This window comes from Bubalus kerabau, unplaced genomic scaffold (genome assembly GCF_029407905.1).
Source record: "Bubalus kerabau isolate K-KA32 ecotype Philippines breed swamp buffalo unplaced genomic scaffold, PCC_UOA_SB_1v2 scaffold_76, whole genome shotgun sequence".
NCBI classification, from domain to species: Eukaryota; Metazoa; Chordata; class Mammalia; order Artiodactyla; family Bovidae; genus Bubalus; species Bubalus kerabau.
In genome coordinates this window covers 948,169-1,196,228 of record NW_026577930.1, presented here as the reverse complement: position 1 = coordinate 1,196,228, position 248,060 = coordinate 948,169, and the positions used below count along the sequence as shown (strand labels likewise).

The window sequence follows — 248,060 nt, the reverse complement described above, 5'->3', positions numbered from 1 at the left end:
AATCAGAGCAAACTACTGGATAGGAGTTAGCCAATCAGGCAAAATACAGGCTAGGTGTCTGCCAATTAGGACAAATTACAGGCTTGAGGTCAGCCAAACAGTTAAATGTACATGCTCAGATTCGGCCAATCAGGGTAAAGATCAGGTTCAGAGTCAGCCAATCAGGGCCAAGACCTAGCTAGGAGTCAGTCAATCAGAACAAAGTACTGGACAGAAGTCAGCCAATCAGGGTAGGCTAGTTTTCACCAATCAGAACAAGGTGTAGGCTAAAAGTCAGCCAATCAGAGCAAAGAACACTTGGCGTTACCCAATTTGAGCCACGTACAGGCCAGGAGTCAGGCAATCTCAGCACACTGTGGGCTCGGATTCAGCCAATTATAGCAGTGAACAGACTCCGTAGTACCCAATCAGACCATAGGACTAGGACTCTGATAATCAGAACAAGACAGGGCAGGAGTCAGCCAATCAGAGAAAGTACAGGAAAGGAGGCAGCCAATCAGGGCAGTGTACAGGCTCGAGTCAGCCAATCTCAGTAAGGCACAGTCTAGGAATAAGCAAATCAGAACAATGCACCATCCAGAGTCAGACAATCAGAGCAGTGTGCAATTTCAAGTCAGCCAATCAGTGCAGGGAAATGCTAAGAGTCTTTAATAGAGCAATATACATGATAGGAGTTAGCCACTCTGAGCAATGCACAGGTTAGGAGCCAGCCAATCAGAGCAATATACAAATTGGGAGTCAGATGATAAGGGCAAATTACAGGCTACTGTCAGCCAATCAGAGTAAAGTACTGGCTAGTAGTTAGCCAGTCAGCTCAAAATACAGGTTAGAAGCCCACCAATCAGAGTAATTTATAGTCTTTGAGTCAGGCAATCAGGGAAAAGTACAAGCTACAATCAGCCAATCATAGTCTAGGTGTCAGCCAGTCAACCAGAGAAGCAGCCTAAGAGTCAGCCAATCAGAACAAGGATTCAGGCAATCACAGCAAAGTATGAGCTAGTATTCAGCCAATCATAGATACGGACGGTCTAAGAAGTAGTCCGTCAGAACAAAGTACAGGCCAGGACTCAGCCAATCAGAGCAAAGTATGGGCTAGGATTCCACCAATCAGGACAAAGTACAGGCCTGAGGTCAGGCAATCAGAGCAAGGTTCAGGCTAGGAGTCAGCCAATCAGAGCAATGTGTCAGAGCAATGCACAGGCTTCAGGTAAGCCAAATGGGTCAGGTTAGAAGTCAGCCAATCAGAGCAATGTACAGACCAAGAGTCTGCCAATCAGAGCAAAGTGAGGTAGAAGTCAGCCAGTCAGAGCAAAGTACCTGCTATATGACAACAAATCAGATCAATGTAAAGGCTAGACTTAGCCAATAACATCAGCATGTAAGCTTTCCATGCCCTCCTCCAGGGGGTCTTCCCAGCCCAGGTCTCCTGAATTGCAGGCAAATTCTTTACCATCTGGGCCACCAGGGAAGCCCAAGAATACTGGAGTGAATAGCCTATCCCTTCTCCAGGGGGTCTTCCTGACCCAAGAATCGAACCAGGGTCTCCTGCATTGCAGGCGGATTCTTTACCAGCTGAGCTATCAGGAAAGGCTAGGTACACCCCTGCAAATTACTTGTCCTGTGTTAAAATTACACTTTCCTCTTTCTGTCTTGGAAGGAAAAATTCTAGTCCTTAAACAGGCATTTAAGGATCTCCGTTTCATCATTTTAGCCTTATCTCCTTAACATCTCCAGCCCTATCTCCACTGTCTCCAAGTGTCTCCAGCCACTGTCTCCAAAACACATCACGGTCTTTCCCACTCCTGCCCTAATACTCATGCTGTTCTTCCACTTCATGTGCATCCCTCTTTGTTCATTGCAGTCTAGCCCTTTATCAACATTCAGTTGAATGACTGTCTGTTTCCTAACTCAGGATTTTTCTCATCACCAAATCATATGCTAATCTGACTTGTTCAAAGTCCAGTAATTAATATTTGTTCTTAACAACTACGAATTATACTACTTTTACTGTTTACTTCTTACTTTGATATCTAGATTATAAATTCTTTTTAAGAGCAAAGATTTGAAATACGCCAAAATCCATATAGAAATAAGCATTTTATATTAATTTACACTGCTTCCCTTGTGGCTCAGACTGTAAAGAATCCATCTGCAATGGGGGAGACCTGTGTTTGATCCCTGGGGTGGAAAGATTCCCTGCAGATGGGCATGGCAACCCATTCCACTATCCCTGCCTGGAGAATCTCACGGACAGAGGAGCCTGGAGGGCTACAGTCCATGGGGTCGCAAAGAGTTGGACAGGACCGAGTGACTAAGCACAGCACAGCACTGACTTACTCACTAAAGAGGTTTACATTACATCTTTCATTGACTAATTAGTTTAGCTCTTGACACTCCGTATCTTCAGAAATACTTTTCCATACAATAAAGCATATGTAATAAAATATACTATGTTTTTCTTTAGTACTTATGATCAAACTTGGAACATAATTTAAAAGGCTGAACCAGAAGAGTTTATTCATATTGCAAATTCATACTGCTATTCATATTGCAAATAGAAGGCTTTATACTAAAATTAAACAAAAATATTTAAGGCATTTTGATGGCTTAAAAACTCATAAGATTCTATATATCATAAGCATTTTACATCCCTGTTTGTGTTTAATCTTCCTAACACATGCTTATTTATATCCCTTTTGAAAACGATGAGACAATCTTAGGCACTAGCTAAGTGATATAGGAGGGAATTAAATGAAGGCTGTCTTATTCACACACAACCACATGCAAACCTTCAGGGTAAACACTCACTAAAGTGATGTCACTAAAGTATGTGACATCTAAGTCTCTGCTTTTACAGATGTAGAAACTGACTCACAGGTTAAACGTCTTGCCATAGTCATACAAATACTAAGTGCACAACAAAGATGAGACTAGGAAGCTCCTGGCTCTCTGCATGCTTCATTTCAGTAGGCAGATGTGAGTCTTGGAGTTAATGCCTGGAGGCTAGTTTTATTTGCAATCAGTTCCACTCAGTTCAGTTGCTCAGTCATGTCCGACTCTTTGCAACCCCATGGACTGCAACACGCCAGGCTTCCCTATCCATCACCAACTCCTCGAGATTGCTCAAACTCATGTCCATCGAGTTGGTGATGCCATCCAGCCATCTCATCCTCTGTCGTCCCCTTCTCTTCTCACCTTCAATCTTCCCCAGCATCAGGGTCTTTTCAAATGAGTCAGCTCTTCCCATCAGGTGGCCGAAGTATTGGAGTTTCAGCTTCAACATCAGTCCTTCCAATGAACATTCAGGACTGATTTCCTTTAGGATGGACTGGTTGGATCTCCTGAAGTCCAAGGGACACTCAAGAGTCTTCTTCAACACCAGAGTTCAAAAGCATCAATTCTTCGGCGCTCAGCTTTCTGTATAGTCCAACTCTCACATCCATACATGACTACTGGAAAAACCATAGACTTGTCTAGAAGGACCTTTGTTGGCAATGTCTCTGCTTTTTAATATGCTGTCTAGGTTGGTCATAACTTTTCTTCCAAGCAGTAAGCATCTTTTAATTTCATGGCTGCAGTCACCATCTGCAGTGATTTTGGAGCCCCAAAAAATAAAGTCTGCAACTTTTGCCACTGTTTCTCCATCTGTTTGCCACAAAGTGATGGGACTAGATGCCATGACCTTAGTTTTCTGAATGTTGAGTTTTAACCCAACTTTTTCACTCTCCTCTTTCATCAAAAGACTCTTTAGCTCTTCCTTGCTTTCTGCCATAAGAGTGGTGTCATCTGCATATCTGAGGTTATTGATATTTCTCCTGGAAATCTTGATTCCAGCTTGTGCTTCACCCAGCCCAGCGTTTTTCATGATGTGCTCTGCATATAAGTTAAATAACCAGGGTGACAATACACAGCCTTGACATACTCCTTTCCCTATTTGGAACCAGTCTGTTGTTCCATGCCCAGTTCTAACTATTGCTTCCAGACCTGCATATAGGTTTCTCAAGAGGCAGGTCAGGTGGTCTGGTATTCCCATCTCTTTCAGAATTTTCCACAGATTATTGTGATCCACACAGTCAAAGGCTTTGGCATAGTCAATAAAGCAGAAATAGATGTTTTTCTGGAACTCTCTTGCTTTCTCCATGATCCAGCAGATGTTGGCAATTTGATCTCTGGTTCCTCTGCCTTTTCTAAATCCAGCTTGAACATCTGGAAGTTCATGGTTCATGTATTGTTGAGGCCTGGCTTGGAGAATTTTAAGCATTACTTTACTAGCATGTGAGATGAGTGCAATCGTGTGGTAGTTTACTAGCGTGTGAGATGAGTGCAATTGTGCTGTACTTTGAACATTATTTGGCATTGCCTTTATTAGGGGGAAGGAAATGGCAACCCACTCCAGTATTCTTGCCTGGAAAATCCCATGGATGGTGCAGCCTGGTAGACTACAGTCCATGGGGTCGCAAAGAGTCGGACACGACTGAGCGACTTCACTTTCACTTCACTTTCACTTATTAGGGATTGGAATGAAAACTGACCTTTTCCAGTTCCATGGCCACTGCTGAGTTTTCCAAATTTGCTTCTGTATTGAGTGCAGCACTTTCACAGCATCATCTTTTAGGATTTGAAATAGCTCAACTGGAATTCCATCACCTCCACTAGCTTTGTCCGTAGTGATGTTTCCTAAGGCCCACTTGACTTCACATTCCAGGATGTCTGGCTCCAGGTGAGTGATCATACCATCATGATTATCTGGGTCATGAATATCTTTTTTGTACAGTTCTTCTGTGTATTCTTGCCACCTCTTCTTAATATCTTCTGCTTCTGTTAGGTCCATACCATTTCTGTCCTTTATTGTGCCCATCTTTGCATGAAATGTTCCCTTGGTATCTCTAATTTTCTTGAAGAGATCTCTAGTCTTTCCCATTCTATGTTTTCCTCTATTTGCACTGATCACTGAGGAAGCCTTTATTATCTCTCCTTGCTATTCTTTGGAACTCTGCATTCAAATGGGTATATCTTTCCTTGTCTCCTTTGCTTTTGGCTTCTCTTCTTTTCACAGCTATTTGTAAGGCCTCTTCAGACAGCCATTTTGCTTTTTGCATTTCTTTTTCTTGGGGATGGTCTTGATCCCTGTCTCCTGTACAACATCACGAACCTCTGTCCATAGTTCGTCAGGCACTCTATCAGATCTAGTACCTTAAATCTATTTCTCACTTACACTGTATAATTGTTAGGGATTGATTTAGATCATACCTGAATGGTCTAGTGGTTTTCCCTACTTTCTTCAATTTAAGTCTGAATTTTCCAATAAGGAGTTCATGATCTGAGCCACAGTCAGCTCCTGGTCTTATTTTTGCTGAGTGTATAGAGCTTCTCCATCTTTGGCTGCAAAGAATATAATCAATCTGATTTTGGTGTTGACCATCTGGTGATGTCCATGTGTAGAGTCTTCTCTTGTGTTGTTTGAAGAGGGTGTGGGCTATGACCAGTGAATTCTCTTGGCAGAACTCTATTATCCTCTGCTCTGCTTCATTCTGTACTCCAAGGCCAAATTTGTCCATTACTCCAGGTGTTTCCTGACTTCCTACTTTTGCATTCCAGTCACCTATAATGAAAAAGACAAATTTTGGGGGTGTTAGTTCTAGAAGGTCTTGTAGGTCTTCATAGAACTGTTCAACTTCAGCTTCTTCAGCATTACTGGTCAAGGCATAGACGTGGATTACTGTGATATTGAATGCTTTGCCTTGGAAAGGAACACAGATCATTCTGTTGTTTTTGAGATTGCATCCAAATACTGCATTTCAGACTCTTTTGTTGACTATGATGGCTACTCCATTTTGTCTAAGGGATTCTTGCCCACAGTAGTAGATATAATGGTCATCTGAGTTAAATTCACCCATTCCAGTCCATTTTAGTTCACTGACCCCTAAAATGTTGATGTTCACTCTTGCCATCTCCTGTTTGATCACTTCCAATTTGCCTTGATTCATGGAGCTAACATTCCAGGTTCCTGTGCAATATTGCTCTTTACAGCATCGGACCTTGCTTCCATCACTAGTCACATCCACAGCTGGGTGTTGTTTTTGCTCTGGCCCCGTCTCTTCATTCTTTCTGGAGTTATTTCTCCACTGATCTCCAGTAACATATTGGGCACCTACTGACCTAGGGAGTTCATCTTTCAGTGTCCTACCTTTTTGCCTTTTCATATTCATGGGGTTCTCAAGGCAGGAATGCTGAAGTGCTTTGCCATTCCCTTCTCTGTATTTCTTATAGGTAGCTTAAATAATACATGTGCTTTTGTCAAACTCTTCAGTGTTCAGTAGTAAACCTAAACCAACTCCATGGATGTAAATAAATATACTAGTAAATACACTAGTATCTAGTATACTAGATACCTTTTTAGGTGAACAAAGAATCAAGGTGAGTCACAGTTACACACACACACACACACACACACACACACACACAGTGAGTCAGCTCTGCTTCCTGTGTTTCTGAAGAAGAGACTGCACCATCCAAAGTACTTTCTATCACAGATCTACCAGAAAGTGTGTCTTCCCTTTTTTCACTAACTCAGATGTTCTCTTTTCCCTTAATGCCGCCATAGAAACTCTTTTGACATTTGCAGGTATTCATAAGGGAATTCTAGTTACTTCCTACACATACTGGTTCTGATATAGCCAAAAACCATTTGGTGACATTATCAACTCATTAAAGTGAGAGATGTGACAGAAAGAGCACATGCCACGTGGAATAAATATAAAAGTGTGTCAACCACTGAAATGGAAAAAAAATCCATCTGGCTGATTTCTCTTTGAAAAATGTGTTGTGTATTAAACTCTTTCCTTAATGTGTAACAGGCAATTAATCTCAAAATGGGGAATAGTATATAGTATTCAGTTTCATTAAAACCAATACTGATTAAGAGTGCTAGATTTGAGAAAAATTATTTAGAAGAATCAAAGATAGTCATTTCCCTTAAGCATGCTTGTCTTCTAAAAGGAAGGGAATAGTTAAGGGGGAATTAGATAGAAACACCTGCCAAAGATATTCAAGCTAAAATGAATAACTTCCACATTACAGAATGAGAATCAATCATTAGATTATTGAGAAGGAATTGAAAAAGATACGAAGATGTTTTAGGTGACCCTTAAAGGAACAGACTCAAATATTTAGTATATTGTCTACTATTATCATTTGCCTAGAACATATTTCGTTTCACATGCTATGAAGAAATGAATGTATTACATCTAAGGTAAAATACTGAGTCACTAATATTACCTATCACACTGTTCTTGATTACCTGCTTATAAAACACAAACCATTTTATATTTTTTGGGCAAGAATACTATTTATGCACATAGCAGCCTACTTGAAAGATAACTGTCAAAGGCTTACAATGGACATTTAAGAAACTTAGCTTCCCCCAAATATTTCAAGCATTTAGATATCAATTTGACCAGTACTATACCTCTGATATAACTTCACTGGCAAGACATATCTTCATTCTCTTTACCCAAGAAATCTGAAAGAACTGAAGGAGTCATTCCCTACCAGATCGAACAGATTATCTGGCTGAAAGGTAGATCACCCACTGTATTATTGCCCTAGCATACTGGCCAAATATACAAAATTAATGACTCTAGTAAGTGGATGTTCATGGAACAACAGACTGGTTCCAAATAGGAAAAGGAGTATGTCAAGGCTGTATAATGTCACCCTGCTTATTTAACTTATATGCAGAGAACATCATGAGAAACACTGGGCTGGAAGAAACACAAGCTGGAATCAAGATTGCCAGGAGAAATATCAATAACCTCAGATATGCAGATGACACCACCCTTATTGCAGAAAGCGAAGAACTAAAGAGCCTCTTGATGAAAGTGAAAGAAGAGAGTGAAAAAGTTGGCTTAAAGCTCAACATTCAGAAAACGAAGATCATGGCATCTGGTCCCATCACTTCATGGCAAATAGATGGGGAAGCAGTTGAAACAGTGGCTGACTTTATTTTTCTGGGCTCCAAAATCATTGAGGAATTATCATTGCAGCCATTAAATTAAAAGATGCTTACTGCTTGTAAGGAAAGTTATGAGCAACCTAGACAGCATATTAAAAAGCAGAGACATTACTTTGCCAACAAAGGTCCGTCTAATCAAGGCTACGGTTTTTCCAGTGGACATGTATGGATGTGAGAGTCAGACTATATAAAGAAAGCTGAGCACTGAAGAATTGATGCTTTTGAATTGTGGTGGTGGAAAAGACTCTTGAGAGTCCCTTGGACTGAAAGGAAATCCAACCAGTCCATCCTAAAGGAGATTAGTCCTGGGTGTTCATTGGAGGGATTGATGTTGAAGCTGAAACTCCAATACTTTGGCCACCTGATGCGGAGAGCTGAATCATTGGAAAAGACTCTGATGCTGGGAAAGATTGAAGGCAGGAGGAGAAGGGGACGACAGAGGATGAGATGGTTGGATGGCATCACTGACACAATGGACATGGGTTCAGGTGGACTCTGGGAGTTGGTGATGGACAGGGAGGCCTGGCGTGCTGTGATTCATGGGGTCACAAAGAGTCAGACATGATTGAGCAACTGAACTGAATTGAACTGAACTGAAGTGGATGTTCAAACATAAACTAATTTTCTCATGAATGTGTCATGAATGACACATACGCCATATGAATGGCATATCAAGATGATATGCCACAAATGATTATTCTTTTAAAGCAGATGGTGCATTTCAGCAACAATTAATGAAGGATAACTCTATTTCAACAAATTCTATCACCTACCATCATGTTTCATTTGACAATCTGTTCTCTTCAATTCTAAGATTCCCATCATTTGTGAGTGGAGAAATTTCTTAATGTGTTTTAGAGAAATTCAAAGACTTTGCTATTGTATCAACCACACCTCAAATTGCCAAGTGTGAAGCCACCTCTTTGAACCAGAAACAGAAATTCCCCCAAGTTCCTGGCCATTTGAGAGAGATTCCATGGGAAGAAAGGCACCAAAATTAAGTTACTTCGACCAAAATATGTGTTCTTCAAATTCATCGCAGGTGCCATATATAGTAGTACGGGAGTTTTCAACAGTAGATTAAATCATCTAAACAATTTGTTTACGCTTTCTGTGGGAGAGTACACTATTTTATTAATATTTTGAGGTTGCTTTACTCTTTCAAAGTAGCAATTAAAATGATACTTGTTATGTTTATGTTATATTTATGACAGCCCTATATTTTACAGGAGAATAAAAGCTAAGGAGAGATGCATTTTCAACTTTCTCCAAAAAATACCAAGATTCTGGTTAGCACTGTCTGGCTACTCAGACAATAACCCTAATTTATTGCTTATTTGCCCAGAGTAAAGTTAATTCCATAATACTTGTCCTTTAAATTTTGACATAATATCATTTATAAGTCATTAATCACAGATTCATCATCCTCATGAAAATACAAATGAGCACTCCAGTGTCACATTAAATGGGAGTAAATCGCAAGAATAGTCTATTTAATTTTAAATGAGAGAAGTCTACTTAAATATTTTGTCTGTTTTTATATACAAGAATTCCTTCAAGTAAATGAAAAATACTATTTAAGATTCCTCTCAGAAAAGTACCTCCCCTTTTAATATTATTAAACTGACTTTAGGCTGTGATAGAGATACAGGTGATACAGCTCAATGGGCTTGACACTGTAAGTACAAGAACTGATGGACTAAAATGGAGGTTGTACCACATCCTCCTGATAATCCTTCAGATTTTGTGACTAAAAATCATAAAAAGTGGTAATTTTCAAGATGGGATATAACATTAATATGAAAGTTTTAATCTTAATAGAATCCTTGGATGAACAAATTCCTTTGCTAAATAGAAGAACATACTGGTCACACTTGGTGGCACAACTCAGAACAGATCCTTATTAGTTTTTTTCTGTACATAAGATATGGGTGAATAAAGGTGAGAATACAGGCAAGCTATTCTGATCACTACAAGTAGTCACCAATTACAAGTGGCTATTGAACATCTGAAATGTGGTTAGTCTGGTTTCAGATGTATTAAGTGTATAATAGGCTTTCTAGAAGTATTTTAGAAATTGTGACTACCCAAAAGTCTCCAGATATAGTCAAATATCCTCCGGGGGAAAAATTGCTTCCCTTTGGTCTGTAGTATCCAAACTGGTCTCATATTACTATACCAAGACAAGTTGGAAATACCAAATCTGAGAAAGGAAAAACACAGATACCAGACACTGAAATGCACTGCATTTGCTGATTTGATATGCTTAGCATGAGAATTACTTTTCAAAATACTGTTTTCTACTGGAACCATTATTTCACTGTGACTGAGAATATGTTCATAAAACTATGAATTCAACATGTATTTCCTTAGACTGTTTACAAAAAATAAAATTAAAATTTCAATATGTAACTGTTTTTTAAAAGATCATCGTTTCAATGACATTGAGTCATTTTTCATACTAACAAATATTTGCTCTAAATGACAGTATCAGTTCAACTTTACATAAATAATAGATTATTAATGTGAATACACTCTTCCTATGAATTCCCTGGTTATGGCTTTGGATCACATCTGAAGAGTGATGGCTTAAAAATTTTTCCAATATAAAATTAAAGTTTATTTTTTTTAATTTTATTTTATTTTTAAACTGTACATAATTGTATTAGTTTTGCCAAATTTATTTGACTTCATAATCAGTTTTACCAGATAAAGAGAATAATGAAACTGTGTGCATTGAATTGTTTCACTAATCATCCATGTAGCAACATAAAAAGCAGCTCAAAGTCCTAAAAACATAACTTAATACCTGTTTATTAGTTCAAGCCAAGAATCTATAATGACTATTATCACAGTTCAGCTGTAGGCTCTTTCAAATAGTCACTTTCTTTGTTGTGTGGTATCACACAAATCAATAACCTACTGAACTAGAGATTTTATATAATATTAATGACTGTGCTAATACTCAACGTTGTTTTCAACCGTGAAAAAGAAACGGGAGCTCTCATGCCTCATTTGTGTTCCATCTAAAGCAAAAGCAATAACTAAACCTTTTTAGCAAGAAAGAAAATAAATTTGCATAAAGAAATATAATCATTTTATATATTTTTAATTTTTATTTTAAGTTAAATGTGCATTTGAATTCACAGTAACTGCTACCAAGGCACAGTAAGTTAATAATGTAATTTTTTTCCCCTAAGGCTTCATTAAAAAAATGGGAGAAAAGAAGAAAAGAATATTCAGATAAAGTAGAATATCTAAAAGCACAGCTAAGCACTGATTGGTGGACTGAAATAGCACAATTTTCATTGGGACAACAGAGAATAGAATATAATAGGATAATTTACATTAACATGCTTATAGTCAAGTACATCCTCTCTGAGGGTTTCACAACACTTACTTTATCTCCTTTTCTACCACTATAGTCATTCTATACTCTAAGAACCATTCCTAGCTGATGATCCACTGAGGGACAAATGTACTACTCTGGGTCAATGAATAGCCACAAGGTAGCACTGAACCTCTGTGACACAAGGCTGTGACAGATATGCACAAGTAAATCAATAAAATATTCCTCTCATTAAAGCTGCTACCTTTCATTTCATGATACTTTTCTATAAATGCAATCTAACTTGATATAAATATTTAATGGTTATTTGAGGGGTGAGATTATTTTCCTGAGTCAGTTCAGTTCAGTCACTCAGTCACATCCAACTCTGTGACCCCATGGACTGCAGCTTGTCAGGCATCCCTGTCCATCACCAACTCCCAAAGTTTACTCAAACTCATGTCCATTGAGTTGGTGATGCCACAAAATCATCTCATCCTCTGTCATCCCCTTCTCCTCCTGTCTTCAATCTTTCCCAGCATCAGGGTTTTTCCAATGAGTCAGTTTTTTGCATCAGGTAGCCAAAGTACTGGTGTTTCAGCTTCAGCATCAGTCCTTCCAATGAACATTCAGGACTGATTTCCTTTAGGATGGACTGGTTGGATCGCCTTGCAGTCCAAGGGACTCTCAAGAGTCTTCTCCAATACCACAGTTCAAAAGCATCAGTTCTTCGGTGCTCAGCTTTCTTTATTTTTATTTTTTATTTATTTTTTTTAAAATTTTATTTTATTTTTAAACTTTACAAAATTGTACTAGTTTTGCCAAATTCCATACATGACCACTGGAAAAACCATAGCCTTGACTAGGCGGACTTTTGTTGGCCATGTCTCTGCTTTTTAATATGCTCTTTAGGTTGGTCATAATTTTTCTTCCAAGGAGCCCCACAAAATAAAGTCTCTCACTGATTCTACTGCTTCCCCATCTATTTGCCAAGAAGTGGTGGGACTGGATGCCATTATCTTAGTTTTCTGAATGTTGAGTTTTAACCCAACTTTTTCACTCTCCTCTTTCATCAAGAGACTCTAGCTCTTCTTCGCTTTCTGCCATAAGAGTGGTGTCATCTGCATATCTGAGGTTTATTGATATTTCTCCTGGCAATCTTGATTCTAGCTTGTGCTTCATCCAGACCAGCATTTCTCATGATGTACTCTGCATATAAGTTAAATAAACAAGGTGACAATATACAGCCTTGATGTACTCCTTTCCCTATTTGGAACCAGTCTGTTGTTCCATGCCCAGTACTAACTATTGTTTCCTGACCTGCATATAGATTTCTCCAGAGGCAGGTCAGGTGGTCTGGTATTCCCATATCTTTAAGAATTTTCCACGGTTTGTTGTGGTTCACATAGTCAAAGGCTTTGACATTGTCAATAAAGCAGAAATAGATGTTTTTCTGGAACTCTCTTGCTTTTTAGATGATCCAATGGATGTTGGCAATTTGATCTCTGGTTCCTCTGCCTTTTCTAAATCCAGTGTGAACATCTGGAAATTCACGGTTCACATACTGTTGAAGCCTGGCTTGGAGAATTTTGAGCATTATTTTACTAGCATGTGAGATGAGTACAATTGTACGGTAGTTTGAGCATTCTTTGGCATTGCCTTTCTTTGGCATTGGAATGAAAACTGACCTTTTCCAGTCCTGTGACCACTGCTGAGTTTTCCAATCAAGGCAAATTGTCTTTTCCAATCAAGGCAAATTGGAAGTGGTCAAACAGGAGATGGCAAGAGTGAACATCAAGATTTTCCTGAGTATAGACTGTCAAATAAGTTTTTAGACTAAAAATAAAAAACAAAGAAAGGTGTAGCTAATGGTTCACTGTTTCCCTGATGCTATGCTTTTTGTTACCGTGTCAGATAACTCCCCCTTTCATTTATTCTTTGTGCAATGAGATACTTCCAAGGGCCCAGAGCGTTCTATTTTACCCTACATTTAGTATATGTTTATGGGAAATTTTTCAGCCATAACCCAAGAATGCTAAGAAATGTAACAGTTCTATCACTCTGCCAAAGTTATCTCACTTAGGACAATACCCTTCTGAAGAAACTACATAAATAATGATTTAGTCACAACTGAGTGACTGAACTGATAAAGTGAACAGAGTCACTTAGTCGTGGCTGACTCTTTGCCACCCATAGAATGCAGCCCACAATGCTCCTCTATCCATGGGATTCTCCAGACAAGAATATTAGAGTGGGTTGCCATGCTCTCCTCCAGGGAATCTTCCAACTCAGGGATGGAATCTGGGCCTGCTGCATTGCAGGTGGACTCTTTACCATCTGAGCCACGAGGGTAGTTTCTCAGGCAAGAATACTGGAGTGGGTTGCCATACCCTCCTCCAGGGGATCTTCCCAAACCCAGGGATTGAACCCGGGCTTGCTGCATTGCAGGCAGATTCTTTACCATCTGAGCCACCTAAAAGGGGATCCAGAAAAGCAAAACCATAAAGTCCCAGGATAGGAAATAGTCATTTAGACCCATCTGTTAGAAATTCCTAAGACATCTAGCAACTACACATAGGCAGGGTTTCTTCTTTCTCTTCTCTTATCCTCCTTCCTTCCATTATTCCTCCTCTTCTTCCTTCTCCTATCTATTGTTTCTCTCCCATACTCTCTTTCTCTCTGATGAAAATAATAGTCAGTATACTGAATTTATGGGCAGATCTGGCCCTAGGTAAGATTGTAAAGTGGGAGAAGATTGTATGTTATTTCTACTGACATCGTCAGTTTTTCCGTGCTATCCGTTCATCCCTGTACCCATCACCTGCTTGCTACCCACCATATCCTGGGCTTTATCCTGCCACCTTCCTCATTTTTGTTGAAACTTCTGCTCCAACACCCACTAGTTCCTCAGGCTCTCTCTCATTTTTGTTAACTCATAGCAAGATATTATGGAGTCAGCCCCACTAGTGGCACATTAATCTTTAGACAACCTATTTAAGACAATGATTCAAAGGAATAAACTTTTTAAAGCTGAACTGAAACAAGAAATGATGCAGATTGGGACAGAAAAGTTGGATCAAATTTCTTATCAAGTTGTTTACTGTGAACACTGTATATCTATTTCCTTAATCACACAATACAGGAAGGTTATCTCCTCAAAACTCTATCTCTGATAGTAAAAGTAGCTAGTGGAGAGAAAATCAATGTGAAAAAGATCATTCTTGTTTACTGACATGAAATATTATTAAAAAAAAAAAAAGAAAAGAAAAAGGGCAAGACAATGATATTTTGAGATGGAAAGAGATGCAAAGAAGTATTATATTCCAACTGCAAAAATACATGTCCAGGTAAATTATTTGGAATGGACTTCTGAGAGAGATAAACTCTAAAGTGAAATAAAAGCTGGGCTGAATGGCTTATGATCTTCTGTGCCCTGGACAGGTGATATATATATATATGAAAAGTAACACAAAAGTTTTCAGGACAAAAACAGTTAATACAACCTTTTGGGGAAACTGGTTTCTTACTTTATTTGCTTCTCTGTCTGCAAAAATCTTAATAGGTCTTTTTAACTGGATAATATTCTAAGCTCCTTGTGTCTGAAGAAATACCCAAATGGTGTACCACTGGAGAGGAAATTCAATTTAAAACTGAGAATACCTAGGGACTGTCATACTGAGGAAGTAACTCAGACAAAGACAAAGATCATATGAGATCACTTATGTGTGGAATCTAAAGAAACAATACAAATGAACCTATTTATAAAACAGAAGTTGAGTCACAGACACAGAAAACAAACCTGTGGTTACCAGGGGGGAAAAATGGGCGGGGGAGTGATAAATTGAGAGATTGGGATTGACATATACATACTCATATATAGAATAGGTAAGTAATAAGTACCTACTATATAGCACAGGGAACCCTACTCAATACTCTATAATGACCTATGGGAATAGAATCTAAAAAAGACTGGATATATGTGTATGTATAACTGACTCAGTTTGCTGTACATCTGAATCTAACACAACATTATAAATCAACTATATTTCAAAACATTTTTTAAATAAAGCAATCCAATTAAAAGTGAATGAAACATTTAACAGACACTATCAGTAAAGATATTTATGTATCAAATAAGCATGTGAAAGAGTATCAACACTGTCATTTATTAGAGAAGTTAAAATTAAAATACTACCACATAAAAGTAAACTGAGGAGAGTCTGGTGTCTCACAGATCCTGCTCTCCTCAGAAGCATAGGCCTAGAATCCTGAGGAGGCACTGTGAACACACTAATGTGATAGTTTAGCACCCATTTGGAGTCCCTTTTTGGAGAATTGTCCATTCATGTGAAAGGAGAGATTCTAAAGCTTCGTGAATGCCTCATTCAAAATACAGCAGTCTCCAACTGGATAATTTCTTAAACCACAAAACAACTCCACTTCTTCTTTTGGCAATTTAAGACTGAATCCAGGGGCGGTCCTAAGATGGCAGAGGAATAGGATAGGGGGAACGCTTTCTCCCCCACAAATTCATCAAAAGATCATTTGAATGGTGAGCAACTTCCACAAAACAACTTCTGAATGCTGGTGGAGGACACTATGCACCCAGAAATGCAGCCCATTCTCTTCAAAAGGAGGTAGGACAAAATATAAAAGACAAATAGAGAGACAAAGGAGTTAGGGATGGAGATCCATTCCGGGGAGGGAGTCGTGAAGAAGAAGTTTTCAAACACAAAATATTAGCCAGACTCATCAAGAAACAAAGGAAGAAGAATCAAATCAACAAAATTAGAAATGAAAATGGAGAGATCACAACAGACAACACAGAAATACAGAGGATCATAAGAGACTACTATCAGCAACTATATGTGAATAAAATGGACAACTTGGAAAAAATGGATGAATTCTTAGAAAAGTATAACCTTCCAAAACTGAACCAGGAAGAAATGGAAAATCTTAACAGACCCATTACAAGCATGGAAATTGAAACTGTAATCAAAAATTTTCCAACAAACAAAAGCCCAGGACCAGATGGCTTTACTGGTGAATTCTACTAAAAATTTAGAGAAGAGCTAACACCTATTCTGCTCAACACTTCCAGAAAATTACAGAGGAAGGTAAACTGCCAAACTCATTCTATGAGGCCACCATCACCCTAATACAAAAACCAGACAAAGATGCCATAAAAAAAGAAAACTACAGGCCAATATCACTGATAAACATAGATGCAAAAATCCTTAACAAAATTCTAGCAAATGGAATCCAACAACATATTAAAAAGATCATACATCATGACCAAGTGGGCTGTATCCCAGGGATGCAAGGATTCTTCAATATTTGCAAATCAATCAATGTGATATACCACATTAACAGATTGAAAGATAAAAACCATATGATTATCTCAATAGATGCAGAGAAAGCCTTTGACAAAATTCAACATCCATTTATGAAAAAAACCCTCCAGAAAGTAGGAATAGAAGGAACATACCTCAACATAATAAAAGCCATATATGATAAACCCACAGCAAACATTAACCTCAATGGTGAAAAATTGAAAGCATTTCCCCTCAAGTCAGGAACAAGACAAGGGTGCCCACTCTCACTACTACTATTCAACATAGTTTTGGAAGTTTTAGCCACAGGAGTCAGAGAAGAAAAAGAAATAAAAGGAATCCAGATTGGAAAAGAAGAAGTAAAACTCTCACTGTTTGCAGATGACATGATCCTATACATAGGAAACCCTAAAGACTCCACCAGAAAATTACTAGAGCTAATCAATGAATATAGTAAAGCTGCAGGATATAAAATTAACACAGAAATCCCTTGCATTCCTATACACTAACAATGAGAAAATAGTAAGAGAAATTAAGGAAACAATTTCATTCACCATTGCAACAAAAAGAATAAAATACTTAGGAATAAATCTACCTGGAGAAACAAAAGACCTATATATAGAAAACTATAAAACACTATGAAAGAAATCAAAGAGGACACAAATTGATGGAGAAATATACCATGTTTATGGATTGGAAGAATCAATATATTGAAAATGAGTATACTACCCAAAGCAATCTATAGATTCAATGCAATCCCTATCAAGCTACCAACGGTATTTTTCACATAACTAGGACAAACAACATCACAATTTTTATGCAAATACAAAAAACCTCGAATAGCCAAAGCAATCTTGAGAAAGAAGAATGAAACTGGAGGAATCAACCTGCCTGACTTCAGGCTATACTACAAAGCTACAGTCATCAAGACAGTATGGTACTGGAACCAAGACAGAAATATAGATCAATGGAACAAAATAGAAAGCCCAGAGATAAATCCACACACCTATTGGCACCTTATCTTTGACAAAGGAGGCAAGAATAAACAATGGAGAAAAGACAATCTCTTTAACAAGTGGTGCTGGGAAAACTGGTCAACCACTTGGAAAGGAATGAAACTAGAACACTTTCTAACACCATACACAAAAATAAACTCAAAATGGATTAAAGATCTAAATGTAAGGCCAGAAACTATAAAATTCCAAGAGGAAAACATAGGCAAAACACTCTCCGACATACATTATAGCAGGATCCTCTATGACCCACCTCTTGGAGTAAAGGAAATAAAAGCAAAAATAAACCAATGGGACCTAATTAAACTTAAAAGCTTTTGCACAATGAAGGAAACTATAAGCAAGGTGAAAAGACAGCCTTCAGAATGAGAGAAAATAATAGCAAATGAAGCAACTGACAAAGAATTAATCTCGAGAATATACAAGCAACTCCTACAGCTCAACTCCAGAAAAATAAATGACCCAATCAAAAAATGGGCCAAAGAACTAAACAGACATTTCTCCAAAGAAGACATACAGATGGCTAACAAACACATGACAAGATGCTCAACATCACTCATTATCAGAGATATGCAAATCAAAACCACAATGAGGTACCATCTCACACCAGTCAGAATGGCTGTTATCCAAAAGTCTACAAACAATAAATGCTGGAGAGGGTGTGGAGAAAAGGGAACCCTCTTACACTGATGGTGGGAATGCAAACTAGTACATCCACTATGGAGAACAGTATGGAGATTCCTTAAAAGCTGGAAATAGAACAGCCATATGACCCAGCAATCCCACTGCTGGGCATACACACCGAGGATACCAGAATGGAAAGAGACACGTGTACCCCAATGTTCGTTGCAGCACTGTTTATAATAGCTAGGACATGGAAGCAACCTAGATGTACATCAGCAGACAAATGGATAAGAAAGCTGTGGTACATATACACAATGGAATATTACTCAGCTATTAAAATGCATTTGAATTAATTCTAATGAGGTAGATGAAACTGGAGCCTATTATACAGAGTGAAGTAAGCCAGAAAGAAAAACACCAATACAGTATATTAATGCATATATATATATAGAATTTAGAAAGATGGTAACAATGACCCTATATGATAGACAGCAAAGGAGACACAGATGTAAAGAACAGACTTTTGGACTCTGTGGGAAAAAGCGAGGGTGGAATGACCTGAGAGAATAGCATTGAAACATGTATATTACCATATGTGAAATAGATCACCAGTCCAGGTTTGATGCATGAGACAGGGCACTCGGGGCCGGTGCACTGGGACAACCCTGAGGGATGGGATGGGGCGGAAGGTGGGAGGGGGGTTCAGGATGGGGAACACATGTACACCCACGGTTGATTCATGTCAGTGTACGGCAAAAACCAGTACCATATTGTAAAGTGATTAGCCTCCAATTAAAATACATTAGTTAATTTTTAAAAAAGTAAACTGAGAATAGAGTCCCAGTGACTGATGAAGAATGGCTGAATTTACATTCTAGAATGTACTATGTGTTGTCTACTAAATGGTTTTATACACACATATATAACACAGACCTTCAGGATAAAATACCCAGGGAAATACTTACATATATGCAACTTATTTTTCCTATAAAATAAATGAATATTTACTCATTAAATGTTTATATTAATTACAAGTCTTTTCAGAAACTTTAATGGTATATATCAAACCCCAGTGCCTATATATCAGAAAACTTTTTCTGTAAAGGGTCAGAGGATAAATATTTTAGGCTCTGTAAGAAACATTGTTTCTGTTGTAGCTAGTCAACTCTGCTATTATACTGTGAAATGTGTCACAGACAATACGGAGATAAATGGGTGTTTCAATAGAATTTTGTTAACACAAACTGGTGCAAGGATCAGATTTGACCCACAGACCATATAGTTTGTGAATGCTTACCCCAGATTATATTTTCACATAAAATTCTTTCTCCCTGGTACACATTTATTTCTTTTGGAACTCGGGTTCCAGCAGTACTGTGCAGAGCTGCAGCAGTATTCCTATTTTAACTTCCATTCCCTCTTCAACAAAGAGTTGAGACCTTCCTCAAGGAATAACCAAGAGAAATGATTCCTTTTATTATTTTCCTTTTTTCCACCATCCCTTGCAACTTTGCATGGAAAAGGCTACCTTTTGTCATGATCTTTCTAGTAAGTTAAAGGAGTTTCCAGTCTCTACACTTAATAAAGAATTGAACAGCTATGGTTGTCCTTAAAAGCCACTGTATACCTTTGCAAACGCTTGAATGATCCAACATGGTTATGATCCAACACATGAATCTATGTGTCTGGTTACTGGGACATGTTTGTTTCTGTCTCCTAAGCCCTGGGTTACAGATGCTCCCATTTGCCCTAAGTATTCGTCTGAGCAAGGGATCATTAAAGTGGATTTTCATCCTACCTTTAGAGGATAAGTGGTGGTGGTGGTTTAGTTGCTGGATTTTCATCCTACCTTTAGAGGATAAGTGGTGGTGGTGGTTTAGTTGCTAAGTCATGTCCGACTCTTGTGACCCACCCACCCCCCACCCCCACCCCATGGACTGTAGCCTGCCAGGTTCCTCTCTATATAGGATTTTCCAAGCAAGAATACTGGAGTGGCTTGCAATTTCCTTCTCCAGGGGATCTTCGTGACCCAGGGATCAGACCCTTGTCTCTTGCATTGCAGGCAAATTCTTGACTGAGTGAGCTACCAGGAAGCCCTTTACAGGACAGAAAAGCTCTCTTTATGTTGAAATCATTGACTTTACCTTTGTTGCCTCTTGCAAGTTAATTACAACAAAGCTCCATGTGTGCTAAGTCACTTCAGTTGTGTCCGACTCTTTGCAACCCCATGAACTATAGCCCACCAGGCTCCTCTGTCTATGGGGATTCTCCAGGCAACAATGCTGGAGTGGGTTGCCATGCCTCCTCCAGGGGATCTTCCTGACCTAGAGATCGAACCCGCATCTCTTATGCCTCCTGCATTGACAGGCAGGTTCTTTATCACCAACACCATCAGGGAAGCCACAACAATTGTGGTGTAATGGAAAATCCCCTCTGTGTTTGTCCCACAAATGCTCTATGACAGTGTTCATTTCTACATCTTTGAGCCAGGAAAGTGTTTTAATATTTTCTTTTGCAATGCATTTCATGAACACAACCCTATGGCACCAGACATTTGTTCTCAAAATTTGCTTGATCCGAATGCATACATTCGGAGAAGGCAATGGCACCCCACTCCAGTACTTTTGCCTGGAAAATCCCATGGATGGAGGAGCCTGGTGGGCTGCAGTCCATGGGGTCGCTAAGAGTCGGACACGACTGAGTGACTTCCCTTTCACTTTTCACTTTCATGCATTGGAGAAGGAAATGGCAACCCACTCCAGTGTTCTTGCCTGGAGAATCCCAGGGACGGGGGAGCCTGGTGGCTGCCGTCTATGGGGTCACACAGAGCGGACACGACTGAAGTGACTTAGCATAGCATAGCATGCATACATTTACATCAGCTACATGGATTGTTTTTGAAGACTGCCTAATTTCTGTCACATAACATTCCCCTGGTTACTGAATTCCACTTTCAGTGGACTTCCAGAATGAAATCACATTGGGGCAACACACACTGAAGCACTTATGGCATCTTATTAATTTTTTCCCCTTCAAACTAATACAATTATGTAAAGTTTAAAAATAAAATAAAATTTAAAAAAAAGAAAAAAGAAAAAAAGAGAAAAAAAAAACAGCAATTAAGAATTTCAAAGCTGGAATCTAAGGCTGAAGACTCTTGTAAAATATCTTTGCAGAAATAATGGTTATTTAATCTTTACTCAAAAATCTTACATTTCTAGTATTGGTTTATGTTGAGTAATGAACATAATGTACTAGAACATTAGTATAAGTATAAATTATAAATTAAAAGAACATGGGTGTGTGTGATGCACACTTAGAAAAGTGTTACTGATTAGAGTACGTGATCAGTCAATTCTAAGGAATTCAAAAGTCACTTAACGTTCTGGTTAAACCATCAAATGCCTCCTGGGGCACTGGTCATGTCTCTAGAGGGAGAGAAACAGGATATTATATGTAGCAATATGGGATAGAGAGTGCTTAGTAGACACAAGTTTGGGAACTCATGTTGACATTTTGATATAAATCACTCTACTGCTAATCATCCAACCCTATAGAAAGAACATACATTCTGGCTTTACTCAGCAGCTGGTATGTCATATCTTGCTAGTAGTTAAAGACTATGACCTCACAGGTTTCATCTTTCCAAACTTTGTCAAGATCCCTTAGATGTCATGTAATGTTATGTTGCATATAGTAGGCACTTTGCAGTAAAGATCACATCATCCAAATTATTCAGATAAGCATCATCTGGCTTTAAAGTTGTGTGACACAGAAGTTCACCCTGAGCATTGCTGCATTAAATATTACAGCTTCTAACTCAACTAGTTTGTAGCAACTCAAATCCATTACCTCAAATGGTCACTTGAATTGCTCAGTCATACTTCACTGTAATTGTGTAGAGGAAATTATAGGCTTTCAGAGAATTTGCACATTAGAAAACAAAAACACTGTGACAAGTGAAAATAAGAAAATCAAAAACTTTGAAACAATCCCCTTCCCCACCCCCACAAAAGTAATCAAACTTCTTACTTAAGCCTCAAACACTGGAGATAGAGGAATTTATCTAAATGATTCAGGTAAAAATTAGACTCAACCAACACATTCTTTGTCCCTGTGTTAAATGAATGATTCCCCAATTCTCCTTCATGTTTCCATTGTGGTATTTTCTGACAATACCACATGTGGCATCTCAAAACAAATATATAGGACTGCAATGTGTAACATTAGTGATTATCACAAAAAAACTGAAAAATGCTACAAGTTTTAGTTAGATCAGAATTGTGAAGTAGTTTATAATATATATATTCACCAAATTATACCTTTCTCTTCTAGGTTATTATAATGATGCTCACAAATCATCGACAAGCAGATTAAGGTCTATATTACAACTGCTCTATAGAAGACACATGTTCCTTTGTGTCCTGTATTTGTCTTTCACAAAATAACCACAAGATCCACTTATTGTACTAGTGTCTCTTAAGGCATAAATATAAAACATTTGTTCCTCTCACTGACCCTTTAGACCAACTCTGTAGGACCAATTCTTCCCCCACATAGGATGAAATTGCAAACAGGTCCCATAACTTTTACGATCACTGTTAAATAATGAAAAGGGATCTGGCCACATTTAGTCATAAGGTACAGTCTCAAGTTTACAATTAAAATGCCCATTGTATTGTAATGATCAATTCCATAGTCTCATTCAGTTCAGAGCTGAGTCTCTTACCTGGTCCAGTCCTCCATCACTCCTGGGGTATTATCTGGTTCTTCATCTTTGTCATCTCTACCCCTTCTCATATTTCACTTCCTTTGCTTCATTCTCACTCCAAACAAGCAGCCTACAGGATCAAGAAAAGACTGACTTGAATGACAGACCTATTTCCTTGATGACTTCCTCTGAATATGGCAGAGTCCTCATGCCAGTTATTATTCCATGGAATGTTTCTTTAGTGTCTGTGAGAATTATTTAGAAGCACTCCAAATGGAGCCATTGAAGTTCATCACTCTTGACTTTGAAAATGTCTCTACTATCGCTGGGAGCTGAGGACACTTCACTTAGTTTCTATTCATAAGCTGGGGCTGTATTCTACAACCAATCAGGCAGTAATTTTAGGAAAAATCCAAGGTAAGCCCAGAGAGGTTTCTTCACATGAAGTCCATTTTTATCACATTTTAGGCTACTTTAAAAGTTATTATTTTCTTTTACTTTTGATGGGGAGGCAGTGTGACCTCTGTGGCCTCCATATCTATTTGATAGATTTCTTTTTTTCAGATGCAAGTCTGTCACTTGTCTCTCTACTGCCTAAATTCTAGGAGGCACAGTTTTAATTTTCCAAATGCTGTAGTTAACTTTCTGCCATATTTATCATAAGTTCTTATTTTCAAAGAAATAAATCATTTTGGACCCCTCACTAAGAATATTTAAGTTTCTCCATAGAAGTACTACTATCCAAAAAAAAAGGTGGTGTTCATCTTTCCTAAATTTTATATTTCATGACATCTGAATGGTCCCACAAATAATGCATTATGAGATTTTATCTGGTTTTTAATTGCGTATAAGTGATGCAATAAAATTTGTGTCTTTCTGTAATTTGATTTCCACTCAGCTTTATGTTTTAAAATTTTAGAATTAATAGCATATTCACGATTCAGGGTTTGTATGATATTACATCACTGACTCATGATACAAGAATGTTCATTCATTTTAACCTCTACTAAGTAGTCCATTTAAAAATAGGTAACTAATGTATCTATACTTTCTATTTATAGGTTATATTGTTTCTAATTTTTCATGATTAAAAGCAATGCTGTAATAAATAATCATGCAAATGTTTCCCATGTTATGTTTTCTAATTTTTATAAAGTATATTCCTAGGAGATGAATAATCTTAAGGTAGAAACATCCTTCCCTGTGGTAAAGGTTGTCAAATTGCTCTTTTAAGTGACTGGACCATTTTCCACTACTAATGGCAGCTTGTGAAGGCCTTTGTTTTCCCAGATTCTTATTGAAATGTATCTAGCAGACTTCTGAAAATTTTGCAATCTGCTAAGTTTTTTTGTTGGTATTTTTCATCATTCCTAAACCATTAGTAAGTTTTTATGTGTGTGTGTTTAAAAATATGTTTGGAGTTTCTCTCCCTCTAGTTTACAAGTGACTCATATATTCTGAATACTAATCCTTTGTCACTTTTACACATTGAAAGAAATGGTTCCTGTTATTAGGTGTCTGAACTGTGAGAGTCAATCCCCCCTGCCAGGTTTGAAAATGCCCTGCAATAAGAAAAATACCCACCCAGCCCTGAGCCTGGCCAGGGTACAAACTGCACGGACTACTAGTGTTGCTTTGTAACTGTAGTTCTGAGGAGATCTGGGGTGATATATCACCATGTCAGCAATATTCACTGACAAGCAAGACTGATGATTTGCACCTGGTCTTGGTGAGGGACCTGGAAAGGGCCATAGGGGCAGGTTGTGCATCAGGAAGATGCCTACGGGACCCCTGGGACGTAAGAAATTCTGGTTGAGACTCCATTTTGGGTTCCTGGGTTCTGTGGTTTTATGTGCCCATGTAAGTGGTTTTCAATTTAAGAGAAAACTGTGTTCTTGGTCTAAAAGAAAATGTGTGCCCTAGTAACGGCCTTTGCAGAGGGAGGCCAGTAGCTTGGTTTCCTCACACCCTTACTCTGAGCAAGCCTCTGGCTGTGACCTGTATCTGTACTTTATTTATTTTTTTTAAGAGAATATGTGCTTAATTTTATTTTTTTAATGTAAATTTATTTATTTTAATTGGAGGTTAATTACTTTACAATATTGTATTGGTTTTGCCATACATCAACATGAATCCGCCACAGAGCCACAGTCATCAAGACGGTATGTTACTGGCACAAAGACAGAAATATAGATTAGTGGAACAAAATAGAAAGCCTAAAGGATGGGGAACATGTGTATCTGGACTTTAATGCTGGTGCCTTGTTGGGGCCTTTCCATGCAAGGAACTGACACATTTTTAAGTCATAACATGTTGGTGCTATGAGTCTTCTTTAGCAACTGAACCTTGTCTAATGCCTAATGTCTAATCCTTAGTACAGCCTGTCATTTAATACTGTTTACAACAGATTTTGAGTTTGTTTTGTTTTATTGGAAGACTCATACAGCATGTGGGATCTTAGTTTCCTGACCAGGGATTGAACCTACACCCTCTGCAGCAAAAATGCAGAATCTTAACCATGGGACCATCAGGAAAGTCCCAAGAATCATTCATTTCTGTAGTCATACAAATATAAAGTTTACCACTGAAATAAAAGCATTAAAGACTGTTTGGTTTGTATTTACAATATGAATATGGTGGTGCTTTAGTCACTAAGTCGTGTCTGACTCTTGCGATCTCATGGACTGTGCCCACCAGGCTCCTGTGTCCATGGGATTCCCCAGGCAAGAATACTGGAGTGGGTTGCCATTTCCTTCTCCAGGGGATCTTCCTGACCCAGGAATCAAACCCAAGTCTCCTGCATTGCAGGCAGATGATTTACCAACAGAACTATGAGGGAAGCCCAATATGAATATACCTATTTACTATCTGAGACTGTTTCTTAGGGAATAAGTGAACATCTCAGGATATTCCAGAGAAAGTTCACAAAACATTAAACAGTGCATCAAAGCGTCTTAGTTTTACTATATTGGTAACTGCTATAGTTTAATAGTTCCAAGGAGTTAGAGGGTCTACTATCCAAGTTTCCTTAATAGTAATGAGCAACTTGCTTGGACTGAATACAGATGGCACACAAATGTTCATGGTGGGAAAATTCTCTCAACATAATATTCTGGTTCCAAATAAATATTTTCACATGATGTTTTGCTTTGTAGCATATAATTATGATGTTTGAGACTGCTCTACATGTGAAAAATAAAATGGAGAACAGAGCCAATTATCCAGAAGACTAAAAAATTAAAATTGCTTTTTTCAGGACATATCAGACAAAAATATGTGCTATGTATGCACATAAAAAGAAAACAATTTGTATAAAATATGCAAACCCTTTAGCTGTAAGAGACTACTTCCATATTTGAGAGAATATATATAAATAAAAATAAAACACATTTCCATATATGAAATACATTTATAAATTCTTATGTATCTAATGAGGTAATTACTTGCATTTGAAATGCTCTGATGATAGTAAGAGTAGCACATTCAAAATTCCACATTAATTCAGTTATTGTTAACCAATCATTTGATAATCCATTATTTTGCATGTTTCTATATACTAGACAGTAGACCAGAGACTGAAGATTATGGAACAAATCAGATATAGTGGAGAAGGCACTGGCGACCCACTCCAGTACTCTTGCCTGGAAAATCCCATGGACGGAGGAGCCTGGTAGGCTGCAGTCCATGGGGTCACTAAGAGTCAGGCACGACTGAGCGACTTCATTTTCACTTTCTTGCACTGGAGAAGGAAATGGCAACCCACTCCAGTGTTCTTGCCTGGAGAATCCCAGGAATGGGTGAGCCTGGTGGGCTGCCATCTATGGGGTCGCACAGAGTCGGACACGACTGACGCAACTTAGCAGCAGCAGCAGCAGGAGGAAATAAAGACAGATAACTAGACTGATTCAGTGGAGGGAGAGCTTTCTTAACAGGGGAAATTGGGAAAAGCTTCATAAAATAAGTGGCAGCTTCAGCTGAAACTGAACAGTTAATTCCATTATAACATGAGGAAAAGATCCAAATAGACAGTTTTCCAAAGAAGATATAGAAATAGCCAAGGGTACATGAAAAGATGCTCAATATCACTAATCAGAGAAATGCAAATCAAAACCACATAATGAGATATCACCTCATACCTGTCAGAACGGAAGTTATTCAAAAAGAAAAAAAAAAGGAATTAACAAGTGTTGGAGAGAAATTAGAGAAAAGGGTACTCTTGTACACTGTTGGTAAGAATGTAAATTGATGCAACACTACGGGAAACAGTATGAAGTTTCCTCAAAAAAATAAAAATAGAACTATAATACAATCTAGCAATTCCACTTCTGGGTCTTTATCTGAAGAAAATGAAAACACTAACTCAAAAAGATATGCACCCCTACGTTCACTGCAGTATTATTTATAACAGCCAAGGTATGGAAAAAAACTAAGTGTCCATCAATAAATGAATGAAAAAATTGTGGTATAGGTACACAGTGGAATATTACTCGGCCATAAAAAAGAATGAAATCTTGCCATTTGCAACAACATGCATAGACCTTGAGGGCATTATGCTAAGTGAAATGAGTCAGACAGAGAAAGACAAATACCATATGATCTCTCTTATATACAGCATCTAAAAATAAAACAAAAAACCAAGCTCGTAGACAGAACAGCCTCTGGTAGCTAGAGGTGAGGGTTGGGAGTAGAGAGGTAGCAGGTGTGATCAGATAAATGGGTGAACTTATTTTTTTCTTTTAGTTTAAGTAAATTGAATAATAATTTTTTAAAAAACTAACCAGCAGAAGAAACATAATGTTTATTAAGGACAGTTCCCTGAAGGGGAAAATAACAGGGATAATGAGACAAATAGTCTTAAGGCACCCTGGGGCTTCTGAAATAAACTGGCTCTGGTCCACTGATGTAACTGGTGGAGAAATGGTTTCATCATACACAATTTCACAAAATGTATTCTGCTGTTAAAATTCCAAATACATTTGAAATTCTCTTAAAAACAATTAAGATGATTTGGAAACACAGTTTTGGCAAAGAATTTCTAGAGGAGAATACAATATGAGTCAAATTATGAGTGTGGAGAAGGCATAAGCCATGGACTCAGAACAAAAATATTTCAATTTGGATGGATTACAGCATAGAAGGACAAGTTTAATGTAAACTTGACTAGAAAAGTGTTATAGAATGAGATCAACGTGGACCTTATATGTGAGCCTTTGGAATCCAACTATGTAATAACATAGGAGGAAACATGGAAAGTCTTTAAGCAGCAGAGTGATATATATACTTTCTTGGATTTAAGATAAATCCAGAAGTCTTTATCTTGGAACTTCTGACACCAATCTATACCTGTGCTGTTCAATACAGTAGCTTCTAGCCTTATGTGCACAGATTTAATGTCAATTAAAATTAAATAAAGTTTCACTTCCTCAATTGCATAAGCCACAGTTCAAGTGTTCAATAGCTCCCCTAATGGCTACCATATCTGACAACAAAGATACTGCAGAAAGTTCTATTGGCTATCACTGGGGAGAGCTATAGCTCTTACCAATCTTGTTTATGGCTACAGCAACGGATACTGAAGGGGAGAGAAGAAACTGATGAGATACTTCAGATGATATTTTGAAACTCAATAGTAAACTAAGTGGAAAGGGAAAGAAAGAGAGGGGACTTAGAAATTGGCCACTGGAAAGTCTAGAATAAAAGTCTAATATTTGGTTATTATCTATATATAGCTGGTATATACTATATATATACCAGCTATATATATATATATAATAATAAAATAATAAAATAAGTAGCTGAAGATATTCAAGGGAGAGACTTTGGGACTATAGAGAGATTGCTTTTAAAACCACCATTAATGTGTTAGGAAAGCAAGAGGAATTAAAAATGAGGTAAGAAAAGACACACTAGACCAAACAATGGAGAAATATGAGAAACATAGTAAATATGATCAAATAAAAGAAAGAAAATTATTTCAACAATAGAATAACTCTGTTCAACATCAAATTTTATTCTGATACATATTATTCTTGCCATAACATTTAAATGAATCAGGACATTATTTAAAATATGGCATTATTTAACATATAGTTCATAGCTTAACCTGCTTTAATACATACTTAATAACATAAAATAAAGTTCTTCTAATTTAATGTCATATTCATAAGTTGGTTAATGGATGGAGACCTGATCTACCTTCCATAACATCATCTAATAATATTGATGCATGAACAATTGTTAACAAATTAATGACAGCCAAGTGCTTCGAGCTGCTGTATCTTGCCTTCCTTACTGTCCATCTGAATATTTTTTGTACAGGCTTTTAGCCTACTGATGTAATAGCTGAAAGAAATAAATTTACACTCACCATTCATCTGCAGTTTGTCTAACTGGAAATAAGTCATCAAAATTCTTTTTTCTATTTCTTCAGAAAGGATGGCCAAAGATACTGCTTAGCATTAGAAAGGAGCCTCTGCATTCCCAAGTTCTCTGAAGTTACATAATATATATTCTGAATGTGCTGGTCATCAAATTGTTTAGTCTACTGTACAATAGCATTGACTCCCCTGAAAATTCCATTAAGAAATACCTCCAGAGTGCATCTGGCCTTGGTAGATTAGACTGAAAACATGCTGACAGACTCGCATGAGCTAGGAATAAGCACTTGAAAACAATGGGAAGGATTACAGTTTCTCTTGGTTAGTGTGTCATTTTTATGTTTACATTTTAAAATCTTATAGAAGAAAATGAAAGAAATTAGATTAAAATTCTAACAAAACACATTTAATTAAACTTTATCTTGAAATATTATTTGTCTGGTATTATACAAGAGCAATTTTTGAAGAACTGGTCATATTATAAAATGTGATTCCAATTTTATTGGAACCTAAATCTAAGTATCTATTATTTAATGTTTTAAATGCTTCTTTTAGTTAAAAAAATAACATGAACATTTGGCTTAAGTTATGAAAAACTAAGACATTTCAAAAGTGTTATTTTGCATTAATCAAACTACATAATTTAAACATCTTTCAGATTAAGAAAAAAAATTTTAAATACATACTATAAAATACTGGACAGAAACATATACATATTATAGTGGTTATCTTTGACATATTTTTCCTCAGATGTCCCACCTGTTCCAAAGAGTCTATAAAAGTCATGTAGCACTCCTAAAGTAAGAAAAACAATCTATTTTTTGTAAATATAATAAACATCTTTTCTTATCTATACACTTAACAACCAGAAGGTGGATTTTGTTTGAACTGTTAAAGAAACTGGTCAAAGAGAACAAACTTTCAGTTACCTGTAAGATGTGTAAGTCCTGGGGATTGAATGCCCAACATGGTGACTAGAGTTAATCATACTGTATCATATACTCAAAATTTGCAAAGAAAGTATTAATAGATCCTCAGTGTTCTCACCACAGAGGCAAAAAAAAAAAAAGATAACAACAAAAAAGTGATATCCATGAAGGGAGTTTTGAGTAGAAATTACTCTGAGATCTCTGTTTTAAGTTGAGTGATGAGAGGTGTCATTTAACATGTCTGAGTTATTGTTTGAGTTAAACCAATAACTTTTTAAAAAGTATTTGATTTCAAGAGCCATACTTTTGATTGATAATGATGTTACCATTGAGTATTTGTGACAATCAGGCACTATATTAACACCTTTAAAAACAGTACCACCTTTAGTATTAAAACAATCCTATAAAGTCGTTATCCTTATCTCCATTTATGATATGAACAGTTAGCCAAGGTAACAGTAGATCAAGTAGCTCCAGCATTTCAACTCAGGTCTGATTCAAATCCTTAGCCCTTAACTGTTATAGAGGCAGATCCTGGAAATACTGTGGTTCCAAACCACTACAGTAAATCGAGTGTTGCAATAAAGTTACATGAATGTTTTGGTTTCCCAACACATATAAAAGTTATTATGCTTACACTATACTGTATTGTACTAAATGTGCAGTAGCAATATGTCTTTAAAAATGTGCACACCTTAAGAAATGCTTTATTGCTAAAAAGTGTGGGCCGTCATCTGAACCTTAACCAAGTCACAGTAACATCAAATCACTGATCACAGATCGCCATAACAAACATAATACTAATGAAAAAAAAAAAGAATTACTAAAATGTGATACAGAGACACGAAGGGAGCAAATGCTGTTAGAAAAACGGTACCAAAAGACACTCTATGCAGAGCTGCCTCATATCTTAAACTTTTTTTTTAAGGCAGTATCTGTGAAGCAAAACAAAGCAAAGCACAATTAAATGAGGTAGGCCTGTATTTAGTTCCTTTAGAGAAAGCAAAGCAAAACTGTAGACACTAGACAGTACAGAAAAGGAAAAGGAGGAAGATCTTTCTAACTCAAGGCCCAAAACTCAGAGAAAACCTTTTGGTGACTTTCCTTGCTGCTTTACATTTTATTTCAAAATGATATATTGTGTTATAGGGCTTCCTTTTGGTGACTTTCCTTGCTGCTTTACATTTTATTTCAAAATGATATATTGTGTTATAGGGCTTCCCAGGTGGCACTAGTGGTAAAGATGCTGCCTGTCAATGCAGGAGATGCAGTTTCGATCCCTGGGTTGGAAAGATCCCCTGGACTAGGAAATGGCAACCCACCCCAGTATTCTTGCCTGTAAAATGCCACGGACAGAGGAGCCTGGCAGCGTAGAGTCCATGAGGTTGCAAAGGGTCGGACACGACTGAGCACACACACAGTCATATCGTGTTACAGATCAGGGGTCACAAAGTACAGTTACGTTTGGCCTACTTTGTAAGCATTCCTTTGTATCATTCAACGTTCCCTTGTTGCTTTCAGTTATGAGAAACTTGTTTGATTTTGATTTCATCTTGCCTAATGATGAAAAAGTACAAATGGTTTTGAATTCTACTAGTGTTCATGTTAACCATTACTAATACTTAAATAGATATTTCTTCAATTATTTATGCATCACTTACTAGTCTTCCCTGTTTCTGAAACGTGCCTGGCATGTTCCCTCCTTGAGGTGTAGGCACACTTGCTCTTTTCTGTCCTTACTATTCTGACCCCAGATGCCTACAGAGCCCACTCTCATACCTCCTTCAGGTCTTCAATGAAATGTCACCTTCACAGGTAGGACATATCTGGCCAACCCATTCAAAATTTCAAGTGTACAAACTCTTCTCTCTCACCACTTCTATTCCCCTTCTGTAGTTTGTTTTACTTTGTATTGTTATCATCTAACATACAATATATTTTGACCTATTTATCTTGGTTACTGTTGGTCTTCACACACCAGTATGCAAGCTGTATATGAAGGCAGGAGTATTTTTCCTGATTTACTCACTGCTTCACTTCCAGTACCTAGAACACTGTCTGGCAGGTAGTAGATATTCAATAAATATTTGTTGGCAAATGAATAAATAGTCATCAATAAAATTATCATATGGTGGTCCTTCTCCCTCCTTCCCACTGAAATGATGGAACTGAATCATAAAAGTAAAGCAGTACTTCATACAACTGAAAGATATTTAGTAATTCAGTAGATTTAAGAAGTAAGGACAATTTCAGGTTTCCTAAACAAAGATAAAACACTACCAGATCCTAAATTCCAGTGGAATGGTTAGTGGAACGTTGTTTTAGGCTAACCTTCTAGTAATATTTCAAATTCTTGGTAGAGCAAGTGGAAGCCTGATGCATCACCCTAGTGGGTAAATTTACCCAGATCCTACATTCAAGTCAAGTTCAAAGACCCAGAGTGCCTTGACTGATTGGGAGCCCAAGTCATATTGAATGGTGACTGTGCCATGCAGCCAGGATTGACTGCAGTGACTCCTTCAAGCCTCTTCCTAGAGGGAATGACAGCCATTTACTTGGATGTATGGGCGCTGGGGAAAATAAAACTCTAAACTTTGGCAAACTATTAGATGTTAGGTATGAACTGTCGCTAATTCCTGGGGAGTTGTAATGCCACCTTGATCCGCTGATCAAAGTGTAGACTCAGGGAAATCACATACAGAATGAATCTCGGGCTACATCCACCTAACAGTGGGTTCAGACAGACCACAGACTTAGTCTGTGCTTATTTCCTTAGTTACTGAAGAGATATTGGCAAAGATTTATGAAGTATCTAGGAGAAATCTCACATTGCTTCCTGGATGCGTGGAGTAAGAACTATTAAGAAAAGAAGAGCCAATTTGACGACTGCGGAACTGTGTCTGTCTTCCAAAATAGTCAGCCAACACGTTACCACATCAGAGGATTTCAAAGATTAGTGCCACTTGTGTGTGTCATGTGCTCAGGCATGTCCAACTTTTTGCGACCCTATGGATGGTAGCCCACCAGGCTCCTTTGTCCATGGGATCCTCCAGGCAAGTATACTGAAGTGGGTTGCCATTTCCTACTCCAGGGGATCATCCCCACCTAGGGACTGAAACTGCATCTCCTGTGTCTGCTGCATTGCAGGTGGATTCTTTACCACTGAGCCATCTGGGAAGCCCCTTAGAGACTGGTGCCCCCTGCAAAAACTTAAAAGGTGCAGCATCAGGAATCTCATTTAACTGGCCTGTTTCACAGTGCTGGGGCATCTCAACACTGACACCTAATACAGAGCTAACCCAACAAACACTCTTCTCGATACGTATCAGTACAGCAAATCAGAAGTTTGCTTTCCCCTGCCAAGGGCAGCAGTCTGAGTTCCTTGTTTTCTCTAAGGACAGCATCGCTGCCTTGTTTAAAATACAATGCTCTGCTGCTGGGGTTTTACTCGCATCCCTCTGGCCCATTACACTGATCTTGCTAACTGAATCTTTTCACAAAGAGGTAGCCAGCTCCCTAGATGCCAAAATATAGGCCTATCGGCCACATCACTGAAGTTACTAGGCATCCATTAATCTATGGCACATGGGGATAGTCCCTCTAAAGTGAGAAACAAGTTCCAGCAACTCAACTTTTCCACAATGAAGCAAGCAGTGTAGTTCTTAGAACTCTGCAGTCATACATTCCACATTTATGACTGCTTTTCTGAAGAATTTAGGTAACTCAGAAGCTAGCTGGTTTTGAGTAAGGCTAAAAATAAGAGAGAGTTCACAGTCAGCTCAGGCTGGCATTCAGAACGCCTTGGCACATGACCTCAGGATGCTTCCAAGTGTCTGTGGCATGTAGGCAAACCACAACAAAAGTCAGACACCCCGTCTGTTGGAGGAGGGCTATGCTATATTCTGCCAAAAACTTGTCCATGTTTGTTGGTTTGCAACACAGTCCCGTACCAGGAGGCCAGGGAGACTGAAGAAAGAGACGGCCACTCCAGATTGGTAGGTGGCAGGTCAAAGTAGCAAAGGAACTTACCCCCGAGGCTTGTCTTGGGTGCCGCATAATGAGATCTCCATGCCGGCCCTCCAGCATCCTAGAAGCTTCTGTGGCCGCATCAACGGGGTTCAGCCGCAAATCCAGATGGTCTCAACATAGCCGACTCTCTCAGGGCTGCGCCTTGCAATGGCTCCGGCTGTTGGGAGCAGCATGCGGAACACACCTCCCACCACCACCACCACCAGAAGGGGTGGAGCCTCCGACTGCCAGGCTACACCTGGAGAGTCAATCAGAGGTCACATCCTCTTGACCTCCTCCAGCAGCAGTTGACCATCAACCCTTAATTGGCTCTAGACCTCAATCGAGAATGAACATCCGAGTATGGACAATCAAGTGCCCAGGTGGGCTCAGCTTCCCATTGCAGATTTACATGCTATCTGACCCATATTCTCATACATTTGAATTTATGAGTATTCCATTTCTTTAAAGGAAAATGAAACAGGATACCGGATCCAAGCAGCTTCAATAGCAGAAGTAACTAAGAGGAGCACGGGCTCTTAATGTCCCCACTACTCTGGCTTAGCGACCTCTCCCTCCAACCCACATCTCTGGCTTCCAGGGGGGCATTCCTGCAGACAGGAGTCAGATAAAGCATGGATCTGACTCGTGAATGAGTTTGCCTGCATGCTGGAGGCAGCTAGAAGCACAAGGTTCCTACATCACAGCCTCACTGAGGGAGAGCCTTGCTAAACCATGGGGAAGGGAATTCCCGGGGCAGAACCTGCAGTTCACTCTGTCCTCTATTTGTTTAGGAAGAGAGCTTGTGTGTCTGCAGTGAGTTACAGGCAGTTTTGGTAGTACATGCTATTGCAGTTTTATTGGGTTTTAGCTACTTTTATTCCTCTAAAACCCTATCTTCCTGCATATATTCCTTCCTGACACTATGAAAGGCTCCTGAATCACCTTTTCCTCCCCCTGCCTCCCAGTATTTGGGGAAGTAAAAGGATTCCCACTGTGGCTTGTGGTTTTCTCAGGGTTCCAGCACTTCTGTTTGGTCCTCTTAACCCTGTCCTTACCTCTTATATAAACCCTTCAGTAAATTCAATCAGACCTTTTAATAGCTTTAAATAGGTTAGCTTTAACCTATTTTGAGGTAACCCTGCCTAATGCCAATGTGATAAGAGGTGACCAAAACTGCTCCTTTCTTTACAAGAGAAGTCTAGAGATCTATTGAAATAGAAAGTTCTTAAAAGAGTCGTTGCTGTACTAGACTCTAATAATTAGATCATTCTATAAATACAGTTTAGCAATGAGATAAAGCCTATGTGAAAAATAACCAATTTAACCACCTCAACACACCTGAAATATTATTGCAGGGAAAAAAATGGGATAACAGTAATTTTTTAAAGTATATTTTATTTAGAAAAACAGTAAAGAGGAATTAACATATAGTGGTTACTGGCTCCAAGCATGTATCATTTCTTTATGAATAAGAATGGTAATGGTTGGAAGTGGAGAGAATTTTTAGTACACACCCTCTTATGCCCACTGAGGGAATTTTTCTTGTCCACTTCTCTTTGTGAGTGTGCCTCAGAGAGTGGCACGTGAGTATGGACTACAGATAGAATAATCACTATGGTAGTTAATTACAGAACCCTGTTTGCCAGATGTTGGCTTTCTCTGGCAAAAAAAAAGCAACCAGCGAAAACTAAAATGTGCTTTTTTAAAAACACTTCAGTTTAGGTACTCTCTTAAATGGTAATAATTGAAAGAGATTTCATAGGCTATGAGACCTGAATGTGAACAAAAACTTTTCTTCTGAATCTTTACAACCAATCTGGAGTAGCTTTCCATTTCCCTTTATCTCTGTTATAGGGCACAGGGGAAAATAAAGTCAGGATAAGCTCATACTTTGATCTGTTTACCTCAAGACCCAGAGAAACTGCATCTTTTGGGAAAGGTGCAACATCACATCTGTATTTGAAGTCTTAAGATTCTTAGGACTGAATTCATTTGGTCAACAAAAAATTATTGAGCACCTATTACGTGTCAGGCACTCCTTGCACCACTGGAGATCTAGCAACAACAAATGTTGCTTAGATTATAATAAGGCTATGTAAAAAGTAAATAAGCAAAGCATATTCCATGTGTTGGAAAATATATGGAGTAAAACAAGGCAAGGGAGATGGATAAGGATTTTTGAGGAATGAGACAAAGATCCCCAAATTAATAAACTGGTCAAACAAACTCTCACTGAGAAGATCTCATTTGACTTAAAACCTAAAAGAAGACAGGATAAACCATGGGGATATCTTCAGAAGAGCAGTCCAGGCAAGGTCTAATAAAGTGATTTACATCATCCTGCCTTTTTCCTCATGGACCTACAGGAGGACTTCCCTGGGAAACATGCATAGTAGAATGGCTAGATCATAGGTCACATACATTTAGCTTGATAATGTACTGCATGATTGCTCCACAGAATGTGTACTAATAGGACAATACATCCTCATCCTCACTCAAACCTGGCATTTTATAGCTGTTTAAATGCTGCCAATTTGTTATTATTACAAATTCTGATTGACTCACTGTTGTTTCAATTAACATTCTGGGAATGAATAGTATACTTTGAGCAACTCTACCAATGCTATTTTCGCATTTTGGATTTCCTGTTTTGTAAATTGTTTACTTATCTATTAGAGATTATATGTTTATATTTGTAGCTCTTTCTTAAATAATTTAGATACTAATCACTTGTCTGTTTTAGACATGGTAAAAATCATGTTAGACCATTTCACAAAAACCATGTCCATGGTGACTGAAACATAAATCTTTACTTGTGATGTAATACAAATGGTCAAAAAATGTCACTGTGATTTTTATTCAGTAAACATGCAATAACCATCTATTAAGTGTGGAACTCTAAAGGAAGAGATTACATCCCACTAGTCCCACCCACCCTTTCCTAGACTCCAAAATCACTGCAGATGGTGACTGCAGACATGAAATTAAAAGATGCTTGCTCCTTGGAAGAAAAGCTATGACAAACCTAGACAGCATACTAAAAAGCAGAGATATCACTTTGCTGACAATGGTCTATATAGTCAAAGCTATGGTTTTTCCAGTAGTCGTGTGTAGATGTGAGAGTTGGACCATAAAAAAGGCTGAGCCAAAGAACTGATGCTTTCAAACTGTGGTGCAAGAAAATGACTTTTGAGAGTCCCTTGGACAGCAAGGATATCATACCAGTCAATCCTCAAGGAAATCAACCCTGAATATTCACTGGAAGGACTGATGCTGAAGCTGGAGCTCCAATGCTCTGGTCACCTGACGTGAAGAGCCAGCTCATTGGAAAGAACTCTGATGCTGGGAAAGACTGAGGGCAGGAGGAGGAGACATCGGAGGATGAGATGGTTTGATGGCATCACCGACTCGATGGACATGCTTTTGAGCAAACTCCAGGAGATAGTGAAGGACAAGGAAGCCTGGCGTGCTGCAGTCCATGGGGTCACAGAGTCAGACATGATTGAGCAATGGAACACCAACAGTCTCACTCACCCAGGGGTTATTATCTGAGGAAAGAGAACCATAACTTTAATTAAAGGCAAAAATAAGTGAAAGAAATGTCAAAACACTAAAATGGGAATATAGGAATTGAAAAAAAAAATGTATTCATTAAGAGCAACTTGTTGAAGTTATGAATCTAGGGAGAACAAGTCTTCATTCTTTTGTGAGGGATGGAGTCAGCCTTTTTACTCCTAAATAAAATTAAAATAAAATAAAATAAAATGCTAGTTCATATTTTAAAAATCGTTAAATATTTTAGCCTTCAAATATAGTACTTTAATTAAATCAATTTACTTGAACTCTTCCTTGCAAATTAATGTATGTATCACTGATAAATATTGGCTTTGAGGAATTAATTATATGATTCAGTAAGAATCATTTTGAATAGGCAAAGTCATTTCTCTTCTGCAAAATTTTGAAACTTACTCTTGCAGTAGTCTGCCGTATTTCCAACATTTTTTTTTTCATGAAACAAAATTACAGCAGTTCCTAAGGGACTCTGTAATTACAGATTTGTGGGGTATTCTTTTGGTTACAGGATCAATTTTATTAACTAAATGACAAATTTAATTAAGCTAAATGAATATACACATTTAAACTGGTTATCATTTAAAATTCTACTTTGCTTTGGATGCTTTCATTGAAATGGAATTATTTTATTTCATTTAAATTAAAAGAAAAATGGTGAGATTCCTGCTATTCTGGCATTCTTGACAGTAGGCACTCAGACCACATCATCAAGAATATCTAGGGTCCCAATTTATCCATGTTGGCTTAATTCTCAGAATACCTTCCTTCGAATAGTAGCCCTAGATGTTAAACAGTGGTTCCCCAAACCACAGCACCAACATCACCTATGCTACTTGTTAGAAATACAAAATCCAAGACGCCACTCCACATGGACTAAGTCAGAAACTCTGGCGACAGAGGAGGTGTCCAGCAGCTAAGTTTGAACAACGTCCCCGGTGATTATATTGCATGCTTAACACTTGAGAGCCCCAATGACTGCATGTGGGATAACACTTGCTGTGCTTTTTGACACCAGAGGATCCTCTGTTCACCACTGAAGTTTCAGAGCCTCCAGAGCAGCCAGTATCGCTTTGTCCTGTCATTCTGGGAGCCTAAAATGTGCATGCAGAAAGAGCCACAACTGTTAGTTACTTCAGCTTTCTTTTGCCTTGTTATTTTCAGAGAATACTTTTAACAATAGATCATCTCTGGTCATATCTTGAACCAAGCAACCAAATGGCTATTTTGGGATGAGCAGACTTTCTCGGGGAGCCTCTTTTCTTTTAGAGGTTTGAAGACCACTCACTGTGTCTGTAATGAGTTTACTGCTGAGCTGGCCTGGATGGGGGCAAAATTTCTGAGGTCCCCTGCACTTGGCCTGAAACATTGGGAAAGCTATCTTTCTCCTCTAATGTGTGTGGAGAAAATGCCTTGTCAGGGTGGCAAGTCTTTGCACCGTCTTTCACCTCAACTCTTTTATACTGCTTAGTTGAGTGACAGGTTAATGCCTGCAGAACCAGTTTTGGCCCAGTTCTTTTGCAAGATCACCTGCCACTAACTTTAAATATAGGGGTATTTTGGAGGTATGGATTCAGACTTTAGCATCTCCAACAAATTCTCACGGAAGAAAAACTGCTGCTTTCATTATCTAGTTCAATGCAGGATTTCAGGGGTATGTTTAGCCGCCAGTATCTTCACTCATACCACCTTTACCTATAGGCAATATGGGTAGATACATCCTCTCTAATAAGAGGTGAGGAAGTGGGCCTAGGGAAACCACAAAGCAGTAGTGGCTACACACTGCTGTGGCCTGCAACTTACCATCAAGAAAGAGTTTACCTGCCAAGAAGGACACGGGGTAGGCACCTTCATCTGGTGTGAAACCTCATCCTCCTTGTGCTTAAGAGCACAGATTTGGGGTCCTGCTTTTCTAGGTTCCAATCTGAGTTCTGCCGCCTCTTGGCCTGGAGGCTTCAGAAGGTAGTTTAATTCTGATCGCCACTATATTTTTGATGACGAGATACTTCAATGCTCTCCATGCAAGTGAACTGAAATGAGATACCATACACAAAGCCTTAGTATAACTCTTGGCATATAACATAGTAGTTCTTATTAGTTATACTAAACAAATTTCAGCCTCAAGATGTTGCATAAGAGCAGTAGTTCTCAAGAGGTGATTCCTGAAATCATCAGTACCATGGCCTGGAATCTTCTTAGAAAGCAGATTCTCAGGTGTTCCACCCAATCAGACAATCCAGTAGGGATCAGTAGCCTGAAAATTCTAGCCTAAAAACATATTTTTTCATACTTCTCTCTTTTCAAAAGTAGAGCACCCTTCTCAACGGCATACCCAAATCTTGCCATAGAGTAGTTATTCTCAAGCTGTGGTCCTTGATCAGCCTCAGCTAAATGGTAGGTAGAGATGCAAATTCTCAATCTAACCTAGAGAAAGCCTACCTAAATAAATTCACAGGGTGAGATTGGGCCAACCAAGCCAAAGAATGTCTGCCCAAGTTTGAGAACACTCTTCCCTGGATCACTGGTTTTCTAAATTTTCTAATAAGTGGAATCCCCAGGTGATTCTTTGAAAAAACCTGAAGCACTGGTTTTACAACCAGTGACTGTGATCACTTTGAAATGAGGGAGGAACTGGGAAACAAAAATTTTCAAAGCTACCTTGACAATTCTAATACAGAGCAAGTATGAGAAACTCCATTCTAGTCGATGTGGCCTGACTTTAGCAAAGGGAGCAGAAGAGGACCTCATCTCTTCAGAAATCTCAAGAAAAAAACCTCCTCACACTGATTCCAGATGGGCTATGTGCTCACCTCTACTTCAAATATTTTGGGAAGGGGGATAAAGGATTGATCAATGGAGCCTTTGCATTCTTACCCTTAGTGTGTGGGGAAGGGTGAACTCCACTAAAATAACTTAGAATGAAATTAATGGTGAGTGGTTCCTAAAAGTAGAATCGAAAATTTGGGGACAGGGTAGTGTTAATAGCAAACAACAAATATGAAACTAAATAAATGTTTGGGAGGAATTTTTATTGACAAAGGTCTTCTTAGTATTTTCTACTTTGTTCAGTTTGTTCTTTCAAAGATTATCCTGTTGAATTCATCTTTTCTTCTCGTTTGCAAAGTAAAATCCAAAGTTTTTCTAGAAAAATATTTGTTTTCTGAATTATTAATATAGAAATGCATAAGGACTTGTCATAGTTTTTTCCACTTATCATATATTCTTCTCACAATAATTTTGTAATTCATACAAACACTTATTCCATTTTCTGTCAGGTTAATAAATTTGTTATACCTGCTGAAGTCTCGAGTATATTCTCATATATGTTACCAATATAAAAATTATCGCTAAATATTTAATAGTATTCTTAAAAGTTGAAATAAACTGAAGTAGACAAAAATAGGTACTGAGGCATATAAACACTAGAAAATACTCAAAATTATTTTGTGGGTATGTTGATAATCATGACTATATATCAGTAGGCACTGCAAAATGACTGAAACATTAGAATACAAAGAATTGCTACAATGGTAAAAGAAGACATACAGATGGCTAAAAAACACATGAAAAGATGCTCAACATCACTCATTATCAGAGAAATGCAAATCAAAACCACAATGAGGTTACCATCTCACACCAGTCAGAATGGCTGCTATCCAAAAGTCTACAAGTAATAAATGCTGGAGAGGGTGTTGAGAAAAGGGAACCCTCTTACATTGTTGGTGGGAATGCAAACTACTACAGCCACTATGGAGAACAGTGTGGAGATTCCTTAAAAAACTGGAAATAGAACTGCCTTATGATCCAGCAATCCCACTGCTGGGCATACACACTGAGGAAACCAGAAGGGAAAGAGACACGTGTACCCCAATGTTCATCGCAGCACTGTTTATAATAGTCAGGACATGGAAGCAACCTAGATGTCCATCAGCAGATGAATGGATAAGAAAGCTGTGGTACATATACACAATGGAATATTACTCAGCCATTAAAAAGAATACATTTGAATCAGTTCTAATGAGGTAGATGAAACTGGAGCCTATTATACAGAGTGAAGTAAGCCAGAAAGAAAAACACCAATACAGTATACTAATGCATATATATGGAATTTAGAAAGATGGTAACAATAACCCTATATTCGAGACAGCAAAAGAGACACAGATGTATAGAACAGTCTTTTGGACTCTGTGCTGTCGGGGGGGGGGGCGTGATTTGAGAGAATATCACTGAAGCATGTACATTATCATATGTGAAACAGATCACCAGTCCAGGTTCAATGCATGAGACATGGTGCTCAGAGCTGGTACACTGGGATGACCCAGAGGGATGGGATGGGGTGGGAGGTGGGAGTGGGGCTCAGGACGGGGAACACATGTACACCCATGGCTGAATCATGTCAATGTATGGCAAAACCACTACAATATTGTAAAGTAATTAGCCTCCAATTAAAATAAATAAAAAATAAAATAAATATTTTTAATTGAAGTATTAAAAAAGAGAAAAAAACAAATGAATATGAAAAGTACATTGTTAGAATGAATGTTACTCCAGGACAAAGGAAATTATTATAAGATATTAAATTCTATTTGTATTCTGTTGCTATGTTTTCGTATCATTATAATATTAAAATATTCTTAGAATTAAAAAAAGAACCTATCAATAGTTATACAACCATTTATTTCAAAATATAAATTACATATGATAAAAAGTACCATATATAAGAATATGAATTTATAAACTCTGCTGTAAAAATTCTATATTGGTGGGCCTGAGTGGCTGAAAACCTGTATCTGGCAGAGGTCTCCAGTAATGAGGATGGATCTGCTCCACTGAGCCCTTAGAAGTCCACGAGGATAGGAATCTTTGAAAACTTGAAGGTTTGGGCCACACCACATAGTTGATATTATCATTGTAACTGTGGGGGCGTGTCTGTTGGTTTAGACCTGAGACTTTCACCTGTATCAGTTTGATCTTCATCACACTGGTGCTGGAGAAGGAGGGGCTAATAAAATCAGTCATAGGGACTCTCCAGATTAATGGACCAAAATTAGGGAGATCTTACCTGGTTGGCAACACCCAGTAAAAAGGTCAGTGTTGACAGAGTTCAGTTCAGTGAATGGGATGCCAGTGAACAGGACGATGGCACAGTTGCACCCAGTTGCTCCTAGATTCCTCCTTCCACCCTATTTCATGTTGCTCCTTTTAATGAGTCTTCTTGTGCTGCCATGAAACAGAAGCAAGGCTTTAACAGCTTTTTATGAGTTTTGGGTCCTTCTAAAGAAACATGGAACCTGAGGGTAGTCTAGTGGATCCCAGACAGTATGATGAGGAAATGATATGCTGTTGTTGATTAGTCACTAAGTCATGTCCGACTCCTTGTGACCTCATGGACTGCATTTCACCAGGATCCTCTTTCCATGGGATTTCCCAGGCAAGAATATGAAAGAGGGTTTCCATTTCCTTGCCCAGGAGATGTTCTCCACCCAGGGATTGGACCTGAGACTACTGCACTGCAGGGGGATTTTAGTGGCTGTAATTATAGACTTAGGATTCCAAAGAAAACAAGGTCTAGTTGTTGTCCTTTAGTCACCAAGTCATGTCTGACTCTTTGGGATCCCATGGACTCTAGCCCACCAGGCTCCTCCATCCATGGGGATTCTCCAGGCAAGAATACTGGAGTGGGTTGCCATTTCCATCTCCAGGGGATCTTCCCAGGCCAGGGACTGGACCCATTTCTCCTGCATTGCAGGTGGCTTTTTTACCACTGAACAGTGTTAAATGATCCCCAACTCTAATTATATGAGAATAACCAGTTTGAACAGAGAAGGCAATGGCACCCCACTCCAGTACTCTTGCCTGGAAAATCCCATGGATGGAGGAGCCTGGTGGGCTGCAGTCCATGGGGTCGTTAAGAGTCGGACACGACTGAACGACTTCACTTTCACTTTTTACTTTCATGCATTGGAGAAGGAAATGGAAACCCACTCCAGTGTTCCCGCCTGGAGAATTCCAGGGACGGGGGAGCCTGGTGGGCTGCTGTCTATGGGGTCGCAGAGTCAGACATGAATGCAGCGACTTAGCAGCAGCAGCAGCAACCAGTTTGAAGTGAAGTTATCCTCACTGACATCCTTCTGGCTGTTGCCTAAATTCTGAAGAAAGGTATGCTGAAGGAGACTGGATTCCATGCTTCTGATTCAACAGGACTTCATCTTGAAGGAGAGCACTGGAATTCCCACAGATCCGACAGGACTTAGGAGTCAACACTCCAGAAAGAAGGAGAGTAGCAGATTCAGATGACATAATTCTACAATGTACATTAAGCTATGATGCCAAATTTTGACAAACAGATGTTTATGTAGTATCAGAGAACGTGCATGCATGCTAAGTCAAGTATCAGGGTATCTAACATCAATCCAGCAGACAGTGGAACTGGGCCCAGTTGGATCACTTTGGTTTCCACAGCACCACTGATGACACTGGTTCTTCTTAAATCTCATAAATGGGGATTTTATGAAGTACACTTGCCCAAAGTAAACCTGCAACATGATTTTTCAACACACTGGTAATTTTCTGCACAAGCAAAGCTAATGATGTCCACTGGAGTCCATCTGGAGAAGGCAATGGCACCCCACTCCAGTACTCTTGCCTGGAAAATCCCATGGACGGAGGAGCCTGGTAGGCTGCAGTCCATGGGGTCGCTAAGAGTTGGACACAACTGAGCGACTTCACTTTCACTTTTCACTTTCATGAATTGGAGAAGGAAATGGCAACCCACTCCAGTGTTATTGCCTGGAGAATCCCAGGGATGGGGGAGCCTGGTGGGCTGCCATCTATGGGGTCGCGACTGAAGCAACTTAGCAGCAGCAGAGTCCATCTTTAGCTCAACTTACTTGAAGGAAAGGTTCTTCAATTTAATTTTTCAAATGAGTAATTCACTAAGTGGCCAATATGACAAACTATCAATTTTTTACAGAGTAATTCCCCATATAAAAGACATACCTAAATGGGCATAATACTTTGTTAATATCCAATATGACAGTCTGGGAAAGAAAACCATTTTATAAATATTAAACATATTTTTAAAAATGCATTTCACCATGACAAATATTTGAGCATTTTACATATGGATGAGTCAATTTTAACAATAAAAAAAATCTATTTCTGACAGTTTTGTAAGCCTATCATCCAAATTGTAGTATTTTTTATTTAACTGACATCCTGTTATACTATCATAATCTCATTTGCAATTTAAACAAATACACTATATAGGCACTAAACCTACAACTGAGGCAGACATCTGAAAAAGACAAATATATTTATCTTTTGAAAATTTTGGAATATACCTTTCATGACCTATTTAATAAAAGCAGGTAAATCACCTCTTCTTAAAAAAATCCTAAAACTTTAATATTTTCTCTATGACAGAATACTGTAAAGTTTGTGATACTATGAGATTTTCTTTATCAAACTGCAAATTTAACTTTAGGTGGATATACATTTAAATAAAAATTTACGTCTTTAAAAATTAAACTAAAATTCCATTTTTCAGAGTTGGAATAAAAAATAAATTATATAAATAAGGTTAAAAAATGTAAAGATGATATATATATATATAGCAACATTTCCACTAATCTGACATTTCTGAAATTAAGCAATGGCCCATGTCTTAATACATCAGTGTTTTGATTTATCTCTCTTCCTTTATGCACATGTATAATCCATAAAAATGGTAGACTAAAATGTGGCATCACAGATTATTGAAATCTGTCACTCAAGCCACCCCTTTAAAATTACCTGCACAAAGGATGCAACTACTAACACATTTAATGTGTGAGAACAAGAGGGCACAGCAATGCTCTTTTCACAGGATGAAGCATGTCACCAGAGGACGAGCAACCAGATTCCACATGAGAGAGACTCACTGTTTTCTCTGGAATCCACCGGCTCTCCTCTGGCTGTAGCAGGCTATGTTCTTTAGAGCGGGCGGCACCACTTCTTTCCAGAACACTAGGAAGCTCCAGTGCGCAGGCAGAAACAGCCAAGAAGCAACATCATTGCAGGCTCTCTGACTTTGTCAACTCTTGATTATTCTCCGAGAGAAACTTTGAAGAAAGGGTTACTGCCCGGGGGAAGGTAGAGTTCACAGGGGAGCAGGGATCCTGGACGAGTGAACGTCCTGGGGGAGGTTCTTGGTCTCCAAGTGCCCAAGGTCACTCACCATATCTGCAGTGAGGCAACTGCTCAACTGGCCTTTTTGGGGCAAACTACCTGAAGCTTCCGGCACTGGGCTTGAAACAAGGAAAAAGCAGACTATCTCCCCAGCCCATGTGGCCAGAAAACATGGCAGCCTTGAACAAGCCATTGTCAAACTCTAAGAACCCTTTGCAGGCAGGCCTCAGAAAGAGAAAGGAGCACCTGGCTTTAGAACAAGATGGAGTCTGGGGTCAGGCCTGATATGAGCCAGCAGAATTGTTGCTGTCAGTGCTCAAAGCCACGCAGGTATTTGTGGTATGTCTCACACACAGCACCTTCACTCACCATATTTTTTTTCCTGTGGGCACACTCGGTGTATTCACCATCTTCCACAAGAGGCAAGGAGACACACCAGAAATGCCAAGGAGCGGCTCTGCCTGCATACTACCACAGCCCATGTTGGCCACGAACACAATGACCGGCCCCGATGGCCACAAGCCAGGACTTCCAACAGGTGGAAAACTACTCCCTATCGTGAAATTAAGCCCAAGATTTGGCTCCTGCATTTTTCATGTACACAGAGGAACCTCCCATCTTTTCACCAGAAGCCTGAGCCAATTGATTTCTGTCCAGTTCTCAACTTCTGTCCTGTAGGACAGGGCATGCTTTAACACATTCCTCTTGCAGCCAGATTGAAATACAATGAGAAACAAAAGTCTGAGGATAACTTGTGGACCACAGCATCAGACACAGGCTAATTTGCAAGGACACAGTAAGCTAAACATCCTATCATATTTTATTTTTTATTTTACATAAAAAATTGCTTTATCTTCTCCATTTACAAGAAAAGCAACACTTTTGCTAGAAATGGAGACCTTGACTACTACAGCAGAGCAGCTGTTCTCAAAGTGCATGCTCTTCTCCTGAGCAAGAGCTGGGCACTGCATAGTCATGCACATTCTCACCCATATGACACAGATTACCTCCTCACAAACTCTACGGGGGGCGTGGGGCACACATGCTGCATTGCCACAAGCACATCAGGGCTTCCCCTGAGTGCCAAGGTTTGAGGAAATTATTGCATTGACACCCTGTCTGTAATACTATCAGAAAATAAGAAATCTTGGGACAATTTATAAACAAAATGCTAACATGTCGGTTACTGCAGGAGAACGGATTCATTTCAAGGTGAAATAGCCAGAACAAAGGGGATTCTTAATTTTGGGGGGTGATCTGTGGTAAATCAGGGGATTGTGACTCAAAAACATTATTCATCTATCTTTAGCAGAAGGCAGGAGTGAAACATTGCTTTTGAGACTCTCAGAAATAAAATTCACAGAAACATAACCTGACTGCATCCTAGGTCTTTCTCACTGGACACTGACCTGCATGATGGGGGAACAATTTTGGGAGCCTTCCCATCTCACGGAAACTGTATGGTAAGGCAGGCTGGGCTGTCAACAAAGTAATCAGATAGCTACGGACTTGACACACATTGTAGTCACTATGTACATATGAACTACATTGATGCTAAAATACTATTCTTCACGAATTCAACTTTAATACTATCCATTCAGTGTTTGAAAATGGATGAGATGGGTCCGACTGGGGTAACTAGACAGCAGACTCATGGTTCCTGACTCTGTAGTTTCCCAAAGAAGCTTTCGGTTAAGCATTGTCGACACTGAATGTGCACAAGATACCGCTGTGGTGTACAAGGATACTGTGAAAAGTCAAGGGCAGCCCAGTAAGCTGACCGACCACATGCCCAAGCAGACGTGTTCCTCATAGATGCCCCTTCTGGTGGCGGCTTTCCAGCCCACCTCCCTGCTTCCCGCCACGTGCTCCTCCAAGGAGCAGCACTAGCATCACCTCTGCCCGAGGGAACACGCACAAGCAAGCCCCACCTGGGACACACGGACTTTCGGACTCACAGAGGACAGCTGGGTCCCACAATCCCATGTCCCCAATCACAAAGTACACTCTTGGGACAAAAGCAGCCACACTCCATGCCAGGGAACACTTACTGGGGTGTGCAGAAATCCAGAGGGTCTTTCACAGTGGTGTGTCTTCTCAGACCCCCGACCAGCTGACAGCACTTCTTCAAAGCACTTGGTGAGCCTCGCCTGGGTGGGCAGACATGGCCAAGCCCGGGGCCTCCTTCAGCTGCCTCCGGGGTTGCCACCTATTGCTTGTTCTCAGAGGAAACACTCATGAAGGACTATTGCTCATGCCACCGATGAGGCCAACCTTCCAGAAAGCAGTCTTTGGACTACTGAACACTTCTGTAGAGCGTCCTGTCTGCAAAGGCTAAAGGCAAACCCCTGGGTCTGCAGTGAGGGCCCCGCTGAGCCAAGTTTCCTGCTCTTGACTTGACACAAAGGAAAAGCAGACTCTCTTCCCCCTCCCGAGAGGCTGGTAATACAGCTGCCTTGAGGAAGCCATTCCCCAAATCGAAGGACCGTTTCAATCACGTCCTTGGTAAGACAGAGGGGCCGGTCGTTTTCCAATGGGGGGTACTTAGGAGTCTGGGGTCAGACTCTGTGATGAGCCAGTAGAGCGACTGCTTTCAGTGCTCAATGCCATGCAGATATTTAGGGTGCATCTCACCCACATTCACTCGCCATACATTTTTTTCCTGTGGCCACGCACGGTGCACTCACCATCTTCCCCTGTAGGGTAAGGATACACATCAGAAACGCCATGGAGCAGCTCTTGCTGCATACTACTGTGGCCCATGTTGGGTATGGAGAAGATGATGAGAGGCCTAGAGGGGCACAGGCCAGGACCTCCAGCAGTTGCAAACCTGCTCCCCATCGTGGCCTCCAGCCCAGGTCTTGGCTCCTGCATTTCCAGGTGGCCACTGGAGCTCTCCCACCTTGCACCAAGGGCCTCAGACAACTGACTTCTGTCCAGTCCTCAACTTTTGTCCTGTAGGACTGCACATGCTTTGACATGTTGCTTAGGCAGCCAACGGAAATACAATGAGAAACAAACGTCTCAGGATACCTTGTGGACCATGGCATAAGACACAGGCTTATTTGCAAGGCCACAGTAAGCGAAACATCTTATGGTATTTTGTTTTTTACTTTCACGTAACAAAATTGCTTTCTTCCCTCCATTTACAAAACAAGCAACCTTTTCACTGGAAATGCAGACTCTGACTCCTAGAGCAGAGCAGTTGTTCACAAAGTACGTGGTCTCCAACTTAGCAAGAGTTGGGCACCTCGTAGTTGTGCACATTCTCACACACACCATGCAGACCACTTCCTCAGAAACTCTGAGGGGAGCCTGGGGCACCTACCTGCTTTCTCACAAGCACACCAGGCCTTCTTCTGAGTGCCAGGGTTTGAGGAAATATTGCCTCGATGCCTTGTCTGAAATACTATCAGAAAATAAACTGAGACACATGTTACAAATACCAAGGGGACATGCCTGTTAGTCCTGGAGAAGTGGTTCATTTGAAGGTGATACAGTGTGACCACAGGGTTTCTTAAACGTTGGAGATGACATGTCGAAAATCAGGGGATCATGACTCAAACATCGTCAGCCCATCTTTAGCAGAAGGCATGAGCAAAAGCATGGCTTCCGAGATTCTCAGAGACTGACCTCACATAAATGCAACCAGACAGTGTCCTTGGTCCTTCTCAAGGGACGTTGGCTTACATGATGGGGGAATGATTTTGGGAGACTCTCCATTTCACCCATGCTGTTTTGTAAGGTGGGACATCCACGAAAGTAATCACATGGCTATGGACGTGACACAGCTTGTCGTTGATACATACGTATGAATGAAATTGATGCTACACTTCTATAATGCAACTGGAATTCATTTCTGTTCATTGTTTGAAAATGGGTGAGGTGGGTGTGACTCTGGTAACTACACAGCAGGCTTACGGTTTCTGACTCTCTAGTTTCCCAACGGGTCTTTGGCAAATCCACATTTACAGAGGTGAAATCAGTTAAGCACTGTCTACATTGAACATGTACAAGATACCACTGGTCTATGGGGATACTGTGAAAAGACAAGACCAGCCCAATAAGCTGACTGAAAATGAGCCAAGGCGGACATGCTCCAATAGGGGCCCCTTTTGGTGGCGGAATTCCAGCCTGCCTCCCTGCTTCTGCCCCTTGTCCTCCAAGGAACAGCTCTAGCATCACCTCTGCCAGAGGGAATACACAAAACCAAGCCCTACTTGGGACACATGGCCTCTACGACTCAAGAGGACAGCAGAGTGCGAAAAATCCGTGTCCAGAAAGACAGTATGCTCACTCTTGGATCAAAAACAGTCACACGCCATGACAGAGAACACTTACTAGGGTGTGAGGAAATCCAGAGGGTCATTCACAGTGGTGTGTCTTCTCAGACGCTCAGGCAACCAACAGCACACCTTCAAAGAACTCGGTGAGCCTCGTCTGGGCGGGCAGACTCTGCCAAGCCTGGGGCCTCCTTCAGCTGCCTCCAGGGCTTCCACCTCTGCTTGTTCTCAGAGAAAACCTTCCCAAAGGACTCTTGCGACTCAGACGGTAAAGAATCCTCCAGCAATGCAGGAGACACAGGTTCCATCCCTGGGTTGGGAAAGATCCCCTGGAGAAGGAAATGGAAACCCACTCCGGGATTCCTGCCAGGAAAATTCCATGGACACAGGAGCCGGTATGCAGAGAGTCGGACATGACTGAGCAACTGAAAAAAGCTAACTCGCCAGGGCCACGGATGAGGCCACCATTCTAAAGAAGCCTTCAGACTAGTGTTCTTTCTCGAAGAGCAACTTGTCCGCACAGGTTGAAAGGACACTCCCTATGTCTACTTGGAAGAAGATTGCCCACATTGCCTGGGAATTTCAGGGGCTCTAATCACTGAGCTAGGTTTCCAAAGCAAGCAAGGGTGGGCACTGCTTGCCTAGTTGCCAAGTCGTCTCTGACTCCTGGCAATAACCTACGGCTCTGGTGCACCAGGATCCTCTGTCCCTGAATTCTGCAAGTCACAGTTTCTCAGAGAGAAACTCTGAAGGAAGGATTATTCTTAGGGCGAATAGAGCCCACAGGTGAACCAGGGATCCTGGGACCAGCGAATGACCTGGGGGAGTTTTGCAGCCTCCAAAGTTCCCAAGGCCACTCAAGTGTGTCTGCAGCGAGAGGATGGCTGAGCTGGCCTCTTTCGGGCAAACTTTCAGAAGCCTCTTGCGCTAGACTCGCAACCTGGGAAAATACAGGCAGTCTCTCCCTCCCAGGCGGCCAAAGAACACGGCTGTCCGCTACAAGCCATATCCAAAACCTAAGAACCCTTCACAGGCTGGTCCTAGGCAACAGAAAGGAGCACCTGGCTTTAGAACAGGATGGAGTCTGGGGTCCACCTCTGTGATGAGGCAGCGGAGCTCTTGCTTTTAGTGTTCCAAACCCTGCAAATATTGAGGGGTGTATCGCCCCTTCGGCAACTGCTCTCACCTCATTCTTCATGGCTGGCACGCTCGGTGCAGTTATCATTTTCCCAAGAGGCACAGAAGTATACCTCCACCTGCCATGGAGCAGTAGTGGCTGCATACTGCCCTGGCTCAGGCTGGCCACAGAGAAGATGTAGAGCTGCCCAGACGGGCATAGGCCAGGATGCCCAACAGTGGCAAACTCTCTCTGCATCGGGACTCCCAGCCATGCTTGGGCTCCAGCATGTCCGAGTGCAATGCAAAGCCTTCAAAGTCTTTATCTGGGGTCTTGAGACAATCACTTCCATCTGATCATCAGCTTCTATACGTCTTCTGCCATTCAGTCACTCAGTCGTGTCCGACTCTGTGAGAAACCCCTGGACTGCAGCACGCCAGGCATCCCTGCTTCTTCTCTATTGCTCGATGGGTGTGATTTCCGTACTGTCCTCAGGCATCGAAACTGAAATCATATGACGAAACAACAACAGCCATACTATAACTTCTTGAAAATAACAGGTAGTTTTCTTCATGACTTCTTTAAACAAATGTCAGACTCAGTGTGCAACATTCAACGGAGGGTGAGGAAACATTGTTGATACTCTCGAACATATCCTCTCCAAAAAGGAGTCACATTAACAGAAATCCTTCATGTTACGAATTCCCAGAGGGTCCCCCCCGCCCCCGCCTCCACTCACATACACACACGCGCACACACACGTATCTGTAAAGGCACAGTAAAAGCTGACCACTTTTGCTTCTTTCAATAAACTTTTTCATTACCTTCTGATCAGAAAAACAGCAACGTCTTCCTCCGGCAAATGTAGACCTTGACTTTAAGCCGAGGAGGTGTTTTCAATGCGTGTGGTCTCTTCCTCGGCAAGAGGTGGCCACGTCGTAGTCGTGCACATTCTCACCCATGATACGTAGACTTCCTCCTCAGAAACTCTTACGAGGTCCCGGGGCACCCAAGCTATACTGCCACAAGCACACCTGGGCTTACCCTGAGAGCCAAGGTTTGAGGAAAGGACTGCCTTCACGCCTTGTCTATAATACTATCAGGAAACAGGAAACCTTGGGACATCTTGCAAATAGCACAGGAACACACCTGTTAAATCCAGGAGAATCGATTCATACAAGGCAATATGATACAGGGAGACCAAGGGGGTTTCTAAACCACTGGGGATGACGTGTGGGAAAGCAGCAGATCCGGCTCAAGAACATCGTCCCACCATCTTGAGCAGAGGGCATGAGGAAACCTTGACTTCCCAGATTCTCAGAAATCGACATCAGGGAAAAATAACCTGACTGTGTCCTCGGCCTGTCTCAACGCCCAGTGGATTGGATGATGGAGGAACGATTTCCGGAGCCTTCCCATCTCACCCATGCTGTTGGTTAGGCGGGCTATCCACAAATGATTCAGATTACTATGGACATGACACACCTTGTCATCCACATGTACGTAAGAAGGAAATTGATGCTGAAATACTATTGCTCACATCTAGAATGCAACTGGAAGTCATTTCATTTCAGTGTTTGAAAATGGGTGAGATGGGTCCGACTGGGGTAACTAGACAGCAGACTCTTGGTTCTTGACTCTCTAGTTTCCCAGCGGGTCACTGGCAAATCCACGTTTACAGAGGTGAAATCAGGTAAGCACTGTTTACGTCGAACGTGTACAAGATACCGCTGCAGTGTACGGGGATACTGTGAAAAGGCAAGCCCAGCCCAGTAAGCTGACCGAGCATGCACCTAGGCGGACATGCTCCTCATAGGTGCCCCTTTCGGTGGCGGAATTCCAGTCTGCCTCCCTGCTTTTCCCCACTTGTCCTCCAAGGAGCAGCTCTAGCATCACCTCTGCCCGAGGGAACACAGACAACCACACCCCACCTGGGACACACGGCCTCTCCGACTCAGGGTGGACAGCCGGGTCCCACACTCCTCTGTCTGCCCTTACAAAGCATGCTCTCGGGGCAAAGGCAGCCACACTCCACGTCAGGGAACACTTACTGGGGTGTGAGGAAATCCAGAGGGTCATTCACAGTGGTGTGTCTTCTCAGACGCTTGGGCAACTGACAGCACACCTTCAAAGAACTCGGTGAGCCTCGCCTGGGCGGGCAGACTCTGTCAAGCCTGGGGCCTCCTTCAGCTGCCTCCAGGATTGCCACCTCTGCTTATTCTCAGAGAAAACCTTCCCGAAGGACTCTTGCGACTCAGACGGTAAAGAATCCTCCAGCAATGCAGGAGACACAGGTTCCATCCCTGGGTTGGGTAAGATTCCCTGGAGAAAGAAATGGCAAGCCACTCCAGGATTCCTGCCAGGAAAATTCCATGGACACAGGAGCCGGGATGCAGAGAGTCGGACATGACTGAGCAACTGAAAAAAGCTAACTCGCCAGGGCCACGGATGAGGCCACCATTCTAAAGAAGCCTTCGGACTAGTCTTCTTTCTCGAAGAGCAACTTGTCACACAGGTTGAAAGGATACTCCCTGTGTCTACTTGGAAGAAGATTGCCCACACTGCCTGGGGATTTCAGGGGCTCTAATCACTGAGCTAGGTTTCCAAAGCAAGCAAGGGTGGGCACTGCTTGCCTAGTTGCCAAGTCGTCTCTGACTCCTGGCAATAACCTAGGGCTCTGGTACGCCAGGATCTCTGTCCCTGAATTCTGCAAGTCACAGTTTCTCAGAGAGAAACTCTGAAGGAAGGATTATCCCTAGGGCGAATAGAGCCCACAGGTGAACCAGGGATCCTGGGACCAGTGAATGACCTGGGGGAGTTTCACAGCCTCTGAAGTTCCCAAGGCCACTCAAGTGTGTCTGCAGCGAGGGGATGGCTGAGCTGGCCTCTTTCGGGCAAACTTTCAGAAGCTTCTTGTGCTGGACTCGCAACCAGGAAAAGGCAGGTGGTCTCCGCCTCCCAGGCGGCTATAGAACATGGCTGCCCGCGACAAGCTGTATCCACAACCTAAGAACCCTTCACAGGCTGGTCCTAGGCAACAGAAAGGAGCACCTGGCTTTAGAACAGGAGGGAGAGTCTGCAGTCCACCTCTGTGATGAGGCAGCGGAGCTCTTGCTTGCAGTGTTTCAAACCCTGCAAATATTGCGGGGCATGTCACCCCTTCGGCAACTGCTCTGGCCACACTCATCATGGCTGGCACGCTCTGTGCGGTTATCGTCTTCCCAAGAGGCAAAGAAGCATACCTCCACTGGCCACCGGGCAGTAGTGGCTGCGTACTGCCCTGGGTCAGGCTGGCCACAGAGAAGATGTAGAGCTGCCCAGACGGGCATAGGCCAGGATGCCCAACAGCGGCAAACTCTCTCCGCATCAGGACTCTCAGCCACGCTTGGGCTCCAGCATGTCTGAGTGCAATGCAAAGCCTTCAAAGTCTTTATCTGGGGTCTTGAGACAGTCACTCCATCTGATCATCAGCTTCTATACGTCTTCTGCAGTTCAGTCGCCCAGTCGTGTCCGACTCTGTGAGAAACCCCTGGACTGCAGCATGCCAGGCATCCCTGCTTCTTCTCTATTGCTCGATGGGTGTGATCTCCTCACTGTCCTCAGGCATCGAAACTGAAATCATATGACAAAACAACAACAACCATACTATAACTCCTGGAAAATAACAGGTAGTTTTCTTCATGACTTCTTTAAACAAATGTCAGACTTAGTGTGCGACATTCAACGGAGGGTGAGGAAACACTGTTGATACTCTCAAATGTATCCTCTCTAAAGAGGAGTAACATTAACAGAAATCCTTCACATTACAAATTTCCAGAGGGTCCACATATACATACACACACACTCACATATGTGTAAATGCACAGTAATAGCTGACCACTTTTGTTTCTTTGAAGAAGATTTTTCATTACCTTCTGATCAGAAAACCAGGAACTTTTTCCTCTGGCAAATGTAGACCCTGACTCTAGAGTTGAGGATGTGTTCTCAAATTGCATTATCTCCTCCTCAGCAAGAGGTGGCCACCTCATAGTCATGCACATTCTCACCCATGATACGCAGACTACCGCCTCAGAAATTCTCAGGGGGCCTGGTACACCCACAGGCATTTCCATCAGCACACCAGGGCCTCCCCTGAGTGCCAAGGTTTTTTAAAGTATTCTCCAGAATCAAAAGTTTTTACTATGATCAGGAAATAGTAATCCCTCATATATTGTTTCAAAAAGGCTGAGTGGGAAACAATCAGCCTGCCAATCATGAGACATGAGTTCCATCCCTGATCTAGGAAGATACCACATGATTGAAAGCAGCTCAACCTCTGAGTCACAAGTACTCAGCCCCAGTTCTAGGGCCCAAGAGCCAGAACTCCTGAGCCTCTGTTCCTCAGTTATTATAGCCCGTGAGCCCTAGAGACTGTGCTTCGCAAGAAAGAGAAGCCACCTCAGTGAGAAGACTGTGCACTGCAAGGAAAAGTCCCCCAATCGTCACAACTAGAGCAAGTCTGAGCACAGCAATGAACATCAGTTGCAGCCAAAATAAATAAAATAAATTTTAAATAAAGAAAAATATTCAAAGGAGAGTATTTAATTTTCATGAGTAGTTCAAAAAATGTGTTCCACAAAACATCAGCGTTGGCATAACCTGCCATAGTCTTTGGAATCTAATTTCCAGGTGGCCCATATGTGCAAGCCTGTCTGGAAGACCTCAGTAGCCTAAAATTCTATTCTTTGAAATCAAAGTAAAAAACCTCTTACGCTACACACTCTCATCATTAGCAGTGCAATTTTTTAAGTGGCATATTCAATCTTTCCCTTAAGAGTGGAGCAGTGCTTCTCAAAATATGGCCCTCAGAGCAGTAATATCTGGGCACGTGGTAAATACTTCAATTCTCAACCCTACTCACCACACCTATACAGGTAGTGAGTCTGAGGGGAGAGTATGGTCAATCAATGTGGATTTTATTAATAATAAGCACTCCATTAATTTCAATGCATGCCAAATTTTGAGAAACCTATTTCCCTGACGACTTGTTTTCAATATAATGTATAAACATGAATCCTCTGTGGATTCTTTTGGAACAACTGATGCATGGTTTTTACAATTGGAATTTCTCATGAATTTGAGGTGTGGTATGCCCTAATTGACAGGTGTTTTAATCTTTTACCTGGACATTAACATGTGCAGTTAGTTTGGGAACCACAACCTTAGGCCTATCCTGTAAAACTTGACTAAGTAACATGGGAAGAGACTTTATCTTCCTAGGAATCTCAGGAAAAGACCTCTTACTGCCCTAACATGGCTATTTGCTCAGCCAAACTCAAAGGTCTTTGGCTTGGGGGACAGAAGTTTGCTTGATGGACCCCTCTGCATTCTCATTTATAGCATATGGGGTAGTGTCAACTCCTAAACAACCTGTCCTGAAATTCAGGCTGAATGGTTCTCAAAGTGGATTTATTAATATAAACTGCACCAGGGTGGGGGAAGGGAATAAACAGTAAGTTTCTCATTAAATAACAACTTGATAAGAATGTTTATTGTCCTGTTTTTGTTAGTATTTTCTAGCTTGCCTACTTGTTTTTATTTTGTTTGTGTTTTCAGAGGATAAACCTGACTCATCATGGCTACATTCACCTTTAGTTGTGAATCATGAAGCAAAATCTAAGTTCCTGTTTTTCTAGAAAAATATTATTTTTTTAATTAATGATACAGAATTGCAAAAAGTTACACTTTCAAATATCTTGAATATTACTGCTATTCTACTTTTTAAATTTATAAAAATGCTTATTCTCTTTCTCTCATGTTAAGTTTGTTGAACAGGCTGAAGGCTTCCCTATTTTCTCATTTAAGTTCACAATGCAAATATATTAACACCCCTAATATTTAAAAGCTTTCTCACAAATACAAATGGATTCCAGCAGACTAAGAATTAAAGCTTAGCAATATTAGAAGGTAATCTGGACAGATTTTTGTATACATGTAAATAATTATGATTTTAATTATTTGTGAACACAACCAGACAACCAAACTTCAGTATAATTAGTATAAATATTTTATAAGGAAGCAAATTAATACTTTACAGTTTTATAAAACATTTTCATTCATAACAAAACTGTTGAATAAAGTATACAGGATAAAGGACACCATACATAAAATAACAAGAATTTATAAACTGGGCTGTAACAGGTCCCAACCCAGCATGCTTGGTTTGCCTAAAGTCCCCACATACCAAAGCTGTTTAGGACTAGCCTTTGTCCAGTTCCTTGTAGAAAAACTCGGAGTCCTCTGATTCTCCTGCCTAATAAGAGTGCCTGCATACACCTGAGGCTTTGGGTCATACCAGATAGCTTATGATAACAATGGGAATGTCTGCTTTTGTTTGCCTGAGGCTTTGGGTCTTGCTGTGACAGTTTGACCTCTGTATGGGGCTGGAGACTCAGTAGTAATGCAACCTCTAATGCAGCTTTAATTTAGAATTCTGTTTTGCTTTGGATGCTTTCACTTAAAATTCAATTATGCAATTTAATTTAAATTAAAAGTAAACATATGGTGAGAATCCTTGCTATTCTAGCATTCCTGATCTAAGTGCTCAGATTCTATCACCAGGACTCTCTAAATTCCCGTATTATCTCTGTTGGTTTTATTCTCAGATGATCTCACTTCAAATAGTAGCCCTTAATGTTCAGCTAGTGGTTCTCAGAGTGTGGGCTCCAGACCAACAGCATCACCATTATCTATGCAGTCTTTAGAAGTGAAAATCCTCAGCCTCAACTTCAGATCTTTTCAATCAGAAATTCTAAGCGTAGAAAGTAGGAACTCTAATACTTTGGCCACCTGATGAGAAGAACTGACTCATTTGAAAAGACCCTGATACTGGGAAAGACTGATGGCGGGAGGAGAAGGGGACGACAGAGATTGAGATGTTGGATGGCATCACTAACTCAATGGACATGAGTTTGAGTAAACTCTGGGAGTTGGTGATGGACAGGGAGGCCTGGCGTGCTGCAGTCCATGGGGTCACAAAGAGTCGGACAAGACTGAGTAACTGAACTGAACTGGATGGTAGAAGGTGTGGGGAGGGGTGTCCAGCTATCTGAGGTTTTCAACAGCCTTCTATGTGATAACACCCTTTTGTTTGATCATGATTATCATTGTTAGGTAGTTAGAATAGGAAAAAGGAGTCCAAAATGGCAGTGGCTAAAAGACAAAGAAAGTGAAAAGCCCACAAAAATGGAACAAAAGGAAAATCCATGTATTGGAGTAAAAACTTCAGGTGAAACAAACACACCCCCTTCTTGGCTAGCCCAATTTGCACAGGTCAGGCTCGGGGGGAGGAGACAAAAAAGAGGAAGCCAAGATTGAGGCTTCTCTTCTATGGTTGGCCCACCCTCATGCCTGAAGGGTGTACTATCCTTTGTTTGTTGAATGAAACTCTGAGCTGTAACAGAGCTGTAACACTGGTCCACCATTTCAAATATTTGTTGTGGCAAGACAGAACCAAGGAAATTACACACTCTCCTGACATATCATATCATGATGTTTGAGAACTAATCGAAAGTCCAATCGAAAGTCCAATTGAAAGTCCAAATCGAAAGTCCAATCGAAAAGTACTGTGCTCTTTTCACCTGAGAGAAACCTGTCTTGATTGCTGACATTTTGAACACTGCAGAACAGCCAATATTACTTCGTCCCACCACTCCATGAGCCTTAAGTGTGCATACAGAAAACAGCACATGTATGACTTCCTTCAGCGGTTTTTGGGGTGGTAACCTTCTGCTTGTACTCAGAGAAAAGTTTAATAATTCAAATAAAAATCTAAAATTCAAGTAAAGTGAAGTCGCTCAGTCGTGTCCAACTCTTTGTGACCCTGTGGATTGTAGCCTACCAGGCTCCTCCCTCCACGGGATTCTCCAGATAAGAATACTGGACTGGGTTTCCATTTCCTTCTCCAGAGGATCTTCCCAACCCAGGGATCAAACCCGAGTCTCCCGCATTGCAGGCAGAGATGCTTTAACCTCTGAGCCACCATGGAGGGATCTTTGAATTAGTGGATTTTCTCTTGGAGTCTCTTTACTGTAAAAAGTCAAAGGTCACTCACTGTATCTTCAGAGTTTACTACCAAGCTGGCTTCCCTGGGGGTGGACTTTCTGAAGCCACTTGCACTTGGTGTGAAACAAGGGGAAAGCAGACTCTCTCCCTTCACCATGTGGATAGAGAACATTGCTATCTTGAACAAGCCCCTAGCAATACTCTTTCTACTTTTTCCACCTCATCTCTTATATGTCTCTGGGTTGAGAAGTAAGCAAACGACTGTAGGACCACTTTTGGTCAGGTCCCTGGCAAGATAAAGGAGCACCTCACTTTAGAACAGAAGGCTGCCTGGCATGAATGGTTTTGGCCTTGGGAATCTGGAGTTATGGCTTTCAACATCCAGAGCCATGCAGGTATTCAAGCTATCTGACTCACGATACCTTCACTCCCCACACTTTAATTGTTGGCACACCTGGTGCATTTTTCCATCTTCCCCAAGAGGTGTGCAGAGATGCCTGAAGGTACCACAAAGCAGCAGTGATTGCCACTTACTTTCCCAGGGGCTTCAAGTAAACTGTTTAATTCTCATCCTATTTCTTTATTGTTAGACTAGAAATATTTGAATACCTTGAGATGAAACTTCTAAGCTTTAGTATACAACACAGGAGATACCATGACTAGTTATAATGACCAAATGTCAGTCTCAAAATGTGATCAGTAAAAAGCCACAGTGACATAAACTGTAACCTTCTAAGAAACGCAAGTTCTCATGAGGTCCACCATCCAGATCTACCTGTGCATTTCAATTACCTGAGATTTCTGTCCTTTTTTTAACTTTCAATTTTTTTCTCTCTTCAGAAGCAAAGCATCATTCTCACTGTCTGGTCCTAGAATCAGCATCACCTAGGCAATTAAGAGAACTACAAATTCCCAGTCCCACCCAGCCCACCTAATGAAAAAGAAACTCAAATGGTGTAGTTGGGCCAAACAATCTGGATTTTATTCAGGACACCAGGATTCAGATCCACACCAAAGGTAGAGAACCACTACTCTCTGGACCACAGGTTTTCTAACACTGACTGCCAATTAGAATTCTCTAGCGAGTCTGTAAACACACCTGAAGCACAGAGTTTATAAACCAGAAACTCTGATTTACTTGATATAGGTTGTGACCTGGGTAACAGGTGTATTAAAAATTCCCCTTGGGATTTTTTTTTTAATTTTATTTTATTTTTAAACTTTACATAACTGTATTAGATTTGCCAAATATCAAAATGAATCCACCACAAGTATACATGTGTTCCCCATCCTGAACCCTCCTCCCTCCTCCCTCCCCATTCCATCCCTCTGGGTCCTCCCAGTGCACCAGCCCCAAGCATCCAGTATCGTGCATCGAACCTGGACTGGCAACTCATTTCATACATGATATTTTACATGTTTCAATGCCATTCTCCCAAATCTTCCCACCCTCTCCCTCTCCCACAGAGATGAATGGATAAGAAAGCTGTGGTACATATACACAATGGAGTATTATTCAGCCATTAAAAAGAATACATTTGAATCAGTTCTAATGAGGTGGATGAAACTGGAGTCTATTATACAGAGTGAAGTAAGCCAGAAAGAAAAACACCAATACAGTATACTAACGCATATATATGGAATTTAGAAAGATGGTAACAATAATCCCCTTGGGATTTATTGTGCAGTAGGCTTGTGAGCCTCTGCTCTTGGCGTATACTGTCCAACTTTACCAAATGCAACAGGAAAAAAACATGTCTTTCCATCAATGTCAAGAAAACAACCTAATGGGGATTATGGACTCACCCCTAGACCAAGCACTTTGGCCAGGAGGATGGATAAATGATTGATGGAGTTGTATTTTCTCCCTTGGAGTGTAGAGAAGTGTCAGTTTTAACTTGGACTGATATTTGGGGTTGTTTCTTAAAGGGGCACAAAAAAATTGCTGACTGAACAGTGAGAAAAGCAAAACACAAATGCATAATTAATCAATTATTTGCACTCAATTTTTATTGTCATGTCTTTGTTAGTGTTTTCTAGATTGTCTACTGTCTTATATTACTCAGTACTTATCATGTTGCATTATTTTTTCTTCTCATTTCTGAAGCACTTTATAATTTTTTCCTAGAATATATTATTTTTTTATTTTCTGAATTAGTGAAATAGAACTACATAAGAACTTGTCACATTTTTCAATCTCTTATATATAACTGATCACAGTAACTATTTAACTCATAAAAATGTATATTCTGTGTTCTCTCATGTTAAATTTTTGCATATGCTAAAGGGTTGTCTGTTTTCTCATGTTTAGTAATCAATGAGAAAATTATCACCCCAGTGATCTAAAAGCCTTCCCAGAGGTTCAAATCAATTTAACCAGACAAAAATAAGAAATAAGGCCTAACAATATCAGAAAGTACTCCAAGATAATTATTTCATTGATGTGTAAATAGTTATGATTACAGATATTTATAGGCAAAGCGGGACAACAAAGTTATTAGAATTGAAACAAGTGTTTTATAAAATAGAAAAATAAACACATAGTTGGAAATCATTTTCATATATTAAAAAAACACTAAGAAACTATATAGGACAAAAATACTAGACATATATGCATATACTGTGCAGTCATGGTTAACTGCAAGACCCAGACTGCCCAAACCTTCACTTGCCTATGGTCTTTCAGACTGGTCCTTGTCCAGCTGCTGGGATGTAGCCTCCGAGCCTCTGGACTATCCTGCCTGGTGAGAGTGTCTTTGTACGTTTGATGCATTGGGCCATACCAGATATTGACTCTAACAGTGGTTGTTTGTGGTGTATGTCTGTGTATGCCTGGAGCTCTGAGGTGTACTGTCTCAGTTTGATCTCCATGGAGGCTTAAAGACTGAGTAGCTAAGGTCAGTGATGGAGATGAGTTGCTCCACGCCAATAGATCAAGATTGTTAACATTTGGTATGTGCTGTCACATATCATTGCTTGAAGAATCAAGAACTGACTGTGGAACTCCTCAGGAATGGAAATAGCTGGAAGTTTATGCCTGGTGTCTCCTGAACTTCTCCCTAAGCACCTTTTCCCTTTCCTGATTTTAATCTCTATGCTTTGCCACAATAAACCATATTTGTGAGTTGAATAGCTTTTCTGGTTTCTGGGAATTCTTCTAAGAAATCATCTATCTTGAAGGTGGTCTTAGAGATATCTAGTACAAGAAGGAATAAATGATGTCCAAATGTGAACACACTTTGCTTAATTCAAATAAGAGGGAAATTCCTAACTGTGTGTGGAGTAGTCCTCACTAAAACTCTCCAGGCAGAATCCACAACTAAATCTGCCGTGGTACACTTGAGCACATGCTCCTGTTTCAACATGTCATAGTATTCCAGAAGAATGAGAGGGTAACAGGTAAGAAGGCCAGAGGTCCCCTTCAATAACACAATAATTTCTACAGATCAGGGCAGTGGAAAAGAATTAAGCTTCCAGAAGAAAGCTAGGCAGCAGATTTAGAAGAGATTTTTCTACCATTTTCATAGAGTTAAAGTTCCAAATTTTTAAAAACTGAGTTTTATATCAAAGAAGCCAATATCAATCAATCTATGGGGCAGCTGAAAATGACACTCTTTGATATGATTTGCTTATGCAACTTTAGCCTAAGCTAGAGATTGGACTTAATCTTCTTAAAGCAAAACTGGAATGTCATTTTTTTTTTTTTTACCGCAATGTCAAAACCAACCAAAATTCCATGTACATTATCACTTATTTTGCTCTCCTGTCACTCAGGACCTTTACATGACTCCTCAAACTTGTAGGCTCTAGTGAAGTCAATATTACTTCATTCTATCACTCAAAAGAACCTCAAACACGTATGTAGAAGAAAGCACATCTTCAACAGCCTTCAGTCTTTTCTGGATTGATAAATCCCGGTTTGTTCTTCATAATAAAGAAAAAATCAGTGGATATTTTTTCAGACCCTTTGGATAGAACAGGGCATACGGGCTAAGTATCCAATCTCTGGATTCACATCACCTGGGTTCTAATCCCATATGCACCACTTACTAACAGTCTTAATTTGAGTATGTTTCTTACTTTCTCTCAGCCTCGTTTTCCTCATCTGTAAATGAAGACAGTACTATTCATCTCATGGTATTAATGAAAACTAATGAATCAATCCAGGTAAAGTACTTAGTACCAGGCAAACAATATTCATTCAATAAATGTTAAACATTATTATCATTAACTAATTCTCATCTAAATCTCAGTAGCACTTTTAATCTCAGTAGCTCCCTTAGTTACTATGATAGTCCCTCTTCTGAACATTTTTACACTTTTTGGATGCCTTTCCTTAATCTTGTTTCTAAGATCAACCTCCCTTACCAGGCCAATAAGTGATTAAATACCCCATACCTTAATCCTAGGACACCCATTTCCCCTCTTTTCACAGTCTTCTTGAGAACTCCAGTTTAATTCTATGTTTTCAACTGGCAATGTGTATACTAATAACTCCCAAAATACATTTCCCCTTCACAGACTTACACATCTCAACATACAATGGCACTCTTGCCATCTCTCAGATCAGATCAGATCAGTCGCTCAGTCGTGTCCGACTCTTTGCGACCCCATGAATCGCAGCACGCCAGGCCTCCCTGTCCATCACCAACTCCCGGAGTTCACTGAGACTCACGTCCATTGAGTCAGTGATGCCATGCAGCCATCTCATCCTCTGTCGTCCCCTTCTCCTCTTGCCCCCAATCCCTCCCAGCATCAGAGTCTTTTCCAATGAGTCAACTCTTCGCATGAGGTGGCCAAAGTACTGGAGTTTCAGCTTTAGCATCATTCCTTCCAAAGAAATCCCAGGGCTGATCTCCTTTAGAGAGATCTTGCCATCTCTACCTAGTTGGATAAATGGTATTTCAAAACCGTATAAGGCCAAACTGAGATTTGTATCTCTCAGCCCTGTTTTTTCTTATACACTCCACTATCTCTGTAAATGGCAGCTGTTAGGGACTGAATGTGGTATCCTCCCCAATCTCATATGCTGAAATCCTACCTTAACAGAGGTGGGGCCTTTGGCAGATAACTGGATCATGAACAGGATTAATGCCATTATAATAGAGACCCCAGAGAGCTCTTTTGTCCTTTTTCTGCCATATGAGGATACAAGAAGACAGCAGCAGTTTGCAATCTAGATGAGGACCCTCATCATAACCTGATCATGCCAGCACTTTGATCTTAGACTTTCAGGCTCCAGAACTGTGAGAACTAAATTTCCATTTTTTTATAAGCCACCTAGTCTATGGTACTTTGATTAACAGCCTTAGCTGACTAAGACATCAGCCGCTAAGCCATTCTGTTATACTAGCCAAAATTGAGAAAGTCAGTTTAACTCTATTTTTTTAACCTCTTGTATCAAATCCATTATCCAGTCCTGTATTGCTCCCAAATATTAACATCTCAACTGAAAAGATACCAAAGGTGAAGTATACCATAGTAGCTGCAACTTCACAGATGCAAAACTGCTAACCATTAAAATGGAAAATCTCATCACTTCCTAAGAATTACAAAGCCTGATCACTCTCAGGTTCCAAAATTTCTATGCTACAGGTTTTTATACAGGTTTAATGCTATTTCCTAAATAAAATGCATAATTAAGATGTTACAGACTTTTGGCTTTTAATAAAAAGTATCCACTAGCTATTGCAATATAACAAGATTACATGTCACTAAGAACTGATTTGGTTCCCACTAATGAGATGGCTGGATGGCAACACCAACTCGACATGAGTTTGGGTAAACTTTGGGAGTTGGTGATGGACAGGGAGGCCTGGCATGCTGCGATTCATGCAGCATGAATGAATCGCAAAGGGTCAGATATGACTGAGCAACTGAACTGAACTGAATGGACTACCACTTACAACCAGATTTTGCTACTTCTTTAGTCATTTTTTAGTGCATGAGCACTCGTGTGGCAAATTATTAAGTTTACTTAGTTTGCATTTTTAGTATTTATCTAAATTAGTATCAACTGCATAACTCAATTAATTCAATAAATAATGCATATGATAAATAAAATGAAGCTCTTTATGAGTATGGCTTTGTTTAAAAATGAAATAAAACTAATAGTCTCAATAGTCTCATATGAAACACTAAATTAGTCTATAGTGTGATTCCAATTCCTTAATCTGAGATTAGCAGAGATATCCTGAAGGTGTACTGACTTGTAACTATACTGAGGAAAAATGTTATATCTGAAGCAAATTTAACACAAATTTATGTTCAAATGATATATTTTATAATTATTGTAATGCACTAGAAATCTTTAATATTTCACACTGCAGTTTATTCTAGTAACCTAGAAGGCAATAATTATATATTTCAGTTAACTCCTTACAAAACATATTAAAACCTTTCTTTAAATAAAGTAAAACAAGAAAAAATATTAATTTCACATCAAATATTACAGCACAAAAGTAGAAATAGCTTGGTGGATGAACTTTCTCGATCAGTCATTAAGTAAGACTATCTAAATCTTCCTGAGCCCAGCGATCTAAGATTTTAGAATCTTAGACTCTCACTGGTACTAGAAATACTCAGCCTAGGGACTTTCCTGGTGCTCCAGTGGTTACGATTCCATGCTTCTAATGCTTGACATGTGGGTTCAATCCCTGGTCAAGCAACTAAGATCCCACATGCCACATGGCCAAAAAAAAATCCAAAAACCCCCAGCAAACCAGCCTTAGTGCTTATCTAGATAATCTATTTTGTAAACTTTGTAAAGCATAGCACTGCTCATAACAATGTCTTTAAAAAAAATACTCCATGAATCACAAATAACCAACAAAATAAAATCACAATGCAATAGCCAGCATTCAAGATATTATGCCATCTTCATAATGTCTTTTCAAAATTATCTCCCATTGTTTTTTTCTCAAACACTTATGTTCCAATCAAAATAAATTACCTAGTTTTCCCTGAATATATACCCAGTCTCTGCACCTCAGTGGCTTTATCTCAACTCTTGCAGTGACGCCATCTCATCAATCCCAAACTAAACCATCTGTCAAGGTGTAGCTCAGATGCCAAGTCAACCATCAAGTCACACCAGATTGCTATATGTGACAGCAATTTCTCCCTTTTCTAAAGTTCCATCATACCCAGGGACATACTCACCACATTCTAGTATGTATTAAAGTACTTATGCAGGTATCTTACAATGTATTCTTTAAGCAGAACCCTCTCTTGATTTTTCTTTTCTTTCCGATTAATATTGCCTTAGTGAATATTTATTGAGTGAATAATTGTCTCACTAAAAGAGAGAAAAGGTGACATTCATGTGAACACTCGAAGCGAACTATCACCGACTGATTTCTTTTCATTTTAATTAGTGTGTTACTTGGCTGAATATAAAAATATGACACTTACATAGCCAGAAATCTTTATGCACCAGTCACAGAATGGTTAAGCTGTTATGAGCTACAGTTTAATTTTCAAAAATAAGATCACAGTTTAATTCTTTATTCTTATTCTTAAAATAAAAACACTTAAAGGAACACATTATAATGATCTAAGTAAAGAAAGTATTCAATATTATGCTTAGAATGTTATATTTCAGTCATTCATGTTTTTGAGGGAAAAAACCTGTATTGTTTAAGTTGTACATTTTTACCCCCAATGGAAAAGGGCCCAGTACCAAGTGAGGAATAAAATTTTTAAGTAGTGATCCATTCTTCCTTTCCTACTCCTGCTCCCCAATTTGCTCTACAAATCTCTCTTTTGAAAAGTGTGCTTGTATATTCTCGAGATTAGTTGTTTGTCAGTTGCTTCATTTGCTATTATCTTCTCCCATTCTGAAGGCTGTCTTTTCACCTTGCTAATAGTTTCCTTTGATGTGCAGAAGCTTTTAAGGTTAATTAGGTCCCATTTGTTTATTTTTGCTTTTATTTCCAATATTCTGGGAGGTGGGTCATAGAGGATCCTGCTGTGATGTATGTCAGAGAGTGTTTTGCCTATGTTCTCCTCTAGGAGTTTTATAGTTTCTGGTCTTACGTTTAGATCTTTAATCCATTTTGAGTTTATTTTTGTGTATGGTGTTAGAAAGTGTTCTAGTTTCATTCTTTCACAAGTGGTTGACCAGTTTTCCCAGCACCACTTGTTAAAGAGATTGTCTTTAATCCATTGTATATTCTTGCCTCCTTTGTCAAAGATAAGGTGCCAATAGGTGCGTGGATTAATCTCTGGGCTTTCTATTTTGTTCCATTGATCTATATTTCTGTCTTTGTGCCAGTACCATACTGTCTTGATAACTGTGGCTTTGTAGTAGAGCCTGAACAACTAATCTCGAGAATATACAAGCAACTCCTACAGCTCAACTCCAGAAAAATAAATGACCCAATCAAAAAATGGGCCAAAGAACTAAATAGACATTTCTCCAAAGAAGACATACAGATGGCTAACAAACACATGAAAAGATGCTCAACGTCACTCATTATCAGAGAAATGCAAATCAAAACCACTATGAGGTACCATTTCACACCAGTCAGAATGGCTGCGATCCAAAAGTCTACAAGCAATAAATGCTGGAGAGGGTGTGGAGAAAAGGGAACCCTCTTACACTGTGGGTGGGAATGCAAACTAGTACAGCCACTATGGAGAACAGTGTGGAGATTCCTTAAAAAACTGGAAATAGAACTGCCTTATGATCCAGCAATCCCACTGCTGGGCATACACACTGAGGAAACCAGAAGGGAAAGAGACACGTGTACCCCAATGTTCATCGCAGCACTGTTTATAATAGCCAGGACATGGAAGCAACCTAGATGTCCATCAGCAGATGAATGGATAAGAAAGCTGTGGTACATATACACAATGGAGTATTACTCAGCCATTAAAAAGAATACATTTGAATCAGTTCTAGTGAGGTGGATGAAACTGGAGCCTATTATACAGAGTGAAGTAAGCCAGAAAGAAAAACACCAATACAGTATACTAACGCATATATATGGCATTTAGAAAGATGGTAACAATAACCCTGTGTACTAGACAGCAAAAGAGACACTGATGTATAGAACAGTCTTACGGACTCTGTGGGAGAGGGAGAGGGTGGGAAGATTTGGGAGAATGGCATTGAAACATGTAAAATATCATGTATGAAACGAGTTGCCAGTCCAGGTTCGATGCACGATACTGGATGCTTGGGGCTGGTGCACTGGGATGACCCAGAGGGATGGAATGGGGAGGGAGGAGGGAGGAGGGTTCAGGATGGGGAACACGTGTATACCTGTGGCGGATTCATTTTGATATTTGGCAGAACTAATACAATTATGTAAAGTTTAAAAAATAAAATTAAATTAAAAAAAAAAGAAAAAGAAAAATCAAGCCAAAGCTAAAAAAAAAAAAAAAAAAAGAAAAGAAAAGTGTGCAATTTAGTCCCCAAAAGGTTACTTTTTCATTTACGTAAATAATCCAAAACAACTGGGGAAGAATAAAGAGCAAAGCAAACATAACAGAACTTTGGAAACTGAGTCTGCAAGGGACCTTGGCTAACAGATACTCAAATTACTATCTAATACACATAAAAGTATGAAAATTACAGGTAAATAGATTAATGAAATGAATTAGCCCAGAACTAAACTCTAGAATATATAAAGTTTTAAGATACACATATTTAGTTGGTTAAAAAATTTTTTTTGTTCAGTCATTAAGTCATGTTTAACTCTTTGTGACTCCATGGACTAAAGCATGTCCTCAAAAATATTAATTATTAAATAGTGCTAGGACAAAGAACTGACTACCAGGAAAAAAAAAAAAAACAACACAACTATCCACTCTAAACGCAAGATAACATAACTGTGAGTAATTTAAAAGATAAATGTAAAAATTTAAACATGGCAGTTTATCATATTTTATGTATCTGAGCAACAGGTCACAGGAGAAAATGATAATCACCCGAATGTACCAAAATAAATTTTCTACTCCTAAAACTCTAAATTTGTTTTAGGTATAAAAGACTTTCATTGGGCAAATAACAAAGATAGAAACAGAGTGACTGGATGTATGATGCAAGGAGAGCATGGTAACATCTACTGAAGGATAACTTTAAAATATGTACTTCAGTTCTTACTTAATAAAAAAAAAAGTTAAATACAGAGGGAAGTGAAATATTTTCCTATCATGAAAGTTATGACTATATAAGACTTGAGAGCAGCACAGAAAAATATTTTTAGAAACATTTAAAGAAGGGGGAAAGTGAAAGGCTGTCTTCTCCCTTGTAGGAAGGAGACCTTGAATTGATCATACTATTTTGGCTGATGATATGACAACAAATTGTTTTGGAGGACTGCATTATATTTTTATATTTTTTCTGGTTTATGAGGAAATAATCATTATTTTCACTTTGCCAATAAAGTTAGCCTGGGTGTGCAGAAATTTTATAATTTACTTAAGGGCTCATTAAGAGGAGAGTGAAAAGGTTAGCTTAAAGCTCAACATTCAGAAAACTAAGATCATGGCATCCGGTCCCCTTACTTCACGGGAAATATATGGGGAAACAGTAGAAACAGTGTCAGACTTTATTTTTTTGGGCTCCAAAATCACTGCAGATGGTGACTGCAGCCATGAAATTAAAAGACACTTACTCCTTGGAAGGAAAGTTATGACCAACCTAGATAGCATATTCAAAAGCAGAGACATTACTTTGCCAACAAAGGTTCATCTAGTCAAGGCTATGGTTTTTCCAGTGGTTATGTATGGATGTGAGAGTTGGACTGTGAAGAAAGCTGAGCGCCGAAGAATTGATGTTTTTGAACTGTGGTGTTGGAGAAGACTCTTGAGAGTCCCTTGGACTGCAAGAACATCCAGCCAGTCCATTCTAAAGGAGATCAGTCCTGGGTGTTCTTTGGAAGGAATGATGCTAAAGCTGAAACTCCAGTACTTTGGCCACCTCATGTGAAGAGTTGACTCACTGGAAAAGACTCTGATGCTAGGAGGGATTGGGGGCAGGAGGAGAAGGGGATGACAGAGGATGAGATGGCTGGATGGCATCTCCGACTCAATGGACATGAGTTTGAGTGAACTCCTGGACTTGGTGATGGACTGGGAGGCCTGGCGTGCTGCAATTCATGGGGTCGCGAAGAGTCGGACATGACTGAGCAACTGAACTGACCGACTGTGACTGCAGGTATCATTACCACTACCCCAACCACTCTGGATGGTTTATCTGATTTCACAGAAAAATAAACTACAACAAGCTTATAAAATAGAAAATGAAACTACAAATAAGATTATAAAATGCTGTACCAGTGTTCATAATTGGTCTTTTAGTGCATTCAAAACAAATAGAAAAGATTCAGTTCCCAGTAGGCATCTCTACCAGGGAAATGAGCTGAATCAAATCAGAGGAACCATATGTCATAGTAGTGATATGGTCTGCTTTTCTTTATAGACTCTGTTCAGTTTTGTGTGTGTGTGTGTATGAGTGTATGTGTGCTGAAAAGGTGATCATAAATCTGAACAAATTATGTAAAGAGTCAACGACTCAATAGATTTAATTCTGTCACCTGAAAGATTGTATTATACAGAAAAATTACATTAAATTCTACACAAGATAAGCATACTTCATCAATTTTTAGAACAAAAACAATATTTTGGCAATGAACTATTCAAGACAGTCTGTGTAGCAAATGGTAAACTGAGGAGACACAAGGTTGTAGTCTTTGCTTAGCAACAATCTAGGATGAATGTCCAGGAAATAACTGCTAACTAGTAGAGACAGGTAAAATTTAAAGAGGATAAAATGCCGGGAGCCGGCATATTGCATATTGAGTGAGGATCTGTAACAGCTCAACTGGAATTCTATCACTGCCGGGAGCCAGCGTGAGGCACTCCGCCCATGACAAAGGTCATGAGGAAGGAGGCTCGGCATACGCAAAGGTGGGATCGAGCCTCAGGAGTCCCCCTGGAAATTCTCGAGCATCTACCCCCAAAACCAGAGTCTGCCTACTTTCTGCTTTGTGCTTTCACCTACACCTCTGACTTTACGGGGGGCTGTCTCCCACTACCTCTCTCTGAAAAAAGAGTTAGCTTACAGCTCCAGTTAATAATTCTTGGATGTGACAGTGTTTCAACCTACAAACTCCTTTGGAAATCCTCTAGCCTGCCTGAATGGGTTTTTCCGGCCACATGTGATTGTTCAGAGCCTCCCAACTGTGAGAGGCAGGAGATGTTCTAAACTGCCTAAACACAGATTCCTTTGAGTAGTTAAAAGATTGATTAGAAATTGTATTGGTGAAGGGTTTTTCACTTGTTGGGCCAATGTTTGCTGCTAAGTCTCCATACTCCTTACCTACTGTGTCCTTGGCAGTGTATTGATTGATATAATGGGTGTATAGAAATGTAAAATGCAGCTTTGTCCAATGCTTTTTGGAAGGCTGGCGCCTGACTTTGGAATAATCACCTTTAGAGAAAAATAAGTTTCTTAAAATGTTAACAGGCCTCCGGGCCAGAAGATGATGTCAATCACCTGAACTTTTGCATATGATAAGTTTGCAGGAAGAAAGCCTGGCTTGCTGCATGACTCTACCCCTTCCCCCATTATCCTCTATGCATAACTTAAGGTATAAAAACTACTTTGGAAAATAAAGTGCGGGCCTTGTTCACTGAAACTTGGTCTCCCCATGTCATTCTTCCCTTTAAATTCCAGCTGAGTGTCCATCTGGAGCGCGGATGTCCTCTGCGACCATTTATTTGCCTGGGCTTCTAAGACCCACTCGAGAAGGTGTCTAAGGTGGGGCACCTTCCGCTATTCGAGAGGGCGCCTGCGGCCTCCGTGGTCAGAGCTAACCTGGTGTCACAGGTTATATTGATTTTCCGCGTAAACCAAGCCACTCAGCTTCTTTTCTCCACTGAATTTTCCTACTGAGCTATCCTTATTTCAGCTGCTTTTCTCCACTGAATTTCCTCACTGAGCTATCCTTGTTCTATTACTCTTTGTATCCTTAATTAAAGTGTAATTAAGCAGTTATTCCCTGACCCTCGCCTAGCCGTCTCTCCTTCGAATACCCTGGATCAGCCGGGGCTGGTCCCCGGCAATAAAACATATTGTTGAAGCTTCTGAAGGAAATAATACTTTGTTTCTGAGCTCAGATACTATATAATGGCATTCTATGGATGGATACTATATAATGGCATTTTTCCCCCTTGATCTGGCAACCCACTCCAGCATTCTTGCCTGGGAAATCCTATGGACAGAGAAGCCTGTTGGGCTATAGTCTATGGGGTCACAACTTAGCGACTAAACTACCACCATATGTAAAAGAATGAAATTAGAACATTTTCAAACACCATATGCAAATAAACTCAAAATGGATTAAAGGCCTAAATATAAGATCAAATACTATAAAACTCCTAGAGGAAAACACAGGCGGAACACTCTTTGAGATAAATTACAGTGATATATATATATATATATATATATATATATATATGACCCATCTCCTAAAGAGATAAAAGCAAAAATAAACAAATGGGACCTAATTAAACTGAAAAGCTTCTGCAGAGCAAAGGAAACCATTAACAAAATGAAAAGACGACCAACTGAATGAGAGAAAATATTTGCAAATAATATGACTGACAAGGTTTTAATATATAAACAGCTCATATAACTCAACATCAAAAAAAAAAATCTGATTAACAACAAGTGGGCAGAAGACCTAAACCAACATTCTTCCAAAGAGGACATACAGACGGCCAACACTTACATGAAAAGATGCTCAACACTACTTATCGTGAGAGAAATGCATATCAAAACCACAATGAGATAACAACTCACACCTGTCAGAATGACTGCAAAAGGCAACAAACAACAAATGTGGGCAAAAAGGAAACCCCTGTACACTGTTAGGGGGATATAAATTGGTGCAGCAACTGTGGAAAACAGTATGGAGGTTCCTCAAAAAGCTAAAAATAGAGCTACCATATGATCCAGAAACTCCAGTCCTGGGTATATATCCAAAGAAAATTAAAACACTAATTTGAAAAGACACATACATTCCAACATTCACAACAGCATTATTTACAGTATCCAAGATACAGAAACAACCTAAGTGTCCATCATGAGAAGAACGGATAAAGAAGAGAGGATGTGTCATGTATGTATGAAAGTGAAAAAGTGAAAGTGAAGTCGCTCAGTCATGTCCGACTCTTTGTGACCCCATGGACTGTAGCCCCCCAGGCTCCTCTGTTGATGGGATTTTCCAGGCAAGAATACTGGAGTGGGTTGCCATTTCCTTCTCCAGGAGATCTTCCTGACCCAGGGACTGAACCTGGGTCTTCCGTATTTTAGGCAGACGCTTTACCATCTGAGCCACCAGGAAAGTCCTATGTATATGTGTGTGTGATATGCCAGATAAAGCATACCCTTTAACTCAGTAATTCTGGTAATGTATCTGAATAATATATATATAGATAGACAGATAGATAGATAGATAACTCAGCCATAAAAATATGAAATTTTACCATCTGCAATAACATGGGTGAACCTGGAGGGTGTTATGCTTAGTGAAATAGGTCTGGTAGAGAAAGACAAATACTGAATGCTATCAGTTACATGTGGAATCTAAGAAAATATGGCAAACTAGTAAATATAATAAAAAGAAACAGACTCACAGATACAGAAACAAACCAGTGGTTATGGGGGGGGCGGAGCAAGATAGGGGTAGGAGATTAAGAGGTACTACAATGATAACTTTGTACAGCACAGGGAATGTAGCTAAGATTTAATAACAACTATAAATGGAATATAATCTATAAAAACTGCTTCACCATATGGCACATCTGAAACATAATATTATAAGTCAACTATATCTCAAGTTAAAAAAAAAAAAACTTACCCTTTAACCTAGTAATTCTGGTAATGTATCCTAAGAAAATAAAAACCTTTATGCACATATACAAATAAAACCTACATGATTTTCCACAGGTTTGGAAACAAGGGTATTGATTTGTATCATTTCTAATCAAACTTGAAATGGAGGTCCTAGCTAGCTTAATCAGAAAATAAAAGGAAATAAAATATATACAGATTGGAAAATATTACTTATAATTGCCTTTTTTTCAGAAATGGAATTGTCATATATATATATATATATATATATATATATATATATATATAAAACATTAAAGAATATACAAAAAAGTAAACAGAATGAGTAAGTGAATTTATCAAGTTTGTGGGATACAAGATCAGTACATGAAAAAATCAATTGCTTATCTATTGGCAAATAAACATCTAAAACCAAATTCAAATATTACCATGTACAGTAGCATCAAGAAACATGAAATACCTAGAGATACATTAGCAAAATATATGCAAAACCTGTAAGTGAAAATTACATACTGCTGAGAAAAACAAAAGAAATAAAGAACTCTGATACCCTAATTTTCTTGGATTGGAAAACTCCAAGTGTTAAATTATCAGTTCTTTCCAAATTGATCTACAGATTCACCCTCAATAAAAATGTCAGCAGGTTTTTCGTGTAAAAATTTACAGAACTATTTTAAGATTAATATGTAAATATGAGGAATCTATTTAAAACAACAACAATGAGTTAAAGGATCTTTAATACCTGATTTCAGGACTTCCTACAAACCTCCAGTATTTAAGAGAGTAAGTATAGTATTGGTATAAGGAGCAAATGGAACCAACTAGAGAGTCTAGAAACAGTCAATTTTTGACAAGGGTGCCAAGCTAATCTAATGGAATAAAGAAGAGTTGTTTCAATAAATACTGTAACAACTGAATAATCACATGGAAAATATATTTGGATGTGAATTTCACACTACTACGCAAATGAACCTAAAATAGATCTTAGAACTTAATATAAAAGTACAAACTGTAAAACATACAGAAAAAAAAAGTCTTTCAATCTTTGCTTGCCACAGAAAAAAATTTCTTAGACACTACACCAAAAATAAACGAATGCATCAAATATATAAACTTTAAATATATACACAGGGGGTGGGGGAGAGGCTCAAAAGGGAGAGGATATATGTATACATATAGCTGGTTCATGCTGTTGTACAGCAGAAACTAACACAACATTGCAAAGCAATTATACTCCAATTTAAAAAAATAAATAAAAAATATAAACTCAACTTTAAATATATGTACAATTTCATTAAATATATAAAATTTAAGTATACAACTTTAAATATATGCACAATTGTCTTTAGTAAATACTTCATGAATGAATGAATATTAAATGTGAATGAAATGAATATCCAACAAGCACATGAATAAATTTGCAACATCCTTGGTCCTCAGGGAAATAAAAATAAAATCCACAATCAGATACCAATTCCTACCTTCTATAATGGCTAAATTTTAAAAGTGTCACAAAACCGAAAGTTGATGTGGATGTGGAAAAACTGGAACTTCTTACACTGACAGTGGGACTCAAAAAGCTACAGCAACTTTGAAAACCATGTAGGCAGTTTCTTTAAGACTTAACAATACAACACCATATGATCCAACCTTGCTACTCTTAGGTATCTGCCCAGGAGAACTGGAACCTTCTGTCCAAAAACTTCCACAAAAAATGCTCATAGCCACTTTATTCATAATAGCTAAAATATGAAAAGAACTGCAATCTCCATCAACTCATAAACAGGTAAACAATAAGTGGTATAACCAGATAAAGGAATTCTGATTCAGTAATGAAAAGAACCTGCTTTCTGATGCGTGTTAGCACATGGATGAACCTCAAAAACATTATGCCAAGTGAAGAAACCGAGATAAATCAAACCACATCAATGTGAAATTACCCAAAAAGGCAATTTTATAGAGACCAAAAAGCAGGATCACGGACATTTTAAAGTAACTTTTAGTAATATGCCATCATATAACTATTTCTTTAACTTTCATACTATTAATTATAAATATAGCATGCATTCAATGTAGAACTTCCAAAACAATACAAATGCATACCCATTTGTAGAAAGAAATCATGACTATCCATCAAACTTGTATATTAGCAAATGCAAACACACATACACATCTACATAAATAATACATTTATATATTTGTAAACTTCTCTGAAAATCCACAATTTAACTTTTTTATTGGCAGTGTGTATTGGAGATGTTTTCTGTAAGTGTATATAGATTTACCAGATTGATTATGACAGCTGTATGGCCTCACAGCAGGCAGCCTGGGTCCCACATGGAGCATTTGCTTTTGCAAATGAATAGAGGAGCCTGGCATACACAGAAACAAATTAAGGCCCTCCTGGCCCCATCCTGAACCTGGAGGGAAACTCAGAGGTCCCAGCTTAGTAGGCCTTCTCTTGGACAGGTCACCTCCGCTCCCTGGGTCTGGGAAACCATCCCCCTGCCCTCCCTGCACTGGCAACATCCCCATTCCCCTCACCCAGGCTGCCCAACTGAGGTAAATTCTTAAAGCAGAAGGGGAATCTAGCAAGGGCAGCCCCAACTGGCGGAGACAGGGAGCAGCAACCCCAGAACCCTGCACCCAGACACTCATATGCAAGTTTAAGTAGCTGTACCCGATACAGTTCTAGAAATGGAATTACTGTGCAAGGTAACGCAAAAAAAATTTTGCAGAACAGCGTCAAATTTATTTCCAAAAGAAGTGCAACATTTTAAACTCCTTCATAATCTAATATTAGGGTAGAAATATAAAAGTTATCTTATCATTTAATTTATATTAAATACTAAGTATATTTAGTACACTTCAGATCAGATCAGTCGCTCAGTCGTGTCCGACTCTTTGCAACCCCATGAATTGCAGCACGCCAGGCCTCCCTGTCCATCACCAACTCCCGGAGTTCACACAGACTCACGTCCATCGGGTCAGTGATGCCATCCAGCCATCTCATCCTCTGTCGTCCCCTTCTCCTCTTGCCCCCAATCCCTCCCAGCATCAGAGTCTTTTCCAGTGAGTCAACTCTTCGCATGAGGTAGCCAAAGTACTGGAGTTTCAGCTTTAGCATCATTCCTTCCAAAGAAATCCCAGGGCTGATCTCCTTCAGAATAGACTGGTTGGATCTCCTTGCAGTCCAAGGGACTCTCAAGAGTCTTCTCCAACACCACAGTTCAAAAGCATCAATTCTTCGGCGCTCAGCCTTCTTCACAGTCCAACTCGCACATCCATACATGACCACTGGAAAAACCATAGCCTTGACTAGACGGACCTTTGTTGGCAAAGTAATGTCTCTGCTTTTCAATATGCTATCTAGGTTGGTCATAACTTTCCTTCCAAGGAGTAAGCGTCTTTTAATTTCATGGCTGCAGTCACCATCTGCAGTGATTTTGGAGCCCAAAACAATAAAGTCTGACACTGTTTCCACTGTTTCCCCATCTATTTCCCATGAAGTGATGGGACCAGATGCCATGATCTTCGTTTTCTGAATGTTGAGCTTTAAGCCAACTTTTTCACTCTCCACTTTCACTTTCATCAAGAGGCTTTTTAGTTCCTCTTCACTTTCTGCCATAAGGGTGGTGTCATCTGCATATCTCAGGTTATTGATATTTCTCCCGGCAATCTTGATTCCAGCTTGTGTTTCTTCCAGTCCAGCGTTTCTCATGATGTACTCTGCATATAGGTTAAATAAACAGGGGGACAATATACAGCCCTGACGTACACCGTTTCCTATTTGGAACCAGTCTGTTGTTCCATGTCCAGTTCTAACTGTTGCTTCCTGACCTGCATACAAATTTCTCAAGAGGCAGATCAGGTGGTCTGGTATTCCCATCTCTTTCAGAATTTTCCACAGTTTATTGTGATCCACATAGTCAAAGTAATGCTGAAGAAGCTGAAGTTGAACAGTTCTATGAAGACCTACAAGACCTTTTAGAACTAACACCCAAAAAAGATGTCCTTTTCATTATAGGGGACTGGAATGCAAAAGTAGGAAGTCAAGAAACACCTGGAGTAACAGGCAAATTTGGCCTTGGAATATGGAATGAAGCAGGGCAAAGACTAATAGAGTTTTGCCAAGAAAATGCACTGGTCATAACAAACACCCTCTTCCAACAACACAGGAGAAGACTCTATACATGGACCTCACCAGATGGTCAACACCGAAATCAGATTGATTATATTCTTTGCAGCCAAAGATGGAGAAGCTCTATACAGTCAGCAAAAACAAGACCAAGGGCTGACTGTGGCTCAGACCATGAATTCCTTATTGCCAAATTGAGACTTAAATTGAAGAAAGTAGGGAAAACCACTAGACCATTCAGGTATGACCTAAATCAAATCCCTTAGTACACTTACTGGTCTTCTATATTTTTTCATATTTTTTCTTTTTTTTAACAATTACTATTTGTTTAAAACTTTGTTTAAATAGGCTATCATTTCATTATTATCTGAAATACCAAAATTATTACCTATTAAGCATACATATAATGCATATTTTTGTTTTACTTTCATTTATGTTCCATTTGTTACTGCATTGATTCTGACTTGAACACTTGTATATAAATGAATGCATATAAGGTGTTCTGTGAAAACTGAATGTTATTTAATTACTGTACATATAAAACGTTTTGCCATAGGTAATACAAGTGTCACTTCACTTTCTTTATTAAGAGCTTTAGCTGTTCTTACATAGTTTTTCCAGGTCAACATTAGCATCAGATCACCAATTATAATGGAAAGAGCTTTAATTTTTGGCAACTTTGCTTAGAAATATGCCTAAATTACTTTGTCTATGAATTATTGAAACAAATATTTTATCAAGAAAAAAAAGCAAATTTAAATTTTATGGCTTTTGTTATTTTTATGCTAACTTTTTTCTTTTTTGCTTTAGTTTATTGTTACTACCAGTCAAATTAGTTAATTTATATAAATTAATAGAAATTATAAATTATATAAATTAATAGAAATTATTTTGATTAAAAACAACTAAAAATTTGTCAAATGTTTTACCATATTTTATATTCATCATATACATGAAATATGAAGTGATCAAATGTATTTCCACCAATTGCCAGAGAAATAAGGACACAGTACCACGAAATGAGCAATAATATAAATGACTAACCTCCAGTTAAAAACTAAAGCCGCTTTCAGTGGGGGTGATGTCACGGGCTTTTAAAAGATGGCTGTCTTCTCAATAGCATTCACGGAGAACTATCGCCAGGGTGAAAGAAGATATAAAACCCTCGAGGTGGAATTCTACACTCAGCAAGATAATCCTTCCGAACTGCGACCAAAATAATCCACATAAACGAATCTGAGATAATTTATCTTAATGGTTCGTAATTCACCAAGCTACCGGGAAGTTCTACTAGGGGAAGGGAAGTGACAGGTAATGAGAACTGAGAACCACTCAAATACGAGGAAAGAATATTGGGAGGTGGGTCAAGATGACCTCCCCTATTGATGACAGTTGGTGGTGGCAGTTGACTGTAACATCAGCCTAGGAATTTATGCAGCATCACAAGTGCTGACATCTGTCAATTAAAAAGTCATGAGAGCTTTCCCCAAAGCTCAGGGCTTTCCCAACCAGAACTAGCTGAGGGACAGTGTGGTTTGAGGGGTTTTGTGGGGCTGGGGTCCTCTAACCTCACCTAACTCAATTCCAATGCCTCCTCTAAACCATAACATTTGGGGTCACCTCCACCATCAGTGCCAATATGCCTCATTAAATGTGAACATCTAACAGCTGAATAGACATTGCAAGCCTGACACTCTGCAAATAAAATGCAAAATATGCATTCCTGAAGAAAATATCTTGTTTCCAAAAGCATGCATTAAAAACAAGAAGGGTTATAGGATAATGGGTTATATCACACCACTCAAACCTATATAATTTGATTAGAGAACAAAGCAATAACTGTGATAGCATACTAACAGTTAAAAATGTATCAGTTTCTAATAAGTAAGCAAATACTTCAATAAATACAGGGTTTTAACTTTCAAGAAAACTGAAGCCCACTTGATGCAAACAGAGGTAAGGACCTATTGAGCCTACTAAGCTATAAGGAGCAAAAGACACAGTCTGGGAGTACCACAGCAAGAAGACCAAAGGGCATATCCACATCAAGCCAGGAAAAACAACACTAGGTAAAGTATCATCCTATAAAGAATCACAGAACCTCAGCTTGCTGTGTTCAGTTGTGCTACTATACTTTGCTCCTGGTACTTTTGTGTGGAATTAGTTACTTTTAGAATGTATGGAAGTGTGTTTAAAATGCCTCCGATAAAAATGCAATAAAAAACTTAATTTTCATAATAAAATGTTTAATAAACACAAAAGTAGGCACAAGAGCAGGAACAGAGAAATAAAGAGATTGGAAAACAGAAAATGAAAGGCAAGATGGTCAACTTTAAAACAAACTATATTTATAACAACTAAACTTCAAAAGGCCTAAACATTCCAATTAAAAGTAGAGACTATCAGATGAGATAAAAACAACAACAACTAAATCCCAGTTATATGACACAACATATAAAGATACAGTAAGGTATAAAATAACAGTGTGAAAAAAATACCAAAAAAAGTAAACATAAGAAAACTGGAATGGGTATATTAATATTAGACAAAACAAAATTTAAGAAAATGAGTATTAAGATAAAAAGGGATGTGTCATTATAATTAAAGGACTTCCCTGGTAGCTCAGACAGCAAAGCGTCTGCCTACAATGCGGGAGACCCAGGTTCAATCCCTGGGTCGGGAAGATTCTCTGGAGAAGGAAATGGCAGCCCACTCCAGTACATGGACAGAGGAGCGTGGTAGCTACAGTCCATGGGGTCACAAAGAGTCGGACATGACTGAGCGACTTCACTTTCACTTAGTAGGCATATACTAAACTTAAATATTTAGATACCTAAAACTAGAACTTCAAATACACAAAACTTGTTTTGTTTGTGTAAATTTATAGTTCTCTGCTAAATTGTTAATTTTGAATTTTATTCTTTGTATATATTAGGCATTTTAAACTGCATATATCTGATAGCTATTACATGAATTGCCCCCACCTCTTGAAGTAAAAGCAAGTATTCCCTGGAAGAAGACAAAATCACCCAGAATCTCTCTAATTACTTCTTTTACCTTGGTTAGTTCAGTTTTCTTTTTTTTTTTCTTTTGAAGTATAGCTGACTCATGAAGTTGTGTTAGTTTCAGGTGTATAGCAAAATGATTCAGTTTACATATATAAATAAATAAATATATATATGTATATATGTATATGTATATATATATATATATATATATATATATATATATAGCTCCAATACTTTGGCCACCTGACGGAAAGAGTTGACTCATTAGAAAAGACCCTGATTGAAGGCAGGAGAAGAAGAGGGTGACCAAGGATGAGGTGGTTGGATGGCATCACTGCCTCAATGGACATGAGTGTGAGCAAACTCCAGGAGATGGTGAAGGACATGGAAGCCTGGTGTGCTGCAGTCCATGGGGTCTCAAAGACTCGGATATGACTTAGTGACTGAACAGCTATATACATGTATGTATACAGGAAATCAAAACCAAAACATCATATACACAAAATATGAAAAACTGATTTGAAAACATTTTGAGAGTAACTAAATTTCTAACTAATTTGTAGCTTAAATCCACTCTGGATATGGAATATACTGTGTGTTAGTATATACATGGCTTTTGTCACATTTTGCATAATCAGACTCAGTATCTGATCAAATTGTGTAGATAATTTCATGTGTACTTGAAGAGAATATGTATTCTGCAATTGTTGAGTCTATTCTGTGTGTCAATTAGGAAAATATTGTCTAAATGTTATTCTTTCTTGTGATTTTTTTCCCCTTGTTTTTCTTTTAGTTTCAGAGATAGGTGAGTTAAACTCTTAGACCGTGATTACTTGTATCTCCTTTTGTAAATTGGACTTCTCTTGTTTTGTACAATTTGGCTATATTATTATCTAAATAGAAGGTTAGGATGTTTCTATCCTCTTCTTGGATTCAGGCTCTTATTATATTAAAATAAGCTTATTTTTTTCTTAGTAATAATTTCCATCCTTCAATCTGATTTGTCTGATATAAGAGTAAAACCACCAACTTTCTTTGGTTAACTGTCACATTATATATTATTCTCGTTCTTTTTTTCAGGACACAGAATTCATTAAGATTATATATATATATATAGATAGATATAGATATATATATATGCTTTCTGACATTTCCTAACTTGCAAAATGGGGTATTTTGTCTATTGATATATAACTTAATATCTGATATGTGTAGATTTGAATCTTCCATACTATCATTCCTTCTGTTTGTTCTTTAGCATAATAATATAAGATATGCTTAGTAGAAAACAACAGAAACAAGAACAACAACAATAAAACTGTGTACCACATTACTGTAGGGGGGAACATTTACAGAATTTAATATTAAACTTAAAACTTTGGCATACTATCATAAAGTGTAAGAAAAAATCCTTGAATTTGAGAAATCATCTGAAGAATCATTAGACAAATGTAACAGGCAAGAATATACAATAGAGAAAAGATGGTCTCCTTAATAAGTGGTGTTGGGAAAAGTAGACAGCTATATGTAAAACCATGAGATTAGAACATATTCTCACACCATATAAAAAAATAAATTCAAAATGGATTCAAGACCTAAATGCAAGACTGAAACCATAAAACTTCAAGAAGAAAATATAAGTAGTACTCTTTGACATGGGTCTTAGTGATATTTTTTTGGATATGTCTCTTCAAGCAATGAAAACAGAAGCCAAAAAGTAAACGAATGAATCCACCTAAAAAGTTTTTGCACAGGGATGGAAACCATCAACAAATGAAAAGCAACCTACTGAATGAGAGAAGATATATGCAAATCATATGTCAGATAAGGGGTTCATTTCCAAAATATATTTTAAAAAACCTCATACAACTCAACACCAAAACCTCCAAATAATCCAATTAAGATACGGGCAGGGGACCAGAATAGGCATTTTTCCAAAGAACACATACAGACAGACTGCTAACAGTCATATGAAAAGGTGCTCAACATCATTACTAGGGAAATACAAATCAAAATCATAATGAGGTATCACTTCACACCTGTCAGAATGGCTATGATCAAAAAGACAAAAAATAACAAGTTTTAGCAAGGATGTGAAAAAAGGGACCCCCTAATACACTGTGTGGTGGGAATATAAACTGGTACAGCCACTATGAAAAGCTGTATGTAAGTTCCTCAAAAAATTTAAAAATACAACTACCATATGATCCAACACTCCTATTCTTAGATATTTATCTGAAGAAAACAATAACACTAATTTGAAAAGACATATGCATCCCAGTGTTCACAGCAGCATTGTCTGTTAATATAATAGCAAAGATATGACAGCAACCTAAATTACTATCAAGAGATGAATGGATGAAGAAGATATGATATGTATCTATGTGTGTGCATACTTACACAATGGAACATTACTCAGCCATAAAAAAATGAAATCTTGCCATTTGCCACAGCATGGATGTCCCTGGAGAGTATTATGCTTAGTGAAATAAGTCTGACAGATAAAGACAAAGACTGTATGTTTTCACTTATACATGAAATTTTAAAAACAAAACAAATAAGTGTAACAAAATGGAAACAAACTCACAGACACAGAGAAAAAGGGAGAAGGGACGGAAAGAGAGGGGCAAAATAGGTGAAGAGGAATAAAGGCTATAATCTACCAGTTATAAAATAAATAAGTCACAGGGTGTGATATACAGAGTATAATGTACCCAAGTAATATAGTCAATATTTTATACTTACTATATGGCATATTATCTACAAAAATATCCTGAAGCTAATATAATATTGTAAGTCAATTATACTTAAATTAAAAAAATATTTCTTTTCAATTTTATGTCACAAGTTACTTTAATTAGTAAAATAAATATTTAAAATTCTCCTTGCAGATTAATTACAGATGGCTGCTGCTGCTGCTGCTGCTGCAGCTAAGTCGCTTCGGTCGTGTCCGACTCTGTGCAACCCCATAGAAGGCAGCCCACCAGGCTCCCCAGTCCCTGGGATTCTCCAGGCAAGAACACTGGAGTGGGTTGCCATTTCCTTCTCCAGTGCATGAAAGTGAAAAGTGAAAGTGAAGTTGCTCAGTCGTGCCCGACTCTTAGTGACCCCATGGACTGCAGCCTACCAGGCTCCTCCGTCCATGGGATTTTCCAGGCAAGAGTACTGGAGTGGGTTGTCATTGCCTTCTCCGTACAGATGGCTCCCAAGACTGTAATACTGAAATCAGTTTTCACTACAGGACCATTTACAGGATGACAATCTTTAAAGTGGGTTTCCTACTTCTTGTATATGCACCATATTGCAAATACTGGACTATGAGGCCATTTATCTTGATGCAAGTAAACTTATTTCACTTAAGAATTTTTATATGTCAGCAGACCAAATCCATTATTATAACCACAATGAGATAGTCAAGCGCACTCTTCATTATAACTCTAATATAATTAACTTTTGCAGCTTCCTTTCATTTCAAAGCAATTCCGGAGTGGAAGCCCATTCACTTATAATATTTTAGCTTTATTAACCTCTTTTTTGTATAATAAATCTAGCTATATAAGAGTTATTGATTCCAGGAAGCTGATGCCAAGTTTTGTTCTTATCTTGACAATAAAATACTAGATTTCAATTTTAAGTTAACTTTTCTGTAAATGTGGAGTCACAGATATCAATACTCATATATTAACAGGTTTAGCTGCTTCCAAGGAACAAGATTTTCAGATTTATATTTTGTTTTAATGCAAAGGATGACCAAGTTACAATTAGTTTCAACCAGAAGCTTCAAACAATGATGCCACCAAATATTTTTAGAATAGTCATGATACTTATCAAGATCATAAAAACAAAATAAATTTTATTCTTTCTAACTGTTAAACATATGAATGCATACAAGCAGAGATTTTCATGTGAGGCTTGTGGAATTACTTTTATCTTATACACCTGCTATAAGTAACTTTTAAGTGAGAGGAAATGTGTAAAGATAAGACACTGACAGCTATAAAGAATTCATAATGGCTTGTCTGAGTGCTAAATTCAAAAGATTTCAATACAAATGAATTACAACAACAATATTTTTTAATTAAAAGATTTCAAAAAAATTGTTGTTGTTCAGTTGCTGAGTCATGTCCTACTCTTTTAGACCCCATGAACTGCAGTATACCAGGCTTCCCTGTCCTTCACTATCTCTTGGAGTTTGCTCAAATTCATGTCCATTGAGTTGATGATGCCATCCAACCACATATAAATGTATATTTAAGTTATTAACACAGGTTCACAAATTTAATGCTAAATATAAATTATATGCTAACATTTCAAATCAGGCCCTTAGGATTCTGCTCGTGTTATCTGTACCAATAGTGATTTTCTTACTGTTCTAGAGAGGCTACTAATGCAATGTCTTCCAGTAGAAGATGTAAGGTTTCATTAGTCTTTGAAAATAAATGTGGACACATTTGAGCACTGGAATTTTGCAGGCTTCTACATAAAAAGAGAAAATAATTGGCTTCTCTGGAGATGAACATAAGATCTAGTTTCAGGAAACAAACAGTTAAAAGAAAGTATAGACAAATAAAATTTAATATTAAACTAATGGATGAATATTTATAAATTTGAGCTTTTCTGGAGCTGCTAATTTGTGCTAGGCCTGGTGGAGCAAAAATCCATATATATAACCAAAAGACACTGCAAAAATAGTATCCAGTTCCTTTACCTTCATACAACTCCTCACCCCAATTATCACCCTATAAAATCATAGTACATAAGAACCAGGAAATTATCACTGATAGAACACTACTAGCTAATCTACAAAATACTTATACTAATACTTAATCAAATATTACGAATTATCACAATAATGTCCTTTTACTGTTCCAAAACTGAATGCAGAAGTTCAGTTCAGTCGCTCAGTCGTGTCCAACTCTTTGCAACCCCATGGCCTGCAGCACACCAGGCATCCCTGTCCATCACCAACTCCCGGAGCTTACTCAAACTCATGTCTATCGAGTCGGTGATGCCATCCAACCATCTCATCCTCTGTCATCCCCTTCTCCTCCAACCTTCACTCTTTCCCAGCAGAAGGGTCTTTTCCAATGAGTCAGTTCTTCGCATTAGGTGGCCAAAACATTGGAGTTTCAGCTTCAGCATCAGTCCTTCCAATGAATATTCAGGACTGATTTGCTTTAGAATGGACTGGTTGGAGATCCTTGCAGTCCAAAAGACTCTCAAAAGTCTTCTCCAACACCACCGTTCAAAAGCATCAAATCTTCGGCACTCAGCTTTCTTTATAGTCCAACTCACATCCATACATGACTACTGGAAAAACCAAAGATTTGACTAGATGAACCTTTGTCAGCAATTAATGTCTCTACTTTTTAATACGTCATCTAGGTTGGCCATAGCTTTTCTTCCAAGGAGCAAGCATCTTTTAATTTCATGGCTGCAGTCACCATCTGCAGTGATTTTGGAGCCCCCCTCCCCTCAAAAAATAGTCTCTCACTGTTTCCATTGTTTCCCCATCTATTTGCCATGAAGTGATGGGACCAGATGCCATGATCTTAGTTTTCTGAATGTTGAGTTTTAACCCAACTTTTTCACTCTCTTCTTTCACTTTCATTAAGAGGCTCTTTAGTTCTTCTTCACTTTCTGCCATGAGGGTGGTGTCATCTGCATATCTAAGGTTATTGATATTTCCCGTCAATTTTGATTCCAGCTTGTGCTTCATCCAGCCTGGCATTTCGCATGATGTACTCTGCATATAAGTTAAATAAGCAGGGTGACGATATACAGCCTTGATGTATTCCTTTCTTGATTTGGAACCAGTCTGTTCCATGTCCAATTCTAACTGTTACTACTTGACCTGCATACAGATTTCTCAGGAAGCAGGTGAGGTAGTCTGGTATTCCCATCTCTTGAAGAATTTTCCACAGTTTATTGTGATCCACACAGTCAAAGGCTTTGTCATAGTCAATAAAGCAGAAGTAGATGTTTTTCTGGAACTCTCTTGCTTTTTTGATGATCCAACTGATGCTGGCAATTTGATCTCTGGTTCCTCTGCCTTTTCTAAATCCAGCTTGAACGAACATCTGGAAGTTCATAGTTCAAATACTGTTGAAGCCTGCCTTGGAGAATTTTGACCATTACTTTGCTAGCGTGTGTCATAAGTACAACTGTGCGATACTTTGACCATTCTTTGGCACTTCCTTTCTTTAGGATTGGAATGAAAATGGACATTTTTCAGGCCTGTGGCCACCTCTTGAGTTTTCCAAATTTGCTGGCATATCGAGTGCAGCACTTTCACAGCATCATCTTTTAGGATTTGAAATAGCTCAACTGGCATTCCATTGCCTCCACTAGCTTTTTGTATTGAGGCTTCCTAAGGCCCACTTGACTTCACGTTCCAGGATGTCTGGCTCTAGGTGAGTGATCACACCATCATGGTTATCTGAGTCATGAAGATCTTTTTCGTATAGTTCTTCTGTGTATTCTTGCCACCTCTTAATATCTTCTGCTTCTGTTAGGTCCATACCATTTCTGCCCCTTATTGTGCCCATCTTTGCATGAAATGTTCCCTTGGTATCTCTAATTTTCTTGAAGAGATCTCTAGTCTTTCCCATTCTGTTGTTTTCCTCTATTTCTTTGCATTGATCACTGAGGAAGTCTTTCTTATCGCTCCTTCCTATTCTTTGGAATATTGCATTCAAATAGATATATCTCCTTTTCTCCTTTGCCTATAGCTTCTCTTCTTGTCTCAGCTATTTGTATCCAGAATGGCATACTGCAATTAGTTGTCATGTCTTCCAACCTGAGGAAGTGTCATGACCTTGACACTTTTTAAGAGAACTAGCCAGTTATTTTGCTGAATGGTCCTCAATTTGGGTTTTTGTGATGTTTCCTCATAATTAATTTCAGTTATACATTTTTTGACAAGAATACCAAGGAAGTGACAGTGAGTTCTCAGTGCATCATATGAAGGGATTCATAATGTCAACATTTCTTATTACTGATGATATTGGCCTTTATCACTTGGTTAAGGTGGTGTCTGTCAGGTTTCTCTGCTGTAGAGTTACTATTTTCCTATTTTCTCCTTGGTAATCAATATGTATCTTGAAGAGAGAATAGCTATAAAACTGTACAAATGTCTTTTACTTTACAGTGTGTTACCCAGTTCATATATATGTTAAGTATTATGAAATTATTATTTTATGTAGAAATTACAGTAAAAGCATGATGAGGAAGTAATAAATTCGATTGCAAATAATAACTTTAAAATACAATTTCATTTTCCTGCCAACAGAATATTATCCTTGGTAATATTCACTTTTAGTCTGTTGCTATTTCTTGCATACTTTATTAGTACATCTGCAAATTCAAAGAGAATTCAAGCTGAGAAGAGAAGTATAACAGAACTCACATGGCCTATAGCAAAATATCTTTCCCCCCGAGTATGCTGCTCAGGGAAACACCACCACCAGATCCCAGGGAAACAGTGCAGCAAAAAAACAAAGTATAGGCATAGCCCTCTTTTCAGACTTCTGTATATTTTAAGAAGATTCTGCTTTAAAGCTATCCTTTTCCTTGTTACTTTGAACAAAAACAATCCCTATTAAAAGTGTCCATAACATGTGCCTCTCCTATCCATTCCCACATGCTATATATTCAGTTCAGTCACTCAGTCATGTCCGACGCTTTGCGACCCCATGAATCACAGCACGCCAGGCCTCCCTGTCCATCACCAACTCCCGAAGTTCACTCAAACTCACGTCCATCGAGACAGTGATGCCATCCAGCCATCTCATTCTCTGTCATCCCCTTCTCCTCCTGCCTCCAATCCCTCCCAGCATCAGAGTCTTTTCCAGTGAGTCAACTCTTTGCATGAGGTGGCCAAAGTATTGGAGTTTCAGCTTTAGCATCAGTCCTTCCAAAGAAATCCCAGAACTGATCTCCTTTAGAATGGACTTGTTGGATCTCCTTGCAGGCCAAGGGACTCTCAAGAGTCTTCTCCAATACCGCAGTTCAAAAGCATCAATTCTTCTGCGTTCAGCTTTCTTCACAGTCCAACTCTCACATCCATACATGACCACTGGAAAAACCATAGCCTTGACTAGACGGACCTTTGTTGGCAAAGTAATGTCTATGCTTTTGAATATGCTATCTAGGTTGGTCATAAATTTTCTTCCAAGGAGTAAGCGTCTTTTAATTTCATTGCTACAGTCACTATCTGCAGTGATTTTGGAGCCCAAAAAATGAAAGTCTGACATTGTTTCCACTGTTTCCCCATCTATTTCCCATGAAGTGATGGGACCAGATGCCATGATCTTCGTTTTCTGAATGTTGAGCTTTAAGCCAATGTTTTCACTCTCCACTTTCACTTTCATCAAGAGGCTTTTTAGTTCCTCTTCACTTTCTGCCATAAGGGTGGTATCATCTGCATGTCTGAGGTTATTGATATTTCTCCTGGCTATCTTGATTCCAGCTTGTGCTTCTTCCAGCCCAGCATTTCTCATGATGTACTCTGCATATAAGTTAAATAAGCAGGGTGACAGTATACAGCCTTGACGTACTCCTTTTCCTATTTGGAACCAGTCTGTTGTTCCATGTCCAGTTCTAACTGTTGCTTCCTGACCTGCTTACAGGTTTCTCAAGAGGCAGGTCATATATACTACACATAAGCAAAGTTCCAGTGAAGTGTTATCAACAAAGACAGAGTGGGCTGCATTTGGCAAGGGAGGGGCCATAGTTTACTGACTGGACAGCTTAGCAAGATTTCTCAACCCTGGCACTTTTGAGGCCAGACAACTGTCATGGAAGCTACTCTGTGCACTGTAGAATGCTGAGCAAAATTCCTGCCTCCATACACTAGATGCCAGTTGATGGGAGAAAAGTCACATACTGAGGTATGGGCAGGTCATTGTGGCTTATACATGATTTAACTTAAAATGTTATGCACCCTGCTTTGTGGTCTATTAAGCATATTTTGCCTATCTGCTTTAACCATTAAAGAAAAGGGTACACTGATCAGAAGTTTAGAAAAAACACGTCAGTTTCAAAGATAAAGATTAAATGCCTCCCTTCCTGAGATGTCAGTGTTAGTACTCTTTCAATGAGAAAGGCTTCATTCCCAAGCACCAAGGCCATACTGACTTGCTGTGTATGTGTTGATCTGTCTTTTTGAAACCTTGAAAGAATGTACCCCTGTCGTGTTTGATGTTCTTTGTTCTGACAAGATATAAAACTGTGCTGAAAATCATGCTTCTCTGGAATACTCAGAGCTATCTGAGAGGCTCTACTGGGGCTATGGTCCTCAGTTTGGCTTGAATAAAACCCTTTTCTATTTCTATTATAGACTGCTTAATGATTCTTTCCATTGACCCAGAACTCTCCCACTCTGAAAGTGACCACCACAAATGTCTTCAGACTCCCAAACATCCCCTGAGGAACAATATTATTCCTGGTTGACAAACATTGCCCTTGCAGTCTCCTGGTCAAAGACAGCAGACTTAATCTGATTCTTTTCCTTGTTCTTTAGGTCTTTTTCAACACACGTTTGCTTTTCAGGGTTGAGAACTTCTCCCGTACTCAAGTTCGAGACATGAATGAAGAGGTGAAAAAAATAACAGTAGAAGACTCAACTCTTGAGTCTTTTCTTGAATCCCAGTGTTCCTAGCTGGATCTGCCTTCTTTTCGCTACCTTTCATAAACTTCTGCTCTTTGTTTTCATTTGTCTTATCCAGGTTTTAGGTATAACAAATGGGAAGACGAGTGAAATTTCTTATCTTTCCAGGTATACATTCTTAAAGGATGACTCCTATCTGAGAATGTGTAGTAACATGGTTAAGAGTGGTTAAGAGTTCAGAAGCCAACTATCATGAATTATGAATTCGACTGATGGCTATACTACTCAAAGCATGTGAAGCCCTGGACAGGATATATAAACTCCTACTAGCCAATTTTTTCAGATGTACATTTATAGTAGTATTAATATACAACTCATAGTTGCATGCAGTATAATCCACATTTAACTCATGAGGAAATCAATGATTACTACATAAAAAATATGGACCAATGTTTGTCACACAGTAAATACTATGTCCACTGGGTCCCAAAGAGTCGAACACAACTAAAGCGACTTAGCATGCAAGCACACACAAATACTATGCATTAGATATAATTATATAATTTTTATTATAATTTTTTTGAAAACTGCTGACAAGTAACTTTACAACTACCATGTCAATGATTATTAATGCTCCACACCCACACCCCTATCCCAAAGTGAAAGCAAGAATCATGAAAAAGGAAAGCTTTAACAGATGTATTAAAACTGGACGACAGTCACTTGAATTTGAACTAATTTAATGTGCTGTTTTAAAGGGTTGGAAAACTGGGAAATCTGATATCTTAAGGTACTTCAAATCATGAAGACTTTAAATGCCTGAACTATAAGGACCGCATTACAGTGTTTTTCTTTTAAGTAATTCTTTTCCCCACTTAGAGATGATAGAAGAGAAAGCATTAGTGTTTCATTAAGGCTATACCTACTCTCATTCTCTCTAGAACAACATTCGCCTCCTGTGCAAGGGCACATATTAATCTCTCTTCACGGAAGGTCTTTCACCCCTTGTCAGCCTAAAGAGGAGAGGTTCTTTCCATCCTTCAGAATTCATCATGTCATCTAAGGTTATAAAGCTAAACACTAGAACAAAGAAACCCACTCATACAATTCCCACAGCAGATGAGAGAAAACAAAGGAAGCACTGAATATAAAATAACATAAAATATCTCAGATCAAATATTTGTATATCAATAATTATAAACAAGATCAGTTTACACACTAGAAGTAAAAGACTAAGCAGATAAAATAACAGTAACAAATATATACTGTGTCTAATAGATGTATCTAAAATGATTTAAAAGTGAAAGTATGAAACAATTTGTGTCATGATATTAATTATAGACAATGGGGGAGACTTATTAAAGAAGAAAAAGGCATGTTACAATAATAAAGAATATGGTCCATATCAATAATAAAACTTTGTGATTAATATTTAGATACTGAAAAACAAAATGTTCAAAAATATAAAACACAGACTGCAAGAACAAAATTAAGGGAAACAATGAATGATAAACTGACTTTAAACCACCACGAATACTTAACGGATAAGTCACATAATCTTTTTGAACAGTTAACCATGTAATCTATCAGGGACAATAACATTAGCATTGGTATTTCCTTATTTTGAATTCCTCCAGAAGCAGATCGTAAGATAAGAATACCAATGAAATATGTTTATTAGGGAAGACCTACACAAGTAAGGAAGAGAGAAACTATTTAGGTGAGGAAAAGTGGCCAGCAGAGGTGCATAATTAAACTACCTACCACAGATAATCATAGGGGAAAACTCTGAGAAACAGCATAAAATATGACCACATTTTCACACCCAATTGGGGAGGCAAGTAGGCTATTTATATAACATATCACAGCAATCATGGATTGGGAATTGCAGGGCATGTATTAACTCACCAGAACTTCTGACCTGCTACATGGGAACAGAATTGCTTACCAAGAGTTCAAAAACAGCCTTGTGGCAGAGGGATACAGAAAATGGCAGCTGGAAGTTCAAAGGCACACCCTGAAAATGATAGAGCCTGAGAGATATGGGCAGGGAACTACTACTATCTGCTATGGCCATATAGTATTCTCTATAACCTGATAACACAAAACTTTATGTAAAGATGAGGCAACTACTAAAATTGAGCATATATTAGACCACAAGGAAAGTCACAATACATTTAAGAAAGTAAAAAAAGAAAGAGCCATATTTTTCTGGCCACCATGGTGTTAATATTTAAAATTAAAGAGGAAAGAAAATCTGAAGTCTCAAAATATTTTTAAATTACAAAGAAAGCACTGCTATAAAGCTCTTAAAGACTAAACCAATCATGAGTAAGGATACACATGTTTTAAAAAAAGATATGAGAGAATAGCACTGAAACATATACATCACCATATATAAAACAGACAGCCAGTGGGAGTTTGATGTATGATGCAGGGAACTCAAAGCCGGTGCTCTGTGACAAGCTAGAGGGGTGGGATGGGGAGAGAGGTGCAAAGGAGTTCAACAGGGAGGGGATATATGTACACCTAATGCAGATTCATGTTGATGTATGGCAAAAATCGTAACAATATTGTAATGTATTATCCTCTAATTAAAAAAATTAAAGTATAAAAAATAGATAATGATATTATAAAGCTATTTTAACTGAGAAACAATTTATGCTCTTTGACTCATATATCCCTAAATAAGAATGAATATTTTTTAAGTTGTTACATTTTTCCATGTTATGCTTTAAAAAATAATCCATTGAAAAAGAAAAATTTTAAAGGATTAATCAATAATATTATTCAAAATCCTAAACTAGTTATATACATTTTAATAATACTATAATGACACTAGATTAATATATGAAAAAGGATAAAATGCTATGATAGCAAAATGAGAAATGAGGAAAGGAAAAAAGATAGAAAATAAAACATATATACATCAAAATCATAGAATCATTTGTATAGTTTTTTAAAAAATCTAATTAAATAAGTAACATTGATTATCAAAATTAACTCCAGAAGAGATGGAAAATCTAAACCAGGCAATTATTGAATGAAAATTAATTTTAAAATATTGCTAACATATCTCACTAAAAATTAAGAGGCACAGATGGTTTTGTAATGATTTCAAATCAAGAAGTTAGTCCCAATGCTATTTAAAAATTTCCAGGGCAGTAATTAAGGCGAAAGTGAAAGTTGCTCAGTCATGTCTGACTCTTCAACTCCATGGACTGTATAGTCCATGGAATTCTCCAGGCCAGAATATTGGAGTGGGTAGCCGTTCCCTTCTCCAGGGGATCTTCCCGACTCAGGGATTGAACAGGGGTCTCCTGCACTGCAGGCGGATTCTTTACCAACTGAGCTACCAGGGAAGTAATTAAGGTAATGCTTAAAAATATTGTTTTGACATCAGGGAAGCCCATGTCAGGATAACATTGACAATAAAATTCAAATCAGTATATAATTTATTAATATCAATACCCAGGTAAGAAATAAAGTATTAGAAAAGAGAAGACACGGACAAAATAACTATATACCTTTAGGGCAAGGATCTGACATGTTTTGTTTAGTTCTGAATCTCCACCTTCTTGGAAAATGCCTGCCACATTTTAGGCACACACTAAATACAGACAGTATGAATGAATAATGATTAGGATAAGAATACAAAGGTGGTTCAAAATAGCCATTTATGTATGTGTATATATATTTTAAATAAATCAGAGGAAAAATTTATGTGTATGATTACCATGTGGTATTAAAAATCACACATAAATAATATTCAGGCTTGGTTTTCTGACTGAAATATAATTGACATGTAACATTGTCTAAGTATAATGTATATAAGTGTTCTTTACCACTAGTGCCTCCTTATCTGCCCTTAAAATATTGCTAAGTAGCTTCATCTAACTATAGCTAAAAACAATAACTGGAATCTGTGCCCTCAGACAAAATGTTCAAAGTAAGCATTTGCCACTTATGAACAAAACCAGTGAGATGTAGAACTGAGTGAGACCTTAAAGAAGAATTAAACGATACATCCAAGAAAGTACGAAATATGAATTTTGGCTCTATACCTTAAAACATATAGTTCTAAGTAAACTGCAGATAGGCAAAATGCAAAACAAAACTAATATAATTACAGCAAAACTTGGATACTAGGCCAGAAGGGAAAAAAAGGAATGTATTTCTAATATCTAATAATACAAAGAACTAGTTGGACAGTATTATGGTATTTTGTCTCCTGTAAGTATTTCTATGCAGTAAATTTAAGAGGTTGATTTGAAAAGGATTCTGCTCTCTGCTCAATGCAAATAGCCCTGTGTAGTAAAAATGATAAGTAATACTAAGACATCAGCATATTTTTGATGAGTCTTCCACTTTAGAGAATAATTCTAGCTATAGATAAAACCATTTTATGGTTTTGTCAATCTTCTCTGCTATGATTGATTAAAATATTCTCAAGAATCTTAAAATTCAAAAGTTTAGAAATCACATTAAAGAACTGCAAAATATATAAGGTTCAAAATTATTTTCTATAATAAACATAAGTCCACATTTTTAAAATATTCACCATGCATTACTTTGCCAACACAGATCCATCTAGTCAAAGCTATGGTTTGTCCAGTAGTCATATATGGATGTGAGTTGGACCATAAAAAAAGCTGAGCTCTGAAGAATTGATGCTTTTGAACTGTGGTGTTGGAGAAGACTTGAGAGTCCCTTGGACTGCAAGGAGATCAAACCAGTCAATTCTCACTAAAGGAAATCAGTCTGAATATTCATTGGAAGGACTGATGCTGAAGCTGAAGCTCTAATACTTTGGTCACCTGATACAAAGAGCTGACTCATTAGAAAAGACCTTGATGCTGGGAAAGATTGAAGGCAGGAGAAGGGGACAACAGAGGATGAGATGGTTGGATGGCATCACTGACTAGATGGACGTAAGTCTGAGCAAGCTCTGGGAGTTGGTGATGGACAGGGAAGCCTGGCGTGCTGCAGTCCATGGGGTTGCAAAGATTTGGACACAATTGAGCAACTGAACTGAACTGAACTGATGATGAAAAATAATATAAAATAATGTAAGCATACTTTTCATTCAAATCTTTACACAAATGAAGTCATTTGAGGCACAACATGACCTTGGGAGATAGCTGTATTATTAAAACTATTTTTGTCCAGATATAAAAATGTTTAAAGAATTCTTCATATAATATTTTTGTGCCCACCAAAGACAAAAAAAATGTCCTGAAAAGCTGGTCAGTATCATATCTTAACCTCCATGAGAACACAAAATGGATAAGTGTTTTTTCAATGCATATTTGTTGAACATTGGATTGAGTTACATATATTTGTCAATTACTTTCATATCATACTGGCCTTGATTATGTGAAAACTAGGGAATTCCAGAAAAACATCTATCTGGGTTTCAACAGCTACGCCAAAGCCTTTGACTGTGTGGACCATAATAAACTGTGGAAAGCTCATAAAGAGATGGGAATACCAGACCATCTTACCTGTCTCCTGAGAAACCTGCATGCAGGTCAGGAAGCAACAGCTAGGACCCTGTATGGAACAAGTGATTGGCTCAAGACTGAGAAAGGAATATGACAGGGTGTCATACTGTCACCATGTTTGTTTAATCTATACACTGAGCACATCATGAGAAATGCTGGGCTGGATGAGTTACAAGCTGGAAGCAAGACAAGCAGGAGAAACAACAGCCTCACATATGCATATGATACCACTCTAATGGCACAAAATGAAGATGAACTAAACAGCCTCTTGATGAGAGTGAAGGAGGAGAATGAAAGCTTAAGACTTAAGGTTAAGGCTTAAGACTAAATATTAAAAAAAACTAAGATCATGGCATCTGGCTTCATTCAGTTCAGTTCAGTTCAGTTGCTGAGTCGTGTCCAACTCTTTGCGACCCCATGAACCACAGCATGTGAGGCCTTCCTGTCCATCACCAACTCCCAGAGTTTACCCAAACTCATGTCCATTGAGTCGGTGATGCCATCTAACCATCTTACCCTCTGTCATCCCCTCCTCCTTCTGCCTTCAGTCTTTCCCAACATTAGGGTCTTTTCAAATGAGTCAGCTCTTTGCATCAGGTGGCCAAAATATTGGAGTTTCAGCTTCAACATCAGTCTTTCCATTGAACATTCAGGACTGATCTCCTTTAAGATGGACTGGTTGGATTTCCTTGCGGTCCAAGGGACTCCCAAGAATCTTCTCCAACATCAAAGTTGAAAAGCATCAATTCTTCGGCACTCAGTGTTCTTTATAGTCCAACTCTCACATCCATACATGACCACTGGAAAAACCATAGCTTTGACTAGACGGACCTTGGTTGACAAAGTAATGTCTCTGCTTTTTAATATGCTGTCTAAGTTGGTCATAACTTTCCTTCCAAGGAGTAAGTGTCTTTTAATCTCATGACTGCAGTTGCCATCTGCAGTGATTTTGGAGCCTAAAACAATAAAGTCAGCCACTGTCTCCACAGTTTCCCCATCTATTTGCCATGAAGTGATGGGGCCAGATGCCATGATCTTCGTTTTCTGAATGTTGAGCTTTAAGCCAACTTTTTCAGTCTCCTCTTTCACTTTCATCAAGAGGCTCTTTAGTTCTTCTTCATTTTCTGCCATAAGGGTGGTGTCATCTGCATATCTGAGGTTATTGATACCTCTCCTGGCAATCTAGATTCCAGCTTGTGCTTCATCCAGCCCAGTGTTTCTCATGATGTGCTCTGCATATAAGTTAAATAAGCAGGGTGACAATATACAGCCTTGATGTACTCCTTTTCCTATTTGGAACCAGTCTGTTGTTCCATGTCCAGTTCTAACTGTTGCTTCCTGACCTGCATACAGGTTTCTTAAGAGGCAGGTCAGGTGGTCTGGTATTCCCTTCTCTTTCAGAATTTTCCACAGTTTATTGTGATCCACACAGTCAAAGGCTTTGGCATAGTCAATAAAGCAGAAGTAGATGCTTTTCTGGAACTCTCTTACTTTTTCAATGATCCAGCGAATGTTGGCAATTTGAACTCAGGTTCCTCTGCCTTTTCTATGACCCAGAGGGATGGTATGGGGAGGGTGATGCGAGGGGGGTTCAGGATGGGGAACACGTGTACACCCGTGGAGGATTCAAGTTGATATATGGCAAAACCAATACAATATTGTAAAGTAATTAACCTCCAATTAAAATAAATAATAAAAAAGACCAAAAAAAAAAGAAAGAAAAAAAAATAAAAAAAATAAAACCAGCTTGAAAATTTGGAAGTTCACAGACAACTAGCCAATCTGGTCTCATTACTTCATAGCAAATAGAGGGGGGGAAAGGTGGAAGTCGTGTCAGATTTCCTTTTCTTGGGCTCTAAAATCACTGTGGATGGTGACTGCAGCCATGAAATCAGAAGGCGTTTGCTTCTTGGCAGGAAAGCTATGACAAACCTAGAGAGTATGTTGAAAAGCAGAGACACTACTCTGCCAACAAAGGCCTGTATAATGAAGGCTATGGGCTTACCAATGGTTGCGTACAGTTGTGAGAGCTAAACCGTAAAGAATGCAGAGCACCAAAGAATTGATGCCTTCGAATTATGGTGCTGGAGAAGACTCCTTCGAGTCCTTTGGACTGCAAGGAGATTAAATCAATCAATCTTAAGGGAAATCAACCCTGAATACTCATTGGAAGGACTGTTGCTGAAGCTGAAATTCCAGTATTTTGGTTATGTGATGTGAACAGCTGACTCATTGGAAAAGTCCCTGATGCTGGGAAAGATTGAGGGCAGAAGAAGAGGGCATCAGAGGATGGCAACACCAATGTAATGGACATGAACTTGGGCAAACTTTAGGAGATGGTGAGGGCCAGAGAGGCCTGACATGCTGCAGTCCATGAGGTTGCAAAGAGTCGGACATGACTGTAGTCTGCCAGGCTTCTCTGTCCATGGGATCCTACAGGTAACAATACTGGAGTGGGTTGCCATGTCCTTTTCCAGGGGATCTTCCCCACCCAGGGATTAAACTCAAGTCTTTTGCATTGCAGGGAGATTCTTTACTGCCTGAGACACCAGGCACCAGGGAACCAACTGGCAATATGGAGAGCAATGATAAACAATTTCTGTGAGTTTGTTTTTCAGTAACAACAGACTCATTTGTGTTCAGTCTATAGATCCATCTGAGGAGAACTGACATCTTTACTATGGTCAGTCTTCCAATTCATAAACATGGATATTTCTCCATTTACTCAGATTCTCTTTGATTTATATCATTAGGATTTTGTAGTTTCCTACATACAGATTCTGCAAGATTTTGTTAGTTGTATATAACACCCCCTTATGCATACGTAATGACAGCTACTGTTTGATTGCTGATATTAGTGAAGTTTTTTCCTTTCTATTTTACAGTTGTTATCAATTTTATGGATCTTTCCAAAGAACCAGCAATTGATTTTGCTATTTTCCTCTACTGTTTTATGTTTTCAATTTAACTGATTTCTGGTCTTATCTTTATTATCACTTTCTGCTTGCTTTGGATATATTTTGTTATTTTTAATTGCTGAAATGGGTGCATGGATTATCAATTTAAGACTTTTCCTCTTTTGTAATGAAAACACATAGTGTTATAAACTTCACTCTCAGAACTACTTTAGCTGTGTCCCACAAATTTTGATATCTTGTATTTTCATTTTGATTCAGTTTGATGTATTTTTTACTTCTCTTGAGCTTTCCTCTTTGACCCACAAAACACTTAGAAATGTGTTATTTAATTTGTAAGTGTTTGAAGATTCTTCTATTTTTTTCCATTACTGATTCCTAGTTTGATTCCATTATGGTCAAAGAGTATACATTATATTTCAATTCCTGTACATTTTTTGAGGTTAGTACTGAGGCTTAGCACATGGCCTGTCTTGGAGTGTGTTCCTGTGGACTTGGGGAAAAAATGTGTATTCTGTTGTGTGTGAAGGTGTTCTAAAAACATTGATTATATTCTCTTGTTTAGTGGTAGTGTTCAATGAAATAGACCTGAACCATGCCATTCAGTAAGAGTGCTAGCAATGCAGAATGACTGCATTAAGAAGGTTTATTTGGGGATTTCCCTGGTGGTCTAGTGGTTAAGACACTGTGCCTCCACTGCATCAGTTGCAGGTTCGAGCCCTAGTGTGATGCTTTTGAACTGTGGTGTTGGAGAAGACTCTTGAGAGTCCCTCGGACTGCAAGGAGATCGAACCAGTCAATCCCAAAGGAAATCAGTTCTAAATATTCACTGGAAAGACTGATGCTGAAGCTGAAGCTCCAATACTGTGGGCACCCGATGTGAAGAACTAACTCATTGGAAAAGACCCTGATTCTGGGAAAGACTGAAGGCAGGAGGATAAGGGGATGACAGAGGATGAGATGGATGGATGGCATCACTGACTCAATGGACATGAGTTTGAGCAAGCTCCAGGAGTTGGCGATGGACAGGGAAGCCTGGCATGCTGCAGTCCATGGGGTCGCAAAGAATCAGACATGACTGAGCGACTTAACTGAAGAATGGTTAATTTAGTATATCTAATAAAGCTGAATTATACCCAGATTTCTCATAATAATCAATATATAGGAAAAATTAACTAAGGTAATATTAAATGAATGTGGGGGTAGGAAATATTGACGAGAAATGTCATAGCTTTTGAGTCTTCAGTATCTTGGGTGGGATGCAAAACACTTTTAACTTAACCAAGATACTATATTTTTAGAAAAAATATTTAACAAAAGACATCATTTATAACTTAGTCATAAAAATATCTGGTAGCCTTCTTTGGCTTTTGTACTTTTCAGTGCAGTCAGCAAAAATCAAAGGATTTGAGGAACTGCATTGTATTGTCATGCCTCTTCCCACTTAAACATAAACTTAATTATAAAGCTCCTCACAAAATACTGTAAAATACACTGAAGGTTTTATCTGGGCTAAGGCAGGCCTACAAAACAAATAAATCTATAATCAGTTTGTAAATTAGTAGTACTGTTTATTAATATATGTAGTTGCAATCAGCCATCATTAAAGAAGCTTCGTTGAAATAAATTTGCAGTAATACACAAACTAAAGGATAGTACATAAGCCTTCTTAATCAGCATTTATTTGGTCAATAAAGCACACAGGACCACAGTAGCACATTTTGTTTTTCCCTAGGAAATCAATATCCACAATACAAACTAAATGTCAAATTGAAGCCTTGGATTTTGTGGTCATGAGGAATACTGGAAATGATGCTAGGGTTCTATTCCAAAGAGTCACTATCACTGACTTTGAAAAAGTACCATCTTTTTAAAAGATTTGGTTTCTCTTCCTAATTTAATTCATGGTATTTTTACTAAAGTGTCACTAAATGAGCATGTTTTTAATAGAGGACCACAGGATTTAACCTGTAGGAACAGATTCACCATAATTATTGTCTGTAATCTTTCAAAGTCCTAGATCTGTCTACTAGGCTGTGGGATTTTGTTATTGATGCTAAACTCAACAATAGAAATATTCATGAAAACACAGGCAGCATATAAAACTCCTTATTACCTGGCTAGTTTAAGAGTAAAGAATTTCTGTGAACCTGAAGCCAGCTATATATTTCAATAATATATTTCATATGTATGTATATACATACATACATATGAAATATGTATATACATACATACATAGAGATGGGAATACCAGACCACCTGATCTGCCTCTTGAGAAATCTGTATGCAGGTCAGGAAGCAACAGTTAGAACTGGACATGGAACAACAGACTGGTTCCAAATAGGAAAAGGAGTTCGTCAAGGCTGTATATTGTCACCCTGCTTATTTAACTTATATGCACAGTACATCATGAGAAACACTGGACTGGAAGAAGCACAAGCTGGAATCAAGATTGCCAGGAGAAATATCAATAACCTCAGATATGCAGATGACACCACTCTTATGGCAGAAAGTAAAGAGGAACTAAAAAGCCTCTTGATGAAAGTGAAAGTGGAGAGTGAAAAAGTTGGCTTAAAGCTCAACATTCAGAAAACTAAGATCATGGCATCTGGCCCCATCACTTCATGGGAAATAGATGGGGAAACAGTGGAAACAGTGTCAGACTTTATTTTTCTGGGCTCCAAAATCACTACAGATGGTGACTGCAGCCATGAAATTAAAAGACACTTACTCCTTGGAAGGAAAGTTATGACCAACCTAGATAGCATATTCAAAAGCAGAGACATTACTTTGCCAACAAAGGTTCGTCTAGTCAAGGCTATGGTTTTTCCTGTGGTCATGCCTGGATGTGAGAGTTGGACTGTGAAGAAGGCTGAGCGCCGAAGAATTGATGCTTTTGAACTGTGGTGTTGGAGAAGACTCTTGAGAGTCCCTTGGACTGCAAGGAGATCCAACCAGTCCATTCTGAAGGAGATCAGCCCTGGGATTTCTTTGGAAGGAATGATGCTAAAGCTGAAACTCTAATACTTTGGCCACCTCATGCGAAGAGTTGACTCATTGGAAAAGACTCTGATGCTGGGAGGGATTGGGGGCAGAAGGAGAAGGGGACGACAGAGGATGAGATGGCTGGATGGCATCACTGACTCGATGGACATGAGTCTGTGTGAACTCCGGGAGTTAGTGATGGACAGGGAGGCCTGGCATGCTGTGATTTCATGGGGTCGCAAAGAGTCAGACACGACTGAGCGACTGATCTGATATACATACACACACACACACAGATATATGGAATTCAATATAAAAATAGGCCACTATTTCTGCCCATATACTCACTCTGACTACACATTTCCTTGTATATAACCTGTGACATTATTATTTAGGACTTACTCTTCTTTGTTACTTGTACTCCATACCACTACCTATGAGATAAACCTCTATTCATCTTTAATATATAAATCAAAAATTCTAAATTGATATTAAGATATCTGAGTGACTAAAAGATTTATTACTCATTTCTAACTGCTCAACCAGAGGAGGGTTTGAAACCAAAAAATAAGAAATGAACATATTCTAAGACCAGAAGTATTTTATATGACTTCTATAACAACAGAGATAAGACAAAAATATTAACAGATGATTTGATATTAACCATCCAAAATAAATCTGCATAATTGGGACAAAATATTAATCAAAAATAATACTGAGCTTTTTAAATATCAGCAGATGCCCCATCTTATGAATAATAAGTCTTCATTGGCCTCAGTGATTGAGAAAAAGCCAAAATCAATCAACAAATTTGAGTGTCTTAAAACACTGGATGTAGGTAGATTTTTGCTGTTGATTATGTTCAAGGATATATCTACAAACAATAACTTAAGCATGGGTTCTATGACAATATTGTTGCTTTTTAGTCACCAAGTCATGCACAACTCTTTTTGCAACCCCATAGACCATAGCTCGCCAGGCTCCTCTGTCCATGGGATTTCTCACACAAGAATACTGGAGTGGGCTGCCATTTTCTTCTCCAGGGGATTTTCCCAACCTAGGGATCAAACCTGTATTTCCTGCCTTGCAGGTGGATTCTTTACCACTGAGCCTACCACTACAGACTAGATGAAGAGAAACAGTCTAGAAATACTCATAAATACCTGAAATGCTTGAAAAAAGTAATAAGGACAATTCCACAGGAATAGATATGTACTCAAGTTGCCATTCAAGTGTGGAAATATATTAAAAAATTATTATTAGACTTCCAAGATTTCAGTAAATGGAACAACCAGGGATTTGTACTAAGGAAGTTGACTGAAAATATATTTAAAAGTTACCAGAAAACAAAAAGAAAATAACAACGCAAAAATACTGGCAGTTATTAATAAAATCATCTTGGGTCTTAGACATATATTCAACTGTCAACTTGACATACCTTTTTGGATGTTTAATCGATATCTCACACACAATATGGCCCAAATATAATTTCTGAAATCCCTCTCAAAGAACTTCATTTATTGCCTGTGCCATCTCAGTTAATAGCGACTCCCATCCTTCTAGTTGCACAGGCTAAAAACCTTGGATCCATCCTTTATGCCTCGACTAACCCTTTGCCTTTCATGTCATCAGTGAGAAAAATCCTTCTGATTCCATGATGCTAGATATACAATCTGGATTCCCCTTAAAGACAGAAGGATTTATTTTCTCAGCTGTAATGAGAAGTGTTGACAGACAGCCCTAATCTCTTAAAGAGAAGCCCTCCTTAAGAATTGTCTCCACTGATGGAGTTGTCTTGCTCAAAGTCACTTTTACTAACCAATACAAAGGTATGCTTCCCTTGCCTCAACTCTGGACTACTTTGCAGGGCCATCCTTCCCAGCTTCAGAGCTTCATTCAGTTGTATGAAGCTTTCACGGACGCTGCACTCACAGCCCAACCTTCCCTCTTTACAAATCCTGCTTCCTTCTTTCTTTCCAACAGATGCTGATGCCAAGAGCACTCCATAATACAATTTTTGCATGCTAATCTTCATCTTAGAGTCTGCTTCTTGGAGAACTCCACCACTGATAGTTGGGCCAGGAGTGGTCAAAGAGCAAACACTAAAATAGGATCTTCAAAAGTTCAGCTGGCAATGAGAACTCCATCACTAATCATAGGTAGAACACACATATTCCCCGTATTCCCTGAAACAGGCAACGGTAAAATTAAAAAAAATAATTGTTTACTGTGGTTAACTGGGATAGTATTCTAGTGAAAGAAAATGAATGAGAATCAGGCATTTGAGAAAAATGAAGGGAATAGTTTCTATAGAGACAGTGCAGGGACTTCCTTGGTCGTCCAGTAGTTAAGACTCTGAGCTCCCAAGGAAGGGGGCCTAGGTTCAATCCCTGGTTGGGGACCTAAATCCCACATGCCATTCCTAAAGATTTTGCATGCTACAACTAAAAAGATCCTGCATGTCACAACTAAGACCTGGGACAGCCAAGTAAATAATTTTTAAAAATGACAGTGGAAACAGATAATGTTAAATATAATAATTGACATTGGGGAAAAGCTTTTAAAAGAGGCATATAGTGATTAACTGACAAAAGTTGAGAGTGAAAACCAGAAAGACTCTGGGAAAACTAAAAAGGCTTCTTCCAGCCACTGGGGGGAAGCCAGGCTCAGAAATTACCCCATAAAACTAGCAGAGCCCAAAGAAAGATTAAACTGAAAAAAGGGTAGGTCTGTAAAACAAAGATGAATGGATGAACAAAACGAGATATATCCATACAATGGAATACATTTGAAAGTGGATTGTAGTGACAGATTCACAACTGCACAGATTTACCAAAAATGACAATGATATGGCAATTACTCATAAATGAACTTAAAAAAATAGAAAATAAAACTCAAAAAACAAAAAATCAAAATGAGAGACAGAAAGACAGATTACATGTTAATACTAGGGTTGCCCTGGTGGCTCAGTGGTAAAGAATCCACCTGTTAGTGCAGGAGACATGGGTTTGATTCCTGATCTGGGAAGATCCCACACGCCATGGAGCATGTGGCAACTAAGGCCATGTGCCACAACTACTGAGTCTGTGCTCTAGAGCCCGGGAGCCACAACTACTGAAGCCTGCGCATGCCCTAGAGCCTGTGCTCCACGATAAGAGAAGCCACCGCACCATAACTAGAGAGTAGCCCCCACTCCCAGCAACTAGAGAAAAGCCCACACAGCAACAAAGACCCAGCACAGCCAAAAATAAATAAATATATAATTTTTAAAATGCTAATACTATGTGTGAATTTTTCTCTATCTTTGCTTGTATCAGTCATCTCTCCTCTTTGCTCTCATCTTTTACTCATCCATTCAAAAACACTTATTGAGAACTACTAAATATCAGTCTTACCAAGTCTTAGTAGTTTTAATGCAAGGAGAGTAAGATGTGATTTGCTCTCTAACAGCGTTTACAGACGAGTCTGGGAGACACTCAAGAAAATCAGCCTGTACAGAGCACTGTGTTAAATTCTCTGACGCTGCTATGCACAGGAGCTAAGGAAGACAAGTGAAGGGGTTTTCAGAAATATCTTTATTATGATATTTACCTGGTTGTATATTTCTTAAAAATTTTGTACATTTCTATTTATTTAATACCTTATACAGGCTATTACTGATAACACTAATATTACTGGAACTTTAGTGTGGCAGTGCATGGGAATTATTTTAGAGATAAAATTGCTTTATTTTTTTTGAGATCAGTCAGATATGAGAATGACATGAGATAAGGCATTAGATTTGAGAAATAGTAAGTAAACATGGAAAAAGCATGAGAATTCCAGAAAAACATCTACTTATGTTTTATTGACTATGCCAAAGCCTTTGACTGTGTAGATCAAAACAAACTGTGGAAAATTCTGAAAGAGATGGGAATACCAGACCACCTGACCTGCCTCTTGAGAAATCTGTATGCAGGTCAAGAAGCAACAGTTAGAACTGGACATGGAACAACAAATTGGTTCCAAATAGGGAAAGAAGTACGTCAAGGCCGTATATTGTCACCCTGTTTATTTAACTTATATGTAGAGTACATCATGAGAAAGGCCAGGCTGGATGAAGCACAAGCTAGAATCAAGATTCCCAGGAGAAATACCAATAACCTCAGATATACAGATGACACCACCCTTATAGCAGAAAGTGAAGAAGAACTAAAGAGCCTCTTGATAAAACTCAAAGAGGGGAGTGTAAATGTTGGCTTAAAACTCAACATTCAGAAAACTAAGATCATGGCATCCAGTCCTATCACTTCATGGCAAATACATGGGGAAATAATGGAAACAGTAAGAGACTTTATTTTTTGGGTCTCCAAAATCACTGCAGATCACGGTGACTGCAGACATGAAATTAAAAAACACCAGCTCCTTGGAAGAAAAGCTATGACCAACCTAGACAGCATATTAAAAAGCAGAGACATTACTTTGCCAACAAATGTCCACCTAGTCAAAGCTATGATTTTTCCAGTAGTCATGTAAGGATATGAGAGTTGGACTATAAAGAAAGCTGAGTGCCGAATAATTGATGCTTTTGAACTATGGTGTTGGAGAAGACTCTTGAGAGTCTCTTGGACAGCAAGGAGATCCAACCAGTCCATCCTCAAGGAAATCAGTCCTGAATATTCAATGGAAGGACTGATGTTGAAGCTGAAGTGCCAATACTTTGGCCACCTGATACGAAGAACTGACTTACTGGAAAAGACCCTGATGCTGGGAAAGATTGAAGGTGGGAGGAGAAGGGGACAACAGAGGATGAGATGGTTGGATGATATCACCAACTCAATGGACATGAGTTTGAGTAAGCTCCGGGAGTTGGCGATGGACAGGGAAGCCTGGCATGCTGCAGTCCACGGGGTCACAGAGTTGGATATGACTGAGGGACTGAACTGAACTGAACTGAAGTAATCTCCATGTGGACATATTATTATCTAGCGAAGAGCTGTGCCCTTTTATATATCCCAAATATATTTATATGTTCATATATTCTATCCACATATCCACAATCTATAACATTTCATTTATTTTTGTTTCACACTTCTCAGATTTCATCTTTCTGGAACTCAACAGGAACCAGGAAGTAAATAAATAGTAGATGATCCTGATCATTCCAAACAAGGCTACCAGTTTACTGAACAATTATTGCCTCCTGTTTTAAACCAGAGCCTTTAAATTACAGTCATATTTATTTAATGCAAAACTTCAAATAAGCTATCCAAATAGCTTGTTTTTTGTTCCATTTTGATTTTTAGTGCCCAGCGTATCAGAAACAGCAGTCTGTAAGGAGGCTATAAGACAGGAACTGTTTAGAGACGAGTTCTGTGACAGCAGGAGCAGTGACAGAGGTATAAAATGGTTAGAAAGGAAGGAAAATAAACGAGAAAAGGAAAAGAAAACACCTGTTTTCCAGCATAAATTGGAGGTAACTATTCATAATCTACATTTGCATAGCACTTTTCAAGTTCCAAATTATTTGCAAATGTGCTGCTCATTAACTTCTCACAAATGCCCACTGAGGGACTTCCCCTGGTGTTGCAGTAGCTTAGACTCTGCACTCCCAATACAAGGGGCCCGGGTTCGATCCCTGGTCAGGGAACTGGATCCCACACGCCACAGCAAGAGTTCTCATGCTGAAACTAAAAAATCCTGCATGCCACAACTAAGACCTGGGGGCACAACCAAATAAATAAACAAAATATCTAAAACAAAACAAAGCCCAAGATAAACAAATAATATCCCAAGTGTCCTTTGAGGTAAGTGTCATTACCTTCATTTCATTACTGTTGATTTGAGCCTCAAATCACCAGATATCGCACAATCGAAAATAGGAGTTCCAGGTCTAGGTCAAGTCCAAGCCCAGTATTCTGCCCCTCATACCCTAACGATGACTCAAAAGTTGTTATGGAAAACTAAAAGTAGAGTCAATGTTATATGCTTATAGAGCATAAAATCAACACTATATACTGATTTCTAAAATGATCTGTGCTGATTTCCACCTAAATGGGTATGTATCTTAAAACTGTATCTTAAAATTTGTTTTATTGAATAGCTCTTCTGCCATTATCGACAGCCAAGATATCATTACAGAAATTTGAAGCGGTTATTCATCATACCAAATTTAAAAAAAAATGATGCTGCCCTTTTTATCATCCAGTATTTTTACCTAATCTGGACGTCTTCAACAGTCATTTTCATTTTAAGAGAACTCCCTTTGAGGGAATATAATCATGAACTATAATTCATTTTCTTCATCTGCCATGTGAATTTTCCTAATACAGAGGTTTGGTAACTACTCTAGATAACATGAAAATGAACTCTATCACAACACAAAGATAAGCATATATATACATATATATATATGTTTTACTGTTAAACTGTGTGGTTTAAAAATCATACACACAAACACCATACATCCATAATAACAAGGATATGAGACCTGTATGTAAGATGAGAAAAAATTATGACATTTAAAACAGAACAAAATCTATTATCCAATTTTCTTGCCTTTCTCTCCTCAGATTCTGAATTCTTCTTTCTGCTTCTATCAATTACAGATGCCACTACCTGATACCATTAACTTAATCTGTTAGAAATGTACCTCTATTTTATCCAAGTTCCAGAAATTATGATATATACAGTTTTCCTTTTATATTCCTAGTATTCAACCCACCTCTTCTTTTCTCAATTGAGGAGCCACCTACATGGGAATTATTTTTATAGTTATGATCCTCTAACACATTTTTTTTGGCAAATATTGAATAGACAGCTAAAATTGGGAGACCTACATTTATGAGAATCAAGGTATGACCACAATTTTTATGTTTTTTTAACAAGTAGTAAGAATTAAAATTTTAGCCATATGGCTTTCTTTTGGGTCCTCTTTATAGTGGGCAAAATGACTTAAAGATTATTATGATGACATTTTATGCAAATTACATTTTTACATTACCTTAATGTACATATAATGATAGCTACTAATTATTCCAGCTTGAATCAGACAATTATACCACCTGCCCCTCAACACTGACTGAAATAAAAGAAGATCTTACCATTTCAAATCAAAGATATACAGAAAGGACATTTTCTCTTTTGACATAACTTGAAAATGACACATATTCCTATAGTATATCATTTTCTCTTTCACTGAAACATCCTGCTACCCACCTTTTCCACTGATATATACAGTGTTTTTAAAAGAGTGTTTCCTTCCAGTTGTAATGAGACTTGGTTTTTTGACCCACACAGTGTTCTAAAAAGATAAACAGAATTACTCGAGTAGGGCATGCACTCACCAGTTCATCTCAGGCCTCCCCATTCTCTACTGTGTTTGTAGTAGCTAGAGGGATGCTCAGATATTCTCCAAGGATCCCCTTCCCTCTGTATTCATGCCCACACTGTATCTGAGTTGCTTTGTGTGACAAACAGAATACAGCAGAAGTAATGGTACATCATTTCTGAGATTTGACTACAAAGGACAGTGGCATTTTATCTCTTGAATCATTTGCTATGGAAGAATCTAGCTGCTTTGTCATGAATACTCTTATAGAAGCCTATGGAATAACACACACAGCAAGGAAGTGGAGTCTGCCAATAACCACATGAGTGAGTCTGGATGCAGATATTTCAGCTTCAAATGACTGTAGCCCCAAACAACCTCATGAATGCAACCTCATGACAGAGCCTAAGACAAAACCACCTACTGAGGCCACTTCTGAATTCCTGACCCACAGAAACTATGAAATGATTCATACAGCTGCTTCAAGTTACTATGTTTTGGGGTGAATATGTTAAGCAGCAGTAGATAATGAGTACAATGTTACACCTAGATTATTCACTTGCATAGTATTTAAAGGATTCTGAGAATTTAACTTTGTATTATTTAGGCTAACTAAAGTTAGTGGCCAAATAGAACACCGTACAAATAGACCAAAGTCTATTTCCTGGCTCATGTCACATTCTAATTCAAACCTATAGATTCTACCTGGTGATTTTCCTTCAAAAGTGCACTGTGGATCTGGATTTCTTTAAAAACAAAACAAAACAAAACAGCTACTACAATTAATTCACTTTCAGCTATACATGAAGGAAAGAATGAACATGGAGAATCCATGTGTTAGTCATTCAGTTGTGTCCGACTGTGACCAGATGGACTGTAGCCCACCAGGCTCTTCTACCCATGGAATTCTCCAGGCAGGAACACTGGCGTGGGTTGTCATTTCCTTCTCCAGGGGATCTTCCCTACCCAGGGATTACCATTTGAGCCACCAGGGAAGCCCATCCTTTAACGGCCTTGAACCATAAAAAACACATCACTTCTCTCATATTCTAATAGGTAAAAACTCAAGTACACAACTCTAGTCAAAATGCAAAGGAGGTAGGTATGAAGTCACCTGGATCTGGAAGAAGAAATATTTTACAGGTAACATTGTCTGTGCCACCTGGCTCCTGCTTTTAGAGCCAAAGTAGTGAAAGAGGGATGTTCAGTATGTTCAAAGAGAGATTCTACACTATTAAATACTCCTTGAATTTCTATTTTTTATGGTTTATTGATAGAATATTTTTTATCACTTTGCTCAATTATTTTAAAAAATTCATTTCAAGTTTACCACTTACATGAGAGTACTTTTTAATGCTTCTTCAGAAACTACTTTGAATGGACTTTGAATACAGAAAGGATTGTAATGTACCAGTTATCTTTCTCTGCATAGCAAACAACTACAAAACCTTAGTGGCATGCAGCAGTAAACACTCAATGCACACACACTCTGCTAGAAGTCAGCTACACAGTTCTGCCTATCTTGACTGGCCTCTCTTACATGTTTTGAGGTGATCTGGTGGTCACCTGATCTAGGCTCACTTTGGCTGGGGTGAACTGGGTAACCTGGCTGTACCCAAATGTCTCTCATCCTCCAGCAGACTAGGTCAGGAATGTTTTCATGGTAATAACAGAGGCACAAGAGAATGCATCATCTGATGTGCAAGCTCATGTCAAATCTCTACTTACATCACGTATGCTAACATCATTTAGGACAATACAAGCGACGAGCAGGTGAGGCTACAAATAACACTGCAAAATGCATGGATATAGGCAGATGAGAGGGATCAGGACATCAATGTAATCAATCACATTATGCATAGTCTGAAATATGAATAAAAAATAAACATAAGTGGTACACTTAATCTTCAGTAAAGGCAATCAGTACTTGTCTATTCCTAAAGATGGCACTTGTGGAATAATCTGGATTTCTTCCCATCCAATTGTAGATATAAGGAAACTCAGTATCTCAGTTTGTCAAAACTGAAGGTGAGTACGCTCTCCTTTTAACTCCCAGCAATAAGTTGGTAAAAAAGATCACATTGATATTACATTTTCCTTAACTAAAAAACACATAATGAAATAATATTTAAAGATATATTGGCCAATAGACTTCCCAATAATATTAAAAATTTCTGCTAATCATCTTTTGTGTTTTTCTCCCCAGGAGAATATTTTTAAGGAAGTCTAATATGTTCTGTCTCTTTTGGACTATGATAATCACTGGAAATGACAACACCTAATAAATCACCTATGATGTTTTCTTTAATTAACTTGAGCTATTATATTGAGTGCACTATATTGCCTTTTTTGCTAGTTGCTAGCTTTTCAATGATTAGCAAGAAAGATTCAGTCATTCACAAAGTTTATAATCTACTGGGGAATATGAATAAGTAAATATTTGCCATTCAGTGCAATACATTATAACTATATACAAATGTCTGTGGTGCTTAAGAAAAGAGGAGAGCAATCTAAGGCAAACACGAAGAAAATTTTCAAGAAGAGATTTTAATCTCAGTTTGAATCTGGTCAAGAGTAGTCAACTCATGAGAAGTGGTTGGTTTCTTCTGGGTAGTAAATATTGAGAAAAGAAAGATTTAAAAAGACATTTACAATGTATAGTCAACAGACTAGGTGATTCATTGGAAATTGGACATAAGGTAGAGAAAATAGTTAAGAAAAGTGCATAATTTTATTATTAGCATGACTGAATTTATTATTCAGCAAGACAGAAATAAGAAGGGGGTGACAGAGGATGAGTTGGTTGGATGGCATTATCAACTCAATGGACGTGAGTCTGAGTAAACTCTGGGAGACAGTGAAGGACAGGAAAGCCTGGCATGTTGCAGTCCATGGGGATGCAAAGAGTTAGACATGACTGAGTGACTCAACAACAACAACAAGGTAGAGATACTCGTGGGGTATAGTTCTGGTAGTAAAGATTATCCTATCATCTGGACACAATCAAAATCCCACTAATACAAGGTTTCATAAAGTTTTGCCACAGTGATCCAATAGCCACAGCCTATTAGGCAATCCCAACACATAACAGTCAGACATAGACAACATAGGCAAGCAAATCAAAAGGCCTGAGACCTTAACCCAGCGTTCAGAACTCTAAACCAATCCTTTGAGTACCTCAGCAGATTTAACCTTTTGCATTGTCCTCTTGGGGTGGGTCTCTAACCCACAGTTGTAGCCTTGGATTCTAACCATACAGAAGACAATCCCCTAGGTGGGGCTTTAACCCACAGTGTTGTTGTCGTTCCTCAGTCGCTCTCTCATGTCTGACTCTGTGCCACCCCATGGACTGCAGCGTGCCAGGCTTCCCTGTCCTTCACTATCTTCTGGGGTTTGCTCAAATTCATGTCCACTGAGTCGGTGATGCGATCCAACCATCTCATCCTGTCTAACCCACAGTCCTGATGAGATTATTAGACCACAGACACATTTTAACTACATTTAGCTACCGGGACATTATAATGAGTTTACTCACCCCAACAATGTCTGCTCTAGGAGCTGTTTCTTAAAAGTAAAAGTATCCTGAGGATCCTGGTGTGCCATGGTGAGGAAGCAGGAACCCGGAAGGTGACTCTCTAGACAAAACTCAATCGAGGTGGCCATTCAGGATGGGTGCTGAGAACCCACACTCTGCCAGGGGCTACAGTGCCTCAGAAAGATGGTCACAAGTCCTAAATCTCAACTGGGCTGTTGTAACTCACTGAACATGGGCTCACTGACAGATGCGCACAGAAGCCAATACTTATGGCAAGAGCCTTAGAGAAAAGAGCTTTACTGCAAGGCCAACCAATGAAGGAGGCAAGGTATCAAATCTCTCTTCAATCCAGGAGCCTGGGTGCAATTTAAGGGGTCACGGGAATTTCTAACTTGGAAGCTAATTGGCTAGTCTTCAATTAGTCCCTTTCAGCTACTCAGGTTACAGGAAGCCAGGTTTTCCTTATTGAAGGATTTCTCACTTTGTAAATGGCCCTCGGGGCATCATTTCTCTTCTCAGTTTTGCAAACTGAAGATCTTGGCTCCAGGGTCATCCTGAGTTCATGTGTTCCTTCTTGGATACATGCAGTTCCTTCTTTGTAAAATGACTCAAGGTGTGATTAATCAACAATCTATTTGACGTCAAACCAGTTTAAGCTGGTCAATTGTTTCACATGCTGTTTCACTAGGCCCCCCGAACTCCAGCACATTACCCAAACTCCAAGACAAAGAAAATCACAGTGAACTAAATGTTGCCTAGCAAGGACAATCATGTAACATTCACACCAGAGGATGTGACATAGAATGTGCTTGAGGTAGATTCTTTCCCAGTTGGAAACAACTCAGAGTTCTTAGAATTTTTGTCATTGACCAGTATCTTCCCTCCCAGATACCCGTTCATCTAAATAACGAATATTTCCACGTGTTAAAGTACCAACAAGAAATCTAGAACTTGCCTAGAATTTGCCCAATTACACACAAGATAAAATAATCAAGTAGGTCCTTATGGAGAGGTCTCTGGCTCCCTCAACCCAGGGTAAAGATCACAAGTCCAGGAGACTGTGGATTCTCTGAGGTCCTCCATCTAAGGATCTGGCTGTGCTCACCACTCCCACTGTCTCTCTAACCACCAGGCAACTTTCCTTGAAATGACCTCTCACTGAAGGCTCTGCATTTTCCTAAGGCTCCAAAGTGAGACAGTGTATTAAAAAACGGAGACATCTGTTTGCCAACAAAGGTCCCTGTAGTCAAAGCTATGGTTTTCCCAGTAGTCATGTATGGATGTGAGAGTTGGACCATAAAGAAGACTGAGTGCTGAAGAACTGATGCTTTCAAACTGTGGTCTTGGAGAAGACTCTTGAGAGACTCTTGGACAGCAAGGAGATCAAGCCAGTCCATCCTAAAGGAAATCAACCCTGAATATTTATTGGAAGGACTGATGCTCAATCTGACTCCAATACCCTGGCCACCTGATGCAAAGAGCTGGCTCGTTGGAAAAGACCCTGACACTAGGAATGAAAGATTGAGGGCAGGAGTAGAAGGGGGCAGCAGAGGGTGAGATGGTTGGATGGCATCACTGACTCAATGGACATGAGTTTGAGAAAACTCTTGGAGACAGTGAAGGGCAGGGAGGCCTGGTGAGCTGCAGTCCATGGGGTCGCAAAGAATCAGACACAACTGAGTGACTGAGGACGCACACACACACACACACACACACACACACACACACAAAACACTCCATGATATGTGTATATCATATATCTATCCATTGATACATCAACAGACATTTGGGCTGCTTCCCTGTATCAGTTATTGTGAATAATACTGCAACAAATATGGGAATGAAAATACCTCTTGGAGAGTCTAATTTTAATTCCTTTGGATTAAAACCCAGAAGTGGGCTTGCTGAATCATATGGTAATTCAATTTTTAATTTTTTGAGGAACCTCAATACTGTTTTCCACGATGGTTGCACACATTGACATTCTCACTAACATTATAAAAGAGTACTCTAAATGCTTGCACTTAATCATCTTACTCTGTCCTGGAGAGGGAGCAAGACAATCAACTTTTCAAATGATGTGGTAAAACCACTTAACATCAGATCTACTCACTTAAATATCTCTTTTTTCCTCTCTTCATATGTCACACTTATTTTGGCATTATTATTATTGCTCTGGCTATGTATTACAATATAATATTTGGACCTGAGAGTCCCTCTTAATGCTTCATACATTTCACAGTAATGAGAATAAAAAGAGAATTAAGGGCACAAGGTCAGATGAGGCTTCCAGGAGTGAGACGGTCAGCTTTAGACTAACTCAAATCAAGGGCCTATGGCCATCCCTGTCACTTAAACAGCCATGGAAAAGTTTGTCACATCATTAAACTCCCTGAGAGTGCCTCGCGCTCGTTAACTTTGAAGGGAGTTTGACACGCCCTGTCTGGAAGGACTGCTGGCATGTGGTGGTAACTGTAAACCATCTGCCACAGTGCCTGGCAGGCACCATACCCCTCCCTTCTCAGGACTGGTGGCTATACTTTGCAACGAAGATCTCACCTCCCTTAGGCCTGATATAGGGCTTCCCTGATGGCTCAGCAGGAAAGGATCCGCCTGTGATACAGGAGCTGCAGGAGACGCAGACTCAGTTTCTGGGTCAGGAAGATCCCCTGGAGGAGGAAATGGCAACCCAGCCTAGAATTCTTCCTTGGAATATCCCATGGACAAAGGAGCCTGGCGGGCTACAGTCCATGGAGTCACAAAAGAGTCAGATATGACTTACCAATTCAAGAAGAAGAAGAAGAAGGCCTGGTATAAAGAAGTGAGGGAGAGCTTTGCCTGACAGTCTTCCCCTGAGCTTTCTAGAACTGACATCAAAGGGGAGGGCATGACTCTCCTTTGTCCCCTCTATTCAGGGATGAGTAGACCCCTCAGTCTCCACTCAGGTGTCACAATTTGACGTCTGGTGGAGCCTGGGGAATCCCCTCCTTCTTGACCTGAGGCCTATCTCCTCATAATAAGACCGATACCTCCCTGTGAGCCTAGAGGAGGAAGTAAGGGTGGCTTATCTAGCCACCCCTTCCCATAGTCTCACAAGAATAATAGCTGTGGCAAGCTCCTTGAGAATGACAGATGGTTCCTCTCAGGGTCCCAAATCAGGGTACCAAATTTTACTCTCAGCCAAGCCCAAGACTCCCCCTTCTGTTGACATGGGAACACCACCATCAGACCAAACCCTAACTTTCCTGCTACTCCTCGGTCAGAGCTGAAGGGCCCCTCGGCCTGGTAAATCTGCCTGAGGCCTTCTAGGCTGAGAGTAGGGAACATACTGTGTGGCCATCCTGGCATTTGTGTTCCCATGTTCTTTGCTGTCCTCACTGTCTTGGAAAGAACCTGGAAATATTCCCCAACTGGAAACATTCCCTGACTTGCCTTAAAGCTTCTCCACCCAGGCCAATAGTTCCCTGATCCCTGAGGAAGAAGAGGAGTTTGCCTCATAGGCCCACCACAGGCCATGGTCTTCTGAGGTTAACAGGAGTGGAAGGAATATGTTCTGCCCCCACTGTTTTGAGGCGAGTGGTCTTTTCAAGAATTCAGGGTTCTTACCTTGACTTCTGGCACAACGTGGAAATCATCCTTCTGCTGAGCTTCGGCTGCTCCCTTTGATCAGGATGAGGTTCCTTACCTCCATGTGATCCTCTGGGAGGAAGTGAGTAGGACTCACCATGTCACCAGGCATAAGTGGCACAGTCTCAGGCCTGACAACAGGGACAGTGCCCTCTGTAGCCCCCTTCCTTCTGGGAGGGATCCTTCACTGTCCGTCAGTATCATCAGTTGACTCCTGTTAGGAACGGGGTACCCTTCCTCAGCTGATAGAGGCTCCCTCCATTAGCCCAAGGACTTTAAGGTCCTGAAGCCATTCGCCTTCAGAAAATAAGGGATAAACCTAGTCTGAAAGCCCTGCTTGTTCCCTCCCAGGGCCCATTACATTTGCAGGACTTTCTAAGAATTTATCTGTAATGGGGTAGATGGCTGACACACTCTTCATACAGGACTGTACAAATGTCATGCCTGGGATTTCCACTCTCTGATGAACAGCCAGCCTATAAACCAAGGTCATCTCCTTGAAACCCTCCAGGCAGAAGTCACAGGGCCCTTGAGCTGGCCAGCACTTACCTATGCCTCCCAGGGCTAACTGGAGAGGAGGGACTTAGTGTCTTAGTGGAGAGGCTACATTTAGTGTAGCCCTGTCGGCTGTGGATTGAGGGGCTTCATGTCCACACTCTGGGTCCTCACTTTGACTCTGCACCCTTCCTGGGGCTCTATTCTCTGCAGATTCCCAATGTCCCCACCTCCCCAGGACCTGAGTTGAAAGTGTTAACCACAGCAGCCCAGATAGTTCAGGACTTCATGGGCTTGCCAATGAGGACGGGTCTTTACAGGATCCTTCTGTTCTGGATGGGTCTTTCCATCACCCTCATTCAGGGAAATCACCATCATTTCTGCGAGATTGATTCGCTCTATCAACCTCAGAACTCTGCGCTGAGACCAAGTTTCTTAGGTCTCTGAGAAGCCTGAAGAATAAGCCTTAAGAAAAAGCTAATAGGGTAAGCCTGCTGCTGCTGCTAAGTCCCTTGAGGCGTTTCCGACTCTGTGCGATCCCATAGATGGCAGCCCACCAGGCTCCCCTGCGCCTAGGATTCTCCAGCCAAGAACACTGGAGTGGGTAAAGTAGTGTAGAGCAGGAGTCTATTGCCAGCTGTCATTTACCAGCCTTATGTATTTCAGCACAAAACCAAACTCTATGAGTCTTGGGCTCTCCCCTGTGAAGTAAGTTATAAGCCCTTTCTTGTCAGTTTGGTGGTATATAAGTATTTATGGAAAGCTTATGTCTTGGCGCCTGCCTCTATTGAGACATTAGGAGCAACGGCAGTTATTACTATGATTATCTTGACCTCAGATGTTACATCAGCTGGATTTTTTTTCAATCTATCAGATGTCAGCAACTATGCAGTGTTCCAAGTCGGGAAAAAAGAGACCCAACCTCCCAAATCAGCCAAAATTCCGCTTAGGAATGAAACCAAAGTAATATGTTCTCTCCAACCCCTCTTTACCTGCTTCTTTCTTGTTCTTCCTAAAGTAGAGAGTATCTCAGCCTCTTCCGTAGAATGACAGCATCTCTGAGAAACTATAATGAGTGGACAGAGGCTAGGACTTTTTTTGACTAAACATCACCAGTACAAGCATGAAGACTTCTTAAGAGCAGATTCTCAATGACTGTGTAAAAGAAGAGCCACGAATAAATCATTTGCTATAATTTATATTCTCAAACATTCTTGAAAACCATAAACCATAAGCAGAGGCAAGTATGTGTCTTTTACATTTACAAAAAGAGAAACTAAGCAGACAGTAAAGCCAGCCAAAATCTGAAGACATTTCCGCTATCTCCCTAACAATGTATCAATGTTCTGAGCGTCTATTAGTGTGGTTTCTTTCACATTTCTAAGGACACTCTCATCCTAAAGTGATGTTATTCTCATCTTCGATCACAAAAGTGATGTAAGGATTTCCAATATTTATTTGAGAAAACAAAATTCTGACTCCTAAATTTGACAAACAGCAAAGTATGTGTGATTCATGTTATTCATATACTTATATCATGACTCTAAATGACCTTTCTGTTGAAAAGTTTTAATAACTGAAAATTGGGGGAAATAAAATCAAAAGTTATTGATGCATATCAGGAACAAAGGTTGACCGGCTTCTCTAGCCACAAAGTGAACAACAGGCTTCAGACCACACTAGGGGCGAGATGAGCTGTTGGATGCGGCCCTGGGGTGCACAGCGGCTGAAGCAGAAGGGCCAGAGAGGCTGAGGCAGCAGTGCCAGGCCTGGTTGAGGCAGAAGTGCCAGCCCTGGCTGCATCTCTGGCTCCGGTGCTCTCTACTTCCTCTCTCCAAGCCTCCTCATATTGCGGCAGTAAGGCAGGATTGACCGAATCCTTGACCTTGGCCAAAAACTGCAGGACTTTCGTCTTGCTGGTTTCTGTCAGCGCTTTAGGACCGCACAGGAACTCATAGTGAGGGGGATCGCTGCCGGGCACCTGCCGGTACTCCAGGTACTCTTCCTGCACCAGATCTTCTGTGATGAGCTTCCTGGGCTCTCCAAAGATGAAGTGACTTTTTCCATCATAGATGCACAGCGTATTCAGGAACTTCTAGATCTTCTCCTCAGGGGCGTGGTTGCCATTCAGGTAGATGACACCCAGCAGAGGCATCAGAAGACCATTCTTCGGCAGCCCCCAGCCACCTCTCATAGACTCACTGTTGCTGAGATCTAGGTTGCTCACCAGGGTATAGCAGTGACTGTTGGGCCTGACTTCCTTCAGCACCAGGCCAAACACCAGCTCCATGCGCTCGGAGGCCCTGCTAAGGATCTCAGGGAATTGTTCCTTGTACCTTCTCTTGATTTCCTGCAGCATTTCGGACCTCTTAATGAGCTCCCTCATCTTATACTTAAACAGCATGTACTGCACCAATAGCTCTGCCTTCCAGGTCAGAAGATCTGTGTGAGAGCTCGCAGCAGCAGCTGAAGCCTGGGAGGAATTTTCACCTTCCTGAACTTGGCCCTTGGCACCTACACCAGATATTGAGCATGCTGTGCCACCTACACCAGATCTCGAGCGTGCTGCGCCACCACCACCAGATCTTTTGCGTATACACCTGCAGCAGCACTGGTGGTGCCTTGGGCTCCCTGAGGCCCCTTGGAGGTGCCAGCAGCAGACGAGCTTGAGGGAGCGCTCTCTGAATCAGGAGGGGAGGAGGAGGTGGTCTCTTCTCCCCAAGATGTGGTAGCCTGATCGTGAAGACCCTGGATCTCAGTTTGGGCCTGGCGACGTTTCTCACGAGCACGGTGCTTACTCTTCTGCCCACGGGGCATGATGGCAGTGACAGGGACCGCAGGCGGGAGTCTGGGCCAACAGACAGGAGATTGGGGCACCTGGAGGATGGAGAATGAGGTGACATGAGCACCTTAAAACAGGGAGACTCTACCTTGGCTTAATCAAAGGCCGCCTCTGCAGGTGTCCTTGAGGACACTGCCCTAGGAACCCACAAGCCTCCTGTTTTCCTGCTCAGCCTGTTCCCACAGAATCCCACAGAGGAAGAACAGAGGCCTTACTTTTCCTCTGAGTCCTCTCAGCCCTGCTTTGGATTTACTCAGATGACAGCAGGTGCCAGCAGTGGGGTTTTCTAAGTTCTACTTCAATATTCTCATGTCAAGTTCTGACGGAGCCTTGACACCTTTCCCTCTGCTACTCTGATGTAGACACTTTAGACCACCCCATGATCCAGAGATAAGTGAAGGGATGCCTCAGTCCACCTCCCTGCCAAGAGATAGATAACCAGTGCTGAGAGCTAATTAGGTCTTTTCTATCCTGAGTGCACTGGGATCATCATTCAGGGTCCTTACATTGGCTCCTTAAAATGTTGGGCACCATTATCCATTTGCGGACTGCTGTCTGCACTTTCAGATTAGACATTTCCCCTCCCGTAGACTTCGTATAAAACAGTAAAGAAGGTGCTCAGCCTCACAGCCCTTCCCTGAGATTTCCTGGGCTGAAATCTGGGGGTTGGGATGGATGCACTGAGTCCTCACTCAGGTTCATCAACTGGGCTCCCAGAAGAGAAGCTCAACTTTCTCCTGAAGTAATGACTGCTTGATAGTAAAAGCCAATCACTCTGTGTCCCAAAATCAGGAAGTGAAGATGACCTTATCTTGCCAAACATGGTATCCTGAGAACAACATCTGGTGCAGGCAGGTTGATGTCCCTGTGGACCCTTACAAGATCCCAAGGTCTAAAATATTTTTTTATTCTGTTTTCTCCTATATGTCTTTTTGAAAATAAATTTATTTTTTACAATTTATAATAGTATACCAGTTTCTGCCACAAATCAATATGAATCAGCCATAGGTATATCTTATGTCTCCTCCATCTTGAAACTCCCTCCCACGTCACACCCCTCTTAAGCTGTCAGAGCACTGGCTTTGAGCTCCCTGGTCATAAAACTAATTCCCACTAGTTATCTATTTTCCATATGATAATGTGTACATTTTCAAAGTTACTCTCTCAGTCTGCCCCTCCCTCTCCCCCCACTGTGTCCACGAGTCTGTTCTCTATGCCGGCATCTCCAGGCTACCCTGCAAATAGGTTCATCAGTACCATCTTTCTGGATTCCATATATATGCATTAATATATGATATTGGCTTTCCTCTTTCTGACTTAATTCACTCTGCTTACAAAAACTAGGAATAAAACTACCACATGAGCCAACAATCCCACTTAGGCATATACCTTAAGGAAACGGTAATGGAAAAAGACACTTGTACTCGTCTTCACTGCAGCACTATTTTCAATATCCAGGACACAGAAGCAACCAAGCTCTACATTTGACTCATGATAAGGTCTAAGGTTTCTCTCTCTGCTGACCACTCCATTCAGACCAAGACCCTTATGTCCCCATTAGCCCACAGTGGGGACCGACATGTAACCTTGAGGTCTCCCAGGGATGACGACAGGGAGATGTGGTCCGAATAATGTGGTGTGGAACATCCACAGCCCCCAAGGTTCTCACCATCCACCAGGACACCTGAAACCCTCCCTTTCCAACCTGAGGCTGCCCCCACTGACCTGGTCTCTTACTTCCCTGAGATGTCCCAGGAAGTGTCATGTCAAAACGCCCGATTCTCCCAGTCCTCAAAATAGGACTGGCGCTTTCTGTGACTCCATTTCTTATGGGAAGAACCCCATCCTCACTCAGCGTCACAGCCATTAATATTGTTGCAGACTAGGTGCCTTTGTTGAACTGGGTTTATTCCATTACAGCAAGGCTCTCACTTTCCCAAAACCACCTCCAGTGGACACCAGGGAGCACCACAGTTGGCCAGCTCTACCCAGGGCCTCCTACAGTCCAGTATAGGGGAGCCCCTGAGTGTGGCCCCCTTGCGGTGTCGAAGTCTGCACATCAGCCCTCAGGGCCCTCATCTAGGTTCTAGACCTCCTCCGGGGGTAGAATCCAGGCCTACCCCCACAGACCAATGCCATAGCCTGCGACACTCTAGACACATTCAGCCGATAGCTCTGAGGGACTCATAAGAGCCATATCAGAGGGCTGGAATGTGGATGGGTCACTTTTATTACTGGGAGGGTTGGAAAAGTCCCATGAGCTACATTCAGGTCCTCACCTTGGTTCCAGACAAGTCCTGAACACTAAGTCTCTGCCATACAGTCCCCGCGGCTACCGGTTGTTCTGCTGGCTTTCAAAGCGGAAGTGGAGGGAGCTGGGTAAGGTCCTACTTGGGGTCCTCCAAGGATGACGGCAGGGGCAGCATGCTACGGGAACCCAGGTAGCTCAATATTCATCCGTCCTTGGGTCCTCCTTGTGCAGTGTATCGGAGCCCAGGATGCCCCCTCCTATGAACCCGAGTCTTCCAGCTCCCAAACAGAGCCCTCGCCTTCCCAAGTCCCTTCTGGTGGGAGGCCAGCTCTGCCCTGAGTATCTCTGCTTGTCAGGTGAGTTGCCACTCTGTGAGCCTCCTTCGCTGGGGAAGAGATCCTCTCACTAGCACTGATGATCCTAAGCTTAAGGCTGGTTATAGTCAAAACACCCCCATCTGCAGATCTGGGTTCTGATCTGGCTAGAGGAGACTCAGCCCTCCCTAAGATCACACAGGTTGAATGAGTGGCTCCCTCTGTAGTGGTCCTCAGTAACACTCAGCATCGCATGTGAGGTCCTCCTTGGATTCAGGTCCCTCCCTCTGTGAAAATGCAGCTGATTATATTAGACAGAGGTCTCACCTCGCTAAGACTTTCTAGAGAGAAATCAACCTGACATCTGTGCCCAGAGCTTCCTGGGGACCACAGCATCAGTTATTTTCCAGGGCCCCCTTTTATAGGGTATGCTACTGTGAGTCCACTTTCAGGTCCTCACATTGACACATGACGAATCCTGTAACTCCACTCTCTGTTTTATGAAGCTTCTTGTCTTACAGCAAGGTCCTAGTCTCCTGAGAATTCCAAGTTGGAAGTCAGGATGATCTTCATGTGAACCTAGTCCATCAGGGCCTCTGAGAATAGACAGTGGGGATGCAACTTGAGTCCTTCTGATTCCTCTTGCATCTTCACTACATCTACCACAGCCTGGGACTACTCCTTCTACTGAGCTAAGATTCCTCTTCTTAGTCTTTGGGTGACCACTATTTTCAGGGGTGATTGTCTCCTCAGTCCTCCTTCATGGAGGTTCCCATATCAGCTTCTGTCCCTCGATTAAAGGCTTCTTGGGGAATGCATATTCCTACAAACATTGAGCAGTTACCCTCTAGCAAATCTTGGCGAAAATGGGTCTCAGTCCCAAAGGTGATGTAAGATTAGGAAAATGCAGCAGAAATTAAGGAACTCAGGACAGATGTTATGATGTCAAAGAGATAGAGGTGATATATTCCTGCTCTTCAGCCAGATTTAGGGTGTGTGCTTAATCGCTCAGTCATGTCCCACTCTTTGTGACCCCATGTACTATAGCCTGCCAGGCTCCTCTGTCCATGCAGATTCTCCAGGCAAGAATACTGAAGTGTGTTACGTGCCCTCCACCAAGGATTGTGCCCAATCCAGAGATCGAACCTAGGTCTCCCGCATTGTAGGCGCATTCTGTACCATCTGAGTCACCAGATTTAGGGTAGTTCTAAAATATTTACTCTTGGCACCTCCCTGTTGGTCCAGTGGTTTTGCGCTCCCAATGCAGGGGTCCTCGGTTTGATCCCTAGTCAGGTAACTTGATTCCACATGCCACAACTAAAAATCTCACATCCAACAACTAAGAGTTCTTGTGCCACAATTAAATCTCACATTCCACAACTAAAGACCCTGCATGTGGCAACAAAGATTCCAAGTGTCACAACTAAGACTCAGAGCAGTCAAAAAATAAATAGAAATAAATATTTTTAATTAAAACAAATAAAATTACTTTCTACATAGAAGGATAGTGCCAGATAATCTTGTAAGCCCTCTATCACTTGAGGGTGTCTGAATTTGCACATGCAGGTGTTAATATGCTTACTGAGCATTATCTCCTTCTCTCCTTTATTCACACCTCTTAATTATTTTGGTGTTTGTATTGCATTGGCTATGTATTCCATTCCAGTGTTTTGGTCACAGAGTCCTTCTTTCTGTCACTCAAGATACATGTTGGAGTGCTAGAAGACAGTGAATTAACTGACTAATGAGCACCTCAGGCCGGGACAAGTGGAAGGGTACATGCTGTGGACAAATTCAGACCAGCGCTCTAGTCCCAGCTCTGTCTCTTCTCAGTTGTGTTGACGGGTCCATCCCAAACTCGGGGAGCCTCAGGTGAAGTGGCTGTTGTAGGGCTAGTGGCATGTAGCTAAAGCACCTGGCACAGTGCCTGGACCACACTGAGACTTTACACAATATCTGTTTTTACTATGAGTATGATTAGTTTCATCCTGGAGGATACCACCGACCGTGAGGAATCTTTTAAATCTAGGAGATGTCAGAGAATCTGTGGCATTCTAGCACATGGAACACCAAATCAGTCCAAAATGCTGTTTAGAAAGAAACTTTCATTTCCACTACTAGGTCGTATTTTGAGTGTGGGGGTACTATTTTTAACTGAATGAAATTCAAAGAATCTAAATTTGATTCCGAGACTAATTCTGTCTTCCTTCCTGGCTGCTCTTTCATCTGAATGACTCCTAGAGACTTCCTTAGTGGTCCAGGGGTTAGAACTCTGCACTCCCAATGCAGGAGGCCTGGGTTCCACTGCTGATCAGGGAACTACGTCCCACATGCCACAGCTTCGCCACAACTAACAGTTCACATGCCACAACTAAACATCCTATATGCCACAACTGAAAGGTTCCTCATGCTGCAACTAAAGAACTCTCAGGCTGCAAGGAAGATCAAGGATCCTGTGTGCCAAAGATAAGACCAAGCATAGCCAAATAAATAAGTAACCAAATAAAATAAACCCCTACCTTCATCAATTTCACCATCACCTAAAATAGACTCACCTCACAGACTTTGGTGGAATTATCAACATAGCCAAAAACGCTGAATGGAATGCCCTTTCAATAAAATGAGCTCTGTTTCCACGACTCACAGCAAACAGTGTCAGCCCACTAGCTTCTGAGTTTTCGGTTTCATTCTACTACTACTTTTATTTCACAGAACCTCCTTGGAGATCATGTGCATGAAACATCTAGGTTGTGCACTGTGTTCACAGGCACTGGGGCAGGAGCACAGGGCACATTCCATCCCCACCCCAGGGGGGATTTCTCTCTGGTCTACTCCTGTTCCTGGTTAGTCACTCGGTCGTGTCTGACCCTTTTCTACCCCATGGACTGGACAGATTGCTCTGTCCATGGGATTCTCCAGGCAAAAATACTGCATTGGGTAGCCATTTCCTCCTCCAGGGGCAGCTTCCTGACCCAGGGATTGAACCCATGTCTCCTGCATTGGTGGGCGGGTTCTTTACCACTGAGCCACCTGGGAAGCCCCATAATTCCAAAGCAATTGTTCAGGGTAGTTTTCCATTCCAGGCTTAAGCCTCTCAACTTTGAGACCCGCCATCTGAGGGTCTGACCCCTATTCAGTGTTTCCACAGCCTCCCTGGTGGGCTCGCCCTGTAGCCTAACTTAAAACTACCTTCCGCTGCCAGACTTTTATTGTCCTAAAGTCTCCAAGTGCCTTGCCTCAGTGTATTTACACTAGACTCCTCATGAGGAAGCCCTCAATCCCCTCACCTCCTTATACCTCATTTTTATTGGGCCCCTAGATCTCAGTTCACCAGCTACTTTATATGAATGTTGCTCTTAGACTCTAGAATTCTATAAGAAGGGGTTGAGTTTATATTTCTTAGCATCCCCCAAACCACCCAGAAGCCTTCCAAAGAGCAGATGCTAAATTGATATCTGAACAATTACAGTGCAAGTGTGCAAGAAAGCAATTTACTGGGATTTCACTTCTCCCACATTCTGAAATAACTGAAGCCAATCCAGGTAAATAAACTTCAATAGTACAAAGAAAGACTAAAACAAATGAAGAAGTGAATACTTCTTAAAAATTTTCTGTATCTGATAATCACACAGACTTCACTGTGGAAAAATTTCCATTTTCCCAAAAATTCCATATTGCAATATCATGTTATCTTGTTCCAAATGACAAGAAATGATTCAAGGATTTCAGTCTGTGCTATGTAATACGAAATTTCTTATTTTTCAACTTGATAATCTGTAGTACATGTGGGAGCGGTGCCATTAGTACGCTTGGACTCTGAAGCTAAACACAACTTTAATTAAAGGGAACAACATTTAAAAACAGAGAAAAGAAAAACCTCCAATTTGTGCATATTGTATAGGAACACAGATACCTTATATGCTGAATTTCCATGAGCCCCACCATGGCCCTCCACTAGTGGGAAGACTGCCTGCTTTCTTGAAATGCAATGTGAAGTATCTGCTCAGACTTCACTAGGAGTAGGAGGAAATTTGGACATGCTCCAGAAAGTGCACTGGCCCTGGCACCATAGGAGCCCTGGCTGCAGCTCTGGCTCTGGCTCTCTCTTCTTCAGCTCTCAAAGCCTCCTCATACCAGAATGGGAAGGCACTGGACTTGGTATCATCGACATTAGCCCCAAACTCCCACATTCTTTTATATATCTATATCTATCATGGAAGCACTTCATATTACTTTACAAAATTGTACTCATTCCTTTTTATAGCTTCGTAGTCCTCCACTCTGTGGATATATCATGTTCCCTCAATTAACATGGACATAGGCATTTACATATTTTCATGTGTTTGCAGATGTCTCTTCAGAGTTAATTTCTGAAAACACTGAATTACTGGCTCAAATGTAAAAGCACATTTAATTTTCTGACATTACCAAACTGTATTTATGCTCTAATCTCATTCTTTGACATGTAGCTCTCAAAGAATGAGATCAGTATATTCTCTAACACTATATACAAAAGTAAACTGAAAAGGAATTAAAGACCTAGCTTTAAGAGTGGAAACCATAAAACTTTTGAAGATAATATGAGCAGAACACCCTTTGATATAAATCATAGCAATAGTTTTTTGGATCTGTCTCCTAAAGCTAGGAAAATAAAAGCAAATTAAAGTTAAAAGCTTTTGCACAGCAAAGAAAACCATCAACAATATGAAAAGTCAACCTACTATATGGGAGAAAATATTTGCCAAAGATATAACCAATAAGGGGTTAATATCCAAAATATATAAACAGTTGATATAACAGGTTAAAAAAAATCAAGAAAAAGATGGGCAGAAGACTTAAATACACATTTTTCTAAAGAAGACAAACAGCTGGTAAGAGGCACATGAAAAGATGTTCAACATCGTTAATCGTCAAATGAATGCAAATTGAAACCACAATGAGGTATTATCTTATGCCTATCAGAAGGGCTATAAGCCAAAAGGAACAGAAGTAACAAATGTTGGTGAGCATGTGGACATGATTTGTACACTGTTGTTGGGAATGTCAATTGGTGCAGCCACCATGGATAACAGTAAGGAGGGTCCTCAAAATCTAAAACCAGAACTAACACATGACCCAGCATTCGCACTCCCGGGTGTATATCTGAAAAAAAAAAAAATAATAACCCACTAATTTGGATGGTCTCCGTAAGGTACCTGATGCTTTTCTGAGTCTAAGGGTTTCCATTACTCATCTCCCCTTCGCTTCCAGCCTCATCTACTCTCTGCCAGTGACCCCACCCCAGTCCAACCTTCCTGTTTATTAAGAAGGCACCTGTGACTGGCAGAGCCAGTGTGAGATGAAGAGATAGTATTTCCCAGCCACCAGATAATCAGGAGTTTTGGCTGGACCTTTGAGCACACACTGAGACAGTGAGGAGTCAGACAAAATGCACAGACTGTGGCCCTGAAATGGATTAATAAGGAACTTAGTGAGGTGGCCAGGGACCCTCCAGCACAATATTCTACAGGTCCAGTTGGGGATGATACATTTCATTGGCAAACCACAAGTATGAAAAAGAGTGGCAAACCATACTGAGGCAGTGTATTCTCTCTTACAATTCATTTCCCTAAAAACTACCAGTTCACGCTACCTAAGGGTGCTTTTGCAACAGAATTTATCATCCTGACATGAACACTAATGGCAACACTCAGTTCACTACTCTAAGATCACTGTGGTCTCTTGCTTTCATGATTTCTAAATTTCCGTATCCATTTATTCACTGCTATGTGATCAGAACCCAGATGATAGCCTCCCCAGTGCCAGAGGTTGCATAGATCTATAAAACAGAAATACGTACAAAAGAATTTTTCAGAAATGTACTCAGAAGTATGCCATGTGATGTTACCTTAAAGTCAGAATAACCTGCATTAAAGCTTGAATAAACTTTCAGTTCAGTTCAGCTGCTAAGTTATGTCCAACTCTTTGCGACCCCATGAATTGTAGCACGCCAGGCCTCCCTGTCCATCACCAACTCCTGCAGTTCACTCAAACTCACATCCATCGAGTTGGTGATGCCATCCAGCCATCTCATCCTCTGTCCTCCGCTTCTCCTCCTGCCCCCAATCCCTCCCAACATCAGAGTTTTTTCGAATGAGTCAACTCTTCGCATGAGGTGGCCAAAGTATTGGAGTTTCAGCTTTAGCATCACTCCTTCCAAAGAAATCCCAGGGCTGATCTCCTTTAGAATGGACTGGTTGGATCTCCTTGCAGTCCAAGGGACTCTCAAGAGTCTTCTCCAACACCACAGTTCAAAAGCATCAATTCTTCAGCGCTCAACTTACTTTAAATTACTGCTAAAAATGAAAAAAGTAATCCATTAATTTGAAAAGATCCACACAAACACAATGGAATATTACTCAGTCATAAAAAAGAATGAACTTTTGCCATTTTCAAGAACATGGATTGATTGGAAGGCGTTAACTGAAATATGTGAGAGAGAGGAAGACAAATGCTGTATAATACCATTTATATGAAGAATTAAAAAATAAAACAGACTAGGGAGATGAAGCAGACTGACAGATACAGAGAACAAGCTAGTTGTGGTTACAAGGGAAAGCAGCAAGGGGGAGGGTAAGGGCACGGATAGAAGATTAAGAGGTGCAAACTCATATGTATAAAATAGATAATCTATAAGGATATATTGCAAAACAAAGGGGATATAGCCAATATTGTATAACAACTATAAATGGAACATAACATTTACAAATTACGAATCACTTTGTTGTGTCCCTGAAACATAAAATATTATACATCAACTATGAAAATGAAGTGAAAGTGTTAGTTGCTCAGTCTTGTTCAACTCTTTTTGACCCTAAGAGGGTAGCCCGCCAGGCTCCTCTATCGATGGAGTTCTCCAAGTGAGAATTACCCACTGGAGTGGGTAACCATTCCCTTCGACAGGGGATCTTCCTGCCTAAGTGATCAAACCCAGGTCTCCTACATTGCAGGCAGATTCTTTGCCATCTGAGCCACCAGGGAAGCCCACAACAACTATAGCTCGCTTTAAAAACATATATATTCTCTCAGGAACTTTCACATATACAATACAATATTATTAACTATGTGCTTCCCTGGTGGCTCAGTGGTAAAGAATCTGCCTGTTGATGCAGGAGATGCGGGTTCAATTCCTGAGTCGGGAAGATGCCTTGGAGGAGGACACGGCAACCCAATCCAGTATTCTTGCATGGAAAATTCCAAAGACAGAGGAGGCTGACAAGCTACAATCCATGGGGTTGCAGAGAGTAGGAAACCACCTGGCGACTTAAAAACAGCAATGATTAACTACAGTCACGATGCTATACATTATATCCCTGCTGCTGTTGCTGCTGCTACGTCGCTTCAGTCGTGTCCGACTCTGTGCAACCCCATAGACGGCAGCCCACCAGGCTCCCCCGTCCCTGGGATTCTCCAGGAAAGAACACTAGGGCTTATTATTTTGTAAGTGAAAGTTGTGAATGTTTATGCCATTTGGTCATTTACACCCATTTCATCCATCATCCAACCCCTTCTTGTGGCAACCGCCAATCTGCAACATGATGGACCTAGAGATCATCATACTGACTGAAGTGACTCAGACAGAGAAGGAGAAATATTATATGACGTATCTTAGATGTATAATTTAAGAAGAGATGATACAAATGAATTGAACTACAAAATAGAAAGACTTACAGTTTCAGAGAACATATCTATGGTTGCCGCTGGGGAAGGATGTGGGACAGAGATAGGGGATTTCCAATGGACAGGTACACACTGCCATATTTAAAATGGATAAGCAACAGGGATGTACCGTGTAACACAGGGAACTCTGCTTAGTATTATGTGGCAGTATTGATGGAGGTTTGGGGGAGAGTGGATACGTGTATATGTATGGCTGAGTCCCTTCACTGTTCACCTGAAAACTGTCACAATATTGTTAATTTGCTATACCCCAACACAAAATAAAAAAGCTAAAAGTTTACAAACACTGTGCCTCCAGTGCAAAGGCTGTGAGTTCAAACCCTGGTTGGGGAATTAAGATCCCATGTGCCACATAGCAAACCAATCAACAAAATATCATCACAGAAAAAAGTGATGGGGATCCATGAAAGAAATAATTGATAAGCTAGATTTCATTCCCTTAAACTTCTGCTCTATAAAAATACACCAAGAGAACAAGAAGATGAGCCATAGTATGGGAGAAAATATTTGCAAAAGACATATCTGATGAAGGCTCTAATCTAAAATATACAAAGAACTCTTAATATTAATAAGAAGAAAACATGTAATAAAAAAATGGACAAAAGATAGGAATAGATACCTCGCCCAGGAAGATACAGAGATGGCAAACAAGCATATGGAAAGATGCTCCACATCATATACCATTAGGGAACTGCAAATTAAAAAAAAACAAGCAGATACCATGACATCCCTTTCAGAATGGCCAGCATTCAAAGGACTGACAACACCAAATGCTGGTAAGGATGTGAATTGACAAGAACTCTCATTCCTCGGTGGTGGTGGTGACGCAAAATGGTAGAGCGACTTTGGAAGACAGTTTGCAAGTTTCTTAGTAAACTATACATATTCAACACTGCTGGTAGGAATATAAATTGGTACAGCCAATTTGCAGGGAAAACAGTATAGCAGTTCCTCAAAAAATCAAAAATAACTCATAATACTTTCCACATGCCACTACTATCCAAAGGAAATGAAATCAGGACCTCGAAGAGAGCTCTGCACTCCCATGTTCATTGCAGCACTACTCACAATGGCCAAGAAAGGGAAGCAGCCTAGGTGTCCAGTGACAGATGAATGGATAAAGAAGATGCAAAATATACATATAATGGAACACCATTCACCCTTAAAAAGAAGCTAACCTCTCCAGTTATGACAGTGTGCATAAACCTAGAGGACCTTCTGCTACAGTGAAATAAGCCAGACACAGAAGGACAAATACTGCATGTCATTTATATGAGGAATCTAAAATGGTCAGTCACAAAAACAGAGTAGAGTGGTGGTAGCCATGGTCTATGGGAGGGTGAATGAGAAGGAATTGTAGACTTAAAAAACATTCACAGTCTATGCATGAAACAGGGTGCTCATGGCTGGTGCACTGGGATGACCCTGAGAGATGGGATGGGGAGGGAGGCGGGAGGGGGGGTCAGGAAAGGGAACAATGTACACCCATGGCTGATTCATGTCAATGTATGGCAAAAGCCACTATAATACTGTAAAGTAATTAGCCTCCAATTAAATAAATTAAAAAAAAAAAAAACATTCACGGCCTAAAAGCTGACAGGTATGTTCTCTTTGGTACAAACGTTTAGGACTTCAACCCAGGAGGCAGCGTTCGAGTAACCCTGAGAGAACTGCTCCAAAGAAGGGAGGGGAGGAGCCAGGTTACATACAATTTTTGCAACAAAGGGCAGGTAGTTTGAATATCAAAAGATTATGATAAATGAAGGAAAACCAGATAACCCTGGTTAAGGAATTTAGCCCTTTTCCATATATGGAAAGATGCAAGAATCGGGGCTCACTGAAATCATTCCTTTGATATGAACTTCACATATCTGGGGCCCGTATCCTGTATTTTTACATCCTGTGTTCCCTCAGGGTTCACCATCCGTGGTGGCTGCAACTGTCGATAACTGACAGTGTTTATTCACTGATAAAGCAGGCAGTATTCCAATTTTCAGTATTAATCAAAAGTTACAAAGTTTAATTATACAAAATGGATAAGTTCTAGGGATCTACTACATAATATAGAGCTTATAGCTAAAAATACTATATTGTATACTCTCTAAGAGGTCAAATCTTATGGTAAGTGTTCTTATCCCAGACATAAAACATAAAGGGTGAGAAGGCATCTGTCAAAATGGCCATCATCAAAAAGTCTATAAACAATAAATTATGGAGAGGGTGTGGAGAAAAGGGAACTCTCTTGCATTGTTGGTGGGAATGTAAATTGATATAGCCTCTATGGAGAAGAGTATGAAGTTTACCTAAAAATTAGGACTAAAACTACCACGTGACCCAACCATCCCACTACTGGGCATAAAACCTTAGGAAACCATAACTGAATAAGACACATGTACTCCAGTGTTCAATGCAGCACTATTTACAACAGATAGGACAGAGAAGCAACCTAGATGTCCATCGCCGAATGGATAAAGCAGCTCTGGTTCAAGTATACAATGAAATACTACTCAGCCATAAAAAAGACCATATTTGAGTGAGTTCCAATGTAGTGGGTGAACCTAGGGTGAAGAAAGTCAGAAAGAGAAATATAAACATCGTATCCTGACACATATACATGGAATCTAGGAGACAGCATTGATGAATGTATTTGCAGGGCAGGATGGAGATGCAGACGTAGAGAACAGACTTGGTGACACAGGGGTGGACGAGAGGGAGGGACAAACCGAGAGTAATACTGAAACATACACATTACCATATGGAACATCGACAGCAAATGGGGATTTGCTGTGTGATGCAGGGAGCTCAAAATGGTGCTCTGTGATAACCTAGATGGGTGGGGAGGAGTGGGAGGTGGGGGGATGTTCAAGGGGGAGGGGACATATGTATACCTATGGCCGAGTCATGTTCATGTATGGCAGAAACCAACACAATACTGTAAAGCAACTAAACTCCAATTAAAAATCAACTTAAAAAAGGATGAGAGGGAAATTTTGGAGGTAATGGATATGTTTATGGCATAAACTGTGGTGGTCATTTCACAGGAGTAGACTTTTCTCCAAACTCATCAATAAATAAATCAGAAAAATACTGGTTAGCAAGGAAACCTAGCATATCCCAGTTAAGAGTATGCCACTGAAGGTCACCATGAGGTAGACATCCTCAGTGAATGTAACAGAAAGCTCCAAAATGTTTCAAGGGCCCCAAACTTACCTATCTCTAACTTGTCCTTTTTCATAAACCACTCTTACTTTCATTTATTTAACCACCCACAAGTATCTATTCCTTCCTTATTGTTTGCCAAATTACACTCAAGATAACTTGATTTCAATTATTCTTATATTTTTAGTGGCGTGGGCTCTGGCACCCCCACCCAGAGGGCAGAGTGCGCCAGTCCAGCGGCTTCAAGGCATCATCTCACCTCAGGGGAGTGTCACCCAGATTTCTGGGAAACTCCACAGACAGAAGACAACATGAATAAACTATCTAATCTGCACAGGGTTTCCCTGTACTGGAATAGGAGCACAGGACACATTCCATGCCAGCTTCACATGATGTCTCTCTGATTTACTCACAATCCCAAAGCACAGGGAGATTCAGAAAATATTGCAGGTTTGGGTCTCAACCCCCAAAGGAAATTCCATATCACAATTGAGTCATACAAATTTTTTGGTTTCCCAGTGCTTTCATAAAATTTATGTTTATACAGTACTACAGGTTATTAAGTGGGCAATAGCATTATGCCTCAGAACAATATAGATATCTTAAATAGAAATACCTCTTTGCTAAAAGAAAAAAGATGCCAACCATTATGTGAGCCTCACTGAGTCCATCATTTTTGCTGCTGAGGGTGTGAACATTGCAAGAGGTATCAAAACATGACACACAGACATGAAGTGAGCAAACGGTGATGGAAACATGGAGCCGAAAGACTTGCTGGAAGCAAGGTTGACTAACACACTTTTAATTTGGTAAAGAAAAAGAACAAAGAAAAGAAAAGTAGTACCTGTGAAATACAATAAAGCAACGTGCAACAGAGTGAAGTGTGCCTGTAACTGTTAAAGGCAGTTTCCCATCCCAGGCTTTGTCTTTAAACTATGCGGCCCACCATGGAGAACCTGGTCCCTGGTCACGATTGCCACAGCCTCATCCAGCCCACCATGCACACAAGTTATAATTACTTCCCACCGAAAGACTTACACTTTCCCAAGGCCCACCACTACCTTGCATCAGGGAATTCACATTTGACTGCTGTCATGTCACCATTTCCTTTACATGACAGCTGCTTCTCGACTCTATAATTTTATGGTCAGTGCCTAGATGTTTTTCTCAGCTCTCCAAGTACTAGCATGGAGTCTTCTACGAGCAGAGGCTCAATTACTGTTTAGGGAATAAATGAGCCTGTGAGCATGAGGATGAATTTCTTAGAATTTAATTTTACATTTTTGAATTAACGAAGCATACATGGTCACTTATAATTTTGTAAAACACAGACTACAAAAGATGAGGAAACAAAATACCATCCATCTTACTTTCCCTCTATTTCTGAACCCCATGTATTGCACTGCTTAGTTTTTTCATATTGTCAAGGAAATAACATATTTTAATGCCTTGTTACCTTGCACCAGCTGACTAAATAAGATGGAAGCTTTCCCATTTGTTTTACACAACAGAAAAACTCTTATCCTTAAGACCGATAAACAACAATAAGTCTGACTGATGTCATTCGTACACTTAGAATATAAGCTTTCATTGAGGAGCAACCTTTGAAAAGTAGCAAGAACATAAAAACACAGATTTATCTCTAAATTCCTCATACAGAACACAAACCCCAAGGAATCATACACTGTGCACCCTCTGGGATGCCCAGTTCTACACTACATATAGAACACTGAATGCTATCTTCAGCCACAAAGTGCAGAATTTGGCTCAGCTTCATTAGGTGTGGGATGAACTGCTGGAGGAACACTGGGATAGCTGCTGGCTTGGACCCTCTCTTCCTCACCTCTCAAAGCTGTGATACCCAAGTTCTCTGATAGCTAACAGAAGGGGTGGGGTTGGGGGAGGGGGAAGAACCCTGGCGGGGTTCTCTACAGTCCTCATTCAGAGTCCCCATCTTCATATCTCTCAGAGTCTGACACTCCTCCCTTTCCCGAACTATGTCCACAAGCCTCCAAAGTTTCACCTCATAGAGTTCAGCAGGGGAGAAGTCCGGGAATTGAGCGCATGGGTGCCGCTTTGTGTCGCCATCTTTACTGCCCCATGCCTCGTTCGCACTCGGCGCTCTCCCGGTGACTGGAGTTAGGGCCTAGGTTTCCTTCATTTACAGAATCAAGTAATCGCTTATCTTGCAGAATGTCTTAGATCAAGATATACCGAAGAAATCGGCCTAAGAGAGTTGTAGGAACCGTCCCCTGCTGATCACAGAGATGAGACTTTGGGAGTTATCTTTCTTACAGGACGGGGGAATGGTCCCTTGAGTCCACATTCAGGTCCTCACCTTGCTTTCAGATCAGTCCTGGGAATCCACTCTTAGCCACACGAACGCGCTGAACATCAGTCCAAGCTCTTCGCCAATAGCACGGAAGTTTTGCAGAGACACTTTTGGCTATGGCTGCCCTGTGCACGATCTCTGAGGGATGATGGAAGGGGCGGGGCTGTGTGGGGACCCCGTCGTTCAGTGTTCAGCGGTCCCTGGGTCATCCCTTAGGGTCCTCACCATGCCGTCTGTCAGAGCCCGGAACCATTTGCACTACAAACTTGAGTCCTGCCCCCAAACGAAGCCCTCACCTCTCCGAGTCCCTAGTGGGGAATCAGGGCACTTCTCTGTGCATCTCCTTGACAGGAGCAGTGCCACTCCATTAGCCTTCCTCCATGGTGGGAGAGACCCTCTCATAAGCACTGATGGTCCTCATCTTCCCAGTGGTGAGGGTCAAGATGCCACCCTCCTCAGAACTGGGGTTCCTTCCATCCATTCCTCGCTGAGATCAGACAGAAATGAAGATGCTTCTCATCCCTATAGCTCTGCCTGGAGCCTCTGGGGTTAGGAATAGGGGCAGGGGTCTGTAAAGCCTCCTCATTTGTGGGTCTAGTGATACTTCTTTCTTCACTCAGGGACCTCACCATGGTCCTGGCCAGTCCTGGGACCTGACCCTCCAACCTGAGATTCTCCCTCTACTGAACTGAGGCCATTCTTCTTAGACTGAGACTTTGACCTCACAGAGAACTACAAGGCTTATAAGAGGGCATGTCCTGTCTGGGCATTCTAAGCCTGAGAGCAAGTTTGGGCAGGTCTCTCAATGACCTGTATTTTATGGTGGTTGCTCTCCAGTCCCCACTTACGGGGGCCCAAATTTTCTCTATCTCTTGGATTAAAGGATTCCTGGGGAACACCACATCCCAGTAAACTCTTGAGCAGTGTCCCTAATGCAAACCTTACAGTTTCATGTCCCAGACTGGACCTGAGATGGAGAAAATAACACAGAAGGCACGGGGTAGAATGGGCTGTGCTCCCAGAGAAAAATGCTGCTTCCATCCTTTTCAAAAGCCAGAGTCAGTCTCTTTTCATGACTGGTTTTAATTGATTGACAGGCATACTTTTCAAACATTCTACTGCATGTAATCATGCGTCACAAATACTGTGTTTCATTGCAAACTGAAAGTTTATGGTAACCATGCATTGAACATGTCTATGGCATCATTTCCCAACATCATGTATTCACTTGGGGTCCCTGTTCCACATAGTGTTAATTCTTTAAATATTTTAAACTCTTTCCTTATTTTATTTCTTATGGTGCTCTGATCAGTGGTCTTTGTTACTATTGTAACTGTCTTACATTTGTAAATTAAGCTATGTGCATTTTTTAGACATCTTCTAGTAAGTGTACAATAGGATTAACAACTTTTATAAGCACTGGGAATCCACCAAATTCCTAATGATTTACTCTATTTCCATGTTCACTTTACTGCAGTGATCTAGAACCCAAGTCACCATATCTGAGACATGAGTATAATTCTAAAGGAAAAAAGCGATCCAAGATGGTTTTGTGCTATTCTGATTGAGGTTATTGGACACTGCACAGAGAGACGAACTTACTGTCCCTATCATCTGTTTCTCTTCTTTATTCCTGTCATTTATTGATGTAGCCTTCAAGGCTTTGTGCCTGAAGAAGTGTATTGGAATATATCCACAGTCCTTGCTTTTATCCCAAGATACATTTGAGTGTTAAGGAACACAAGTTCTGCTTTAGGGCAAGAGGAGTATAACAGCGTCAGATCTAGAGGAATTCAGAGAGGAATCTAATTCCAGGCCTATCAGTCACTAGTGTTCCCCAGCAAGGGCTTACTGCCTGATGCACCTAGAAGCCAATACTATGGAACGGGCTTTTGAGAGACAAACTTTAATCCAAGGTGGACTAGCAAGAAGACAGGAAGTGGGGCTCTCATATCTGTCTCCTCAATCCAGAGTTTGAGGTAAAATGAAAGGGTTTAGGGGAACTGCAAACTTAGAAGCTAATTGGCTAGTCTTGAATTAGTTCATGTAAGCTATTTATGCTGCTAGAAGCCTGATTTTCCATATTGAAGGACTTCATACAGTTCTCCCCTGGCAACATTCCCACTCTGAGAGTTCCACAGACTGAACCCTCTTGGTTCTGCAGTCATCCTGGAAACATAGGCTCCTTCTTGCCACATGCATAGTGCTGCCTCTAAAAATAACTCAAGGTTTGATTAATCAACAACCTGTTTTAAGAAGGCAAAACCACTTTAAACTGGTCAATGCTTTATGCGTCAATCCCACCATTTCTCTCTGTACATTCTTCAAGCTTGTGGGAAATCATCCTCGATTTGGTTAATGAGTCTCAAATTCTGTAGAAAATGATAATCCCAGGTCCCAGAGTTTTCTACCACCAGGACTGGAGTGTTACATAAGCACTGACAAGATTGGATTAATTGGTATTTAAGAAAGGTGATTATCAGAGGCTTTGTTTCCTTCACATGTCTCTTTTCAGGCTACTGCTTGAAGTTTGGTGTTTTGGTGCCTGGATGGAATTTATTACTATTCGGTCATCTGTCTTGGCTCTTCCTGGCCACTCCTCAGCCCAAACTGAGCTCTGCAGTTGACTGACCAATTTCTCCCACTGTAGTGCTGAAAATAGTTTACCTTTTGCCCAGCAAACAGAGCCTGGACCAACTGTCTTTAACCAATGCTTGCTGCCTCTTCCCAGCCTTCATGGATAGAAGTTGATGTCAACCAGCACTCTTATCAGGAACTTGCTGTCTCCCTGGAAAGCCCTTGCATTCGTGGGAGCTGTAGGAAAGCCTTCAGGGCTTCTCTATCTGTGGCTCAGAGCACTTTGTTCCTCTCTAGGAAGAAAATTGGCAAAATTGAGGCACCGCCCCTTAATTTAGGACCTAATTCCATCTCCTAGTTTGGTTTCTGGAAAGTGTTGGCTGTATGAGTTCCCTGGAGAGACCACTGAGAAGAATGGACAGTCTCAAGGTGACCAGCTTGGATCTGAGGGTTCACTTAAAGAACCCTGAAAAGTTTTCCATTATTATATGTGGTTGTCAAACTGTAGCTTGAAAGGCACACGTGCTACCCAGCTTCCAAGGAATCTGTCCCACCAGTTCCAAGACCGCAGCCCATTTGGTCACAGGCTCCTAATATTTCTGCCCTGCCATGTGCTGAGGGCATGCTTGTCTACTGAGGAGGGTCCTATAGAAGTTCAGGCTCTGTCTCAGTCTCCACGTAGAAAAAGTTACCTAGTGAGTAGGAGGCTGAGAGAGTGATTGCATCACATTGAAGAAAGTGAAAGAGGAAGCTGTCTTAGATTCAGGCAGCAATTCAGAGAGCAATTCAGGAGCGCACACATTCAAACACCGATTTCCTCACTTCCTTTCTGAGCATGCTGGGGTTTAATCTGTCTGGTAGATGACCAAAATACTTTACCCCTCCAGCAGAGATCACCGACAAGCAAATCTAGATGTCTGGGCAATTTCCAGGGGAAATACATTCACTCCAAGGCCTCTACGTAGCCCATGGCCTTTAAGACCATAACCAATGGCTATTTTTCCTGGTAAAATTTCATTTTTAACATCACACATGCACAAATATATAAAAGTAGTTCAGTACTACCTCCCTGCTATTCTGGCTGATATACAATAGGACTGGACTTTTTAGTGAGGAAACACCAGAATGTGCCCTATTGTATGAAATTCCTTAGCCGGCAGGTTCTTTACCATCTGAACCAATGGGGGAAGCCCAAAGACATTGCATCCCTAGTACTGATTTATCTTATAACTGGAAGTGTGACGTTTTTACTTCCTTCATCTGATTTTTTCTCTTTATTTTTATTTTATTTTATTTTTTAACTTTACAATATTGTATTGGTTTTGCCATATATCAACATGAATCTGCCACAGGTATACACGTGTTTCCCTTCCTGAACCCTCCTCCCTCCTTCCTCCCCGTACCATCCCTCTGGGTCATCCCAGTGCACCAGCCCCAAGCATCCTATATCGTGCATCGAAACAAGGAAAATTTTTTTTCTTTTCTTTTATATCTATATGAGATGACGGATGTTCCCTAAACTTACTGTGGCAATCATTTCATTGTGTGTGTAAGTCAAATCATTGTGCTGTACACCTTAAACTTACCCAGTGCTCTAAGTCCATTATATTGCAATAAAAATGGAAGGAGAAAAAAAAAAAAATTCCTTAGCTGGATTAGGGTGCATTCTTCTGTGTGTGGAAGGGAGACTTTTCCTGCTTTATATTCCCTCATCTTACATTTATGCTCACACCACAAGAAGGTAATCAGGGCTGGTTTCATTAAGAATACACTCGTGTCGAACTCCAAGTATCATAAGAGACTACTACAAACAACTATATGCAAATAAAATGGACAATCTAGAAGAAATGCACAGATTCTTAGAGAGGTACAGCCTTTCAAGACTAAACAAGAAAGAAATAGAGAACGTGAGTAGACAGATCACAAGTACTGAAACAGTGATTTAAAATTTTCCAATAAAATGTCCAGGACCAGGTAGCTTCTCGGATAATTCTATCCAAAACTTAGAGATTCTATCAACCTCTTCCACAAAGAATTACAGAGGGAGGAACACTCCCAAGCTCATTCTATGAGGCCACCATCACCCTGAGAGCAAAACCAGACACAGAAGCACACACACGAAAACAAAAAAAAGAAAATGACAGGCCAATGTCACTGAAGAACACAGATGGAAAAATCCTGAACAAAATACTAGCGAACCAAAAAAGACAGTCTCTTCAATAAGTGGTGCCTTAAAAACTGGACAGTTACATGTAAAATAATGAATGTAGAACATTCTCTAACACCATACAAAAAATAAACTCAAAATGGATCAAAGACCGAAATGTAAACCCAGATTTTATAAAACCCTCAGAGGAAAACCTAGGCAGAACACTGTTTGACATAAGTTGCAGCAGTATTTTTTTGTTTTAATAAAATGGTTTTTGAACCACCTCCTGGAGTAATGAAAATAAAAACAAAAACAAACAGGTGACCCTTAATGAAAGTCAAAAGCTTCCACACAGCAAAAGAAACCAAAAACAAAAAGACAACTCACAGAATGAGAGGAAATATTTGCAAACAAAGCAAACAACAGCGCAATAATCTCCAAAATATATAAATAGCTCATGCACCTCTGTGTCAAATAAACAATCCCATAAAAAGTAGGCAGAGTGTATAAACAAACATTCCTTCAAAGAAGACATGCAGATGACCAAAAAGCATATGCAAAGATGCTCAACATCACTAATTATCAGAAACATGAAAATGAAAAGTACAATGAGGTATCACCTCACACCAGCCAGAATGGTCATCATCCCCAGATCTGCAAACAACAAATGATGGAGTGTGGAAAAAAGGGAACATTCTTGCACTCTCATTGGGAATGCAAATTGACACAGTCACTATGGGGAATATTATGGAAGTTCCTTGAAAAATGAAAAATAGAGTTACCATATGATTTACCAATCCCACTCCTGGTACATATCCAGAGAAAACCATGATTCATAAATATACATGCACTCCAATCTTCATTGCAGAGCTATATATATCAGCGAAGATATGGAAGTAACCTAAATGTCTATCAACAGAGGAATGAATAAAGCAAATGTCGTAAATATATACAATGGAATATTATTCAGCCATAAAAAGAATTAATTAATGACATGTGCAGCAACATGGATGGACATAGGGAATGTCATACTAAGTAAAGTAAGACAGAGAAAGACAAATATCATATGTTATCACTCGTAAGTGGAATCTAATTTTTAAAAAATGACACAAATGAACTGGCTTCCCTGGTGGCTCAGCTAGTAAAGAATCTACCTGCAATGTGGGAGACCTGGCTTTGATCCCGGGGTTGAGAAGACCCCCTGGAGAAGGGAATGGCCACCCACTCCAGTATCCTGGCCTGGAGAATTCTATATAGGCCATGGGGTCGCAAAGAGTCAGATAAGACAGCGACTTTCATTTCACTTCACAAATAAACTCATTTACAAAATAGAAACCAACTTATGGATATCAAAAACAAGCTTATGATTCCCACTGGAGACATGCTAGGGGAGGGATACTTTAGGAGCCTGAGATAAACATACATGACTGTTGTGTCTGACTCTTCATGACTCCATGGACTGTAGTCCACCAGGACCCTCCATCCATGGAATTTTCCAGGTCAGAATACTGCAGTGAGTTTCGATTTCCTGCTCTAGGGGATCTTCCTGACCCAGGGACTGAACCCACTTCTCTTGTGTCTCCTGCATTGGCAGGTGATTCTTTACCACTGTGCCACTTGGAAATCCCACATCTACAACTAATATATATAATAGCAATAACCCCAAAGCACCTACTGTATAACACAGGGAACTCTACTCAATAATCTGTAGTAATCTGTATGACAAAAGAATCTGAAAATGAGTGAATATGTGAATGTATAACTGAATCACCTGAAACTAACACAACATTTTAAATTAATTATACTCAGTAAAACGCAATAGAAAAATCATACTACCATAATATCCAGCAATCTGACTCCTGAGCATATATCCTGAGAAAATCATAATTCGAAAATGGAACAATCACCCCAATGTAAATTGCAGCAATATTTACAATAACCAAGACATGGGAGCAACATAAATGTCCATCAACAGAGGAGTAGATAAACATGTGTTCCAGAAATACAAAGGAATATTACTCAGCCATAGGAAAGAATGCCATTTGCAGCAACATGGACGGACCTAGGGATTGTCATACTAAGTGAAGTAAGTCAAAGACAAATATATCCTTCATATGTGGAATCTAATTTTAAAAACTGATAAAATGAACTTAATACAAAACAGAAAACTTACTGATCCTGAAAACAAACTTATGGGTACTAAAGGGGAAATGTAGTGAGGGAGGGAAAAATCAGGAGCTTGGGATCAATGTACACACACCCCTATATATAAAATATATAACCAATAAGGACCTCCTGCATAGCACAGGGAACTCTAATCAATATTCTGAGATAACCTATATGAGAATAGAAACTGAAAATGAATTTATACGTGTGTGTGTGTGTGTGTGTAACAGCATTACTTTGCTATATGTCTAAAACTAACACAACATTGTAAAACAACTATACTCCAATAAATTTTTAAAAATAGACTTCCTGAGAATATATCTGAAGAAAACCATAATTTGAATAGGAACAAGCACCCCCATGTTCCTTGCAGCACTGTTTACAAGAGCCAAGACATGGAAACAACCTACAGGTCCATCAACAGATGAAAAAGATGTGATACATAAATACAATGGAAGAATACTCAGCCATAAAAAAGAATGAAAGAATGCTATTTTCAGCAACATGGATGGACGTAGAGATTGAGTAAGTCAAAGACAAATACCATAGTGTGTTGCTCATGGGTACAATCTAATTTTTTAAAATGACACAAATGGACTTATTTACAAAATAGAAAAAGACTCGCACAATTTGAAACAGATTTATGGTTACCAAAGGAGAACTTTGTGGGCAGGGATACATTAGAAGCTTGAGATGAACATACCCATACAACCAATATAGAAAATAGATAACTGAATAGGACCTCCTATACTCAATATTCTGTAATAGCCTATATGGGAAAAGAATCTGGAAAAGATTGAATATATGTGTAACTGAATCACTTTGCTGTACACCTGAAAATAACACAAGATTGTAAATCAAGAAACCTCCAATAAAATTTTTTTAAAAGAATATTCATCTGTAACAATACCTCTGTGCTGTCACCTTAGGCAAAGGGGAAAACCCCCATCACCTCCATACAGCAAGGTTTCCAGTCCAGGAGCAAGGTGCTTTATCTCCCGATTCAGAGGACCCTCATTAATTACAGGTTGAATAAAGTCTCACCACATTCATCCCATAGCCAACTCCTACTAGCCAATCCCAACACATAAAACAGTCAGACACAGACAAACATAGGCAATTAAATCCAAAGGCCTGGAACCTTAAGCCAGTGTTCAGAGCTCTAACCCAATCATTTGAGCACCTCAGTAGCTCTAACCTCTGACATTGTCCTCTTAGGGTGGGTCTTTAACCCAAGACTGTAGCCTTAGGATTCTAATCAGACAGAAGAAACTCTCCTAGGTGGGACTCGAACCCAGGGTGGTGTTGTCGTTCTTCAATCAATTCGTCACCTCTGACTCTGTGCAACCCAATGCACTGCAGCATACCAGGCTTTCCTGTCCTTCACTTTCTCCTCGGGTTTGCTCAAACTCATGCCCATTGAGTCAGTGATGCCATCCCAACCGTCTCATCCTCTCTAACAAGCAGTCCTGATGAGATTATTAGACTACAGGCACATTCTAACTTCATATAGCACATTTAGTTACAGGCATATATTAAGGAGTTTACTCACCCCAAAGATGTCTGATCCAGGAGCTGTTTCCTTCCTTAAAAGTGAAAGGAGCCCCAGAAGCCAGAGGAGCCCAGAGTGCCATGGCTAGGAAACAGGAACCCAAGAGCCAACTCTCTAGACAAACTCAGTATAGGTGGCCACTCAGGGTTGGTGTTGAGGGCCCACCAGGGGCTACAGTGCATCAAGCAGATGGTCACAAGTCCTAAATCTCAACAAGGCTGCCCAAACTCAAGGAACATGGGCTCACTGCCCGATGCTCAGAGAAGTCAACGCTTATGGCAAGAGCTTTAGAGAAAAGAGCTTCACTGCAAGGCCAACCAATGAAGGGGGCAAGGTATCAAATCTCTCTTCAATCCAGGAGCCTGGGTGCAATCTAAGGGATCAGGGGAATTTCTAACTTGGAAGCTAATTGGCTAGTCTTCAATTACTCCATTTCAGCTACTCAGGTTACAGGAAGCCAGGTTTTCCTCACTGAAGGAGGTCTCACTTTGTAAATGGCCCAGGGCAATATTTCTCTTCTCTGAGTTTTGCAGACTGAAGAGCTTGGCTCCGGGGTCATCCTGAGGTCATGTGTTCCTTCTTGGACACATGCAGTTCTTTCTCTGTAAAATGACTCAAGGTGTGATTAATCAACAATCTATTTGAAAAGGTCGAACCAGTTTAAGCTGGTCAATTGTTTCACATGCTGTTCAAGAGTCCCCTGAACTCTAGCACATTACCCAAACTCCAAGACAAAGAAAATCACAGTGAACTAAATGTTGCCTAGCAAGGACAATCATGTAACATTCCCACCACAGGATGTAACATAGAATGTGCTTGAGGTAGAATCTTTCCCAGTTGGAAACAACTCAGAGTTCTTAGAATTTTTGTCATTGACCAGTATCTTCCCTCTCAGATATCCTTTCTTCTAATTAACAAATATTTCCACGCATTTAAGTACCAACAAAAAATCTAGAAGTTGCCTAGAATTTGCCCAATTACACACAAGATAAAATAATCGAGTAGGTCCTTAAGGAGAGGTCTCTGGCTCCCTCAACCCAGGGTAAATAAAGGTCACCAGTCCAGGAGACTGTGGATTCTCTCAGGCCCTCCATCTGAGGATCTGGCCGTGCTCACCGCTCCCACTGTCTAGGAGTAGCCCACCATGCAACGTCCCTTGAAATGTCCTCTTGCTGAAGGCTCTGCATTTTCCTAAGGCTCCAAAGCGAGACAGTGTATTAAAAACGGGGACATCAGTTTGCCGACAAAGGTCCCTGTAGTCAAAGCTATGGTTTTCCCAGTAGTCATGTATGGATGTGAGAGTTGGACCATAAAGAAGACTGAGTGCTGAAGAACTGATGCTTTCAAACTGTGGTCTTGGAGAAGACTCGTGAGAGTCTCTTGGAGAGCAAGGAGATCAAGCCAGTCCATCCTAAAGGAAATCAACCCTGAATATTTATTGGAAGGACTGATGCTGAATCTGAGTCCAATGCCCTGGCCACCTGATGCGAGGAGCTGGCTCATTGGAAAAGACCCTAACACTAGGAATGAAAGATTGAGGGCAGGAGGAGAAGGGGGCAACAGAGGGCGAGATGGTAGGATGGAATCACTGATTCAATGGACATGAGTTTGAGAAAACTCTTGGAGAGAGTGAAGGGCAGGGAGGCCTGGTGAGCTGCAGTCCATGGGGTCTCAAAGCATCAGACACAACTGAGTGACTGAGGATGCACACACACACACACACACAACACTCCATGATACGTATATAGCATATATCTATCCATTGATACATCAACGGACATTTAGGCTGCTTCCCTGTATAGGTTATTGCGAATAATGCTACAACAAATACAGGAATGAAAATATCTCTTGGAGAGTCTAATTTTAATTTTTTTGGATTAAAACCCAGAAGTGGGCTTGCTGAATCATATGGTAATTTAATTTTTAATTTTTTGAGGAACCTCAATACTGTTTTCCACAATGGTTGCACCCATTGACATTCTCATTAACATTATAAAAGAGTTCTCTAAATGCTTGCACTTAATCATCTTACTCTGTCCTGGAGAGGGAGCAAGACAATCAACTTTTCAAATGATTGTTGTGGTAAAACCACTTAACATCAGATCTACTCACTTAAATATTTAGGCACACAATACAGTAATGTTAAATATAGGCACAATGTTACCCAGCAGATCTCTGGAATTGCTTCATCTTGCATAACTGAAACGTTATACCAAGTGAAAAGCAACTGCACATCCACATGCACATGCAGTCACCTTGTGCAGTGATCTTGGAGCCCCCCAAAATGAAGTCTCTCACCGTTTCCATTGTTTTTCCATCTATTCGCCATGAAGTGATGGGACCGGATGCCATGATCTTTGGTTTTTGAATGTTGAGTTTTAAGCCAGCTTTTTCTCTTCTCTTTCACTTTCATCGAGGCTCTTTAGTTCTTCTTTGCTTTATGCCATAAGGATGGTATCATCTGCGAATCCGAGGTTATTGATATTTCTCCCTGCAATCTTGATTCCAGCTTGTGCTTCATCCAGCCAAGCATTTTGCAAGATGTACTCTGCATATAAGTTAAATCAGCAGGGTGACAATATACAACCTTAATGTATTCCTTTCTTTCTAGTTGACGTAGCTATAAGTATTAGCTATTGTATTCTTACAATAATGTAAGCTAGAGAAAACAAAATGTTATTAAGAAAATCTTAAGAGAAAATATATTCACAGGACTGTATTTATCAATATTGTAATTTTACAGCATGCATTTGCAAGAATTGTCTGTCAGTACATACATCTATATTGCCTTATATGACAAAAAGACTATAGATGCAAAACACTAAATATCAACAATGAAAAAATAATGTGAAAAGCAATTCGTAGTTAGTTACAGGTATAATGATTCAAGCATCGATAATGAAGAAGCAGCAATATGATTGCTTTATAGTAGACTAGTGTAGCTGATAGGATTGCTTCATGGTAGCCAAGCATCTATAGTAATGAATGGATCACTAAAATTTTTATATCCTATGCTATTTCAGTCATATTTATAATAAAGTACTGAAAACATTGTTACTTTAAGAGAAAAGACTTACCTGTGAAGACAGGCTGATGTGCCATTTATCCATTCACAAGAGAGAGATGGGACAGTGTATAGTAATAGAATTCTTTGAAAGCAAAATTATAAAACAGAGAATATAAACATTATTAATTTTATATTAAATGTAACTCACCTTCTGCCTATGCAATGGTAGGCTATCCACTTCAATACACGTCTTGCACGCTATGTTCTACATGATGTATACTTACTTAGCTGGTGGTGATGATGAAGATGATGACACAGAAACATCTCATACAGTCCTTGCCTACAGTTATGAGCTCTTAGCACAAAGACACTCACATACATACTCAACAGATAAGATTATTACCGGCATGGCACAAAGATTATTTAATGCTCATTGAGGGGAAGTGGATCATCATGTAGGTCTTCTTCCCGACACCTTCTTGCTGAGTAGGCTGAAGAGGAGGAGGAAGAGGAGGGGTTGACCTTGATGAGTGGCAGAGGTGGAAGAGCAGAGGAGGTGGAAGGGGACGCAGGGGGAAGCAGGCACACTCAGTGTATGGAAATGCATTGTAATTTCTGTCTGAAGATTTTGCTTTTTCATTTCTCTAAAAGTGTTTCTGTGTGTTATCAGTCCTCCTTCCACCATTTGCTTTCTTTTCAGTGCCCATATCATAGAAGGATCAATGCCATACAAGAGTCAAAAGCAGTCTTGAGTCCTCAGAACGCTTCTGCCAGATTGTCTAATCTCAATTTGTTTTCTGGCACTGCTTCTTCTATGTCTTCTTCCTCATCATCCAGCTCTGGTTCAGCACCACTCATCTCCATCAAGTCATATTCTGTTAATTCCTCTGCTGTAGGGTATGCTAGTTCTTGGATATTTCCAAGATCCATATTTTGGGACTCTTCACCCCCTCCCACCTTTTCATGCTATATCCACAGTTTCTGTCATGATTTTCTTAACTGACACTGTCACAAATCCTGTGAAGGCATGCACAACACCTGAACAGTTGTTTTTTGTTTTTTTGTTATTTGGGTTTTTTTTAGCAGGAATTTATTGTTTGGGACTTCCATGGTTTTTTTTTTTTTTTTTTTTGTAACAAGAATCGGATCTTCAGTCGTGTAATCCTTCCAAACTTCATGATGTTCTATCAGAGTTCTCTTCCATAGCATTGGCAATCATTTCCATAGAGTACACTGTGTAATGAGTTTTAAAGGTCCCTTTGACCCTCTGATCTATAGGCTGACTTAAAGATGCTGTGTTCAGGGGAAAGGAGACACTTTGACGCCTTCAGTGTTGAACTCATAGGGTTCTGGGTGGCCAAAGCATTGTCCAGTATCAAAAGAATTTTAAAAGGCAGTCCCTTACTGGCAAGGTACTTTCTGCATCCAGGGACGAAGCACTGATGAAACCAATCCCCCAAAGGGTTCCTGCTGTCCAGCCTTCTTGCTGTACAACTGAAACACTGGCAGAGCAGCTCTATAGGTTAGGGGAGTCCTGATCATTTGCACAAAAACCTGACGGCATTTACACAAAATCATAGAATTAGCCTATCTCATTCGGTCTCAAATCCTGGAGCTCATTTCCCTTCCTTACCAATGAATGTACTTTGTGGTATTTCGTCCAGAATAGGGCACTTTCGTTTACCTTAAAACCTGTCCAGACAGATCTCCTTTCTCCTCAGGGATTTTCTTTTTTAAATTTTATTGGAGTATATTTGATTTACAATGTTGTGTTAGTTTCAGGTGTACTGCAAAGTGATTCAGTTATTCATATATATATATATGCATCCTTTTAGAGAATCTTCCCTCATATAAGTTATCACAGACCATTGACTTTCCTGTTCTATACAATAGATCCTTGTTGGCTGTCTATCTTAAATACAGTACTGTTTATATGTTCATCCCAAGCTTCTGATTTAACCCTCCCTGCCACGTTTCCTCCTTGGTAACCATAGGTTCATTTTTGACATCTGTTCACTCTTTTTCTATTTTGTAAATAAGTTTATTTCTATCATTTTTTCAAATTATATTTCCACATTTGACTGATGTGATATTTGTCTTTGTGTGACTTCACTTAAGGAGAAGGCGATGGCACCCCACTCCAGTACTCTTGCCTGGAAAATCCCATGGATGGAGGAGCCTGGTACGCTGCAGTCAATGGGGTCGGGAAGAGTCAGACAGGACTAAGCGACTTCCCTTTCAGTTTTCACTTTCATGCATTGGAGAAGGAAATGGCAACCCACTCCAGGGTTCTTGCCTGGAGAATCCCAGGGACGGGGGAGCCTGGTGGGCTGCCGTCTATGGGGTCACAGAGAGTCGGACATGACTGAAGCGACTTAGCAGCAGCAGCAGACTTCACTTAATATGAAAATTTCAAAGATGTCCAGTTTCTCCACTTTTACTCAACATGATTTCAGAGTCCTAGCCGTGGCAATCAGAGAACAGAAGAAATAAAAGGAATCCAAGTTGGAAAAGAAGTGAAACTGGCACTGTTTGCAGATGACATGATACTAGACATAGAAAAGCCTCAAGTTGCTGTGAGAAAACTACTAGAGCCCATCAATGAATTGGTAAAGTTGCAGGATACAAAATTAATACCCAGTGAGTTTCTTGATGACATATGGGAAACCACCTGTTGCCTCTTGTTTGCAAAAGCTGCTTCCCCTATTATTTAGATATTTTGAAGTCAAACCTCTTTCTGAAATTATCAGATCATCCTTTGCTGGCATTAAATTTTCCAGCTTTAGATCCTTCACCCACTTTTGCTTTAGGATGTCATAACGACTTTGCTTTTTCTTCAGTCATGTTTGAGTCTATAGATATGCCTTGCTTATAGCAATCCTGCACCCACATACAAGCTATGGTACGGGGAGGGAGGAGGGAGGAAGGTTCAGGATGGGGAACACGTGAATACCTGTGGTGGATTCATGTTGATATATGGCAAAACCAATAGAATATTGTAAAGTTAAAAAATAAAAAATAAAGTTAAAAAACAAAAACAAACAAAAAGAATATTTAAATAAGCTCGAAAAAAAAAGATAAAAACATACTTCACAAAAAGCACAAGTTTTTCACACCTGATGGTGTAGCTGCAGTGATGGCTTCATAAAGTCCCTTTTCTTTTTCTTACAGTAGTTCTTATGCTGGATTCATTCATCTTGAAATGTTGGCAACCATGACTGTAGAATCAAACCAGTATACAAGGAGCAACTCAACTTTTTTGTATAATGTCATGACTTCTCTCTCCTTCATGAGAGCACTTCCAGCATCATTAGGGGCACTTAACATGAGTCCTATTGTGTTTCTCCAAGTTGAGAGTATCGTAGTAAACCGAGTAAGAAATAGCTGTGAACCATCGGTGATCACATTTTTGGAGATAACAGTTTAGTCCACAAACTGTTCATCATAGATGAATAGTGCTATTCATGATCCATAAGAGTGTGTGTGTGTGTGTGTGTGTGTGTGTGTGTTGTTCTTACCCATTTCAAGTGCAGCTGATCTAAGTTGTATGCTTACCTGTGGTACTGCAATTTCTGAATTGGACTCTGGACCTTCTAGAAAGGTTATTTTGCTACTTATATACTTTTAAGATCTGGGTTGCTGAGGGGAAACAGGGGCTGGGAATTCCTGTTCCACTGTATTGCAGATGCCACACGGACAAGACCATTTTTTTTATTTCCTGATATGAACAATTTCACTCACTGTCCATTATCATTGGCAAGAAATTCCCAATTCTCTTGTCCTGTCATCTTGTTCTGAACCACAAAAGGAGATTCAAGGATTTCTGACTCATTATACAAAATATAAAAACCTTTGAACTAATACTGAAATACAGCAATAAATGGGATATACTTTGTTCATAAACACAAATACGGAAGTCAAATTAACTTTCAATTACAAGAAGGGTATTTCAATAGTGCCACAAAGAAAGTCCTAAATAGAAAAAGTTACATCGTCCAGTTACTGAGGTCAAGCAAGAACAAAACAAGACATAAAATGTGTTCCCTTCAGATCCACCTTGGCACTCAATTACTTGGAATACTTACTTCTCTTTTCAACCACAAGATGAAGGATCTTCCCTGGATGTCACTATGTGGGAGGAGCTGGCAGACTTGGTTCTGGAACGTGCCCTGCCCATGGCAGCAGTGCTCTGTCTTTCTCAGCTCTCAACGCCTCTCTCTACCTCATCCCATGATGGAATTCAGGACCTCCGAGGGCTGACAGCAGCAAGTGGACACTACAGAACCCCAGTGGTTCTGGGTGGCTATTTCTTTCCCTTCTTTTTAAGGGGCTTCACATATATATTTGACAATTCCTACTCTGACCTGAGATTGCCCTCCTTAGACCAAAGGTCTCACGTCCCTGACAACTGTACTGAGACAACAGAGAAAAGAGATGTTCGGCTTGAGAGCTCTGCCTGAAGCCTTCTTACACCTAATATTCTGGGGCGTTGCATTCCTCAGTCCAGTTGCATGGGTGTCTTCCTAAAGGCCCTTGCCCCTCTGATTAAAGACTTCTTGGGAAATGCCACATTCCTGAAAGGCCCTGAGTACTTTCTCTACTGCGGACCTTGCAGAGAAGGAATCCCTGTCCTAGGAGTGATAAGAGATAGGAAATCCATGGCATAAGTAAGGGGGCCCAGGCAGAGACCTGTGAGGGAAACAAAACGTGGTAACCTGTCCCTTCTCTCCTTCAGCCAGACTTCTCAGGCAACCTCTGTTCTAATAAATAAACTTTATATTTTAGATCTAATAGATATTTTTTATACAAAGGAATGGCTGTGAGATGATGTTTTTGAGTCCCTTACTGATCTTATAAGCTTATCTGCAAGTTAAAACGTTCAGATCTTTTAAGATGTCTGAATCCTCATATGTATGGACAGATGACCCTATTGTCAGCAAATACTATCTATTTTTCCTCTCTTCATATGTCACATTTCTTTTGGCATAATTATTATTATTATTGCTCTGGCTATGTATTACAATCTAATAGTTGGACCCGAGAGTCCCTCTTCTTAATGCCTCATACATTTCACAGTAATGAGAATAAAAAGGGAATTAAGGGCACAAGGTCAGACCAGGCTTGCAGGAGTGAGAGGGTGAGCTTTAGACTAACTCAGATCAAGGGCCTATGGCCATCCCTGTCACTTAAACAGCCATGGAGAAGTTTGTCACATCATTCAACTCTCTGAAAGCGCCTCGGGCTCTTTAACCGTGAAGGGAGTTTGACAAGCCCTGTCTGGAAGGACTGCTGGCATGTGGTGGTAACTGTAAAGCATCTGCCACAGTGCCTGGCAGGCACCTACCATATCCCTCCCTTCTCAGGACTGGTGGCTATACTTTCCAACGAAGATCTCACCTCCCTTAGGCCTGATATAGGGCTTCCCTGATGGCTCAGCAGGAAAGGATCTGCCTGTGATACAGGAGCTGCAGGAGACGCAGACTCAGTCCCTGCGTAGGAAGATCCCCTGGATGAGGAAATGGCAACCCAGCCTAGAATTCTTCCTTGGAATATCCCATGGACAAAGGAGCCTGGTGGGCTGCAGTCCATGGAGTCACAAAAGAGTCAGACATGACTTAGCAATTCAAGAAGAAGAAGAAGAAGATGATGAAGAAGAAGGCCTGGTATAAAGAAGTGAGGGAGAGCCTAGCCTGACAGTCTTCCCCTGAGCTTTCTAGAATTGACATCAAAGGGGAGGGCATGACTCTCCTTTGCTCCCTCTATTCAGGGATGAGTATACCCCTCAGTCTCCACTCGGGCTTCACAATTTGACTTCTTTTGGAGCCTGGGGAATCCCCTCCTTCTTGACCTGAGGCCTATCTCCTCATAATAAGACCGATACCTCACTGTGAGCCTACAGGAGGAAATAAGGGTGGCCTTATCTAGCCAAGCCTACCCATAGTCTCACAAGAATGAAAGCTGTGGCAAGCTCCTTGGGAATGACAGATGGTTCCTCTCAGGGGCTCAAATCAGGGTCCCAAATGTGACTCTCATCCAAGCCCAAGAGTCCCCCTTCTGTTGACACCACCATCAGATCAAACCCTAACTTTCCTGATACTCCTCGGTCAGAGCTGAAGGGCCCCTTGGCCTGGTAAATCTGCCTGAGGCCTTCTAGGCTGAGAGTAGGGAACATACTGTGTGGCCATCCTGGTATTTGTGTTCCCACGTTCTTTGCTGTCCTCACCGTCTTGGAAAGAACCTGGAAATATTCCCCAACTGGAAACATTCCCTGACTTGCCTTAAAGCTTCTCCACCCAGGCCAATAGTTCCCTGATCCCTGAGGAAGAAGAGGAGTTTGCCTCATAGGCCCACCACAGGCCATGGTCTTCTGAGGCTAACAGGAGTGGAAGGAATATGTTCTGCCCCCACTGTTTTGAGGTGAGTGGTCTTTTCAAGAATTCAGGGTTCTTACCTTGACTTCTGGCACAACGTGGAAATCATCCTTCTGCTGAGCTTCAGCTGCTCCCTTTGATCAGGATGAGGTTCCTTACCTCCATGTGATCCTCTGGGAGGAAGTGAGTAGGACTCACCATGTCACCAGGCCTAAGTGGCACACTTTCAGGCCTGACAACAGGGACAGTGCCTTCTGTATAGCCGCCTTCTTTCTGGGAGGGATCCTTCGCTGTCGGTCAGTATCATCAGTTGATTCCTGATAGGAACGGCGTACCCTTCCTCAGCTGATAGAGGCTCCCTCCATTAGCCCAAGGACTTTAAGGTCCTGAAGCCATTCGCCTTCAGAAAATAAGGGATAAACCTAGTCTGAAAGCCCTGCTTGTTCCCTCCCAGGGCCCATTACAGTTGCAGGACTTTCTAAGAATTTATCTGTAATGGGGTAGTTGGCTGACACACTCCTCATACAGGACTGTACACATGTCATGCCTGGGATTTCCACTCTCTGATGAAAAGCCAGCCTATAAACCAAGGTCATCTCCTTGAAACCCTCCAGGCAGAAGTCACGGGGCTCTTGAGCTTGCCAGCACTTACCTATGCCTCCCAGGGCTAACTGGAGAGGAGGGACTTAGTGTCTTAGTGGAGAGGCTACATTTAGTGTAGCCCTGTCGGCTGTGGATTGAGGGGCTTCATGTCCACACTCTGGGTCCTCACTTTGACTCTGCACCCTTCCTGGGGCTCTATTCTCTGCAGATTCCCAATGTCCCCACCTCCCACGGACCTGAGTTCAAAGTGTTAACCACAGCAGCCCAGAGAGTTCTGGACTTCATGGGCTTGCCAATGAGGACGGGTCTTTACAGGAGCCTTCTGTTCTGGATGGGTCTTTCCATCACCCTCACTCAGGTTAATCACCATCACTTCTGCGAGACTGATTCTCTCTACCAACGTCAGAACTCTGCGCCAAGACCAAGTTTCTTAGGTCTCTGAGAAGCCTGAAGAATAAGTGAGGCTATGCTAAGGCTAATAGGCTAAGCCCACCCGTTCTGAATTTCTCTGCGTCTGAGATCAGAAGGGAGTGCTGTCCTAGTGACCACCATCCGCCATATTCTTGGGTCTTGTTCTCCTCAATCCTCCTACCTGGGGCCCTCATCTTGCTTTCTGTGTCCTGGATTAAAGGCCTTTGGGGAAATTCCACGTCTCTACAAACTCCTGAGCTATGTTTGCTCTGCAGTGCTACAGAGAATGGGTCCCTGTCCCAGGAGTGACCGGAGGTGGAGAAGCTATAGTCCAAGGCGGGAGTCCCAGGACAGGTGGCAGTCCTTTAGGGAGAAAAAAGTAGATCAATCTATCTCATCAGCCAGGTGAAGATTCTCATGTCATTTCTGTTCTGATAGGTTTACTCTCCACAGGGAAGAGACTGTAAGGATGATATGGAGACTCCTTGGTCTTCAGAGGTTATCTAACATGGCCAATGTACATGCTTGTACTGTCCCTGAATATTGTTTCTTTCACTTATCTATGAGTAATGAATAAGGGATACATATCGTTGGTTAAGTACATCTGGTATTCTTACTGCTCTGGCTACACATTTCAATCCAGTAGCTTGAGCATGAGGGCATTTTTCCCTATCACCTAGGACAAATTTTGAAGTGCTGAGAAAAACACTGAAATAAAAGATACAGGGTGGGGACTTTCCTGGTGGTCCAATTGCTAGGACTCCAGGCTCCCGGTGCAGGGGGCCCAGGTTCGATCCCTGGTCAGGGAACTAGACCACACGTGCAGCAACTAAGATCCAGCACAGCCAAATAAAAAAATAAATAATAAATAAACAAGGAATTGCCAAATGTTAAAAGGACTTGTTAAAGAACAAAGACAAGAGTATGTCTCAGGTTGGGGGGAGAACAACAGTATGAGTGATAAGTAGTGTAGAGCAGGAGTCTATTGCCAGCTGTCATTTACCAGCCTCATGTATTTCAGCACAAAACCAAACCCTAACTCTATGAGCCTTGGGCTCTCCCCTGTGAAGTAAGTTTGATAAGCCCTTTCTTGGCAGATTGGTGGAATGTAAGTATTTATGGAAAGCTTCTGTCACGGCGCCTGTCTCTACTGAGACATTAGGAGCAACGGCAGTTATTACTATGATTATCTTGACCTCAGATGTTACATCAGCTGGATTTTTTTTTCAATCTATCAGATGTCAGAAACTATGCAGTGTTCCAAGTGGGGAAAAAAAAGACCCAACCTCCCAAATCAGCCAAAATTCCGCTTAGGAATGAAACCAAAGTAATAGGTTCTCTCCAACCCCTCTTTACCCTGCTTCTTTCTTGTTCTTCCTGAAGTACAGAGTATCTCAGCCTCTTCCATAGAATGACATCATCTCTGAGAAACTGTAATGAGTGGACAGGAGCTAAACTTTTTCTGACTAAACATCACCAGTACAAGCATGAAGACTTCTTAAGAGCAGATTCTCAATGTTTGTGTAAAAGAAGAGCCATGAATAAATCATTTGCTATAATTTATATTCTCATTCTTTTTTTTATTTTTTATTTATTTTAATTTTTATTATTTAAGTTCAACTCAAACATTCTTGAAAACCATAAACCATAAGCAGAGGCAAGTATGTGTCTTTTACATTTACAAAAAAGGAGACTAAGCAGAGAGTAAAGCCAGCCAAAATCTGAAGAAATTTCAGCTCTCTCCCTAACAATGTATCAATGTTCTGAGCCTCTATTAGTGTGGTGTCTTTCACATTTCTAAGGACACTCTCATCCTAAAGTGATGTTATTCTCATCCTGGATCACAAAAGTGATGTGAGGATTTCCAATATTTATTAGAGAAAACAAAATTCTTACTCCTAAATTTCACAAACAGCAAAGTGTATGTGACCCATGTTATTCATATACTTATATCATGACTCTAAATGACCTTTCTGTTGAAAAATTTTAACAATTGAAAATTGGGGGAAATAAAGTCAACAAGTTATTGATGCATATCAGGAACACAGGTTGACCGGCTTCTCTAGCCACAAAGTGAACAACGGGCTTCAGATCACACTAGGGGCGAGATGAGCGGCTGGACTCGGCCCTGGGGTGTGCAGTGGCTGAAGCAGAAGGGCCAGCGCTGGCTGAGGCAGCAGTGCCAGGCCTGGTTGAGGCAGAAGTGCCAGCGCTGGCTGAGGCAGTAGTGCCAGGCCTGGCTGAAGCAGAAGGGCCAGGGCTGGCTGAGGCAGCAGTGCCAGGGCTGGTTGAGGCAGAAGTGCCAGCAGCGGCTGAGGCAGCAATGCCAGGCCTGGTTGAGGCAGAACTGCCAGCAGCGGCTGAGGCAGAAGTGCCAGGCCTGGACGAAGAAGAAAGGCCAGAGCTGGCTGAGGCAGCAGTGCCAGGCCTGGCCGAAGCAGAACGGCCAGCAGCGGCTGAGGCAGCAGTGCCAGGCCTGGTTGAGGCAGAAGTGCCAGCCCTGGCTGCACCTCTGGCTCCGGTGCTCTCTACTTCCTCTCTCCAAGCCTCTTCATATAGCGGCTGCAAGGCAGGATGGACCGAATCCTTGACCTTGGCCAAAAACTGAAGGACTTTCGTCTTGCTGGTTTCTGTGAGCGCTTTAGGACCGCACAGGAACTCATAGCGAGGGGGATCGCTGCCGGGCACCTGCCGGTACTCCAGGTACCCTTCCCGCACCAGATCTTCTGTGATGAGCTTCCTGGGCTCTCCAAAGATGAAGTGACTTCTTCCATCATAGATGCCCAGCATATTCAGGAACTTCCAGATCTTCTCCTCAGGGGCGTGGTTGCCATTCAGGTAGATGACACCCAGCAGAGGCATCAGAAGACCATTCTTCGGCAGCCCCAAATCACCTCTCATAGACTCACTGTCGCTGAGATCTAGGTTGCTCACCAGGGTATAGCAATGACTGTTGGGCCTGACTTCCTTCAGCACCAGGCCAAACAACATTTCTATGCACTCGGAAGCCCTGCTAAGGATCTCAGGGAATTGTTCCTTGTACCTTCTCTTGATTTCCTGCAGCATTTCGGACCTCTTAATGAGCTCCCTCATCTTATACTTATACAGCATGTACTGCACCAATAGCTCTGCCTTCCAGGTCAGAAGATCTGTGTGAGAGCTCGCAGCAGCAGCTGAAGCCTGGGAGGAATTTTCACCTTCCTGAACTTGGCCCTCAGCACCTACACCAGATCTTGAGCGTGCTGCGCTACCTATACCATATCTTGAGCGTGCTGCGCCACCGACACCAGATCTTTTGCGTATAGCACCTGCAGCAGCACTGGTGGTGCCTTGGGCTCCCTGAGGCCCCTTGGAGGTGCCAGCAGCAGACGAGCTTGAGGGAGCGCTCTCTGAATCAGGAGGGGAGGAGGAGGTGGTCTCTTCTCCCCCAGATGTGGTAGCCTGATCATGAAGACCCTGGATCTCAGTTTGGGCCTGGCGACGTTTCTCACAAGCACGGTGCTTACTCTTCTGCCCACGAGGCATGATGGCTGTGGTCTGAGACCGCAGGCAGGAGTCTGGGCCAATACACAGGAGATTGGGGCACCTAGAGGATGGAGAATGAGATGACATGAGCACCTTAAAACAGGGACACTCCACCTTGGCTTAATCAAAGGCTGCCTCTGCAGGTGTCCTTGAGGACACTGCTCTAGGAACCCATAAGGCTCCTGTTTTCCTGCTCAGACCAAACATGGTCTCCTCAGAACAAAATCTGGTGCAGGCAGGTTGATGTCCCTGTGGACCCTCACAAGATCCCAATTCAAGGTCTAAAATATTTTTTTTCTTCTGGTTTCTCCTATATGTCTTTTTGAAAATAAAATTATTTTTTGCAATATTACAATATTAATTTATAATAGTGTACCAGTTTCTGCCACACATCAATATGAATCAGCCATAGGTATATCTTATGTCTCCTCCATCTTTAAACTCCCTCCCATGTTCCCACAGAATCCCACAGAGGAAGAACAGAGGCCTTACTTTTCCTCTGCGTCCTCTCAGCCCTGCTTTGGATCTACTCAGGTGCCAGCAGGTGCCAGCAGTGGGGTTTTCTAAGTTCTACTTCAGTATTATCATGTCAAGTCCTGGTGGAGCCTTGGCACCCTTCCCTCTGCTACTCTGATGTAGACACTTTAGACCTCCCCATGATCCAGAAGCAAGTGAAGGGATGCCTCAGTCCACCTCCCTGCCAGGAGATAGATAACCAGTTCTGAGAGCTCATTAGGGTCTTTTCTATCCTGAGTTCACTGGGATCATCATTCAAGGTCCTTACCTTGGCTCCTTAAAACGTTGGGCACCATCATCCATTTGCGGACTGGTGTCTTCACCTTCAGACAAGACATTTCCCCTCCCGTAGACTTTGTATAAAACAGAAAAGAAGGTGCTCAGCCTCACAGCCCTTCCCTGAGATTTCCTGGGCTGAAATCTGAGGGTTGGGATGGATGCAATGAGTCCTCACTCAGGTTCCTCAATTGGGCTCCCGGTAGAGAAGCTCAACTTTCTCCTGAAGTGATGGCTGCTTGATAGTAAAAGCCAATCACTCCGTGTCCCAAAAGCAGGAAGTGAAGATGACCTTATTTTACCAAACACGGTCTCCTGAGAACAAAATCTGGTGCAGGCAGGTTGATGTCCCTGTGGACCCACACAAGATCCCAATTCAAGGTCTAAAATATTTTTTTGCTTCTGGTTTCTCCTATATGTCTTTTTGAAAATAAAATTATTTTTTTTACAATATTAATTTATAATAGTGTACCAGTTTCTGCCACACATCAATATGAATCGGCCATAGGTATATCTTAGGTCTCCTCCATCTTGAAACTCCCTCCCACGTCACACCCCTTGTAAGTTATCACAAAGCACTGGCTTTGAACTCCCTGGTCATAAAACTACTTCCTACTGGTTATCTATTTTTCATATGATATTGTGTACGTTTTCAATGTTACTCTCTCAATCTGCCCCTCCCTCTCCTTCCCCCACTGGGTCCACGAGTGTCTTCTCTATGTCAGCATCTCCCGGCTGCCCTGCAAATAGGTTCATCAGTACCATCTTTCTGGATTCCATATATATGCATTAATATATGATATTGGCTTTCCTCTTTCTGACTTAATACACTCTGCTTACAAAAACTAGGAATAAAACTACCACATGAGCCAACAATCCCACTAGTGGTCATATATCCTGAGGAAATGGTAACGGAAAAAGACACTTGTACTCGTCTTCACTGCAGCACTATTTACAATAGCCATGACACAGAAGCAACCAAGCTCTACATTTGACTCATGACAGGGTCTAAGGTTTCTTCCTCTGCTGACCACTCCATTCAGACCAAGACCCTTATGTCCCCATTAGCCCACAGTGGGGACCGACATGTATCCTTGAGGTCTCCCAGGGATGACGACAGGGAGATGTAGTCTGAATGACGTGGTGTCGAACATCCACAGCCCCCAAGGTTCTCACCATCCACCAGGACACCTGAAACCTTCCCTTGTCAACCTGAGGCTGCCCCCACTGACCTGGTCTCTCACTTCCCTGAGATGTCCCAGGAAGTGTCATGTCAAAACGCCCGATTTTCCCAGTCCTCAAAATAGGACTGGCGCCTTATGTGTCTCCATTTCTTATGGGAGGAGCCCCATCCTCACTCAGCGTCAGAGCCATTAATATTGTTGCGGACTAGGTCCCTTTGTGGAGCTGAGTTTATTCCATTACAGCAAGGCTCTCACGTCCCCCAAACCACCTCCAGTGGACACCAGTGGGCACCACAGTTGGCCAGCTCTACCCGGGGCCTCCTACAGCCCAGTACAGGGGGGCCGCTCAGTGTTGTCCCCTGGGCGGTGTCGAAGTCTGCTCATCAGCCCTCAGGTCCCTCATCTAGGACCTAGACCTCCTCCGGGGGTAGAATCCAGGCCTACCCCCACAGACCAACGCCTTAGCCTGAGACACTCTAGACCACCTTCAGCTGATAGCTCTGAGGGACTCATAAGAGCCATATCACAGGGGTGGGATGTGGATGGGTCACTTTTATTACTGGGAGGGTTGGGAAAGACCCATGAGCTACATTTACGGCCTCACCTTGGTTCCGGACGAGTCCTGAACACTAAGTGTCTGCCATATGGTCGCCGCAGCTACCGGTGGATCCGCTGGTTCTCAAAGTGGAAGTGGAGGGGAGCTGCGTAACGTCTAACGTGGGGTTTCCCAGGGATGACGGCAGGGGCAGTGTGCCATGGGAACCCCGGTAGCTCAATATTCATTCCTCCTTGGGTCCTCCTTGTCTGGTATCAGAGCCCAGGATGCCCCCTCCTATGAACCCGAGTCTTCCAGCTCCCAAACAGAGCCCTCGCCTTCCCAATAGCTCATGCACCTCTGTGTCAAATAAACAATCCCATAAAAAAGTAGGCAGAGTGTATAAACAAACATTCCTTCAAAGAAGACATACAGATGACCAAAAAGCATATGAAAAGATGCTCAACATCACTAATTATCAGAGAAATGCAAATGATAAGTACACCAGCCAGGATGGTCATCATCCCCAAATCTGAAAACAATAAATGATGGAGTGTAGAGAACAGTCACTATGGAGAACATTATGAAAGTTCCATGAAAAACTAAAAATAGAGTTACCATATGATCCAGCAATCCCACTCCTGGCACATATCCAGAGAAACCTATGATTCATAAATACACATGTACCCAATCTTCATTATAACACTATTTACATTAGCCAAGACATGGAAGTAACTTAAATGTCCATCTACAGAGAAATGAATAATGCAGATGTGGTACAATGAAACATTACTCAGCCATAAAAAAAGAAATAATTCCATGTGCAGCAACATGGATGGACCTAGGGAATGTCATACTAAGTAAGACACAGAAACAAAAATATCATATGACAACACTCATATGTAGAATCCAATTTTTAAAAATGACACAAATGAACTTATTTACAACATAGAAAAAGACTTTTGGATACCTAAAACAAGCTTATGGTTACCATTGGAGAAATGTTGAGGGAGGGATACATTAGGAGCTTGAGATAAACATATACAACTGTCGTGTTGGACTCTTTGTGATTCCATGGACTGTAGTCCAACAGGCTCCTCTGTCCATGGAATTTCCAGGCCAGAATACTGGAGTGAGTTTCCATTTCCTACTCTAGGGGATCTTCCCGATCAGGGAACATGCTTCTCTTGTGTCTCCTCCATTGGCAGGTGGATTCTTTACCATTGCACCACCCGGGAAGTCCACATACACAACTATATATACTAGAGATATCCAAAAAGGACCTACTGTATAGCAGAGAGAGCTCTACTCAATATTCTGTAATAAACTGTATGAGAAAAGAATCTGAAAATGAAGGAATACATGTGTATGTATAACTGAGTCACTTTGTTATACACCTGAAACTAACACAACACTGTAAATCACTTATACTCCAGGAAAATAAGACAAAAAAATAATACCACCATAATATTCAGCAATCCCACTCCCGGGAATATATCCAGAGAAAATCATAATTCGAAACAGGTACAGCACCCAATGTTCATTGCAGCATTATTTACAATACCTATGACATGGAAGCAACCTAAATGTCCATCAACAGAGGAGTAGATAAAGACGTGGTCTGTAAATACAAAGGAGTATTACTCAGCCATAACAAAGAATGAAAGAATGCCATCTGCAGCAACATGGGTGTCCCTAGGGATTGTAACACTAAGCGAATCAGTCAGACAAAGACAAATATATCCCTCATATGTGCAATCTAATTTTAGAAAATGATAAAATGAACTTTTTTACAAAACAGAAAGACAGATGATGAAAACAAACTTATGGTTACTAAAGGGGAAATGTAGTGAGGGAGGGAGAAATCAGCAGCTTGGGATGAACATACACACACCATTATATATGAAATAGATAACCAACAAGGACCTCCTACGTAGCACAGGAAACTCTAATCAATATTCTGTGATAACCTATATGAAAAAAGAAACTGAAAATTAATGAATGTACATATATGTATAACTGAATCACGTTGCCATATACCTGAAATTAACACAATATTGTAAATCAACTGTACTCCAATAACATTTAAAAAAATAGACTACCTGGGCATATATCTGAAGAAAACCATAATTCGAGTAGGTACAAGCATACCCATGGTCACTGCAGCACTGTTTACAATAGCCAAGACATGGAAACTACCTACAGGTCCATGAATAAAAATGTGATACGTAAATACAATGGAATCATACTCAGCCATAAAAAAGAATGAAATAATGTCATTTGCAGCACCGGATGGACTTAAGAGATTTTCATAATGAATGAAGTAAGTCAGACAAAGACAAATACCATATTATATCACTCAAAGGTACTACCTAATTTTAAAAAATGACACAAATGTACTTATTTAAAATACAGAAACAGACTCTCACATTCTGAAAACAGACTTATGATTACTAAAGGGGAAACATGGGGGGGATGGATACATTAGAAATTGGGATGAACATACACAAACCAGCAATATATAAAATAGATAGCTGAAAAGGACCTCCTATATAGCATAGGCAACTCTACTCAATATTCTATAATAACCTGTAGGGAAAGAATCTGGAAAAGATTGAATATATATGTAACTGAATCACTTTGCTGTGCACCTGAAACACAAGATTGTAAATCAATAATTCTCCAGTAAATGTATTTTTTTTTTGAAAAAGGATATCCATCTGTAACAATATCTACAGGCAATCACCTTCAGTTCAGTTCAGTCACTCAGTCGTGTCCGACTCTTTGTGACCCCATCAACCACAGCACGCCAGGCCTCCCTGTCCATCACCAACTGCCAGAGTCCACCCAAACCCATGTCCGTTGAGTCGATGATGCCATCCAACCATCTCATCCTCTGTCGTCCCCTCTCCTCTTGCCCTCAATCTTTCCCAGCATCAGGGTCTTTTCAAATGAGTCAGCTCTTTGCATCAGGTGGCCAAAAGCATGAGTAAAAAAACTCCATCACCTCCATAAAGCAAGGTTTCCAGTCCAGGAGCAAGGCATTTATCTCCCGATTCAGAGGACCCTCATTAATAACAGGTTTAATAAAATTTTGTCACAGTCATCCAATAGCCAAATTCCTATTAGCCAATCGCAACACATATAACAGTCAGACATAGTTAAACATAGGCAAATAAATCCAAAGACCTGGGACCTTAACGTAGTGTTCGGGGCTCTAACCCAATCCTTGAATACCTCAGCAGCTCTAACTTCTTGCACTGTCCCCTCAGGAGGGTCCCTAACCAACCCCTCATCCTAGCCTCTGGATTTTATCCAGATGGAAGAAACTCCACTAGGCGGGACCCTAACCCACAGTGTTGTTGTCATTGTTCAGTTGCTCAGGTGTGTCTGACTCTTTGCCACCCCATGGACTATAACATGCCAGGCTTCCCTGTCCTTCACTATCTCCTGGGGTTTGCTCAAACTCGTTTCCATTGAGTCGGTGATGCCATCCAGCAGTCCAGTCCTCTCTAACCCACAGTCCTGATGAGATTATTAGACTACTGATGCTGCTGCTAAGTCGATTCAGTCGTGTCCGACTCTGTGCGACCCCATAGATGGCAGCCCACCAGGCTCTGGCATCCCTGAGATTCTCCAGGCAAGAACACTGGAGTGGGTTGCCATTTCCTTCTCCAGTGCATGAAAGTGAAAAGTGAAAGTGAAGTTGCTCAGTCGTGTCTGACTCTTAGTGACCCCATGGACTGTAGCCCATCAGGTTCCTCCATCCATGGGGTTTTCCAGGCAAGAGTACTGGAGTGGGATGCCATTGCCTTCTCTGTTATTAGACTACAGGCACATTCTAACTACATATAGCACATTTAGCTATGGGATCATTGTAATGAGGTTACTCACCCCAAAGATATATGATCCAGGAGCTATTCCTTTTCTTAAAAGGAAAGGAGCCAAAGAAGCCCAAGGAGCCTAGAGTGCCATGGCTAGGAAACAGGAACCTGAGAGCTGACTTTCTAGACAAACTCAGTCGAGGTGGCCACTCAGGGTTGGTGCTGAGAACCACCAGGGGCTAAGTGCATCAAGCAGATGGTCACAAGTCCTAAATTTCAACTAGGCTGCCCAAACTCACTGAACATGGGCTCACTGACAGATGTGCACAGAAGCCAATACATATGGCAAGAGCTCTTGAGAAAAGAGCTTTACTGCAAGGCCGACCAAAGCAGGAATCAAATCTCTCTTCAATCCAGCAGCCTGGGTGAAATCTAAGGGGTCATGGGAATTTCTAACTTGGAAGCTAATTGGCTAGTTTTAAATTAGTCCATCAGCTACTCAGGATACAGGAAGCCAGGCTTTCCTTATTGAAGGACTTCTCATTTTGCAATGGCCCTTGGGGCAACATTTGTATTCTCTGAGTTCCCCCAAATTGAGGATCTTGGCTCCAGGGTCATCCTGAGGTCATGGGTTCCTTCTTGGACACATGCAGTTCTTTCTTTGTAAAATGACTCAAGGTGTGATTAATCAACCATCTCTTTGAGGAGGCAAAAGCAGTTTAAGCTGGTCAATTGTTTCACATGCTGATTCACTAGCCTTCTGAACTCCAGCACATTAACCAAACTCCAAGACAAAGAACATCACAGTGAATTAAAATGTTGCCTAGCAAGGACAATCATGTAATAATCACAGCAGAGGATCTAACATAGAATGTGCTTGAGGTCGAATCTTTCCCAGTTGCAAACAACTCAAAGTTCTTAGAATTTTTGTCATTGACCAGTATCTTCCCTCCTAGCTCCCCTTTCATCTAAATTACCAATATTTCCATGTATCTAAGTACCAACAAAAAATCTAGAACTTGCCTAGAATTTGCCCAATTACACACAAGATAAAAATAATCGAGTACCTTCTTAATGGAAACGTCTCTGGCTCCCTCAACCCAGGGTGAATGTCACCAGTGCAGGAGTCTCTGGACTCTCTGAGGCCCTCCATCTGAGAATCTGGCTATGCCCACCACTCCCACTGTCTCTCTAGCCCACGAGACAACTTCACTTAATATGACTTCTCACTGAAGGCTCTGCATTTTCCTAAGGCTCCAAACCTAGACATTGAATTAATAGAGACATCATTTTGCCGACAAAGGTACCTATATCTATGGTTTTTCCAGTAGTCATGTACAAATGTGAGAGTTGGCCTATAAAGAAAGCTGCATCGAAGAATTGATGCTTTCTGACTGTGGTCTTGGAGAAGACTCTTGAGAGTCCCTTGGACAGCAAGGAGATCAAGCCAGTCCATCCTCAAGGAATCAACCCTGAATATTCATTGGAAGGACTGATGCTGAAGTCGAAGCTCCAATACTTTGGCCACCTGATGCAAAGAGCCAACTCATTGGAAAAGACCCTGATGCTAGGAAAGAAAGATTTGGGGTAGGAGGAGAAGGGGGCAGCAGAGGACAAGATGGTTCAATGGCATCACTGACAATGCACTTGAGTTTCAGAAAACTCTGGGAGATAGTGAAGGGCAGGGAGGCCTGGTGAGCTGCAGTCCATGGGGTCACAAAGAGTGGGACATGACTTAATGACTGAACAACAACAAGGCTCCAAACTGCCTCACCGCAGGCCATTTACACTTGCTTTCAACTCCAACTGCCTGCCCTCCTTACCCCTGCTTTTGACTTGGTCTTTCAGCATTCCCCACCTTTTTGGCACCAGGGACTGGTTTTGTAGAAGACAGTTTTTCCACAGACTGGGAATGGGGCATGGTTTTGGGATAATTCAAGCACATTACATTTATTGTGAATTTTATTTCTAATCTAAATGCTGCTGCTGATCTCACAGGAGGTGCTGGTTGGAGGCCTGAAGTTTGGAGAACCCTGCTTTTGGTCATAGAGAGCATCTCACCATCTTTTCATATAATAGTACCTCCTAGACTCTAAAATTCAATGGACAGGATCTTGTTTTGGAGGTTGCTGTTGTTCCAGTTTTTTAAAAAGCATCCACAGTACTAGTAAGCCTACCAAAAAGTTCATTCTCAGAACTTCTCTGTTGGTCCACTGTTTACAACTCCCTGCTCCCAATGCAGGGGGCATGGGTGGGTTTGATCCCTGGTTGGGGATGGTCCAGCATGCTTCACAGCCAACAGAAAAAATAAAGAGATCCTTCTCAAATAATAATTGGGAAATAAACAAGAAAATAAGCATGCAGCCTAATCCATTAGAATTTATCTTATATTCCTAAATAGTATAAGCAAATACAAGCATGTAACTTTAATTTTTAGAAGAAAAAGCACAAGAAGGATTTAGGTAAACCAAAAATTAACAGTCTTTTCCTTATTTATACTCTTTCTTTCTGCTTTTATTGATTAAATATAAAGTGCCTACTGTACACTTTACAGATGGCACCCCACTCCAGTACTCTTGCCTGGAAAATCCCATGGATGGAGGAGCCTAGTGGGCTACAGTCCATGGGGTCGCACAGAGTCAGACAGGACTGAGCAAATTAACTTTCACTTTTCACCTTCATGCACTGGAGAAGGAAATGGCAACCCACTCCAGTGTTCTTGCCTGGAGAATCCCAGGGACGGGGAGCCTGCTGGGCCGCCGTCCATGGGGTGGCACAGAGTCGGACACGACTGAAGCGACTTAGCAGCAGCAGCAGCACACTTTGCATTATGCTCAGACTACAACCCCAAATAAGACCAAATATCTGCTGTTTTTTTAAAAAAAACACTTTATTGAGATATGATTATCAAATAAAAAAAACTGCACTCATTTAATGTATACAACTCGATGTTTGGAAATAAATATACACTTCTGAGGATGAAATGGCTGGATGGCATCACTGACTCGATGGACGTGAGTCTTAGTGAACTCCGGGAGTTGGTGATAGACAGGGAGGCCTGGCGTGCTGCAATTCATGGGGTTGCAAAGAGTCAGACAGGACTGAGCGACTGATCTGATCTGATCTGATCTGATCTGATACACTTCCAAACCACCGCTACAATCTATGCCATAAACATGTCCATTACCTCCAAAAGTTTCCTCCTATGCTCTTTATTGATTTACTCATTTATTTTTGTGGAGGTGAGGAGGAGCAAGGACAATTAACAATCCTTTTAGCAAAACTTTAAGTATCCAATATGGAATTGTTAAGTATAGGCTCTATGCTACACATTACATTTCTAGAAATTATTCATCGTGTATAACTGAAAATCTGTGTCCTTTGACAATCACTTCCACATTACGCCTCCTCCCAGGCCCTGGCAATCACCATCCTACTCTGCTTCTATCAGTTTGCCTGTTTTAGATTCCTCATTTAAGTGGTATCATGTATTTGTCATTCTGTGTCTGGCTTATTTCACTTAGCACAATGTCTTCTAGGTCATCTCTTTTATTGCAAATGAAAAAGTTTCCTTCTTTTTAAGGTTGAATAATACTCCATTATGGGCTTCCCAGTTAGGTCAGTGGTAAATAATCCACCTGCCATTGCAGGACACACAGGAGACTCAGGTTCGATCCCTGGATTGGGATGATCCCCTGGAGGAGGAAATAGCAACCCGCTCTAGTATTCTTGCCTGGAAAACCCCATGGTCAGAGGAACTTGGCAGGCTACCTTCCATGGGGTCGAAAAAGAGTCAGACACAACTGAGTGACTGAGGACACACACACACAACACTCCATTTTACATATATATATATAGCATATATTTATCCATTCATTCATCAAAGGACATTTAGGCTGTTTCCCTGTATTGATTATTGTGAATAATGTTGCAACAAATATGGGAATGCTGATATCTCTTGGAGAGTCTAATTTTAACTCCTTTGGATAGATACCCAGAAGTGGATTTGCTGAATCATATCATAATTCGATTTTTAATTTTTTGAGAAACCTCAATACTGTTTTCCACAGTGGTTTCACCCATTATATTCTCATTAACAGCATTATTTAGAAAACAGGGTTCTGTTTTCTAAATGCTTGCACTTACTCAGCTTACTCTCTACTAGAGAGAGAGCAAAACAATCAACTTGTCAAATTATTGTTGTTGCAAAAACATTTAACATCAAATCTACTCTCAAAATTTTAGGCACACAATACAGTACTGTTAAATACAGGCACAATGGTGCACAGCAGATTTCTGGAATTTATTCAGTGAATAACTGAAACATTATATCAAGTGAAAAGCAACTGCCCATTTCTCCCTCCCGTGGCCCCTCTGTGTTTCAATGTGTTTAAAAACTTTAGATACCTCATATAAGTGAAACCATGCAGCATTTGTCCTTCTGAGACTGGCTTATTTCATTTAGAATAATGTCCCTGTGGGTTTCTCCATGTTGTCCCATATAACAACATTTCTTTCCTTTTTAAGGTGAAATTATATCCCATCGTCTGCATCTACCACATGTTCTTTATCCATTTATCTGTTGGTAGATGTTGGGGTGTTACCAAATCTTGGCTATTGTAAATAATGGTGCAATGAACACAGGAGTAAAGATGTCTCTTTGAGATACTGACTTCACTTCCTTTGGATGTACAATTGACCCTTGAACCATGTGGAGTTTAGAAGTACCAACTCCCATGCAGTCAAAATCCCTGTATAATTTTGACTCTGCCCAAACATAACTAATAATAACCTACTGTTGACTGGAAGCCTTACTGATAAACAGTCAATGCATATTTTGTATGCTATAAGTATTTTCTACTGTATTCTTACGATAAAGTAAGCTAGAGAAAAAGTGTTATTAAGAAAATTATAAGAGAAAATATATTCACAGGACTGTATTTATCAACATTGTAAGTTTACAGCATCCATTTATAAGAAAAATTGGCTCCAAGTCATCTATATTGTCTTATATGACACAAAAGACTATACATATGAGACACTACATATCAAACATGAAAAAATAATATGAAAAGAAATTCATATTTATTTACAGGTATAATGACTCAAGCTTTGATAATGAAGCAGCAATATGACTGCTTTATAGTAGCCTAGTGTAATCGATAGGATTGCTTCATGGTAGCGGAGCATATACAGTAATGAATGAATAGCTAAAACTTTTTATAGCATACACTATTTTGGCAATACTTAAAATACAGTACTGAAAACATTGTTACTTTAAGAGAAAACACTTACCTGTGATGACAGGCTGATAGGCAGTTTATCCATTGACAAGAGAGAGCTGGGACAGTGTGCAATAATACAAATCTTTGAAACTAAAGTTATAAAACAATAATAAAATGAAACATTAATTTTATATTAAATATCACTCAACTTCTGCCTATGCAATGGTAGGCTATCCATTTCAGTACAAGTCTTGCATGCAAATTCTTCATGATGAATACTTAGCTGGTGATGATGATGAAGATGATGACACAGAAACATCTCATACAATCCTTGCCTACAGTTATTAGCTCTTAGAACAAAGACACTCACACACATACTCAACAGATAAGTTGATTACCCATACGGCACAATGATTATTTACTACTCATTGACTGGAAGTGGCTCATCATGAAGGTCTTCATTCCTGACACCTTCTTGCTGAGTAGTAGGCTGAAGAGCAGGAGGAAGAGGAGGGTTGACCTTGATGAGTGGCAGAGATGGAAGAGCGGAGGATGTGGAAGGGGAGGCAGGGGAAGCAGGCACACTCAGTGTATCTTTATGGAAATACATTGTAATTTCTGTCTGAAGATTTTGCTTTTTCATTTCTCTAAAAACGTTTCTGTGTGTTATCAGTCCTCCTTCCACCATTTGCTTTCTTTTCAGTGCCTTTATCATAGAAGGGTCCATGCCATACAAGAGTCAAAAGCAGTCTTGAGTCCTCAGAACGCTTCTGCCAGATTGTCTAATGTCAATTTGTTTTTGGCACTGCTTCTTCTACATCTTGTTCCTCATCATCCAGCTCTGGTTCGGAACCATTCATCTCCATCCAGTTGTATTTTGTTAATTCCTCTGCTGTAGGGTCTGTTAGCTCTTGGGTTTTTCCAAGATCTGTATTTTGGGACTCTGCACCCCCTCCCACCCTTTCTTGTCTTATCCAGAGTCTCTTTCTTGATTTCCTTGACTGAATCTGTCACAAATCCTATGAAGGCATGCTAAACACCTGGAGAGTTTTCTTTAGCAAGAATTTATTGTTTGGGCTTTCATGGTCTTTGTGTGTGTGTATGTGTGTGTGTGTGTGTCTGACAACAGTTGCATCTTCAGTTGTGTAATCCTTCCAGACTTCATGATATTCTATCAGGGTTCTCTTCCATAGTATTGACAATCATTTTCATACAGTACCGTGTGTAATGACCCTTAAAGGTCCCTTTGACCCTCTGATCTATAGGCTGACTTAGAGATGTTGTGTTTAGGGGAAAGGAGACACTTTGACGCCTTCAGTGTTGAACTCATGGGGTTCTGGGTGGCCAAGGGCATTGTCCAATATCAAAAGAATTTTAAAAGGCAGTCAATAACCCCCAAGGTACTTCCTGAATTCAGGGATGAAGCACTGATGACACCAATCCCCACAAAGGTTCCTGTTTTCCGGCCTTCTCGTTGTACAATCAAAAGACTGACAGATGGTGTTTATCATTTCCCTTGAAGGCTCAGGGTTAGCAGCCCTATAGGTTAGGGGAGTCCTGATCATTTGCACAAAAACCTGACAGCATTTGCACAAAATCACAGAAGTAGCCTCTTTCTGTCACAAATCCTGGAGTTCACTTCCCTTCTTTACCAATGTATGTACTTTGTGGCAAATCCCCCAGAATTGGGCACTTTCATCTGCATTAAAACCTGTCCGGACAGATCTGTTTTCTCCTCAGTGATTTTTTTTTTAATTTCTTGGAGTACAGTTGATTTACAATGTTGTATAAGTTTCAGGTGTACTACAAAGTGATTCAGTTATACCTATACATATATCCATTCTTTTAAAGAATATTTTGTCATATAAGTTATCACAGAATATTGAGTTTCCTGCTCTATAGAGTAGATACTTGTTGGCCATCTACCTTATATACAGTATGTGTATATACCCATATATGTTCATCTCAAGCTTCTGATTTATTGCTCCCTGCCCCATTTGCTCTTTGGTAACCATAAGTTCATTTTGTATACCTGTTCAGTCTGTTTCTACTTTTTAAATAAGTTCCTTTGTATCATTTTTAAAAATTATATTCCACATATGAGTGATATCTGTCTTTGTCTGACTTCACTTAATATGAAAATCTCAAGGATGTCCATTGTCTCCACTTTTACTCAACATGATTTTAGAAGCCCTAGCTGTGGCAATCAGAGTAGAGAAGATATAAAAGGAATCCAAGTTGAAAAAGAAATAAAATGCACTGTTTGCAGATGACATGATACTATCACATCATGACAAATAGATGGGGAAGCGATGGAAACAGTGAGAGACTTTATTTGTTTTGGCCTCCAAAATCACTGCAGATGGTGACTGCAGCCATGAAATTAAAAGATGCTTGCTCCTTGGAAGAAAAGCTTTGATCAACCTAGACAGCCACAGGACTGAAGAGGTCAGTTTTCATTCCAAATCCCAAAGAAAGGCAATGCCAAAGAATGCTCAAACGACCGCACAATTGCACTCATCTCACACGCTAGTAAAGTAATGCTCAAAATTCTCCAAGCCAGGCTTCAACAATACGGGAACCATGAACTTCCAGATGTTCAAGCTGGTTTTAGAAAAGGCAGAGGAAGCAGAGATCAAATTGCCAACATCCATTGGATTATCAAAAAAGCAAGAGAGTTCCAGGAAAACATCTATTTCTGCTTTATTGACTATGCCAAAGCCTTTGACTGTGTGAATCACCACAAACTGTGGAAAATTCTTAAAGAGATGAGAATACCAGACCACCTGACCTGCCTCTTGAGAAATCTGTATGCAGCTCAGGAAGCAACAGTTAGAACTGGACATGGAACAACAGACTGGTTCCAAATAGGGAAAGAAATATGTCATCTTGGAATGGTGGTAACTATGACTGCAGACCCAAAGTGTGGTACACAACAAGTAATTCAACTTTTTCATACAATGTCATGACTTCTGTTTCTTGAGAGCACTTCCAGCACCACTAGCAGCACTTCATATGAGTTCAACGGTGTTATTCAGGGTTACGGTCTGGTACTAAACACAATGGGAAATACCTGAGAACCACTGGTGATCCCTTTTTTTGAGATCACAGTTTACTACAGAAACTGCTCATCAGAGATGAATAGTGCTATTCATGGTCCATAAGTGTGTGTGTGTGTCTGTGTGTGCACAACTTTTGATAAATTTAACCTTTTCATATTTGTGCATATTTTATGGCAGTAAGTGATAAAATAGACTAGTATCTATATAAATTTTATGCATTCATGACACTTTTCCCTTAATTTTTTATATTTCTAGGCTATGCGTGCCACCTGTGAGTTTTTTCAGGTTATCTCAAATCTCGGAATAGTTTTCCAATGTATTTATTGAAAAAAAATTCATCTATAAGTGGACCTGCACAGTTCAATCTTGTGTTGTTCAAGGGTCAACTGCATACTCAGAAGTAGAAATGCTGAGTCATACAATAGTTACAGTTGTGATTTTCTGAGGAACCTCCACACTGTTTTCCATAGTGGCTGTGCCAATTTATATTCCCAGCAACTGTGTGCAAAGGTTCCCTTTTCTCAACACCCTTGCCAACACTTCTTATCACTTGGCTTTTTGATAATAGCTCTCCCAACAGGTATGAGGTGACATGTTATTGTGGTCTGGATTACCATCTCACTGATGATTAGTGATGCTGAGCCCCTGTTCACATAGCTGTTGGCCATTTCTATGTCTTCCTTAGAAAATATTTAGGTTCTTTGCCCGTTTTTTAGTTATTTTTAATTAATTAGTCTGTAATTGAGTTGTATGAGTTCCTTTTATAATTTAGATATTAACTTATCAGATATATGGCTTGCAAAGTTTTTCTATTTCACCTTTTCATTTTGTTGATTGTTTCCATTGCTCTACAGAATCTTTTTAATTTGATGTGGCCCCACTGATTTTTCTTTTTCTTGTCTGTGTTTCTGTTGTCAAATTAAAAACAAAAAAACACAAAACACTGCCATGACCAATGACAAGGAGCTTTCCCCTATGTTTTCTTCTAAGAATTTTATGATTTCTGGCCTCATTTTAAAGTCTTGAATCCATTTTTTTGAGTATGATGTAAGATAAGACTCTAGTTTTACTCTTTGCAGGCAGATTTTCCGTTTTTTCAACACTATTTGTTGATTGAGGATACATTTTTTTTTCCTTTTGTATTCTTAGTGCCGTTGTTAAGGATTACTTGCCTATATATGCATGGGTTTATACATGGCTGTATTCTGTTCCGTTGATCTGTGTGTCTATGTTTATCCTGGTATCACACTGTCTTCTTGTACTATAGTTCAAAATCAAGAAGCACCGTACTTACACCTTTGCTCCTCTTTGTCAAGATTACTTTATCTATTCAAGGTCTTTTGAGGTGTCATATGAATTTTAGCCTATTACTCTGGAAAATTACACTGGAATTATGACACACATTATATTAAATCTGTAAATCACTTTGGACAGTATGACTATTTTAACAATGTGAATTGTTCCAATCCGTATACTTGGGACATCATTTTATTTGTGTCTTTTCCACTTTCTTCAATCAATGTCTCCTTGTTTTCAGTGTATAGATCTTTTACTTCCTTGGTTAAATTTATTTCTAAGTATTTTATTCTTTTTGACGTTTTTGAAATAGAACTGTTTTCTTGGTTTTTTTTCCAGATAGTTTGTTGTAAATGTTTACAAACACAACTGATTTTTGCGTGTTATTTTGTGTCCTGCAGCTTCGTTGAATTCATTTCTTAGTTCTAACATTTTCCTGGACACTCGGAACATTCACCCCACTCTCACTTTCCCCCACCAAGAAAGGTCACAATCTCTCTTGGTACTGAACTGTGCCAGCCTGAGACAAGGGCTAATGCCAATAAAGTCAAATTGCTGTTCTTACCCATTTCAAGTACAGCTGATCTAAGCTATATTCTTACCTGTGGTAATGCAATTTCTTAATTGCATTCTGGACCTTCTATAAAGGTATTTTGTTACTTATACAATGTTAAAATCTGGGCTCCTGAGGGGATACAGGGGCTGGGAATTCCCATTCCTCTGTATTACAGATGCCACTCAGTCAGGACCGTTTTCTTTATTTCCTGATACCAACAATTTTTCTGTGTTCATTCACATTGGCAAGCAAATGCCAGTTCTCTTGGCATGTTATCTTGTTCTGAACCACAAAGGGAGATTCAAGGACTTGATTCATTATACAAAATACCAAAACCTTTATACTTACACTGAAATACAGCAATAAGTGGGATATACTTTGTTCATAAACACAGATATGGAAGTCAAATAAACTTTCAATTACAAGGAAAAGTATTTTAAGAGTACGAAAAAAGAAAAAGAAAGCCCTAAACAGAAAAAGATACATCTCCCAGTTACTGAGGTCAAGTAAGAACAAAAGAAGACATGAAATATGTTCCTTTCAGCTCATCTTGGCACTCAGTTACTTGGAATACTTACTCCTGTTTTCAATCACAAGATGAAGGATCTGCCCTGGATGTCACTATGTGGGAGGAGCTGGAGGACTTGGTTCTGGAACGTGCCCTGCCCATGGCAGTAGTGCTCTGTCTTTCTCAGCTCTCAAGGCCTCTCTCTTCCTCATCCTATGATGGAATTCAGGACCTCCCAGGGCTGATATCATAAATGGACTCTACAGAACCCCCGTGGTTCTGGGTGGCTATTTCTTTCACTTCTTTTGAAGGGGCTTTACACATATATCTGACAATTCCTTCTCTGACCTGAGATCGCCTTCCTTAGACCAAAGGTCTCAAGCCCCTGACAATTGTACTGTGAGTGAGATGTTCAGCTTGAGAGCTCTGCCTGGAGCCTTCTTATACCTAATATTCTGGGGGTGTTGCTTTCCTCAGTCCAGATGCATGGCTATCTTCCTATAGGCCCTTGCTCCTTTGATAAATGGCTTCTTGGGAAATGTCACATCCCTGAAAAGCCCCAAGCAGTTTCCCTACTGCAAGTGTTGCAGAGAAGGAGACCCTGTCCTAGGAGTGAGGAGAGATGGGAAATCCATGGCATAAGTAAGCGGGCCCAGGTAGAGACCCGTGAGAGAAACAAACATGGTAACCTGTGTTGGGAGCCGCATTAGGCATTACTGACAAAATGGAGGCATGGCCCCAACCCCCTCTCCTCATCCCGCAGGCACGGTCCCGGGATGAAAGGGTTAGGTTTTGTGATTCTGACTTGTTCTTTCTTCGGTTGAGTTGGCTGGAAAGAACGTTAAGGTGCTTATTGTTCTTCAGAGAACTATGAGAAAGCACAAAGCCTTCTGCAGTTGTGCCCAGAAAATAATCTATAAAGTAACCACTGGCATTTGTTCAAGGATTTTTACAAAGAATGTCCCAGGGTGAGCACATAGGCCACAGCTTGAGGCCATGGGAAGGATTGTTATCTGAGACCTGTTTGTGAGGGAAATGTTGATGGCAAAGGAAGTTTGCTGAGTTTAGGGTTTAGGAATAATTAAGAATAGCTAGAAGCCTTTTTAGGAGACAGTGAGCTTAGGATACTAGGGGCAAGCAGGATTTCGAAACGTAAGAAATAAACTGAGGGATGTGGTATGCAGCCCAGACATAAGCATGAGTTACAATGTAATCACAAGTAAACACCATTCTGAGAGAATCGCTGAAACAGGAACTCTGCTTAAAGGGCAACAATGAGACAATAAATCTGGGTGAGCTGGAACTGAAAAATGTCAAACCTCTGACCTAATGCTTTTGTCAAAGTATAAAAGAAGACCTGATGCTTGAAATAAACATGTAGTCCCGTACCTCGAGTCAGAGGCTACATCATTCTTGGCCGGCACCGCTCATCCCTTCAGGCTGATTCCCTGGCTGCTGGAGCTGGACTCCAGCAAACCTGTCCCTTCTCTCCTTCAGCCAGACTTCACAGGGAACTTATGTTCGAATACATAAACTTTATATCTTATGTCTAATAGATATTTCTTTATACAAAGAAATGGCTCTGAGATGACTTGTTTTTGAATCCTGATCTTTGGAGCTTATGTGTAACTCTAAAGCTTTCAGATTTTGAAGCTTATCCGAGACTTCATATATATGGACAGATGATCCTATTGTCAGCAAACATCATTGCTTTGTTTTTTCTCTTCATATGTCACATTTATTTTAATTATTATTATTATTGCTCTAGCTATGTATTACAATACAATAGTTTGACCTGAGAGTCCTTCTTCTTATTGCTTCTGATACGTTTCACAGTAATGAAAATAAAAGGGGAATTAAGGGCACAAGGTCAGCTCAGGCTTGCAGGAGTGAGAGGGTGAGCTTTAGACTAACTCAACTCAAGGGCCTACGACCATCCTTGCCACTTACCAGCCATGGGAAGTTTGTCAGGTCATTAAACTCTCTGAGAGCGCCTCGGGCTCTTTATCTGTGAAGTGAGTTTGAGAAGCCCTGTCTGGAAGCACTGGTGGCATGTGGTGGTAATTGTAAAGCATCTACCACAGTGCCTGGAAGGCACCATATGCCTCCTTTCTCATGACTGGTGGCTGCACTTTCCAGCAAAGATCTGACCTCCCTTAGGCCTGAAATAGGGCCACTCTAGTGGCTCAGCAGTAAAGTATCTGCCTGTGGTACATACAGGAGCTTCAGGAGACCTAACTCAGTCCCTGGGTTGGGAAGATTCCCTGGAGGAGGAAATGGCAACCCACTCCAGTTTTTCCCTGAAGAATCCCATGGACAGAGGAGGCTGGGGGGCCACAGTCCATGAATCAAAAAAGAGTCAGGCACAACTTAGGGATTCAACAATGACAAAAAGAAGGCCTGATATAAAGAAATAAGGGAAAGCCTTGCCTGACAGCCCTCCCTGGAGCTTTCTAGAACTGATATCAAAGAGTATGGCATGACACTCTTTGTCTCTATTCAAGGATGGGTACACCCCTCAGTTTGCACTCAGGCTCCAAAATTTGACTTCTGGTGGGGCCTGGGGAATCCCCTCCTTCTGGACCTGAGGCTTATCTCCTCATAGTAAGACCCATACCTCCCTGTGAGCCTGGAGGAAGAAATAAGGGCGGCCTTATCTAGCTACCCCTGCCCACAGTTTCACAAGGATGAAAGCTCTAGAGGCTGGTTGAGGATAAAAGACAGTTTCTCTCAGGGTTCCAAATCAGGGTCCCAAATTTGACTCTCAGCCAAGCCCAAGATCCTCCCCCTCTGTTGACATGGGACCACCACCATCAGAACAAAACCCTAACTTTCCTGCTACTCCTCGGTCAGAACTGAAGGGTCCCTTGGGCTGACAACTCACTCTGGGGCCTCCTAGCCTGATACTAGGGAGGATTCTATCTGGTCATCCTGGTATGTGGGTCCCCACATTCTTTACCATCCTCACCCTGACTTAGAAATAACCTTGAAATATTTACAACCTGGAAATATTCACTGACTTACCTTAAGGCTTCTCCCCTCAAGCCCCCAATTCCCTGAGACCCGCGAGGAAGAGGTGGAATTTGCCTCATTGGGCCACCACAGCCTGTGGTCTTCTGAGGCTAACAGTAGTGGAAGGAATAAGTTCTGCCCCATTGTTTTGAGATGGGTGGTCTTTTCAGTCATCAGGGTCCTTACCTTGACTTCTGGCACAATCAGGAAATCATACTTCTATGAGCTGTGGCTGCTCCCTTTGATCAGGATGAGGTGCCTTACCTCCATGAGATGTTCTGGAAGGAAGTGAGTAGGACTCACCATGTCACCAGGCCTAAGTGGCACAGTCTAAGGCCTAACAGGAACAGTGCCCTCTGTAGCCCCCTTCTTTCTGGGAGGGATCCTTCGCTGACGGTCAGTGCGATCAGTTGATTCCTGTTAGGAACTGGGTACCCTTCTTCAGCTGATAGAGGCTTCCTCCATTAGTCCAAGGACTTTAATGCCCTGAAGCCATTCTCCTTCAGGAAATAAGGGATACACTTACTCTGAAAGCCCTGCCTCTTCCCTCCCAGGGCCCATTACATTTGCAGGACTTTCTAAGAATTTATCTGTAATGGGGTAGATGGCTGCCACACTCCTCATACAGGACTGTGCAAATGTCATGCCTGGGATTTCCATTCTCTGATGAAGAGCCAGCCTATAAACCAAGGTCCACATCTCCTTGACACCCTCCAGTCAGAAGTCAGGGGGCCCTTGAGCTGGCTAGCATTTACCTATGCTTCCCAGGGCTAACTGGAGAGGAGGGACTTAGTGTAGCCCTGTCGGCTGGGGTTGAGGGGCTTCCATATCCACACCCTGGGTCTTCAATTTGACTCTGCACCCTTCCTGGGGCTCTATTCTCTGCTGATCTGAGGCTGAGGACTCTGCTGATTCCCAATGTCCCCACCTTCCCAGGACCTGAGTTGAAAATGTTAACCACAGCAGCCTGGATTGTTCTGGACTTCATGGGATTGCCAATGAGGACGGGTCTTTACAAGTTGCGGCTGGGTCTTTCTATCACCCTCATTCAGGTTTATCACCATCATTTCTGAGAGACTGACCCTCTCTCCTATCTAACCTCAGAACTTGGTGCCAAGACCAAGTTTCTGAGAAGCCTGAAAAATAAGCGAGGCATGCTTAGCCTAACAGTTCTGAGATCCTGTGTCTGAGAGCAGACGGGAGTGCTGTCCCAGTGACCCCCACCCCATATTCTGGGTGTTGCTCTCCTCAGTCCTCCTACATGGGGTCCTCGTCTTGCTGTGTCTTGGATTAAAGGCTTCTGGGGAAATTCCACATCTCTGCAAACTCTTGAGCTGTGTTTGCTCTGCAGTGCTACAGAGAATGAATGGGTCCCTGTCCCACGAGTGATGGGAGATGGACAAGCTATAGCCCAAGGAGTCCCAGGAGAGGTGGTAGCCCGTCAGGGGGAAAAAAAAAAAAGTACAACAATCTATCTCATCAGCCAGGTGAAGGTTTTCATGGCATTTCTGTTCTGAAAGATTTACTTTCTATAGGCAAGAGACTGTAAGCAAGATATGGAGAGCCCTTGGTCTTCAGAGGTTATCTAACACGGCCAATGTACATGCTTATACTGGCACAGAATATTGTCTCTTTCATTCATCTGTGAGTAATGAATAAGGTATACGTATTTTTTGTTAAATATATTTGGTATTCTTACTGCTCTGGCTACACATTCCAATCCAGTAGCTTGAGCACAAGGGCATTCTTTTTTTATCACCTAGGACAAATTTTGAAGTGCTGAGAAAAACACTGAAATAAAAGATACAGGGTGGGGACTTTCCTGGTGGTCCAGTGGCTAGCACCCCAGGCGCCCGATGCAGGGGGCCCAGGTTCGATCCCGTCAGGGAAGTAAATCCCATGTGCCGCAAATAAGATTCAGCACAGCCAAATAAATAAATAAACAAATAGTAAATAAATAAGGAAAAGGAAATGAAATGTCAAAAGTACTTGTTTAAAAAAAAAGACAAGGGTGTGTCTCAGGGTGGGGAGAGAAGAATAGTATGAGTGCTCAAGTTAGTTTAGGGCAGGAGTCTAGTCCCAGCTCTGTCAATTACCAGCCTTAAGTATTTCGGCACAAAACCAAACTCTAACTCTATAAGCCTCAGGCTCTCCACTGTGAAGTGAGTTTGATAAGCTCTGTCTGGTAGGATTGGTGGAATATATGTATTTATGGAAAGCATTGGGCACGACGCCTGTATCTATTGAGACATTAGGGGCAATAGTAGTTATTACTATGATTATCTTGACCTCAGATGTTACATCAGCTGGGTTGTGTTTTTTTTTTTCTTTTGGCATCTAAGAGATGTCAGGGACTATGCAGTGTTCTAACTGATAAAAAATAAAAAAAGATCCAACCTCCCCAATCAGCCAAACTTCTGCTTAGCAATGAAACCAAAGTAATATGTTCTCGCCACCCCCTCTTTACCTTGCTTCTCTCTTGTTCTTTCTGATTTAGAGAGTAACTCAGCCTCTTCCAAAAAATGACAGCTTCTCTGAGTAACTATAACTGCATGGGCAGAGGCATGCACTGCTTTTTTTTTTTTTTTTTTGACTAAACATTGCCAGTACAAGCATGAAGTTTTCTTAGGAGCAGATGCTCAATTAATGTTTGTGTAAAAGAACCACATATAAATCATTTGCTATAATTTATATTCTCAAACATTCTTGAAAAATATAATCCGATCAAAGTATATATCTTTTACATTTATATAAAGGGAAACTAAACAGAGAGTAAGTAAAGCAAACCAAAAATTGACAAACTTTCAGCTGTTTTTCTATGCATCTATGTTCTGAGCCTTAGTGTGGTGTCTTGCACATTTCTATGGATATTCTTATCCTAAAGTGTAGTTATTCTCAGCTTGGATCACAAAAGTGATTTGAGGATTTCCAATATGTATTTCAAAGAACAAAACTCTTAATCCTAAATCTGACAAACAGCAAACAGCATGAGACCCATGTAATTCAAATACTTCTATCATTAACCTAAAATAAACTTTGTTGTAAAAAGTAACAATTGAAAATTGAGGAATAAAAAGTCAACAAGTTATTGATGTATATTAGGAACACAGGTTGACAGGCTTTTCCAACCACAAAGCGAAGAATGGGCTTCAGACCACACTAGGGGCCAGATGAGCGGCTGGATGTGGCCCTGGAGTGGGCACTGGTTGAGGCAGAAGTGCCAGCCCTGGCTGCAGCAGAAGTGCCATCCCTGGCCGAGGCAGAAGGGCCAGCACTGGCCAAGGCAGACATGACAGCCCTGGCTGCAGCAGAAGCGATGGGTCTGGCCAAGGCAGAAGGGCCAGCCCTGGCCGAGGCCGAAGGGCCAGCCCTGGCCAAGGCTGAAGGGCCAGCACTGGTCAAGGCAGACATGTCAGCCCTGGCTGAGGCTGAAGTGCCAGCCCTGGCTGCAGCAGAAGTGCCAGGTCTGGCCGAGGCAGAAGGGCCAGCGCTGGCTGAGGCAGAAGGGCCGGTCCCGGTTGCAGCTCTGGCTCCGGAGCTCTCTGCCTCCTCTCTCAAAGCCTCCTCATAATGCGGCAGTAAGGCGTCAGGGACCAAATTGTTGACCTTGGTCAAAAATTGCAGGACTTTCGTCTTGCTGTTTTCTGTGAGCGCTTTAGGACCCCACAGGAACTCATAGCGAGGGGGATTGCTGCCAGGCACCTGGTTGTATTCCAGGTACTCTTCCTTTACCAGATCTTCTGTGATGAGCTTCCTGGTGTCTCCAAAGATGAAGTGCATTCTTCCATCATAGATGCCCAGAATATTCAGGAACTTCCAGACCTCCTCCTCAGAGGTGCGATGGCCATTCAGGTAGATGACACCCAGCAGAGGCATCAGAAGACCATTCTTCGGCAGCCCCCAGTCACCTCTCATAGACTCACTGTCGCTGAGATCTAGGTTGCTCACCAGGGTATAGCAGTGACTGTTGGGCCTGACTTCCTTCAGCACCATGCCAAACACCATCTCCATCTGCTCAGAGGCCCTGCTGAGGATCTCAGGGTATTGCGCCTTGTACCTTCTGTGGATAACCTTCACCATTTCTGACCTCTTAATTAGCTCCCTCATCTTATACTTAAACAGCATGTACTGCACCAAATTCTCTGACTCCATGGTCAGAAGATCTGTGTGAGAGCTCTCAGCAGCAGCTGAGGCCTGGGAGGAATTTTCACCTCCCTGAACTTGGCCCTCGGCACCTGCACCAGATCTCGAGCGTGCTGTGCCACCTACTCCAGATCTCGAGCGTGCTGCGCCACCGGCACCAGATCTTTTGCGTATAGCACCTGCAGCAGCACTGGTGCTGCCTTGGGCTCCCGGAGGCCCCTTGGAGGTGCCAGCAGCAGACGAGCTTGAGGGCGCACTCTCTGAATCAGGAGGGGAGGAGGAGGTGGTCTCTTCTCCCCTAGATGTGGAAGCCTGATCATGAAGACCGTGGGTCTCAGCCTGGGCCTGGCGACGTTTATCACGAGCACGGCGCTTACTCTTCTGCCCACGAGGCATGACAGCTGTGGTCAGGGACCGCAGGCAGGGGTCTGGGCCAAGAGACAGGAGATTGGGGCACCTGGAGGATGGAAAATGAGGTGACATGAGCACCTTAAAACTGGGAGATTCTACCTTGGCTTAATCAAAGGCCGCCTCTGCAGGTGTCCTTGAGGACACTGCCCTAGGAACCCACAAGGCTCCTGTTTTCCTGCTCAGCCTGTCCCCTGAGAATCCCAGAGGAAGAACAGAGGCTTTACTATTCTTCTGCGTCCCCTCAGCCCTGCTTTGGATTTACTGAGGTGACACCATGTGCTGACAGTGGGGTCTTCTCAGCTCATCTTCAGTATTATCACATCAAGTCCTGGCTCTGATGCAGACACTTCAGACCTCCACGTGAAGGGATGCCTCAGTGCACCTCCCTCCCAGGGGATACCCAGTTCTGAGAGCTCAGTAGGGTCTCTTCTACCCTGAGTTCACTGGGATCATCATTCCTTGGGTCCAAGGGTCCTTACCTTGGCTCCTTAAAACGTTGGGCACTATTCTCCATTTGCTAACTGGTGGCTGCACCTTCAGACAAGACATTTCCCCTCCCTTAGACTTAGTATAAAACAGTAAAGCAGATGTTCAACCTCACAGCCCATCTCTGAGATTTCCTGGGCTGAAATCCAAGGGTTGGGACGCATGCTCTAAGTCCTCACTCAGGTTCCTTAACTGGGCGCCTGGCAGAGAACCTCCCCTTTCTCCTGAACTGATACCTGTCTGATAGTAAAAGCCAATCACCCTGTGTCCCCACAGGAGGAAGTGAGGATGACCTCATCTTCCCAAACACGGTCTCCTAAGAATGGAAGCTGTTGCAGGCAGGTTGACCTCCCTGTGGTCCCATCCAAGATCCCAATTCAAAGTTAATTTTTTTTTTTTTGCTTCTCTTTTCTTCTATATGTCTTTTTTAAAACAAATTTATTTATTTTTAATGGAAGGATAATATCTTTACAATACTGTGTTATTTTCTGCCCGACATCAACATGAATCAGCCATAGGTATACTGTATGTCTCCTCCCTCTCCAAACTCTCTCCCCCCTCCACCCCATCCCACCCCTCTTAAGCTGTTAGGGCACTGGCTTTGAGCTCCCTGAGTCATAAAACTAATTCCCAGTGGTTATTTATTTTACATATGGTAATTTGTACATTTCCAATGTAACTCTCTCAATCTGTCCCTCCCTCTACTTCCCCCACTGTTTACACCAGTGTGTTCTCTATGCCTGCATACCCAGGCTGTCCTGCAAAGAGGTTCATCAGTGCCATCTTTCTGGATTCCAAATATATGCATTAATATATGATATTGGCTTTCCTCTTTCTGACTTAATTCACTCTGCATAAAAAACTAGAAATAAAACTACCACATGAGCCAACAGTATCATTACGGAGGCTATATCCTGAGGAAACTAACTGAAAAAGACACTTGTACTCAAATGTTCACTGCAGCACTATTTACAATAGCCAGGACATAGAAGTATCCAAGGTCTACATTTGACACATGACAGGGTCTAAGAGCTCTCCCTCTGTTCACCACTGCCTTAGCTGACCACTCCTTAGCCCACAGTGGGGACTGACATGTATTCTTGAGGTCTGCCAGGGATGACGACAGGGAGGATTTGGTCCGAATGATGTGGTGTGGAACATATCCACAGCCCCCGAGGTTCTCACCATGACCCCTGGCAAATCTGAAACCCTCCCTTAATAACCTAAGGCTACCACTTTGACCTGGTTGCTCATTTCCCTGAGATGTCCCGGGAAGTGTCATGTCAAAACGCCCTATTCTCCCAGGCCTGAAAACAGGGCTGGCACTTTACGTGGCCCCGTTTCTTAAGGAAGTGGCCGCCATACTTACTCAGCGTCACAACCATGAATCATGTTGCAGACTAGCTCCCTTTGTTGAACTGGTTTTATTCTGTTAGAGCAAGGTTCTCACTTCACCAAAACCACCTCCAGTGGACACCAGGGGGCACCACAGTTGGCCAACTTACCCGAGGCCTCCTAGAGCCCAGTATAGGGGAGTCGCTCAGTGTGGCCCCCTTGCAGTGTCGAACTCTGCTCCTCAGTCCTCAGGGCCGTTATCTAGGTCCTAGACCACCTCCGGGGGTAGAATCTGGGCCTACCCCCACAAACCAACGCCTTAGCCTGAGACACTCTAGACCACATTCGGCCGATAGCTCTGAGGGGCCCACAAGAGCCATATCACAGGGGTGGGATGTGGATGGGTCACTTTTATTACTGGGAGGGTTGGGAAAGTCCCTTCAGCTACATTCAGGTCCTCACCTTGGTTCCGGACAAGTTCTGGACACTAAGTCTCCGCCAAACGGTTGCTGCAGCTACCGCTCGAGCTCCTCGCCTTCGAAGCGGAAATGGAGGGGATCTGCACAGGGTCCTGCGTGACGTCTTCCGGGGTCGACGGCAAGGGTGGCGTGCTACGGGAGCCCCAGTAGCTCAATATTCATCCGTCCCTGGATTCTCTCTCAGCGTCCTCCGTGTGTGGTTTATCAGAGCCCCGAACGCCTCCATCTATGAACCCAAGTCCTACAGCCCCCAAACAAAGCCCTTGCCTTCCGAAGTCCCTGCTACTGCTGCTGCTAAGTCGCTTCAGTCATGTCCGACTCTGTGCGACCCCATAGATGGCAGCCCTCCAGGCTCCCCTGTCCCTGGGATTCTCCAGGCAAGAACACTGGAGTGGGTTGCCATTTCCTTCTCCAACCCAAGTCCCTAGTGGAAGGAATTGGAGCACTGCTCTGGGGAGATCCTCTCATTAGCACTGATCGTCCTCACCTTAAGTCCAGTTATGGTCAAGATGACACCCCTCTGCAGATCTGGGGCCCTATCCTGCGAGAGAAGGCCTTGCCCTCCCTGAGTTCACACAGGTGGAATGTGGGGACCACTTAGAAGTAGCTGTTCTGGGTCTCTCAGAGCTAAGAATTTACAGAATGCTGTTTGGCTCCCTCTCCAGGGGTCCCCGCTAACACTCAGCATTGTCATCTGAGGTCCTGCTTGGGCTCAGGTTCGTCCACCCACGAAACTAGGCTGATCCTATTAGACAGAGGCCTCACCTCACTGAGAATTTCCAGACTGAAATCAACCTGACATCTGTGCCCTGAGCTTCCTGGGGAGCACAGCGACAGAGATTTTCCAGGGCCTCCTTCGATGCAGTGTGTGCTACTGTGAGTGCACTTTCACGTCCTCACATTGACACGGGACGAACCCTGTAACTCCACTCTCTGCTTTGTGAAGCTACTTGTCTTAATCAAGGTCCTAGTCTCCTTGAGAATTCCAAGTTGGAAGTCAGGGTGACCCTCATGTGATCGTAGTCCATAAGGGCCTCTGAAAACAGGCAGCAGGGATGCAACTCGAGTCCTTCTGATTCCTCTTGCTCAGCATCCTCACTACATCGACCAGAGCCTGAGACTGCTCCTTCTACTGCTTTAAGATGGCTGTTTGGGTGACCACTATAATCAGGAGTCACTGTCTCCACAGTCCTCTTTCATGGAGTTCTGATATCAGCTTCTGTTGCTTGATTAAAGGCTTCCTGGAAATGCATATTCCTACAAACACTTGAGCAGTTACCCTCTAGCAAATCTTGGAGAAAACGGGTCTAAGTTCCAAAAGTGATGTAAGATTAGGAAAATGCAGCAGAAATCAAGGAAGTCAGGACAGATGTTATGCTGTCAGAGAAAAAGAGCTGATATATTCCTTCTCTTCAGCCAGATTTTGGTTGTGTGCTTAGTTGCTCAGTCATGTCCTACTCTTTGCAACCCCATGGACTGTAGCCTGCCAGGCTCCTCTGTCCATGGGGATTCTCCAGGCAAGAATCCTGGAGTGAGTTGCTCTCCTCCAGCGGATGTACCAAACCCAGGAATCAAACCCAGGACTCCCACATTGCAGGTGGATTCTTTACTTTCTGAGCCACCAGATTTAGGGTGGTTCTAAAGTCTTTACTTTCAGGACCCTCCTGTTGGTCCAGTGGTTATGACTCTGTACTCCCAGTGAAGGGGGCCCAGGTTCGATCCCTGGTCAGGTAATTGGATCCCACATACCAGAACGAAGAGTTCATGTGCCACAACTAAAACTTTCACATGCCACAACTAAAGAGCCTGCATGTGGCAACAAAGATCCCGAGTGTCACAGCTAAGACTCAGAGCAGCCAAAAATAAATAAAAATAAATATTTTTAATTAAAAAAATTAAGTATTTACTTTCTACATAGAAGCATGGCACCTGATAATCTTGTAAGCCCTTGATAACTTGAGGGTGTCTGAATTTGCACATGCAGATAATCATAGGGCTAGTGAGCATTATCTCTTTCTCTCCTTTATCTCTCTTAATTATTTTGGTTATGTGCTATGTGGCAATATTGATGGTAGGAGAGTTTGGGGCAGAGTGGATACATGTCTATGTATGGGTGAGTCCCTTCACTGTTCATCTGAAACTGTCACAATATTGTTAACCGGCTGTCCCCAAGCAAAAAATAAACGTTCAAATTACAAAAAACAAAACTGTGCTTCCAGTGTAAGGGGTATGAGTTCAAACCCTGGTTGTGGAATTAGGATCCCATGTTTCAAGGGGCAGTCCTAAGATGGCAGAGGAATAGGATGGGGAGACCACTTTCTCCCCCACAAATTCATTGAAAGAACATTTGAATGCTGAGAAAATTCCACAAAACAACTTCTCAACGCGGGCAGAGGACATCAGGAACCTACAAAGGCAGTTTATTGTCTTCAAAAGGAGGTAGGACAAAATATAAAAGATAAACATAGAAATAAAAGAGGTAGGGATGGAAATCCATCCCAGGAAGGGAGTCTTAAAAAAAGAGAGTAGTTTCCGAACACCAGGAAAGACTCTCACTGGCGGGTCTGTGGTGAGCCTAGGAATCTTAGAGGGCAATATAATTGGGAGGAAGAAAAATAAATACATACATAAATAATTAAAACCCACAGATTACATGCCTAACGGCAACTCCCAGTGGAGCAGCAGCCTAGACACTCACGTCTGCCACCGGCAAGGCGGGGGAGGGCGGGGGGTGGGCTTGACAGGGAGGCGCAGGCTGCATTGCTTAGGGTAAGGACCCCGTGTCTGAATGCCCCGAGGGCAATCTGAGGGAACTAAATTGAGATAGCAACCCAGACTCTGCGATAGCTATCCTGTGAAGAGCTAATACCTGGTGATTTTCTTAATGGCATCTGGGAACACATCTGTTGCCTGTTGATTTCGCAAAAGCTGCTTCTCCTATTATTTTGATATTTTAAGTCAAACCTCTTTCTAAATTTGTCAGGCCATCCTTTGCTGCCATTAAATTCTCCAGCTTTAGATCCTTCACCCCCACCTTTTGCTTTAGGTTGTCATAATGACTTTGATTTTTCTTCAATCATATTAGAGTCTATAGGTACGCCTTGCTTGTAGCAATCCTGCACCCACATACAAGCTATATTTTGAACACAAGATAAAAATGTAGTTCACAAAAAGCACAAGATTTTCACACCTGCTGGTGTAGCTGCAGTGTTGGCTTCTTAAATTTCCTGTTCTTTTTCTTACAGTGGTCCTTATGCTGGATTCATTCATCTTGAAATGGTGGCAACCACGACTGCAGACCCAAACTGTGGTACACAACAAGCAATTCAACTTTTTTGCATAATATCGTGACTTCTCTCTGCTTCTTTAAAGCACTTCCAGCACCACTAGGGGCACTTCATATGAGTCCTATCATTTTATTCAAGGTTTACAATGTATCATAGTAAACAGAATGAGAACTACCTGAAAACCATTGGTGATCAGTTTTTTGAGATCACAATTTACTACTGAAACTGCTCATCAGGGACGAATAGTGCTATTCATGGTCCATAAGTGTGTGTGTGTGTCTGTGTGTGCACATAACTTTTGATAAATTTCATCTTTTCATATTTGTGTATATTTTATGGTTCAGTTCAGTTCAGTCACTCAGTCGTGTCTGACGTTTGCGACCCCATGAATCGCAGCACACCAGGCCTCCCTGTCCATCACAGAACTCCCAGAGTTCACTCAGACTCATGTCCATCGAGTCAGTGATGCCATTCCAGCCATCTCATCCTCTGTCCTCCGCTTCTCCTCCTGCCCCCAATCCCTCCCAGCATCAGAGTCTTTTCCAATGAGTCAACTCTTTGCATGAGGTGGCCAAAGTACTAGAGTTTCAGCTTTAGCATCATTCCTTCCAAAGAAATCCCAGGGCTGATCTCCTTCAGAATGGACTGGTTGGATCTCCTTGCAGTCCAAGGGACTCTAAGAGTCTTCTCCAACACCACAGTTCAAAAGCATCAATTCTTCGGCGCTCAGCCTTCTTCACAGTCCAACTCTCACATCCATACATGACCACAGGAAAAACTATAGCGTTGACTAGATGGACCTTTGTTGACAAAGTAATGTCTCTGCTTTTGAATATGCTATCTAAGTTGGTCATAACTTTCCTTCCAAGGAGTAAGCGTCTTTTAATTTCATGGCTGCAGTCACCATCTGCAGTGATTTTGGAGCCCAAAAAAATAAAGTCTGACACTGTTTCCACTGTTTCCCCATCTATTTCCCATGAAGTGATAAAATAGACTAGCATCTACATAAATTTTATGCATCCATGACAGCTTTTTCTTAATCTTTTTATATTTCTAGGCTATGTGAGTCACCTGTTTTTTCAAGTCATCTCAAATCTCTGAATAGTTTTCCAATGTATTTATTGAAAAAAATTCATCTATATGTGGACCTGCACAGTTCAAATTTGTGTGGTTCAAGGGTCAACTACATACAAAGAAGTGGCAATGCTGAGTCGTACGATAGTTACAGTTGTGATTTTCTGAGGAACCTCCACGCTTCTTTTCCATAGTGGCTGTGCCAATTTATATTCCCAGCAACTGTGTGCAAAGGTTCCCTTTTCTCAACACCCTTGCCAAAACGTGTTATCACTTGGCTTTTTGATAATAGCTCTCCCAACAGGTATGAGGTGATCTCTTACTGTGGTGTGGATTATCATCTCTCTGGTGGTTAGTGATGCTGAGCTCCTTTTCATATAGCTGTTGGCCATTTGTATGTCTTCTTTGGAAAATATTTAGGTTCTTTGCTCCTTTTTTAGTTATTTTCAATTAATTAGTCTGTTATTGAGTTGTCTGAGTTCCTTTTATATTAATTTATCAGATATATGGCTTGCAAACTTTTTCTCCTATTCCACCTTTTCATTTAGTTGATTGTTTCCATTGCTATACAGAATCTTTTTAATTTGATGTAGTGCCATTTATTTTTGTTTTTCTTGCCTGTGTTTCTTTTTTTTTTTTTTTAATTTTATTTTATTTTTAAACTTTACATAACTGTATTAGATTTGCCAAATATCAAAATGAATCCGCCACAGGTATACATGTGTTCCCCATCCTGAACCCTCCTCCCTCCTCCCTCCCCATTCCATCCCTCTGGGTCTGTTGTCAAATTAAAAACAACAACAACAACAAAAAAAAACTAAAATCCCCAGAACATTGCCAAGACAAATGACAAAGCGTTCTCCCCTATGTTTTCTTCTAACTGTTTTAAGGTTTCTGATCTCATTTTTTTTTATTCAGCATTAATATTTTATTCAGATTATTTCTATTGGTGTCTCCATCAAAACAAATTACCTAACATGGAGAATGCAAGAGATAAACAATAAAATTATCATTTTATATAATACAGAGATCTTGAAGAATTATTTGGCAGTTTGTTTTTTTCTTTACATTTTTGAAGTTACTTTTTTTTTTTGAGAAAATTACAGATTTACATACAATTTTATGAAATAGTACAGAGAGCTCCCATGTACCCTTCACCCAGTTGCCCTCATCGGTAACATTGCAAAACCGTATAGACAGTATCCCATCTAGGACATTGATGAGAAAACAACCAAGATACAGAACATTTCCATCATCACAAGGATTTCTCATGTTAAGCTTACACAGCCACATCTGCTTCCTTTCCACCCCTTTAAGCCTGAAAACAACTAGCCTCTTCTGTATAATATTGTCATTGCAAGAATATATAAGTGGGCCCGTACTGTGTGTAACTTTTGGGGACTGACTTTTTTTCACTCATCATAATTCTGTGGCGTCTCATTCAGGTTGTTGCAGGTATCACTAGTTGGTTCTTTTTTGTTTCTAACTAGTTAGACTTCCCAGGAGTCTGGGAACTTCCTGGACTTCACCTGGATTTCACCTCTACTTCCCAGGTGGCACAGTGGTAAGGAATCCGCCTTCAATGCAGGAGACATGGGTCCTATCCCTAGCTCAGGAAAATCCCCTGGAGAAGGAAACAGCAGCGCCCTCCAGTATTCTTGCCTGACGGGCTGCAGTCCGTGGGGTCGCAGAGTGGGACGCGACTGAGCATGCGCGCACAATATTTGATAATGTGGATGTACTACTGTTTGTGTAACCGTTCACCCATTAAAGAACATCTGCTTTGTTTCCTTTTTTTTTTTTTTTTCCTACTTTTTCTCTGTTTATTAAAGGTATTCATGTCATTGTTATTTTGGCTTTTTTTTTTTTAATTTAATTTTATTTTATTTTTAAACTTTACATAACTGTATTAGATTTGCCAAATATCAAAATGAATCCACCACAAGTATACATGTGTTCCCCATCCTGAACCCTCCTCCCACCTCCCTCCCCATTCCATCCCTCTGGGTCCTCCCAGTGCACCAGCCCCAAGCATCCAGATGTATAGAACAGTCTTATGGACTCTGTGGGAGAGGGAGAGGGTGGGAAGATTTGGGAGAATGGCATTGAAACATGTAAAATATCATGTATGAAATGAGTTGCCAGTCCAGGTTCGATGCACGATTCTGATCTCATTTTTAAGTCTTAAATCCATTTTGCATTTTTTGAGTATGATGTAAGATACGACTCCAGTTTGATACTTTTCATGCAAATGTTCAGTTTTCTCAACACTATTTGTTGACGGAGGATACTGTCTTTTTCACTGTGTATTCTTAGTGCCTTTGTCAAAGATTACTTGACTATATGTGCATGGTTGTATTTCTAGGCTCTATTCTGTTCCATTGGTCTGTGTATCTATGTATATGCTGGTATCATATTGTCTTGAACAAAGGCAAGAAGAGCCAGGCTTCCACCTTTGCTCGTCTTTCTCAACATTATTTTGTCTATCCAAGGTCTTTTGTGGTTTCATAAGAATTTTAGCATTTCTATTTCTCTGGAAAATTCCAGTGGAATTATGACACACAGTACATTAAGTCTGTAGATCACTTTGGGCAGTATGGATATTTTAACAGTATGACTTCTTCCAATCCATATACTTGGGACATCTTTTTATTTGTGTCTTTTCCAATTTGTTCCATCAGTGTCTTGTTGCCTTCAGTGTATAGATATTTCACTTCCTGGATTAAATTTATTTCTAAGTATTTTATTCTTTTTGACATATTTGAAATAGAACTGTTTTCTTAATTTCTTTTTCAGATAGTTTGTTGTCAGTATTTAGAAACACAACTCACTTTTCTGTGTTATTTTGTGTCCTGCACCTTTCTTGAATACATTTCTTAGTACTAACAGTTTCCTGGACACTCAAAACATTCACCCCACTGTCACTTTCCCCTACCAGGAAAGGTCACAATCTCTTTTGGTACCAAGCTGTACCAGCCCCAGACAGGGGGTGATGCCAATAGAGTCAAGTCACTGTGCTTATGCATTGCAAGTGCAGCTGATCTAAGTTTTATGCTTACCTGTGGTACTGCAATTTCGTAATTGGGTTCTAGACCTTCTATAAAGGTTTTTTGTTACTTACACAATTTTAACATCTGGGCTGCTGAGGGGAAACAGGGGCTGGGAATTCCTGTTCCACTGTATTGCAGATGCCACACAGTCAAGACCCTTTTCTTTATTTCCTGATATCAACAATTTCACTTAGTCTTCATTCACATTGGCAAGAAACTCCCAATACGTTTGACATGTTATCTTTCTCTGAATCACAGAGATTCAAGGATTTCTGATTCATTATCTGATTCATTATAGAAAATACCAAAAGCTTTATCCTTATACTGAAAAACAGTAATAAATGGGATATACTTTGTTCATAAACACAGATACGGGAGTCAAAGAAACCTTCAATTACAAGGAAGAATATTTCAATACTATGAAAAAGAAAGCCCTAAGCAGAAAAAGATACATATCCCAGTTACTGAGGTCAAGCAAGAACAAAAAAAGACATAAAATGTATTCCCTTAAGCTCCATCTTGGCACTCAATTACTTGGAATACTTACTTCTCTTTTCAACCTCATGATGAAGGATCTGCACTGGATGTCACTATGTGGGAGGAGCTGGAGGACTTAGATCTGGAATGTGCCCTGCCCATGGCAGTAGCGCTCCCTCTTACCTCTCAAGGCCTCTCTCTACCTCATCCTATGATGGAATTCAGGACCCCTGAGGGCTGACAGCAGCAAGTGGACACTACAGAACCCTAGTGGTTCTGGGTGGCTATTTCTTTCACTTCTTATTAAGGGGCTTCACATATATATTTGACAATTCCTACTCTGACCTGAGATTGCCCTCCTTAGACAAAAGGTTTCAAGTCCCTGACAACTATACTGTGACAACAGACAAAAGAGATGTTCAACTTGAGGTCTCTCCCTGGCACCTTCTTATACCTAATATTCCTGGGTGTGCTTTCCTCAGTCCAGATATGGGTGTCCCCCTATAAGCCCTTGCCCCTTTGATTAAAGGCTTCTTAGGAAATGCCACATCCCTGAAAAGCCCCGATCAGTTTCCCTACTCCAAACCTTGCAGAGAAGGAGTCCCTGTCCTAGGAGTGATAAGAGATGGGAAATCCATGGCATAAATAAGGGGGCCCAGGTAGAGACCAGTGAGAGAAACAAAACGTGGTAACCTGACCCTCTGTCCTTCAGCCAGACTTCTCAGGCAACCTCTGTTCTAATAAATAAATTTTATATTTTAGATCTAATAGATATTTTTTAATTAAAAAAATGGTTATGTGATGATTGTTGTGTGAGTCCTTGATCTTTAAGCTTATCTGAAACCTCATATGTATGCATAGATGATCTTATTGCCAGCAAATATTATCTCTTCTTTCCTCTCTTCATATGTCACATTTGTTTTGGCATTATTATTATTATTGCTCTGGCTATGTATTACAATGTAATAGTTCGACCTCAGAGTCTTTCTTCTTATTGCTTCCAATACATTTCACAGTAATGAGAATAAGAAGGGAATTAAGGGTACAAGGTCAGCTCAGGCTTGCAGGAGTGAGAGGGTGAGCTTTAGACTAACTCAGATCAAGGGCCTATGTCACTTACCAGCCATGGAAAAGTCTGTCACATCATTAAACTGAGAGAGCCTCGGGCTCTTTAACTGTGAAGGGAGTTTGACAAGCCCTGTCCGGAAAGACTGGTGGCATGTGGTGGTAACTGTAAAGCATCTGCCACAGGGCCTGGCAGGCACCATATCCCTCCCTTCTCATGACTGGTGGCTGCACTTTCCAACAAAGATCTCACCTCCCTTAGGGCTGATATCGAGCTTCCCTGGTGGCTCAGCAGCAAAGGATCTGCCTGAGATACAGGAGCTGCAGGAGATGCAGACTCAGTCTCTGGGTCAGGAAGATCCCCTGGAGGAGGAAATGGCAACCCAGCCTAGAATTCTTCCTTGGAATATCCCATGGACAAAGGAGCCTGGCAGGGTACAGTCCATGGAGTCACAAGAGAGTCAGACATGACTTAGCAATTCAAGAAGAAGAAGAAGAAGGCCTGGTATAAAGAAGTGAGGGAGAGCCTTGCCTGACAGTCTTCCCCTGAGCTTTCTAGAACTGAAATCAAAGGGGAGGGCATGACTCTCCTTTGTCCCCTCTTATTCAGGGATGAGTAGACCCCTCAGTCTCTACTTGAGCTTCACAATTTGACTTCTGGTGGGGCCTGGGGAATCCCCTCCTTCTTGACCTGAGGCCTATCTCCTCATAGTAAGACCGATACCTCCCTGTGAGCCTGGAGGAGGAAATAAGAGTGGCCTTATCTAGCCACCCCTACCCATAGTCTCACAAGAATGAAAGCTGTGGCAAGGTCCTTGAGGATGACAGGTGGTTCCTCTCAGGGTCCCAAGTCAGGGTCCCAAATTTGACTCTCAGCCAAGCCCAAGACTCCCTCTCTGTTGACATGGGACCACCACCATCTGACCAAAACCCTAACTTTCCTGCTACTCCTCGGTCAGAGCTGAAGGGCCCCTTGGCCTAACAACTCTACCTGTGGCCTTCTAGCCTGACAGTAGGGAAGATTCTCTGTGGCCATCCTGGTATGTATGTTTAAACAGTTTTACCATCCTCACCCTGACTTGGAAATAACCTGGAAATATTCACAAACTGGAAATGTTCCCTGACTTGCCTTACAGCTTCTCCCCTCAGGCCCCCAATTCCGAGACCCCCAAGGAGGAAGTGGAGTTTGCCTCATCGGGCCACAACAGTCTGTGGTCTTCCGAGGCCAACAGTAGTGGAAGCAATATGTTCTGCCCTCATTGTTTTGAGATGGATGGTCTTTTCAGTCATCAGGGTCCTTACCTTCTGGTACAATCTGGAAATCATCCTTCTGCTGACCTGTGGTCTCTCTGTTTGATCAGGATGAGATTCCTTACCTCCATGTGATCGTCTGGAGGGAGAGAGTAGGACTCACCATGTCACCAGGCCTAAGTGGCAGTCTAAGACCTAACGGGGACAGTGCCCTCTGAGGCCCCCTTCTTTCTGAGAGGGATCCTTCATTGTCAGTCACTGCCATCGATTGAATACTATTAGGAACTGGGTACCCTACATCAGCTAAATGAGGCCTCCCCATTAGCCCAAGGACTTTAAGGCCCTGAAGCCATTCACCTTCAGAAAACAAGGGATAAACTTAGTCTGAAAGCCCTGCCTGTTCCCTCCCAGGGCCCATTACATTTGCAGGACTTTCTAAGAATTTATCTGTAATGGGGTAGTTGCCTGCCGCACTCCTCAGACAAGTGTGCCACTGTCATACCTGGGATTTCCACTCTCTGATGAACAGCCAGCCTATAAACCAAGGTCCTCATCTCCTTGACACCAACCAGGCAGAAGTCACGGGGCCCTTGAGCTGGCCAGCACTTACCTATGCCTCCCAGGGCTAACCGGAGAAGATGAGCTAAGTGTAGTCCTGTTGGCTGTGAGTTGAGGGGCTTCCATATCCACACCCTGGGTCTTCACTTTGACTCTTCACCTTTCCTGGGGCTCTATTCTCTGCTGATCTGAGGCTGAGGGCTCTGCTGATTCCCAAAATCCCTACCTTCCCGGGACCTGAGTTGAAAGTGTTAACCACAGCAGCCCGGATTGTTCTGGACTTCATATACTTGCCAATAAGGACAAGTATATCTTTACAGGTTCCTACTATGGGGCTGCATCTTTCATTCACCCTCATTCAGGTTAATCACTGTCATTTCTGATAGATTGATCCTCTCTGCTCTACCAACCTCAGAACTCTGCACCAAGACCAAGTTTCTTAGGTCTCTGAGAAGCCTGAAGAATAAGCGAGGCCATGCTTAGCCCAACAGTTCTGAGATCCCCTGTGACTGAGAGCAGTTGGGAGTGCTGTTCCAGTGACCAACCTCCATATTCTGGGGTGTTGTTCTCCTCAATCCTCCTACATGGGGCCCTCATCTTGCTTTCTGTGTCTTGGATTAAAGGCTTCTGGGGAAATTCCACATCTCTGCAAACACTTGAACTGTGTTTGCTCTGCAATGCTACGGAAAATGAAAGGGGCCCTGTCCCAGGAGTGATAGGAGATGGAGAAGCTACAGCCCAAGGCAGGAGTTCCAGGATAGGTGGTCATCCATCAGAGAAAAAAAGTACATAAATCTATCTCATCAGCCAGGTGAAGATTCTCATGTCATTTCTGTTCTGGTAGATTTACTTTCTACAGACAAGAGACTGTAAGCATGGTATGGAGAGCCCTTGGTCTTCAGAGCTTATCTAACATGGCCAATGCACATGCTAATACTGTCACCGAATAGTGTCTCTTTCATTTATCTATGAGTAATGAATAAGGGATATGCATTTCTGGTTAAATATATTTGGTATTCTTACTGCTCTGGCTACACATTCTGATCCAGGAGCTTGAGCAAAAGGACATTCTTTTTTTATCACCTAGGACAAATTTTGAAGTACTGAGAAAAACACTGAAATAAAAGATACAGGGTGGGGACTTTCCTGGTGGTCCAGTGGCTAACACCTCAGGCGCCCGATGCAGGGGGCCCAGGTTCGATCCCTGGTCAGGGAAGTAGACCCCATGTGCTGCAACTAACATCTAGCACAGCCAAATAAATAAATAAGAAAAAGGACAAGTGAAAAGTGAAAGTGAAGTTGCTCAGTCGTGTCCGACTCTGTGACCCCATGGGCTATAGCCTATCAGGCTCCTCTGTCCATCATATTTTCCAGGCAAGAGTACTGGAGTGGGTTGCCGTTTCCTTCTCCAGGGGATCTTCCCAACCCAGGGATCTAAATAGGGTCTCCTGCATTGCTGGCAGAGGCTTTTACCATCTGGACTTCCCTGGGCCATCAGGGAAGTCCAAAAGAGAGAATTACCATGTGAAAGTGAAAGTCACGTCCGACTCTTTGTGACCCCATGGACTGTACAGTCCATGGAGTCCATGGAATTCTCCAGGCCAGAATACTGGAGTGGGTAGCTTTTCCCTTCTCCAGGGGACCTTCCCAACCCAGGGATCGAACCCAGGTCTCCCGCATTGCAGGAGGATTCTTTACCAGCTGAGCCACAAGGGAAATGAAATATCAAATGTTAAAAGTACTTGTTTAAAAGACAAGACAAGGGTATGTCTCAGGGTTGGGGGAGAAGAACAGTATGTACGCTAGAGTAGTTTAGGGCAGGAGTCTAGTCCTAGGTCTGTCATTTACCAGCCTTAAGTATTTTGGCACAAAACCAAACTCTAACTCTATGAGCCTTGGGTTCTCCCCTGTGAAGTGAGTTTGATAAACCCTGCCTTGTCAGACTGGTGGAATATATGTATTTATCGAAAGCATCTGTCACAGAACCTGTCTCTATTGAGAAATTAGGGGCAATCCCAGTTATTACGATGATCTTGACCTCAGATGTTACATCAGCTGGGTTTCTTTTCTTTTTTTGCATCTATCAGATGTCAGAAACTATGCAGCGTTCTAACTGAAAGAAAAAAAAAAATAACCCAACCTCCCCAATCAGCCAAAATTCTGCTTAGCAATGAAACCAAAGTAATATATTCTCTCCACCCGCTCTTTACCCTGCTTCTTTTTTGTTCTTCTTGAAGTAGAGAGTCTCTCAGCCTCTTCCATAGAATGACAGCTTCCCTGGAAACTATAAGTGAATGGGCAGAAACTGGGAGTTTCTTTGACTAAACATCGCCAATACAGGCATGAAAGACTTCTTAAAAGCAGATGCTCAATTAATGTTTGTGTAAAAGAAGAGCCACAAACAAATCATTTGCTTTAATTTATATTCTCAAACATTCTTGAAAACCATAAGCAGATCCAAGCATATATCTTTTATATTTACAAAAAGGGAGACTAAACAGAGTAAAGCAAACCAAAACTTGAAGAACTTTTGGCTATCTCTCTATGTATCTATGTTCTGAGCTTCTATTAGTGTGGTGTCTTTCATATTTCTAATGATATTCTTATCCTAAAGTGATGTTATTCTCATCCGGGATCACAAAAGTGATATGAAGATTTCCAATATGCATTTCAAAAAACAAAATTGTTACTCATAAATCTGACAAACAGCAAACTGTGTGTGACCCATTTTACTCAAATACTTGTATCATGAACCTAAATAAAGTTTCTGTTGAAAAAAGAAAGAACTGAAAACTAGGGGGGGGAATCAACAGGAACACGGGTTGACAGGCCTTTCTGACCACAAAGTGAAGAACGGCCTTCCGACCACACTAGGGGCGAGATGAGTGGCTGGATACGGCCCTAGCGTGGGCACTGGCCGAGGCAGAAGGGCCAGTGCTGGCTGCAGTAGAAATGCCAGGCCTGGCTGAGGCAAGATACTGAGCCTGGGCTGCAGCAGAAGGGCCATCCCAGACCGAGGCAGACATGCCTGCAGTAACCCAGGCTGACATGCCAGCCATGCCTGAAGCAGAAAAGTCAGCCATGCCCAAGGCAGAAGTGGCAGCCATGCCCGAGGCAGAAGTGGCAGCCATGACTGAGGCAGAAGTGCCAGCCTTGACCGAGGCAGAAGTGTCAACCCTGGCTGCAGATCTGGTCCCGGTGCTCTTTACTTCCTGTATGAAAGACTCCTCATATTGCGCCAGGAAGGCATCAGGGACCGTATCATTGACCTTGGCCAAAAACTCCATGACTTTATTCTTGTTGGTTTCTGTAAGCGCTTTAGGACCCCAGAGGAACTCATAGCGAGGGGGATCGCTGCCGGGCACCTGGTGGTACTCCAGGTACTCTTCCCGCACCAGATCTTCTGTGATGAGCTTCCTGGTGTCTCCAAAGATGAAGTGCCTTCTTCCATCATAGATGCCCAGAATATTCAGGAACTTCCAGATGTGCTCCTCAGAGATACGGGGGCCATTCAGGTAGATGAAACTCAGCAGAGGCATCAGAAGACCATTCTTCGGCAGCCCCAAGTCACCTCTCATAGACTCACTGTCGCTGAGATCTAGGTTGCTCACCAGGGTATAGCAGTGACTGTTGGGTCTAACTTCCTTCAGCACCAGGCCAAACACAACCTCCATGTGCTCAGAGGCCCTGCTGAGGATCTCTGGGAATTGCTTCATGTACCTTCCACTGATTGCCTTCAGCATTTCAGACCTCTTAATGAGCTCCCTCATCTTATACTTACACAGCATGTGCTGCACCAACATCTGTGCCTTCTTGGTCAGAAGATCTGTGTGAGAGCTCGCAGCAGCAGCTGAAGCCTGGGAGGAATTTTCACCTCCCTGAACTTGGCCCTCGGCACCTACACCAGATCTCGAGCCTGCTGCGCCACCACCACCAGATCTTTTGCCTATAGCACCTGCAGCAGCACTGGTGGTGCCTTGGGCTCCCTGAGGCCCCTTGGGGGTGCCAGCAGCAGACGAGCTTGAGGGAGCACTCTCTGAATCAGGAGGGGAGGAGGAGGTGGTCTCTTCTCCCCGAGATGTGGTGGCCTGATCATGAAGACCCTGGGTCTCAGACCAGGCCTGGTGACGTTTCTCACGAGCACGGACCTTACTCTTCTGCCGACGGGGCATGATGGCTGTGGTCAGGGACCGCAGGCAGGATTCTGGGCCAGTAGACAGGAGATTGGGGCACCTGGAGGATGGAGAATGAGGTGACACGAGCACCTTAAAACAGGGAGATTCTACCTTGGCCTAATCAAAGGCCACCTCTGCAGGTGTCCTTGAGGACACTGCCCTAGGAACCCACAAGCCTCCTGTTTTCCTGCTCAGCCTGTCCCCACAGAATCCCACAGAGGAAGAACAGAAGCCTTAAGACTTTTCCTCTGCATCCTCTCAGCCCTGCTTTGGATTTACTGACGTGACAGCAGGTCCCGGCAGTGGGGTCCTCTCAGCTCATCTTTCGTATTACCATGTCAAGTCCTGGCGGAGCCTGGGCACCCTTCTCTCTGCTATTCTGCTACAGACACTTTAGACCTCCACATGATCCAGAAGCAAGTGAAAGGATGCCTCAGTCCACCTCCCTCCAAGGGGATACCCAGTGCTGAGAGCTCAGTAGGGTTTTTTTCCATCCCGAGTTCACTGGGATCATCATTCAAGGTCCTTACCTTGGCTCCTTAAAACATCGGGCACCTTTTATACTGTGTGCTACTGTGAGTCCACTTTCAGGTCCTCACATTGACACCTGACAAATCCTGTAACTCTATTCTCTGTTTTATGAAGCTTCTTGTCTTACATCAAGGTCCTAGTCTCCTGAGAATTCCAAGTGGGAAGTCAGGATGATCCTCATGTGATCCTAGTCCATCAGGGCCTCTGAGAATAGACAGTGGGGATGCAACTTGAGTCCTTCTGATTCCTCTTGCTTAGCATCCTCACTACATCTACCACAGCCTGGGACTGCTCCTTCTGCTGAGCTAAGATTCCTCTTCTTAGTCTTTGGGTCACCACTATTATCAGGGTTGATTGTCTCCTTAGTCCTCCTTCCTGGAGGTTCCCATATCAGCTTCTGTCCCTCGATCAAAGGCTTCTGGGGGAATGCATATTCCTACGAACAGTGAGCAGTTACCCTCTAGCAAATCTTGGAGAAAACGGGTCTCAGTCCCAAAAGTGATGTAAGATTAGGAAAATGCAGCAGAAATTAAGGAACTCAGGACAGATGTTATGATGTCAAAGAGATAGAGGGGATATATTCCTGCTCTTCAGCCAGATTTAGGGTGTGTGCTTAATCACTCAGTCATGTCCCACTCTTTGGGACCCCATGTACTGTAGCCTGCCAGGCTCCTCTGTCCATGCAGAATCTCCAGGCAAGAATACTGAAGTGTGTTACATGCCCTCCACCAGGGATTGTGCCCAACCCAGAGATCGAACCCAGGTCTCCCGCATTGCAGGCACATTCTGTACCATCTGAGTCACCAGATTTAGGGTAGTTCTAAAATATTTACTCTCGACACCTCCCTGTTGCTCCAGTGGTTATGCGCTCCCAATGCAGGGGTCCTCGGTTTGATCCCTAGTCAGGTAACTTGATTCCACATGCCACAACTAAAAATCTCACATCCAACAACTAAGAGTTCTGGTGCCACAACTAAAATCTCACATTCCACAATCAAAGACCCTGCATGTGGCAACAAAGATTCCAAGTGTCACAACTAAGACCCAGAGCAGTCAAAAAATAAATAGAAATAATTTTTTTAATTAAAACAATAAAATATTTACATTCTACATAGAAGGATAGCGCCAGATAATCTTGAAAGCCCTCGATCACTTGAGGGTGTCTGAATTTGCACATGCAGGTGATCATATGCTACCTGAGCATTATCTCCTTCTCTCCTTTATTCACACCTCTTAATTATTTTGGTGTTTGTATTGCCTTGGCTATGTATTCCATCCCAGTGTTTTCATCACAGAGTCCTTTCCGTCACTCAAGATACATGTTGGAGTGCTAGAAGACAGTGAACTAACTGACTCATGAGCACCTCAGGCCGGGACAAGTGGAACGGTACATGCTCTGGACCAATTCAGACCAGCGCTCTAGTCTCAGCTCTGTCTCTTATCAGTTGTGAGGACTTGGGTCCATCCCCAAACTCGGGGAGCCTCAGGTGAAGTGGCTTTTGTAGGGCTAGTGGCATGTAGCTAAAGCACCTGGCACAGTGCCTGGACCACACTGAGACTTTACACAATATCTGTTTTTACTGTGAGTATGATTATTTTCATCCTGGAGGATACCACCGACCCTGAAGAATCTTTTAAATCTAGGAGATGTCAGAGAATCTGTGGCATTCTCGGACATGAAACACCAAATCAGTCCAAAATGCTGTTTAGAAAGAATCTTTCATTTCCACCACTAGATCGTATTTTGAGTGTGGGGGTACTTTTTTAACTGAACGAAATTCAAAGAATCTAAATTTGATTCTGAGACTAATTCTGTCTTCCTTCCCGGCTGCTCTTTCATCTGTACAACTCCTAGAGACCTCCTTAGTGGTCCAGGGGTTAAGACTCTGCACCCCCAATGCAGGAGGCCTGGGTTCCACTGCTGATCAGGGAACTACGTCCCACATGCCACAGCTTTGTTGCAACTAATAGTTCACATGCCACGACTAAAGAGCCTATATACCACAACTGAATCATTCCTCATGCTGCAACTAAAGAACTCTCAGGCTGCAAGGAAGATCAAGGATCCTGCGTGTCAAAGTTAAGACCAAGCATAGCCAAATAAATAAGTAACTAAAATAAGCCCCTATTTTCATCTCTTTCACCATCACCTAAAAGAGACTCACCTCACAGACTTTGGTGGAATTATCAATGTAGCCAAAAACGCTGAATGGAATGCCCTTTCAATAAAATGAGCTCTGTTTCCACGACTCACAGCAAAGAGTGTCATCCCACTGGCTTCTGAGTTTCCGGTTTCATTCTACTATTACTTTTATGTCACAGAATCTCCTTGGAGATGATGTGCATGAAACATCTAGGTTGTGCACTGTGTTCACGGGCACTGGGACAGGAGCACAGGGCACATTCCATCCCCTCCCCAGGGGGGATTTCTCTCTAGTCTACTCGTGTTGCTGTTTAGTCACTTGGTCGTGTCTGACCCTTTACTACCCCATGGACTGAACAGATTGCTCTGTCCATGGCATTCTCCAGGCAAGAATACTGGATTGCGTAGCCATTTCCTCCTCCAGGGGCAGCTTCCTGACCCAGGGATTAAACCCATGTCTCCTGCATTGGTGGGCGGGTTCTTTACCACTGAGCCATCTGGGAAGCCCCATAATTCCAAAGCAATTGTTCAGGGTAGTTTTCCATTCCAGGCTTAAGTCTCTCAACTTTGAGACCCGCCATCTGAGGGTCTGACCCCTATTCAGTGTTTCCACAGCCTCCCTGGTGGGCTCGCCCTGTAGCCTAACTTAAAACTACCTTCCGCTGCCAGACTTTTATTGTCCTAAAGTCTCCAAGTGCCTTGCCTCAGTGTATTTACACTAGACTCCTCATGAGGAAGCCCTCAATCCCCTCACCTCCTTACACCTCATTTTTAATGGGCCCCTAGATCTCAGTTCACCAGCTACTTTATATGAATGCTGCTCTTAGACTCTAGAATTCTATAAGAAGGGGTTGAGTTTATTTTTCTTAGCATCCCCAAAACCACCCAGAAGCCTTCCAAAGAGCAGATGCTAAATTGATATTTGAACAATTACAGTGCAAGTGTGCAAGAAAGCAATTTACTGGGATTTCACTTCTCCCACAGTCTTAAATAAGCGAAGCCAATCCAGGTAAATAAACTTCAATTTTACAAAGAAAGACTAAAGCAAATAAAACAAACGAAGAAGTGAATGCCTCTTAAGACTTTTTTCTGTATCTGATAATCACAGACTTCACTGTGGAAAAATTACCATTTTCACAAAAAAATCCATATTCCAATATCATGTTATCTTGTTCCGAGTGACAAGAAATGATTCAAGGATTTCAGTCTGTGCTATGCGATAACAAATTTCTTATTTTTCGACTTGATAATATGCAGTACATGTGGGAGCTGTGCCATTAGTATACTTGGACTTTGAAGCCAAACACATCTTTAATTAAAGGGAACAACATTTAAAAACAGAGAAAAGAAAAACTTCCAATTTGTGCATATTATATAGGAACACAAATACTTTATATGCTGAATTTCCATGAGCCCCACTGTGGCCCTCCGCTAGTGGGAAGATTGCCTGCTTTCTTGAAATGCAATGTGAAGTATCTGCTCAGACTTCACTAGGGGTGGGAGGAAATTTGGACATGCTCCAGAAAGTGCACTGGCCCTGGCACCATAGGAGCCCTGGCTGCAGCTCTGGCTCTGGCTCTCTCTTCTTCAGTTCTCAAAGCCTCCTCATACCAGAATGGGAAGGCACTGGACTTGGTATCATTGACATTAGCCCCAAACTCCCACATTCTTTTATATATCTATATCTATCATGGAAGCACTCCAGATTACTTTACAAAATTGTACTCATTCCTTTTTATAGCTTCGTAGTACTCTACTCTGTGGATATATCATGTTCCCTCAATTAACATGGGCACAGGCATTTATGTATTTTCATATGGTTGTGGATGTCTCTTCAGAGTTAATTTCTGAAAACACTGAATTACTGGCTCAAATGTAAAAGCACATTTAATTTTCTGACATTACCAAATTGTATTTACGCTCTAATCTCATTCTTCGATATGTAGCTCTCAAAGAATGAGATCAGTATATTCTCTAACACTATATACAAAAGTAAACTGAAAAGGGATTAAAGACCTAGCTATAAGAGTGGAAACCATAAAACTCTTCTTAGAAGATAATATGTGCAGAACACCCTTTGACATAAATCATAACAACAGTTTTTTATATCTGTCTCCTAAAGCTAGGGAAATATAAGCAAATTAAAGTTAAAAGCTTTTGCACAGGAAAGGAAACCATCAACAATATGAAAAGCCAACCTACTATATGGGACAAAATATTTGCCAATGATGTAACCAATAAGGGGTTAATATCCAAAATATATAAACAGTTGATATAACAGTTTAAAAAAAAAATCAAGAAAAAGATGGGCAGAAGACTTAAATACACAGTTTTCTAAAGAAGACATACAGCTGGTAAGAGGCACATGAAACGATGTTCAACATCATTAATCATCATATGAATGCAAATTTAAACCACAATGAGGTATTATCTTATACCTATCAGAAGGGCTATCATCCAAAAGGAACAGAAGTAACAAATGTTGGTGAGCATGTGGACATGATCTGTACACTGTTGTTGGGAATGTCAATTGGTGCAGCCACCATGGATAACAGTAAGGAGGGTCCTGAAAATCTAAAAAGAGAACTAACACATGACCCAGCAATCTCACTCCCGGGTATATATCTGGAAAAAAAAAAAAAAAAAAAAAGAACCCACTAATTTGGATGGTCTCCATCAGGTACTCGATGCTTGTCTGAGTATAAGGGTTTCCACTGCTCGTCGCCCCTTCCCTCCAGCCTCATCTACTCTCTGCCATGACCCCACCCCAGTCCAACCTCCCAGTTTATTAAGAAGCCACCTGTGACTGGCAGAGCCAGTGTGAGATGAAGAGATAGTCCTTCCCAGCCACCAGATAATCAGGAGTTTTGACTGGAATTTGAACACACACTGAGACAGTGAGGAGTCAGATAAAATGCACAGACTGTGGCGCTGAAATGGATTTATACTTGGAGATGTGGCCAGGGACCTTCCAGCACAATATTCTACAGGTCCAGTTGGGGATGATACATTTCATTGGCAAACCACAATTATGAAAAAGAGTGGCAGACCCTATTGAGGCAGTGTATTCTCTCTTACAATTCATTTCCCTAAAAACTACCTGTTCACACTACCTAAGGGTGCATTTGCAACAGAATTTATCATCCAGACATGAACACTAATGGCAACACTTGGTTTGCTACTCTAAGATCACTGTGGTCTCTTGCTTTCATGATTTCTAAAGTTCTTATATCCATTTGTTCACTGCTACATGATCCGAACCCAGATGATAGCCTCCCCAGTGGCAGAGGTTGCATAGATCTATAAAACAGAAATAAGTACAAAAGAATTTTTCAGGAATGTACTCAGAAGTATGCCATGTGATGCTACCTTAAAGTCAGAATAACCTGCATTAAAGCTTAAATAAACTTTCAGTGCAGTTCAGTCACTCAGTCGTGTCCAACTCTTTGCGACCTCATGAATTGCAGCACGCCAGGCCTCCCTGTCCATCACCAACTCCCGGAGTTCACTCAGACTCACATCCATGCAGTCGGTGATGCCATCCAGCCATCTCACCCTCTGTCCTCCCCTTCTCCTCCTGCCCCCAATCCCTCCCAGCATCAGAGACTTTTCCAATGAGTCAACTCTTCACATGAGGTGGCCAAAGTATTGGAGTTTCAGCTTTAGCATCACTCCTTCCAAAGAAATCCCAGGGCTGATCTCCTTCAGAATGGACTGGTTGGATCTCCTTGTAGTCCAAGGGACTCTCAAGAGTCTTCTCCAACAACACAGTTCAAAAGCATCAATTCTTCGGTGCTCAACTTACTTTTAAATTACTGCTAAAAATGAAAAAAAAAAAAACCCACTAATTTGAAAAGATCCACACACACACAATGGAATATTACTCAGTCATAAAAAAGAATGAACTTTTGCCATTTTCAAGAACATGGATTGATTGGAAGGCATTATGTTATCTGAAATATGTGAGAGAGAGGAAGACAAATGCTGTATAATTCCATTTATATGGAGAATTAAAAAATAAAACAGACCAGGGAGATGAAGCAGACTGACAGATACAGAGAACAAGCTAGTAGTGGTTACCAGGGGAGAGCAGCAAGGGGGAGGGTAAGGGCACGGATAGAAGATTGAGAGGTGCAAACTCATATGTATAAAATAGATAAGCTACAAGGATATATTGCAAAACAAAGGGGATATAGCCAATATTTTATAACAACTATAAATGGAACATAACATTTACAAATTGTGAATCACTTTGCTGTGTCCCTGAAACATAAAATATTGTACATCAACTATGAAAATGAAGTGAAAGTGTTAGTTGCTCAGTCTTGTTCAACTCTTTTTGACCCTAAGGAGGGTAGCCCGCCAGGCTCCTCTATCGATGGAGTTCTCCAAGTAAGAATTACCCACTGGAGTGGGTAACCATTCCCTTCAACAGGGGATCTTCCTGACTAAGTGATCAAACCCAGGTCTCCTACATTGCAGGCAGATTCTTTGCCATCTGAGCCACCAGGGAAGCCCACAACAACTATAGTTTGCTTTAAAAACATATATATTCTCTCAGGAACTTTCACATATACAAGACAGTAGTATTAACTATGTGCTTCCCTGGTGGCTCAGTGGTAAAGAATCTGCCTGTTGATGCAGGAAATGCGGGTTCAATTCCTGGGTCGGGAAGATGCCCTGGAGGAGGACACGGCAACCCAATCCAGTATTCTTGCATGGAAAATTCCAAAGACAGAGGAGGCTGACAAGCTACAATTCATGGGGTTGCAGAGAGTAGGAAACCACTTGGCAACTTAACAACAGCAATGATTAACTACAGTTACCATGCTGTACATTATATCCCTGCTGCTGCTGCTATGTCGCTTCAGTCGTGTCCGACTCTGTGCGACCCCATAGACGGCAGCACACCAGGCTCCCCTGTCCCTGGGATTCTCCAGGCAAGAACACTAGGGCTTCTTTATTTTGTAAGTGAACTTTGTGAATGTTTATGCCATTTGGTCATTTACACACATTTCATCCATCCTCCAATCCCCTCTTGTGGCAACCGCCAATCTGCAACATGATGGACCTAGAGAACATCATACTGACTGAAGTGACTCAGACAGAGAAGGAGAAATATTATATGACATATCTTAAATGTATAATTTAAGAAGAGATGACACAAATGAATTGAACTACAAAATAGAAAGACTTACAGTTTCAGAGAACATATCTATGGTTGCCGCTGGGGAAGGATGTGGGACAGGGATAGTTAGGGGATTTCTGATGGACAGGTACACACTGCTATATTTAAAATGGATAAGCAACAAGGATGTACCGTGTAACACAGGGAACTCTGCTTAGTATTATGTGGCAGTATTGATGGAGGTTTGGGGGAGAGTGGATACGTGTATATGTATGGCTGAGTCCCTTCACTGTTCACCTGAAAACTGTCACAATATTGTTAATTTGCTATACCCCAACACAAAATAAAAAAGCTAAAATTTTACAAACACTGTGCCTCCAGTGCAAGGGCTGTGAATTCAAACCCTGCTTGGGGAATTAAGATCCCATGTGCCACATAGCAAACCAATCAACAAAATATCACCACAGAAAAAAGTGATGGGGATCCATGAAAGAAAAAATTGATAAGCTACATTTCATTCCCTTTAAATTTCTGCTCTATAAAACTACACCAAGAGAACAAGTAGATGAGCCATAATCTTGGAGAAAATTTTTGCAAAAAACATATCTGATGAAGGCTCTAATCCAAAATATACAAAGAACTCTTAATATTAATAAGAAGAAAACTAACATCTAATAAAAAATGGACAAAAGATAGGAATAGATACCTCACACTGGAAGATACAGAGATGGCAAACAAGCATATGGAAAGATGCTCCACATCATATACCATTAGGGAACTGCAAATTAAAAAAAAAAGCAGATACCACGACATGCCTTTCAGAATGGCCAGCTTTCAAAGGACCGATAATACCAAATGCTGGTAAGGACGTGAATCAACAAGAACTCTCATTCCTCAGTGGTGGTGATGCAAAATGGTAGAGCCACTTTGGAAGACAGTTTGCAAGTTTCTTAGTAAACTATACATATTCAACACTGCTGGTAGGAATATAAATTGGTACAGCCAATTTGCAGGGAAAACAGTATAGCAGTTCCTCAAAAAGTCAAAAATAAATCATAATACTTTCCGCAATTCCACTACTATACAAAGTAACTGAACTCAGGACCTCGAAGAGAGCTCTGCACTCCCATGTTCATTGCAGCACTACTCACAATGGCCAAGAAAGGGAAGCAGCCTAGGTGTCCAGTGACAGATGAATGGATAAAGAAGATGCAAAATATACATATAATGGAGCACCATTCAGCCTTAAAAAGAAGCTAACCTCTCCAGTTATGACAACGTGCATAAACCTAGAAGACCTTCTGCTACAGTGAAATAAGCCAGACACAGAAGGACAAATACTGCATGTCATTTATATGAAGAATCTAAAATGGTCAAAGTCACAACAACAGAGTAGAGTGGTGGTTGCCATGGTCTATGGGAGGGTGAATGTGATGGAATTGTAGACTTAAAAAACATTCACAACCTATGAATGAGACAGGGTGCTCAGGGTGGTGCACTGGGATGACCCTGAGATACGGGATGGGGAGGCAGGTGGGAGGGGGGCTCAGGAAACGGAACAATGTACACCCATGGCTGATTCATGTCAATGTATGGCAAAAGCCACTACAATATTGTAAAGTAATTAGCCTCCAATTAAAATAAATAAATTAAAAAAAAATAAAAAACATTCACAGCCTAAAAGCTGACAGGTATGTTCTCTTTGGTACAAACGTTTAGGACTTCAACCCAGGAGGCAGCGTCTCGAGTAACCCTGAGAGAACTGCTCCAAAGAAGGGAGGGGAGGAGCCAGGTTACATAGAAGTTTTGCAACAAAGGGCAGGTAGTCTGAATATCAAAAGATTATGATAAATGAAGGAGAACCAGATAACCCTGGTTAAGGAATTTAGCCCTTTTCCATATATGGAAAGATGCAAGAATCGGGGCTCACTGAAATCATTCCTTTGATATGAACTTCACATATCTGGGGCCCGTATCCTGTATTTTTACATCCTGTGTTCCCTCAGGGTTCACCATCCGTGGTGGCTGCAACTGTTGATAACTGACAGTGTTTATTCACTGATACAGCAGGCAGTATTCCAATTCTCAGTATTAATCAAAAGTTACAAAGTTTAATTATACAAAATGAATAAGTTCTAGGGATCTACTACATAATATAGAGATTATAGTTAAGAATACTATATTGTACACTCTCTAAGAGGTTGTACACTCTCTAAGAGGTCAAATCTTACGGAAAGTGTTCTTATCACAAATACAAAACATAAAGGGTGAGATGGCATCTGTCAAAATGGCCGTCATCAAAAAGACTATAAACAATAAATGCTGGAGAGGGTGTGGAGAAAAGGGAACTCTCTTGCATTGTTGGTGGGAATGTAAATTGATACAGCCTCTATGGAGAAGAATATGACGTTTCCTTAAAAATTTGGACTAAAACTACCACATGACTCAACCATCCCACTACTGAGCATAAACCCTTAGGAAACCATAACTGAATAAGACACATGTACTCCAATATTCATTGCCACACTATTTACAACAGATAGGCCACAGAAGCAACCTAGATGTCCATCGCCGAATGGACAAAGAAGCTCTGGTTTCTGTATACAATGAAGTACTACACAGCCATAAAAAGACCATATTTGAGTGAGTTCCAATGTAATGGGTGAACCTAGGGCCTATTATACAGAGTGAAGAAAGTCAGAAAGAGAAATATAAACATCGTATCCTGACACATATACATGGAATCTAGGAGACAGCATTGAAAATGTATTTGCAGGGCAGGATGGAGATGCAGACATAGAGGACAGACTTGGTGACGCAGGGGTGGACGAGCGTGAGGGACAAACCGAGAGTAATACTGAAACATACACATTACCATATGGAACATCGACAGCCAATGGGGATTTGCTGTGTGATGCAGGGAGCCCAAACTGGTGCTCTGTGATAACCTAGACGGGTGGGAAGAGGTAGGAGGTGGGGGGATGTTCAAGGGGGAGGGGACATGTGTATACCTATGGCCGAGTCATGTTGATGTATGGCAGAAACAACACAATATTGTAAAGCAACTAAACTCCGATAAAAAATAAACTTAAAAAAGGATGAGAGGGAAATTTTGGAGGTAATGGATATGTTTATGGCATAAACTGTGGTGGTCATTTCACAGGAGTAGACTTATCTCTAAACTCATCAATAAATAAATCAGAAAAATACTGGTTAGCAAGGAAAACTAGCATATCCCAGTTAAGAGTATGCCACTGAAGGTCACCATGAGGTAGACACCCTCAGTGGATGTAACACAAAGCTCCAAAATGTTTCAAGGGCCCCAAACTTACCTATCTCTCACTTGCCCTTTTTCATAAAGCACTCCCTCTTTCATTCATTTAACCACCCACAAGTGTCTATTCCTTCCCTATTGTTTGCCAAATTACAGTCAAGATAACTTGATTTCAATTATTATTATTTTTTAGTGGCGTGGGCTCTGGCTCCCCCATCGAGGGCAGAATGCACCAGTCTAGTGGCTTTAAGGCATCATCCCACCTCAGGGGAGTGCCACTCTGATTTCTGGGAAACTCCATAGACATAAGACAACTTGAATAAACCATCTAATCTCCACAGGGGTTTCCTGTACTGGAATAAGAGCACAGGACACATTCCATGCCAGTTTCACATGATGTCTCTCTGATTTACTCACAATCCCAAAGCACAGGGAGATTCAGAAAATATTGCAGGTTTGGGTCTCAACCCCCAAAGGAAATTCCATATCACAATTGAGTCATACGAATTTTTGGGTTTCCCAGTGCTTTCATAAAATTTATGTTTATACTGTACTATAGGTTATTAAGTGGGCAATAGCATTATGCCTCAGAACAATATAGATATCTTAAATAGAAATACCTCTTTGCTAAAAGAAAAAAGATGCTAACCATTATGTGAGCCTTCACTGAGTCCATCATTTTTGCTGCTGAGGGTGTGAACATTGCAAGAGGTATCAAAACGTGACACACAGACATGAAGTGAGCAAACGGTGTTGGAAACATGGAGCCGAAAGACTTGCTGGAAGCAAGGTTGACTGACACAAACTTATAATTTAGTAAAGAAAAAGAATAAACAAAAGAAAAGCAGTACCTGTGAAATACAATAAAGCAACATGCAACAGAGTGAAGTGTGCCTGTAATTATTAAGGGCAGTTTCCAATCCCAGGCTTTGTCTTTAAACTATGCGGCCCACCATGTGAGAACCTGGTCCCTGGTCACGATTACCACAGCCAAATCCAGCCCGCCATGCACTCAACTTATAATTACTTCCCACCGAAAGCCTTATCCTTTCCCGAGGCCCACCACTACCTTGCATCAGGGAATTCACATTTGACTGCTGTCATGTCACCATTTCCTTTACATGACAGCTGCTTCTCGACTCTATAATTTTATGGTCAGTGGCTACCTCTTTTTCTCAGCTCTCCAAGTACTAGCATGGAGTCTTCTATGAGCAGAGGCTCAATTACTGTTTAGGGAATAACTGAGCATGAGGATGAATTTCTTAGAATTTAATTTTACATTTTTGAATTAGCGAAGCATACATGGTCACTTATAATTCTGTAAAACACAGACTACAAAAGATGGGGAAACAAAATACCATCCATCTTACTTTCCCTCTATTTCTTGATCCCACATATTGCACTGCTTAATTTTTTCATATTGCCAAGGAAATAACATATTGAAATGCCAGGTTATCTTGCACCAGCTGACTAAATAAGAGTGAAGCTTTCCCATTTGTTTTACACAACAGAAAAACTGTTATCCTTAAGACAGATAAACAACAGTGTGACTCATATCATTGGTACACTTAGATTATAAGCTTTGAGGAGCAACCTTTGAAAAGTAGCAAGAACATAAAAACACAGATTTCTCTCTAAATTCCTCATACAGAACACAAACCCCGAGGAATTATACACTGTGCACCCTCTGGGATGCCCAGTTCTATACTACATATAGAACACTGAATGCTATCTTCAGCCACAAAGTACAGAATTTGGCTCAGCTTCATTAGGTGTGGGAAGAATTGCTGGAGGAACACTGGGACATCCGCTGGCTTGGGCCCTCTCTTCCTCACCTCTCAAAGCTGTGATACCCAGGATCTCTGATAGCTGACAGAAGAGGTGGGGTTGGGGGAGGGGGAAGAAGCCTGGCAGGGTGTTCTACAGTCCTCATTCAGAGTCTCCTTCTTCGTATCTCTCAGAGTCCGACACTCCTCCCTTTTCCGAACTGTGTCCACAAGCCTCCAAACAGAGTTCACCTCTTAGAGTTCGGCAGGGGAGAAGTCCGGGAAATGAGTGCATGGGTGACGCTTTGTGTCGCCATCTTTACTGCCCCATGCCTCGTTCGCACTCGGCGCTCTCCCGGTGACTGGAGTTAGGGCCTAGGTTTCCTTCATTTACAGAATCAAGTAATCGCTTACCTTACAGAATGTCTTAGATCAAGATATACCGAAGAAATCGGCCTGAGAGAGTTGTAGGAACCTTCCCCTGCCGATCACAGAGATGAGACCTTGGGAGTTATCTTTGTTACAGGACGGGGGAATGGTCCCTTGAGTCCACATTCAGGTCCTCACCTTGCCTACAGATCAGTTCTGGGAATCCACTCTTAGCCACACGAACACGCTGAACATCAATCCGAGCTCTTCGCAACCAGCACGGAAGTTTTACAGAGACACTTCTGGCTATGGCTGCCCTGTGCATGATCTCTGAGGGATGATGGAAGGGGTGGGGCTCTGTGGGGACCCGTCATTCAGTGTTCAGCAGTCCCTGGGTCATCCCTTAGGTTCCTCACCATGCCGTCTGTCAGAGCCCAGGACCCTTCGCACTGAGGACTTGAGTCCTCCTGCCCCCAAACGAAGCCCTCACCTCTCCGAGTCCCTAGTGGGGAATCAGGGCACTTCTCTGTGCATCTCTCCTTAACAGGGGGAGCGCCACTCCATGAGCCTTCCTCCTTGGTGGGAGAGACCCTCTCATCAGCACTGATGGTCCTCATCTTCCCAGTGGTGATGGCCAAGATGCCACCCTCCTAGGAACTGGGGTTCCATCCATTCCCTCGCTGAGACCAGACAGAAATGAAGAGGCTTCTCATCCCTATAACTCTGCCTGGAGCCTCTGAGGTTAGGAATAGGGGCAGGGGTATGTAAAGCCTCCTCATTTGTGGGTCTAGTGATACTTCTTTCTTCACTCAGGGACCTCACCATGGTCCTGGCCAGTCCTGGGACCTGACTCTCCAACGTGAGATTCTCCCTCTACTGAACTGAGGCCATTCTTCTTAGAATGAGACTTTGACCTCACAGAGAACTACAAGGCTTATAAGAGGGAATGTCCTGTCTGGGCATTTTAGACCTGAGAGAAAGTTTGGGCAGGTCTCTGAATGACCTGTATTTTATGGTGGTTGTCTCTCCAGTCCCCACTTATGGGGGCCCATATTTGGCTCTCTCTTGGATTAAAAGATTCCTGGGGAACACCACATCCAAGCAAACTCTTGAGCAGTGTCCCTAATGCAAAGCTTAAAGTTTCATGTCCCAGACTTGATCTGAGATGGGGAAAATAACACAGAAGGCAGGGGGCAGAATGAGGTGTGCTCCCAGAGAAAAATGCTGCTCCATCCTTTTCAAAAGCCAGAGTCAGTCTCTTTTCATGACTTGTTTTAATTGATTGACAGGCATATTTTTCAAACATTGTACTGCATGTAATCATGCGTCACAAATACTGTGTTTCGTTACAAACTGAAAGTTTATGGTAAACCATGCATTGAACACGTCTATGGCATCATTTTCCCAACATCATGTATTCACTTGGGGTCCCTGTTCCATATATTGTTAATTCTTTAAATATTTTAAACTCTTTCCTTATTTTATTTCTTATGGTGCTCTGATCAGTTGTCTTTGTTACTATTGTAACACACTTGTAATTAAGTTATGTGCATTTCTTAGACATCTTCTAGTAAGTGTACAATAGGATTAAAAACTTTTATAAGCACTGGGAACCCCCCAAGTTCCTAATGATTTACTCTATGGCAATTTTCACTTTACTACAGTGATCTACAACCCAAGTCACGATATCTGAGATATGAGTACAATTCTAAAGGAAAAAAGCCATCCAAGATGGTTTTGTGCTATTCTTATTGAGGTTATTAGACACTGCACAGAGAGACGATCTACTGTCACTATCATCTGTTTCTCTTCTTTATTCCTGTCATTTATTGATATAGCCTTCAAGGCTTTGTGCCTGAAGAAGTGTATTGGAATATATCCCGAGTCCTTGCTTTTATCCCAAGATACATTTGAGTGTTAAGGAACACAAGCCCTGCTTTAGGGCAAGAGGAGTATAACAGCATCGGATCTAGAGGAATTCAGAGAGGAATCTAATTCCAGGCCTATCAGTTACTAGTGTTCCCCAGCAAGGGCTCACTGCCCGATGCACCTAGAAGCCAATACTATGGAACAGGCTTTTGAGAGACAAACTTTAATCCAAGGTGGAGGAGCAAGAAGACAGGAAGTGGGGCTCTGAAATCTGTCTCCTCAATCCAGAGTTTTAGGTAAAATGAAAGGGTTTAGGGGAACTGCAAACTTGGAAGCTAATTGGCTAGTCTTAAATTAGTTCATGTAAGCTATTCATCGGAGAAGGCGATGGCACCCCACTCCAGTACTCTTGCCTGGAAAATCCCACGGACGGAGGAGCCTGGTAGGCTGCAATCCATGGGGTCACTAAGAGTTGGGCACGACTGTGCAACTGCACTTCCACTTTTCACTTTCATGCATCGGAGAAGGAAATGGCAACCCACTCCAGTATTCTTGCCTGGAGAATCCCAGGGACAGAGGAGCCTGGTGGGCTGCCGTCTATGGGGTCGCACAGAGTCGGACTTGACTGAAGCGACTTAGCAGCAGCAGCAGCAAGCTATTCATGCTGCTAGAAGCCAGATTTTCCGTATTGAAGGACTTCATACAGTTCTTCCCTGGCAACATTCCTACTCTCAGAGTTTCACAGACTGAACCCTCTTGGTTCTGCAGTCATCCTGGAAACATAGGTTCCTTTTTGGCACATGCATAGTGCTGCCTCTAAAAATAACTCAAGGTTTGATTAATCAACAACCTGTTTTAAGGAGGCAAAACCACTTTAAACTGGTCAATGCTTTATGCTTCAATCCCCCCATTTCTCTTTGTACATTCTTCAAGCTTGTGGGAAATCATCCTCAATTTGGTTAATGAGTCTCAAATTCTGTAGAAAATGATAATCCCAGGTCCCAGAGTTTTGTACCTCCAGGACTGGAGTGTTACTTATGCACTGACAAGGTTGGATTAATTGGTATTTAAGAAAGGTGATTATCAAAGGCTTTTTTTCCTTCACATGTCTTTTCAGGCTACTGCTTGAAGTTTGGCGTTTTGGTGCCTGCATGGAATTTATTACTATTGGGTCATCTGTCTTGGCTCTTCCTGGCCACTCCTCAGCCCAAACTGAGCTCTGCAGTTGACTGACCAATTTCTCCCACTGTAGTGCTCAAAATAGTTTACATTTGGCCAGCAAACAGAGCCTGGATCTACTGTCTTTAAACAATGCTTGCTGCCTCTTCCCAGCCTTCATGGATTGAAGTGGACATCAACCAGCACTCTTATCAGGAACTTGAGGTCTCCCTGGAAAGCCCTTGCATTCATGGGAGCTGTAGGAAAGCCTTCAGGGCTTCTCTATCTGTGGCTCAGAGCGCTTAGTTCCTCTCTAGGGAGAAAAATGGGCAAACTTGAGGCATCGCCCCTTAATTTAGGACCCAATTCCATCTCCTAGTTTGGTTTCTGGAAAGCATTGGCTGTATGAGTTCCCTGGAGAAACCACTGAGAAGAATGGACAGTCTCAAGCTGACCAGCTTGGATCTGAGGATTCACTTAAAAAACCCTGAAATGTTTTCCCTTATTATATGTGGTTGTCAAACTGTAGCTCGAAAGGCACGCATGCTACCTAGCTTCCAAGATATCTGTCCCACCAGTTCCAAGACTGGAGCCCATTTGGTCACAGGCTCCTAATGTTTCTGCCTGGCCATGTGCTGAGGGCATGCTTGTCTACTGAAGAGGGTCCTATAGAAGTTCAGGCTCTGTCTCAGTCTCCACGTAGAAAAACTTACCTAGTGAGTGATTGCATCACATTGAAGAAAGTGAAAGAGGAAGCTGTCTTAGACTCAGGCAGAGCTGACTTTCAGAGAGCAATTCAGGAGCACACACATTCAAACACCTATTTCCTCACTTCCTTTCTGAGCATGCTGGGGTTTAATCTGTCTGGTAGATGACCAAAATACTTTACCCCTCCAGCAGAGATCACCGACAAGCAAATCTAGATGTCTGGGCAATTTCCAGGGGAAATACATTCACTCCAAGGCCTCTATGTACCCCATGGCCTTTAAGACCACAACCAATGGCTATTTTTCCTGGTAAAATTTCATTTTTAACATCACACATGCACAAATATATAAAAGTAGTTCAGTATGACCTCCATGCTGATACAGAATAGGATTATACTCTTTAGTGAGGAAACACCAGAATGTGGCCTTTTGTATGAAATTCCTTAGCCAGATTAGGGTGCATTCTTCTGTTTGTGAGAGGGACTTTTCCTGCTTTATACTCCCTCATCTTACATTTATGCTCATACCACAACAAGGTAATCAGGGCTGGTTTCATTAAGAATACACTCGTGTGGAACTCCAAATATCATAAGAGACTACTACAAACAACCATATGCAAATAAAATGAACAATCTAGAAGAAATGCACAGATTCTTTGAGAGGTACAGCCTTTCAAGACTAACCAAGGAAGAAATAGAGAACGTGAGTAGATGGATCACAAGTACTGAAAGAGTGATTTAAAATTTTCCAATAAAATGTCCAGGACCAGGTGGCTTCTCGGGTAATTCTATCAAACAATTAGAGATTCTATCAACCTCTTCCAAAAAAAAAAAAAAATACAGAGGGAGGAACACTCTCAAGCTCATTCTATGAGGCCACCATCATGCTGAGAGCAAAACCAGATAGAGAAGCACACACAAAAAAAAAGAAAAGAAAAGAAAATGACAGGCCAATATCACTGAAGAACACAGATGGAAAAATCCTGAACAAAATACTAGTGAACCAAAATAGACAGTCTCTTCAATAAGTGGTGCCTTGAAAACTGGACAGTTACATGTAAAATAATGAATTTAGAACATTCTCTAACACTATACACAAAAATAAACTCAAAATGGATCAAAGACCGAAATGTAAACCCAGATTCTATAAAACCCTCAGAGGAAAACCTAGGAAGAACACTCACTGTTTGACATAAGTTGCAGCAGTATTTTTTTCTTTTAGTAAAATGGTTTTTGATCCACCTCCTGGAGTAATTAAAATAAAAATAAAAACAAACAGGTGACCTTTAATGAAAGTCAAAAGCTTCCACACAGCAAAAGAAACCAAAAACAAAAAGACAACTCACAGAATGAGAGGAAATATTTGCAAACAACAGCACAATAATCTCCAAAATATATAAATAGCTCATGCACCTCTCTGTCAAATAAACAATCCCATAAAAAAGAAGGCAGAGTGTATAAACAAACATTCCTTCAAAGAAGACATACAGATGACCAAAAAGCCTATGAAAAGATGCTCACCATCACTAATTATGGGAAAAATGCAAATGAAAAGTACAATGAGGTATCACCTCACACCAGCCAGAATGGTCATCAACCCAAAATCTGCAAACAACAAACGATGGAGTGTGGAAAAAAGGGAACACTGTTGCACTCTCAGTGGGAACGCAAATTGACACAGTCACTACGGAGAACATTATGGAAGTTCCTTGAAAAACAAAAAATAGAGTTACCATATGATTTACCAATCCCACTCTTGGTACATATCCAGAGAATACCATGATTCATAAATATACATGCACTCCAATCTTCATTGCAGCACTATTTACATTAGGGAAGATATCAGTTCAGTTCAGTTCAGTAGCTCAGTCGTGTCCGGCTCTTTGCGACCCCATGAATCGCAGCGAAGATATGGAAGTAACCTAAATGTCTATCAACAGAGGAATGAATAAAGCAAATGTCGTAAATATATACAGTGGAATATTATTCAGCCATAAAAAGAATTAATTAATGATATGTGCAGCAACATGGATGGACCTAGGGAATGTCATACTAAGTAAAGTAAGACAGAGGAAGACAAATAACATATGTTATCACTCGTAAGCGGAACCTAATTTTTAAAAAAGGACACAAATGAACTTGTTTCCCTGGTGGCTCAGCTGGTAAAAAATCTACCTGCAATGTGGGAGACCTGGCTTTGATCCCGGGGTTGGGAAGACCCCCTGGAGAAGGGAACGGCTACCCACTCCAGTATCCCGGCCTGGAGAACTCCATGGACTGTATAGGCCATGGGGTCGCAAAGAGTCAGATAAGACAGCGACTTTCATTTCACTTCACAAATAAACTCATTTACAAAATACAAACCGACTTATGGATATCAAAAACAAGCTTATGATTACCACTGGAGAAATGTTGGGGGAGGGATACTTTAGGAGCCTGAGATAAACATACACGACTGTTGTGTCTGACTCTTCGTGACTCCATGGACTGTAGTCCACCAGGACCCTCCATCCATGGAATTTTCCAGGTCAGAATACTGCAGTGAGTTTCGATTTCCTGCTCTAGGGGATCTTCCTGACCCAGGGACTGAACCCACTTCTCTTGTGTCTCCTGCATTGGCAGGTGATTCTTTACCACTGTGCTACTTGGGAAGCCCACATCTACAACTAATATATATAATAGCAATAACCCCAAAGTGCCTACTGTATAACACAGGGAACTGTACTCAATAATCTGTAGTAATCTGTATGACAAAAGAGTCTGAAAATGAGTGAATATGTGTATGTATAACTGAATCACTCTGTTATATACCTGAAACTAACGCAACATTTTAAATTAATTATACTCAGTAAAACGCAATAGAAAAATCATACTACCATAATATCCAGCAATCTGACTCCTGAGCATATAGCCTGAGAAAAATCATAATTTGAAAATGGAAGAAACACCCCAATGTAAATTGCAGAAATATTTACAATACCCAAGACATGGGAGCAACATAAATGTCCATCAACAGAGGAGTAGATAAACATGTGGTCCAGAAATACAAAGGAATATTACTCAGCCATAGGAAAGAATGCCATTTGCAGCAACATGGATGGACCTAGGGATTGTCATACTAAGTGAAGTAAGTCAAAGACAAATATATCCTTCATATGTGGAATCTAATTTTAAAAAGTGATAAAATGAACTTAATACAAAACAGAAAACTTACTGATCCTGAAAACGAACTTATGGGTACTAAAGGGGAAATGTAGTGAGGGAGGGATATATCAGGAGCTTGAGATCAATGTACACACACCCCTATATATAAAATATATAACCAATAAGGACCTCCTGCATAGCACAGGGAACTCTAATCAATATTCTGAGATAACCTATATGAGAATAGAAACTGAAAATGAATTTATACGTGTGTGTGTGTGTGTGTGTAACAGCATTACTTTGCTATATGCCTAAAACTAACACAACATTGTAAAACTATACTCCAATAATTTTTTAAAAATAGAATACCTGGGCATATATCTGAAGAAAACCATAATTTGAATAGGAACAAGCACCCCCATGTTCCTTGCAGCACTGTTTACAAGAGCCAAGACATGGAAACAACCTAAAGGTCCATCAACACATGAAAAAGATGTGATACATAAATACAATGGAAGAATACTCAGCCATAAGAAAGAATGAAAGAATGCCATTTTCAGCAACATGGATGGACCTAGAGATTGTCTGAGTAAGTCAAAGACAAATACTGTAGTATATTGCTCATAGGTAAATCTAATTTTTTAAAATGACACAAATGGACTTATTTACAAAACAGAAACAGACTCGCAAAATTTGAAACAGACTTAGGGTTACCAAAGGAGAACTTTCTGGCCAAGGATACATTAGAAGCTTGAGATGAACATACACATACAACCAATATAGAAAATAGATAACTGAACAGAACCTCCTATACTCAATATTCTATAATAGCCTATATGGGAAAAGAATCTGGAAAAGATTGAATATATGTGTAACTGAATCACTTTGCTGTACACCTGAAAATAACACAAGATTGTAAATCAACAAATCTCCAATAATTTTTTTTAAAAGAATATCCATCTGTAACAATACCTCTGTGCTGTCACCTTAGGCAAAGGGGAAAACCCCCATCACCTCCATACAGCAAGGTTTCCAGTCCAGGAGCAAGGTGTTTTATCTCCCGATTCAGAGGACCCTCATTAATTACAGGTTGCATGAAGTCTCACCACATTCATCCCATAGCCAACTCCTACTAGCGAATCCCAACACATAAAACAGTCAGACACAGACAAACATAGGCAATTAAATCCAAAGGCCTGGAACCTTAAGCCAGTGTTCAGAGCTCTAACCCAATCATTTGAGCACCTCAGTAGCGCTAACCTCTGACATTGTCCTCTTAGGTTGGGTCTTTAACCCAGGACTGTAGCCTTAGGATTCAAATCAGACAGAAGAAACTCTCCTAGGTGGGACTCTAACCCACAGTGGTATTGTCGTTCTTCAATCAATTCATCACATCTGACTCTGTGCAACCAAATGGACTGCAGTATACAAGGCTTCCCTGTCCTTCACTTTCTCCTCAGGTTTGCTCAAACTCATGCCCACTGAGTCAGTGATGCCATCCAACCATCTCATCCTCTCTTAACACATAGTCCTGATGAGATTATTAGACTACAGGCACATTCTAACTTCATATAGCACATTTAGTTACAGGCATATTTTAAGGAGTTTACTCACCCCAAAGATGTCTGATCCAGGAGCTGTTTCCTTCCTTAAAAGTGAAAGGAGCCCCAGAAGCCAGAGGAGCCCAGAGTGCCATGGCTAGGAAACAGGAACCTGAGAGCCAACTCTCTAGACAAACTCAGTATAGGTGACACTCAGGGTTGGTGTTGAAGGCCCACCAGGGGCTACAGTGCATCAAGCAGATGGTCACAAGTCCTAAACCTCAACAAGGCTGCCCAAACTCACGGAACATGGGCTCACTGCCCGATGCTCAGAGAAGTCAACACTTATGGCAAGAGTTTTAGAGAAAAGAGCTTTACTGCAAGGCCTACAAATGCAGGATGCAAGGTATCAAATCTCTGTTCAACCCAGGAGCCTGGGTGCAATCTAAGGGGTCAGGGGAATTTCTAACTTGGAAGCTAATTGGCTAGTCTTCAATTAGTCCCTTTTCGCTACTTAGGTTACAGGAAGCCAGGTTTTCCTCATTGAAGGAGGTCTCACTTTGTAAATGGCCGGGGGCAATATTTCTCTTCTCTGAGTTTTGCAGACTGAAGAGCTTGGCTCCGGGGTCATATTGAGGTCATGTGTTCCTTCTTGGACACATGCAGTTCTTTCCTTGTAAAATGACTCAAGGTGTGATTAATCAACAATCTATTTGAGAAGGTCAAACCAGTTTAAGCTGGTCAGTTGTTTCATATGCTGTTTCACTAGCCCCCTGAACCCCAGCACATTACCGAAACTCCTAGGCAAAGAAAATCTCAGTGAACTAAATGTTGCCTAGCAAGGAAAATCATGTAACATTCACGCCAGAGGATGTGACATAGAATGTGCTTGAGGTAGAATCTTTCCCAGTTGGAAAGAACTCAGAGTTCTTAGAAATTTTGTCATTGATCAGTATCTTCCCTCCCAGATACCCTTTCATCTAAATAATGAATATTTCCACGTATTTAAGTACTAACAAAAATCTAGAACTTGCCTAGAATTTGCCCAATTACACACAAGATAAAATAATCAAGTAGGTCCTTAAGGAGAGGTCTCTGGCTCCCTCAACTCAGTGTAAAGGTCACCAGTCCAGGAGATTGTGGATTCTCTGAGGCCCTCCATCTGAGGATCTGACCGTGCTCACCACTCCCACTGTCTGGAGTAGCCCACCAGGCAACTTCCCTTGAAATGACCTCTCGCTGAAGGCTCTGCGTTTTCCTAAGGCTCTGAAGCGAGACTGTGTATTAAAAAATGGAGATATCCATTTGCGGACAAAGGTCCCTGTACTCAAAGCTATGGTTTTTCCAGTAGTCATATATGGATGTGAGAGTTGGACCATAAAGAAGACTGAGTGCTGAAGAACTGATGCTTTCAAACTGTGGTCTTGGAGAAGACTCTTGAGAGACTCTTGGACAGCAAGGAGATCAAGCCAGTCCATCCTAAAGGAAATCAACCCTGAATATTTATTGGAAGGACTGATGCTCAGTCTGACTCCAATACCCTAGCCACCTGATGCGAAGAGCCGGCTCATTGGAAAAGACCCTGACGCTAGGAATGAAAGATTGAGGGCAGGAGGAGAAGGGGGAAGCAGAGGGTGAGATGGTTGGATGGCATCACTGATTCAATGGACATGAGTTTGAGAAAACTCTTGGAGAGAGTGAAGGGCAGGGAGGCCTGCTGAGCTGCAGTCCATGGGGTCTCAAAGCATCAGACACAACTGAGTGACTGAAGATGCACACACACACACACACACAACACTCCATGATATGTATATATCATATATCTATCCATTGATACATCAACGGACATTTAGGCTGCTTCCCTGTATTGGTTATTGTGAATAATGCTGCAACAAATACAGGAATGAAAATATCTCTTGGAGAGTCTAATTTTAGTTTTTTTGGATTAAAACCCAGAAGTGAAAAAAAAAAAAAAAAACCCAGAAGTGGGCTTGCTGAATCATATGGTAATTCAATTTTTAATTTTTTGAGGAACCTCAATACAGTTTTCCACGATGGTTGCACCCATGGACATTCTCACTAACATTATAAAAGAGTTCTCTAAATGCTTGCACTTAATCATCTTACTCTGTCCTGGAGAGGGAGCAAGACAATCAACTTTTCAAATGATTGTTGTGGTAAAACCACTTAACATCAGATCTACTCACTTAAATATTTAGGCACACAATACAGTAATGTTAAATATAGGCACAATGTTACCCAGCAGATCTCTGGAATTGCTTCATCTTGCATAACTGAAACGTTATACCAAGTGAAAAGCAACTGCTCATGCACATGCACATGCAGTCACCATGTGCAGTGATCTTGAAGCCCCCCAAAATGAAGTCTCTCACCGTTTCCATTGTTTTTCCATCTATTCGCCATGAAGTGATGGGACCGGATGCCATGATCTTTGGTTTTTGAATGTTGAGTTTTAAGCCAGCTTTTTCTCTTCTCTTTCACTTTCATCGAGGCTCTTTAGTTCTTCTTTGCTTTCTGCCATAAGGATGGTATCATCTGCGAATCCGAGGTTATTGATATTTCTCCCTGCAATCTTGATTCCAGCTTGTGCTTCATCCAGCCAAGCATTTTGCAAGATGTACTCTGCATATAAGTTAAATCAGCAGGGTGACAATATACAACCTTGATGTATTCCTTTCTTTCTAGTTGACGTAGCTATAAGTATTAGCTATTGTATTCTTACAATAATGTAAGCTAGAGAAAACAAAATGTTATTAAGAAAATCTTAAGAGAAAATATATTCACAGGACTGTATTTATCAATATTGTAATTTTACAGCATGCATTTGCAAGAATTGTCTGTAATTGCCTTATTGACAATATTATATATATTGTCAATAAGGCAATATATATATTGCCTTATATGACAAAAAGACTACGGATGCAAAACACTAAATATCAACAATGAAAAAATAATGTGAAAAGCAATTCGTAGTTAGTTACAGGTATAATGATTCAAGCATCAATAATGAAGAAGCAGCAATATGATTGCTTTATAGTAGACTAGTGTAACGATAGGATTGCTTCATGGTAGCCAAGCATATATAGTAATGAATGGATCACTAAAAATTTTTATATCCTACACTATTTCAGTCATATTTATAATAAAGTGCTGAAAATATTTTTACTTTAAGAGAAAACACTTACCTGTGATGACAGGCTGATGTGCCGTTTATCCATTCACAAGAGAGAGATGGGACAGTGTATAGTAATAGAATTCTATCACACCACATTTTTTTTTTCAGAATTAAAGGCAAATGTTTAATGAATCATGTTCAAACACAAGCTAGTCATAGAAGAACTTTAGGTTCAAAGGGCCAGATGTTCTACATCCCTAAGAAACCGCAATCAGCTTCTCAACCTGACTGAGTATTTTCACACTGTATCTTGCTGCCACAAAATTAGTTGCGCATTTTTGAGTGTTGATCTATCACTAAAAGCACACCACATTTGAGTGATGGGATATTTGTCTTTGTCTGACTACACTTAAGGAGAAGTCGATGGCACCCAACTCCAGTACTCTTGCCTGGAAAATCCCATGGACAGAGAAGCCTGGTAGGCTGCAGTCCATGGGGTCGCTGAGGGTTGGACACGACTGAGCGACTTCACTTTCACTTTTCACTTTCATGCATTAGAGAAGGAAATGGCAACCCACTCCAGGGTTCTTGCCTGGAGAATCCCAGGGACGGGGGAGCCTGGTGGGCTGCCATCTATGGGGTCGCACAGAGTCGGACACGACTGAAGCGACTTAGCAGCAGCAGCAGACTTCACTTAATATGAAAATTTCAAAGATGTCCATTTTCTCCACTTTTACTCAACATGATTTCAGAAGTCTTAGCCGTGGCAATCAGAGAACAGAAGAAATAAAAGGAATCCAAGTTGGAAAAGAAGTGAAACTGGCACTGTTTGCAGATGACATGATACTAGACATAGAAAAGCCTCATGTTGCTGCGAGAAAACTACTGGAGCTCATCAATGAATTGGTCAAGTTGCAGGATACAAAATTAATACCCAGTGATTTTCTTAATGACATATGGGAAAGCACCTGTTGCCTCTTGTTTGCAAAAGCTGCTTCCCCTATTATTTAGATATTTTGAAGTCAAACCTCTTTCTGAAATTATCAGATCATCCTTTGCTGGCATTAAATTTTCCAGCTTTAGATCCTTCACCCACTTTTGCTTTAGGTTGTCATAATGACTTTGCTTTTTCCTCAATCATGTTCGAGTCTATGGATATGCCTTGCTTATAGCAATCCTGCACCCACATACAAGCTATATTTTCAATACAAGATAAAAACTTATTTCACAAAAAGCACAAGTTTTTCACACCTGCTGGTGTAGCTGCAGTAATGGCTTCATAAAGTCCCTTTTCTTTTTCTTACAGTAGTCCTTATGCTGGATTCATTCATCTTGAAATGGTGGCAACCATGACTGCAGAATCAAACCAGTATACAAGGAGCAACTCAACTTTTTTGTATAATGTCATGACTTTCTCTGCTTCGTGAGAGCACTTCCAGCACCACTAGGGGCACTTCACATGAGTCCTATTGTGTTACTCACAGTTTACAGTATCGTACTAAACAGAGTAAGAAATAGCTGTGAACCACTGGTGATCACATTTGCTGAGATAACAGTTTAGTATAGAAACTGTTCATCATAGATGAATAATAGTGCTATTCATGATCCATAAGTGCGTGTGTGTGTGTGTTGTTCTTACCCATTTCAAGTGCAGCTGATCTAAGTTGTATGCTTACCTGTGGTACTGCAATTTCTGAATTGGATTCTGGACCTTCTATAAAGGTTATTTTGCTACTTATATACTCTTAACATCTGGGTTGCTGAGGGGAAACAGGGGCTGGGAATTCCCGTTCCACTGTATTGCAGATGCCACACAGACAAGACCTTTTTTTTTTAATTTCCCAATAGGAACAATTTCACTCACTGTCCATTATCATTGGCAAAAAACTCCCAATTCTCTTGTCCTGTCATCTTGTTCTGAACCACAAAAGGAGATTCAAGGATTTCTGACTCAATATAAAAACCTTTGTACGTATACTGAAATACAGCAATAAATGGGATATACTTTGTTCATAAACACAAATACAGAAGTCAAATTAACCTTCAATTACAAGAAGGGTATTTCAATAGTGCCACAAAGAAAGCCCTAAACAGAAAAAGATACATCTCCCAGTTACTGAGGTCAAGCAAGAACAAAACAAAACATAAAATGTGTTCCCTTCAGATCCACCTTGACACTCAATTACTTGGAATACTTACTTCTCTTTTCAACCACAAGATGAAGGATCTTCCCTGGATGTCACTATGTGGGAGGAGCTGGCAGACTTGGTTCTGGAACGTGCCCTGCCCATGGCGGTAGCGCTCTGTCTTTCTCAGCTCTCAAGGCCTCTCTCTACCTCATCCCATGATGGAATTCAGGACCTCCGAGGGCTGACAGCAGCAAGTGGACACTACAGAACCCCAGTGGTTCTGGGTGGCTATTTCTTTCCCTTCTTTTTAAGGGGCTTCACATATATATTTGACAATTCCTACTCTGACCTGAGATTGCCCTCCTTAGACCAAAGGTCTCACGTCCCTGACAACTGTACTGAGACAACAGAGAAAAGAGATGTTCGGCTTGAGAGCTCTGCCTGAAGCCTTCTTACACCTAATATTCTGGGGCGTTGCATTCCTCAGTCCAGTTGCATGGGTGTCTTCCTAAAGGGCCTTGCCCCTTTGATTAAAGCCTTCTTGGGAAATGCCACATCCCTGAAAGGCCCTGAGTGCTTTCTCTACTGCGGACCTTGCAGAGAAGGAATCCCTGTCCTAGGAGCGATAAGAGATAGGAAATCCATGGCATAAGTAAGGGGGCCCAGGCAGAGACCTGGGAGGGAAACAAAACGTGGTAACCTGTCCCTTCTCTCCTTCAGCCAGACTTCTCAGGCAACCTCTGTTCTAATAAATAAACTTTATATTTTAGATCTAATAGATATTTTTTATACAAAGGAATGGCTGTGAGATGATGTTTTTGAGTCCCTTACTGATCTTATAAGCATATCTGCAAGTTAAAACGTTCAGATCTTTTAAGATGTCTGAATCCTCATATGTATGGACAGATGACCCCCTTGTCAGCAAATACTATCTCTTTTTTCCTCTCTTCATATGTCACATTTATTTTGGCATAATTATTATTATTATTGCTCTGGCTATGTATTACAATCTAATAGTTGGACCCGAGAGTCCCTCTTCTTAATGCCTCATACATTTCACAGTAATGAGAATAAAAAGGGAATTAAGGGCACAAGGTCAGATCAGGCTTGCAGGAGTGAGAGGGTGAGCTTTAGACTAACTCAGATCAAGGGCCTATGGCCATCCCTGTCACTTAAACAGCCATGGAGAAGTTTGTCACATCATTCAACTCTCTGAGAGTGCCTCGGGCTCTTTAACCGTGAAGGGAGTTTGACAAGCCCTGTCTGGAAGGACTGCTGGCATGTGGTGGTAACTGTAAAGCATCTGCCACAGTGCCTGGCAGGCACCAACCATACCCCTCCCTTCTCAGGACTGGTGGCTATACTTTGCAACGAAGATCTCACCTCCCTTAGGCCTGATATAGGGCTTCCCTGATGGCTCAGCAGGAAAGGATCCGCCTGAGATACAGGAGCTGCAGACTCAGTCTCTGGGTCAGGAAGATGCCCTGGAGGAGGAAATGGCAACCCAGCCTAGAATTCTTCCTTGGAATATCCCATGGACAAAGGAGCTTGGCGGCCTACAGTCCATGGAGTCACAAGAGAGTCAGACATGACTTAGCAATTCAACAAGAAGAAGGCCTGGTATAAAGAAGTGAGGGAGAGCCTTGCCTGACAGTCTTCCCCTGAGCTTTCTAGAACTGACATCAAAGGGGAGGGCATGACTCTCCTTTGCTCCCTCCATTCAGGGATGAGTAGGCCCCTCAGTCTCCACTCGGGCTTCACAATCTGACTTCTGGTGGGGCCTGGGGAATCCCCTCCTTCTTGACCTGAGGCCTATCTCCTCATAGTAAGATCGATACCTCCCTGTGATCCTGGAGGAGGAAATAAGAGTGGCCTTATCTAGCCACCCCTACCCATAGTCTCACAAGAATGAAAGCTGTGGCAAGCTCCTTGGGAATGACAGATGGTTCCTCTCAGGGGCCCAAATCAGGGTCCCAGATTTGACTCTCAGCCAAGCCCAAGACTCCCCCTTCTGTTGACATGGGAACACCACCATCTGAGCAAACCCTAACTTTCCTGCTACTCCTCCCTCAGAGCTGAAGGGTCCCTTGGCCTGGTAAATCTGCCTGAGGCCTACTAGGCTGAGAGTAGGGAACATACTGTGTGGCCATCCTGGTATTTGTGTTCCCACGTTCTTTGCTGTCCTCACCGTCTTGGAAAGAACCTGGAAATATTCCCCAACTGGAAACATTCCCTGACTTGCCTTAAAGCTTCTCCACCCAGGCCACTAGTTTCCTGATCCCTGAGGAAGAAGAGGAGTTTGCCTCACAGGCCCACCACAGACCATGGTCTTCTGAGGTTAACAGGAGTGGAAGGAATATGTTCTGCCCCCACTGTGTTTGAGGTGAGGGGTCTTTTCAAGAATTCAGGGTCTTTACCTTGACTTCTGGCACAACGTGGAAATCATCCTTCTGCTGAGCTTCTGCTGCTCCCTTTGATCAGGATGAGGTTCCTTACCTCCATGTGATCCTCTGGGAGGAAGTGAGTAGGACTCACCATGTCACCAGGCCTAAGTGGCACAGTGAAGGGAGTTTGACAAGCCTGAAGAATAAGTGAGGCTATGCTAAGGCTTATAGGCTAAGCCCACCAGTTCTGAATTCCTCTGTGTCTGAGATCAGAAGGGAGTGCTGTCCCAGTGACCACCATCCCCCATATTCTTGGGTCTTGCTCTCCTCAATCCTCCTACCTAGGGCCCTCATCTTGCTTTCTGTGTCTTGGATTAAAGGCCTTTGGGGGAAATTCCACGTCTCTACAAACTCCTGAGCTATGTTTGCTCTACAGTGCTACAGAGAATGGGTCCCTGTCCCAGGAGTGATGAGAGATGGAGAAGCTCTAGTCTAAGGCGGGAGTCCCAGGACCGGTGGCAGTCCTTTAGGGAGAAAAAAGTAGGTCAATCTATCTCATCAGCCAGGTGAAGATTCTCATGTCATTTCTGTTCTGATAGGTTTACTTTCCACAGGGAAAAGACTGTAAGGATGCTCTTCAGAGGTTATCTAACATGGCCAACGTACATGCTTGTAACTGTCCCTGAATATTGTTTCTTTCACTTATCTATGAGTAATGAATAAGGGATACATATATTTGGTTAAGTACATCTGGTATTCTTACTGCTCTGACTACACATTTCGATCCAGTAGCTTGAGCATGAGGGCATTCTTTTCTATCACCTAGGACAAATTTTGGAGTACTGAGAAAAGCACTGAAATAAAAGATACAGGGTGGAGACTTTCCTGCTGGTCCAATGGCTAGGACTCCAGGCTCCCAATGCAGGGGGCCCAGGTTCGATCCCTGGTCAGGGAACTAGACCACACGTGCAGCAACTAAGATCCAGCACAGCCAAATAAATATAATAAATAAATAAGGAAAAGGAAATGTCAAATGTTAAAAGGATTTGTTGAATAAAAAAGACAAGGGTATGTCTCAGGTTGGGAGGACAACAGTATGAGTCCTAAAGTAGTGTAGCTGCTACTGCTGAGTCGCTTCAGTCATGTCTGACTCTGTGCGACCCCACAGAGGGCAGCCCACCACGCTCCCCTGTCCCTGGGATTCTCCAGGCAACAACACTGGAGTGGGTAAAGTAGTGTAGAGCAGGAGTCTATTGCCAGCTGTCATTTACCAGCCTCATGTATTTCAGCACAAAACCAAACCCTAACTCTATGAGCCTTGGGCTCTCCCCTGTGAAGTAAGTTTGATAAGCCCTTTCTTGGCAGATTGGTGGAATGTAAGTATTTATGGAAAGCTTCTGTCACGGCGCCTGTCTCTACTGAGACATTAGGAGCAACGGCAGTTATTACTATGATTATCTTGACCTCAGATGTTACATCAGCTGGATTTTTTTTTTCAATCTATCAGATGTCAGGAACTATGCAGTGTTCCAAGTCGGGAAAATAGAGACCCAACCTCCCAAATCAGCCAAAATTCCGCTTAGGAATGAAACCAAAGTAATAGGTTCTCTCCAACCCCTCTTTACCCTGCTTCTTTCTTGTTCTTCCTGAAGTAGAGAGTATCTCAGCCTCTTCCATAGAATGACAGCATCTCTAAGAAACTATACTGAGTGGACAGAGGCCATGACTTTTTTTGACTAAACATCACCAGTACAAGCATGAAGACTTCTTAAGAGCCGATTCTCAATGTTTGTGTAAAAGAAGAGCCACGAATAAATCATTTGCTATAATTTATATTCTCAAACATTCTCGAAAACCATAAACCATAAGCAGAGACAAGTATGTGTCTTTTACATTAACAAAAAGGGAGACTAAGCAGAGAGTAAAGCCAGCCAAAATCTGAAGAAATTTCAGCTCTCTCCCTAACAATGTATCAATGTTCTGAGCCTCTATTAGTGTGGTGTCTTTCACATTTCTAAGGACACTCTCATCCTAAAGTGATGTTATTCTCATCCTGGATCACAAAAGTGATGTGAGGATTTCCAATATTTATTGGAGAAAACAAAATTCTGACTCCTAAATTTGACAAACAGCAAAGTGTGTGTGACCCATGTTATTCATATACTTATATCATGACTCTAAATGACCTTTCTGTTGAAAAGTTTTAACAACTGAAAATTGGGGGAAATAAAGACAACAAGTTATTGATGCATATCAGGAACACAGGTTGACCGGCTTCTCTAGCCACAAAGTGAACAACGGGCTTCAGATCACACTAGGGGCGAGATGAGCGGCTGGACTCGGCCCTGGGGTGCGCAGTGGCCAAAGCAGAAGGGCCAGCGCTGGCTGAGGCAGCAGTGCCAGGCCTGGCCGAAACAGAACGGCCAGCAGCGGCTGAAGCAGCAGTGCCAGGCCTGGTTGAGGCAGAACTGCCAGCAGCGGCTGAGGCAGCAGTGCCAGGCCTGGTTGAGGCAGAACTGCCAGCAGCGGCTGAGGCAGCAGTGCCAGGCCTGGTTGAGGCAGAAGTGCCAGCCCTGGCTGCACCTCTGGCTCCGGTGCTCTCTACTTCCTCTCTCCAAGCCTCTTCATATTGCGGCTGCAAGGCAGGACGGACCGAATCCTTGACCTTGGCCAAAAACTGCAGGACTTTTGTCTTTGTAGTTTCTGTGAGCGCTTTAGGACCGCACAGGAACTCATAGCGAGGGGGATCGCTGCCGGGCACCTGCCGGTACTCCAGGTACTTTTCCCGCACCAGATCTTCTGTGATTAGCTTCCTGGGCTCTCCAAAGATGAGGTGACTTCTTCCATCATAGATGCCCAGCATATTCAGGAACTTCCAGATCTTCTCCTCAGGGGCGTGGTTGCCATTCAGGTAGATGACACCCAGCAGAGGCATCAGAAGACCATTCTTCGGCAGCCCCCCGTCACCTCTCATAGACTCACTGTCGCTGAGATCTAGGTTGCTCACCAGGGTATAGCAGTGACTGTTGGGCCTGACTTCCTTCAGCACCAGGCCAAACACCAGCTCCATACGCTCAGAGGCCCTCCTAAGGATCTCAGGGAATTGTTTCCTGTACCTTCTATTGATTTCCTGCAGCATTTCAGACCTCTCAATGAGCTCGCTCATCTTATACTTAAACAGCAGGTACTCCACCAATATCTGTGCCTTCCTGGTCAGAATATCTGTGTAAGAGCTCGCAGCAGCAGCTGAGGCTTGGGAGGAATTTTCACCTTTATGAACTTGGCCCTTGGCACCTACACCAGATCTATAGCGTGCTGCGCCATGCGCTGCAGATCTCGAGCGTGCTGCGCCACCACCACCAGATCTTTTGCGTATAGCACCTGCAGCAGCACTGGTGCTGCCTTGGGCTCCCTGAGGCCCCTTGGAGGTGCCAGCAGCAGACGAGCTTGACGGAGCGCTCTCTGAATCAGGAGGGGAGGAGGAGGTGGTCTCTTCTCCCCTAGATGTGGACGCCTGATCATGAAGACCCTGGGTCTCAGCTCGGGCCTGGCGACGTTTCTCACGAGCACGGTGCTTACTCTTCTGCCCACGGGGCATGATGGCTGTGGTCAGGGACCGCAGGCGGGAGTCTGGGCCAACAGACAGGAGATTGGGGCACCTGGAGGATGGAGAATGGGGTGACATGAGCACCTTAAAACAGGGAGACTCCACCTTGGCTTAATCAAAGGCCGCCTCTGCAGGTGTCCTTGAGGACACTGCCCTAGGAACCCACAAGCCTCCTGTTTTCCTGCTCAGCCTGTTCCCACAGAATCCCATAGAGGAAGAACAGAGGACTTACTTGTCCTCTGCGTCCTCTCAGGTCTGCTTTGGATTTACTCAGGTGACAGCAGGTACCAGCAGTGGGGTTTTCTAAGTTCTACTTCAGTATTATCACGTCAAGTCCTGGTGGAGCCTTGGCACCCTTCCCTCTGCTACTCTGATGTAGACACTTTAGACCACCCCATGATCCCGAGATAAGTGAAGGGATGCCTCATACCACCTCCCTGCCAGGAGATAGATGACCAGTGCTGAGAGCTCATTAGGGTCTTTTCTATCCTGAGTTCACTGGGATCATCATTCAAGGTCCTTACCTTGGCTCCATAAAAAGTTGGGCACCATTATCCATTTGTGGACTGGTGTCTGCACCTTCAGACTAGACATTTTCCCTCCCATAGACTTCATATAGAACAGTAAAGAAGGGGCTCAGCCTCACAGCCCTTCCCTGAGATTTCCTGGGCTGAAATCCGAGGGTTGAGATGGATGCACTCAGCCTCACAGCCCTTCCCTGAGATTTCCTGGGCTGAAATCCGAGGGTTGGGATGGATGCACTGAGTCCTCACTCAGGTTCATCAATTGAGCTCCCAGTAGAGAAGCTCAGAGAAGGCAATGGCACCCCACTCCAGTACTCTTTCCTGGAAAATCCCATGGATTGAGGAGCCTGGTAGGCTGCAGTCCATGGGGTCGCTAATAGTTGGAAACGACTGAGCAACTTCACTTTCACTTTTCCCTTTCATGCACTGGAGAAGGAAATGGCAACCCACTCCAGTGTTCTTGATTGGAGGATCCCCGGGGCGGGAGAGCCTGGGGGCTGACGTCTATGGGGTCACACAGAGTCGGACAGGAATGAAGTGACTTAGCAGTAGCAGTAGAGAAACTCAACTTTTTCCTGTAGTGATGACTGCTTGATAGTAAAAGCCAATCGCTCTGTGTCCCAAAAGCAGGAAGTGAAGATGACCATATCTTACCAAACACAGACTCCTGAGAACAAACTCTGGTGCAGGCAGGTTGATGTCCCTGTGGACCCTCACAAAATCCCAATTCAAGGTCTAAAATATTTTTTTGCTTCTGGTTTCTCCTATACGTCTTTTCGAAAATAATTTTTTTACAATATTAATTCAAAATAGTGTACCAGTTTCTGCCACACATCAATATGAATCAGCCATAGGTATATCTTATGTCTCCTCCATCTTGAAACTCTCTCCCACGTCACACCCCTCTTAAGATATCACAGAGCGCTGGCTTTGAGCTCCCTGGTTATAAAACTACTTCCCACTGGTTATCTATATTCCATATGGTAATGTGCACGTTTTCAATGTTAATCTGCCCCTCCCTCTCCTTCCCCCACTGTGTCCACGAGTCTGTTCTCTATGTCAGCATCTCCTGGCTGCCCTGCAAATAGGTTCATCAGTACCATCTTTCTGGATTCCATATATATGCATTAATATAGGATATTGGCTTTCCTCTTTATGACTTAATTCACTCTGCTTACAAGAACTAGAAATAAAACTACCACATGAACCAACAATCCCACTAGTGGGCGTATACCCTGAGGAAATGGTGATGGAAAAAGACACTTGTACTCTTCACTGCAGCACTATTTTCAATAGCCAGGACACAGAAGCAACCAAGCTCTACATTTAACTCATGAAAGGGTCTAAGGTTTCTCCCTCTGCTGACCACTCCTTTCAGACCAAGACCTTTACTTCCCCATTAGCCTGCAGTGGGGACAGATATGTATTCTTGAGGTCTCCCAGGGATGACGACAGGGAGATGTGGTCCAATTGACGTGGTGTGGAACATCCACAGCCTCCAAGGTTCTCACCATCCACCAGGACACCTGAAACCCTCCCTTGTCAACCTGAGACTGCCCCCACTGACCTGGTCTCTCACTTCCCTGAGATGTCCCAGGAAGTGTCATGTCAAAACGCCTGATTCTCCCAGTCCTCAAAATAGGACTGGCGCCTTATGTGACTCCATTTCTTATGGGAGCAGCCTCCATCCTCACTCAGCGTCACAGCCATTAATACTGGGGACTAGGTCCCTTTGTGGAGCTGGGTTTATTCCATTACAGCAAGGCTCTCACTTCCCCCAAACCACCTCCAGTGGACACCAGGGGGCACCACAGTTGGCCAGCTTTACCCGGGGCTTCCTAGAGCCTAGTACAGGGGAGCCGTTAAGTGTGGCCCCCTTGGCAGTGTCGAAGTCTGCTCATCAGCCCTCAGGGCTTTCATCTAGGTCCTACAGCTCTTCAGGGGGTAGAATCCAGGCCTACCCCCACAGACCAATGCCTTAGCCTGAGACACTCTAGACCATATTCAGCCGATAGCTCTGAGGGACTCATAAGAGCCATATCACAGGGGTGGGATGTGGATGGGTCACTTTTATTACTGGGAGGGTTGGGAAAGTCCCTTCACCTCCATTCAGGTCCTCACCTTGGTTCCGGACGAGTCCTGAACACTAAGTCTCCGCCATACGGTCGCCGCGGCTACCGGTCGATCCGCTGGCTTTCAAAGCGGAAGTGCAGGGGAGATGCGTAAGGTCCTACGTGGGGTCTCCCAGGGATGACAGCAGGGGCAGCGTGCTACGGGAACACCAGTAGCTCAATATTCATCCGCCCGTGGGTCCTCCTTGTGCGGTGTATCAGAGCCCAGGATGCCCCCTCCTATGAACCCGAGTCTTCCAGCTCCCAAACAAAGCCCTCGCCTTCCCAAGTCCCTGGTGGTGGGAGGCCAGCTCTGCTCTGAGCATCTCTGCTTGTCAGGTGGGTTGCCACTCTGTGAGCCTCCTTCGTTGGGGGAGAGATCCTCTCACTAGCACTGATGGTCCTCACCTTAAGTCCATTTATGGTCAAGACACCCCCATCTGCAGATCTGGCTTCTGATCTGGCTAGAGGAGACTCTGCCCTCCCTAAGATCACACAGGTTGAATGAGCAGACCACTCAGAAGTAGCTCCTGTGGGCTTCTCAGGGCTAAGAATTTACAGAATTCTGTTCGGCTCCCTCTGCAGGGGTCCCCGCTAACACTCAGCATCGCATGTGACGTCCTCCTTGGATTCAGGTCCCTCCCTCTGAGAAACTGCAGCTGATTGTATTAGACAGAGGTCTCACCTCGCTAAGACTTTCTAGATTGAAATCAACTTGACATCTGTGCCCAGAGCTTCCTGGGGACCACAGCAGCAGTGATTTTCCAGGGCCTCCTTTTATACTGTGTGCTACTGTGAGTCCACTTTCAGGTCCTCACATTGACACCTGACAAATCCTGTAACTCTATTCTCTGTTTTATGAAGCTTCTTGTCTTACATCAAGGTCCTAGTCTCCTGAGAGCACCAAGTGGGAAGTCAGGATGATCCTCATGTGAGCCTAGTCCATCAGGGTCTCTGAGAATAGACAGTGGGGATGCAACTTGAGTCCTTCTGATTCCTCTTGCTTAGCATCCTCACTACATCTACCACAGCCTGGGACTGCTCCTTCTACTGAGCTAAGATTCCTCTTCTTAGTCTTTGGGTGACCACTATATTCAGGGTTGAATGTCTCCTTAGTCCTCCTTTATGGAGGTTCCCATGTCAGCTTCTGTCCCTCGATTAAAGTCTTCCTGGGGAATGCATATTCCTACAAACAGTGAGCAGTTACCCTCTAGCAAATCTTGGAGAAAACAGGTCTCAGTCCCAAAAGTGACGTAAGATTGGGAAAATGCAGCAGAAATTAAGGAACTCAGGACAGATGTTATGATGTCAAAGAGATAGAGGTGATATATTCCTGCTCTTCAGCCAGATTTAGGGTGTGTGTTTAATCGCTCAGTCATGTCCCACTCTCTGTGACCCCATGTACTATAGCCTGGCAGGCTCCTCTGTCCATGCAGAATCTCCAGGCAAGAATACTGAAGTGTGTTACATGCCCTCCACCAGGGATTGTGCCCAACCCAGAGATCGAACCCAGGTCTCCCGCATTGCAGGCGCATTCTGTACCATCTGAGTCACCAGATTTAGGGTAGTTCTAAAATATTTACTCTCGGCACCTTCCTGTTGGTCCAGTGGTTGTGCTCTCCCAGTACAGGGGTCCTAGGTTTGATCCCTCGTCAGGTAACTTTATCCCACATGCCACAACTAAAAATCTCCCATCCAACAACTAAGAGTTCTCGTGCCACAACTAAAATCTCACATTCCATAACTAAAGACCCTGCATGTGGCAACTAAGATTCCAAGTGTCACAACTAAGACCCAGAGCAGTCAAAAAATAAATAGAAATAACTACTTTTAATTAAAACAAATAAAATGTTTACTTTCTACATAGAAGGATAGCGCCAGATAATCCTGTAAGCCCTCGATCACTTGAGGGTGTCTGAATTTCCACATGCAGGTGATCATTTGCTAACTGAGCATTATCTCCTTCTCTCCTTTATTCACACCTCTTAATTATTTTGGTGTTTATATTGCCTTGGCTATGTATTCCATCCCAGTGTTTTCGTCACAGTGTCCCTCTTTCTGTCACTCAAGATACATGTTGGAGTGCTAGAAGACAGTGAATTAACTGACTCATGAGCACCTCAGGCCGGGACAAGTGGAAGGGTACATGCTCTGGACCAATTCAGACCAGCGCTCTAGTCCCAGCTCTGTCTCTTATCGGTTGTGAGGACTTGGGTCCATCCCCAAAATCGGGGAGCCTCAGGTGAAGTGGCTTTTGTAGAGCTAGTGGCATGAAGCTAAAGCACCTGGCACAGTGCCTGGACCACACTGAGACTTTACACAATATCTGTTTTTACTATGAGTATGATTATTTTCATCCTGGAGGATACCACCGACCCTGAGGAATCTTTTAAATCCAGGAGATGTCAGAGAATCTGTGGCATTCTCGGACATGAAACACCAAATCAGTCCAAAATGCTGTTTAGAAAGAATCTTTCATTTCCACTACTAAATCGTATTTTGAGTCTGGGTGTAGTTTTTTAGCTGAATGAAATTCAAATAATCTAGAATTTGGTTCTAAAGCTAACTCTTTCTTCCTTCCAAGCTGCTCTTTCATTTAAACAACTCCTAGAGAGTTGCCTAGTGGCCCAGTAGCTAAGTAGCTAAGAATCTGTGCTCCAAATGCAGGCGGCCTGGGTTCCACCCCTGATCAGGGAACTAGACCCCACACACCACAAGTAATAGTTCACATGCCACAACTAAAGATCCTATATACCAGAACTAAAACATTCCTCATCCTGGAACTAAAGAACTCTCAGGGTGCAAGGAACATCAAGGATCCTGGATTCCGAAGATAAGACCAAGCACAGCCAAATAAATAAGTAACTAAATAAAATAAGCCCCTACCTTCATCAATTTCACCATCACCTAAAATATACTCATCTCATACACTTTGTGGAATTATCAACACAGCCAAAACCGCTGAATGGAATGCTCTTTCAATAAAATGAGCTCTGTTTCCATGACTCACAGCAGAGTGTCAGCCCACTGGCTTCTGAGTTTCCGGTTTCATTCTACTATTACTTTTATTTCACAGAATCTCCTTGGAGATGATGTGCATGAAACATCTAGGTTGTGCACTGTGTTCACGGGCACTGGGGCAGGAGCACAGGGCACATTCCATCCCCACCCCGGGGGGAATTTCTGTCTGGTCTACTCATGTTGCTGTTTAGTCACTCGGTCATGTCTGACCCTTTTCTACCCCATGGACTGAACAGATTGCTCTGTCCATGGGATTCTCCAGGCAAAAATACTGGATTGGGTAGCCATTTCCTCCTCCAGGGGATCTTCCTGATCCAGGGAATGAACCCACATGTCCTGCATTGGCAGGTAGATTCTTGACCACTGAGCGGCCTGGGAAGCCTGATAACTGAAAAGTAATTGTTCAGGGTAGTTTTCCATTCCAGGCTTAAGTCTCTCAACTTTGAGACCCACCATCTGAGGGTCTGGCCTCAATTTAGTGTTTCCACAGCCTCCCCGGTGGGCTCAACATGTAGCCTCACTTAAAATTACCTCCCATGGACATTTACTGTCCTAAAGTCTCCAAGTGCCTTGCCTCAGTGTATTTACACTAGACTCCTCATGAGGAAGCCCTCAATCCCCTCACCTCCTTACACCTCATTTTTATTGGGCCCCTAGATCTTTGTTCACAAGCTACTTTATATGAATTGTTCTCTTAGACTCTAGAATTCTATGGGAAATGGTTCGGTTTATTTTTCTTAGCATCCCCAATACTACTCAGAAGCCTCCAAAGAACAAATGCTAAATTGATATTTGAAGAATTACAGTGAAAGTGTGCAAGAAGTAAAGTTTACTGGGTTTTCACTTCTCCCACATTCTTAAATAAGCTAAGCCAATCCAGGTATATACACTTCAGTTTTACAAAGAAAGACTAAAAGGAAGAAAACAAACCAAGAAGTGAATACCTCTCAAGATTTTTTTTTCTGTATCTGATAATCACACAGACTTCACTGTGGAATAATTTCCATTTTTGCAAAAAATCCATATTCCAATATCATGTTTTCTTGTTCTGAATGACAAGAAATGATTCAAGGATTTCAGTCTGTGCTATGTAATATGAAAATTCTTATTTTTCAACTTGATAATCTACAGTACAAGGGGGAGCTGTGCCATTAGTATACTTAGACTCTGAAGCTAAACACATCTTTAATTAAAAGGAACAACATTTAAAAACAGAAAAAAGAAAAACCTCTAATTTTTGCATATTGTATAGGATCACAAATACATTACATGCTGTGTTTCCATGAAACACCTTGGCCCTCTGCTAGTTGGAAGACTGCTTGCTTTCTTGAAATGCAATGTGAAGTATCTGCTCAGACTTCACTAGGGGTGGGAGGAGCTTTGGACATGCTCTGGAAATTGCACTGGCCCTGGCACCGTAGGAGCCCTGGCTGCAGCTCTGGCTCTCTCTTCTTCAGCTCTCAAAGCCTCTTCATACCAGGATGCGAAGGCACTGCACTTGGTATCATTGACATTAGCCCCAAACTCCCACATTCTTTTATATATCTCTATCTATCATGGAAGCACTCCATATTAGTTTACAAAGATCATGCTCATTATTTTTTATAGCTGTATAGTACTCCACTCTGTGGATATATATATATATATATATATATATATATCATGTTCCTTCAGTTAACATGTTCATGGATATGTAACTATTTTCATATGGTTGTGGATGTCTCTTCAGGGTTCCTTTCTGAAAACTAATTACTGGCTCAAATGTAAAAGCATATTTAGTTTTCTGATAATACCAAGTTGTGTTTAAGCTCTAATCTTATTCTATGACATGTTGCTGTGAAAGAATGAGATTAGTGCATTCTCTAACACTATATACAAAAATAAACTGAAAATGGATTAGAGACCTAAATATGAGTGGAAAGTATAAAACTCTTAGAAGGCACTATGAGTGGGACATTCTTTGATATAATTCATAATAATATTTTTTTTGATCTGTCTCCTAAAGCTAGGAAGATAAAAGCAAAAATAAATAAATGAGATGTATTTAAAGGTAAAAACTTGCACAGAAAAGGAAACCATCAGCAAAATGAAAAGACAACCTACTATATGGAAAAAAATATTTGCCAATAATATAACCAATAAGGGGTTAATATCCAAAATATATGAACAGCTTATATAACTCAACAGTTTAAAAAAAGATTAAAAAAAATGGGCAGAAGACTTAAATACACATTTTTCCAAAGAAGACATACAAATGGCCAAGAGGCACATGAAAAGATGTTCAACATCCTTAATCATCATATGAATGCAAATTTAAACCACAATGAGGTATTATCTTATACCTATCAGAAGGGCTATGATCCAAAAGGAACAGAAGTAACAAATGTTGGTGAGCATGTGGACATGATCTATACACTGTTGGTGGGAATGTCAATTGGTTCAGCCACCATGGATAACAGTAAGGAGGGCCCTCAAAATCTAAAAAGAGAACTACCAAATGACCCAGCAATCCCACTCCTGGGTATGTATCTGGAAAAAAAAAAAAAAAAAAGAACCCACTAATTTGCATGGTCTCCCTCAGGTACTCGATGCTTGTCTGAGTCTAAGGGTTTCCACTGCTCGTCTCCCCTTCCCCTCCGGCCTCATCTACTCTCTTCCAGTGACCCCACCCCAGTCCAACTTCCCTGTTTATTAAGAAGGCACCTTTGTCTGGCAGAGCCAGTGTGAGATGAAGAGGTAGTCCTTCCCAGCCACCAGATAATCAGGAGTTTTGGCCGGACTTTCACACACTGATAGTGAGGAGTCAGACAAAAAGCACAGACTGTGGCGCTGAAATGGATTAATAAGGAACTTAGTGATGTGGCCAGGGACCCTCCAGCACAATATTCTACAGGTCCAGTTGGGGATGATACATTTCATTGGGAAACCACAATTACGAAAAAGAATGGCAGCCCATATTGAGGCAGTGTATTCTCTGCGACAATTCATTTCCCTAAAGACTACCCGTTCACGCTACCTAAGGGTGCATTTGCAACAGAATTTATCATCCGGACATGAACACTAATGGCAGCACTAGGTTCGCTACTCTAAGATCACTGTGGTCTCTTGCTTTCATGATTTCTACAGTTCTGGTATCCATTTGTTCCCTGCTATGTGTTCTGAACCCCAATGACCCCCTCCCCAGTGCCAGAGGTTGCATAGATCTATAAAACAGACAGAGAGAAGTACAACAGAATTTTTCAGGAATGGACTCAGAAGTATGCCATGTAATGCTAACTTAAAGTCAGAATAACCTGCATTAAAGCTTGAATAAACTTTAAATTACTGTTTAAAATGAAAACAAAATTCACTAATTCAAAAATTCCATGCACTCCAATGTTCATAGCAGCATTACTGACATTTGCCAAGGTACAAAAGTAATCTATATGTATACAACCTACACACACACACACACACACACACGTGTGTGCACGCATAATGGAATATTACTCAGTCATTAAAAAGAATGAACTTTTGCAATCTTTCAACAGCATGTATGGAGTTGGAGGGTATTATGCTATTAATTAGTAAATAGTTGGATGGTATTAATGAAATAAGTGAGATAGAGGAAGACAAATGCTGTATGATACTACTGACATGGAGAATTTAAAAAATAAAAGACTAGGGGAATGAAGCAGACTCACAGATATAGAGAACAAGCTAGTGGTTACCAGTGGGGAGTGGCAAGCAGGAGGTGAAGGACAGGGACAGAAGACTAAGAGGTGCAAACTAATATGTACACAATAAGCAACAAGGATATATTGTACAACAAAGGGGATATAGCCAGTATTTTATAATAACTGTAAATGGAACATAACCTTTAAAAACTGTGAAGCACTTTGTTATTCATCTGTAATTTATAAAATATTGTACATCAACTATGAAAATGAAGTGAAAGTATTAGTTGCTCAGTCTTGTCCAACTCTTTTTGACCACATAGACTGTAGCATACCACGCTCCTTTGTCCATGGAATTCTCCAGGCCAGAATACTGGAGTGGGTAACCATTCCCTTCTTCAGGGCATCTTCCTGACCCAGGGATTGAACCCAGGTCTCCTGCCTTTCATGCAGATTCTTTGCCATCTGAGCCACCAGGGAAGCCCACATCAACTATACCTCACTTCAAAAAAATCAATTCTCCCAGGAACTTTCACATATACAATACAGTATTATTAACTATGGGGTTCTCTGGTGGCTCAGCAGTAAAGAATCTTCCTGTTGATGCAGGAGATGAGGGTTTGATTCCTGTTTCGGGAAGATCCCCTGGAGAAGGACATGGCAACTGAATCCAATATCCTTGCAAGGAAAATTCCATAGACAGAGGAGGCTGGCAAGCTACAATCCACGGGGTTGCAGAGTAGGAAACCACTTGGCGACTTAACAACAGCAATGATTAACTAGTCACCATGCTGTACATTATATCTCCAGGACTTCTTTATTTTGTACATTAAAGTTGTGAAAGTTTATGCCGTTTGGCCACTTATACGCATTTCATCCATCCTCCAACCCCCACTGGCGGCAACCACTAATCTATTCTCTGTGAGTTCATTTTTCAAAAATCTTCACATATAAATGAGATTATATAGTATTTGTCTTTGTCTGACTTATTTCACTTAGCATAATGCCCTCAAGGTGCAACTGTGTTACTGCAAATGGCCAGATTTCCTTTTTTTCTTTTATTGGCTAAAGAACATCTGAGTGAGGATGAGTGTGTGTGTGTGTGTCTATGTGACAGTATCTTTATCCATTCATCCATTAATGGGCAATTATATTGTTTTCATAATTTGGTTATGGTAAATAATGTTTCAACGAACATGGGGGGTGCAGATATCTTTTCCAGGTGTTGGCTTCATTTCTTTCAGCTAAATTTCCAGGAGTAGACTTGCCAGATCACATGGTAGTTCTATTTTCAATTTTTTTATGAGCATCTATACTATTTTCCATAGTGGCTGCATCAATTTACATTTTCATAAACCCACATTTTCTTTAATAATTTAAGTATATCCTAAATGCAAAAGTTATAATGCTTCTAAATTTAAAAGGTATACATCTTTGAAATTTAGGAATGAGAGACTGAATACAGTAAGCTAGACCCATAACTGAACCACTTTAATTTTTTTTCCTCTTCTTATCCTATCTTAGTGTGGGGTTTTTCACATGACCAAGGATACCCCTATTCCAATGCCACGTAATCTTGCTCTGGATCACACAGATGATTTAAAATTTTTCAGTTTGTATTTCAGAAAGCAAAATTCTTATTTCTAAATCTGGTAAACAGCAATAAGTGTGTGACCCCGTGTCATTCATAAGCTTATGATCTGAATCTAAATAAACTTAGTACTGAAAAGAAAATCACTTGAAAATTACCGCCTCACCCCCCGCAAGAAAAGGGTAAGTCGAAAAGTTATTGACGCGTATCAGGAACACAGGTTGACAGGCTTTTCTGATCACAAAGTGAAGAACAGATTCAGACCACACTAGAGGTGAGATGAGTGGCTGGATGCGGCCATGGACTGGGCACTGGCCACAGAAGGGCCATCACTGCCCGAGGTAGAAGTGCCAGCCCTGGCTGCAGCTCTGGCTCCAGTGCTCTCTACGTCCTCTCTCCAAGTCGCCTCATAATGGGGGCAGGAATGCAGTGGGGACAGTATAGTTGACCTTGGCCAAAAACTCCAGGGCTTCTACCTTGCTGGTTTCCATAGGGGCTCTCAGACCCCACAGGAGTGCTCTCGTATCCCCCCATAGTGAGGGGGATCACAGCCAGGCAGGGGGATTGTGACCAGGCAGTGTCAAGAGAAATGAACTGACAATATGTCAGCCTCAGACTGGGAGGAGTGAAACATTATGGCCTCTAGAGCAATTCAGACCAGGCTCTACACTCAGTTCTGTCACTTTATCAGCCTGGAGAATAGAAATTCTTTGTCTGCTAAGTGAATTTGATAAGCCTTGTCTTACAGAAGTATCAGAACATATGTAGCTTGTGTAAAGCACCTGGCACTGCAGCTGGCAATGTTTAGGTCTTATGATGCTTATTTTCATACCAGAAGAAAATCTATGGGAATTTCTACCTTCATCTATGGGAATTTTTCTTTACCCAGGAGAAACTAGAGACTATGTAGTCTTCTAAACAAAGAAAGCTAAGTCAATCAAACTGCTGCTTAGCAAGAAACTGTAGGGCTTCCCTGGTGGCTCAGTGGTAAAGAATCTACCTGACAACCAGATGTCAGTTCAATCCCTGGGTTGTGAAGATCCCCTGGAGAAGGGATTGGCAATCCACTCCAGTATTCTTGCCTGGAAAGTTCCATGGACAGAGGAGCCTGCCAGGCTACTGTCCATGGGGCCACAATGAGTCAGACACAACTTAGCAACTAAACAAGTAATCCTAAGTAAATTTACTCTATCATAGAATATGTTATTGAATTTAGAGGCAAGTGTTTTACCAGGATGCAACGCAAAACCTTATAGAATTTGTGTCAAGGACCAGTAATTCCCCTGCCTCCCAAAGCCCTCCCGACATAACACCCCGATTTTCATGTATTTCACCACCACTAAAATCTAGCCCCGCTCAGGAGGTCTACTAGATTACACTCGAGATACCCTCATGTTTGGAGTGTGCTGGGGCTCCTTCTGTTCAGGGCCCAGAGTGCCAGCACAGTGACGTCTCAACATCCCATCACAAAGGAGACAGTAATATGCATCAAACACCTGGTTTGTGGACTGTGTTCACCTGCACTGGGGCAGGAGCACTGGATACCTTCTGTTCTTTCCCCCAGGTGGAGATTCCCTCTGGTTGACTCACAATCTCAGGGTAACTGTTCAGGGAAGCTTCGCATTTCAGTCTCAGCCTCCCAACTTTGAGGGCCACCATCTGGGGATCTGGGCCCGGCTCACCATTATCACAGGTTCATCCAGCCCACCACGCAGCGAACTTAAAATGACCTCCCACGAAGGAACAGGAAGACAGAGAAGATGTATATTATGATTAGCTTTCCAGCCCCACCTTAGCCTCTCACAACTTAAAAGGTTGGGAGTGTTGGTCGAACGCAGTGAAATAGTTGCCTCAGACCTGACTAGGGGCTGGAGGGACTGCTAGACGTGACTTTGGAGCACACACTGGCCTTGGCAGGACTATAAACCCTGACTGCAGCTCGGGCTCTCTCGTCATCCTCTCTCAGAGCCTTTTCATAATCGGGTGGGAAGGCACTGGGGATGTTACCATTGACCTTGGCCAAAATACCAAACCTCAAAGTTTTGGTTTAAGAGAATAAAGGCTGAGAATTTATACCTCACTGCTCTCATCCCAACTCCCTCCCCAGCATCCTCCCTGATTTTTGTCACTTGTCTTAGATCATCACACCACCTTCCTTATGGAATCACTGCTCATATACTCAAGACATCTACAGGCAGGTACAGGGTCTCCTTTATCTTTGCATCACCCCCACCAGCACAGAACCTTCTGAAGAGCAGATGCTCAAGTAAAGATGAGAATAAAGGAGCCACCAAGCAAGGAATGTAGTTTCTCATTGTTTTTATCGGCATTCTTGAATAAGCTAACAACATCTAAATATATCGCTAAGGGTACTACTGAATGTTATAGAGAGAGAGACAAAGGTGAATAACATAAATCAAAACTTGACTACAGCTTACTTGATTTTCATCTGTTTTAAAACTACAACATTCTTTCACATTTCCAAGAAAATTACTATTCCAAAGCTATGTTATCATGTTCTGGATCTCAAAAGAGGAAGGATTTTCTGAATTACACTACACAGTACCAAAACTCTTACTCTTAGATCTGACAGACAACAACAAATCTGTGATCCATGTCATTTGTAAATTTGGATTCTGAATCTAAACAAACATTCTGGGAAATGAAACAACATTTGAAAAGTAATAGTGTAAAACAGGAACACAAAGAAGATACGTATTGACATTTCCAGCCCTACATTAGCCTCTCACTTCTTAAAAGGTTGGCAGTATTGGTCAAAGAAAGTGAAGCTGCCGCCTGAGAACTCACTGGGCACTGGATGGATCTCTGGGTGGGACCCTGGAGCAGGCAGTGGCCCTGGCAGCACCACGAGACCTAACTAGAGATCTGCCTCGGGATCTCTTCTCTTCTCCCAAAGCTACAGCATAATGCAACGGGAAAGCACTGGGGATGGTACTCTTGATCTTGGCCAAAAACTCCAGCACCTTCATCTTTCTGGTTTCAGCGTAGGCTCTTGAGCCCCACAGGAACTCATAGCTCAGGGGATCGCTGTCGGGAATCTGATGATACACCAGGTAATTCTGCTGCACCCACTCTTCCGTGATGAGCTTCCTGGGATCCCCAAAGATTACATGCTGCTTTCCATCATAGATGCCCAGAACATTCAGGAACTCCCAGACATCAGCCTCAGAGGCGCGGTTGCCATTCAGGTAGATCACATTCAGCAGAGGCATCAGAAGCCCATTCTTCGGCACCTCACAGCTGCTGCTCAGCACCTCATCACTGATGAGGCCTATCTTGCTGACCAGGGTATAGGAGTAACCATTCGGCTTGCCTTCCTTCAATTCAAGACCAAATGACAGCTCCATGCATTTAGCTGCTCTCCTGAGGATCTCGGGGAAGCGTGTCTTGTACCTTTTGTGAAAAAGCTTCCGCATATCTAGCCTCCTTAATGGGCTCTTTCATCTTACACTTATCAAGCAGGAAATTGACCAACACTCCTGCCTTCTCCGTCAGAGGATCTAGAGGAGTGGTCTTAGCAGAGGTTGAGGCCCGGGAGGAATTTTCACGTTCCTCAACTTGGCCCCTGCCACGTGCTTTAGATCTTGGGTGTGAAGCCCCTACAACAGGAGAGCTAGTGGCTGCAGCTCCCTGAGGCTTCTGGCCTGCACCAGCAGGGGGGGAGCCCGGGGGCGTACCCCCAGAAGTAGGGGTGGGGGTGGCAGCAGCCAGAGCATTCCCGAGATCCTTGGCCTCCATGCGTGCCTGGCGGCGTTTCTCACGTCCACGGCGCTTGCTCTTCTGCCCCCGAGGCATGACTATCAGCAGGCACAGCGGGCAGGGAAGCAGGCAGGAAGTAGGTGATGCTGGAACCTGGAGAAGGGAAGATTAGTGGATGAGCTCCTTCAGCATGGAGGGAATGAGGCTGCTCTGCCCGTTTCCTTGAGAGCCCTACTCCAGGAACCGCTGGCCTCTTGTTCTTGGTCAGCCCA

General features: G+C 41.4%; 4 protein-coding genes, 4 long non-coding RNA genes and 2 pseudogenes across 8 annotated transcripts; all 10 read right to left on the bottom strand.

Moving 5' to 3' along the window:
* Positions 1-4,582: 4,582 nt before the first annotated feature.
* LOC129641137 (uncharacterized) lies at positions 4,583-35,382 on the bottom strand. Its single transcript, XR_008709102.1, has 3 exons — positions 34,359-35,382; positions 23,042-23,153; positions 4,583-5,602 (listed from the first exon to the last, which is right to left on the bottom strand). It is a non-coding gene; the product is annotated as an uncharacterized LOC129641137 (long non-coding RNA).
* Positions 35,383-37,185: 1,803 nt separating this feature from the next.
* LOC129641138 (uncharacterized) lies at positions 37,186-38,375 on the bottom strand. The gene is made up of 2 exons (XR_008709103.1): positions 38,310-38,375; positions 37,186-37,888 (listed from the first exon to the last, which is right to left on the bottom strand). It is a non-coding gene; the product is annotated as an uncharacterized LOC129641138 (long non-coding RNA).
* Positions 38,376-38,388: 13 nt separating this feature from the next.
* Positions 38,389-114,101, bottom strand: LOC129641136 (uncharacterized). The gene is made up of 10 exons (XR_008709101.1): positions 113,396-114,101; positions 53,531-53,801; positions 52,304-52,628; positions 50,421-51,983; positions 49,408-49,488; positions 48,131-48,775; positions 45,833-46,012; positions 42,973-43,130; positions 39,732-39,940; positions 38,389-39,004 (listed from the first exon to the last, which is right to left on the bottom strand). It is a non-coding gene; the product is annotated as an uncharacterized LOC129641136 (long non-coding RNA).
* Positions 114,102-118,695: 4,594 nt separating this feature from the next.
* On the bottom strand, positions 118,696-145,098 carry LOC129641135 (melanoma-associated antigen B4-like; annotated as a pseudogene).
* An 11,477-nt stretch (positions 145,099-156,575) lies between these two features.
* Positions 156,576-158,495, bottom strand: LOC129641127 (melanoma-associated antigen B2-like). Its single transcript, XM_055565918.1, has 2 exons — positions 157,447-158,495; positions 156,576-157,158 (listed from the first exon to the last, which is right to left on the bottom strand). Exons 1-2 carry the CDS (start codon positions 158,493-158,495, stop codon positions 157,068-157,070), a joined length of 1,140 nt encoding a protein of 379 aa, XP_055421893.1. The 3' UTR covers positions 156,576-157,067.
* Positions 158,496-181,163: 22,668 nt separating this feature from the next.
* Positions 181,164-183,066, bottom strand: LOC129641125 (melanoma-associated antigen B2-like). Its single transcript, XM_055565916.1, has one exon. The coding sequence runs from the start codon at positions 183,026-183,028 to the stop codon at positions 181,649-181,651; it is 1,380 nt and encodes a 459-aa protein (XP_055421891.1). The 5' UTR covers positions 183,029-183,066; the 3' UTR covers positions 181,164-181,648.
* Positions 183,067-198,513: 15,447 nt separating this feature from the next.
* Positions 198,514-200,327, bottom strand: LOC129641120 (melanoma-associated antigen B2-like). The gene has a single exon (XM_055565913.1). It carries the CDS (start codon positions 200,275-200,277, stop codon positions 198,976-198,978), a length of 1,302 nt encoding a protein of 433 aa, XP_055421888.1. The 5' UTR covers positions 200,278-200,327; the 3' UTR covers positions 198,514-198,975.
* An 18,164-nt stretch (positions 200,328-218,491) lies between these two features.
* Positions 218,492-222,561, bottom strand: LOC129641121 (uncharacterized). Its single transcript, XR_008709092.1, has 2 exons — positions 221,983-222,561; positions 218,492-219,154 (listed from the first exon to the last, which is right to left on the bottom strand). It is a non-coding gene; the product is annotated as an uncharacterized LOC129641121 (long non-coding RNA).
* Positions 222,562-231,434: 8,873 nt separating this feature from the next.
* On the bottom strand, positions 231,435-233,156 carry LOC129641134 (melanoma-associated antigen B2-like). The gene is made up of 2 exons (XM_055565923.1): positions 232,108-233,156; positions 231,435-231,963 (listed from the first exon to the last, which is right to left on the bottom strand). Exons 1-2 carry the CDS (start codon positions 233,154-233,156, stop codon positions 231,873-231,875), a joined length of 1,140 nt encoding a protein of 379 aa, XP_055421898.1. The 3' UTR covers positions 231,435-231,872.
* A 13,031-nt stretch (positions 233,157-246,187) lies between these two features.
* LOC129641132 (melanoma-associated antigen B1-like) overlaps positions 246,188-248,060 on the bottom strand; it is a 5,624-nt pseudogene continuing 3,751 nt past the window's right edge.

Bases quoted from the DNA above. Each gene is read 5' to 3' on its own strand.
- LOC129641134 (XM_055565923.1), bottom strand. From the start codon at position 233,156: ATGCCCCGTGGGCAGAAGAGTAAGCACCGTGCTCGTGAGAAACGTCGC. The intron at 231,964-232,107 runs GCCTGGCACTGC...TGTTTCGGCCAG, and splicing joins GGCACTTCTGCCTCAACCAG to GCCTGGCACTGCTGCCTCAG.
- LOC129641127 (XM_055565918.1), bottom strand. From the start codon at position 158,495: ATGCCTCGTGGGCAGAAGAGTAAGCACCGTGCTTGTGAGAAACGTCGC. The intron at 157,159-157,446 runs GCCTGGCACTGC...TGCCTCAACCAG, and splicing joins GGCACTTCTGCCTCAACCAG to GCCTGGCACTGCTGCCTCAG.
- LOC129641125 (XM_055565916.1), bottom strand. From the start codon at position 183,028: ATGCCTCGTGGGCAGAAGAGTAAGCGCCGTGCTCGTGATAAACGTCGC.
- LOC129641120 (XM_055565913.1), bottom strand. From the start codon at position 200,277: ATGCCCCGTCGGCAGAAGAGTAAGGTCCGTGCTCGTGAGAAACGTCAC.